The 245,000-nt window shown below is 36.2% G+C and overlaps 2 protein-coding genes and 1 long non-coding RNA gene across 4 annotated transcripts in view; 1 reads left to right on the top strand and 2 right to left on the bottom strand.

The window, feature by feature from the left end:
* The first annotated feature begins 91,744 nt into the window (after positions 1-91,744).
* LOC145269260 (RING finger protein 215-like) lies at positions 91,745-212,886 on the top strand. Its single transcript, XM_080124883.1, has 10 exons — positions 91,745-92,350; positions 129,886-130,044; positions 131,315-131,386; positions 133,694-133,779; positions 143,700-143,754; positions 146,559-146,669; positions 191,774-191,878; positions 201,983-202,114; positions 209,368-209,470; positions 211,218-212,886. Exons 1-10 carry the CDS (start codon positions 91,805-91,807, stop codon positions 211,238-211,240), a joined length of 1,392 nt encoding a protein of 463 aa, XP_079981009.1. The 5' UTR covers positions 91,745-91,804; the 3' UTR covers positions 211,241-212,886.
* LOC145269261 (uncharacterized) lies at positions 155,121-186,561 on the bottom strand. Its single transcript, XM_080124884.1, has 4 exons — positions 186,332-186,561; positions 169,682-169,779; positions 163,622-163,729; positions 155,121-155,288 (listed from the first exon to the last, which is right to left on the bottom strand). The coding sequence occupies exons 1-4, from the start codon at positions 186,405-186,407 to the stop codon at positions 155,139-155,141; spliced, it is 432 nt and encodes a 143-aa protein (XP_079981010.1). The 5' UTR covers positions 186,408-186,561; the 3' UTR covers positions 155,121-155,138.
* A 12,028-nt stretch (positions 212,887-224,914) lies between the features above and the next one.
* Positions 224,915-245,000, bottom strand: part of LOC145269259 (uncharacterized) — a 179,375-nt gene continuing 159,289 nt past the window's right edge. The window contains exon 2 of one of the 2 annotated variants that reach the window (XR_013864974.1): positions 224,915-225,645. This is a non-coding gene — a long non-coding RNA (uncharacterized LOC145269259). Of the gene's footprint in view, positions 225,646-237,210; positions 237,799-245,000 lie in introns of those variants that run through there. The other variant, XR_013864972.1, reaches the window with a different exon arrangement.

Below are 245,000 nucleotides of genomic sequence, written 5' to 3'. Positions count from 1 at the left end.
GGAGGCAGTGTCTATGGTCATTCTTGTCACTTTACTTTAGTTTACGACTAAGCTATTCCTTGCTAGAGTTTTTAATCACCATAATACCATATTCCTAGCTCGAAAGCCAAGTAAGTAAAACAAGTATGTTATGGAAATGGCAACCAAGAGAACCCTTACTTCAGCATGTGGGAGGGGTGGGGGTGGGCTTCTGAGTCAAGTGAAACCCGTATGAATGCTGATGGCCAAAGCCGAGAGGATATTAACAGCAGGATGAGGGAGGGCCTTAACCAAGACCAGACTAGGAAGGCCGAAAGCAACTTGGAGAAGAACAGTGGAAAGAGAGAGGAAAGCTATGCAGCATTCTTAGCGAAGCTGAGTCAGGACAGGCGGAGAAATTTTGTTACTGGGTGTAATGGTTGATGACGATGATGATGATGATGATGACAATGATGATGATGATGACGATGACGATGATGATGACGATGCTGGTATGTGTTTATCATTATCTAGTTCTCAGGAAGAATCTTACCCTCTTGCTATTGTTGTTATACTAATGTGGGACAGTACTGTGATATTAAGGAGTCATAGGTCATTGATTTTATTGTTAAAGGTGATTTGTTATGGCGGATTATTCCTTGTTTCTTATACATTTAATTGCTACTATTACGATGGTTACATAATTTTTAGCAAAGATTAATTAACTTGACTGCAGAGTAGGGAGTACACAGGAGTTACCTTTCGTTCCACCGAGAAAGTATGTTAGGTACCTAAGAGAAAGAGAAACAAAGAGCATTTTATAGCTGAGAGATACTTCTTAAGCCTCAACTTTCAGACATTTTTTAGAATCAAAATAATGGAATGGAATTGAATCGAAATTGGAATAAGGTTTCTAGACATAAGGTTTAAGTAGTATTATATTTTGATGTTAATCTTTGTAAGAGGATATGAACGTGGTAAAAAAAAAAAACTGTTTTCTTTAGAAATTAATTTTTACTTGTCCTGGGGCGGGTATTCTTCCAGTTATGTATATATGTAGGTCAGTCGACTATGATCTTTGCATATTTTTTTTATTTATCATTATTCAAAGCAATCTATTTTTACCCAAAATCAAGAAAGAAATTTATTTTCATGCCTGACCGCATTGAGTCATTTCTGGAGTGTAGACATTTTTATTGCAGAGTCATTTTCTTTACTTTATTCCAAAGTTTTTATTTGGTTGAAACCTACAGCTTGTGCCTGGAATTTCTGTCGTAATTTCTTTACTGTTTTAGTCGAATATGTGCTGAGAAAGCTTGGATCTTTTCAAAGAGAGACCCCTCCTCCCCAATATCCCTGCAGACAAAATTCCGATTCTAGTAAAAAAAAAAAATAAATAAATAAATAAAAAAAAAAATTTCATATTATAAAGGTCATTTTATAAAAAGCAATACAATACAAAGGTGTAACGAACCAATAGAAATAGAACGAATTAAAACAACATTATTAGCAGGGGGAGGGGATTTGCTTAATACGATATTTTAATTTATCCAGATTTCGTATACATTATTATAGAGTCGTGATTTAAAACGTAAAAAAAAAAGTATTTGGGTGCCATCAGCTGAAATCGAAACTGAAAACAAACTATAGCCTTCAAATCTGGTGACGTTACCACTGTACTAATGTGACACGGATATGAACATTCTATTATTTAACATTTATTTCATCATTATTTTTTAACTACATTGTTCATATCTAACTCTGACATAAATAATATTTAGTTTATTTCCAAGAACAAGGGAGAATCATTATTGATGACGATGGTGGGTACATGATATTTGGAGAGTGTTGCACAAGTTTGTTTACAAGATGATAGACATAAACACATTTCCCTTTCAGTTGTAATGAATACACGAAGGCAAACAGTTTACAACGGCATCAGCTCCGACTCTGTTTTCGTATAACCAACGCGCACCCATCTCAATATATTGGAATTCCCCCTTGTTTATGACGTCAGAGGCGTGGTCAAACAATGTGACTCCCTCACGTTTCAAATTACACGTGCGCTTTGCACATACATCCACACGCCTCTGGTAACAAAGAAATTCCTAAATGAATTGTTTCATTTAACCTATTTATTTCATCATTATTTCTAAACTGCATTGTTCATATCTAACTCTGACATAATATTTAGTTTATTTCCAAGAACAAGGGAGAGTCATTATTGATGACGATGGTGGGTACATGATATTTGGAGAGTGTTTCACAAGTTTGTTTACAAGATGATAGACAAGAACACATTTACCTTTCAGTTGTAATGAATACACGAAGGCAAACAGTTTACAACGGCATCAGCTACGACTCTGTCTTCTTATAACTGACGCGAACCCGTCTCAATATATTGAAATTCTCCCTTCCTTATGACGTCAAAGCATGCCTCGTCACGTGATTTATTCACATGGATTTCACCTATGTATGTCCAAACATGCCTTTAGCAAACAAAGAAATTCCTAAATGAGTTGTTTCGTTTATAACCTATTTATTTCATAATTATTTCTAAACTGCGTTGTTCATATCTAACTCCGACATAAATAATTCGTTATTTCCAAGAACAATGGGTTCTGGATATGACCGTAAACTATATTCAGTGATGAGGCCCCAAAATCTTTGGATTCGGTATTAAATAACCTGAAAAGGGTTGATATGCCGTAAAACCAACCAACCAACAACAATGACAGTCGTTCTACATTTCTACGATTTCAATATGTATTCTTTTTTACTTTTTCTTACTGGGTTCGTTTCTAACCTTTTCCGAATATCATTGTCAAACAAATCTTTTCAATTACTGGGGTCTGTCCCCTTCTCATGTAAGAAGTAGAAAATTAGCAAATTATAATTGTACCTATTTACTATGCCTCCCCACGGGACAGAGTTAGACACCAGGGTCGTTTTTTAACGTGGAGAAAAGGTACAAAAATAAAAATTGTCTCAGTCGTGAAGGATTTCTCCTCCACCGAAAGAGGACAAGAAATAGAAGTGCAGCATCTGAAGAACAGATGGTATTTATTTGCTCCCCCACCGAGCAAATTAGGCACAAGGCCGATTTTTAATGTGAGGAGTGAAGGGAGGGGGAAGGGAAAAAGGGGACCAGCTCCCGAGAGGTGGGAAATGGGAGCTGGTTAATGGTCAGGCATGTGGGGTTGCTCCCACATCTGGTCTTTGCTAGTCATAGCTAGTCATAGCTTGCAGTATCTGCCGGAACAGATGGTATTTATTTGCTCCCCCACCGAGCAAATTAGGCACAAGGCCAATTTTTAATGTGAGGAGTGAAGGGAGGGGGAAGGGAAAAAGGGGACCAGTTCCCGAGAGGTGGGAAATGGGAGCTGGTTAAAGGTCAGGCATGTGGGGTTGCCCCCACATCTGGTCTTTGCTAGTCATAGCTTGCAGTATCTGCCGGAACAGATACTACACTTTGATGGTATTTATTTGCTCCCCCACCGAGCAAATTAGGCACAAGGCCGATTTTTAAAGTGAGGAGTGAAGGGGAAATGGGGACCAACTCCCCGGGGAGTAGGGGAGCTGGATAGTGACAATTGGTATGAAGGGTTGCCCCTACATTGACCAAGGTCTTATATGTGGAGTTGCCCCCACATATGGTCTTTGCTTGCAGTATCTGCTGGAACAGATGGTATTTATTTGCTCCCCCACCGAGCAAATTAGGCACAAGGCCGATTTTTAATGTGAGGAGTGAAGGGAGGGGGAAGGGAAAAAGGGGGACCAGCTCCCGAGAGGTGGGAAATGGGAGCTGGTTAATGGTCAGGCATGTGGGGTTGCCCCCACATCTGGTCTTTGCTAGTCATAGCTTGCAGCATCTGCCGGAACAGATACTACACTTTGATCTTGGCCCGAAGGCCAAGCTGGTTGTTTCACTAGATGAAACATCTATCTATACTCCTATAAATCCGTTTTTCTGTTATATGTATCGATATTCATATTAAAAACCCTCTTTTCTATTTATTTAAAAAGAAAATACAATTTTCTTATATCTTGGTTGTGGAATTGCATTCACTAGCAAACGATCTAGCTAATTCACATATTCTTTTAAACATTCATTTTAATTCCTTATTAGTTGCTCCGGTTTTTTAATGGGATAATCATCTTTAGTTTACTATTACCTGTAATTATATTCATGCAGATATTCTACATGATTTATACTTGCATAATATTTTCAAAAAAAGTTTATAGTAAACACAAAATTGTTTCCATATATATTTAGGTATACGTATATATTTTTGTTAAACAAATCTATCTATCTATCTATCTATAAAAGTGAATGTGTCTGTATCTATCTCTCTGTGTGTCTGTGTGTGTACATTTCCCTACGCAATAACTGTCAATTTTAAGTCTACAGACTCGAAATTTGATATACAGGGTACTGAGATTTGAGAAAATTTATGTGATCGGTTTTCGGCCAGAAATTTGGCGATTAAGGGGTCAAAGTTCAACGATTTGATCTTTCAGAACTCTACCAAACTCCTCCGACAATTTTGAGTCTAACCACTTGAAATTTTAGATATAGGCTCCTTGGACATGAATCTAACTTAATAGCTTAATTTGACCTCAAAACAATAAATTTTAAGAGGGTCATAATAGGGGGCAAAATTGAAAATATTGACAGTTTTTTTTTTCTTTTTTGCTCAACATACACCTCCAAATACCCGGGCAATGCCGGGCACCCATGCTAGTATATCTATAAAAGTGAACGTGTCTGTGTGTGTGTGTGCGTGTGCGTGTGTGTGTGTCTGTGTCTCTGTACATTTCCCTATGCAATAACTCTGTCAATTTTTAGTCTACAGACTCGAAATTTGATATACAAGGTACTGAGATTTGGGAAAATCTATGTGATTGGTCTTCAGACAGAAATTTGACGATTAAGGGGTTAAAGTTCAATGATTTGACTCTTGAGAACTCTACCAAACTCCTCCGACAATTTTGGGTATAAACACTTCAAATTTTAGATATAGGTTTCTTGGACATGGATCTAACTTAATAACTTGATTAGAGGTCTAAACAATAAATGTTAAGGGGTCATAATAGGGGTCAAAGTTTTTTAAAATTTGACCTCTGCGGTCTCTTCTAAATTACTCAGACAATTTCTGGTCTAAACATTTGAAATTTTGCATAAAGGGTATTCAGATATAGGGCAAGCTTTTTAATCGGTTTGGGTCGAAAATTTAAGCTACCAATATATAAATGTATGTATGCATGTTTGCATGTCTGCCTAAAACTTTCAAAAGAGGCAACGGATTTTATTAAGATCAGTATCGTTTTGAAGCTCGACCCTTCAGACGACAAATACTGAAAAATTGGCTAAAAACATTAATTTCTTCACTCTTAACTGGGCACTTTTCTACAGGGAGAGGTCGCTTTTTTCACCGATATTTTCGAAAGTCATCCCCTCTTTTCGATTGTTTAACCTTAATTTAAACCTACGTCACTTCCGGTTTTGCGAAAATGTCACGTTTTTTTTCAAATTCTTTTCCTCCTTTGCGGTATGGGTTCGAGCCTTCCTTCCTACTACTACTTTTTTTTTTTGTTGTTCAACACACACCTTCACACACCCGGGCAACGCTGGGCACCCATGCTAGTATATATATATATATATATATATATATATGAATAAAATAAAATATGTATCAAGTGGCATTATTATATTCTTGTGGCTTCAAGCGCATTTGATGCATATTTTATTTTATTCAAATTAAATCAACGTTTCAATATGGAACTCACACCCTTGACAATATATCTGATAAAAAGCGACATTATAATAAGTTATCTCCCTTTGATGTGGGGGTGAGCAAGATTAAAATTGATTTTTTTGATTGTTAAACAAAACTAAAATGATTAATGAACCTTGCTTTCCTGCCTGCTGGAAAACTGCTTCTGTAGTGCCAGTTTTCAAGAATTATGGTGAAAGAACTGACCCAGTAAATTATCGCCCCATTAGCCTCCTCCAACTTTTCGCCAAAAATATTTGAGACCATAATAAACCAAGCTCTAGTCCATCATCTTACAGATGCTAAACTTCTGACTGACCAACAATATGGATTTAGGCAAGCCCGTTCCACAGCAGACATCCTAACAGACACGACAGGAAAACAAATGACCACATATCTAAAGAAATGGCAGAAACACTAGAGGATGACCTCAGCTCTGTAGTGGAATGGGGACATAAATGGATGGTCACATTTAATGCTGCTAAGACTAAACTCGTTTCCTTCAATAATTACAAGAAACCTTCTCTGCCACCAATAGCAATGGCCAACGACTCTTTATCTGAAAGTACATCTTTTAAACACCTCGGCCTAATGCTCACAGGAAACATGAGTTGGAACAATTACATTGAGAGTACCGCCAGGACTCCTGCGAAGAAGGTAGTTTCTCTCTACTGTGCTAGAAAAATACTAACGCTCGAAAGTATCTTATACCTCTATAAGGCCACCATTCGCCCATGTATGGAGTATTGCTGTCATATTTGGGCTGGTGCATCTGCCACTAGTCTCTCGCTCGTAGACAAGGTTCAAAAGAAAGTCGCCAATCAGATAGGTCCTGAACTGTCATCTAAGCTTCAGTCTCTGTCCCATCGACAAAATGTTGCATTGCTCTGCCTGTTCTACAAGTACTTTAACGGTGAATGCTCTGACGAACTGCAAGCACTTGTGCCCCCTCGACGTAAATACCCCCGCCAAACCCAACAAGCAGCTAAATCCACCCCTTCACAGTAGAGATCCCTAGATGTAAGAGAGCCTTTTACTCCAATAGTTTCTTCTCCAGAACAGCTAGACTTTGGAATTCCCTTCCGGGTGCCTGCTTCCCCAACTGTACTGACATGCAGAAGTTCAAGTGCAACGTGAACTGACATCTAGCTGCCCAACTCCCTACACAGTACTCCTGATGCCTATGTCCCTGATAGTAGCCCCCTACAACAAAGTGGCAATGTGCCTTGTTTGGAGGTGAAAATATAATTTAAAAAAAAAGAAAACGAAAAAGGTGCATATCAATTTAATTTGACAAACATAAGCTACGTCTGCACTGCTTGTTTAAAACGTCATGAAATATTCGACTTATGTGATGAATTTCCTTGTTTGAAAAAATTCCATTACAACAGAATTTTTTTGTATAAGGTGTTTGGGGTGAAGAAAAAAATAAAATGTTAAACAAAATTAAAAGTATGTGTCAATTTAGTTTTATTACATACGCATCGTTTGTTTCTTAAACAAACGATGCGTATGTCATAAAACATTTGACTTAAATTCCGTTACGGTAGAATTTTCAGTTTCTTTTTTTGTGTAACTTTTTTTTTTTTTTTTTTTACACACAAATGAGTCACCACTTATCAAGGCCCGAAGGCCACTCGAGGATAAGGGTTAGGAAGTGTACAGTGGTCAAAGGGAACATGTAGTAATCGTTAGTCGTGGAAATTTAGTTAATTGGATTACTTAAGAGAACGGCTCATCAAGAACCCTCTATGGTAGCACATCTAAGACTATAAACGACCAAGTTCTCTCCAATTCTTTCTCCTCTGATCTTGAGCACGTGGTACAATGGGGAAAGAAGTGGCTGGTTACTTTTTAATGCATCTAAAACCAAGCTTTTATCTTTACATCATCAACGCTCTGATCCCCATCTGGCATCAATTGAAATGAATGGCTCTCGTCTTGGGGAGGCCTTGTGTTTTAACAAGCTTCTAGGCTTGACTTTTACTCCTGATCTGAAAAGGAACACATGCATCAAATCCGTTGCCAAGGCCGCTGGAAAAATGGTGGGATCCTTCGATCGATCCAGTAGATATATCACTGCTGATGCAATTCTCTATCTATATAAGAGCCAGGTATGTCCAAGATGGAGTACTGTTGTCACATCTGGGGCAGGAGCTGCTAGAAAGGACTTGTCCTGCCTTGATAGAGTTCAAAATAGACTTCATAGCCTTGTAGGAGATGTCTTTTTCTCTTCCCTGCAACCTCTATCTCACAGAAGAGATGCTGCGAGTTTGTCTTTGCTTTATCGTTATTTTCATAGCAAGTGCTCGTCTGAGCTCCAATCTATGATCCCCACTTACCAAACTTTCACAAGAAACACTCGTCTAGCTGTAAACACTACCAATAATTCCCCCCATTCTTTATCTGTGCCTAAACCTAAACGTAGATTCCATGAACAAAGCTTCTTTCTTAGAACTGTACGCCTGTGGAACTGTCTTCCATTTTCCTGCTTTCCAGCTGACTATGAGTCTGATTGTCTTCAAGTCCAACGTAAACAAGTTCTGGATAAGCCGTTCCACTTAAGTTAACAAATTTACCGAATTTCCATTACTAACGATTACTATACTGTCCAATTGACTATTGTACACTCTTTAACCCTTATCCTCGAGTGGCCTCTGCGCCTTGATAAGTGCTGATGCCTATGTAAAAAAAAAAAAGAAAAAAAAAGAACTTGTTTACGTTGGACTTGAAGACCATATTGCAGTCAGTTGGAAAGCAGGCAAACAGAATAGAGTTCCACAGGTGTGCAGTTCTAAGAAAAACTTTGTTCATGGAATCTATGTTTAGGTTTAGGCACAGATAAAGAGTGAGGGAAATTATTGATAGTGGTTTCATGTGGGTTGACATTCTTCCGCCTTCGAGAAATAATATGTCCACTCCCAGGTGCAAACGGATAAATAATCCAAATTTGTAAGGTGTGCCACTCTAAGAAGGTGTATGACGTCACTGCCCACCTATTTTATACAGTTGACCCGCTTATTCGTTTACAAGGAGTGAAGTTTGGACTTACTAAGCAAGATATTCATTTCAAATTGTTGCATTTGCAAATGTCACTGATATTCAATTTTTTTTTTTTTTTTTTTTACATCATCTCAACATTGAAAGGGTGGGATTCTGCTGCATGTCTGATTTTATTTTTCTGGATTTAAAAAAAAAAAAAAAAAAAAAAGATTTATTTTCCTTTCTGGATTTTTCCCTTTTTCAGGACTTTTTTTTTTTTTTTCCTTTTACAGTTCATTAATTTTTATACGGTTGACTCGCTTATTCATTTACAAGGAGTGAAGTTTGGACTTACTAAACAAGGTAGTCATTTCAAATTGTTGCATTAGCAAATGTCACGGATATTCACAATTTGATATATATTTTTTTTTTACATTACCTCAACAGTGAAAGGGTGGGATTTTGCTGCGTGTCAGATTTCTTTTCTGGATTTTTTTTTTTTTTCTGGATTTTTCTTTTATTTAAAAAAAAATATTTTTTTTTATATTCTCACAGTCCTGACAGTCAGGGTTGGGTTAGGTTTAGGGTTGGGTTTACAAAGCATTATTTTTTACTCTTAACCTCAAACGACATATTGCAATTCTGAATGTAACAGGCTACTATTTGGAATCATCTCTAACAGAGGATTGTGAAGAGTTGAACAGCAAGATGTTTGTTCACATTACATTTAAACTTTTGTAGGTTACTACAATCAAGGAAGCAAAAAATAGGGAGGGGATTCCTAAGTCTAGCAGTCTCAGGGAAGAAACTATTAAAACAGAAGGCTTTTTTGCATCTAGAGACTTCAACAGTGAAGGGGTGAGATTTTGCTGCTTGTCTGATTAACTTGAAATTATGTACATCAAGGGGGCACAAGTGTTAAGAGTTCATCAGAGCACCTTCCATTAAAGTACTTTTGTAATACGTCATATGTGACAAACTGCTCCATGGCAAGTGCTCGTCTAGCTCCAATCTATGGTACGTTCTTGCCAAACTTATACAAAAAAACACTCGACTAACTATAACCACTATCAATAATTTTCTCTACTCTCTGTGTCTACATATAAATACAGATTCCATGAACAAAGTTTCTTTCCTAGAATTGCCCGCCTGTGGAATACTGTTCCACTGACCTGCTTTTCAGTCAATTACAATATTGTCATCTTCAAGACCAATGTAAACAAGTTCTTGTTGAGCTTTCCCTTCAATAATCCAAATATTACCCAATCTACACCATTAACAATCACTACACTATCACCTTACATTCATTAACCATATCCTCGAGAGGCCTTTGGGCCTCAGTAAGTGATGAATCGGTTGTAAAAAGATATCTGTAAAAATATCTAAAAAAGATATCTGTAAAAAAGATATCTGTAAAAAAGATATCTTTTTTAGATTTTTTTGTATATGTAAAAAAAGATATGTAAAAATAGATATGTAAAAAAAGGGGTTTGTATTACTGTACACATAGATTCGAAAAAGTCGTCAAAAAACAAATATATGACAAATGTTACCAAAAGCAAGATAATTTACTTTTCTGCCAAACGGGATATATTTTTTGTGTTTTTATTCAATGTAACATATTTATTCAGCTCGAAAAACATACAGTGTTTACTGATGTATTGGAAAATTCAAGATGGCGTCTCACACCCTCTTTAACACCATAAGTTTGGGAAAAAGTGTTATAAATAAAAAACTATACAAAATACTATTAAAAACCTGCCGAATATATGTCAACCTATTTCACGGTAACATATATTGAGCGAGTTTTTAACAGTATTTTATCCGGTTTTTTATTTATAACACTTTTTCCCAAACTTACCGTGTTAAAGAGAGAATCAGACGCCATCTTGAATGTTCCAATACATCGGTAAACACTGTATGGTTTTCGAGCTGAATAAACATGTTACATTGAATAAAAACACGAAAAATATATCCAGTTTGGTAGAAAAGTAACTTATCTTGCCTTTGATAACATCTATTTGTTATATATTTGTTTATTGACAACTTTTTCGTATCTATGTGTACAGTAATACAAACCCAAAAAAAGATATATGTAAAAATGATATATGTAAAAAAAAGATATATGTAAAAAAAGATATATGTAAAAAAAGATATATGTAAAAAAAAAGATATATGTAAAAAAAAAGATATATGTAAAAAAAAAGATATATGTAAAAAAAAGATATGTAAAAAAAAAGATATATGTAAAAAAAAAGATATATGTAAAAAAAAAGATATATGTAAAAAAAAGATATATGTAAAAAAAGATATATGTAAAAAAAGATATATGTAAAAAAGATATATTTAAAAAAATATATGTAAAAAAGATATATTTAAAAAAAGATATATTTAAAAAAAGATATATGTAAAAAAAGGATATATGTAAAAAAAGATATATGTAAAAAAAGATATATTTAAAAAAAGATATATGTAAAAAAAGATATATGTAAAAAAATATATGTAAAAAAAAGATATATGTAAAAAAGATATATTTAAAAAAAGATATATTTAAAAAAAGATATATTTAAAAAAAGATATATTCAAAAAAAGATATATTCAAAAAAAGATATATTTAAAAAAAGATATATGTAAAAAAGATATATGTAAAAAAGATATATGTAAAAAAAGATATATGTAAAAAAAGATATATTTAAAAAAAAAAGATATATTTAAAAAAAAAAGATATATTTAAAAAAAAGATATATTTAAAAAAAAGATATATGTAAAAAAAGATATATGTAAAAAAAGATATATGTAAAAAAAAGATATATTTTAAAAAAAGATATATATGTAAAAAAGATTTTTTTATTTCATCTTGTAATTAATTGCTAAATAAATCTTCATGCAAATTTGGTCAGTCTGTCCGTTAGTCACAATTTTTTAAAACGTAATAATTAAAGTGAAATTGGAAAGCCGAAATACTGAATTGCAAGCGAAAATAGAGTTTTTCACTAATTATCTTCGAAAATTGTTTTCATGGATAATTAGTTTTGTAGCAGACATAATTGCACGGAACATCATATCAGCAGGAGTTAATTTTCGTGACTGGAGACTTTGAATCTACTTCCTTTCTGGCTTGTCCAACCAGAAGACAGTTCTCAGTCACATGACAGTTTATAAAAAAAGGTTAAACAAACGGTAATTCTTGCTTTTTCTCTTTTTTTCTCAGACCTTGGACTGAAGACAGCGTCACTTGGTGCAAACAACTCTCTTGAGACACCGCACAACTCACTCTGGCCTTTGATTCAATTAAGATGAAATACAAATAATCCAGCACGGCAACTAACTTCAATATGGTTCATAAATGAACTCTTATCTTTTTACAGCATTGTCTCTAATCTTTTGTGGTCGTCCATACACATGGACACACGTTGTACAACTAACTTAGACACACACATGAACTTGAATTCCTACTAGAAACTATCCTCAAGTGCCTAAGGTCTCTCTCTACAGGTGTTTGTCAAAACAACCTGGCATGAGGATACTTTTCTAAGAAGTAAACCCTGACTAAATATTCAAAATCACATTATTCGCTGCCGAAGATCTCCTCACTATGCTACATTAGCTTTTACGAGGAATGGTGCACCTTCTCCAAGTGATGTTACCTCAAGTAATAACATAAAGCTGGATACTCCACCAGACTAGATAAATTCTTGTCCTGGAATCCAGTAAGACCAAGAGACCAAAACGAAAGATATACTACAACATATGAAAATGGTTAATTGGGGAGAGGAAAAGTATGTTCTCAATTTCTTACTAACTCAGTATTTGAGAGATAAAGAACTTTAATGGAACATTCGAATATCTATGTATCTCATATAGAGTTCAAGTGTTAGCCCTAGTGTTATATCCGGTTTCAACGGTATATAATAATATGACAAAATACGCCGAGTGGGATGCGTAACAAAAGAAGGTTTATTAGTACTTCATAATAATACAAATACAAAATGGCTACTTGCTTTTGAAGTTAGATAAATTTAAATGAAGGTTAAAAAAAAGGAACTTAGCGTGTGAGAGCTAAACGCTCGTCCCTGGGAAGCTTGGTTAACTGGAGTACACTTGTAGAATGTAAGACATGAGACTGCAAAACAAGACAAGACGCCCCCACCTTAAAATGGTAGCTCTTTTATATCCTGTTTCGTATCCGGTTCGATACGTAGTTATGCTCCTTATAACATCTAGGTAGTAGGCCCCCTTTATTTCTGAGAACTTCGACTGAAGTAAAATAAACCAAACTGAACTCTTCATTTTTTACAATTTTCAACGTTATCGTTTTTCCTAATTTTTGGATATGTTCATTACTGCGACATAAGTAGATACAAATGGTTTTACTTGAAATTCAATATTTCGATTTTCGAATTTCGCTCTAAGAATGAAGAAACACAGAAAATGTAAAAATTTTTCCTTTTGACTACTATAAACTCCTTACCCCTTATCCTCACGTGGCTTTTTGGTTTTGATAAGTGGTGATTCCCTTGTAACAAAAAGATCAGTCAGTAGAACCGCAAGCTGAAGACTCAATACTTTGGCTTTTGATGCCCAGTCATGGCATCAGTTTTTTTTTTCTTAATTTCAGTAAAACCAATGGTATCTACTTAATTGTCATTTCACAATAACGAACATATCCAAAAATTATGAAAAACGATCAGCATTAAATAAAAAACACCCCAATAAATTAAGTGGATGCAATAACCGCAAATCAAAACGAAAATATTGACATCTTCAGCCTCAGGTTCTATTAACCGACTTTGTTGGACTTTCTTATCTATCTATCTATAAAAGTGAGAATGTGTGAGGATACTTCTCAACCTATATACTCAACAAATTTTTGATCTACACACTTGAAATTTTGTATATAGGTTATTCAGACAAGTGGAAAACTTTTTAATCAGTTTTAATCCGGAAAACAGGACTGCCAAAGGGTCAAAATTAGCAAATTAGTATGTGGGGATTGTCAGATTTTTATGCTTGTCAACTGTTTCATGACTGTGCATGCAAGGTCAGGAAACTTGACAGTACCTTATGTTAAGGATAGGAAGGTTCGAAAACACATTCAAAGATCCTGTCAAGCTGGTCTAGTGGTTAACGTACTTGACTCTCTGTCTTTAGGTTTTGGTTTCAATCTCAGCTCGCATTTTTTTTTTTTTTACAAGTGAACTGTTTAGAAAAAACATAATACTTGCATGACCATGTGTCAGTTTATTTTTTCATCTTTTTTAAGGAATTTAACGTTACGTTTACACCGATGTGAGGTGAGAATGGGTGCGCGTGTGTGTGTGTGGATACTACTCAACCAGGATATAAAAATTCAATGAGAAAGACGGTAAAATCCAGAACAGGAAAAATCCGAATTGGGTTCACTAGAAATCCATTGATAATCCATAAGAAAATAGAATTATAAATGTCCAGGGTAAAATGCAGCTCCCAGAAAAAAAGCAATCAGATCATGGAGAAGTGAAGTTTTATTCATATATGAACATACATGCTAGGTATTTGGTCTTTAACTTCCCATCCTTTGAGAAGGGGTCTAGTTAAATATGTGCATATGTTGATACATTTCTGTGAAGGGGATTCATTCAATCCTAACTTAATTAACCAATCATTATGAATTTTAGAACACAGCTGCTAAACATAAAAGTGGGTAATCTGGGCTATATATATATATATATATATATATTTTTTTTTTTACATGGAAGTCACCACTTATTAAGGCCCGGAGGCCACTTGAGGATAAGGATTATTGTGTGTACAGTAATCAATAGGACAATATCGTAGTAATCGTTAGTAATGGAGATTTGATAAAGTGTCTTACTTAAGGGAGCGGTTTATCAGGAACTTGTTTATGTTAGATTTGACGGCATCCAAGTTGTAGTCAGGTGAGAAACAAGCAAACAGAAGAGAGTTCCACAGGCGTGCACTTTTAAGAAAGAAGCTTTGTTCATGGAATCTACGTTTTGGTTTAGACACAGATAAAGAGTGGGGGAAATTACTGACAGTGGTTTCAGCTGGATGGGTGTTTTTCGTGAAAGATTGGCGAGGTGGGACCAGAGATTGGAGCTCAGACGAGCACTTCTCGTGGAAATAATGATAAACAACGACAGGCTTGCAACGTCCCTTCTGTGGGAGAGAGGTTGCAGGGAAGAGAAAAGGTAGTTTTAGTTTCATGCAAAAGAAATGTTCATATACTTTTGTGAAATTTTAGACATCAATAAATATTCCCTCCACTCCAACGTATTAAACTGACAAGCTGATGATAAAGTTTTATCATCAGTTTTATTTTAACCATAAGATTTCTGATGATGATAATAGTCAAAATTCAAAATTATTATTATTGACCACCGCTTCATGGTTGTCTAGTGATGGTTTGATTTTTCCAGGCAGTCATCTTCTCGACATAAAACAAAATTGATTAAGAAACAACACCTTTTGTATGGTTCACAGATTTATTCACGTTTCCAGAAACGAAAGTAATAAACTGTGGGCTATTAAAATGCCTTTAACTTCCTGCTCAATATGGCTAAGAAGAGAGGAGGTGTGCCTGTCAACATACATGAGAAAGAAGAGGAAGAGGGAGAGGAAATGATCGTGCCTTTCTTTTGGTTCTGACATCATTTTCTTTAACCGGAAAAAAAAGGTGGCTTGTTACATTCCTCCCAATTGAGGTAGACCATGATAAATAATCTTTGCTGTTGGTGGTGAAGGCGAAAAATAGTAATAAATGTCCACTCCCAGGTATAAATAAAAAAAAAATAGTAAAAACTTATCCAAGTGTGTCGTGTCAAGAATGTATACGAGATCACCATTTCCTTATTTTATTCTTCCATTTATTTCGGCAATTATACAAAAAATATACCAAGATTATAAATTATTTTTTTTTCCGAATCCTTTCAGATGAGGTTCCATATTTTGTGTATTGATTTTTTTTTTTTTTTTTTTTTTGAGGACCGTTATTGTCGCACCACGTTTTGGCCAACTAATCCTCTGGTCTGCTTTGGGTAGGATTGAAACCGCTATCTCTTTTTTTTTTTTTTTTTTGAGGACCGTTATTGTCGCACCACGTTTTGGCCAACTAATCCTCTGGCCTGCTTTGGGTAGGATTGAAACCGCTATCTTTTATTTTTTTTTTTTTTACATAAGATTCACTACTTATCAAGCCCCACTGCACTGGATAAGGGTAAATCGAACAATATCATAAGTAATCGTTAGTAGTGAAAATTCGATAAATTGAATTACTTAAGTGGACAGCTCAAGAATTTGTTTATGTTGGACTTGAAGACAACCAAATTTGAGTCAGTTGGAAAGCAGGAAAATACAACAGAGTTCCACAGGTGTGCAGTTCTAAGAAAGAAACCTTGTTCATGGAATCTACGTTTAGGTTTAGGCACAGATAAAGAGTGGTGGAAATTATTGATAGTGGTTTTAGCTAGATGAATGTTTTTCATGAAAGATTGGAGCTTCAGACAATGCTCACCTGGAACTATAGAGAGTCAACACCTCTATCAACTGTGCCACGGGCCCCGAAGGAAGGGCAATCAAGGTTGAATTTTATGGTCTTTTGTGTTGTTATCTGGTCTTCCATTACCGGGCCCATACTGACTGGTACTATATACCGACAAGGAAAAACTAGATAAGAACATGAAATTGGATTTAAAGACCATAAAATCCAAGCTTGATTGGCCTTCAAAGTATGTGGCACAGTGGATAGAAACATTGAGTCTCTACGATTCCAGATGAGCATTGTCTGAAGATAGCGGTTTCAATCCTACCAAAGCAGACCAGAGGATTAGTTGGATAAAACACAGTGAGATGAACAAACACACTGAGATGACAATGAAAAATGGTCGGATCCTTCTATCAAGTAAATATCTCACTGCTGATGCAATTCTCTATCTATATAAGAGCCAGATACGTCCAAGGATGGAGTACTTACTGTTGCCGCATCTGGGCAGGAGCTGCTAGAAATGACTTGTCCTGCCTTGATAGATTTCAAAATAGACTTTGTAGCCTCGTAGGATAGAGATGTTGAGTCTCTATTCACTGTGGCACAGTGGATAGAAACATTGAGTCTCTACGATTCCAGATGAGCATTGTCTGAAGATAGTGGTTTCAATCCTACCCAAAAGCAGGCCAGAGGATTAGTTGGCCGAAACGTGGTGAGACAACAACAACTACACACAATTTCACTTTTATAGATATACTAGCGAGGGATACACAGCGTTGCCTGGGTGTTTGGAGGTGGGGGGGGGGTAAAAAAAAAAAGTAAGTATGAGGATCGAACCCGAACCCTTGAGGCAAAGTTGTAAATTAAAGTGTGAAAAAAAAAAAAAACGTGCGACGTTAACGATTGCCCCACCACGAGATGCTAACGGAAACACGTTTGAATTTATTTAATTAATTGGATTTAGCAGGTGCTCGTTTTAATGAGTTAATGAGGTCAAGTTTGACTGCGGGATAGTATTCATTTACTGCCGAACGCTTCCTCCCCCCCCCCCGAAGATGTTATAGGAAAAAGACTAACCCACATGCGGTGAGCGACAAATATTGAATATTTATCTTCCCGAAATCGACCAAATTAAATAGACTGGCGAGCTTCATTGTTAACTGAGATATTACGATTTATATGTGATATAAAAAGTTTTAAAAAGTTGTGAAGCGAGCGACCGCTTCTCTGAAAAAAGCCTTTTGTTGACATACAGAAAAAGCGAACACACATACATACATACATACATTTTCGCTTTTATATATATATATAGATAGATAGATAATGGACGTTCTAAAACTAATACCTCTTTTTTTTATTTTTTTAAGTCCGGGAGATGGGGAATTGGAATAATGCTTAGTGATAACGTAAGTCATTTTTAAGGAATGAAACACCAACATTGTATGGGTCCGTCACGTTAGATTTTTCTGCATCCCAAACAAATATAAATTAATTCATATAAAAATAAAAAAAGGTCAATATGCATTGCTTGTCCAACCAAAGACTTAGCTTTAGAATGTTGGCTTTTAAGGATATACTAGCGAGGGGTACCCGGCGTTGCCTGGGTGTTTGGAGGTGTGTGGGGGGGGGGTAAAAAAAAGTAAGTATGAGGATCGAACCCGAACTGTTGAGGCAAAGTTGTGAAAAAAAACGTGCGATGTTAACGATTGCCCCACCGCGACATGCTTACGGAAACACGTTTGAATTTATTTAATTACTTGGATTTAGCAGGTTCTCGTTTTAATGAGTTAATGAGGTCAGTTTGACTGCAGGATTTCATTTACTGCGGAACGCTTTTTTTATTTTTACTTTCCCAAGATGTTATAGGAAAAAGACTAACCCACATGCGGCGAGCGACAAATGTTGAATATTTATCTTCCCGAAATCGAGCAAATTAAATAGACAGGCGAGCTTCGTTGTTAACTGTGAGATATTACCATTTATATGTGATATAAAAAGTTTTAAAAAGTTGTGAACCGACCGACCGCTTTTCTGAAAGAAGCCTTTTGTAGACACACAGAAAAAACGAACACACATACATACATACATTTTCGCTTTTATATTTATAGATAAAAGTAAGCTTGCCCACTACGAACGAATATTGCCTTTAAATTTATTGTCGACAAGTAGTCTTTTTTAGTATTGAAGCATTCAGTGTGTAATATTAAATACTAGAAAATAACATTACACATTGAATGTGTTAATACTAAAAAAAACATCTGGTACTGGCCAGGCTTATCGTTGCTTAACTTTAGTGATCTGATGGGAACTGATGTGTCGGTTGGTTGTTTTTGTTTTACGGCATATCAACCCTTTTCGGATTATTTAATGCCAAATCCAAAGATTGAAGAAAATTTTTCTATTTTCAAGTCGGTTTCTATTTAACCCATAGTTGGGACCCTAACAGGTACTACTACTCCAGGTCAGAGTGGACCTGGGAGCAATGGTAATTAAAGGGTGGCTCCATGCTCCCCAAAGCCCGCAAGCTGGGGCCTCACCACTGGATATAGTTTAAGGTCATATCCAGGACCGGAACTGATGTGTCAAACACGATTATACCATAACAAGTATAGACAGCTATATTCTCAAAAACAAAATTTTAACTGAAACCAAATAGTCAATCATGGCACACCCTTGCACATAGAAATCACTATTTTAATTGCTTTAAATAAAGCAGATGTTCAGCAAGTAAAGCCACAAGTTTATTGAAAACACAAGAGAATCTATTGTGGGAGCCTTTTCTAGTCTCACACAAAAACACGTGTTCACATCTCAAGCTATGGGGGGGGGGAAGCGTTCAGCAGTAAATGAATACTATCCTGCAGTCAAACTTGACCTTATTAACTCATTAAAACGGGCACCTGCTAAATCCAAGTAATTAAATAAATTCAAACGTGTTTCCGGTAGCATCTCGCGGTGGGGCAATCATTAACGTCGCGCGTTTTTTTTTTTTTTCACACTTTAATTTACACCTTTGCCTCAAGGGTTCGGGTTCGATCCTCATACTTTTTGTTTTTTTTAACTCCCCCACACACCTCCAAACACCCGGGCAACGCCGTGTACCCCTCGCTAGTATATCTATAAAAGTGAAATTGTGTGCGTGTGTGCGCCTGTGTGTGTATATTACTTGTCATATACATACGCGCACACAAACATACGTGCGCACGTCCACACACGTACATATATTCACGTTCGCGTATATACACTAACATTCACGTGTATACACACGCACGCTAACGTACACACATGTACGTGCACACGTACGCACACAAGGACAACGTCACTTCCCCTTTCAAAGGAAATCCACACATGCACAAAAGACACCCGGAAACAATTATAAAAGCAAGAGACAAGCTGTTTCCAGCTCTTTTCGGACCAGCTCTCGAGCTGAGAAGTTCAGCTAACCAGCCGCCTCCCAAAAGGGAGGCGCGCGTACGCTCGCGCGCATCACATCCCCCTGCGACTACGTATGGGGCACGAGCTAACAGACAATATGTATACTTTATACGTTTTCTATCTCCATGGCCTGGATTGACTTTTTCTCATTCTCTCTCTATACTACAATAGACTTTCCTTCTCACCAGCTAACAGCGAGAGACGCACACCAAACTGGATTGACTTTCTTTCTTTCTCTCTCTACAACAATAGACTTTCTCCTTCTAACCAGTAAACAGCGAGAGACGAACGCGGACATGAACATGTGTTGTACCCTTTTCTTTCACTTGTTTCTTCACGAAATAAATCCTAGTTCGTTTAATTCAAGTAAACGCGTTATTCGTTCCTTCCTCAGAACGATTTATTTTTCCTTTCCCAATTCCAATCATTTCTCCCATTTTTCATATTTTGTACGACTGGTGGATGTATAATATATCCACCAGTCCACTACACTTTTGCCCTAATTGTCAAATCTTGAGTAACTAAGTTCCTGTAAATTTTGGCACACAACAAACAAGATACTGAATAGATTTGTATCTTCCATCCCAACCATCATCAACAAACCGAGGTGATTATGTCAGCATCTGACAGCCAAACTCTTCACTACGAACTTCGTAGCATTGTAGCAAACCCCACCCTGTGTGATAATGGCCGCCTACTCCCTGAATTTCCTCCCAGGACTGCAAATACTATAAGCGACATCGCTATATCTGTTCAAAATATTTCCAGTCTTATTTCAGCAAAGCAAGTGGCACTAACAACATTCCAATCATAGTACTTACAAAAAAACTCCAACTGGAACTAGCTCCAATACTTACAAAGCTGTTTAAATGTTGTCTTCAGATCATAACATATCATAGCCTTGAACCCCTGGATGGGGCATAGGCCATCCACAACAGCCCACCAGTGTCCAGTCCTGGGTGATTCGCTCAAGCTCCCCCCTCCCCGCCCCTAGAAGTAGCCAATCTGTTTGGCGTTTGCTTTCAGGTCTCTTCTCCATAGAATTAGTGTATGATATTAGTGTATGTAATAATTTTTATAGAAAAACTTGATCAACATTTGTACAATTAAAAAGCAATCATAAAATTTTCCTTCGGCACCTTCCAGCACTTTTATGTAAACCAGAAGGTCTAATCCAATGCTAGCACAGCCGTTATACTGCATAAGTACTAACTCCTGTATAGAAAGAAAGAATACACCAGCAAATATCTAAACTTTTTCTTTATAATGTTTCTGTATGTGAGTCTGTAAATTTTGCTTTGTAATAAATGATGAACGACAAACTTGGCAACTATAAGGTCTCTCTCTAAGTTCTCGTTTTATTTTACTTCAGTCAAAGTTCTCAAAAATCAAGGGGCCCACTTCCTGGGGCAAACACTTGAGCTCTATATGAGATACATAGATATTCGAATGTTCCATACTTCATACATGTTCTTGTTCGATAAAAGAGTTTTCAGCACTGAAGCATCCTTTTGGCTTTGACCTCAGCACGTCATACTTCCTGCAGATGCAGGACCTTTCTCTCCCAGAACCGGAGCCACTCGAGTTTTTGTGAATGCTTTTGTAGCAAGGAGTTATATTGTCAGGGTGAGAGTGCTGGCTCCATGCCCAACCTCCCCAGAAGGTAGGTGGAGTGCTCTTAGTCTGGCCTCTATCCGTCGACCTGTCTGCATGGGTGGCCCTACCAGAAAATGAATGTCCCACCAGGTTAGCTCTTGAGGTTACTGAGGCACAAAAACTTCCCAACCAACGCGAAGATCACGCTTCCTTTGGGAAGGTCTTCAGGAGAGATGTTTCTCAACACCTTGGAAAACCTTGACAGTCTGCCCAGTCATGACCATGTTGTTAGAGTCGGTGATAAATAGAGAAGTTGCCACCCACCTCAGCAAAATAATCTATTGGGTGACAAATATGGTTTCTGTACCGAGATCAACAGCTGATGTGCTGATGGTAATATCACACATGATCAATGAATCTATTGACGATGGCTTCATTTCTAGAGCAATAGGTCTTGACATATCTAAGGCATTTGATAGAGTTTGTCAGAAAGGTCTATTTCACAGGATTTTCAATAGAATAGCTGGGAATGTTCTCTCAATTATAAAATCCTTTCTTTCTGATAGGTTTATTAAAGTAGTCATTGATGGACAGAAATCCGGAGCTCGTAATATTAATGCTAACATGCTTCAGGACTCTATCCTTCATCCATCTCCCTTCCTGCTCTTCAACGATTTCCCAAATCATATTCTACAATCATTCATAGATATCTATGCAGACGATAGTACCATTTATGACAACACTTCAAAAGCCAACAAAAACCAGGATATCTTTTTCTCCCTCTCTCACTGTCCTTGAACAAGTTTTACAATGGGGCAAAAAAAAAAAAAAATCGCTATCTTTAATGCATCCAAAACCAAACTCCTGTCTTTGCATCACCAATGCTCATATCCACATTTGTCTCTAGCTGAAATGAAAGTCTTTCGTCTTAAGAAAGCACTCTGTTTTGACAAACTTCTAGAACTGACTTTCACCCCCGCCCTGAAACGGAAGACCTACTACATCAGCTCCATTGCCAAAATCATTGGATAAATGGTTGGATCGTTCTATCGCTCCAAAAGGTATTTCAATTCTGACACAATCTTCTACCATTACAAGAGTTAAATACGTCCTAAGATGGAGTAGTGTTGCCATATCTGGGGTGTAACTCCTAAAAGTATCTCCTCCTGCCTTGACAAGGTACAAAACAGTCTTTGCGATCTAGTGGGTGAAGACCTTTTCACCTCCTTACTTCTTTTTTTTACAGAAGAGACGTTGTGAGTGTCTATCATTACTTTGAGCTCCAATCTATGCCCCCCCCCCTCCCCGTAAAATATTCACAACAAATATTTGTCTAGCTACAACAACCGTTACCAACTTCCCTTGGCTTACCTTAGCTCGCCCGCGGCCCGGGCCCTATGTGGCCTGGGTAACAAAGTTCAAGCAAATACCATATGTGGGGAAAACCCCCACATATAAGACGATTGCTCTAGTAGAAATCAGTTCTTGGTCAATGTAGGGGAAACCCTTCATACCAATTGTCACTATCCAGCTCCCCTACTCATCAGGGAGCTGGTCCCCTTTTCCCCAATCTCTCCACATTAAAAAAACGGCCGTATACCTAATTTGCTCAGTGGGGAAGCAAATAAATACAAACTTCCCTTGGCTTACTTGGCCTTTGGGTCAAGATCAAAGTGTAGTAGGGCCTTGTGCCTAATTTTGTTGTTTGAAAATCTTTTGTTTTTTTTTACTTAATTGTATTTACAAAATTTTAAAAGCAATAAAATATATAAACAAGATCAAAGTGTAGTATCTGTTCTTCAGATGCTGCACTTCAATTTCTTGTTCTCTGTCAGTGGAGGAGAAATCCTTCACGACTGAGACAATTTTTATTTTTGTTCCTTTTCTCCACGTTAAAAAACGACCCTGGTGTCTAACTCTGTCCCGTGGGGAGGCATTGTAAATAGGAACTTCCCTTGACCTTCAGGACAAGATCACAGTGTAGTATCTGTTTTGATGCTACACTTCACCCTTTCTGTCCTCAGTCAGTGGAGGAGAAACCCTTCATGACTGAGACAATTCTTATTTTTGTTCCTATCCAGAGTACTCCTTTTTGGGAAGCTGGATTGTCCCCACATTAAAAACCGACCTTGTGTCTAACTCTGCCCTCGTGGGGAGGCAAGTAAATAGGAACAATCTTCCCTCACTCTCTATTTGTGCCCAGAACTAAACGAAAATTCCATGAGCAAAGTTTCTTTCCTAGAACTGTCTGTCTGCGGAACACAATACCGTGGGGTTGCTTCCTAGCTAACTACAACATGGTCGTTTTCAAATCTAATGTAAATAAGCTCTTGTTCAGCCGTCCTCTTCAATAATCTAGCCCTACAGTGTAGGGCCCCTACACCAGTTCCACCATTACTGATCATGCTTCTCACCATCTACCTAAGACTTAACCTTTATTCTAAAGTGACCTCCAGGCCTTGATAAGATGTGACCCCCCCCCGCCAAGTTAAAAGAAACAAAAAATTTTTATTGCCTTTGGTTACAGTTATTAGTCGACCCATTATTCCTTGTAAACACCATCGCCAATTTTTTTCTTCTCGTTTTTTCCTCGATGACCGACATTTTTTTTTTTCACAATTGTTATTAAACCGTCAGCTACTGTGTTTGTTTACCCTTCTTAATTTTAGTCTATAAATGAAATGTTCAAAGTTTGTATTTTTGCAATTTTTTTTTTCAATAATTATTTTTATTGAGAAAAAAAAAAAAAGGAAAAAAGTGAAAAGAGAGAAAAAAGAATAAAGATAAACAATAGCTTCCAATGATTAAAATAATCAATTATAATTAGTTTCCCAACGCTTAAAAAAAAAAAAAAAAATTTATTTCAGGACAATGAATTCAAATTCATACTAGCATGCCACCCAGCGTTGCCAATCATAAAATGTGCTTAAACATGATACTTTAATTTATGCACATTTCGTATTTATTATTATACAGCCAATTCTTTAGAAATTATTACATTGTACCAAATATATATAAAATTATTACATTGTACCAAATATATGTTACATTATTACATTGTACCTAATATATATTAAATGATTACATTGTACCTAATATATATTAAATGATTACATTGTACCTAATATATATTAAATGATTACATTGTACCTAATCAAAAATTAAATGATTACATTGTACCTAATCAAAAATTAAATTATTACATTGTACCTAATAAAAAATTAAATTATTACATTGTACCTAATATATATTAAATTATTACATTGTACCTAATATATATTAAATTATTATATTGTACCTAATATATATTATTATATTTTACGTAATATATATTAAATTATTACATTGTACCTAATATATATTAAATTATTATATTGTACCTAATATATATTAAATTATTATATTGTACCTAATATATATTATTATATTTTACGTAATATATATTAAATTATTACATTGTACGTAATATATATCAAATTATTACATTATACCTAATATATATTAACTTATTACATTTTACCTAATATATATTAAATTATTATATTGTACCTCTTGATATTAAATTATTATATTGCACCTCTAGGTATTAAATTATTATATTGCACCTAATATATATTAAATTATTACATTGTACCTAATATATATTAAATTATTATATTGTACCTAATATATATTATTATATTTTACGTAATATATATTAAATTATTACATTGTACGTAATATATATCAAATTATTACATTGTACCTAATATATATTAAATAATTACATTTTACCTAATATATATTAAATTATTATATTGTACCTAATATATTAAATTATTATATTGTACCTAGTATAGATAAAATTATTATATTGTACCTAGTATAGACAAAATTATTATATTGTACCTAGTATAGATTAAATTATTATATTGTATCTAATATATATTAAATTATTATATTGTACCTAATATATATTAAATTATTATATTGTACCTAATATATATTAAATTATAATATTGTAGCTCTAGATATTAAGTTATTATATTGCACCTAATATATATTAAATTATTACTACATTGTACCTAATATATATTAAATTATTATATTGTACCTAATATATATTAAATTATTATATTGCACATAATATATATTAAATCATTACATTGTACCTAATATATATTAAATTATTATATTATACCTAATACATATTAAATTATATTGCACCTAATATATATTTTATATTGTACCTAATATATTTTATTATACTGCACCTAATATATTTTATTACATTGTACCTCATAGATATTAAATTATTATATTGTACCTAATATATATTATTATATTGCACCTAATATATTAATTATATTGTACCTAATATGTTATTATATTGCACCTAATATATATTAAATTATTATATTGTACCTAATATATATTAAATTATTATATTGTAACTAATATATATTAAATTATTATATTGTACCTAATATATATTAAATTATTATATTGTGCCTTATATATATCAAATTATTATATTGTACCTTATATATATCAAATTATTATATTGTACCTAATATATATACAATTATTATATTGTACCTAATATATATAAAATTATAATATTATGCCTTATATATATATTAAATTATTACATTGTGCCTAATATATATTAAATATTTATATTGTACCTAATACATATTAAATATTTATATTGTACCTAATATATATTAAATTATTATATTGTACCTAATACATATTAAATATTTATATTGTACCTAATATATATTAAATTATTATATTGTACCTAATATATATTAAATTATTATATTGTACCTAATATATATTAAATTATTATATTGTACCTAATATATATTAAATTATTATAGTGTACCTAATATATATTAAATTATTATATTGCACCTAATATATATTAAATTATTATATTGTACCTCTAGATATTAAATTATTATATTGTACCTAATATATATTAAATTATTATATTGTACCTAATATATATTAAATTATTATATTGTACCTAATATATATTAAATTATTATATTGTACCTCTAGATATTAAATTATTATATTGTACCTAATATATATTAAATTATTACATTGTACCTAATATATATTAAATTATTATATTGTACCTAATATATATTAAATTATTATATTGTACCTAATATATATTAAATTATTATATTGTACCTAATATGTATTAAATTATTATATTGCACCTAATATATATTAAATTATTATGTTGTGCCTAATATATATTAAATTATTATATTGTACCTAATATATATTAAATATTTATATTGTACCTAATATATATTAAATTATTATATTGTACCTAATATATATTAAATTATTATATTGTACCTAATATATATTAAATTATTATATTGTACCTAATATATATTAAATTATTATATTGTACCTAATATATATTAAATTATTATATTGTAACTAATATATATTAAATTATTATATTGTACCTAATATATATTAAATTATTATATTGTACCTAATATATATTAAATTATTATATTGTACCTAATATATATTAAATTATTATATTGTACCTAATATATATTAAATTATTATGTTGTGCCTAATATATATTAAATTATTATATTGTACCTAATATATGTTAAATTATTATATTGTACCTAATATATATTAAATTATTATATTGTACCTAATATATATTAAATTATTATGTTGTGCCTAATATATATTAAATTATTATGTTGTACCTAATATATATTAAATTATTATATTGTACCTAATATATATTAAATTATTATATTGTACCTAATATATATTAAATTATTATATTGTACCTAATATATATTAAATTATTACATTGTACCTCATATATATTAAATTATTATATTGTACCTAATATATATTAAATTATTATATTGTACCTAATATATATTAAATTATTATATTGTACCTAATATATATTAAATTATTATATTTCACCTAATATATATTAAATTATTATATTGTATCTAATATATATTAAATTATTATATTGTACCTAATATATATTAAATTATTATATTGTACCTAATATATATTAAATTATTATATTGTACCTCTAGATATTAAATTATTATATTGTACCTAATATATGTTAAATTATTATATTGTACCTAATATGTTAAATTATTATATAGTAGCTAATATATTAAATTATTATATTGTACCTAATATATATTAAATTATAATGTTATGCCTAATATATATTAAATTATTACATTGTACCTAATATATATTAAATTATTATATTGTACCTAATATATATTAAATTATTATATTGTACCTAATATATATTAAATTATTATATTGTATCTAATATATATTAAATTATTATATTGTATCTAATATATATTAAATTAATATATTTTACCTAATATGTAGTAGTGATTTTAAAAGTGAACAAAAAGAAATGATTTTGTTACCATCAGCTAGAATTCGAATTCAAAACGTAGTAGTTCGGCCGTATTTGCTAATCTCTGAACTACGCATAACCTCTAACTGTATATTTTTTTATGTGTAGAAATCAACTTACGCTTTTCAAATATCAATCTTTTTTTTAATTTTGAGCCCTTCCTGGCTAAAGACCAAATCGAATTTGTTGCACAGATTAAAATCCCCTAGATATCAAGTTTCAAGTCTGAAGATTAAAAATTGACAAAGGAATTTGGTAGAAACAAACGACATCACACACACACACGTATATAGTGCATAATTGGCAAGACTATTCTAAAGTTCATTATGTTGACCATCTTATAATTTATTACTTTAATTCAGTTGACATTTAAAATTCTTGACACTGTTTCGTAGCGCAAAATTAATCACTTAATTATTAAAAGTAATGGTTTAGTTGTTAAAACTGGAGAAGAAAAGGACAAGGTATTCTAGTAAAAAAATATAATAAATTTATAATTTAAAATATTGTAGCATTAAGAATTGATTATATAATGTCATAAATTGAATTAAAAAAAAAAATTCTGAATACTGCAATATTTTAAGTTATAAATTTATTATATTTTTTTACTAGAATATCTTGCCCTTTTCTTTTCCAGTTTTAACAACTAGTTCTTTACTTTTTCATGTTTAAGCTTAACCATATTACTTTTCATGCTCGCATTTTTCTATTGTAATCCATGATTTTTTCAGGCTTCCAATAAATTTACTTGTTCTTTGTTTAATTTCAGCGTTATTTTTTTGCCCCCATAAACACATATGTAATAACAATGTACGGCACTCGTCTGCTTTCAATAGTATCCCCCTAATTATCTCCCTTTTAGGCTTTCATTCTCTCTATTTCGCTTGTTACTTCTCTTTTCGAATTAGTAGCAACAGTAGTCACTGAAGCGATGTGGTTTCTATGGAAATCAGTCATAAAAAACGTCGCTCACCTCCTTAAGTTATTTTTTTTTTTTTTTTACGATTTTGAACGGCAGAAAATTCATCATAACTTTTGTTTTACTGAACGAAAATTGAAAGGAAATTTTTTTTCACAACATAGCTGAGAAGGTGATCTATATAAATTGTAATAATTGTTTGAAATTTGGTCAAAAACTGAGAAAGCAGTGAAGCTTTAAAGCAGTTCTGAATGACTAAAATGACACTTAACCATATATTCAAACACTACTGTGTTTAAATGATAAACAACTAAACAGAAAATACAGTTTAATTTATCTCTTGAAATACATGAAAACATTGTCTTTTCCCCTGACAATGATATCTACACTTGAAAAATCAATTTCTTAATATACACTGGTACTTGTGCAGTTTATGGACTGTGTTGATGTAATGTTTTTTTTGTTTTTGTTTTTTTTACATGGAGTTCACCACTTATCAAGACCCAATGGCCACTCGGGGATAAGGGTTATTGTGTGTACAATAATCAATGGGATAGTGTAGCAATAGTACTGGAGAATTGATAAGGTGTCATTACTTGGGGGGGGGCAGTTCATCAGGAATTTGTTTGTGTTGGACTTGAAGACATCCAGGTTGAAGTCGGGAGGGAAACAGGTAAGCGGAACAGAGTTCCACAGGCGTGCAGTTCTAAGAAAGAAGCTTTGTTCATGGAATCTACGTTTTGATTTAGGCAAGGATAAGGAGTGGGGAAAGTTATTGACGGTGGCTTCAGCTAGTCGGGTGTTTTTTGAAAAAGATTGGCGAGGGGGGACCGGAGAACGTAGCTCAGACGAGCACTTGCCATGGCATGGAAATAACGATAGAACAAAGACAGGCTCACTACGTCTCTTCTGTGGGAGAGAGGTTGCAGGGAAGAGAAAAGAGCATTCCCCACCAAACCACGAAGTCTATTTTGTACTCTGTCAAGGCAGGATAGGCTGTTTTTAGCAGCTCCTGCCCAGATGTGGCAGCAGTACTCCATCTTTGGACGTACTTGGCTCTTATATAGATAGAGAATTGCATTATGTTATTAACATTGGGGAGGAAAAGCCTTGTTAACTATTCTATACATGCACCTAATTCAATAAACAAAAAATACTGTAAAAATTGAATTTAACTTCAAAATCCTGTGAAAAAAAAAAAAAAAAAAATAGAAAACATGTTAGTATTATTAGCTTATTTCCAAAATGTTGATACATTTTATTGGATAAATGGTAGTCACTAAAAACAGGAATCGGAACTTCTATAACAGGTACAAGGGGAAAACGACTGAACACACATCTAGGGCAATAGCGGAAGCTGTAGAGGAAGACCCAATCTGTAGTGGAATGTGGACAAAAATGGATAGTTACATTCAATGCTGCCAAAACTGAGATTGTTTCCTTCAATAATTACAAGATACCTTCTCAACCACCAATAGCAATGGCCAAAAACACATTACTACGGCTAAAGATACATTACCTGAAAGTACTTCATTCAAACTCCTTGGTTGAACGTTCACAGGGAACACGAGTTGGAATAGATACATTGAGGACATTGCCACGGCTGCTGCAAAGAAGATAGGATCTCTCTACTGAGCTAGAAAGTTACATACACCCGAACATATTCTGTACTTCTACAAGGCGACCATTTGCCCATGTATGGAACATTGTTGTCACATTTGAGCTGGTGCATCTGTTACTAGTCTCTCGCTATTGTTATTAGGTACAATATAATAATTTAATATATATTAGATACAATATAATAATTTAATATATATTAGGTACAATATAATTTAATATATATTAGGTACAATATAATAATTTAATATATATAGGGTTCAAAAGAGTCGCCAACCTAATTGGTCCCGAACTGTCAGCTAGGCTTTAGCCTCTCTTCCACTAACGAAATGTTGTTTTACAAGTATTTTAATGACAGGTACTTTGACAAACTACAAACCCTTGTACTCCCTCCGTGTAAATACCCCTGAGAAACAGCAAAAATCCCACCCCTACGCAGTGGAGATACCCAGATGCTGGAAGGCCTTCTAGTCTAATAGCTTCTTCCCCAGAACTACTAGACTTTGGAATTCCCTTCCAGGTTCCTGTTTCCCCCGACTGTACTGACACGCAGAAGTTCAAGAGTAATGTAAACAGTCATCTTGCTGCTAAACTCCCTACATAGGGTCCCTGCAATTATGTCTCCTTGTACATCAAAGCGGCACTGTACCCTGTTTGGGGTGAAAATGCAATAAAAACAAGTGAAGCATGCATGGTCCCATGTGAGTGCACAGTGAACAAGGCATAAAAAAAAAATGACTAAGTTCAGCATTTGCCCCCCACCCCCACCCCACCCCACCCACCCCATTTAGCCCCAAAAGTCTCCAGGAGACGTCAAATCCTGGTGAAAATGAACAAACAGTGCAGTTTTAGGCCTTAACATAAGTAAATTTGAGTTCTGCACCATGCAAAAATAGAAATGACTAAGTCCATCATTTCCCCTCCCTTCCCCAATTTAGCCCAAAAAGTCCCCAAGGCCTTTACATATTTAAATTTGAGTTCAGCACCATGCAAAACTGCTAAATAGACATACACAGAAAATTTTGGACACATATGGTAAAATAGTCCCAAAAATGGAGTGTTTTTATTAGCCCTAAAAGAGCCCTAGGGCACACCACGCAAGAGTTATTGCAAAGTATAGACAAACAAATTATATGGAAATCAGTTTTCAGAAAGTTTTATAAAAATCCATGGCATCAATTTTTTTTAATAAGCATAAAAATGTCAATTTTAGCCATTTTTGTGCCCTGTTTGGAGTGAAAATGCGATTTAAAAAAAAATTTATTTAAAATATTTATAAAAATTCTCTAAAAGATTTCACTGCTTTTCGTGACATCTTTCTGCTCCTTTTTTATCAATCATGCCGCCATATTGGAAATAAGCTGATGTATTAATCTAAAGAGTTTTTCTGTCTTCTTATTGATCTGCAATACTAAATTGATTTTAGCACCAATACGTTCTGCATGTCATAATATTTTTCTTTTTTTATAAATATAATTATTTATCTTCTACATATTGTCTTTCCAATAAAATTACCCGAGTCAGGGAACTACACGATTACTAAATTATGGTATTATATATTGTCTTTTTTTTTTTTTAATCCTTTGAGACGAGACTTCATAGTTTGTGCATCGATTTTTTTTTGCGGACTTTGGGGCCCGTCGCGCAGTGGATAGAGACGTAAAGTTTCTACGGTTCCAGGTGAGCATTGTCTAAAGATCGTTGTTTCAATTCCACCGAAAAGCAAGCCAGAGGATTAGTTGGCCAAAAACATGATGAGACAACAACAACTATGGAAGGCAGTAATTACTGCGGCTACAGTTATGAGACTCAGCATTCCAATCCCGTCGCGATTAATCACCCGAAGAAGGTCAGAGGATGAATTGGCCGAAATGTGGTGAAATAACAACAACTACAAAGATGAGGATAACAGTCGGCAAACAAATCAATATACTAAATTATGATTTAGTTTCATACCCCAAACTATTACGCTTCCATAGTAAACTGGAAACTTATTTTATAACGCACAGGAGGAGGTAAGTGTAGTATCTGTTCTGGGTAAAACTGAGCTTTAACGGCTCATAAACTAGAAATTGACTTAATTTCGTGGTATTCTCATTTTTTACGCATTTTTCGGTGTATTTTTTTTTCTTAATTTTGACCTAACCCAAAGGATGAGTTGGTTCTTTTCAAATTTGGTGGTGTGGCTTAGTAGCATTTGCATGCGTGACTTAAGTATGACGTAAGCAGTCCCGACTGTGCAAGAATAAAACTGAATAAAATACACTCCTAACTCTACTTTTTTATTTTTATTTTTTTAACCCTATGATGTTGTTACCCGGATGCAGGATTTGTGTTAATGTTCAATGAAAGGATATAATACATAATATATAACCTAATATAATATATATAATACTAGCGGGGGTACCCGGTGTTGCCCAGGTGTTTGGAGGTGTGTGTGTGTGTGTGTAAGGGGGGGGTAAAGTAAAGAATAAGCGAAGTAATAACCCTGTTTAAATATTTAAAAAAAAAAAAAAAACGATGTTAAACTTCTTTAAAAAAATCGGAAAAACCAAAAAAAAAAAAAAAAAAACAGCGAACAAACGTAAAACTTCTTTAAAAAAGAAATCGGAAAAACAAAAAGTATAAGTTAGGGAAAAAATGTTCGGAAAAACAAAAACAAAAAAACACTGAGAAAAGCGAAAAAAAAAAAAAAAAAAAAAGTAACCCTTTGATTCATTTAAATTCCATTCCAGTTTTTTAAGCAAATACGAAGTAAAGAAAACCCAAACCGGTGTTCCTTTTTAACTGTCCCTTGTGAAAGATCCCGCAACGGTGTTAAGTGATGGTGGGGGAAGGAGGAATTTATTAGAGAGAAAAGATTTTACCACTTCCATTGATTGTAACCGATTTTGGCAGTGAACTCTCACCAGAAAAAATATAGGAATCTCCGATTTTCGAGGAAGTGGAGAGGTAATAGGCCTATAACACACCGCAGATATTGTGCTGCAGTTTGTGCGTATTACATTTGCATGAAATGTCTTGATTTTTAATCCTATTAAGGTCAAAATCAGAGGGGAAAATGAGTTCATTATATATATATATATATATATATATATATATATATATATATATAGGGAGGATATATAAAATAATATCTATATATATATATATATATATATATATATATATATATATATATAAATTCATATTTCTGTCTGCCTGTTTGTTCACAATTTGATTAATATATACAAAAGGTTTGCTACTTTACTCTTTCATTTATTTCTATCTGTGATTCTTGCAAAATATACAATTAAGAGGCCACCTCATTTGCATATTGCATTAAGGAAAATCGATTTTACTAAATAGCGGTATGTTAGTCAATGTTTCTAGCGAGAGACTTGTTTTAAGTGTTCTATTTAAAATTGTTATTTAATTGACTTTAAATAACAATTTAATTGATAATATATTTAATTTATTTGGAATTATTTCCGACATCGATTTTTTTAAAGACGTAGAGTTATCTCCCCCTAGAAACTTCGAAACATAAGAATAAACACTTTATCAAATGAGATAATTTGGTAATCTCAATAAGTTTCTAGCTTGAAAAAATGATTCCATGTAGACAGAAAAATGTTTTTTCTTTTTAAATATTCAGAAAAAAAAATAACACTTACGAATAAACTGAAAAAAATTTTCATTTGTTTTTAACATTCTTGAAACGGCTATACAGAAACTTTGACTGCTTCCAATTCAAACTTCAACCACATTTTCAGAAACAAAAAAATCCCCCCCTCACTAAAAGAAAAACAAATCGAAAAAGCTCCTCTCCCACTAAAAAACAAACAAATACAAAATTTCCTTTATTTACAAAAAAAAAAAAAAAAAAGCCAGTGAAAAAAGTGCCTTTACAAAAAATTTAAAAAATGCATACGTTTGCCTAATTTTTTTTTTTTTTAGTTGTTCAGGCACTCGTTGCTATTTTTATTGAAACAAAAGTTGTTTTGATTTATTTTTATTTATTTTTTTTAGGGGGTCAGTGTTCTTTTTTCATGTTTTTAAACGTTTTTTTTATTTTTGAAATTGTTTTCCATGATGAAAATGGTTAATATCCTTAGGTGTGGTCAAACGGGACTTCATGTCGACCCGGGCAATGCTGGGTACCCATGCTAATATATATAAATATATATAATATAATATACATACAATATAATATATATATAAATATCATTCAAACATGGTAACATATATATAATATATATAATATATACAATATCTACAATACAATATATACAATATCTACAATACAATATATATATATATATATATATATATATATATATATATATATGTATTGCCTAGGTGTTTGTATATGTGTCGAGTAAAAAATGAAAAAAGTGGTTGTAGGCAGGCAGGCTCGAACCTGTACCGCGAAGGACGAAAAGAACATGAAAAAAAAAAAAAAAAAAAGTGATGTCTTTGCCGTTGCGTCCATCGCCAAACCGGAAGTGGCGAAGGTTTAAATCAAGGCTATTAAATCGAAAAGAGGGTATAACTTTCGAAAATATCGGTGGAAAAAGCGACACCTTGTAGAAAAGTGCTCAGTTGAGGGTGAAGGAATTAATGTTTTTGGCCAATTTTTTTTATATTTGTCGTCCGAAAGGTCGAGCTTCAAAACGATACCAATCTCATGAAAATCCGTTGCCTCAGTCGTAAGTTTTAGGTAGACATACATTTAAACAGACAGGTGAGATTTATGTTATAGATTTTAAATTGAATTTTGTAACAAAATTCTTAATGCTGCAATATTTTAAATTATAAATTTATTATATTTTTTACTAGAATATATTGTCTTTTTCTTTTCCAGTTTTAACAACTAGTCCTTTTACTTTTCTATGTTTAAGCTTAACCATATTACTTTTCATGCTCGCATTTGTCTATGTAATCTATAAATATAAAAGCGAAAATGTGTGTATGTGTGTGTGTTCACTTTTTGTGTATGTCTATAAAAGGCTTTTTTCACTGAACTTCTCGGTCGGCTGATTCCTTCTTAAAACTTTTTACATCACGTCTAAATCATAATATCTACCAGTTAACAACGGGGGTTGCCTGTCTATTTAATTTGCCCGACTTTCAAAAGATAAATATTCCACATATTCGTATCGCCGCATGTTGCTTTCAATTTTCAGTATAAAAACAGCAAAACTGGATTCGAACCGGATGTAAACGTCACCGTCAACTATCCCGCAGTAAAACGATTTGACTTCATTAATAACTGCGATGTTTGGCATTCACTTTTTAATCACTCTTACATTGACTGTTGCTGAAGAGCAGGTGTTCAGGCTCAGCTTATGGGCCTCAAGGCTCTGGGTTCGAGCTGACCTGTCACCAAGCCCCCCCCCATCACTTTTTTTTCCCCCATTTTTAAAATCGCTGTTTTTTATCGTTTTTTTTTTAAATTTAAACAGGGTTAAGTTTCCTTTTTGTTCTTCTTTACCCCCCCCTAACGCACACACCTACAAGCACCCGGGCAATGCCGGGTACCCCCTGCTAGTCTATAAATATAAAAGCGAAAATGTGTGTATGTATGTTCGCTTTTTGTGTATGTCCAAGAAAGGCTTTTTTCCGAGAAGTGATCGGTCGACTCACTTCTTCTTAAAACTTTTTATATCACGCCTAAATCATAATATTTATGAGGTAACAACCGGGGCTGCCTATTTAATTTGCCCGAGTTTCAAAAGATAAAAAGTCAAGATTTTTTATCGCCGCGTGTGCATTAAGCTTTTTCGTATAAAAAAAGAAGTGAACAGACACACGCGGTAAATAAAACACTGTTCCGCACTCAAAGTTCACGTCATTAAGTCGTCAAAAACGTGCACCTGCCGTTAAACGTCATACGTTTCTTTTCGTTATTTTCCAACTGCGTGTCAAGGCTTTGTTTTTTTTTTTTTTAAAACAAACACCCGGCCAACGATATTTGTTTTCATTTATCCAAAAACACACACCTCCAAACACCCGGGCAACGCCGGGTACCCCCCTCGCTAGTCTATATATATAAAAGCGAAAATGTGTGTATGTATGTATGTTCGCTTCTTGTGTACGTCTGAAAAAGGATTTTTTTCGGCGGCTTCTCTAGGTTGTCGCTCATTTTTAAAACTTTTTATATCACGTCGAAATCATAATATCTACGAATTACGAACTGGGAGCTGGTTTCCCCCTCTTCTCTCCCCCCCATCATCTTGGGGAAGCCCAAACTGCCCCCGCAGTAAATGAAAAAACAATCCCGTAGTGAAACAAAGTAAACAAACGCCAACAAATTGCCCCGTCATCGTAACGCTTCCGCGATGACCTCATTAAGCGTCCACCTGTCAATCAAATCTCCTTGATTTGACTCACTTTAATCGCTCTTATATTAACATTGTTGCCGTAGCGCAGGTGTTCAGGCTCAGTCTATAGGCCTCAACGCTCCGGGTTCGAGCCCACATGCCACCAACCCCCCATTTTAATTTTCCTTTTTGTTCTGATTTCCCCCCTCTCCCGAAATACACACACCTACAAATACACGGGCAATGCCGAGTACATCCCCCCCCCCCGCTAGTATATCTTTCCCCAAATAACAGCTAGGGGAGACTTGATTCTAAATATTTCTCATATGTTATATCTCCCCTCATTTAGAAAAAGGATACGATTATGAATATCTCCAGTATCAAATAATCCTTATACACTATGAAATTTACTTTATGTATGAAAACCAAAGAGAGGAGATATAACATATGAGAAATATTTGGAATCAAGTCTCCCCTTGCTATCATTTCAGATCATTTGAAACCATAGCAGCAAGTTTTAGTCTCCCTTCCACCAAGGTCAAAGGTTTTAGGGAAGTATCAGATATTTTGTAATTTATATGCAAAACTAAGAAAACAAATGACTATGATTGAAACATTTTATGGCTGTAAAAAAAAGTGCCACAAATAGGCTCTGGATGATAAATGATCTCCTTAGTGTGCAACCTTAAGGACAAATGTTACACAACCCACTACATAATTCAGTTAATTAGCTTTCCAACGAGCCTTCATTTGTTAATTTTTGTTCAATAGTCACTGAAATTTGGATATTATCGAATTGCAAAAAAAAAAAAAAAGTGCTATATCTATGGACATATCTATACTCGTAGCGAAATTGAATATTGAAATGCACATATCTTTGGTTCTATGGATCGAAACTACAGGAAAATTTGCAGACTTTTGAACATCATAATAATATTATATGGTTAAAATTTTATGATAATTGATAAAAAAGAACCTATATTTCCAAACCAATAAAATATGCCCACATTTGTATATGTAGTGTCCTGGCAAACCAGCTTTAGTTTTCCTGTTTTCGGATGAATTTTGCTATATATATAACTAATATATATATATATATATATATATATATATATATATATATAGTAAGTTATAAAATATATATGGTGATTAAGCTACACTGAATATTCCGCGTTTCATCCACTCTGGGACTCTTCAGGCTTATGCGCATAAGCCTGAAGAGTCCTAGAGTGGATGAAACGTGGAATATTCAGTGTAGCTTAATCGCTATATATATTTTATAACTTACTAACTAGCTCTACCTACATATTGAGCACTTTTGAAGTAAATACTTAAAGTTTACGCATAAATTAATACTTTCGTATATTAATTTTATGTGAGTAAATTAAGTAGTTATATATATATATATATATATATATATATATATATATATAAACAAATGATTAATAAAACATGTTAAAAACATCTTGAAAAAGAGTTAAAAACATATTTAATTTTAAAAAGGAAGCACAAGATAAGTGGATAGTCCTTATACGCAGTGTATGCGTGTGTATATATATATATGTGTGTGTGTGTATATATATATATATATATATATATATATATATATATATACACACACACACATACACTGCGTATCAAATTATAAACAAGTTTACTTTTTTTAAATATTTAAGGAATGCGTGAATAAAAATCCATGAAAAGTTAAGAAAGTGCTTACAATACTATTCAGCTCAGAACTAGTCAGAAAATAAAAGTATTTAAAGCAGTATTAGCGAAACTGTGGCAGAAGATAGGAATATCTGTTTCTACTTTGACATAATTAGTAGGGGATATGCGATTCTTTTTTATGAATGACTTGTAAAAGACGTTGGTCTACAGAATTAGTAAAATTTGTGATTTCGTTAAGTTATTCCTTGCGATACCTCTTGGAGAGCATCCCACAACTTTTGTTCTAAAATTGGCATCCACTTGCATAGAGGCGTCGCTTCATGATACTCCAAAGGTTCGCAATTGGGTTCAAATCTGGTGAATTCGCAGGCCACTCCATCTTCCATAGCCCAGAGAATCCCAGTTGTTGCAAATACTCTTTGCTTTTGTTTGCTGCATGCGAGGGAGCATTATCCTGTATAAAAATAATGGTTTTTCTGAACGTCAACCTTTGCTTCTTCAGCCATGGTTCAAAGTGCTTATTCAGAAAAGCTATGTAAGCATTTGACATCATTTTTACACCTTCTGGGACTCTCCATGGGCCAACTAAAGTACCTCCGATAATCCCAGACCAAATCATTATCCCACCACCACCTTGTTGGCGCCTTAAACACTGAAGATGATGTCGTCCATCTAGGACACATCCCTTGCTCCAGCCATCTGGGCTATCAAGATTGACACGAACTTCATCCATGAACAAAACTTTGGAAAAATCCGTCTTTATGTTGTCCTCTGCCCATTTCAATCGGTTTTGTATGTGATGTTGCTTTAATGGAGGTTTTGTCACAGGCTTAACAGACTTTGCCACTTCTTTCAGAAGGTGACATCGAGTACTTTTTTTAGGCATTCTTCAATCTGGTTTGGTCAAAGGCTTCTCAACTTGTCTGCCCAGGGTTCTTAGCAACTTCACGTTTATATTTGGAGTAAAGAATGGCGTGAAACAACTCTAGATTTACCTTTATCAGCACTCTTATGTACCTTTGTAGGATCCTTGAAAAAGTTCTTCACAGTTTGATGGTACCTTCCTATCATTTTCGATATTTCGAGGGCAGTGTTACCTTTTGCTAGCTGTTCTGTAATAGTACTCTTTTCAGAACTACTCAAACTACCTTTACAACCCATTTTATTGTCCAAACAAACTGCGTTGTTAATAATTTGATACCTCAAATACCATGGATTCCGCAATTACAATGGCAAGTTGATTACATTGCGCGGAACAGTACAGAAATTTTGCAGTACGCGCAGCTTAAGCATTGCCAAAGCTTCCGAAGTTTTTGATACAAAACTACCGCTAAGTTTTTGAAACTGGTAAAAAAATGTTATCTCATTACTATTTTGACACGCAGTGTGTGCATATATATATATATATATATATATATATATATATATATATATATATATATATACACACACGTATAACCAGATTTGAGACAGGAGTGATTCTATAAAATCGTTTTTTTTAATGTGATGGTGATGCGGGCTGCAACATCTCAAATTATAGGCATAGGTAATAATAGCGAAGGGGGGAAAAATAGGGGGGGGGCATAGTTTTAAAAGCCAATTTATCATAATTTTTTTTGTTTGTGACTACTTTTTGATTGTATTTGAAAGATAGTTAAAGTTAATTTCCAAAAGGAAAAACATATTTATACACGCGAAAGAAAAAAGTTATGATGAAAAATGTTTTCATGGCAACATTCAGAAATTGACAAGTTCAGGTAAATTTTGAAGTTAAATAAATTCATAGTAAAAATTCCTTTGAAAGATAAATAATAGTTTTCTGGGTCCATTTCAAAGATAATTAGTTAAGTTCTAAAATATTAAATAATAATAAAAAAAAAGTCTTGTTTATACAAAAAAAAAATAGCTTAATTAGCCCCTAAAAGTGACATATTTTGGTTTCGCACAATATTGAATCCCTTGGTGCAATCAGGTGGTCGCTGGTGTGGTAGCAGGATTCTGCACTGGCTCACAAGTCCAAAGAGACGCAGGCTTGGCTTCAGAGGGAGTGCTATGACTTTTACCCTTCTTTCACTACCACCCCCTCCTTCCCCAACCTGAACCCATTGGACTCTTTCGTTTGGTCACACGTCGAGAACATCACCAACATGACCTCCCACAACGCTAAAGCCAACTTGATTGCTGCCATCCACCAAGTATTTGCCAAGCTCCCACTGGCACTTGTGGAAACGACATGCTCCCAATTCCGGACCCGTATCGAGCTGGTAATTGAGGCTGAAGGCTGCTACATTGAATAGATATTAGCTCTACTAGATAATCAAGTTACCAGAATTAATTTTTTTCAAGAAAAGTTTTAAAATAAAACTGTAGTGTTATTTTCTTAACATTATCGTTCCACCCAAAAATCACTGAATTTGATCAAGTAGTTTTTTTTTTTGTTTTTTTTTTTTTTACACAGAAAAATCACACTTTAATGATATCAATTGAGTCGCGGCCATCTTGTTTATTTCATGGATGAAATAGGGGGGGGGGCAAGGGAGATAACTCCAATCACTACTTAAAGTTTGTCAAAATTTTACGAGATTTTGAAACATGGGCAGAAAAAATACCTAGATATTTTTATTTTTTTCACTTATTTTACAGAGTTTTTATGTCCTTTTTTAAATCCCTTTTTCATTTTGTCCTCTGTAAATCACTTTCGTTTAAAGGCACCCCCCACCTCGAACGCGAAAAAAAAAAAAAAAATGGCCGCGACTCGATTGATTTCATTAAATTTGATTTTCCTCTAAAAAAAAAAAAAAATAAATAAAAATAAAAAAATAATAATTGATCAAATTAAGTGATTTTTTTTTTTTGTATGAAAACTTTATTTCATAACGGGTACGTACAATATAACTTTTTTTCAATAATTTTTTTTGGTAAATTTTCAGATTAGGTCGACCTCCACAATTTTCTTTTACATGACAGCTTTTATAAGTTTTCGGCTATGCTGAATACGAAAACCGCATTGAAATTTTGTAGAAATAAGTAGTTATCAAGATATAAAAGTTGTATTATGCATTGTATTCTTTGGTGGCTATCTTTTTTACGCGCGTGCGCGCGCCATAAACGAAGCTACTCATCTATGACTGACACTGCACGCGCGTAAAAAAAGATGGCCGCCAAAGAATACAATGCATAATACAACTTTTTATATCTCGATAACTAATTATTTCTGCAAAATTTCAGTGCGATTTTCGTATTCAGCATAGTCGAAAACCTATGTAAGTTGTCGTTTAAAAGAAAATTGTGGAGGTGGAGGTGGACCTAATCTAAAAAAAAATGTCTTGATTAAATTGTACAGGTACCGATTTTTAAAATATATCGTTTTAAGCAAGGATGCGTACGTAATTGTCATGTCGAAAATAGAAATATAGGTGCTTATGCACTTTTGTTACCGCGCTATTTTTTTTTTAAATTGTATTTTCAATTAAATTAAAGTTTTACGATATCTTATTTTTATTAAATTGTTAAGTGAAAGTAGAGAACAGTTAGGAAACCCCCTCCCCATGTTAAGAATGGCTTTCTAAATAATATTATTTCAGCACCGTAACAAAAGTGTATAAGTACGATAATCTGATATACCAACATTACGAAAATTCATTGCGTAGAACAATTGCTATTGTGTTGTTTTTAGTAAAATAAAAAAAAATACAGTTTATCGCTATAGAAAACAAATATTGCAGCCATGACAAATAATCTAAAATATTCCTTTCGGAGTTATGTCCTCTGCGTATAGCCTACTTTATAACGTCTAAGAAAAATGCGATTTTATCCCTTTTTTTTCGTTTAACTAGAAATAAATTTCTACACGATGATTTTTCGTAATTTTTGGATATATTACTATTTTCGGCATGATAATTAAGTACGTGTTATTGTTTTTGCTTAAAACAACATATTTAAAAAAAAAAAAAAAATCGATCTGTAGACCCGTCTCCCGTCTGTACCTTAAAAAGAACCGGTCTTTTGTACTTACGGAGTCGGAAATCAGAATATTCGCGGAGAATCTAGAATCCCGGAAATGGCCGCAGCAGTTTATGATTTGAAAGCCACGAGAAAAAAAAATGTAAAAGGACAGACATTAAACATGCGAGGGGAGGGGTTAGGTCAACTCTAAAAAAATTGAACAAAAATAAAACTTCAAAAATAAACTTTAACAAAAAAAAACAAAACAAAAAAACAAATGGCTTTCAAATAAAAAACTACTTCGGCCATTTCCGGAATTGGCTCGGAATTCTCCGTTAATACTCAGGACTAGTTCAAGCAAAAACCATTGCCCTTGTGGCAATTAGTTATTGGTCAATATAAGGGAAACCCTTCATACCAATTGTCACTATCCAGCTCCCCTACTACCCGGGAAGTTGGTCCCCATTTCCCCTTCACTCTCCACATTAAAAAAAACGGCCTTGTGCCTAATTTGCTCAGTGGGGAAGCAAATAAATCCAACCTATTCATTACAAGTATTTGGATGGCGGGGAGGGGGGGATAAGATCGGTCGAAACATCATATATTAAATGAAAATCATTTTATTATTAATGGCTCACGTGGTTGTCTCATGTATGATATGAAAAGAAACTGGAACCTAAAGGGGATATCGATCATACCAGTTATCATAGGTGCCACAGGACTTATGAAGAAGAACCTGAAGTCCTACCTAACTAATATTCCTGGTGAACCAAGTGCAAAAGAGATTCAGACAATTGCACTTTGACTTAAGGGAACAGAGCGAGGATACTAAAAAGAGCTCTCGGTTGGTTTCAATAAAAAAGCGGGGCAATGTTGGCAGCTGGTTTGGCTGCCCCATACCCGGCATTACAATCTTCAAAGGAAGAAAAAAAAAAAAAAAAAAAAAAAGTCAACAAACGATCTGATTGGAGACCTGTGGTGTTCTCTGGAAGCTGAGTGACAACAAGTCTCTCCAGACGTCCAGCTCTCTCCACCTCCCTCGATAGCATTTGCAAATAAATTTGCATCATCGCAACAGCCTCTTACCATTGATTTTTCGCTGGTAGTGGCTATTAGTTTATACTGGAATTTGAGTGGAACTAACCCTAACCCCAGATCCCAGAATTTATTATTATTATTATTATTTTTTTTTTTTTATTTATTATTTACGTTTAGATCACACAAAAAAGGGTGCTGGTGCAAGTGTACTTACTTATCCGCGCTATTTTTTAAATAGTATTTTCATGTTTAATTAAAGTTTAACGATCTGTTTTTATTAAATTGTAACGTTGAAGTACAGAATAGGTACAAAACACCCGTCCCCTCTCCATGTTAAGAATGGCTTTCTAAATAATAAGGTTATTATTTCAGCACAGATCAATAAGTGCTAGTTAGTTTTACCAAAAAAAAAGTCAATGTGCCCGGGTTGTCTCACTGAAGACTTACCTGCAAAGGGGGTTCATTCAGAAAGTCGTTCTTAACATGGGGAGATGGGGGGGGGGGTAATATCCCTAAAAAGAAATTCCTAGTAGGGAAGTCTTCAGTGGAACAACCAGGCCACATTGACTATAATAATAATAATAATAATAATAATAATAATAATAAAATAAATAAAATAATACACCCTTCTAAAATTTGAATCTTGTTAAACAGTGCACAAATAACCTGCTTAAACTTAAAACCAAAATTAAGCCTTTTAAGATGAATAATTTTAGCTTCATTTCTTGTAAAAAGTCGAGTCATTCTTGGAAAGATGTGTGAAGTGGATGCCCATCCTATGTCTGTTGTCAGTGATCAGATTTCTTTCTTTTACGAACATACACACGTTATATATATAATATATATATATATATATATATATATATATATATTATATATATATATATATATATATGAAGACCAGACTATCCATTCACGTGTAATCATCTTTTTCTTCACCATATTCCCTGTGCTTCACTTTTTTGTTATCAAGTAAGATCTTTAACTTACTTGTTGTTTCATCAAATACTTTTGCATGCAAAATCCGATCCCGCATTTTGCTAATCCCTACCCTCTGATGAGAAGGGAAGTATTTCTTCGCGGATTAAGGACTATCCACTTATCTAGTGTTTCCTTTTCAGATTAAATATGTTTTTTAACTCTTTTGGTAAGTGTTTTTTAACATGTTTTATTAACTGTTTGCTCGTATATATATATGTATACACACACACACACACACACACACACGAGGGGCGTGCAATAAGTATTGCCACTGACCCACTTCCAGTTGTCTGATGTAGCTGAAATTTTGCATGTGCAATGATTTATATCTCTACGGATTATGTGGCAAATTACAGCTCTGAACTAATTGTGGTTTCTGTTTTACATGTGTTTGAACTGAGTCAGGTGTGAAATGGAGCCTGTTGAATGTCGAGCAGTGGTCCGGTTTTTGTATTTGAAAGGACGCACACCACAGGAGACTTTTGATGAAATGAAAGAAACTTATGGTGATAATGCCTCATCATATGACCTTGTAAAACGCTGGCATCGTGAATTCAAACATGGCCGGAAGTCTGTGGAAACAGTTCCCAGACCTGGTCGTCCCCCTTCTGCCATTGATGAGGCATCTGTCCGTCAAGTTGAGGCTGCTATTTTGGAAGATCGTCGCATTACTATTCGGCAAATAGCCCAAGATGTCAAGATTAGTACAGGATCTGTGGAAACTATCATTCATGACCATTTGCATATGCATAAGGTGTCTGCCAGATGAATTCCCAGGTTGCTCACACCATTCCAGAAGCGAGAACGCGTCGAGTGCTCGAGGATGAATTTAGAGATGTGCCAAGATGAGTCAAAGTTTTTCAAAAGACTGATTACACAGGATGAAACCTGGGTCCATCACTATGATCCAAAGACCAAAGCCCAGTCAATGCAGTGGAAGCACTTGGACTTACCACCTCCAAAGAAGGCAATGGGGTGCAGCCCTCCGCTGGCAAGGTCATGCTCAGTCTTCTGGAACCAAGACGATGACAGATTTCCTGGCAAAGGGTACCACAATTAGAGAAGCCTATTATGCTTCACTTTTGAGGAAATCAAGGGAAGCTATCAAAATCAAGAGGCGGGGCAAGATCAGCAAAGGTACCCTCCTCCTGCAGGACAGCGCTCCGGTCCACAACTCACATGTCGCCATATCAGAAGCATGGGCGTGTGGTTATGAAATCCTTCCCCATCCTCCCTACTCTCCTGACCTTGCACCCTCTGACTTTCACATCTTCCCAGAAATTTTTTTGAAAGGAAAGCGTTTCCCAGATGATGCAGCCTTGATTTCTGAAGTCACGTCGTGGTTGGAGGACCAACCTAGTGTGTTCTACAAAAACGGTCTCCAGAGCTGCATCAAACAATGGGAGAAATTCATAACTCTGGGTGGTTCCTATGTAGAGAAAGACTAATAACTGTGCCAAGTTTCGTTGCTCTACTGCTATGGGAAGTGGGTCAGGGGTATTACTTATTACACGCCCCTCGTATATATACTTATCTCGCTTATACATATATATAAGGGCATAATAGATTCACTGATTAAGTAATTGATTTTGCGCTACGAAACAGATACTGTCAAGAATTGTAGAAGTCAACTGAATTAAAGGAATAAATTATAAGATGGTCAACATCATGAATTTTGGTATATAACTTTTTGTCATTTAAACGTAGATTCCATGAACAAAGCTTCTTTCTTAGAACTGCGCACCTGTGGAATTGTCTTCCGTTTTCCTGCTTTCCAGCTGACTACAATATGGTTGTCTTCAAGGCCAACGTAAACAAGTTTTTGATGAGCCGTTCCCCTTAAGTAAATAAATTTACTGAATTTCCAGTACTAGTGCAGAGAGTGATCCGGACGTAAATAATAACGTTATTATTTAAAAAGCCATTCTTAACATGGGGAGGGTATTTTGTACAAAACTTTAACCTTACAATTGAATAAAAACACATATCAAACTTTAAAATACGATTTAAAAAATAGCGCGGATCACTCTCTGCACTAGCACAAATATATATATATATATATATATATATATATATATATATATATATATACATCAAGGCCTAGGGGCCACTCGAGGATAAGGGTTAAAGAGTGTACAGTAGTCAATTGGACAATATAGTAATTGTCAGTAATGAAAATTCGGTACTTGTGTACTATTTATTTGACATGGGCGTGGAAATAATACCGTTATTATTTAGAAAACCAGTCTTAACATGGGGAGGGTGTTTTGTAACTATTCTGTACTTTCACTTAACAATTTAATAAATAATTAAAAAGATATAAGAAAACTTATATATAAAAAAATAGCACGGTAGCTTCTTCTCTGCATAAGTATCAAAGGGTTTGTTTTACGATCTACAGGAAGGGTACGAAAAAGTTGTCAAAAAAACAAATAAATGTCATCAAAGGCAAGTTCATATTTATTTTGCCTCCCCACGAGGGCAGAGTTAGACACCAGGGTCGTTTTTTTTAATGCCGAAAAAAGGAACAAAAATAAAAATTTTCTCAGTCGTGAAAAATTTCTCCTCCACTAACCGAAAACAGAAAAATTGAAGTGTAGCCTCAGAACACATACTACACGTTGATCTTGGCCCCAAAGTTATCAAAGGTAAGATAAGTTATTTACCTAACGGGATAAGTTTTTAATGTTTTTATTTAATGTGAAATGTTTATTCGTTTCGAAAAAGAAGTAACATTAAGCGCTACCGAAGAATGAAAGAAAATGGCTGCGTTGTCTTTGAAGTCTCGATAATTACTTCAAAATAAGAAATAAAACAAAATGGCGGCAGAAACCCACCCAATAAATGTCACGGTTTCTTTTTACAACTGTTTCGTGCCTCTGTGGATTGGATTGTAATACAAACCCTATTATTATTATTATTATTATTATTATTATTATTATTATTATTATTATTATTATTATTTTAATAATTGATAACTAAACTAACAAAGTGAGAGAAAAATAACTAATTACCTGAAATTATATAACAAAGATGCATTAACATAAACATTAAGAACAGGTAAAAAATAGATTAATAAATAATTTTAAAAAACAGTAAAACCTAAGACAGGTGTTAAAATTGATAGCTGGATTGATATAATACATTTGGGAAAAAAATGTGAGTTTAAAATTGTTTTTATTTATTTTTATAGTAAGTAAAAAGAAAAAAAATATATATATACATATATCTACCTGTATATTTCTCCTCTTTCTTTTTTTATATGTTGATTTTCTTTAAGTAAAATCCAGAGTTACTTTGTTTTTTGTTTCTATTTTTTTTTTAAGGTACTCACAAATTAGTGAGTGAAATATATCTTATATATATACACACACAGTAGGTACTTTTCTTTTTTTTTTTTTTTTTTTTTTTTTTTGATCTCTCTCTTAACTCCAACGAAAGGTCGGTCGGTCCCTGAGATAGAGAGAGAGTATGTGTAAAAAGTGTCTTTCCTCTTTCGTCGAGGATTATTTGTGAATAAAGAAAAAAAGAAAGAAGACAAATAAATAAATAAATAAAACACGCACTAGTTTCTCTCTGACAACCTGCTTATGTCACGTGCTCGTCTAAAACAAACAAACAAACAAAAAAAAACCCGCAATCACAAAGTTTCATTTTTAAATCTCTACGTTTTTCGTCTACGTACATCTTCCGGCCTATGTTTAGACGTGAATTGTGGTTTTGATCGCCGCCGTCGCCCTCCTCCCAAGCATTATCTCTTCATTTGGAGAATCGGGCAGTCGGGCACTGCCAATCGTCTTAGGCGTCCTTACCGATATAGCCTTCTTCGATTACACCCCTGGGAGAAGGGGTATTCTCACCACTCAAGCGTATGAGTGAATGGTTGAGTGGTGGTGGTGGTGGGAATGGTCCATTCACATTAAAATGACATATCTAATCTTTATCGTTCGTATTGTTTGGACTTCTGTTATCATCTTGAATGTTATTTTCACATTTCAGGTCGCTGTAACCTCCGGCCTTCTTTAGGTGTGACTGTATCTTGTCAAACTCGCGAATCTTTCTGGCAAACTTAAGAATCTTTCTGCCCAACTTGGGAATCTTTCTGGCAAACTCGGGAATCTTTCTGGCAAACTCGGGAATCTTTCTGCCCAACTCAGGAATCTTTCTGGCAAACTCGGGAATCTTTCTGGCAAACTCGAGAATCTTTCTGGCAAACTCGGGGATCTTTTTGTCGAACTCGGGAATCTTTCTGCCGAATTCTGCACGGAATTTTGAACGGAATGCTTTATTTTGCAGCCATCACAACTTGAATTAAGATTTATTTTCCCTAGCAAATTAGTGCGATTCAGCCAGGCCGATATACACTGATCAATCAGCTGGCAGAGCGCATTGATTCCACCTGTCTCTTAAGGAACTTTTTTTAGCCCCTTTGAGAATCACAGGCAGTCTGCAGTGAGAAACTAGCAAGCACTGAAAACAGATCTTGCTCTCTCTCTCTCTCTCTCTCTCTCTCTCTCTCTCTCTCGCTCTCTCTCTCGCTCTCTCTCTCCCGATTGGATAATCCCCTATGAACAATCATCACTGAATATAATATTCGCGGGCAATATGAACTGGAACAAATACATAGAGGACATTGCAAAGGCTGCTGCAAAGAAGGTGGGTTCCCTCTATCAAGCTAGAAGACTACTCACACCTGAGAATATCCTGTACCTTGACAAAGCCACCATTCGGTCATGCATGGAGTATTGTTGCCACATCTGGGCTGGTGCATCTACCACTAGTCTCTCCCTCTTAGATAAAATCCAAAAAAGAGTTGTCAATCTAATCGGTCCCAACTTTATCAACTAAGCTCCAACCCCTGTCCGATCACCGCAATGTTGCATCACTGTGCCTGTTTTAGAAATATTTAAATAGAATGTGTTCTGATGAACTCGTTTCACTTGTACCCCCTTGACGTACATATCCCCGACAAACCTGCTTAGCAATAAGATCTCACCCCTTCAATGTTGATGTCCTTAAATGCCAGAAAGCTTTCTATTCTAATAGTTTCTTTCTACGAACAGCTAGACTTTGGAATTCCCTTCCTGCTGACTGCTTCCCTGGCTGTACTGATATGCAGAAGTTTAAATGTAACATAAACAAATATCTTGTTAACCTTTCCTAGACATCGCCCCAAATAGTAGACCCTTACGTCCAAGTGGCGATATGCTTTGTAAGGGGTGACCATGAGTAAAAACAACAAAATACATTGTAGTCTACATTGCACTGTAGAGAACCTGTCGAGCATGAGTAAAAAAGAAAAAAAAAAAAATTGTGGCAATAATACTTCATGGATGGGCGAAGAGTAGCTTTGTAAACACATGTTATATCTAAAACATTCATTCTTTCAACAGTAAATAAATTACACGTTTATCTTATCCATCAATTGAGTTTTTTCTTTCCTTCAATTCCATTCGTTTCATTATTTTCTTGTAGCGAGTTGGGGTATTATTATATCCTAATCCGCAACATGGTTGAGAAGGTATTATTTTCATGTTTTGACCAATATAATCTCCAAATTCTTCAGTTGCATCGTTTTTAATTTGTAAATATCTGTGAAGCACATGAATCTGTAATAACAATGAGTAAAAAAAAATTTTTTTTAAATAAAATAAAAAAAACTGCTGGTCGATCTGGGACACGCCAAAAAACTGCTACCTAACTTGCGACACCCAAACAATTTTTTTATACTTCCTTTTTCTCAAGCGGGCCCAATCGAACTTTCAACCTTTCGTTGTTTTGTTTTAAAAGAAGTTTTGTTCCTTATTCCGTTCTACATGGTCAACTATAAATTATTTTACGGGGATGCAAACCCTTGCATCCCTATAAAATTTTACCTACGGGGGGTAGCATGCTCTCATTTCGTCGGTCCACCATGACTGGATAGAAGTCTTAAGTAATTTGCAATTATATTTTGAGTGTTGCTCACACTGAGGATTGAACCTTCAACCTCCAGAAGAGTGTAACTTCACAAACGTACAATTTGCAAGAACTCGTGACATAGTTGATAAAGTACTTGGTAAAAATTAATTGCAAGGTTACACTCTTCTGGAGGTTGAAGGTTCAATCCTCAGTGCGGGTTTTATATAATGGATAAAGCGTATGGTGGCAAGAAAAAAAAAAGGACAAAACATATAATGGACATTCTGACTGATTGTTTTTACAATCATTTATTGAATATTTTTCCTGATTCCGATACAATTACCGATTCTGATTCTGATTCTTTATAAATCTCTACATAAAATTGTTAGTTTTTTCACGATTACCGTAAAAACGCATGTTAAATGAGTGTATAGTTTTTAAAACATAAAAACATATGCAGGTGATCTATAGATTTTAGGGCGCTTCTACACTATTGGGACGGGATTTCATAGTCGATAAATGAAAAACAATGGTTTCAACTGATTTTTTTTTTTGTCAATTCTTATAAATTATAATGGTAGCTTCTAAATTATGCGGTCGAAATTACCTGAATATTACTGAATTGTTAAAAAAAAAAATAACTTTAATCGTTTTAGCAGGTGAAAAATTTCGGGCATCTTGTTTAAATCGAAATGGGAAATTACCTCCCTTTTGAACTCTCCTGTGTCTTACAATCATTTTCATCAAATTCTTTTTTTCATTTTCTTTAATAAATAATTTTCTACCTTATCGATTTTCGTAATTTTTGGATATAATCATCTTAAAAATACGAGGAATACGTAGATACCATTGTTTTCATGTGAAATTCAGTTTTACGATTTCCGAAATTTCGTCCCAATAGTGTAGAAGCGCCGATTTTAGTTTTACTGGTAGTTGAAAATAAACGTTTATTATTTCATTATTCCTACCAGAAGTGGAAGATTTTACTGTGAACAAAATAAATTAAAAAGATAATGAAAGGAAATTGTTTCGGGCATCAGAAAATAGGCACCCATTTTTTTTATTCCGATACCATATCTGATACACCCAACAGTCCCAATTTTTCCAATTCCTAATTCTGATTAATCGTCCAAACACTAATATATATATATATATATATATATATATATATATATATATATATATATATATATATATATATATATGAAACTCAAATGATCTTGTAACGATGTATGTAACCCACTTTCCAGTTTACGACATCCGGTTGCGCATGCGCGTATAACCTGCGCACTGAAATATTAACATTATTATTTCAAAATTATTATTTAACATGGGAAGAGTGGGGTTTAAAATAACTTAACCGTAATACAGAAATGAACGATGTAAAAAAATTAAAAAAAAAAAAAGCAGACAGTATTAACAATTGTTTATTTGGATAATTTAAACGCGAACCCCCCCCCCCCCAAGAAAAATGAACAATTGGGACGCTGAAATATTAACGTTATTATTTCGAAATTATTATTTAACATAAGAAGAGTGGGGTTTAAAATAACTTAAACATAATACAGAAATGAATGATGTAAAAAAAAAAAAAAGCAGATATATCAAAATTTGAATTTAACTATAATAAGTATTATGGTATCTGTTCAGTGCACATTTACCTATAAGTATGGCCAACCACTTATAATTCAGTAACTGTAAATGTTTTTTTTTCCAAAATAATCAATTATAATAAACAGAAAGACTCATAGAAATATATCTATATTCTTTTTTCATTTTAATATACTTTCATAGAAATGTTTCTGTTATGTCAAAAAAAAAACTATTTTCTTTACATCACAAGTGTCACGCTCATACATGAATTCCATAGCTAATATAACATACTGACTCAACGGGTCATGGCTAGTCTAGTATATATATATATATATATATATATATATATATATATATATATATATATATATATACTAACAAAAGTACCCGTCGTTGACTGGGTTCAAAAACAGCCTACAGAAAATGGACTCTGATTTAGGAAACTTGATAGGTTATGAAAAGGAAGGGTTGTAAAGAGATAGCTTTGAATTTGGGGGTATCAAAACCAAAGCAAAATATGATGAAAGTAAAAATAAAATAGATAAACCCCATAATTTATTATACCATAGCTGTTCACACTGAAACACTTATCACAATATTCTGTGGATCTATATTAAAAAACCTTGTTAAATTTTTGACATATTTCCATTCTATGGAGGTCAGGCGCAAACAAACACCCCATAATTTTATTATACCATATATCTTCAAACTGAAACATAATTATCAAAGTATACTTACGCAGATAGATATGAAAAGTCTTTATTAAAGTTTGTGCCTATTTCCATTCTATGGAGGCCAGGCGCGAACGCAAACCCCACAATTTTATTATACCATCCCTATTTAAGTTAAAACATACTTATCAAAGTATTATTATGTACATCTATATCAAAAACACTTGTAAACGTTTTTTTTTAATTTTTAAATTTTTTATTTCCATACTTTGTGGACCAGGCGTGTACGCAGACCCTACAATTTTAATGAATCATCATTATGCCAGATCAAACATACCCATTCCTGTGTCTCGATACATCTTCTATCATTATATATAATCAGTTTTCTATAATAGTCAACCATATAGAGCCTATTCGTGACCAGACACACACACAGACGTTCAGCTTTATATTATATATATATATATATATATATATATATATATATATATAAAGGCTTCCTTCAGTCTTGACAGACTATGGATACTCACTGTAAGGGTGCCTGCGCGTGAAATTTGTGTGGCAAGAGTTGCGCAATCTCCAACCACACCTCTCCTGAGTCAACATTGTTGCATACCAGTGGCAAGTTGAGGTACAAGACGACTGGAAACAATGCCGAGATAAGCGGAGAGCACATACAGCGCCTAGAATTCCCAAATGGTCACCCATCTGGTATTAGCCAGGCTCAACGTTGCTTAACTTTGGTAATCTGACGAGAACCGATGTGTCAACGTGATTATGCCGTATATATATATATATATATATATATATATATGAACAAATGATTAATGAAACATGTTAAAAGACATCTTGAAAAAGAGTTAAAAACATATTTAATTTTAAAAAAGGAAGCACAAGATAAGTGGATAGTCCTTAATCCGCGGAGTTTCGAAGAAATACTCTCCTTCTCATCAGAGGGCAGGAATTAGCAAAATGCGGGATCGGATTTTGCATGTAAAAGTATTTAATGAAACTACAAGTAAGTCATAGATCTTATTTGGTTAAAAAAAAGGGTGAGGTAAGGGGAATAGGAGGTAAAAGAAAAATGATAAAAAGATTTCACATGAATGGATAGTCCGGTGAAGGGTAAAAAATCCAAGAATGGTAAAATCCAAAACGGTCGAATTTAAAATTTACAATCCAATCGGTAAATTCCAAATGGTCCAAAATGATCCAAAAGGCAGAGTTCCTTGGAATCAAGTAAATAAGAATAAGAATTTACGGGTCACGGATTTTCGCCAGATCGGTATCATTTTAAACTTCCAAACTTCGCCCGACAAATATCGAAAAATTGGCAAAAAGCGTTAATTCTTTCACCCTGAAATAAGTAGTTTTCTACAGGGGGGGGGGACAGCAAAAACCGTCCTCTCATGACGAGTTCGCTTCTACGCATGCGTCATATGACGTCGTAACCTGATTTACTTTAAATATTTGAAAAAACGACACAATTTCGGCAGCGTCGTCTTAGCTCAGTTGCTTAGAGCACGGCTTCATTATCTAAACGTTTTGTGTTCAAATCGTGGTGTGAGATGTCTTATTTTTTTTTCGAATTTTTTAAATTTTAATATTGAAACAGGGTTATTTAAGCCATTTTTCACATGTTTTTTTTTTGGGGGGGGGGAGAGTTATTTTTCAGATTTTATAACAAAGTTTTAACGTTCGTTTTTCTGTTTCATGTTTTCTTTTTTTGTTTTCCCCATTTTTACATTTAACATCGTTAGTTTTTTTTTTGTGTGTTTTTTTTTTAAATATTTACTTCGCTTATTCTTATGTTTTGATTACCCCCCCCCGAGCACACACACCTATAAACACCCGGGCAACGCCGGGTACCCCCCTAGTATATAGATAAAAGATAAATTGAGTAAAGTTGCACACGTATAGAAGCATTGAAGCAATACCCCATCCGATCCCTCTGTATTTTTTATTTTCGTTTTTCTTTTTCATTTTTTGCACTGGATTATTATCAAATGGACACTAATCTACTACATTATCAAAAATAAATAAATAAATAAATAAAAAATGAAAACAGTCAATATTTAAATATTTGCAAGGGTGCTCAGTTTCTAATGCAACGCTCTAGTAAATTGATCACCCATTTTAGAACCACTCGACGTTTTCAAGCCAAATTTCACGAATTTAGCCCTTTTTAAGCAGTTTAGCCTTTTTTCGGAGTTTATTGTAAATTGAGAAATTTAAAAAAAAAAAAAAAAGAAGGCTAAATTCGCGAAAGTTGGCCTAAAAACTGAGCACCCTCTACAAGTATTTAAATATTGACTTCAAATTTTTTTTATTTTTTGATAATTTGGTAGATTAGTGTCCATTCCATAATAATCATCTGAAGAAAAAAAAATGAAAAAAAAAAAAAGATGAAAATAAAAAAAATATAGAGGGCTACTGAGATATCGTGGTGTAGTGTAACTGTAGCGCGTTTCCCACAGGTGCGCCGATAAACTTAAGTTTCAGTATAAATCAGATCGTGTTCCTTTCTTTTTTTTTTTTTTTAGCTTGAAATGCCATATTTGAAGTTTACTAATACTCAAAATAAAAAATAAATAAAGGTTATCATTCGCTAATCAGCAGCCTGGATTTTAGCGTGTCTCGCTTGCACCAAAGTGTATGACGTCACGTCAGATCGCACAGGCTTTACTTCACGAATCGTACAAACGAGAAAGTGTATAGTTACCAAGACAACGACGTCATCATAATATAGACAAATGACAATAATAGGTTTCACTGTTTTATTGTTATTTTTTTTTGTTTTGTTTGTTTGTTTGTGTGAGGAGGGTGGGTGGGGGGTAGTTTACACATTTCTATTTTTATCGACGAATGATGATGATGATGATGATGATGATGATGATGGTGGTGGTGGTAGAGGGGGGGGGGCTTTTTTTTTCTGTCGATTCTCTTTACATTAAATTCTGCGTCCTTTCTTTCTTTCTCAACCTGTTTTTTGTTTGTTGTTGTTTAATTTAAATCGTTAAAATTAACGACGCACATCCAGTTTTGACCTCAATAGTTAAAAATCTTAACTGCACAAAAAAAATCTTAGGTATTCAGGCATATTCTCGCAGCATTTCTTTGTTTCATTACCTCCCCTGTTTTCTACACGGTAATAGATGATTTGGCGTCCCCGACGAAACATCTTTCTACAGATAATATATATGTAATATTACATATATATTATTATACAAACACCGTGACAGCGAATTAGTAAAATCTTTTACGTAGTATTCTGTTACGTTTCGGTGTGCTGAACACGAATCTGAAAACTGGGTTAGGGTTAGGGTTAGGGTTAGGGTACATTTTTTTCTACTAATTCGCTGTCACGGTATTTGTATAAATTTACCTGTAATATTATAATTTTTTATTTTATTTATCATTTATTATTAATATTTTGGTAAATTTTTACATTAGGTCCACCGCACCGCCACAATTTTCTTTAAAATGACGACTTCTATAGGCTTTTGACTATGCTGAATAAATATAACGATACGTTACAACAGAACACTAGACCTCCAACGCGGGACACAGTTTTACCCCCCCCCTATATGTAACACGATGTAATTGTAATTTAATTTAATATTATCATCATAACCTTTTCACCATTTAATAGAAATAGCTTCAAATAAACTGCTAATATTTTTTTTTACAGCATACAAAAATAATGAAAATGGGAGACAAAAATCGTGTTTACATTATCGACGCTTTAAAACAACGTTTCTTTTAAGCCGTTCACACACCTATGTTTTAAAAATCTAGTAAAAATCAAATAATAATCATATTTTCCTGAAATTTTCGATATTCAATCATTATTAAATAAACTTACGTATTAAAAGTAGGTTTCGTTGAATATATTAGCGGAAATATATTTATTTTAGGTGTTCTACCCCCCCCCTATATTTCATGGTCCGAAACTAAGGAAAATAAATGTGGGTTGATAAAAGTTTCAACATTTTTTAAAGCTGAAAAGATCAAATAATTAAAAAATAGTAATTTTTATATAAAATCCTGTTATTTATTTCACTTACCTCAAAGTTGTAAATAAAAGTGGACATAAATTCAATATTATGTTAAAAAAAAAAAAAAAAAAACACTTTCTGGATAATTTTTTTTTCTCTGTAATAATAATTATTCGAATTACAACAAAAAAAAAACAATTCTAAAAAATAATTATTTTGAAAAAGCTTTAAATGATATTAAATTCAAATATTACGCGATATGAAGTTTAAATGAAATTTTTTTAATAACAGGTTTCCAATAATAAAAAAAATATTCATATAAAAGAATATAAGACTATTGAGATAATAAAAATTGTAAATCCAAAATCAGCCTTAAAAAATTCGTTTTGATTTTATTATTTAAATTGATAGAGGGTGGTCCTGGTCCTTATGTTTGGCGCTTTTTTTCCCAAAAATGTACGGAGGCTTGTAAAGAACATTATTTTTAAATACATGTGTCAACAGAAGATGTTAAAATTAATTTTATTTTATTAACTTTAGTCTGTGTAGTTCGTTAATAAAAATGTATTTGTTTTACAAAAGGTAAGTTTTATATTATTTGTTTATCCATAGCAAAAGAAAAAACAAAAGAAAAACAACCTTACTCCATTAATAATTATAACGCGACCGCTTATCCATAGAAATTAACACAAACATACTAAATGATGACGTCACTATCAAAATGTGTACTACTGACGTTTTATACATCGCCGTGAAGGTACCTACAGAATACCGACCACTCTAATTTTGTTTTTTAGGGATAATAGAGGTCGCTGACAACGAATCTGAAAAACCCGTCGCAAATTTACCGTTTGCATGGTATTAACCCCTGAGCCTAGGGACTATTTTCTGCCATTTTACAGCTTCCATTTATGTTGCGTGCGGTAGCATAAACGACGGCTGTTAAATAATGGCTACAGGGAGATATATTGTTGTCAGCGACCTCAATTATTCCCAAAAAACAAAATTAGAGTGTATAGCTTTGGGGGGAATTTTTGACACCCCTAACAGAAAACTGCCAATAAAATATAAAAATAACTCGTAATTTCTCTTTTAAAAGTGGGTTGTTTATTTTCTTTTTGGAATATACTTCCAAAATAAACTATTTAAGTTGTATAAAAAATAATAGAAGTATTATTTTTTATGTTTAAAAAAACAGTGTTTACAAAGTGTCTGCGTGCGTTCAGGCAGCCCTTTTTTTTACGTAATGAAGTCAATTGAATTTTACGAGTTAATTTTTTTTCAATTTTTAAACTTTAAAAAATCTATCAATTTTTCTATTAGTTCAATTTTTACGATATTTTCAGGGTCAGTGTGAAATTTTATGCTCTTTCCTATAAACCGAATATAATACTGGGTGACCCCCCCCCCAAAAAAAACAGAGGACATTCAATTATTTTTCTGAGCATTTTACAGTCAACGGAGAAAAATGGCCAAAGACCCTAGTGTTTTGATGTGATGTTTTGAATATAATAAACTAGTTATGACCAAAGTTGATGGGCCCAACTTCACAGTGCGACGATTTAGCTGCAACTGACCGCCGCTTGTTGAAAAAAAACTGCTGCAGACGTAGTTGTAGACAGCGTGGCTTGCAGCGCTGGTCATCGTTTTCATTTTGGATTTGTGTTTGTTCTTGTGTCTTTAAAGTGCTGTAGGGAGTCATCTGTTCGAGGTTTATAATCATGTGTTATATCAAATTGAAGCTGAGAATATTGTGAATATTATTCTAGCAGGAATTGTACTATTCAGAATTCCATGGGATAATTATTCACATGGAAGTACTTGTCGCAGGGTCGTCGTCTGTGGTTTTTACGGATCCTTTTTTGGTGAGCGGTTTCTTTTGGTGAGAAACTGCGACACTCCAACCTCCTCTAGTCAAGTGAGTTGTTTAACTTATTTTTCTCACACTTGGCCTACGAAATGTCAACTAGCAGCCATCTTGATTTTTTTTTTACTCGTTAAATGTTTACACATTTTAATCGTGCATTTCTCGAGTTTATATGGGTGAAATAAACTTTTTACACGAAATGACTTCTCATGTAATGATGTTTAAGATAAGAATCATTTTTAATGCTGACACATCACAAATATAGCACATCACTCAATAAGTCCTGGGCCTGAGATATAGATGACACCACAAATAAAAATTCATATGATTCTTATGAAGAACGAAACTTCAAATAGCACATATCAAAATTTGAACCTACTTGAATTATTTATTATATAAAAGGCAAAATGGGTATGAACGGTTTTTGCATGCTTGCGAAAGGCTTTTTCGCCAGACTTTTCGACAAGGTTACAGACTTATTTTTCTCATATCATCCACAAACCCTATTTAGTGACATTACCAAAGATAAAACAAGCAAACAAAAAAAAAAAAAAAATGCTGTACAGCAAAATTTATGGAAATTAATCCACTATTTGAAAAAAAAAAAATCAAATCAAATCACCACCCCCTCCTGTGTAAATTTTTGGAATCCACATTAGGGAGAGAGGTGCTTTGTTGACTCTTAAAGTTTGAGTTATGTCCCTTTACATTGACCTTAATGGAGGCCAAAAATAGCCCACGAGAGAATTTGATAATCATTATGGATGAATTTTTATAATTTTTGGCGTATTGTCTGTTTTTTTTTGTTTTTTTTAAACCTAATACATAAGTAAATAATAAGCTTTTTGTGCTATTTTGTTTTTCTTTTTTTTACAAGCAGTTTTAAATATTTGGTCCAACTGGATAAACGCCAAATTAACTTTAACGGAATCCTAAGAAATCCACTCATCACTATTTCAAAACAACTTATTTCTATGTACAGTTTAGTATGGGTATACGTTTCTACACTCCTCCTTACAAGATTTTCTCCTAAACTAATTAACCGATCATTATAATTTTTGAAACACAGCTGCTAAGAGTAAGTCATTTTGATTTTAGTTTATGCACAGTCAATTTGTCGGCAGTACTTTTCTGCCATAATCATTTTGCCCGGATTCAAGAAGCTGTGATGAATAAAACTGGTCACAGACCACCAAACAGTCACCATAACCTTTTTTTGGTGCAATTTCGTCTTTGAGAAGTGTTGTGGAGCTTCTCCACCATCCAACCATTGTGCTGAATATCGCCGGTTGTAGTAGAGGATCCACTTCTCAGCACATGTCATAATCTGCTCGATAAATGAGTCATTTTTGTTGCATAAAAGGAGTGTAAAACATATTTCAAAACCACGATTTTTTTTATTATCTTTCAATTTATTTATCCAACTTTTTTTACTTCCCTGTTTGCTTTAAATGACAAATGACTCAAGTAAAAAGCAACTTCTCGTGTGATTTTGCAAGGATCGGCTTCAATAAAAGGCTTTCAAATGTTTGTTATCAACCGCAGTCGGCCGGTTGTGACCGTTTTCATCTTCGAGGCTCTCGTCACCATTGCGAAATTTCTTGAACATGTTTGTTATTGGTTCCTGGGCCAAACGCATCATTGATATCATGAGATGCCTCGGCAGCTTTTCGGCCTATTTTGAACAGGAACAAAAAAATCATGCGGATCTTTTTTTAAATGCAATTTTCACCCCAAACAAGGCACAGTGTCACTTTGAAGTAGGGGGCTACTATCAGACACATGTTGCAGGAGTATTATGAAGGGAGATGAGTAGCAAGATGTCTGTTCACATTACACTTGAACTTCTGCATGTCAGTACAGTTGAGAAAGCAGAATACCGGAAGGGAGTTCCAGAGTCTAGCAGTTCTGGGCAAGAAACTATTGGAGTAGAAGGCTTTCTTACACTTACGGATCTCTACTGTGAAGGGCGGGATTTAGCTGCTTGTCAGGTTTGTCAAGGGCACTCACACTGAGAGGGTACAAGTGCTTGTAGTTCGTCAGAGCATTCACCATTAAAATACTTGTAGAACAGGTAGAGGGATGCAACCTTTCGTCGATGGGACAGAGGCAGAAGACTAGATGACAGTTCAGGACCTATTAGGTTGGCGACTCTCTTTTGAACCCTGTCTAGGAGTGAGAAACAAGTAGCAGATACACCAGCCCAAATGTGATGACAGTACTCCATACATGGGCGAATGGTGGCCTTATAGAAGTACAGGATATTTTCAGGCGTAAGTAGTTTTCTAGCACGGTAGAGAGAGCCCACCTTCTTCGCAGCAGCCTTGGCAATGCTCTCAATGTATCTATTCCAGTTCATGATCCCTGTAAACATTAGGCCGAGGAGTTTAAAGGATGTACTTTCAGGTAATGTATTCGTGGCTATTGCTATTGGTGGTAGAGAAGGTTTCTTGTAATTATTGAAGGAAACAAGCTTAGTCTTGGAAGCATTGAATGTGACCATCCATTTTTGTCTCCATTCCACTACAGATTGGAGGTCATCCTCTAGTGTTTCTGCCATTTCCTTAGATATGTGTTCATTTGTTTTCCCCTCATGCCTGTTATAGAGAGTGGTGTCATCAGCAAATATACCCATCTCAGAAACAATTCTATCATTGAGGTCATTTATGAATATCAAGAATAATAAAGGTCCAAGGATAGACCCTTGAGGTACTCCCGCATTTATATCATATTGTTTAGATGTACGACCGTCGAGTACCACTTGGATTTTTCTCTTACTTAAGAAGGATTTAATTACATTATGTATTCTTCCAGTAATGCCATATAATCTAATTTTCCTTAGAAGACCATCATGCGAATTTGAATTTTATCCATTCTGTCGAAAAGCCTGCAAAAAAAAATAAATGAAGAGATTGAGAATGGTATCAAGTAACACGATATCAAAATGATATCTAACATGGCTATATATATCTCAATAAATTAATTCAGAAATCATATATAAAAGTAACGTATTTGAGGAAACGATATTGTTTATCCACCAACCTAATATTTGTGTAATGTTTCGGTCGGTATAGCCTTCGACCTTCGTCAGGCATGTTGGTCGTTATCTTGGAAAATGAAACGACCAACATGTCTGATGAAGGTTGACTGCCACACCTACCAAAACATTGCACAAATAACACGTAAGATGAGAACAATAGTCCGATGAAAACAAGTAATACAAAAATTGTCAACCAATTTTTTTTCACAGATTCGAAACAGTAACCATAAAATAGAGACTAACTCAAAGAATACGAAAATATCTATAAATATATTTTTTTTCCGAACAACAACTAACATCCCTGATGATGGTCGAAGGCCAATCCGACCGAAACGTTGCACAAATAACACTCAAGATGGGAACAATAGTCCGATCAATACAAGTAATATAAAACAATCAGCCCTCATCTAAAAAGTTCAGGCTGTAGTTTGTTTTTTTTTTTTTTGTTTTACAAAAGAGTCATCACTTATCAAGGCCCAGAGGCCACTCGAGGATAAGGGTTAATAAGTGTACAGTGGTCAATGGGATAATGATGTAGTAATTGTTAGTGGCGGAAATTTGGTAAATTGGATTACTTGAGGGGAACGGCTCATCAAGAAGTTGTTTATGTTAGACTTGAAGACGACCATATTGTAGTCAGCCGGAAAGCAGGCAAAAGGAAAAGAGTTCCACAGGTGTGCAGTTTTAAGAAAGAAATTTTGTTCATGGAATCTACGTTTAGGTTTAGGCACAGATAAAGAGTGGGGGGAATTATTGATAGTGTTTTCAGCTAGACGAGTGTTTCTCGTGAAAGTCTGGTGAGGGGGGGAACCATAGATCATGAAAACATGCTCGCAATGTCTTCTCTGTGAGAAAGAGGTTGCAGGGAAGAGAAAAGTGTATCCCCTATGAGGCTACAAAGTGTATTTTGAACTCTGTCAAGGCAGGATAAGTCCGTTCTAGCAGCTCCAAATGTGGCAACAGTACTCTATCCTTGGATGTAACTAGCTCTTATATAAGTAGAGAATTGCATCAGCAGTGAGATATCCACTGGATCGATAGAAGGATCCCACTATTTTCCCACCGACCTTGGCAACTGATATGATGTACGTGTTCCATTTCAGATCAGGAGTAATGGTCAAGCCCAGGAGCTTGTCAAAACATGGAGCCTCCCTAAGACGGTAGCCATTCATTTCAATTGATGGCAGATAGGGATCAGAGCATTGATGATGTAAAGACAGAAGCTTGATTTTAAATGCAATTAAAAGTAACCAGCCACCTCTTTCCCCATTGTACCACATACTCAAGATCAGAAGAGAGAGAATCAGAGAGAATTTGGTTGGTTATGGCTTTTGATGTACTGCCAAAGATGGTAGTGTCGTCAGCATAAATGTCTACGAATGATCTAAGGATATGATTTGGGAGATCATTGATGTAGATCAGGAAAAGAGTTGGACCCAGGATGGACTCCTGAGGGACTCCAGCATTAATTCTGTGAGCTTCTGATTTCTGTCCATCAACCACTACTCTTATGAACCTATCAGAGAGAAATATTATTTTTTTAATGACTTTCAGTGATTAATAGCAAATCATAGACATTACAAGACTGATTTTGATTTTGGTCGTTCGAATTTAGTTGTTCCCTTTTATTTATTAAATATGGCAGAGCGAGGTACATCGTTCTCACGTCCTCATAAAATTTTAGTTTCTTTAAAACATTTTTTTTATTTTTATGAACATTTTTTGTTATTAATGTTAAAAACTAATTTCCTTTCACTTTCTTTCTTGGTTCATTTGTATTGGGGGGGGGGGTTGAGGGGCTAGCTGCCTCGATTTACGTTTAAGAGTTGTCATTTTTAGCGCTCCAAATTCTCTCCTGTAAAAAAAAAAAAAGAAAGCTAAGTCTCTTAGTTGACAACAGTTATTTCCCTTGCACCAGTTCCATACTCTACATGAGCGCTCAACTCAATTATTGCCAGAATTCAATGAAATGTAAAAAAAAAAAAAAAAAAAAATACAGAAAAATCTTTATGATATCCGTACTTGTCACGGAATGAAAATTTCATATTCCAAAAACCACAAGTAGATTTTTTTTTATGTAGAAAATAATTCTTTCATGATTAGTAATAAACCGTACCCATTACAAGGCTAAATTTGATTACTATTTTTGTCTCAATAGTTCGAATTAAGTTGTCTATTTTTATTTATTAAATATGGAAGAGCAAGCCACACCATCTTTACTTCTTAATAAAATTTGAGTTTCTTAGTAAAAAAAAGAAAGAAAAAAAACTGTCATCAATTTATATGATATTTGGAATATAACAGTTTTGTTCCATGACGGGAATGTACATCATAAAGATTTATCTATATTTTTGTTTTTTTAATAAGGCTGAAATCTGGACAAGAACCCTAAAGGGTTGTAGATTCTCAGACTACTTTTTCCTTACAGCTGGCACATGTTAACCAGGGCCACTTTTATCACATTGATCATAACTAGGGCTGTGACAGCAGCATATTCTTTACATTTTTTTGACTCTCGAGTATATATCCAATACAGTTAGACACATCTAATTGAGCAAGAACCACATCAGTCTATATAAAAATATATAAGATATTAACGGATATATACTCAAGAGTCAAAACAATGAAAAGAATATGCTGTTGTCACAGCCCTAGTCATAACAGGCTATTCAAAGATTAGCTCTTGACGAGAATAGACATCATAAAGATTTTCCTTTCTTTTTGTTTTTTAATAAGACTGAAATCTGGACAAGAACCCTAAAGGATTGTAGATTCGTGTGCTACTGTTTCCTTATGGCTGGCATATGCTAACCAGGGCTAGTTTTATCATGTTGGTCATAACAGTCTATTCAAAGATTAGCTCTTCTAAAAAGGTGCAGAAGTTTTGTTTTGACTCATAAAAAGTAATTTTAGTTTTTGCTTTCATTGCGCTATGTGTCCTAGGTTGAAAAATCGCGATCACTAATATTTTTTGATATATGGACAGTGTTTAGGAAGTATCCTTTTTAGGGGGTTCCAATTTGGGGAAAAGATTTTTGGGGGGAAGAGACGATTTTAGGGAGACGTTTTCTAGTGAAAACTGTTCTTATTTAAATGTGAGAGAATGAGAGAAATGTTAAGAAATGTTAAGAAATGCAACATACGTCCCTTGTTGTCTTCTTGTTGTTCTTGTTGTTTGTTGTCTTTGCTGACTGATTCCACCACCGGTTATAGTGTAAATTATATGGCCACTGTTTTAAGGGGTCCCAATTTGTGAGGAGAGCCAATTTGATATAATTGACCTATTGCTACTACATCAAAGTGGCACTGTGCCTTGTTTGGGGTGAAAATGTAAAAAGAAAAAAAAAAAAAAAAACAGACAAAAAAAATAATGAATTCAGAATCTTGAGTTCACAAAACAGATAATTTATATATGTCTAAAATGGAAAGTTTACATAAAATATTTTTTAATGTTGCATGTTGTCCAGCCTTCACGTGGATATGTTTGCAGGACAAGGTGAAAGAATGGAACAATTATGAACAAATAAGAAAATCACTCGCTGTTACATAACGATATACATTTATTATACACACACACACACACACACACACACACACACACACACACACACACACACCACACACACGTAACGACAATCCAAACATATTAGTAATTGTCTGTATTTTTGAGATGAGGTGTTTTCATTGATTGAGATTGTCGGACTGACTTCCTCATCTTGGTTGTTATAGTCACAACGTTTGTTGTCTTTGCTGATTGATTCGACTATCGGTTATAGTGTTTTAAGGGGTCCCAATTTGATATAATTGACCTATTGCTACTACATCAAAGTGGCACTTGTTTGGGGTGAAAATGTAAAAAAAAAAAAAAACAGACAAAAAAAATAATGAATTCAGAATCATGAGTTCACAAAACAGATATTTTATATATGTCTAAAATGGAAAGTTTACATCAAATGTTTTTTTAATATCAATGTTATTGTCTCATTTATCGCTGCCTCGTGAGTGCAGGCTTGATGTTGTATACTGTTATATAGTGGGATGCGTTAGGATCAATATAACATAAAATATCTTACCGCATGGTGTCCAGCCTTCACGTGGGTATTTTTGCAGCTCATGGGGAAAGAATGGAAAAGTTATGAACGAATAAGAAAATTATTCGCTGTTACATAACAATATACGTTTATTATGAAGACACACACACGTAACGACAATTCAAACATATTACATGAAAGATTAGAATCCTAAGTATGATAACAGGAACGAATGGGAATGATGTTCATTTCGCCATTTTTGAAGTCGCTCTAATTTTCCTCCACTCACTGCTTCCAGTCGTTGATCTCGCGAGAAATCGCGAGAATTTAAAGTTTAGGACTCGGACAAGGGGAGACAAGTTTGCCCAAAGAAGTAAAGAATTACTCTCCTTGCATTATAATTTTGTATCGTCTTAACAAAATGTAAAAAAAATAGACAAAAAAAAAACAAACAAAATAATGAATTCAAAATCATAAGTTCAAAAAACATATTTTATATATGTCTAAAAATCTAGGACTATGGAAAAAGGGAGGCAACTTTGCCCAAAGAAGTAAAGAATTACTCTCCTTGCATTATAGTTTTGTATCGTCTTAACAAAATGTGAAAAAAAATAAGACAAAAAACAAACAAACCAACTAAATAATGAGTTCAAAATCATAAGTTCACAAAAGCGATAATTTATATATGTCTAAAATGGAAAGTTTACATAAAATGTTTTTTAATATCAATGTTATCGTCTCGTTTATCGCTGCATCACGGGTGCGGACTTGATGTTGTATATTTTCACTGCATAGATCGTGTTTGACCACTTGTTGTGTTCGCTGATTGATTCTGCCATCGGTTATAGTGTAAATTATATGGTCACTGTTTTAAGGGGTCTCTTTTTAGAGGTCCCAATTTGTGAGGAGAGCGAATGTTAGTGAAACATTTTTAATGACCATTATTTTTATTTATTACTTAATCCAGGTTGTCCTTGACGATCGTACATCTGAACAATAATAATAAATGCGGGAGTGCCTCAGGAATCTATCCTGGGACCTCTGTTATTCCTGATATTCATAAATGACCTCCCTGACAAAATTGCCTGTGAGATGGGTATATATGCTGACGACACCACGCTCTAAAACAAACACAGCAAGAAAACAAATGAACACATATCTAAAGAAATGGCAGAAGCACTAGAGGAAGACCTCCGATCTGTAGTGGAATGGGGACATAAATGGATGGTCACCTTCAATGCTGCCAAGACAAAACTCGTTTCCTTCAATAATTACAAGAAACTTTCTCTACCACCAATAGCAATGGCCAATGACTCTTTATCTGAAAGTACATCCTTTAAACTCCTCAGCCTAACGCTCTCAGGAAACATTAGTTGGAACAATTACATTGAGAGTATCGCCAGGACCGCTGCGAAGAAGGTAGGTTCTCTCTACCGTGCTAGAAAGATACTAATGCCCGAAAGTATCCTATACCTCTATAAGGCCACCATTCGCCCATGTATGGAGTATTGTTGTCATATTTGGGCTGGTGCATCTACCACTAGTCTCTCGCTCCTAGACAAGGTTCAAAAGAGAGTTGCCAACCTGATAGGTCCTGAACTGTCATCTAAACTTCAACCCCTGTCCCATCGACGAAATGTTGCATCCCTCTGCCTGTTCTATAAGTACTTTAACGGTGAATGCTCTGACGAACTGCAAGCACTTGTGCCCCCTCAATGTAAATACCCTCCAACAAACCTGGCAAGCAGCTAAATCACACCCCTTCACAGTAGAGATCCTTAGATGTAAGAGAGCCTTCTACTCCAGTAGTTTCTTCCTCAGGACAGCTAAACTTTGGAATTCCCTGCCGGGTCCCTGCTTCCCCAACTGTACTGACATGCAGAAGTTCAAGTGACATCTTGCTACCCAACTCCCTACACAGTACCCCTGATGCCTATGTCTCTGATAGTAGCCTCCTACAACGAAGTGGCAATATGCCTTGTTTTGTAATAAAATGTAATAAAAAATTTTTTTTTTAATTAAATCATGACAGAAATGTTGGACGATAAACAAACTAAATAATGAATTCAAAATCATAAAAAGAAGCACAAAAACGATATTTTATTGTCTAAAATGAAAAGTTTACATAAATAGGAAAACATAGAATGTTTGTTGATATTTTTAGAGGCTTTTGTAGAACAAGATAGATTCATCATTGTATAACCCTATACATCCCAGGCCACATCCGTCGTTATCCTAGTTTATGGCAGAATACTTGTGATGTACCTCTGGCCATGTTCATCGCTCCAAGCTCACAAAACCATAGATGCAACCAATCAGGGCTACATTCTTAATTGGCTAGTGGTGGACCCCTCAAGGATGACCAGACTATCACTGGTCACTGGAAAATACCGCTCTGCTGCTTGGGGCATGCGAAACGTGCATGACCCTAAGTCCGTGTGGCAACATAGTTCACTTTGGCCGTCGCTTGGTTTTGTGCTGGATCTGGTCTGTATCTTCCATTGTCTGGCATCAGAGCATACCTGAAATAAACTGCATCTTCATTTGGGCCGGCAATCGAGAAACAAAGAACAACTCAGGGTAATTTTCTTATAAACCAAACAAAATAATTATTTATAAATCATTTTAAGATATTCAGGGTAAAACTTGTTTAAAGTTGAGTTCTTTGAGTTCCTAACAGCTTTGTGATGCAGGTTGTATGATTTAAGTACATTTAGTTAATTTCCCAGCTAAAAACAAGAGCTTTTCAATTTAGCTCTTATGGGGGTTTCTGGCTCCTGCCCGGTGGGGCGGGAGGCCACAGCGATGTGCACACCGCGATGCTAACCAGCAAAAGACTCCTATTTCTAAAAAATACAATGGTTTTTATTAAATTGGCTCTTCCCCCCTCTATCATTTGAAGATTACATCTTTTTCTTTGCCTCTATTTTATATTCTTTTTCTTTTCTTGTGAATTTCTTCTTTCTCTTCCCTAACCATATCTCCCCCCCCTCTTTTCCCCCTTTTCTTTTTTTTTATCTCCAACTCAAACTACTTTTCTCTCAAAGAAACTGTATTATCTGTCCAAACTAACTTATCAGCTAACTCTCGCATTTTCCAAGTTTTGTTTCCTGCTCACTTAGTGGACTGACAATTTATTACAAGAAAGGTCTCCCTTTTCTTGTAAGAAAATAGACTTCGTGGCCTCTATCTCACAGAAGAGATGTTGCGAGTTTGTCTCTGCTTTATCGTTATTTTCATGGAAAGTGTTCAACTGAGCTTCAATCTATGGTCCCCCCTCACCAAACTTTCTAGACTAGCTGAAAACATTATCAATAATTCCCCCCCCCCACTCTTTATCTGTACCTAAACCTAAACATAGATTCCATGATCAAAGCTTCTTTCTTAGAACTGCACGCCTGTGGAATTGTCTTCCATTTTCCTGCTTTCCAGCTGTCTATAATATGGTTGTCTTCAAGTCCAACGTGAACAAGTTTCTGATGAGCCGTTTCACTTAAGTTAACAAATTTACCAAACTTCCATTACTATCGATTACTATATTGTCCTTTTGACTACTCTGCACTCTTTAACCCTTATCCTTGAGTGGCCTATCGGCCTTGATAAGTGGTGACGTCTATGTAAAAAAAAAAAAAAAGAAAAACATTAGATAAGTAGAAATGAGATTAGATAGACCGAGATTCGAACCTTGTAAGCAAAATTCGGGAATAGATCCAGGAAGGAATTTTCGCATTGTTCAGTTTTCACATAAAGTATTTTAGATATGTTGTTTAAAAAGGAATTTAATGATTCAACTCTTTTTTATGAAAACAATTAAAATAAGGTCCGTTAGAAGAACGAACAATAGCAAATTTAAATATGCTGAAAAATAAGTTAGGTCGAAAAATAGGTTAGAGAAAATTTAATGTCTGCAAAAGTGGTTTGGAAACGTGCCAAACAAAGTATATTTAGGCCACATGCGTTCTCCACGAGGTCCAGCACGTTTTGGACATGCGTATGACGTCATGGCAGAAATGAATTCTCAATATAGGAGCTAGAGTTGAACAGGAGTTGAAGACAGGAGGTAGTTGAGTCCGGATCAAATCAGAGGAGCCCCCCCCCCCCCACTTTGGAAGCGAAGGGTTAGAAAGTTTTAATAATGTAGTCGACTTTTGAATTCCTGGATGTCATCATAATTGCAACGGGCCGAATGTAAGAAATGAACACATCATATTTTGTAACTGTGTCTTCGTGTTGTGTCATTCTTCCACAATTAAATGTAAAGTGAAACATCCTTTATATGAACATTGTGTCGTGTCCACTCATCGTTATAATGAACTTTGTGTATAAACCATCTAAGTAATGTGTCCCCCTCTCTATCATAAGTAATGACAGTCCCCTCCTGTGTCATAAGAACTGATTACCCTCCTCTCTAAATATGTGTTAAAAGAACTCCTCTCCCCCTCTGTGAAACAGAACTGTAGAACAGTATAAATGTCTCTCTTCTCCCCCTCATCAAATTGTATATGTCCCCACCCTTCTGTCTCTCTCTCTAATATGACCCCCGTTTATGCAACAAATTAACCAGACCAGGTGACTTTATGACAATATTTTCCAGATAATAGAGCAGACCTCTCGTCGCCATGTCCACTTCTCTTTTCTGTTTATCATATTAACAATAAAACATATTCCAGACTTTTGGAGAAAAAGGTAAATTTCTCATACCCCATGCCAAACACCCCTGTTTATCATATTAACAATAAAACATATTCCAGACTTTTGGAGAAAAAGGTAAATTTCTCATACCCCATGCCAAACACCCCACCCAACTCTTAGCCTGTAGCAGGGTGAATTGGTATTGCCCGGGCAGGTAACATTGTTACAATTGGAGATAATTTAAGGGGTGTGAATTATCCACAGGTCTGAAAAAATCGTAATGAAAAACTTCCTCACCAAATTACGAAAATTACGTTTTATAGATCGGTTTATTTCACTTCCAGGCATCTAATCTTCTGCAGCATCGAGTGAAATTCATGATCTCGGACTTGTGGAATTTCTCTGCGTCCACTTGGAGACCATCGCCCCCTTGTGGGAAGACTTGTTTCACCCATCTTGCTTCCTTGGTGTCTCAAAACCAACTCCAACTATGCTTATTCAAACAGAAACATGTGACATGCGTAGCAGTCACGGAGAACTATTTTCTCTGGTGAATCAATGACCCCCTCTGAGTTCTTCGGCCACAGGCTGACCTATCAGCTAACAGAACGCATTGATTCATCTGCTCTCTAAAATGTCTTGAGGGAATGTCGGTCAGCCAGTACTGTGTCATCCCCAATTAATAGCAGTTGTCTCCAGTGGAGGCCGTCAATGCTAAAGCGAGACGTCCGGTGGAGAGGATAGGTGTTATTAAGCTGAAGATCCTATTCTGACTGACCGACGTTCTCTCAAAACTTTTTAGGGAACAGATGAATCAATGCCCCTCTGTTATCTGATAGGTCAGCCTGTGGCCGAAGAACTCAGAGGAGGGGGGCATTGATTCACCAGAGAAAATAGTTCTCTGTAACTGCTACACATGATGCATCACGTCCTGTCTCCACTCGGATACTTCCAGTGCAAACTGACTGGTCACCCAAGTTTGATACATGCCATAACATTACCCCTTGACCTTTTCTGCGCCTGCATGCTCGCTCAACTTTTTGTTTCCCACGATTCAATCTGTTATTTACTCTGCTAGACAGAAAGATAATTAGGTAGACTGATAGATAGATAGATAGATAAATGCTGTCTCTTGGACACCTAGGAATAAACTCGCTACACTTTCAACAAGTCATGTGACCTCATTGTGACAACATCCTCACTAAATTACGAAAATTATATTTGATTAAAAATTATTAATAAAAGTCAATGCTCATTTGTTTTCATTGTAGAAAGAAAGTTCTGTGAGAAAAGTATTTAAATATTAATCTACTTGTCCGTACATGCAGTGTACCAAAAAGAAATCATCATCGCAAACATTAATTAATGAGAAACTAATTACATTCCTTTATAGTAACTCTTTATCAGTTAAAAATCATTAAAATCATTTCCTCTCCAAAAATTAAAAAAAGACAACAAAAAAAAACATGGCTGTCTGTTTACGATTTCAAATTGGCTATTTTATTTCATAATGAAAAAAAAGTCATGTTTAGAAGTGATTGTAATTTTTTTTTATTATAGTTTCTTTTTAAAATAAAAATAAAAATGTGCAAGTGAATTGACATCTGCTCCTTTATAATTTATATTAAATAATCAACCAGAAAAAAACAACAACAAAAAAAAACAAAACAAAACAATGTGTTGTGTGTTGAATTTTCATTGCAAAAAAAAAAAAAAAAAATCCAAATTTTTGAAATCATGTCATTTTAGCTTAAAAAAAGTTAAAAAAGGAATTTGCTAAAAAATTGTTTTTAAATTCATTGTTATTTGTTTAATTTTATTTTTTATTCATTTTATTTATAATGTGTTTCAGAAATTTTAAACTACTGTGGAATTTCCATGGATTCTGCTAGTTTTTATATTAATGCCATAGTACTTTTGACGTACGTAGTATGTGTGTCATGGTTTCTAGATTATAAATTATTTGATCGGGAGATTCTATTTGTTAAAAAGGAAGGTAGAAGATGATAACATATTGCAAATATTAAATTACTACATAGATACACTAATTTAATGTTCGTAGAATGTTCTCACCGTCTATCCTCCCTTTTAATAAATAGGATCTCCCAATCACCAAAGACATAATGTAAAAAAAAAAATTTTTAATAAAAAAAAGAAGATGTCGTCAGTTTTGGGCCGTACATGAAACTAAAATATACTTTCTTGGTTTTCTGGCTAGGATCAAAGGGTAGTATCTGTTCTGTCTAAATATGGGATGGTGATATTGTGAGGTTTCCATTTGTGGCGGGCCTCCATACAATGGAAATATATCACAGACACCTATAAGGATATTAGAGATAAAGCTGTAATAACCAGATATATTCTGACTCTACATTAACCAGATTACAGATAAATATTTTTACAGCTTTAACAAAAGGGCTACAATAATATCGCGAGGTGTTCATTCATGCTGAACGTCCACAGAATGTCTAGCAGCAATATATTACATATTACATATGAAAGATGCCGCTGTGGAATTTCCACAGGTCTCGCTAATTTAAAAGGAATAAGTTTATACGTTTGTTTTTGATGTACAGCCGATAATCTGCAAAAATTAATGAGTTGTGTGTGTGTGTGTGTGTGCGTGTGCGTTAATGTCTGTGTGTATGTGTGAGTTAAGATAGCAACTGACAGAGGGGAGGGAGGGCTGAGGCAACAATAGACGTGAATTTCTGGCTCAACTGTTTATTGAATCAAATTTTTGGTACTTGTACAGTTTAATCAAGACATTAAAAAAATGAAAATATCAAAAAAAAAAAAAAGTTTAAATTGTACGTATCCGTTATGGAATGAAGTTCTCCGAAAAAAAAAAAAAATTTCACTTAATTTCATCAAGTAGTTTTTGTTTTACAGCGAGAAAACAATTTGTTATGATACCGAGCAAAAGGTTCGATTTTTAGGAACAAAAGCTAGTTATTAAAGATGGGGAGGGAGTATCGGCGCTTTAAACTGAGTTATCTCCCCGTGGCGTTTCTAACATCCAAACAAAAATTTTAAAAAATCCAAGATGTCTGCCTTCAACGTGCTGTCATAAAAACGTGTTTTTCCGTAGTAAAAAAAAAAACAAAAACAAAACTACTCGATCAAGTTAAGTGAAATCTTCAGTCCATAACGGATACGTACAATATAACCTTTTTTTTTCTCAATATTTTCATTTTTTAATGTCTTGATTAAACTACAAGTACCAATATTTTTTAGTGTGAATCAAAAACAACAATTTTTTTAAAAATCTATTTTTATTAATTCATACGAGGGTATGTGCAGACAGACATGCACAGAGACCATTTTAAGCATTTTAGACACCAAAGAGTAAACTTCATTGACTACAGACAGTATCGTTTGCATACATGTAAGACCTGACATAGTTATATGGAATAAGCCAGAGAGAGTTGCAATCTTGGTTGAAGTGAGTGTCCCTAATGATGGAGGTCTGAACAGAGCTGAAAGGGAGAAACAGACCAAATATCAAGGTCTCATGTATGATATGAAAAGAAACTGGAATCTTAGGGAGATATCAATCATACCAGTTATCATAGGTGCCACAGGGCTTATGAAGAAGAACCTGAAGTCCTACCTAACTAATATTCATGGTGAACCAAGTACAAAAGAGATCCAGACAATTGCACTTAAGCGAACAGCGAGGATACTAAAAAGAGCTCTCGGTTGGTTTCAATGAAAAGCAGGGCAATGTTGGCAGCTGGTTTGGCTGCCCCATACCCAGCATTTCAATCTTCAAAGGAAGAAAAATAAAAAAAAGTAAGAAAGCTGAAATTTCTGACTTTATTCTCTATCGTCCAAATCCTGGTGTTCATATATGTACGGCTCTGATGCAAGGGAAATAACTCTCGCTAACTAAGAATTTTCTTCTTTTTTTTTTCAGAAGAAAATTTCTGACTATTCATTCTAGCTAGACGTCCCGCATTGCTTGGTCATAAAATACACTTAAACATGATATTTTAATTTATGCAGATTGTGTATGTATTATTATAGAATCAATTCTCTATTGATTATTATATGTTACGAGGAATAATAATTTGCTGGTGAACTAATTCGCAAAAAAGAAAAGAAATAAATAAATATAATGATGATAATGTTGTTTATCAAATTCCGTCTGTGTTTGTTTACAATATCACGTCAGCTGATATTTGGGCTCGACGGTGAATGCCCTGGAAAAGTCACTTCTGATTAATGTTTAGTTTTAGAATATGCAAACGAAGAAATGATTTGCAGAGATTTTAAATAGTAATTTTATTGTAAATTGAACTCATTAATAAGAAAAAAATTAAAATAAAATGGCGGCGTACACCCAGGCTGGAACAAGAGATTATTTGATCTGTAGTCGAATGCTTTACCACTAAGCTGTATCTCCAGATGATAATAAATCTGTTTTTTTTTAAGAAGAAATGATTTGCTGAAATTTTATTATCTCCCTTTTTTGGTATAACGTAAAATATTTCCCTGTAAAAAATTCTTCTTTTTTTATCTTTAAGAGAGAAAGACTGTTTTTAAGATCAGACTTTTTCGAATTTCAAAAATGATTTGCTAAAATTTTATTATTTTCCTTGGCAGGTGTAACATAAAATATTCCTTTGTAAAAATTTTTTCTTTTTTATCTATAAGAGAGAAAGACTTTTTAAGATTCGACTTTTTCGATTTTCGATACTTGTCAGATGAATTTCTGTACAAAACATATCTAAGAACACTGCCAGACATATAAATTAGCTTTGTGTGAAATTTGCAAAAGATAGGCTCAGCTGTTTTGGAATCGATGAGGAAGTAATTCACACACACGCACACAGTGACTTTTATATAATACTAGCCTGGGTACCCAGTATCGCCTGGGTGCCCAGCATTGCCTGGGTGTTTGGAGGTGTGTGTTGAGCAAAAAAAAAAAAAAAAGTGTTAGGAGACAGGAAAAGGTTGAAAAGAACGGGGGGGGGGAATGTGATGTCTTTGCTGTTGCATACATCGCCAAACTGGAAGTGACAATGATTTAAATTAAGGCTAGTCACTCGAAAAGAAGGGATGACTTTCGAAAATATCGACGAAGAAAGCGACCCCTCCTTGTAGAAAAGTGCCTCGTTGAGGGTAAAGGAATTAATGTTTTCAGCCAATTTTTTTATATTTGTCGTCCGAAGGGCCAGACTTCAAGACGATATCAATCTCGTGAAAATCCATCGCCTCTATCGAAAGTTTTAGACATACATACATACATACATACATACATACATACATACATACACAGACATACATATATACACACACATACATACATACATACATACATACACACACATACATACATAATATATACATACATACGTACATACATACACACACACATACATACATACACACACAGATACATACATACATACACACACATACATACATACATACATACATACACACACATACATACATACATACACACACATACATGCATACATACACACACATACATACATAATACATAATGCATACATACATACATACATACACACATACATACATACATACATACACGCATACATACATACATACACACATACATACATACATACATACATACATACACACATACATACATACATACATACATACATACACACATACATACATACATACATACACACACATACATACATACATACATACATACACACATACATACACACATACATACATACATGCATACATGATGGCAGCTAATTCGCTTTCGAACATTGCAATAACTCGATATAAAAGTGTACCTAATTTACATCCAGCAATGCCTGTGCACGAGGATTGTTATAGTGGGGAAAGACTTTGCACTAAGACAATCCCACTCTCTAAACAACTGCCACATTGATCCAAAAAGAAGAGCAAGTCAACATCATTCTATGCAGCAGTCATCGCAGGTTTTATATCAGAGTTTTCCTTCTCCTAGGGAGGTTGCCTTCACTACGGCTTACAGAGCCCTCTCCACCCACTATGCCATTTGATCCATGACTGGAACTTAGGTACATGCATACATACATACATACCTTTACACAGACAGGTGAGATATAGACTAGCGGTGTATCTGGTGTTGCCTGAGTGTTAAGTTAGGTTTGTGTGTGTGTGTGTGTGTGTGTGTGAGGGGGGGGGGTGTTTAAAATAGCAGTAGGAAGTTTGGGTGGAGAGAGGTGTGAAAAAAAAAGTAGTAGTAGCGGGCAGGGGAGGATCAAAACAGTAGTAGACAGACTGAGTGGAGAGAGGGGTAAAAAAAAAAAAATGGTAGTAGTGGTGGTGGGGGGGGGTACCCGGCGTTGCCCGGGTATGTGTAGGTGGTGTAGTAAAGAACTCGGGTGAAGAGAGGTGTTAAAAAAAAAAAGTGGTAGTAGGCAGGCAGGCAGGCAGGCAGGCTCGAACCCGTGATGTGAAGATGGAAAAGAAAGTGAAAGAAAATCTGGTGTCTTACCAGTGCTCCATGACGCGACCGGAAGTTAGGAATGTTGAAATTAACTGAAGTCAATCCAACTGATACGATGACTTGCAAAAATGGCTTGCAAAAAAGCGATTTCTCCTTGTACTAAACTGGCCAGTTTAGAGTGAAGGAATTAATGTTTTTGGCCAATATTTTTATATTTGTCGTCTGAGATGGCAAGCTTCAAAACGATACCAATCTTGTCAGGATGCGTCACCTCTGTCGAAAGTTTTTGCGAGACATACATACATACATAAATACATACCTTTAAACAGACAAGTGAGATTTATATAATAGACTTGTTTTTTAAAGAGTGTTTTTCGAGCTATCTAATCGTTTTAAAACAATTATGTCTTCTTTTAAGAACGTTGAATACAAGATGGAAAAAAAGCAAATTCACACAATTTCAAACAAGCAAAGCCGAAAAGCTGCTGAAGCAGATTGCAATATCAATGAAGCATCTGGCCCAGAAACCACTATTGAATGCACAGCATAATGGTGATTTAAGAAATTTCGTGGTGGTGACAAGTCTTGGAGATGATGAGCATAGTGATCGGCCATCGCATGTTGACAACGATCAATTAAGAGCCTTAGTCGAAGCCAATCCACGCACAATTGTTTGAGAGCTTCTGAATTAGATGTAACATATACAATGATTTCCAACCACTTGAAAGAGATTGGAAAGACAAAAAAACATGACAAATAGGTGCCTCACGAATTGAACAATACCAAAAGAAAACACTGTTATGAAGTGTTATCTTCCCTTCTTTTATGCAACAAGAATGGCCCGTTTCTCAAATGGGTTGTGACTTGCGATGAAAACTGGGTTCTTCATGACAATCGGCGATGCTCAGCTCAGTGGTTTGATGCTGACGAAGCTTCATGACATTTCCAAGAAGTCAGAGTTGCACCAAAAGAAGGTCATGCTGACTGTTTGGTAGTCTGCAACTGGTCTCATCTATTACAGCTTTTTGAATGCAGGCGAAAAAGTACTGTCAACAAATGAATGAAATGCATCAGAAACTTCGACAACAACACCCAATATTAATCAACAGAAAAGGCCCAATTTTCCTCCGTGACAATGCCTAACCGCATCTTGCTAAACCGACCCTGCAGAAGTTCAACAAATTGGGCTACGAAACTCTGCCTCATCCACCATACTCTCCAGACCTCTCACCTACTGACTACCACTTTTTCAAGCATCTCGACAACTTCTTGAGAAATGCTCCAAAAACCTAAGTGATATCAACAACGCCTTCAGTGACTTCATCGCCACCAGAACGCAAGATTTTTACATTACTGGCATAAATACATTTGTTTTGCATTTGCAAAATGTGTGTTGATTCTGATGGTGCTTATTTCGATCAATATTTTTTTTGTTTGAGCCAAGATATGTTTATCTAAATTTAAAAGTTTAAAACCACTAGAACTTTCTTGTCAACCTTTTTTTTTTTTTTTTTTTCAATTTTCACCCCAAACAAGGCACAGTGCCACTTTGAAGCAGGGGGCTACTATCAGGGACTTAATTAGCAGGGTCATTATGAAGGGAGATGAGTAGAAAGATGTTTGTTAACATTACACTTGAACTTCTGCAGTTCAGTTGGGAAAGCAGAATCCCGGAAGGGAGTTCCAAAGACCTGCAGTTCTGGGGAAGAAACTATTGGAGTAAAAGGCTTTCTTGCACCTAGAGATCTCTACTGTAAAGGGATGAGACTTAGTAGCTTGTCGGGTTTGTCGGGGGTAGTTACATCGGGGAGGTACAACCTGATACTTTATTTAATGTAACAAAGTTTGACAAAGTTAATACCCTAAAATATAAGAAGCAATGATTGTTTTTTTTAAAAACAAAGAGATGGCAATGATTGGTTTAAAAAAAAAGGGAACTAATACACTAAAGGATTTATACGAATTTTGATTTACCTTCAATTCTTAAAATAGTCGAGATATGCGACGAATTCAAAGACATTAATCATCCAAGGATAAAAAAGAAAACACTGGATTCGTTGTGTAGAACTCCCAGGTTTTACCTCCTCTCTTTAAGAAGGGGTGGGATCATTGCTAATCACTTGAAGTGCCATCACCGAGGAATGCCTTTTTCTCTATGATGGAAGATTCAAAAGGATTTGTAGGACTGACCTGAGTTACCTCTAAAAACCAAGAAATAGGACGAAAATAATACCATCCCCCCAAAATAATAGTTTCTTAGCTCCTCTCTTTCTCCTGCTTATAAACCGAGCACAAACTAAGAACTGCTATCCAGAGTCCCTCATCTCCCTCTCTCCCTCTCTTTCTCCTTAAACAAGCCCTAGCCAGCATGACAAGCAAGTAGCCAGTACACTCTTAGCCACCGAACCAACAAGATGTACGTTGCTGATGAACATTATTAACAAGAGGTGTACTCACTCCAACATGTAAAAAAGCAAATAAAGTTCTTTCCTTTTAAAGGTTAACATTGGTATTACTTTTATCATTCCAACTACCACTTGTGGTGGTGTTATTTGGCTGGAAAGAATTGGGAGTGTCGTGGTCGTACACATGAAAATACTACAAGTAAAGAACTTTGATTAAGAAAGCTAATGCTGTCTAATAGAAGAACGGACATCGCTTAAAACAAGGAGATGACGACGACTGTCTCTAAAAAGGGCTCTGACTAAAAAAGGGACCTAATACACGTTTAAAAAAGGATTTCTACAAACTTTGAATTATCCCCCCCCTCTCTCTTTCCCTGCTCTACCTTTTTTTCAAAAAAATTTTTTTAATTACATTTTCAACCCCAAACAAGGCAAATTGCCACTTTGGTGTAGGGGGCTACTATCAGGGGCAGCAACTACTGGGGCACTATGTTGGGATTTGGGCAGCAAGATGTCGGTTCACGTTACACTTGAACTTCTGCATGTCAGTACAGTTAGGGAAGCAGGGACCTGGAATGGAATTCCAGAGTCTAGCGGTTCTGGGGAAGAAACTACTGGAGTAGAAAGATCTTTTACATCTAGGGATCTCTACTGTGTGGGGGTGGGATTTAGCTGCCTGTCGGGTTTGTCGAGGGTGTCTACGTCATGGGGGCACAAGTGATTGCAGTTCGTCAGAGCATTCACCACTAAAATACTTGTAGAAAAGGCAGAGGGATGCAACGTTTCGTCGATGGGACAGAGGCTGAAGCTTAGATGCCAGTTCAGGGCCTATCAGATTGGCGACTCTCTATTGAACCTTGTCTAGGAGCGAGAGACTAGCAGCAGATGCACCAGCCCAAATGTGACAACAATACTCCATACATGAGCGAATGGTTGCCTTATAGAGGTACAGGATACTTTCAGGTGTCAGTAGTTTCCTAGCACGGTAGAGAGAGCCTACCTTTTTCACAGCGGCCCTGGCAATTTTTTCAATATAATTGTTCCAACTCATGTTTCCTGTGAACGCTAGGCCAAGCAGTTTGAAAGGTGTACTCTCAGACAGGGATTACGTTGCAAGGATTTTGTGTGTAAACCAGATGGGCAACTCTTGGCAGCAGATTACAGACTTTTTTCCTATCAGGACTTTCACTTTAATAAAAATCATTTCTTTCAATCAAAGCGTAGATTCCATGAGCAAAGCTTCTTTCTTAGAAGTGCATGACAGTGGAACTCTCTTCCGTTTGCCTGTTTCCCACCTGATTACAACTTGGATGTCTTCAGGTCCAACATAAACAAATTCCTGATGAACCGCCCCCTTAAGTAAGGCACTTTATTAAATCTCCAATACTAACAATTATTATGATACTATCCCATTGATTAATGTACATGCAATAACCCTTATCCCTGAGTGGCTTCCAGGCCTTGATAAGTGGTGACCTCCATGTAAAAAAAAAATTAAAAAATCCTTTCAAGTTTTTTTTCTTATTCTTTTCTCCCATGAATGTTTCTTTCTCTTTATCTAAGTTGCAGGACATAGGAGATAAAAATTTCTTCACTGGACTAGGTAACGGTTTTTAGGATATATGACCAAATATTTTTTTCAAATAAAAAAATCATTTCTTTCAAGTCGGGATTTTTTAAGTTGCAATTATCAAGCTAAGAAGAATCATCACAAAAAAAAAAAAAAAAAATGCCACAATGATTGCAGAGGAATTGTAATAAAAAATTTTTTTAAAATGCCTTTTATTATTGCAGTTCGAAATCTTAACTCATTCTTCTAAGGGAGGTAATTCTATTTTACTAAAGTCGTTGAAAAAAAATTTTTTTTTCTGAAAATTACTCGAATGTTTTGTTTAATAAAAATTACAATATAACATAATTTTCAGATCGTTATCAAAATTTGTTTTATTGGGTAACAAATATTTAAAAAAAAAATGGGGGGGGGGCAAAGGTAAAATAAGAAAAAAGCAGAAAATAAAAACTAGACTCGTAAGTTAAATTAATTTTGTCCAAATTTTATTAAAATGAAATAAAATAATTTCTTTTTAATTAATGGATTATTATTCATCTACCAACTTTGAGGGTGTTTGTTTTGTAGTTTTTGACTTAGCTAAAAAGTACACTGTCTAAAAAGAGATTTATACGAACTTTGAATTGTCTTTAGTAAATGAACCCCCCTCTCTTTCTCTTTCTCTCCCTTTCCCTCTCCCCCTGCTCTACCTTTCCAAAAATATTATGATACAAGGATTTTGCTTGTAAACCAGTTGGACAACTCTTGGCAGCCAGCAGATTACAGAGTTTTTCCTATCAGGAATAATAAATAATAATAATAAAAAATCATTTCTTTCAATTTTTTTTTCCTATTATTTTCTCCCATGTTTCTTTCTCTTTATCTAAGTCAAAGGACATAGTGGATAAAAATTGCTTCACTGGACTGGTTTTTAGGATACATGACCAAATATTTTTTGCTGCAACTAGACTATAGTAGCAAAATTTGGAAAACGAAAAAAATCGATTTAAACTCCCCCCCTTCCAAGAAACAATGGTATCTACTGACCTTTTTTTGTCAATTTCAAAAACAATCATATCTTAATTGGCATGTTAGAAGTACTAAATATTATTGCATTATTAAAAAAACAAACACAAGTTTTCGATCTTTATCCTAAAAACTCTCCCCATATTTCTTTCAAGGGAAGTAACTCAGTTATTCTAAAAACAAGGCAGCTAACTTATTTTTATAATTGTGAATGCACTGAGTAGCGATTTTTATCCTGGACCCCCAAAATTAACAGAGATTAGACCATTCCTGTAATGACCTAGTTCTTGTTGATTTTGTGGTGGGCGTTTAATTCTGTGCAATTCTAGGAGGTCCACCCTCCCAGGCTTCTCTCTTTGAGAAAGGGTTAGGTTATTGTTACTCACTTGAGGCGTCCTCACCGAGGAATGTTGACGGGGCTCTTTTTGCAGGTAGAATGACCCTCCTCTTGGGCCCTGACTTCTCAATTCCACTTTCTGACCCTGGTGTCTAAATTCTTGTAGTGGGAGAGAACTAAATACCGTTACTGCACAATTTTGTTAAAAAATTGGCAGTAGTTACATGCTATTTATCTCCCCTTGAAACTTTCTGGTGTTTTTTTTAGTTAAACACATGCAGTTCAGCCTGGCATGGCTCAGGCCCTATGTACTGTTCATAACTTCATGCGTATATGCATATATATATTAAAAAGTTTGACTCATTTCCAGGTAACCTACATCTAAAATTTTAAGTGTTTAGACCCAATATTGGCGAAGGAGTTTGATAGAATCTGTACTGAAACTTCCAATGTAGACCCCTACTACCATGTCTCCTTCTCCAACATCAGGGGTCTACGTTCTAACCTTCCAGAGGTTGAAGCCCAATTACAGGAGACTAAACCAGACCTTTTCTTTTTAAGTGAAACTGGAATTGGACAGACTATTTCCCTAAATGAGTTCGTAATTAAAGGATACTCTAACCTAACTTCCAAAACTGACCCCCAAGATCGCCATGGGCATGGAATATGTGCCTATATAAAAGATGGCTTTCAAAGTGGTAGGGACATCTCCAGAGAAGATCCTAACTTGCCCTATATGTGCTTCCGAGTAGCACTAGCTCACACTACGACATTTATATTTACTCTCTATCGCCCCCATAACAGAGGAGTTATTATCTTTAAAAGCATATCTGAGAAAATTGACCAAGTTCTATCAGCATATCCTTCAGCTAACATTCACATATGTGGAGACTTCAATGTTCACAATGTGGAATGGTTGACCCACTCAAACAAGACCGATGATGAGAGGAGATTCTGTCATAATTTCTCCATTGCTTATGACCTCACTCAGATTGTTCACAAATCCATCCGTGTGCCCGACAATGACGACCAGTATGCAAGTCTCCTAGACCTTTTCTCACAACTTGCCCTGAACTCTGTTCAGTTTCCGTTCTGTCTCCTATTGGATCTTCCGACCACTCAGTTGTATCAATTAAGATAAAAATGAAATGTAATAAGTCCTCAGACGTACCTCTCCATCGTACAGTATATCGATACACTATGGCTGACTGGGATAGTTTCCGTACATTTATATCGGATCTTCCTCTGCGTTCCATGTTTAAAAAGGATGTGTCGTCTATAGTATCAGATCTGACAGAATGGTTAATTGTAGGTATAGATAATTTCATACCCTCGAAAAAGTTCCAGCAAAAACCTAACAGCCAGCCATGGTTTTCTCCAGAATGTGCTGCTGCTATTGCGCACAGAAATCACTTTTTCCACTGCTTCCAACATTATAGATGTATGGAAACTAAAGCCGCTTTCAGGACTGCCAGCAACCATTGTAAGAAAGTAATAAAGAACGCAAGAGAGTTGTATGCTCAGTCCGTCAAGTCCAAAGTAGCTGAGCAGTGGCTTGGTTCCCACCAGCTTTGGCAAATTGCAAACAGAATCTTAAACAGAAGCGTGTGCTCCATTCCAACTATCATCAATGGACCTGAGTTAATCTCGTCAGCATCAGACAAAGCCAAGTTCTTTGCCAAGAACTTTGCAGCCAATTCTACCCTTTGCGACCAAGGCCGCCAACCCCCAATATTTCCTCCTGTATCAGAAAACACACTATGTGATATACAAATATCTGTATGTGATGTTGCCAAGCTAATCAAAAACCTTGATTCCAGTAAAGCAACCGGCCCTGACGATATTCCAATTATAGTACTCAAAAAACTTCAACCAAAACTAGCACCCATACTTACAAAACTGTTTAAACGTTGTCTTAAGGAGAATTGCTTCCCATCACCCTGGAAAATCTCATCAGTATGCCCTGTATTTAAGAATTCAGGTGATCGTTCATCCCCCTCTCAGTACAGGCCAATAAGTCTCCTGTGCATCATGAGTAAGTTGCTGGAATCTGTGTTAAATAGAGAAGTAATCAACCATCTCAGCAAAAATAACCTTCTTAGTGACATACGATATGGTTCCCGTTCTGCTAGATCTACAGCAGATGTGCTTACAGTTATATCTTATAGGATTAGCGAATCTCTCGACAGAGGCAACCTTTCTAGGGCAATTGCTCTTGACATATCAAAGGCCTTTGATAGGGTATGGCATAAAGATTTACTTCACAAGATCTCCAGCTATGGTATTGCTGGAAATGTCTTCTCAATTATTAAATCATTTCTCTCTGATAGGTTCATAAGAGTAGTAGTTGATGGGCAAAAATCAGAAGCTCACAGTATAAATGCTGGAGTCCCTCAGGGGTCGATCCTGGGCCCAACTCTTTTCCTGATCTACATTAATGATCTTCCAAATCACATCCTTACATCATTCGTAGACATTTTTGCTGATGACACTACCATCTATGGTAGCACATCTAAGACAGTAAACGACCAAGTTCTCTCCGATTCTCTCTCCTCTGGTCTTGATCACGTTGTACAATGGGGAAAGGAGTGGCTGGTTACTTTTAATGCATCTAAAACCAAGCTTCTATCTTTACATCATCAGCGTTCTGATCCCCATCTGGCATCAATTAAAATGAATGGCTCTCGTCTTGGGGAGGCCTCAAGTTTTGACAGGCTTCTGGGCTTGACCTTTACTCCCGATCTTAAATGGAATACGTACATCAAATCTGTTGCCAAGGCCGCTGGAAAAATGGTCGGATCCTTCTATCGATCCAGTAGATATCTCACTGCTGATGCAATTCTCTATCTATATAAGAGCCAGATACGTCCAAGGATGGAGTACTGTTGCCACATATGGGCAGGAGCTGCTAGAAAAGACTTTTCCTGCCTTGATAGGGTTCAAAATAGACTTCGTGGACTGGTGGGAGATGTCCTTTTCTCTTCGCTGCAACCTCTGTCTCACAGAAGAGATGTTGCGAGTTTGTCTCTGCTTTATCGTTATTTTCATGGAAAGTGTTCAACTGAGCTTCAATCTATGGTCCCCCCCTCGCCAAACTTTCATAAGAAACACTAGACTAGCTGAAAACATTATCAATAATTTTCCTCACTCTTTATCTGTACCTAAACCTAAACATAGATTCCATGAACAAGTTTCTGATGAGCCGTTCCACTTAAGTTAACAAATTTACCGAACTTCCATTACTATCGATTACTATATTGTCCTTTTGACTACTCTACACTCTTTAACCCTTATCCTTGAGTGGCCTATCGGCCTTGATAAGTGGTGACGTCTATGTAAAAAAAAAAAAAGAAAAAAAGGTCAACTCTTTCAACTTTGCCCTCTTGGCAGCCAAATTTTCATCCAAAAACTGATTAAAAAAGCTTGCTGCATGTCTGAACATCCTTTATGTAAACTTTCAAATGTTTAGACCCAAAATTGGCTGAATAGTTCGCTAGAGACCAAAAAGGTCAAATCTTTTGAATTTTGAGCCCTTGGTAGGCAAATTTGTGGTTAAAAACCGATTAAAAAGGTTGCACTATTTCTGAATACACTTTGGTAAAATTTCAAATGTTTAGACCAAAAATTGACTGAGTAATTTGGCAGAGACTGCAGATGTCAATTTTTTTTTAAAGCTTTGACCCCAATTATGACCCCTTAATATTTATTGTTTTGGGCTCAAATCAAATTAAAAAGTTTAATCCCTGTCCAAGTAACCTACATCTAAAATTTCAAGTCTTTAGATCCAAAATTGGTGGAGGAGTTTGGTAGAGTTTTCAAAGGTCAAATCGTTGAACTTTGACCTCTTGACAGCAAAATTTCTGGCGGAAAACTGATTAAAAAGATTTTCCCAAATCTCTATACCCCTTATGTCACACCTTGAGTCTGTAGACTGAAAATTGACAGAGTAGTTTGGTAGGGAAATGTACACACACAGACACACACAATTTCACTTTTATAGATGTATAGATTTTAATTTTGCTAATTTTCGTCAAAACATGTTTTCTATGATAATTTTTTTCTATCTTTCGTTTTTCATAATTTTTGGATATATTCAGTATTGTAGCATAACAAATAAGTTCAGATCATTGATTTGCCTTGAAATTCAATATAAAAAAAATTCGAATTTCGCTATTATAATGTAGTTGCACCTATTTTTAAAAGAGCGATAAATTTATTCATGCCAGAATAAAAGTAAAAATCCATGGTTCATAGAGATTAGGGCAACATTGTGTGCTTCTGCAGTTTAAATCCCGTTTTCCCATGAATCTTGCTCAACAACGGTGAACGACTAAAACTGCCGGATTATACCAAGCAAATGGAAGTCAATACAAAAACTAAAAAAAGGAATAAAATAAACAAAACAAACAACCTACCGTAATAATTTCATAAATTTGACTGTTTTATTTATTTATTTTTAATGGTAACTATTTCTTTTTTCTGTTTTTTTTTTTTTTAATAAATTTTTATAAAAGTTGTTTTTTGAATTAGTGAACAAATATATTTTTTTTGTTTTGTTTGTGTTTGGAAATTTTTTTTTTCTTTGAATTGTGGTAATTTTCCACTGTAGAGTATCGGTTGTCAAAGGTTTGCAACAATGGTTTGTTGTGACCTGTGTTGTAGGTAAAAAAAGGGTACTTGTACAGTTTAGTCAAGATATAACCCTAACATCCTCTCTTGTCCAAGAGCCGGGCTGCATCCATCGCTATCCTGGTTCATGGGAGCATACTTGTGATGTACTTCTGGCCGTGTTCGTTGCTCCCAGCCCACAGGACCATAGATACAACCCAGCAGGGCTATATTCTTACTTGTCTAGTTGTGGACCCCTCAAGGGTAACCAGACTCTCACTGGTCACTGGAAAATATCTTTCTGCTGCTCAGGGCACGCAAAATGTGCATGACCCTAAGTCCGTGTGGCAACATTGTCGATTTCGTCCGTCACTCTGGCTTCGTACTGGATCCAGTCTATCTCTTTCATCATCTGGCATCAGGGCATACCTGAAATAAACTCCATCTTCATACAGGCCGGCAATCGAGAAAGAAAGAAAAATTCGGGTTCATTTTCGTAAAAAACAACAAAATAATTATTCATAAATCGTTCTACACTTGTTTAAAAGTCGAGTTCTTTGATCCGAGCTTCATGATGCAGGTTGTATAACTTAAGTTCCTCTAATTAATTTCCCAGCTAAGAACAAGAGCCTTTCAACTTAGCTCCTATGAGGGTTTCGCCCCCCTCACCCCAGGCGGGGTGAGAGCGATGTGGACGCCTCGATGCCAGCCAGTAAAAAAGGATCCTAACTCTAAAAAGCCAATCGTTTTTATAAAACTGGCCTCTTCTCCCCTCTCTCATATTGAAGATTACTTTTCCTTTTATTTTCTCTGAACCTCTTTTTTTTCTCTATCCCATTATCTTATTCTTTTAATTCTCTCGTGAACTCTTTTCTCTATCCCCTTATTTTATTCTTTTCATTTTCTATTTTCTTGTGACACTCTTCTTCCTCTTTCATGACCATATCTCTCCCTAGGTTCAATTTATTTATTTATCTGTCCAACTAACTTATCACTGGTTTGGTGGTCTGGTAGTTAAATACAACAGGTGGACCCAAATGACAACATCTCCCAGACACCAAAGCAGACCTTTTGAACCCAAGTCATTGTACCTGTCTCACTCAATTAGTAGTTAAAATTCATTTTTACCAAATCCAACTAGAAAAACAATCTCTTGTTCCACGAATCCTATTATCAGATTTTATATTTTCTTTTCATTGAAAAAGATACTATTTCTTCTCTGGTGGACAGAAATCTCATAAACATCTGTTTTTCCTTGACCAAGTGTCAGCATGCCCCCCCCCCGACCATACCTCATCTTCTCCCATCTTCATCTAGCTGTATAGGATATCTGGCACTGCCTGGGATCCCGTTACAAAGACATTAAAAAATGAAAATATCAAAAAAAGGTTATATTGTATGTATCTGTTATGGAACAAAGTTCTCCGAAAAAAATTTCACTTAATTTCATCAAGTAGTTTTTTAAATTTTTTTACAGCGAAAAAACAATTTGTTACCGAGCAAAAGGTTCGATTTTTAGGAAGAAAAGCTAGAATTAAAGATGGGGAGGGCGTATCGGCGCTTTACATGCAGTTATCTCCCCGTAGCATGTTCAACAAATTTCAAAATGGCTGACTTCAATGCGCTCTCATAAGAACGTGTTTTTCTGCTGTAAAAAAAAACTACTCAATCAAATTAAATGAAGTTTTTTTTCGGAGATCTTCAGTCCAAAACGGATAAGTACAATATAACCTTTTTTCGATATTTTCATTTTTTAATGTCTTCACTAAACTGTACAAGTACCAAAAAAAGTAACACCTCGTCGGTCTGGTAATGTTAGAAAAACTGTAATCTCCACCAATCACAACTTTTCCAAATGATTAACCGCACCCTTCAGTCCATTTATGTGACTTTTTATACCCAGGTTATCAAATCAAATGAGTCGAGCGTAATGACTACCTCAAACATAAAAAGACATAAAAAGAATCAACACTATCCCAAACATTTCCTTTGCTCCAGTTCGTCGCAGGTCACTTTTTCTGACAAAAGTAATGAAAAAGTATTTGTTTTGTTTTGTTTTAAGGAAAAAAAGGAACAAACAACATTTTCTTTTTTTTGGGGGGGGATATATATATATATATATATATATATATACATACTAGCATTTCAGCCCGGCGTTGCCCGGGTGTTTGGAAGTGCATGTTGAGCCAAAAAAAAAAAAAAGAAGCGGTCTATTTTTTTAAAACTTTGACCTCTTAACATTTATTGTTTTGGGCTCAGATCAAGTTATTAAGTTAGATCCATGTCCAAGGAACCTATATCTAAAATTTCAAGTGTTTCGACCCAGAGTTTGGTAGAGTTCTCAAAGGTTAAATCATTGAACTTTGACCCCTTAACAGCCAAATTTCTGGTCGAAAGCCGATCACAAAGATTTTCCCAAATCTCAGTACCCCGTATATCAAATTTCGAGTCTGTAGACTTAAAATTGACAAATTGACAGAGTTATTGTGTAGGGAAATGTACACACACACAGACACAGACACGTTCACTTTTATAGATAGATAGATAGATAGACAGATAGCTTTTCCATGAAACTTTTTCGTTTTTTTTAAATGCTTTTTTAATTATCAGTATTTTTCATTTATTGTGGGTTAGGGTTATACTTTTTTGGGGCAACTTGTGGTTTCCTGAAGATAGGCTATTTCCTTAGGGACAGAATTTTCTACTGGTTGAAGTAAAACAGCCGACAACGGGGGAAAGTAGGCTGAGAGAGGTAGAGAATGTAGTAGGAAGAAGTTCCTGAACTGGGTAGCTTTCTATCATATGATTTACCATAGAGACAAAAGAATTCTGTTAAGCAGATCGCGGTTGGTTCCACACTCTCTTTTATTTTATTGTTTCGCCTCCTTCTACATCCTCTTCACATGATTTGTAGTAGGCCTAGTGGCAGGGTCCACAAAATTATGGCTGTGGTTTACTGTAAGATGTTCGTACCCTTTGGATGCTACTTAACAGTATGCTTTCCAGTAATCGGAGACTATTGTGGTCCCTAGCAGTATGTATATCTTAATTATCAGAAGAAGGGTTTCTGATTTACGGTCTGGGACTGGGAAAAGAAAACCCTCCTTCTAAGCAGGGTCGTATCCTCCAAAGACCCAGAGCAGTTCGCCAACCCTCCTGACATTATGCTTTTGTCTATTAAAGATGGACTTGTCAACTTCCACTGTGTGCCCTGGATCTCTGATGTGTCGGGGTTTCTGAAGGAAATATTTTTGTCAAATATCCCTCAAGAAGTTTTTCCAATCAGTGAGTGTGATCCAGCCTGATATCGTACTCTCCCTGTAGGTATTTTCGTGTAAAGCCATTTCGTATGTCCATAAATATATTCATCTCATAATTAGAGGTAGCTGGAGATAGGACCTCTGGATAAAAAGTGCCATGGTGCAAGGAGGTCCAGTGTCGGCACTGGCCACTGCTGCACTACCAACCCAAACCGTCAACGTTTTGTTGTTTTGACGACATTTTGTGCACCTCCTCTCCGATGCCAGCAGCCGGTTTTCCTAACAAAATGCGATTACCCTTTCTGGAGACATACACATAAATTCCAGCCTGGAATTGTTCATTTTCTTTTCTTGTAACAAGATTAAAGACTTGTTGCTTGACGTATGTATATCTTAATACAATGATATTCAGCCCTTTTTTTCTTTTTCTTTGAAATGCAATGAAACACTTTCCTTTCTTCTTTTTTTCTTTGAAATGCAATAAAACACTTTCCATTCTCTTTTTTCTTTTCCTTTGAAATGCAATGAAACACTTTCCATTCTTTTTTTCTTTTTCTTTGAAATGCAATGAAACACTTTCCTTTCTTTTTTTTCTTTTTCTTTGAAATGCAATGAAACACTTTCCTTTCTTCTTTTTTCTTTTTTTTTTGAAATGCAATGAAACACTTTCCTTTCTTCTTTTTTCTTTTTTTTTGAAATGCAATGAAACACTTTCCTTTTTTTTTTTTCTTTTTCTTTGAAATGCAATGAAACACTTTCCTTTCTTCTTTTTGTTCTTTTTCTTTGAAATGCAATCAAACACTTTCCTTTCTTCTTTTTCTTTGAAATGCAATGAAACACTTTCCTTTCTTCTTTTTTGTTCTTTTTCTTTGAAATGCAATGAAACACTTTCCGTTCTTCTTTTTTCTTTCAATTTTTTGCCGTCTGCTCGCATGCATCCCGTTTTTGCTCACTCGGTATAATTCGGCGGTTTTTCGTCATTCGCCAGGGGTTGGTAAGTGAGACTCACAGAAAAAACGGAATTTAAACTGTAGGAGTACCCAGAATTGTGTGTGTAGGGGAAGTGCAAATGTATAGATGGGCTAATCCACGTGATTTGGTGAAGCAGAAGTTTTGGCAGAACGCTTGCAGTATAGTGTAGGGATATTATCACTATTCATTTCTATAATGATTCCATAAAAAATATATGTAAAAAAAGTAACTATTTTATTTCTAACATGTTTTAATGCAAGTTTTTTGCTGCATAAAAAATTACTTACCCCTCTATGACACAACACACACAAACTTCATCTCCAATAAATGAAGTAAATAGCTAATATATAAAAAAAGTTGGTGCAAGTTCAAGGTTCAACCTAATTAAAAAAAAAAAAAAACACAGAAAAATCTTTATGATTCTGTCACGGAACGAAAATATCATATTCCAAAAAGCGTATAAATTGACCAAGTAGTTTGAAAATTTTTTTTTTTTTTTTTTTAGAAAATCATTGCTTTTACAATTTTTAGCGATTTTAATAGTAAATCGTAGCCATTACAAGGTTGATTTTGATATCGGTAGTTAGAATTGAGTTGTCTCCCTTTATTTATTAAACATGGCGGATCAAATCAGAATGCATTGCATTGCTTCCTCAGAAAATTTGATTTTCTTAGTTAAAATAAAACACCGTTTGATCAATTTATATAATTTTTGGAATATGACATCGTTCCGTGACAGGTAAATCATAAAAATTTTTGTAATATTTTCTGTAGTTTTTTTTCTTTCTTTCTTTTTTTTTTTTTTTTTTTTTTTTAATAAGATTACGCTCTGGAATTGCACCAAAATCGTTAAATATATTTATTTTATTTGGCCCTAAATGGGTGATCATTTTACGTTAAATTTATACGCGAGAGTGATCCCCGACTCTAAATTCTAATTTTTGTTTTATCCCATTTTACCACTTTTTCAGGCAGTTTACATTTAAAAAAAAAAAGGGTAGAAACTCAATTTTTGGAAGGTAGAGGTGAATTAGCACAGAGTGAAAGGCTCCAATAATATAATTTAATTTATTTTAGCTTTTAAAAATACAAAAAATAACCCTTATCCCGAGTGGCTTCTGGGCCTTGATAAGTGGTGACCTTCATGTAAAAAAAAAAAAAGAAAAAAAAGTTCAGCGAAGATTTTACGCCTTCGACTAGAAACTTTTAATTAATTAAAAAAAAAGAGAGAAAAACGAAAAAGAAATCCGCATTATCTCCCTTGGATGTTTGGAGTTATCTGCCCCTGACAAAGACCAGCTGGCAAAAAACAACAACAAAACAAAAAAAAAAATGGTTCTCTCTTGCGCGAGTTGGCCCTCATCTCTTGGATACCTGGGCCAATTTTTGTGCTCACTGACCGGGGGCCATGGACAATGGGTCAGTGTCCGACCGAGAGGCTGGTGGTTTTATCCGAGGACTGTACACTATCTTCAGATCGCCTCTCATTTATGCGTGCTGTTGTTTTTGTGCAGCGTACCTGTCACTCTAGCCACGGACCCCGAACGCACAGCCTTCGTGCACATCGAGCTGACCGACCCGTCGCCCCCTTCGTCTGAACAAGGTTCGAACACGACCCGCGACTCGTCGACGACTTCGGGGGAGTCTCCAACGTCGACGAGGTCGTCATCTACATCACAGAGTGATAACAGCAACAATAGTAATAACAACAATAGAAGAGGAGGGAGATATCGAGGGGGAGGGGGTCGACGAAGTGGACATTCTGTAGGGGTCGACCAGAGGGCCACAACCACAGGCACCCATCACCGTGAAGTACGCATGAAAGGCTGGTTTGCCAGAGCTGGAAATGTCAAATTTGCCGAGGGACCCCTCCATCTGGTAGGTACCTGAAATAAAACAAAATCAAATATAACAAACAAACAAGAAAAAACGGGTTTGTATTACTATAAGCAGATTCGAAAAAGTTGTCAAAAAATAAATATATAACAAATAAATGTTACCAAAGGCAAGATAAGTTACTTTTCTACCTAACTGGATAATTTTTTTTAGTGTTTTTATTTAATGTAACATGTTTATTCAGCTCGAAAAACATACAATGTTCACCGATGTATTGGAAAGGTAAAAAGGGCGTCCGACGCTCTCTTTGACACAGTAATTTTGAGAAAAGGAATTAAAAAAAACAAAAAAACTAGACAAAATACTGTTAGAAATTTGCTCAATATATGTTACCGTGAAAGCTAACATATATTCGGTGGGTTTTTAACAGTATTTTGTCTAGTTTTTATTTTTAACTCCTTTTCCCAAACTTACCGTGTCGAAAAGAGAGTCGGGCGCCATTTTTAATTTTCCAATACATCGGTAAACACTGTATGTTTTTCGAGCTGAATAAACATGTTACATTAAATAAAAACACTAAAACAATTATCCAGTTAGGTAGAAAAGTAACTTATCTTGCCTTTGATAACATCTATTTATTATATATTTGTTTTTTTTTTGACAACTTTTTCGAATCTGTAATTCGACCCACCTGTCTTTCCAAGCTTATAACTACTCGAAAAATGTAATTCAAACCCTATTTTTTTTTCAAGGAGCAAGGATCAAGGTTTCATTAAAAAAACAAACAAAAAAAAAACAAACAATACAAACAACGTGTTTTTTTTTTTTTAAGGTTTTAAACTTAGGACTTTACAGGTAAATTTCCAAAAAAATTGTTCTTTTTTTGTTTGTTTTAAATTTGAATATATTATTTATTGATCTTTTATCTTCAATTTGTGATATATAAAACTTTGGCACATAGATTAATTATTTACTTTTTAATAGACATTTCCATATAGGAGGGCGTGAATTAAAAACAAACAAAAAAAAACGTTTGTCTAAAATATTATATTCAGTTTATTGGAAAGAGCATAACATTTCACATTGACCCTGAAAATATCGTAAAAATTGAATCAATAGAAAAATTTTGATAGATTTTTAAAGTTTAAAAATTTAAAAATACTGAACTCGTAAAATTCAATTAATTTCATTACTATTTTTTTAAAAAATAAAAAAAATATTTCTATTACTTTTTATACAACTTTAATAGTTTATTTTGGAAGTATAATCCATAAAGAAAATAAACAACCCACTTTTGAAAGAGAAATTACGAGTTTTGAACATTTTATTCGCAGTTTCATGTTAGGGGTGTCAAAAATTCCGGTAAATTTATACAAACACCGTGACAGCGAATTAACCCTAACCCTAACCCTAACCCTAACGCTATCACGGTGTTTGTATAATAATACCAAAATTCCTACAAAAATTCTGATACACCTATGTGTACAATACAAAGCCGCAAAAACAAAACTATTTGGCACGTGCAAGGGATTTTATATGAAGATGATTTTAATAGTCAGTCCCGAGTATCGACGGAGAATACCGATTCACTACCAGAAATGGCCAAAGCAGTTTTCTTTTTTTTGGATTTATGCAAAATCGTGCTACTTTTTTCTTTTAGATAGGATTTTCGGTGCTAGTGCAAGTGCACTTATTAGTCCGCGCTATTTTTTATTTTTAAATAGTATTTTCAAGTTTAGTTAAAGTTTTATGATATCAGTTTTTATTAAATTGTAAGGTTAAAGTACAGAATAGGCACAAAACGCCCTCCCCTCCTCATGTTAAGAATGGCTTTCTAAATAATAACGTTATTATTTCAGTAGTGAGCACGAGTGCATTATTAATACTGGATTTTCAAGTTAAATGCAATTTTTATGATATCTTTTGTTTATTAAATTGTTAGGTAACAAAAAAAGTCCTGGTACTTATGCACTTTTGGTTACCGTGCTGAAATAATAACGCCATTATTCAGAAAGCCATTCTTAGCAGGGGGAGGGGGAGGGTGTTTTCTTTTTTAATTATTACCTACTTTAACTTAACAATTTAATAATTAAAAAAAGGGGGCGGCGGACATTGTCGAGAGTGCCCCCTCCCTCTAAATTCCACAATTTTCACTAAAAAAAAAAAAAAAAAAATTTTTTTTATAATCTGAAACTTAAGTCTAATCGATGATATTAACAGGAAAAAATTTTAAAAAAAGAAAGAAAAAAAGTGAAAATTGGAGGATTTAGAGGGGAGGCAGAGGCACTCTCCACAACGTCCGCCAAAAACAAGATATCGTAAAACTTGAAAATACTATATAAAAAAAATAGCGCAGTAACAAAAGTGCATAAGCACCAAAACTCCATTTTAAGAATTCTAGATACTTACGTGATTATTTCAGCACGATCCGTATTCTACTTTGTACTCTGGCAGGAAAAAGTCAGTTTTTGGGTCGGTTTTGTAGCAGCATTTTTTTTTTTTTTTTTAGGAAGTTTCTTTAACGTAACTTTTTGTTTGAGGCACCATGTATGCTTAATGTCGTCTGCATTACATTTTTCTTTTAAATCGTAAACTACTTCGGCCATTTCCAGGACTGATTCGGGATTCTTCTCTATCAAATACTCATTCTTTGTTAAGATAGTCAACAGAATAATTTTTAAAGCAAAAACAAGAGTACTTACTTGTGTCGAAAATAGTAATATATCTAAAAATTACGAAAATTCATCGAGCAGAACAACTGCTTTTTTTATTTTTAGTAAAAAAATGTCCATCGCTATAGTCTTAAAAAAACAACCTCCGCCCTTAAAACGACGAAAAGAGGAGATAAGTATGTCTCCTGTATTCGCAATCCCCAAGGTGTTTAGGGAAAATGCAATTTTCCTCCAAAATTACTTTTAATTATAAGTTTTTTACTCGATGAATTTTCATAATTTTTGGATATGTTGCTATTTTCGACATGACAAGTACTGTTGTTTTTGCTTAAAACGACATATTTAAAAAAAAAAAAAATAGCGATCTACTGTCGATTAGGTGAAAGTACGGTTCTTGTGCACTTTTATCACCGCGCTATTTAATTTTTTTTTTCAGGTTAAATTCAAGCTTCACGAGTCTACCAGATTATCAAAATATTTTTTTAAAAGTTCATATTTAAAATATTTGTAGGGGTGCTCAGTTTCTAATGCAACGTTCTCCTAAATCGATCACTCATTTTAGAACCACTCGATGTTTTTAGTCCAAATTACACGAATTTAACCATTTTAAGCAGTCTTTTTGTTGAATTTCGCTATTGAAAATATTATTTAAAAAAAAAAGGCTAAACTGCTTAAAAAAAAATTAAATTCACGAAAATTTGGCCTAAAAACATTGATCGATTCTAAAATGGGTGATCGATTTAATAGAACGTTGGATTAGAAACTGATCACCCCCCCTACAAATATTTAAATATTGACTTTAAAAAAATTATAATTATTTGATAATCTAGTAGACGAGTGTCCATTCGATAATAATCCGCTGAAAAAAATAACAAAAAAAAAAAAAAAATGAAAATAAAAAAAATACAGGGTAAGGGAGGAGCGTTTCCATACGTGTACCCAAATCTGTACTTTCACCTAACAATTTAATAAACACAAATATCGTAAAAATTGAATTTAACTTGAAAATACTATTAGAAGAAAGGGTTCTTGGCTTTGGGCCCAGGATCCAAGTGTAATATATGTTCTATTGTTCTGATGCTTCGCTTCACTTTTTTTGGTCTCGATTAGTGGAGAAAAAACTATTGGGACGAGATTTTGTAGTCGATAAATGGAGTTTTCAGATAAAAAAAAAAAAACCCAATGGTTTCAACTGATTTTTTTTTTGTTGTTGTCAATTCTAATAAATTACAATGGTAACTTCCAAATTATGGAGTCAAAATTACCTGAATATTATTGAATTATTTAAAAAAAAACAACAACAACTTTAATCGTGATAGCAGGTGAAAAATTGCGTCCATCTTGTTTAAATCGAAACGGAAAATTACCCCCCTTTTGAACTCTTCTGTGTCTTATGAACGTTTTCATCAAATTCTATTTTTTTTTTTTTTTCTTTAATAAATAATTTTCTACCCTATCGATTTTCGTAATTTTTGGATATAATCATTTTAAAAATACGAGGAATACGTCGATACCGTTGTTTTCAAGTGAAATTCAGTTTTACGATTTCCGAAATTTCGTTCCAATAGTGTAGAAGCCGAAATCCTTCATGACTGATGCATTTTTTATTTTTTGTTGTAGCCAGAGTGGCCCTTTTTGGGGAGCTGGTTTCCCCCATATTAAAACCGACATTGTGTCTAACTCTACCCTCGTGGGAGACAAATAAACAAAACAAAAACGTAAATACTATTATAAAAATATAGTGCGGTAACATAGATGCACAAGCACCCATTATTTTTTTTTTTTTGTAGTAAGTTTTTCTTTGTTACGATATCTCTCTGTTGATAAATATTACGTGATTTGTTTATTGTGTTTCTGTTTCAGACAACAATGCTTGCAGAAATTCTAATATTTTTTTGTGCATGGAAAAATAAGATTCCGACTAAAAACAAACGCGCACTTTTTTTTTTTTTGCACCTCTGCAAATTACACTGACGGCGCCATAATTAGGGGAGATAAATAACAATTTTTTTTTTTTTTCGGAACACAAAAATATTTGAAAACCAAAACATTCATTGGTAAATTTTTACATTAGGTCCACTCGCACTCCACTCCACCGCCGCAATTTTCTTTAAAATTACAACTTGCATATGTTTTCGACTATGCTGAATACGAAAATCTGATTTAAATTTTGCAGAAACAAATAGTTTTCGAGATATATAGACCTTGTATTATGCACTGTAATTCTCTGGCCGCCATGTTTGTACACGTGCGCCAACTCACCGTTTACATTCGAAATGTCAACTTTTATAGGTTTTCGGGTATGCTGACAACGAATAGCAGTTAAATTTGGGGCAAATACCCCCCCCCCCCCGTGGGATATTTATTCCGAAAGCCATTCTTAACATGGGAAAATAGGGGTGTTTATTTCGAAAGCCGTTCTTAACATGAAATTACTCAAGGAAGTAGAAAAAAGTTGTAATTATTTTGTTTGACATGCATTACTAATTTCTCGGTTGTGGAAAAAAAAAAAAGAAGATTTGTTTCCGCTAGGTGGCAGTGTCGGTCGCAGAGAAATAGATTTGTTTATCGCACGTGCGTACAAGCATGGCCACCAGTGCATAATACAGGCCTTTATATCTCAAAAATTAATTGTCTCTGAAAACTTTAAATGAGATTTTCTTATTCAGCTTGTACTTCTCCAACAACTTTTGGAAGGTTCCGTGAAAGTCCTCGTGTGAGAGCATGTCAATGACCCTCATCACAACCTCTTTCATCTAAATTGTCTCAAAACGACAGCCTATAACGCTTTCCTTGAGCTTAGGGAGCAAGGTCTGGCCTATAGGGAGGGTGAGTAAATGTCTTCTTAGTTAAATAATTTGTGACAAGAACGGAGTTGTGGACTGATTCATTCGCACAAATCTGCATTTTCACTTCCTCGCAAATAATTGTGTGTACGGTGACAACACTGACATCAAACTGTGCACTTATTGTCTCTCTAGACATACGACAGTCCTTATCCAGGAAATTCTTTATTTGGCCAATCATCTCTGGTGTTCTGACTTCCTTACTCCTCCCACACCTCTCATCATCCCTCATAGATTCTCTGCCTTCCTTGAATCTCTTATGCCACTCAAAAACTGATGCTCGATTCATTCAAGGTTTTCCAAAAGCAGTCTGAAGTATTCCATTCGCTTTCATGGTATTTTCTCCAAGTTTAAAATGGAATTTTATTGCATATCGTTCTTCTAAAGCGTCCTCACGTCTTGATGGCATTTTTGAAATTCACCAGTTGTGACAATCAGGCTTTAGTAAGGTGTATTCCAATTCCTGCTGTAGCTGTTCATTTGAACCTGCAATCATAAGACGTATAGCAATAACATACTGGATTTTCAAGAGTCTATGATAATTGTAAATGCCTGTACATAAAAAGTTTGGAAACTTATTGAAGGCACCTCATACTTAATTATTTTTTTTGCATAAAATAATAAAATGTTATTGTTTCATTGTTTTTAATATTATAAAAATATATATATCAGATTGACAAGAAAGTTCCTGCGGTTTTTAATTTTTAAATTCAGATGACCATATCTCGGCTCAAACAAAAAATTATTGATTGAAATCAGAATCAATACACTTTTGCCAACATAAAACAGGTATATTAATGCCAGTAACGCAAAAATCTTGCGTTCTGGTGGCGATGAAGTCGCTGAAGGTATTGTTGATATTGCTTAGGTTTTTGAAGCATTTCTCACGCAAAAAGTTGCCGAGATGCTTGAAAAAGTGGTAGTCAGTAGGTGAGAGGTCTGAAGAGTATGGTGGATGAGGCAGAGTTATGTAGCCCAATTTGTTCAACTTCTGGAGGAGAATTGGGCCTTTTCTGTTGACTAATGCTGGGTGTTGTTGGCGAAGTTTCTGATGCATTTCACCCATATGTTGACAGTACTTCTCTGCCATAATGGTTTCGCCTGCATTCAGAAAACTAATGGATAAAACCGGTCGCAGACCACCAAACAGTCAGCATGACCTTATTTTGATGCAACTATGGCTTCGGGAAGTGTCATGAAGCTCCATCTGTTAACAAGGAGTTATGGCTTGCAATAAGCCACAAAGAAAACAGAACAACGGAATAGAGTTTAAACAATGTATTACTGGAACAACAACGTAAAAAAGGTTACAACTGAAAAGAATAGTAAACGTCACCGAGCAAGCGAGGGTCACTCTGGTGTTTAATCCACACCTGGGATCAAAAGGTCTATGGTTTATATAATGGATAGAACAGTCCATTTAGAGGGTGATTCCCCCACAATACCCTCCTGCCAAGCTGATTTCTGCGGTTGTGAAAATCAGTATTTCTTCCTTTTGGGGCAGACCACCAAGGGGTCTGTGCGCTTCCTCTTTCTGCTGGAATGTCTCGGTTCTGACATCCCTTTTGGAGGGTCTAATTCAAAACAGTTATACACAGTTTCAATCGCCTCACTGCCGTCCTGCGGTGGTTCTTCTTGATCCTTGTAGAAACGTTTCCTGATTTGGTTCAGGTGCCTCTTATGTTGGAACTTTGGGCTCTGAATGGCTGATTCTTCATAAGATCGTGCCCTGTTCCCAAAAAGAAACGTTATTTCTAAAATGTCTAAAATACACGTTATCTCCGCTGTTAAACCGTTTCGTTCGCATTGTAGAGGTTCTATTGTGTACTATGTGTTTGGGTAGCAGTTTATCAAATACGGATTTTATTTTCCGTCCAAACATGATTTCTGCTGAGGATCCCGCATCTGGTTTGTTCGGATTTCTCGTGATTCTGTAAACCTACAGAAATTGCTGAAGGGCCTTTTCTGTCAGTGTACCTGATGCCTTTTTTAATGCCCTTTTAAGCATATCGAGGAAGCGTTCGACCTGGCCGTTGCTTCTAGCGTGGTACTGGGGTGTCGTAATATGCTTGACTTGATACATCTCGCAGAATTCTCTGAACTCTGTCAAGGTGAACTGTGTAGCGTTGTCGCTAACCAAACAGTCTACAATCCCAAACCGAGCAAACAATTCCAATAAAAAATTTGTTGTTGTTGCCGTGGTCGGTTTTTTGCATCTTAGTACCTCTGGCCATTTAGAGTAAGAGTCAACTACTATCAGGTAGTAAAAATCCTCCACAGGTCCCACATAATCGATGTGGATCCTCGACCATGGTTGTTCAGTCTTAGGCCAAGGTTTATATGTTATCGGTGGTGCTTTTGCAGCCAAAGCACAGCCTTTGCATCTGTTCACCATGTCGGTAATATCTTGGTCCATAGCTGGCCAATAAACAAAATTTCTCATTAGGCTTTTCATTCTGTTTATCCCTGGATGCTCCATGTGAAAATCCCTGAGAATTCTTTTTTGAAGGGTTTGGGGGATGACAACCCTTTCACCGTATAACAGTATTTTGTCGCAACCAGAAAAAAATGTCTGAACTGGTGTCACCCAGTGCTAATTTCTCCTTCGTGGTTTGAATGAAATTGTCATTTAGGGATTCTGATTTAATTTCCTGAAGTGTGACCGGCAGTTTGTGGATAATATTGTTTATCATGGTTTTTACATCACTATTAATACGTAGTGCCGCAATTACTGTATCTTCAAGAGGTTCCATTTTGGCAGGAATCAGTCTTGATAGACCGCCTGCATGGGTAGTTGTTTTGAGGGAAGAAATTTAATTGTAAAATTATAGTTCAGCAGAATAGTTCACCATCTTAATAGTCGGTTCGCAGTGAATGATGGAAGTCTTTTTTTTTATCCAAAAATGGATATCAACGGCTTATGGTCGGTTTGTAGAAAAAAATGTCTTCCGTACAAGAACCGGTGGAATTTTGAAACTGCAAATATAATTCCTAGGGCCTCTTTCTCGATCTGAGAATAATTCTTTTCTGCTGGCAAGAGAGTCCATGATGCGAAAGCAATAGGCTGTTTCGAGCCATCTGGCATTCGATGTAGTATGCCCGCCCCAACGCCATATTGACTAGCGTCGCTAGCTACTATTATGTCCAACTGCGGGTTGAAATGCGCTAGGAATAGTTTTGAAGTCAGGATTCTTTTTATTTCTTGGAATGATGTCTGCAATCTTCTGTCCACTCCCAAGCCTTATCCTTTTTCAGCAATTCATTAAGTGGTGCACGCAATTTGTGCATATTTGGGATGAACCCCTGGTAATAATTTGCCAAACCTAAAATACTCTGCAATTGAGTTATGTTTACTGATGCCGGCATTTCTTTAATAGCGGTCGCCCTATCTGTGTCTGGGCGTCTGCCATCTTTATTGATTATTTGACCTAGGTATTTAATTGTTTGTAAAAAGAACTCGTATTTATCTGCTTTGATCTTAAATCCATAATCTTGTATTCGACTGAATAATTGTCTGATATGTTTTTCATGTTCCTCCCTGCTTTTGCTTGCTATGATAATGTCATCAAGATATGCGATTGCCGTGTCCAAGCCGGACAGCATAGTATCCATTACTTGCTGGAATATTGCGGATGCCACCTTGATACCAAACGTGAGTCTTTCGTATCTGTACAAACCCCGATGAGTGTTAATACAGAGGAGGTTAGCGCTTTTGTCGTTTACTGGAATCTGTAGGTAAGCGTCGCTTAGGTCGATCTTAGAAAAAAACTTGCCGCCATTTAATTTCGTGAACACTTCTTCTGGACTAGGTAATGTATAGTGAAAATCTTCTAAGGATCCGTTGAGTCCGGTCGCAAAGTTGGCGCAAACACGAATTTCCCCGGACCTTTTCTTTACGTAAACTGCCGGAGCAGCCCACTCACTATATTCAATTTTAGCCAGTATACCGATGCTTTCTAATCTGTCTAGTTCCTGATTTATTTTGTTCAGGGAAGTGAACGGGACATTACGTTTCTTTTTAAACACCGGTTGTGTACCAGGTTTCAACTTAAAATCTGCGGCCATTTTTGTACATTTCCCAAGGCCAGGAGTAAATACGTTTGTGAATTCTTTTTTAAAACAAATTATAAGTTTCTCCATTTCTGCTGGGCGGGTATCTATTTTCTTGCAGATTGTGGATATAGGAAGATCCCAGAGACGAAACTCCTCCATGCTGTCAGAACTGAACAAGTTCTCACTATCTTTTAGCACATACAATCTTAGTTTTTTGTTTTCCCTCGTAAAGTGACGTTTGTAATTAAATCACCTTCAAAATGAATTTTTGTACCATTAACGGCCGTCGCCGTTCTGTCAGTTTTTAACATAGTTGGCTTTCGTAATATTTTCCACGTTTTGAGATTTATTATTGAAAGATCCGATCCACTGTCTAATTGGAATTTAATAGCCTTGCCGAAAATGTTAACCGTTACATATTTGCGTAGATTTTCATCTACGACGTCCTTAATTCTAGTTTGACGTACATGGCTTCTATTCTGAGTTTTCCTACAGTGCGAACTTTTATGACCAATCTTATTGCATAAATGGCATCTTTTTGTTAAAAATGGGAATTCCTTTATCCAATGTATTCCACCACATCTGAAACAAGCGCTCGGTGCTTTTAGTTTTTCTGAGTTTCGGTCGTTAGTGTCTATGTGCCATTTTGACAGTTTTTTCTTAGTTACTTTTTTTATATTCGCGATGCCTGCTTCAATATTTCTTGCATCTTTTTTAATAATTTATACTTTTTGACAATCGTCAGTCAATTTTTGAAGTGTTAAGTTTGGTTGATTTTCTAATTTTGTAAGGACTCTGCGCCTGATTCCCGCATCTTTTCCCGAGGTTAACCCTTGCGCCAACACAAGACATTTAAAATTGTCTGCTGTTAGTTCAGATAACTTAAAGTCATCACAGTGTTTGTTCACTACAGCTGCGTAGGTGGCAAAATCGTCATTATCGTCTTTTACCACATTCAAACATTCTCCAACGCTTCTGGAAAAGAGACGTTTTCGGCGAGAAAAGTTCTGTTAACAAATTTACCGTCTGAGTGTAATGATAAATCTGCTGTTTTCTGAGGCAAGATGTAATCCACGAATTTATCATGCTCAGCCGTTTCCAACTTTTGTAGTAGAAGTCTGGTTTTCTTTTGATCAGACCAGTTGCTGCAGTCAATATTAAAAAAAATCTTCATAATGCCGAAAATATGCTGCAAATGATTTTTCCTCTTCCTCGTATTTGAAATTGTCTATCGCAGTCCATATTGTATTCTGAGAAAATGCTAAATTGCTTTCCGCGTTTGCATTATTCTTAACCATTTCTGTTAGCAATTCCTCTGTTCGTTATTGACGTTCGGCTGACTGTTTTTTAACTTCCTTTTGCTGTTCCTCGGTTCGTATTTGACATTCCGCTAACTGTTTTTGCAATTCCTTTTGCTGTTCCTCGAATCGTATTTGACGTTCAGTCCAGTGTTTTTCGGATTGTGACTGACGCTTTGCGGCATCGATATGCAACTTGGTCAAATGTTCCAACGCTACTTTCAATTCGTCCATTTTGCTTTGTCAGCATTAGCAATTTCAAAACGTTCGGTGAATTTTACAAAACCGTTTTATTCTTTCTCATTTCTTCCTCGAGACAATAAAACGAACAGAAAAAAACATAAATATATAAAAAGTTCATTGTCCAAAGAAAAAACAAAATCAAGTGTATATTTTTCTCCAGAGAAAAAAAAATAACGCCTGATTTTAGCAGCGAAAACTACAAATGACAAATTCTTTTTCCAAAAGTATAAAAATTTACCTTTCTAAGTCGCGAAGAACCTTTTTCTTTTTGCAAAAGTACAGCGCTATCTTTGAAAGTCGTGACAAACTTTTTTCTTTTCAACTCTTCCCCCCCCCCCGTAATGATCTGCATTTTTTTTTTTTTATCATAAACCTTTCAATTGCAAGTGTTTAGACACTCCCTTAGGCTTCATAACATTTGAGTCCGACGTCGTTAGTATTTTTAGAATACTATTTCAACGCGAGTATTTTTTTTTTTCAATGTCGTTACTGGTTTCGATTTAGTATGCTCCTTGAATCCAATGTCGTCAGTGTTTTAGTTTTTTAAACGTGAGTATGTTCTCCGAATCCTATGTCGCCAGTGTTATGGCTTGCAATAAGCCACAAAGAAAACAGAACAATGGAATAGAGTTTAAACAATGTATTACTGGAACAACAACGTAAAAAGGTTACAGCTGAAGAGTAGTAAACGTCACCGAGTAGGCGAGGGTTGCTCTGGTGTTAATATTTATTTGCATAAATATACACAAAATGTGGCACATGGCCAAAAATAGGGGGGGGGGTTAATGTGGACCTATCTAACATAAAGTTAACTTAACTAGACTCTTTCACCAGAATACCAGAATCACTCTATGGGAATCCTAATTATAACCCGAAAAATGATATATACATGATGTGGGGGGGTTGGGGCTAAAAATTTTATATACAAAAAGAATGAAATATTTACAATGAAAAAATAGTAGTTAGTAAAAGAGCCCCCCACTACTAATTGTGGCTGATAGAAAGCTTTGTCAGTCGAAAAGACGCAGGTCCACACGAAAACTGACTTTATTGAATAAACACCACAAAGACGACCTGCATCACTGACAAAGCAGTCCATCCGTCACCTAATTGGGGTCGGGAATGGGGTTTATCGAACCTAAGGTGGGGGGAAAAAAAAAAAAAAAAAAGGGGGGGGGACAAGGGCAAACTAAAAGAGGGACTGGGACGATGAACACATACATACTCTAGCTAAGTTAAAAAAATCAAACAATAAAGCCTAACAAACCCATACTAAACTAATCGGTCCGATACTGATGTCTTGTTAATTCAGGATACCCAAAATCCTTTTTGACCTAAATCAAATCAGAAACGAATTCAAGGCCAGCTCCAGTCACTCTACACAGTCGCGAAGCTTTCACCCACCTTTCGTTGAAATTCACAGGAGTGAGTTTCACCTTCTCCAGCTTAATTCGCATTTTCAACCGATGCTTGAACATGAGAACAAGCTGGGGAACAGTGAAGGTCTCATCTCCGTAAACCTCCTTCTGTCGTGTCGACCAAATCACGCCTCTCATAACAGCTAGCAAACACAGAAAAACATAACGTTCCTCTTTCTTCATACTCGGTGCCCAATTGCAGCACGGGGAAACCGCATCCAGCACAAAAAAACGCCCGCTCAGTATGCGAACCGTGAAGCTCTCAACTAATTCACATAACGGTCGAACGATAGCGCAGCGGAAGAAAGCATGGCTTAGGTCTTCCTCCCATTCTCCGCATCGGACACAACTAGGTGTCATTGTAAAACCCGCTATGAAAAGTTTTTTGTGAACCCAGAGGGCATCTCGGATTACCAGCCAGGTAAGCGATGCCTCGTAGTTATCGAAACAGCTCAGCCCGGGCGCCCAAGGCCACATCGAGCGACGCTCCTCATTCGTGAAACCGAACTCCTCAATCTTTTCGTCTCGGACAGATCCCCTCACTAAAACCCTATATAGCGCTTTGCGAGACAACAGCCGGGTGTCAGAGAGGCTTTCATTCACCCGTTGAAGGAACTTCAACGCCTGTCGACACTCGCGATAGAAATGGCATTCGTTTCGGGGCCTCCTGCGTGCCTCCCCCTCAGCCGAATGCACACTCTCCAAAGCCGGAAAGGCTTTCTTAGTGTCTTCCATCCAGAAGACACCGTTCCCTAAGTCAGGTGTACACATTCGGTCTAGGTATATCAGCCTTAGAGTGTGTCTACGTATTTTGATATTCGGCATACCCAGACCGCCTTCAGACGGATGCAGGCAACAGATCTCCCGAGCAACCATGGCTTGCTTTCCGCGCCATAAGAACGCGAAAAGAGCACGCACTAGTTCAAGTAGTGAGGACTTCGGGAGTGGAAGCACTGATAGACGGTATAGGATCAGGGGGTAGATATGAGTATTGCATACCTCCGCCCGACCCTTTAAAGTTAGATTTCTCAAAGACCACAAATGAGCTGTGGTCTTGACCGCTTTCAACACTTCCGACCAATTTTTCTCCAGCTGGAGGTCGGGGCCAAACCAGACGCCGAGTAGCTTGCAGGGCCCATCAGTCCAGCCAAAGGGCCCCTGAAGGGGCGTTCCCCTCCAGGCACCAACACGTAAGCCAATAGACTTAACGTGGTTGATTTTGGCCCCTGTTACCTGTGCATACCGTCTTGTTTCCATGTCGACGACTCTAATCTCGGCATTGCTCGTTACAAGCACAGTCACGTCGTCGGCATAGGCGGTATACTTTACTGGGGTAGAACCACCTGGCAAAGTAATCCCGCGAAGGACCGGATTCACCCTAAGCTGGCGCAAAAAGGGCTCAAGCGCGATGACATACAGCATGGGTGATAACGGACAACCTTGACGGATAGATCTTGTTAACCTGAAGGGCTTCGATCTCACCCCATTCACCTCCACCATAGCACCGGGGTTAGCATACAAGAGGCGAATCCATGAGCGAAACTGGGGTCCAAACCCAGCCGAGCAAAGAACAGCCCCTAGGTAACGATGGTCCACCCTATCGAATGCTTTGGACTGATCTAAATTGATCAGCGCGGCTTCTGTGTCGACTTTCTCTATGATCAAGCGTATCGCGTGCAAATTATCTTGAAACGTCCGGCCCTTAACAGAACACGTCTGTTCGGGACTTATGGGACGATGTAAAACAACCTGCAGACGATTTGCTAAGATCTTGGCCAAAATCTTTAACTCTGTGTTTAACATCGTTAAGGGCCGGAAATTGCTAATCCCATCCCCTCCATTTTTATCTTTGCGAAGCAATTTAATGATTCCCCTGGTAAAGTACTGAGGTATAGACCCGTTCCTAAACCAGGAGTTGAAGAGTGTGGCCAGCAAAGGAATAAAAATGGGCGACAGCCTCAAGTACACCTCGTAAGGCAGACCATCAATCCCAGGGGTCCTGTCTAGCCCGACTTGTTTCAGAGCCTCAAGGACTTCTTCCTCTTTTATGCTACCTTCACACGTAGCTGCTTCGGTCACTTCAAGGCGAGAAAAGTCAGCTAAATACGTGTCAAACTGTTCAATCTCCAGACCGGGCTCCATGGTAAAAAGCTCCTGCAAATGAGCTCAAAAACCCTCCAGGATTCCATCATTTGATGTTACGGTTCGTCCGTCCGGCAATGTGACACTGGCGATGTGTCGATCAGTCGCACGTCGACGCTCCTCCGCACGCATTGACGCGGCCATGTTTGTTGCCTCGTTCGGCACTCTTTTTAACCTAGCCCTAACTACTAGACCCTGGTCCTTCCTGTTATCCAGGGAGTCCAGTTCAGCCTTAATTAAAGTATAACTATCACTATCCCCCTCCTCCACCGCCCTTTTTAATCTATCATCTAGTGCCGCTTTCGCTGCTCTAGAACTAAGATTGAGTCGATGACTAAAATCAGCAGCGAAGGACCTAATTACTTGTTTAAGTTTTCCCCACCACTTATTCCCAATAATGGCTCCCGTCAATTCCCTCTGTATTGTTAGTAAAAGCTGTTCCCGGAAGCCCTTCACGTCGAACAACGACGTGTTGAACTTCCAGTAACTAGCCATCCTAGGTTTAACGCTATCTAAGTTTACCCAAACCCGGACTAACCTATGGTCCGAATAAACTATGTTATGAAAACTTGGACAGTCTAAAAGCCCTAAGTCGACTCTCTTAACTAAGAACCGATCGATGTAACTCGAAAGTTGCACCGGATCGGAGCCGCGTCTACCTGTCCAAGTCCAAACTACATCCCCGGGCTTTTCGTTTCGAAATTTATTGACAAGATCAAACTTGTCTATAAAGTCTCGAAACGCCTTAGCATCCCGGTTCTGGTTAGTAGCCCTTGAAGTATTACCCCCGCGATCTAAATCGGGATCCAGGACCGCGTTCCAGTCTCCCGCTAAAACTATCCGCCGAGACGAATTCATGAAGGGCTCAATCCCCCGAAAAAAGGAAACCCTCTCACCATGGCTATTGGGAGCATAAACCCCAATAAATCGAAACGCCACATCCTTTACGGCAACATCGAGCACGTGCACTCTTCCCTCCGGATCAGCATAGACCGGGTCACACGAAGCATCAAGCGTGCGTCTAACTAGCCAGGAAACACCCCTCGAGTGGGAATCAAAATGTGCTGAATAGAGCTGAAAGTCTCTAAGCAGCACACCCTGATAATCACTGGGAATGAAGTGCGTTTCCTGTACACAGCATATATCTACCCCGAGGCGTTGAAGGTCGCGTGCAACTCGAAGTTTACGAGAGGCGTCCCTCAACCCTCGGACATTCAAAGTAGCTAACCTTAAAGCCATTGTGATCTATCTAGGGTTGGGTATCCTTAACAAACATGGACGGTGCCAAGACACCGACAGCTGTCCCCAATGATCCAGAGGTCATCTCATTAGTGAAGGCCCCATCAGGGGACAGACCACCGATGTCTAGAGGAAATGTTAACTTAATCGCTCTATAAAGTGAAGGGTGGATTTTTATGGGGACCCGTCCAACACATAGTTTCTCCATTTTAAGTATGTCAGAGTCGCTAAAAAAGGCTGCTGGAGGAATGATATTAAAAGCGGAGTTTGCTTCCTCCAGCATAGTCCAAACTCCTTTGGCCTCTTCACGACTTCTGACCACAGTTAAAAGTCTTTTGGCATTAGGAAAATTTTCTGGGTTTGTAATGTCCAGTCTGCTTATCTGCTTCACCGCGTAGAGGTTTCGGTAGTCTTTTCTAACGTGATTTTTGGATATGGTCTCTATATTAGCCGTGATCTTACACACGTCTTTGCCCTGAAAAAAAGGGGTTCTTTTCTTTTTCTGGTCTTTTTCCACGGAGGGACTTCTGTGTCTTTTCTTTTCAGAAGTAGAAGGGCGAGGTGATGGAGGGGGCATGTCAATTTTCATAGGGGAAGCGGGAGGGGAGTTTTGGGGTGTATGGTTTGGGGAGCAGAATGGAGACGGTTTAGGGGACGGTTTAGGGGTCTTTTTGGATGGGGAGCCTAGGGTTGTCAACTTTGGGTCTCTTTTTGGTACGTTTGCGAGAGAGAGGGGTGGCGCTTTACGGGGTGATCTTTTCTCTTTTGGAGGAGGGGCAGGCTTTTCGGGGAAGAGAGATTCGGGGAAATCTAATATTTTTTCTTTTTCTTTTTTCTTCTCGCTTTGCTTGCGCTTTTCATCAAGCGAGTCCTTTATTTTTAGCAGGGCCTTAAACTTGTTGCCCCCCGGGTCTTTACTGGTCCTAATGTCTAGTATCTGCTCTTTGGTCAGTTTATCCGCGTACGTTTTACGAGGCGATTTAGAAAACGGTACCAGCGTCCATTCTCTCTTTTTAGGTGATTCCATCTCGGAGTTGAATTTTTTTTCGAATTCTTCTGTTGTGATTTCTTCAATCACTTCAATTTTTTTGCTCGTGTTTGGCGTTCTAGCCTCAGGTTCGAGGTGCCCAACAATCACCTCTTTAGGGTTTGTTGTGTTTGTCACATTTGTTTTGGTCTTTTTCGGACATGTGTAGGTTAAGTGACCTACTTCACTACAAATCCAGCAGGTCGGCCTCCTCCCTATGACCACAATGGGGAGTTTTTCAGCTCCCGCTTCCAGGAAGTAGGGTATTTCGAGGAAAGCTTCTTGGTTTAAAAGGATGTCGAAGGACCAGACTCCGTTGTACTGGTCCACCTCTATACCAGTAATATCACCGAATTTCAGGAGGTAGGCAGCTAGATATTCACCTGGGACCGCCCCTGGCACTTCGAAAATCGAAACAGTCGTTCTCCTCCGTCCTAGGTACTCCATTCTTAATACGTAATCTTGTGTGATAATTTCCTTTTTGGTTAGTGCGACGCATTCTTCTTCTGTTTTAAACAGGGCGGCCCAGGTATTGTAGCCTCTGCTTTTCGTTACACGTTCCGCACGCATTCCTGCTGTTGCCAGTAATTTAGTTACAGTTTCCTTTGTTGACCTGATCAATTTTTTGGTCTTGCGATCTACCACAAAAAGTGAGATCGTTTTCTTGGCAAATTCCTGTAGCCGTGGTGCTTCTAATGTAACTCCTGTTTCTGTAACATATTGCAAACATTTCCTTGCTTCCGTTAAAAAGTTATTAACGTCTATTTTAACTTTAGGTGGTTTTGCCCACCCATTCTTTTGTTCGCCACTTTTGTCCTCTTCCGACGGCACATTGCTGGCGGACGCCATGGCTGACGGGTTAGCGAGGGGGAAAAAAAAAAAAATTAAGGTAAAAGTCCCGTTCAAAAATAACAGCAGGAAAATAACAACTTTGACAAATAAAACAAATTTAACACGCGCAGGAAAAAAAACCAACGTGACGATAAAGACTCCGGGAGGTCTGGCGATAATATTTATTTGCATAAATATACACAAAATGTGGCACAAGGCCGAAAATAGGGGGGGGGGGGGTTAATGTTGACCTATCTAACATAAAGTTAACTTAACTAGACTCTTTCACCAGAATACCAGAATCACTCTATGGGAATCCTAATTATAACCCGAAAAATAATATATACATGGTGTGGGGGGGGGGGGCTAAAAATTCTATATACAAAAAGAATGAAATCTTTACAATGAAAAAACAGTGGTTAGTAAAAGAGCCCCCCACTACTAATTGTGGCAGATAGAAAGCTTTGTCAGTCGAAAAGACGCAGGTCCACACGAAAACTGACTTTATTGAATAAACACCACAAAGACGACCTGCATCACTGACAAAGCAGTCCATCCGTCACCTAATTGGGGTCGGGAATGGGGGTTATCGAACCTAAGGTGGGAAAAAAAAAAAAAAAAAAAGAAAAAAGAGAGGGGGGGGACAAGGGCAAACTAAAAGAGGGACTGGGACGATGAACACATACATACTCTAGCTAAGTTAAAAAATCAAACAATAAAGCCTAACTAACCCATACTAAACTAATCGGTCCGATACTGATGTCTTGTTAGTTCAGGATACCCCAAATCCTTTATGACCTAAATCAAATCAGAAACGACTTCAAGGCCAGCTCCAGTCACTCTACACAGTCGCGAAGCTTTCACCCACCTTTCGTTGAAATTCACAGGAGTGAGTTTCACCTTCCCCAGCCTAATTCGCATTTTCAACCGATGCTTGAACATGAGAACAAGCTGGGGAAAGTGAAGGTCTCATCTCCGTAAACCTCCTTCTGTCGTGTCGACCAAATCACGCCTCTCATAACAGCTAGCAAACACAGAAAAACATAACGTACCTGAAGGTCGCGTGCAACTCGAAGTTTACGATAGGCGTCTCTCAACCCACGGACATTCAAAGTAGCTAACCTTAAAGCCATTGTGATCTATCTAGGGTTGGGTATCCTTAACAAACATGGACGGTGCCAAGACACCGACAGCTGTCCCCAATGATCCAGAGGTCATCTCATTAGTGACGGCCCCATCAGGGGACAGACCACCGATGTCTAGAGGAAATGTTAACTTAATCGCTCTATAAAGTGAAGGGTGGATTTTTATGGGAACCCGTCCAACACAAAGTTTCTCCATTTTAAGTATGTCAGAGTCGCTAAAAAAGGCTGGAGGAGTGATATTAAAAGCGGAGTTTGCTTCCTCCAGCATAGTCCAAACTCCTTTGGCCTCTTCACGACTTCTGACCACAGTTAAAAGTCTTTTGGCATTAGGAAAATTTTCTGGGTTTGTAATGTCCAGTTTGCTTATCTGCTTCACCGCGTAGAGGTTTCGGTAGTCTTTTCTAACGTGATTTTTGGATATGGTCTCTATATTAGCCGTGATCTTACACACGTCTTTGCCCTGAAAAAAAGGGGGTCTTTTCTTTTTCTGGTCTTTTTCCACGGAGGGACTTCTGTGTCTTTTCTTTTCAGAAGTAGAAGGGTGAGGTGATGGAGGAGGGGGCATGTCAATTTTCATAGGGGAAGCGGGAGGGGAGTTTTGGGGTGTATGGTTTGGGGAGCAGAATGGAGACGGTTTAGGGGACGGTTTAGGGGTCTTTTTGGATGGGGAGCCTAGGGTTGTCAACTTTGGGTCTCTTTTTAGTACGTTTGCGAGAGAGAGGGGTGGCGCTTTACGGGGTGATCTTTTCTCTTTTGGAAGAGGGGCAGGCTTTTCGGGGAAGAGAGATTCGGGAAAATCTAATATTTTTTCTTTTTCCTTCTCGCTTTGCTTGCGCTTTTCATCAAGCGAGTCCTTTATTTTTAGCAGGGCCTTAAACTTGTTGCCCCCCGGGTCTTTACTGGTCCTAATGTCTAGTATCTGCTCTTTGGTCAGTTTATCCGCGTACGTTTTACGAGGCGATTTAGAAAACGGTACCAGCGTCCATTCTCTCTTTTTAGGTGATTCCATCTCAGAGTTGAATTTTTTCTCGAATTCTTCTGTTGTGATTTCTTTAATCACTTCAATTTTTTTGCTTGTGTTTGGCGTTCTAGCCTCAGGTTCGAGGTGCCCAACAATCACCTCTTTAGGGTTTGTTGTGTTTGTCACATTTGTTTTGGTCTTTTTCGGACATGTGTAGGTTAAGTGACCTACTTCACTACAAATCCAGCAGGTCGGCCTCCTCCCTGTGACCACAATGGGGAGTTTTTCAGCTCCCGCTTCCAGGAAGTAGGGTATTTCGTAGAAAGCTTCTTGGTTTAAAAGGATGTCGAAGGACCAGACTCCGTTGTACTGGTCCACCTCTATACCAGTAATATCACCGAATTTCAGGAGGTAGGCAGCTAGATATTCACCTGGGACCGCCCCTGGCACTTCGAAAATCGAAACAGTCGTTCTCCTCCGTCCTAGGTACTCCATTCTTAATACGTAATCTTGTGTGATAATTTCCTTTTTGGTTAGTGCGACGCATTCTTCTTCTGTTTTAAACAGGGCGGCCCAGGTATTGTAGCCTCTGCTTTTCGTTACACGTTCCGCACGCATTCCTGCTGTTGCCAGTAATTTAGTTACAGTTTCCTTTGTTGACCTGATCAATTTTTTGGTCTTGCGATCTACCACAAAAAGTGAGATCGTTTTCTTGGCAAATTCCTGTAGCCGTGGTGCTTCTAATGTAACTCCTGTTTCTGTAACATATTGCAAACATTTCCTTGCTTCCGTTAAAAAGTTATTAACGTCTATTTTAACTTTAGGTGGTTTTGCCCACCCATTCTTTTGTTCGCCACTTTTGTCCTCTTCCGACGGCACATTGCTGGCGAACGCCATGGCCGACGGGTTAGCGAGGGGGGAAAAAAAAAATTAAAAAAAAAATAAGGTAAAAGTCCCGTTCAAAAATAACAGCAGGAAAATAACAACTTTGACAAATAAAACAAATTTAACACGCGCAGGAAAAAAAACCAACGTGACGATAAAGACTCCGGGAGGTCTGGCGATTAATCCGCACCTGGGATCAAAAGGTCTATGGTTTATATAATGGATAGAACAGCCCATTTGGAGGGTGATTCCCCCACAACACAAGCATAACAAATTAAAAACGGTTGATTCATTTATGCGATTTTTGGAATATGATTTGCTTTTCTTTTTTTCTTTTTAAGTAGGAGAAATTCTGAACCAGAACTAAATTGGTTCATATTATTCAGAGAATACTTTATAAATGGCTGCCATTCATGAAATACCGTTCTAGTTTGATGTTATGCTGGATTGTTATTGTGTAGAAAAGTGATATTTCAAGTCTTATGAAACTAAACAAGACCAATAAAAGAAAACACACTCACACATAGACACACACATAGACACACACAAAACATACAAGTAGTTTTCGCATGTATTTTGAAACCTCTTTTCCACAGAAGAGACGTTGCGAGCCTGTCTCTGCTTTATCCTTATTTTCATGGCAAGTGCTCGTCTGAGCTCTAATCTATGTTCCCCCCCTTGGCAAACTTTCATGAAAACCACTCGTCTAGTTGAAACCACTATCAATAATTTCCTCCACTCTTTATCTGTGCCTAAACCTAAACGTAGATTCCATGAACAAAGTTTCTTTCTTAGAACTGAAAGCCTGTGGAACACTCTTCTGTTTTCCTGCTGACTACAATATGATCGTTTTCAAGTCCAATGTAAACAAGTTCGTGATGAGATCCAATTTACCAAAATTCCACTGCTAACGATTAGTCCTTTGCAAAAAAAAAAAAAAACAAGAAAAATTCTTTATTTCTCGTCTTTTCTTTTTCGTCTTACTTCTCTACTGGCCTTCGGGTCAAGATCAAAGTGTAGTATCTGTTCTTCAGATGCTACACTTCCATTTCTTGTTCTCTTTCGGTGGAGGATCAGTCCTTCACGACTGAGACAATTTTTTATTTTTGTACCTTTTCTCCACGTTAAAAAACGACCCTGGTGTCTAACTCTGTCCCGTGGGGAGGCATAGTAAATAGGTACTTCTCTCTCTTCCCCTTCTCCCCCCCCTCTCTTTTTTCCTTTCCTTTCTCCCTCTCTCTCTTTTTTCCTTTCCTTTCTCCCTCTCTCTCTTTTTTCCTTTCCTTTCTCCCTCTCTCTCTTTTGTGGGCCAATAGCCTTTGTACTATAGGAACAATGGTAATCAGGGCAGTACTATTACCGGCATAAATTATCTTTATAGAAATACAATGATCCCCCCCACCCAAAATAATTGTGAATAAAGTTGTGAAAAAATAAATACAAAACAAATAAATGTTACCAAAAGCAAGAAGTTACACTTCACTTTACCTAGATAGCTTTTTTGTGGTTTAACTTATTTTAAAAAAAATTTTAATTAAAAATAAATGTGGTGTAAAACCTGTCAAGTTAGAATGAAAAACACAATAGTGGTGAAAGTCGAGCCATATTCGAGTTCCGATAATCGCTCAAAAATCGAAAATTCAACAAATTACTGGTAAAACATATTTGCACACGATAATTTTCTAATAGTATCTATGTATTAATAGGATAGCCTGTGTGTTATTTGTGTGTCACGCTTACATCCGAGTGACTGTCGTTTAATTGTTATGGACTTCCATTTCTTATATTAAATAATTTTATCAAGAATTTTGGTTTCGGTTTTGATTATAGCTAATGGCACTCGAGTCATATATTTTTTTAATAATTTTACCAAGAATTCTTCATTAGTTTTGGTTTTGGTTTCAATTATAGCTGATGAAACCCAAGTTATATACATATATTTTTTTCATAAGTTTTGGTTTCGATTCAAGCTGATGAACCCAAGTCATATGGATATATTTTGCAATTTTTGAAATCGCAACTTTTTAATATATAAAAATCGATAGAATATTAACTATAATAATATATACAAAATCTGCAAGAATTAAACTATCATATTTAAGTATACTTTACGACCGGGCTATGCCGGGCGCCCCTGCTAGCTTATATAAATACTTTTGCAGTTTTAACAAGAGCAAGAATGATATAAAAGCATCTCAGAATGCCAACATCACTATATTACATATGAGTCCTCTGTGGAATTTCCACAGGTCCTGTTAATTTTGTGTAATTTTTGAGTGATTATTGATAACTGAATTTAACCACCATTGTGTTTTTCATTCTAACTTGACAGGCTTTACACCATCTTTAGTTTTAAGTAAAAAAAAAACACTTAAAAATAAGTTAAATAGAAACACGTATGTAAAAATACATTTAGAAAGCCATCCAACGCAAAAGATAAACACTTTAAAAGAATGTTTATTAATATATTTCTGCAAAAACTCGCCATTATCAAGATTTTTTTTTCTCTTATACCGCCTGGTGGTACTGTTAGCGGGACAAGTTCGTTTGTTGTTGTTCAACGGTGCTTTTTTTTTTTTTTTTTTTTATAAAGTATAAGAATACACTTGGCATGTGCTGAAAGGAATATTTGATTAGCTTCCTGTTTTAAAGACCTTAGTGAATTGGAAATGAAATAGAAACAGCTTGTTTCTATTTAATTTCCAATTCACCAAGGTCTTTAAAACAGGAAACTAATGAAATATACTTTAAAATAAGTTAAAACACGAAATAAAACTTATCCAGGTAGTTTGTTAGAATTGCTTTGTACAAGCAATTGTGTATCCCATGTATATATTAGTTATATTTTTATTCTGATTCATATATTTTATTTTCTATATTTTGTACCTTTATTGAACTTGGTTTCATACATTTCGATATATATATATATATATTTTTTTTTTTTACAAGGAAGTCACCGCTTATCAAGGCCCGGAGGCCACTCGGGGATAAGAGTTATTGCGTGTACAGTAATCAATGGGATAATATCGTAGTAATCGCTAGTATTGAAGATTTGATAAAGTGTCTTTATCAGATCTGCATTACTAGCGATTACTACGGTTTATCAGGAATTTGTTTATGTTGGAGTTGAAAACATCCAAGTTGTAGTCAGGTGGGAAACAGGCAAACAGAAAAGAGTTCCACAGGCGTGCACTTCTATGAAAGAAGCTTTGTTCATGGAATCTACGTTTTGATTTAGGCACAGATAAAGAGTGGGGAAAATTACTGACAGTGGTTTTAGCTAGATGTTTTCATGAAAGATTGGCGAGGGGGGGGACCAGAGATTGGAGTTCAGACGAGCACTTCCCATGGAAATAATGATAAAACAAAGACAGGCTCGCAATGTCCCTTCTGTGGGAGAGAAGTTGCAGGGAAGAGAAAAGGGCATCCTCCACTAGTCTACAAAGTCTATTTTGTACTCTGTTAAGGCAGAATAGGCTGTTTTTAGCAGCTCCTGCCCAGATATGGTAGCAGTATCCCATCCTTGGACGTACTTGGCTTTTATATAGATAGAGAATTGCATCAGCAGTGAGATATCTACTGGAGCGGTAGAAGGATCCCACCATTTTTCCAGCGACCTTTGCAACAGATTTGATATACGTGTTCCATTTCAGATCAGGAGTAAAGGTTACTTTTAATTTTTAATAAAAACAAGGCTAGCTCCTTTTAAATGACGTCATGGAATCCTTTTCAAATCTTGACAACCAGGAAAGTGGTCATGCACTTCATTGCCTGTTGTGGACAAGGATTCCTGAGCCTTTCCTCAGTTTTGACTCCATAGCAACCTTTTTTTCCGGATGTCCAGTCCGATCCAGCACGGCCGTAGTTGAGATTGAACTCACTATATGAGTTTTTAGTGTAATTCAAATCTTGTCTGTAGCTGAATACTGAATACTTCGCCAGGGTTATCAACGGTATTTTTTATTGTGATGCCATCACTAGATGGGTTGCCTACCACGGGTTAAGAGAGTCCCGTCTACCCCCGAGAGAAGGATATACTACGCCAGTTTCCCAATCTGGTATTTTATCTTGTGGTACATACTGCGCCTCGCCTTCCTAAATGGTCACCCATCTGCTACTGGCCAGGCTCAATGTTGCCTAACTTCGATGATCTGGCGATAACCGGTGGGTCAACATGATTGTGCCGTATTTCTGGATGTAAACTGATTAAAAAGTTTTCCACATGTCTGAATACCTTATATATAAAATTTAAAATCTGTAGTAAAAAAAAATTCATTAAGTATATAGGTTGAGAAGTGTTCTCACACACACACACACACACACACACACACACACACACACACACACACACACACACACACACACATTCTCACTTATATATATATAATCTTTGTGTATGTATGTATATATGTATCTCTGTGTTTGTTCATTCCCTATTGACTCTGAAATGGCTTGATTGTTTTTTTTATTTGAAATTTCACATAAATGTACTTGGTGTCTGGGAGTGTTCTTAAATGTTTTTTGTTTTTTGTTTTTTTTTTCGGAATGTCTTCAATAAATATTGATAATCAAAAAATCCGATTAAAGAAGGAACAGTTCGATTTTCAGTTAACACTCTTATACAGCCTAACATCACAAGTGAATATGAGAAATTTTATCCCCGCACAAGCAGAAGAGCCTGGCATATAACATCAACAGTAGGTTGTTTGATAAGCCGGGAGGGGGGTGCATTCGAAATGAATGTTTGTGTTTAGAGCACAATTGGACCTTGACTTTTAAACTTTAATTTCAGCCATTATATAAAAATAATTTTATAAAGTCAACAGTAAGTTCTCTACAGTGTAATGTAGAATCCAATGTATTGTGAACTCTCACTGCCAGAAGACATGTGAAGCTTCCTCCCAGGGCACTGTGGTGGATGCCCGACTAGAGCAGGCAGTCAATCGATTTTATTGAAAAATAGTTGATTTCTCTGATTTCAATGACAATAAAGTATTCGAAGTGTGGAACATTCATTGAGCCTCATTCGATCCTGGGCAATGTCGAGTCTCCCTGCTAGTATATAGGGTGGAACGATAAAATTGTCACCCTAGAAAAGATGACATGATTCCATTTCCATTTGATGAAAACTGGCTGTTCTTTTTCTTGTAGACCATCTAGTAGTTTGCAGTTGTGTACAACTCCCAAGAGCAATAGGAGCCTTCTATCATGTCTGAAAGTGACGCAAGATTCAACAATCGGAGATACACCGCTTTACAACTCCTACTCTCTACCAATCCAAGTTATGACAACAGGACCATTGCCAGAATTCTCAAAATGAAAATCCACATGGTTCAACGCTTGAGGGCACAGCTGAACACATCAGATGACTGTTTGACTGTTTGGAGGTGGTGGAGTGGAAGCCCAAGGCCGAGAACACTGCCAGGAAGATTCGGACCAAGGAGCTCATCAAAAAGGTCTGGCCAATCATTGATGAAACTCTCCAATGGCCTATTCGGCAGATTGCCAGAGATTTAGGCGTCTCACATGCAACTGTGAATGCATGTGTGAAGGAGGACTTGAAGTGTAGCTCCTATAGGCGCCAGACAAGCCAGATCTTGCCTGAGAAGACAAAGAACCTCAGACTAATCAAGTCCGTCAGGTTGCTCGACAAACTGAAGCATTCCAAGAAGACAAACATGTTTTGGTTCTTTTTAGACAAAAAGAACTTCTGCCGGAACCATGTGCACAACAGCCAGAACCATTGCTAGATTGCCACGAATAACGGACATGCTCAGGTTGATGAAAACAAAGTCCAAGGATGGAATACTGTTGCCATATCTGGGCAGGAGCTGCCAAAAACAGCCTATCATGCCTTGACAGAGTACAAAATAGACTTCGTGGCTTAGTGGGGGATGCCCTTTTCTCTACCCTGCAACCCCTCTCCCACAGAAGAGACGTTGCGAGCCTATCCTTGTTTTATCGTTATTTTCATGGCAGGTGCTCGTCTGAACTCCAATCCCTGGTCCCCCCTCGCCAATCTTTCACGAAAAACACCCGTCTAGCTGAATCCACTGTGAAAAATTTCCCCCACTCTATATCTGTGCCTAAATCAAAACACGGATTCCATGAACAAAGCTTCTTTCTTAGAACTGCACGCCTGTGGAACTCTGTTCCGTCTGCCTGCTTCCCTCCGGACTACAACTTGGATGTCTTCAAGTCTAATGTTAACAAATTCCTAATGAACCGCCCCCCTTAAGTAAACACTCCATCAAATCTCCACACTAACGTAATGTACTTGCAATAACCCTTATCCCTGAGTGGCTTCCGGGCCTTGATAAGTGGTGATCACTGTGTAAAAAAAAAAAAGAAAAAAAAAAAGAGGTTTCTGGTCACAGTTATGGTTCTTGGTGTGGTTTCAAGTGAGGGCCACATCATGCCACCTCATATCTTCGAAGTTGGCTGGATGTGCTGAAGAGTGTGGTGATCCACTGCTGCAATCAGGTGTCTGCTGGCAGACCCTGAGTATGGCAGCAGATCTCAACGCTGGCTCAGAAATCTAAAGACACCCAGACTTGGCTTCAGAAGGAGTGCTACGACTTTGTACCTTTTTCTCACTGCCCCTTCTCCTCCCTCGACTTAACCCACTGGATTACTTCATTTGATAATACATGACCAACATGACCTCCCACAACACCAAAGCCAGCCTGATCGAAGCAGTGATTGAGGCTGGCGGCAGGTTCATAGCACATAATGAAGTTACTGAATTGATTTTTTTCAATAAAAGTTTTAAAATAAAACTGTAGTGATATTTTCTTTAGGGCGACAATTTTATCATTACACCCTCTCTCTCTCTCTCTCAACGATGCCTCCGTTCAGTCTCAAAAGACAAAGGATTACCCCCCCCGCCTTGTAGGGGCAGCTGTGTGTCTAATTGTGAGGCAAGGGTTGCGCAATCTCCAACCACACACCTCTCCTGGATTGGCACTACTAGAGTCCAGTGGCAAGGAGAAGTTGAGGACAACTGGAAAAAATGTTGAGATAAGCGGAGACCACATAGAGCACCTGAAAGTCCCAAATGGTCACCCATTTAGTACTGGCCAGGTTCAACATTGCTTAACTTCAGTGATCCAACGGGAATATATATATATATATATATATATATATATATATATATATAATTATAAAACTCAAATGACCTTGTAACGCGTGATGTAACCCACTTTCCAGTTTACGACATCCAGTTGCGCATGCGCGCATAAACATTAACCCATAACAACGTAAATAAATAAACACAAATCGCTTCTTTTGCAGATTTTGACCTGTGCACTGAAATATTAACGTTATTATTTCGAAATTATTATTTAACATGGGAAGAGTGGGGGTGTTTTGCAACTATTCTTTATTACAACTATACTGTCGCTATTTTCTTACAACTAAACAACTTTAATTCGTTGACAAACATAGGAACAATTGTAGTAAAGCCAAGACTACTACTACTACTACTACTACTACTACTACTACTCTTTATCCGTCCCTTTTCCTTCCTTCCTTCCTTCTTTTTTATTTTTTGTTTACATTTCTAGATACAAAATAGTTGTGTGAGAACGGCGAATTTGTTGACACATTTACTAATCTGTTTCAATATTAGTTTTATTTTATTTTATTTATTTAGGTTTTATTTTTTTGCTTCAGGTTTTATTAATTTTTTTCTTTAGATTTTAAGTTTCTATAACTTGGTTGAAGGATTCCAATATGGGTTTTTCATTCTTATATCTCATCGGTAGGTTCATGTGCGTTTTTGCTGCTAAATTACTTTTGTTGGCGTAGGAAAATCATGTTTAATTTTCGATTTTTGAGCGATTATTCAGAAAAATAGGTAACTTTGCACAAATAGGGAGGATATTTTTTTTCATGTTTGAGTGATCCGTCCGTGATTTTTCATTTTAATATACTTTCATAAAATGTTTCTGTTATGTCAAAAAAACCCCTATTTTCTTTACGTCACAAGTGTCATACTCATACATGAATTCCATAGCTAATATAACATACTGCCCCAACGGGTCACGGGTAGTCTAGTATATATATATATATATATATATATATATATATATATATATATATATATACTTAGTCATATTTTGGGGGAAAAAAGTATTCCAGCAGAGTAAGGAAAAATTCTGAAAATAAGAGCGTATATTTTTATTTACAGAAAGTTTTTAAAGTTTAAGTTGTTCAGGAAAACGAGATTTGAATGAGATCTTGTAATGTATGTGTAGAATTCCAATTCTAGTTATAAAACAGATGAGTATTGGCTGAAGAGAGCTTGATATGGGGATCTAAAACAGTCCTCCTATTATCAGGTTTGAAACCGACGGTACCGATGACTTATCTTATCTAAACTTTTTGTAATTAAAAAATATATGTGTGTGTGTGTGTGTTATTTATTTGTTTTTGTTAGCGATACTTTTTGACTGAATTCAATTATTTATATGAAAGTGCATTTTTACCTAAATGCGAGTTGGGAATACTTTTCCCTTTTACCAATTTTGTACCCCCAAATGGGGAGCAGCATATATATATATATATATATATATATATATATATATATATATATATATATTGTTTTATTTTAAAATATATGTAAATATATTAAGACACGTTTAATTACATACGACAGTTTTCTTTCTTTATTTTTCTGTGGAATTTCTCAATTTGCCCAGCATTTTTTTCGTTTCAGTTGGTAAGTTGTGTATTAGGTTGTTGAGTTAAATCTGGCGATGCATACACACACACACACACACACACACACACACACACACACACACACACACACACACACACACACATATATGATTTTCAGAATGTGAGAAATTATATATAATAAATTCCACAGCCAAATAACGTTGCAGCCCACAAGATCCATGACAGTCAACGAACCGGAAGTCCCAGACTCGAGTTGCTCAGTTGGTAGAGTGCTTGACTCGCATGCAAGAGGCTCGGGTTTCGAATCCTGAGTTCGGATGTGTCTAACTGATGAGCCCAAATGAGGTTAAACACGAGTCTTATATTTCCGGTTCGTTGACTATCATAGCTCTTGTGGGCTGCGATCTTGTTTGGCTGTGGAATTTATTACACACACACACACACACACACACACACACACACACACACACACACATATATAATTATTTACTATAATAATTATTAAATACCTACAGACTCTAGTGTTTCATCCTTTCAGGAATCATCAGTGCAGGGCGTCACGATTAACACCGATCGATAAATTCGATATATATATCTATAAAAGTGAACGTGTCTGTCTATCTGTGTGTTTGTGGGTGTACATTTCCCTACGCAATAACTCTGTCAATTTTAAGTCTACAGACTCGAAATTTGATATACAGAGTACTGAGATTTGGGAAAATCTTTGAGATCGTTTTTCAGATAGAAATTTGGCTGTTAAGAGGTCAAAGTTCAACGATTTGACCTTTGAGAACTCTACCAAACTCTTCCGCCAATTTTGGTGTAAAAACTTGAAATTTTAGATATAGGTTCCTTGGACATGGATCTAACTTAATAACTTGATTTGAGCCCAAAACAATAAATGTTAAGGGGTCATAATAGGGGTCAAAGTAAAAAAAAAAATTAACCTCTGCAGTCTCTACCAAATTACTCAAATAATTTCCGGTCTAAACATTTGAAATTTTACATAAAGGGTATTCAGAGATAGGACAAGCTTTTTAATCGGTTTGGGTCGAAAATTTTTAGTTACCAATATATAAATGTATGTATGTATGTATATATGTATGTTTGCATGTCTGCCTAAAACTTTCGACAGGATTTTTACAAGATCAGTATCATTTTGAAGTTCGACCTTTCAAACGACAAATATCGAAAAATTGGCTAAAAACCTTAATATCTTCACGTTCAACTGGGCACTTTTTTACGGGGGGGGGGGTTTTACTTTTTTCGCCAATATTTTTTTAAAGTCATCCTCTCCTTTCGATTGTCTAGCCTTAATTTAGTTCTTTTCCTCCTTCGCAGTACGGGTTCGAGCCTGCCTTCCTACTACCACATTTTTTTTTTTTTCTGAACATACACATCCAAACACCCGGGCAAAGCCAGGCTGAAATATTAGTGGTTGTATAAATTGGTTTCCTTGATGTAAATGTGATTATTAAAGAGTGCTCAATGTAGAACAGAGGTGGTATGTAGTCTGTTTATTTTACAAACATTATTGGTTACATATGTGCAGACATGTTTCAGTGGAATCCAAATTCAAGGAGACCACTTCATCAGACCGCCCTTCAAAAAGGATCGATATTGAAAAATATGTCACCAATAATGCTTGTATAATAAACAAACGTATATGTTTGCGTGCGTGTATGTGTATGTATATGTGTATGTATATGTGTATGTGTATGTATATGTGTATGTGTTGTCAGATTTAACTTTATCAGATTTTATTTTATGGAGACATGTAAACAATTGTGTCTGCAAATGAACTTAATTAAAAGGTTTAAAAGTAAAAATAATTGATGGGCTTTCAAACCATCATTATAAATCATTTGACAAATGTTGTTTCGAGAACCGCAAACCCTATTGTCAAACTAACAATAGTTAGTTTCCAAATTTTAAAAAGTTAAAATAAGCAATAACAGTTTGTTTTTTTTCAATAGCATTTTTATTGATTCTTTCTAGAACAACTACTTAAAAATAAAAATAAAAAACAGGTACGTCCAATAATGGAGTACTGTTGCCACGTCTGGGCAGGAGCTGCTAGGAAAACGTTATCCTGCCTTGATAGAGTTCAAAATATACTTTGTTGCCTAGTTGGAGACGCCCTTTTCCCTTTCCTGCAACCTCTTTCTCACAGAAGAGACGTTGCGAGCCTATCTCTGCCTTATCGTTATTTTCATGGCAAGTGCTCGTCTGAGCTCCAATCTGTGGTCCCCCCTCGCCAAACTTTCACGATAAACACTCATCTAGCTGAAAACATTATCAATAATTTCCCCTACTCTTTATCTGTGCCTAAACCTAAACGTAGATTCCATGAACAAAGTTTCTTTCTTAGAATGGTACGCCTATGGGACTACAATATGGCCGTCTTCAAATCCAATGCAAACAAGTTCTTGATGAGCCGTTCCACTTAAGTTAACAAATTTACCGAATTTCCACTCCTAACAATTACTATGATTCTGATACTGTACATTCTTTAACCATTATCCTGGTATGGCTTCTGGGCCTTGATAAGTGGTGACTCCTATGTAAAAAAAAAATGTCTCGATAATACGTATGGTTCTCCGTTGGTGAACATCTTATAAATACAGGGTTTTGCCTTTTTCCTATTATTAACTTGAAAAATTCTTGAAAATGTCTTGAAAATTGTATTTTTTATGTCCAGTAAAAATTTGTCAAAATATCTCCTATATAAAATGACTGCATGCAGAAATTCCCCTGTGGACCAAAGTATCATAGGTTTGCAACAACAGATACCACATACACATTCAATACATCTACCCTGATAGCCACTATCTTATGTAGCTTACGATCACCATTTCTGCCACATTCACTCGTGATACATTGCATCTGATGAGCAACACCATCACAATTGCCACATTTGTAGAGAAAGGAGTTCCTATTTTTCTCTCAATATTTAGTGCTATCACCGCTACCAGTTGACACGGAGACAAATTCTACATTTTCCTACAATATTGTGTTTACACCGCCATTAACTGATTATCACACACATACACATAATATAATCTTTCCATTTTCCGATTCACAAATAATAAAGTCTTCCTATCCTGATTCTGGCCATTCTGATTGGCTGAGCTCTGACCATTCTTATATTCAGGATTGACGGTATTTGATTCATAAACAGAAGCTAATCTACCTTTCAAATATGGTGTCACAATAATACCATTTTTTTGTTTTTTATTATGTGACACGGCGATTCATTACATGTTACGGCGTCAACACTATCTAAAATAGTTTTTACTTTCTCTCTCGCTCTCTCTCTCTCTCTAATTGTGTTTGTTATAGCATGCAGCTCACTGCGATAAATTGCTATAACAATAACAAATATAAAATTCATCTGCCTAATTTATTCTCATTTATTTTCATCCAGAAAAACAACACATTCAGGGTAAATTGCTGCGTTCTTTTTTCTTATTATGCCGACCCTAAAGGACATATTATTTCGTTTATTCGACTTTTCGTGAATTTTCGCTGTTTACATTTAATGCGACCCGGCGATTCATTACATGTTACGGCGTCCACACTATCTAAATAAGTTTTAATTTACTCTCTCTCTCGCTCCCTCTCTCTCTCTCTCTCTCTATATATATATATATATATAATGGACTCTTCCGTCAATTTCAATGTATGAGCTTCCATCACAACAATTAGGTTGCTTGGAAATCCACACAAATAATTTGTTTATACTAGTGGTGAAGGCTTTGCTTAGAACTAACCACATTTTTTGGTATGACTGCTAACCTTTGTCCGTGCAGATGACTACCACAGGACATAGTATACAGTAGAACACAAGTTTTTACATGAGTTACCTTCTTCTATTGCATGTTTTGGCGAAGATGGGGTGTGCATCTCTCCCAGTGCCCCAGATACCAACCTAGAAATTTATACGGCTCTGCACGGTACATACAGTGTCTAGCCTTCCCAAATGGTCACCCATCTGATACTGGCCTGGCTCAACGTTGTTAAACTTCAACAAAAAAACAAAACAATATTTATCCACGCAATTTACATTCCGCATTTATTTACGTATTCACATATTGTCGTGCAACACCAACAATGAGATGAGGATAGCAGTCCGCAAATTCTAACTTTCCGGCCTTTTCTTGTTTTCTGGTTATTATTACAATTCGGATTATTTTTATGGGACACAAGGATGTAGATCAAAGTCCATCTGAAATGTGCATGTGTATCCATCTCCGATTTTATCGATGTCATCCCAGTTCAATATCCAACATGTTGAGCGAGGTTCGATACTGGTTAGCTAGCCTTTTTATCATTTTACTTTATTTATTTATTATTTATTACTTTATTTTATTTAAAAATGAATTTCGTCTGTATTTAGCCATAATTAAATTTTTTACACTCCTAAATATTTAAAGTTACGAATCTGGAATTTTACTGCCTTAAACCGTAAAAATCCTCTCTAAAACTGAATTTCTGTTTAACTAAAGGACTAAATAGAGATTCAGCATCTCAATTATGATGCTAGCAGCCAAAAGGAAACCTTGTATATGAAGTAATAACTGTTTGTTTGTCTGTCCACCTCTTAGCATTTTGGAGACAGACCCCCCCTCCTTAGTAACCATTTATAATATATTTCGAAACCACATTATCTCGGATTATTACTTGCATAAGTGTATTTAAAAAAATTTTTTTTGGTATTCCATTTTCACCCCAAACAGTGCCACTTTGATGTAGGGGGCTACTATCGGGAACATAAGTTGCAGGGTTATTATGAAGGGAGATGAGCAGCAAGATGTCAGTACAGTTGTGAAAGCAGAATCCCGGAAGGGAGTTCCAAAATCTAGCAGTTCTGGGGAAGAAACTATTGGAGTAGAAGGCTTTCTTACACCTAGGGATCTCTATGTTGTAGGGGTGGGATTTAGCTGTTTGTCAGGCGTATTCACATTGAGGGGGTACAAGTGCTTGCAGTTCGTCAGAGTATTCACCATTAAAATACTAAATAAGTATTTCATTTTTGATCTGTAGTTTGTTAATTTATATATACATGCATGAGTAGGTATTATTCATACCAGTCGGGGATACATCTGTGACAATCAGGTCGATAGTGGCTTTGTTGCTTTTGTCCTGTTCAGAACTTCTCTTCACTTAAACCGTAATCCATAACGCAAATTCTCAACTTCAATGTTTTCTCTCTGCTATCAACACTCCACTATTTGTCCTCTTTGGCTTGTTTTTTTTATTAAATCATTTTAATTAATGTTAATATCAACGAAACTATTGCATATATATATAAAAAATAGGATTACAAAATTAGAAAGGAATAACATGGAATATTTATTATAAACTGTTTAAAAAAGTTATCTTCAAATTTGTCTCTACTATATATAGAATTCTTCAAAATTCTGTTGTATTATCAAATTAAATAGCAGCAACTGGTTTTATAGTTTATATCTGTGTGTGTGTACGATAAATGAAAAAAAACAAACTTTTGCATTTATTCATATGTGTGTATGACAAGGAAAACAAGTTTATTTCATTAAAATTGAAGATATTTCCTGAAATAAAATCCAAAACAAGAAAAACATGTGAATCGGGGTGTTTATATGTAGGACATCGATATGTAAGCGGATTTTCCGATTCATCAAGCATTCAGCTTGTGAGCTACCATTTGGTGTGTTAGAGTTTGGTGTGGCCCTATAGCTTGTCAGGAAAGTTTTTAGTATTTCTGATGTTGTCCCTTCTCCCCTGAGTTTTAAAAGGGCACTTTTAAAGGTGTCCACAAGATGTTCAACTTGACCATTCGACTGTGGATGGTGGTGTGCGAATGTGGTTGATACCATTTTGTTAGCAAGAAGTAGAAAACTTGAGTGAGCTTAAAGAAGTTAAGCAATGTTGAACCTAACCAGTACCAGATGGGTGACCATTTGGGAAGGCTAGATGCTGTATGTACCTTCTGGGAAGGTTGGGCATGGGGCCAGCACCCTCACTTGAATAAAAAGAACTCCTCACTACAAAAGCATCTACAAAGTTGTGGATGGCCTATGCCCCTCCAGGAGCTCAAAGCTATGGATGGAAACATTTAAGAACAATTTTTATATTCATATTTTTCGATTTAAAAAAAAAAATTCTTCTAGAATATAAATTAAAAAAAAAATTCTTCTGGAATATAAATTAAAAAAAAATTTTTCTGGAATATAAATTAAAAAAAAAATTCTTCTGGAATATAAATTAAAGAAAAAATTCTTCTGGAATATAAATTAAAAAAAAATTCTTCTGGAATATAAATTAAAAAAAAATTCTTCTGGAATATAAATTAAAAAAAATTCTTCTGGAATATAAATTAAAAAAAAAATTCTTCTGGAATATACATTAAAAAAAATTCTTCTGGAATATAAATTAAAAAAAAAATTCTTCTGGAATATAAATTAAAAAAAAATCTTCTGGAATATAAATAAAAAAAAAAGCTATGGATGGAAACATTTAAGAACAATTTTTATATTCATATTTTCGATTTAAAAAAAAATTCTTCTAGAATATAGATTAAAAAAAAATTCTTTTAGAATATAGATTAAAAAAAAAAAATTCTTCTGGAATATAAATTAAAAAAAAAAATTCATTTATACAATTAAAACATTTTTTACAAAAAATACCTTGTTTTATTTTGTTTCCCGGTGCAACCAGAATGCAAAGACGTTTGTATTCATTTATACAATTAAAACATTTTTTTTTTTACAAAAAATACCTTGTTTTATTTTGTTTCCAGGTGCAACCAGAATGCAAAGACGTTTATATTCATTTATACAATTAAAACATTTTTTTTTACAAAAAATACCTTGTTTTATTTTGTTTCCCGGTGCAACCAGAATGCAAAGACGTTTGTATTCATTTATACAATTAAAACATTTTTTTTTTACAAAAAATACCTTGTTTTATTTTGTTTCCAGGTGCAACCAGAATGCAAAGACGTTTATATTCATTTATACAATTAAAACATTTTTTACAAAAAATACCTTGTTTTATTTTGTTTCCCGGTGCAACCAGAATGCAAAGACGTTTATATTCCTTTATACAATTAAAACATTTTTTTTTACAAAAAATATCTTGTTTTATTTTGTTTCCCGGTGCAACCAGAATGCAAAGACGTTTGTATTCATTTATACAATTAAAACATTTTTTTTTTTACAAAAAATACCTTGTTTTATTTTGTTTCCAGGTGCAACCAGAATGCAAAGACGTTTATATTCCTTTATACAATTAAAACATTTTTTACAAAAAATATCTTGTTTTATTTTGTTTCCAGGTGCAACCAGAATGCAAAGACGTTTGTATTCATTTATACAATTAAAACATTTTTTTTTTTACAAAAAATATCTTGTTTTATTTTGTTTCCAGGTGCAACCAGAATGCAAAGACGTTTGTATTCATTTATACAATTAAAACATTTTTTTTTTACAAAAAATACCTTGTTTTATTTTGTTTCCAGGTGCAACCAGAATGCAAAGACGTTTATATTCATTTATACAATTAAAACATTTTTTACAAAAAATACCTTGTTTTATTTTGTTTCCCGGTGCAACCAGAATGCAAAGACGTTTATATTCATTTATACAATTAAAACATTTTTTTTTTACAAAAAATACCTTGTTTTATTTTGTTTCCAGGTGCAACCAGAATGCAAAGACGTTTATATTCATTTATACAATTAAAACATTTTTTTTTTACAAAAAATACCTTGTTTTATTTTGTTTCCAGGTGCAACCAGAATGCAAAGACGTTTATATTCATTTATACAATTAAAACATTTTTTTTTACAAAAAATACCTTGTTTTATTTTGTTTCCCGGTGCAACCAGAATGCAAAGACGTTTATATTCATTTATACAATTAAAACATTTTTTTTTTACAAAAAATACCTTGTTTTATTTTGTTTCCAGGTGCAACCAGAATGCAAAGACGTTTGTATTCATTTATACAATTAAAACATTTTTTTTTTACAAAAAATACCTTGTTTTATTTTGTTTCCCGGTGCAACCAGAATGCAAAGACGTTTGTATTCATTTATACAATTAAAACATTTTTTACAAAAAATACCTTGTTTTATTTTGTTTCCAGGTGCAACCAGAATGCAAAGATGGCAAATCAAGCCAGAAAGATTCAAAGTCGGCATCGGAATTACCAAAAGACTGGATTGCTGTTATGTACCATTCGGAGACTTCTTCTGATGCTGATTACAATGATACAGAATCCAACTGCTCGTCTGTTATGGAGAGGGTCAGTATTTTTTTTTCTTGAGAAAACTTTTATTTTGTTTGAAAGGAATACAATCTCTATAACTTTGACATCATTTTTATATTTTTTGAACACCAATCATTCAATCAATCCGATCGACTTGATAAATTGTATTTAAAACTTAAACATGGCTGATCAATTAAAGGTTAAGGCGGCAAGGAGTTTGGCTACATGTATGGGTGTCAGGACAGTTGGCCAAACTTAAAGGTAGCAGACCAATTTGTATAGTGTACAGGTGGTGGGTCGGTAGACTAATAATATACCTGTATTTCCTTGTCATTGAGCCGAGACAAGTAAAATCAAGTCTGAGCTTTTTTTTTTTTTTTTTTTTTTTTGTCTGGAAATGTCAAGTTGACAGATGTTTATAAAATTTCAACTATGTCAAAGCAATCAGGGTACAAGTGCAAAATTTCAGTCTCTTTATTTTTAATATGTATCTATCTATATATCTCTCTTTCTCCTTCTCTCTCTTTCCCTATTCTTCTCTCTCTTTTCTCTCTTCTCTTTTTCTTTCTCCTGCTCTCTCCCCTTCTCTTTCTATCTCTCTCTCTTCCTCTCTTTCTATTTCTCTCTATTCTTCTTCTTCTTCTTCCATTCTCTCTCTCTCCCTCTATCTTTTTCTCTCTTCCTTTCTTTCTATCTCTCTCTGTTCCTATCTCTCTCCCTCTTCTTCTCCCTATCTTCTTTTTGTCATGAGAGAAAGATGTTCACGGTATCAGATGATCGTCGCAGATGGTTGCAAAAAGTTAGACTTTCGGCTCTGTCGAAAATAGATCTTGAGTTAAAAATTCTCCTTCTTTAAATTAAAATAAAAAAATTTTCTGTAAGAAAATGTGTCTGTCACCCATTTTATACAGTGTGAACTCTTCGGCTGATGGAACCCACAACTAATGACGCCAAGAACTCCACATAAGACTTGTCGATCAGACAGATCAACCCAGAGTGCAAGATTAACCGTGATCAGATCCATCAGAGTTTGTCGGTAGTGACATCTCAAGTGATTGCCTATAACCATACCTCTTAAATGATGCAGTAATGCCTGGGAGGACTGCTTCTTAATATTTCATCTTCATCCACAATTTATCGTCTAGCAAAAAAAAAAAAAGAGGGCATTCTTAGCAATTGCAAAAGCTGTTGTGATCCGCAATAAACCAATCCCCCTTTCAAAGGAGGTAATGCTTAGGAGTGTGTCCTTCCCCCACTGAGAGTGATCATATATTTATATTTTATGCATCTTCTGTTTGTTTTCCAGGTCAAACGTGCTCTTATGTTAGGGGCATCGGCTATTATCTTATTGACCCTTAATCCAAAAATTCTCAGAGAGGTAAGGAATTTAAAAAAAAATTTTTATTGTTTTCTTTTTTATTTCCTATTGGGTAATATCGAGGCCAAAAGTCACTCAAGGATAAAGGTCAATGAGACTAAAATGATTACTAGCCAAAGATGAGGAACACTATGAGCGTATTAACATTGATTGATATTATGAACTAACTATTATTACTTAGCAGACAAAATTTTGTTTATATTGGATTTGAAACCGACCATGTCCTAATCTACAGAGAAGCTTCCTGTGCTCCGATCCCTACTAAAATTTAAATGAATCTTATTTTAAGGAAGCGCCCTTCTATGATTGACAGTCACTTCTGACCTAAAATGCAATACAGGGTAAAACGATAAAATCGTCACCCTAAAGAAAACAACACTACAGCTTTATTTTAAAATTTTTGTTGCAAAAATCAATTCAGGTAACTTGATTATGTAGTAGAGCTGACATCTATTCAATGTAGCCGCATTCAGCCTCAGTCCCTGCCTCCATACGGGTCCGGAACTAGGAACATGCCTTTTCCACAAGCGCCAGCGGAAGCTCGGTGAATACTTAGCAGATGGCAGTGATTAGTCTGGCTTTAATGTTGTGAGAGGTCATGTTGGTAATATTCTTGACATATGACCAAAAAAAAAATAGTCCAGTGGGTTCCAATCGGGGGAGGGGGAAGAAGGGGGTGGCAGTGAGAGAAGGGTACAAAGTTGTAGCATTTCTTCTGAAGCCAAGCCTAGATTTCTTTGGACGTGGGCCAGCGCTGAATCCTGCTGCTATATCCAGGGTCTGCCACCTGATTGCACCAGGGGATCACGACACTCTTCAGCACATCCAGGTACACTTTGGTGTTGACTTTCAAGCAGACTTTGAAGATGTGAGGTGGCATGATGTGGCCCTCACTTGAAACCACACCAAAGACCATAACCGTGGCAGGAAACTTTGTTGAGCTGTGCTCTCATGCATTGGATCGTTCGGATGTGCATTTTGAGGGTGCTGGCAATGGTCCTGTTATCATAACATGGATCGGTAGAGACAATGAGCTGTACAGTGGCACATTTCCGATTTCGCTCATTTAACATTGTATCACTTTCAGACACGATAGAAGGCTCCTATCGCTGTTGGGATTTGTACACAACTGGCCAACTAGCAGATGCTCTGCAACAAAAAAAACCCCCAAAAAACGGTTTTCATCAAACGGAAATGGAATCATCTAGTCTTTTCTAAGGCGACAATTTTATCGTTTCACTCTGTACGATAACATAAGTGATTGACATGATTGCCATATCGAAAGGAATTGTCTTGAAGGTGATGACAGCCTATGAAAAAGATAGGAAAACATTGTCCTCTGAACAAAATTCTGGAAGGAAGCCAAAGCTGTCTGAAAAAGATTGTAGAGCTCTTGTAAGAATTGTGAAAAAAGAGCACAAAACCATGGCACTGAAAATTACAATAGAGCTTGACAATTATCTGGGTAATCCCATTTCAACAAAAAATTGTTTACTGAGGCTGGATTTCATAGGAAGGCTGCTATCAGAAAACCAATTTTTTTTTGTATTAGGGCTCACTGCTTATCTAAACCCAAAAGCCACTCAATGATAAGGGTTAATGAGTGTTGGGTAGACGGTGAAACTTGGTTTTTCTATGATTTTATCCAACCACAGTATGTTGTTTAATCTTATTGTCTAATCTTTGTGGAGTGCGACCCCTATATTTTTTAATACTAATATGTCATCACATATCATCCAAAAGCCACTCACTCACTAGTGGCCCTGCTGTTTTAGCAGCGTTGGCGACCATAGCTCTCCAAATTGTACAGCCATGGTAATCTCAGGAAGACCAATAAAGACGGTAGTTTCCTGTTGCTTTCCGTCTGGATTCAGGAGTGCATCTCCCCCAGTGAGTTAAACGCGCCTCCAGATGCCAAATTGGAATTTTCTATGACTCAGCATGGTACATGCAGCGCCTAGTCTTCTCAAATGGTCCCTCATCTAGTACTGGCCAGGCTCATCATTGCTTAACTTCGGTGATCTGTCGAGAACCGGTATATCAGAGTGATCCAAAAGCCACTCGAGGATAAAAGTTAATGATCAAATAATTGTAAGTTTAAAGATAAAAAAAATTACTATTGCCTGTTTATCTGAAGTAATATCTACTAGCAAACCTATCCACCTCAATATTTAACAATACAGAAACAAATAGTTTTTGTGTGTTTCCACTAACATATTTAGGTTTCTACAATGTTCACGTATGGTTATTGATGTTAAAATTTATAATTTTTTTTCTCTCCTTTTCATTTTCACATTCTGCTTCCAGTTGGATGTGTCCCAGGTTTTCTTCCGTCCGATTATTATTCTAGAGGTTGTCAACAACGTCACCACATTCCTTACAACTCAAGGATGGTAAGTCAGACATTGATATTTTTTTTTACTTTACCTTTGCAAAACTCAATCATGTTCTGCAAAGCCAAAATCAAAAACAATTTCCCGACGTTTCTAATTTTTTGAGATGAGGATTAGTTATTTGTATTCTTTGGATTCATCGGACTACCGCTCTCATCTTGAGTGTGATTTTTCACAATGTTTCAGATGCACCTGAAGAAGGTCGGAGGTTACATCGACCGAAACGTTGTGAAAATCACACTAAAGATGATAATGGTAGCCTGAGGAATCCAAATAATCCAAACAATTTTCCTTTACAAAACAACTAAACCAAACCAAACACGAAGAAGATATGAAAAGGTATGTTTTGCTCGTACCCCCCCCCCCTCCGGGCTGCGAGAGATGATCGCAACATTTACTGCCAGAAAATTGCCGAAAACATGGAGGAAGCCTCGTCAGTAAGTGATTCGGAGGCAGCAATAAAGTAATCTTCAATCAACAAGGCGAGCTTATCACAATGAGCGCCTCTAACGTTGGAGTGATCATTTTGCCTCGCTGCTTAACCACTTTACTTTCAACTAACATTTTAATTAAAATATATCGTAATTTGAAAACGCTCATTTAAGACGCTAAAAGCGTCCATTACCTGAAAACCTTTACCAAGCTTTGTAATTATTGGTCCCCCGATTTATCAGAGAGGGACCTATGTTTTCAGTGACGTCCATGCGGCCATCTGTGCATCTGTGCGTCTGTTGTTCTGGACGGTTGACAGATAACCGTCCGTTAGTTTTTACTGAAATTTTGCCACAAATTGTATTGCATTAAATAAAAAAACATTTTTTTTTTTTTTTGCGAAAATTCCTGTTGCGTCCCCAGGGACTCAAAAGAGGTCAAAAATGCTTCAAAATGGTAAAAAATGACACGTTTTACCCCATAACTTTTGATCCATCCATTAGATTTTTCTGAAACTTGGCTGAAATGTGGAAGCCATTGTTCTTATATAAATCCAGTATAGGTGACCCTTGCCAAAATTCTGGTTTGCATCCCTCTGGGACTTTTAGAGCTAAAAAAACATGCCTTTTTGGGGCTCTTTTTTTCATATTACTCAAAAACTTGATATGTATGCCTAGTGGTTTTCCATGGTACTGAATTAAATATACTTATATCTTAAGGCGTGAAAATGCACCGTTTGTCCATTTTCACTGGGATTCGGTGATCCCAGGAGCTCAAAAGGGGTCACAAATGCCAAAAATTGCAAAAAATGACACTTTTTACCCCATAACTTTTGCTCCATCCATTAGATTTTTCTGAAATTTGGTGAAAATGTGAAGGCAACGTTGGCCCTACACATTTTCACATTCATCATTTTTTCACTATTTTTTGTTGTGTCATCTCACATGCAGCACCAGAAAGGGACCACTTCTTTATTTTTTTTTTCTTATTTATAGTAAAAACAAACATGTTAATTATTTTTTTAATAGGTTTTATTCATTATACAAAGTATTGTTAACTTTTACCTAACATTTTAATAAAAAGATATCGCGTTCACACTCGAGCTGACCAATCAATAAATTTAATTTTCATACACGGATAGTTGGGCTTGATTATATAGATTGTATAATTATTATACTTTGCATAAAACCCGTCAGATTCCAACTTTTTCTTTCTGTCATCATCTGCCCCTGCCCCCTCTTCTCGTATCATAGCATGTTCATGCCATAGGTGAAATCATAAGCTTTGGTCCATTGTTGGTCCGATTCCTTTGAAGATGTCACATGATTTTGAACTTGGCAGAATACATGAGGTGGGTTGCCATTACCTTCCCCAGCGCAGTGGCATCTGACTCGCCTGTTTGCACCTATCCGTTGTCCTTAGATCATCCGCATAGGTGCAGTCGAATAACGTAACTCTTAAAACCATAGAACCGTTGATCTGCTAGAAATTCATCCTCCTCCATCACCATCCAACGTCCTGCTGCTGACGTCATCAGAGTTACCTTCTCCTAGATGCATATCTTAACTAAGACTAGGGGTTCATCTCTCCCAAATGAATTAAATGCGCCTCCAGATACCAACCTGGAAATTTCTTATGACTTGGCACGGTACACACAGTGCCTAGTTTTCCCAAATGGTCACCCATCTAGTACTGGCCAGGCTCATCATTGCTTACTTTTACTGATCTGGTGAGAACCGGTGTGTCAACGTGATTGTAACAATAATAACTAGCAGGACCTGTGGAAATTCCACCAAATAAGAAATATTTTGAATCAAAGTTCCACCCCTACACAGTAGAGATCCCTAGATGTAGGAAAGCCTTCTACTCTGACAGCTTCTTCCCCAGAACTTCTAGACTTTGGAATTCTCTTTCGGTTTCCTGCTTTCCCAGCTGTACTGACATGCAGAAGTTCAAGTGTAATGTGAACAGACATCTTGCTGCTAAACTCCCTACATAGTACCCCTGCAACTTAGGTCCCTGATAGTAGTCCCCTAAGTGGCAATGTGCCTTGTTTGGGGTGAAAATGTAAAAAAAAAAAAAATATGTCTCCCCCCCCCCCAATAAACTCGTGTTGACATTGACGAGCACCACACCAAATAATCATGAAGAATGAAAGGAGATGGAAAAAACCAAGGAGAGAAAACACTAACCAGACCACCACTGGATGAGTGCAAAGATGATTGGGACCTTGGAGAGGCTTGTTGCCACTCAAGTTCCAATGAAAACCAATGGTCATAGCCAATGAGGAATTAATGTCAAGCGACTGTTGTGATAATGCAAATTCATTCGTAAAGTTAATCAAAAGTGGTGGAGAGTACTGAAAATCTGGGGAGACTTGTTCTCACTCAGTCTCCAGGGAACACCAACGGTTGTTAACAGTGAGTAATCTCTGATGATGGTCTGTGTGAGAACTCTTAGTACAATAATAATCCTTCTTGCGTTGTGGCATTGTTCGTGCCGTGGATAAAATCAAAGTTAGTGTTCTCCATTGTTCGTTCAATTGCTCTGAAGACATCACATGATTTTGAACTTGGTAGAATACATGGGGTGGGTTGCCATTACCTTCCCCAGCACAGTGGCATCTGACTCGCCTGTTTGCACCTATCCATTGTCTTTGGATCATCCGCATAGGTGCAGTCGAATAACGTAACTCTTAATACGATAGAACCGTTGATCTTCTAGAGATTCATCCTTCTCCATCACCATCCAACGTCCTGCTGCCGACGTCATCAGAGTTACCTTCTCCTAGATGCATATCTTAACTAAGACTAGGGGTTCATCTCTCCCAAATGAATTAAATGCGCCTCCAGATACCAACCTGGAAATTTCTTATGACACGGCGCACACACTACGGATTAAATCTTAGACGCTGAAACTGAAAAACAATAAAGAGCTATATATTAGTACACATTTTTATTTATACAAAAATTTAAGCTACACATGTGCATACATGTTATGACTACATGGAGAAGATCTTCAAACATGCTTCAGATGTATTGGCCCCAACCCTCTACCAAATTTTCATCCGTGTCTGGAAAGCCGCAAAACTCCCCCAAGACTGGAGCGATGTTGTCTTGCTTCTCTTGCAGTAATTATCGCGGTACCAGTCGTATTGATATCAATTCAGCCCAGCTTTGCTCGGGCCCTATGTACTGTTCATAACTTTATGTGTTAGTATATATATATATATATATATATATATATACTAGCAAAAGTACCCGTCGTTGACTGGGTTCAAAAACAACCTACAGAAAATGGACTCTGATTTAGGAAAGTATGATTAGTTATGAAAAGGAAGAGTTGTAAACAGATGGCTTCGAATTTGGGGGTATCAAAACCAAAGCAACATATGATGAAAGTAAAAATAAAATAGATAAACCCCATAATTTATTATACCATACCTGTTCACATTGAAACACTTATCACAATATTCTGTAGATATATATTAAAAAACTTTGTTAAACTTTGTGACATATTTCCATTCTATGGAGGTCAGGTGCGAACGAACACCCTATAATTTTATTATACCATATTTCTTCAAACTGAAACATAATTATCAAAGTATACTTATGCAGATAGATATGAAAAGTCTTTATTAAAGTTTGTGCCTATTTCCATTCTATGGATACCAGGCACGAACGCAGACCCCACAATTTTATTATACCATCCCTATTTAAGTTAAAACATACTTATCAAAGAATTCTTATGTACATCTATATCAAAAACACTTGTAAACATTTTTTAAAAATTTTTAAATTTTTTATTTCCATACTTTGTGGACCAGGCGCGAACGCCGACCCCACAATTTTAATGAACCACCGTTCTTCCAGATCAAACATACCCATTCCTGTGTTTCGATACGTCTATCATTATATGTAATCAGTTTTTTAAAATAGTCAACCATATAGGAGCCTATTCGTGACCAGACACACACACACACGCAGACATTCAGCTTTATATATATATATATATATATATATATATATATATATTATATATATATTAAAAAGTTGGACTCATGTCCAGGTAACCTACATCTAAAATTTCAAGTGTTTAGACCCAAAATTGGCGGAGGAGTTAGGTAGAGTCTGCAAAGGTCAACTCTTTCAGCTTTGACCTCTTGGCAGCCAAATTTTCGTCCAAAAACTGATTAAAAAGCTTGCTTTATGTAAAATTTCATGTTTAAACCAAAAATTGGCTGAGATGTGAAATTTTTAAAAACTTTGACCCTAATTTTGACCCCTTAACATTTATTGTTTTGGGTTCAAATTAAGTTAAAAAGTTTGATCCATGTCCAAGGAACCTACATCTAGAATTTCAAGTGTTTAGACTCAAAATTGGCAGAGTTGTTTGGTAGAGTTTTCAAAGATCAAATTGTTGAACATTGACCCCTTGACAGCCAAATTTCTGGCAGAAAACCAATTAAAAGATTTTCCTAAATCTCAATACCCCTTATGTAAAATCTCAAGTCTGTAGATTGAAAATTGACAGAGTAGTTTGGTAGGGAAATGTACACAGACAGGCACACAGAGACAATTTCACTTTTATAGATATAGTAACCTGGGAGCCCGGCGTTGCCCGGGTGTTTGGAGATGTATGTTGAACAAAAAAAAAAAAAAAGTGACATCTTTGCTGTCACGACCACCGCGAAACCGGAAGTGATGTAGGTTTAAATTAAGGCTAGACAATCGAAAACAGGGGATGACTTTTGAAAATATCGGCGAAAAAAGCGACCCCTCCCTGTAGAAAAATGCTCAGTTAAAGGTGAAGAAATTGATGTTTTTAGCCAATTTTTCGATATTTGTCGTCTGAAAGGTCAAGCTTCAAAACAATATTGAACTTATGAAAATCCGTCACCTCTGTCGAAAGTTTTAGGCAGACATGCGAACATACATACATTTATATATTGGTAGCTCAAATTTTCCATCCAAACCGATTAAAAAGCTTGCCCTATCTCTGAATACCCTTTATGTAAAATTTCAAATGTTTAGACCAGAAAGTGTCTGAATAATTTGGTAGAGACCGCAGAGGTAAAATTTTTTAAAACTTTGACCCCTATTATGGTCCCTTAACATTTATTGTTTTGGACTCAAATCAAGTTATTAAGGTACATCCATGTCCAAGGAACCTATATCTAAAATTTCAGCTGTTTATACCCAAAATTGTCGGAGGAGTTTGGTAGAGTTCTCAAAGGTCAAATCGTTGAACTTTGACCCCTTAACAGCCAAATTTCGGGCTGAAAACCGATTACAAAGATTTTCCCAAATCTCAATATCCTGTATATCAAATCTCGAGGCTGTAGACTGAAAATTGACAGGTATTGTGTAGAGACAGACAGTAATTGTACGGACAGACAGACAGACACTTTCACTAGATATATAGATAGATATTGGTAGAGTGGGATCTGATGGAAAAATGTATTGATTTGTCGTATAAATTGTATTCCCAACATCCAAATGGTGATTTTTTTATTTTTTTATTTACAAATATCTTGGCCACCACTTATCAAGGGCTAGGGGCTACTGAAGGATAAGAGAAAAGAGTTAATGAGTGTACAGTAGTCAATGGGACAATATCGTAGTAATCGTTAATAGTGAAAATTTGGTAAATTGGGTTATTTAAAGGGATGGTTCATCAAGTACTTGTTTACATTAGACTTGAAGATGACCATATTGTAGTCAGCAGGGAAGCAGGAGAGAGTTCCACAGATACGTAGTTCTAAGAAAGAACTTTTTGTTTATGGAATCTAGGTTTAGGTTTGAGCACAGATAAAGAGTGGGGTATATATAGGTTAATCATTTACTTGAAACGTACAATTGTAATGGATTAGAAAATCTTTTTTTATATAAATTTTGTAAATTTTGAAATGAATGCCTTTTTATTGATTGTACCTATTTACTATGCCTCCCCACGGGACAGAGTTAGACACCAGGGTCGTTTTTTAACGTGGAGAAAAGGTACAAAAATAAAAAATTGTCTCAGTCGTGAAGAACTGATCCTCCACCGAAAGAGAACAAGAAATGGAAGTGAAGCATCTGAAGAACATTGATTGTAACGTTGTAAATGAGAACCATGTAAGTTGTTCAACACCTGAAAAGTACGTGACTAAACATGCAGCAATAACATAATTTTACAGACTTGTTAGTCGCAATACGAAACAATATTGCAATGGATACCTTTTGAAAAGTAATAAATGACCAACTGAGAAAACTTGATATTTGGAACTGGGAGAATTATTATAGTACACACACACACACACACACATATATAACAACTAACAAGAATGTTAACTGTGTTTATATCTTTTAAAAACATTAACGGCTATATGACGTTACGTTATTAAAAATCTCCCTCTCTTTAACAATGCAAGCTCCCCTCCTTTTTTGAATTTCCAACGTCTTTTTCCGTTTCTGAAATAGAACAGCGTCCCACTTTGCACGTGGAAAATATTTTAAATATTTGTACTGGTTATACGTATCATTATTAATCGGACTACTGTTCCCATCTTGAGTGTGATTTTCACAACGTTTCAGTCGATATAACCTCCGACCGTCTTCAGGTGTATCTTGTCAAACGCGGGAATTTGGACGGAATTTCGAGCGGAACCCTTTATTTACTTCACAGGGGTAGCATGCTCTTGATCCATCAGCCATGACTGGATAGGGGTCCTAAGTAATTCGCAGATGTATATTTCGGTCGCCCACACTGAGGATTGAACCTTCAACCTTCAGGAGAATATCACTTTTACAATTGATTTTTCCCAGTATTCTAACCACGGTGCCCCGGGTCCTTGCGGACAATTCTAGTACGAATTTTAGGAGGCTTAAACCTACTTTTGTATTTTTAGTTGTAAGTATCACCATTTTATTACTAATTATTACTATATATTAATGTATATCTATCTCTATACTTATTACTTGTGGGTTTGTATTACTGTACACATAGATTCGAAAAAGTTGTCAAAAAACAAATATATAACAAATAAATGTTATCAAAGGCAAGATAAGTTACTTTTCTACCAAACTGGATATATTTTTCGTGTTTTTATTCAATGTAACATATTTATTCAGCTCGAAAACCATACAGTGTTTACCGATGTATTGGAACATTCAAGATGGCGTCTGATTCTCTCTTTAACACGGTAAGTTTGGGAAAAGGTGTTATAAATAAAAAACCGGTTAAAATACTGTTAAAAACTCGCTCGATATATGTTACCGTGACATAGGTTGACATATATTCGGCGGGTTTTTAATAGTATTTTGTATAGTTTTTTATTTATAACACCTTTTCCCAAACTTACGGTGTTAAAGAGGATGTGAGACGCCATCTTGAATTTTCCAATACATCGGTAAACACTGTATGTTTTTTGAGCTGCATAAACATGTTACATTGAATAAAAACACAAAAAATATATCCAGTTTGGTAGAAAAGTAACTTATCTTGCCTTTGATAACATTTATTTGTTATATATTTGTTTTTTGACAACTTTTTCGAATCTATGTGTACAGTAATACAAACCTTACTTGTATATATATTAATGATTTTTTTTTTTTTATACCCATGAAGAAAATAAAGGTTTCCGCTCGAAATTCCGTTGAAATTCCCGAGTTCGACAGAAACATTCCCGAGTTCGACAAGATACACCTGAAGAAGGTTGGAGGTTATATCGACTGAAACGTTGTAAAAATCACACTCAAGATGAGAATAGTTGTCCGATTAATAATAATACAAATAACCAATCCTCATCTCAAAAATTCAGAAACGTCATTTGTTTTTGTTTTCTTAATTTCAAACAGAGGAAATCTCGAAAATATGATGAACACCTAACTCGGTTTGTTCCTTTTTATTTCTTTACCATCATATATATCATGATTTAGGAATTTAAAATTTGTGATTTGAAAAGGTTAAATTTCAAATATAGAAATTTTATTGCATGCAAGACAAAGTATACAGTATACGAGGGACGGGCAATAAGTAATGCTCCTGACCCACTTCCCATAGCAGTAAAGCAACGAAACTTTTACACAGTTATTAGTCGTTCTCTACATAGAAACCACCCAGAGCTATGCATTTCTCCCATCGTTTGATGCAGCTCTTGAGACCGTTTTTGTAGAACACCTCAGGTTGGTGCTCCAACCATGACGTGACTTCAGAAATCAAGGCTGCATCATGTGGGAAACGCTTTCCTTTCAAAAACAACTTCATGGCTTGGAAGAGGTTAAAGTCAGAGGGTGCAAGGTTTGGAGAGTAGGGAGGATAGGGAGGATTTCATAACCACACGCCCATGCTTCTGATCTGGCGACATGCGAGTTGTGGACCGGAGCGTTGTCCTGCAGGAGGAGGGTACCTTTGCTGATCTTGCCCCGCCTCTTGATTTTGATAGCTTCCCTTAATTTCCTCAAAAATGAAGCATAATAGGCTCCTGTAATTGTGTTACCCTTTGCCAGGAAATCTGTCATCACTACTCCGTCCTGGTCCCAGAAGACTGTGAGCATGACCTTGCCAGCAGAGGGCTGCACACTTACCTTCTCTGGAGGTGGTGAGTCCAAGTGCTTCCACTGCATTGACTGGGCTTTAGTCTCTGGATCATAGTGATGGACCCAGGTTTCATCCTGTGTAATCAGTCTTTTGAAAAACTTTGACTCATCTTCTTGGTATATCTCCAAATTCATCCTTGAGCACTCAATGCGTTCTCGCTTCTGGAATGGTGTGAGCAACCTGTGAATCCATCTGGCAGACACCTTATGCATATGCAAATGGTCATGAATGATAGTTTCCACAGACCCTGTACTAATCTTGACATCTTGGGCTATTTGGCGAATAGTAATGCGCCGATCTTCCAAAATGGCAGCCTCAACTTGACGGATAGATGCCTCTTCAATGGCAGAAGGGGGGGGGGTGCAACCAGGTCTGGGAGCTGTTTCCACAGACTTCCGGCCATGTTTGAATTCATGATGCCAGCGTTTTACAAGGTCATATGATGGGGCATTATCACCATAAGTTTCTTTCATTTCATCAAAAGTCTCCTGTGGTATGTGTCCTTTCAAATACAAAAACCAGATCACTTCTCGACATTCAACAGGCTTCATTTCACACCTGACTCAGTTCAAACACCTGTAAAACAGAAACCACAATTAGTTCAGAGCTGTAATTTGCCACATAACCTGTAGAGATATAAATCATTGCACATGCAAACTTTCAGCTAGATCAGACAACGTAGTAAAATATATTTCCTTAACCTATGAGTTTTCGATGTTTATACATCTCCTCGGAGGAAAAATATTTGGATTTGCACACCAGTAGATTTATTGTATTTCACTATTCTGAATAATTATATATATATACACACACACACACACATACAGAGAAAAATATTATTAAGGTGGCTAAAAATAAAGAAAAAATTATTAAAATATTTCATAATTTCTTTTTTATTTTACTTTCAGTAAATTAAAAGCCAAAGCGAAGATTATGTTTAACGAATCGTACTTTGATCTGCAGGTAAGTCTGTTTGCTGATTTCTTTAAAAGAGAAGTTTTGAATTTTTTTTATTCTGATTCATCAGTTTGTTGGACAGATCGGTGTAACACGTTAAAGAATAGGAAAATGCTATTCGCTTCTTCAAAATCTTCAAAAAAATGTTTTTAGTGAGGATTCATCTTTAAAACAAGGGAGTTAACTCTGATTTCTTTTAAACATTTACTGCCCCTTTTTTTGCAAAATAATGTTTTCATCAGTGTTTTTCTTCAAAAACTATAATCAAACAAACTTCCAAATATGTGTCTGCACGTGTGTGTATATATATATATATATATATGAGAGAGAGAAATAAAAAGAAACAGAGTTATGTATTCATCAACATACACACACACATATATATATATATATCATCATCATTATCGGCGGTCACTCGTGTCCGAGTAAGACTGTCCTCCGTTGTGGCTTCTGTGGGTCCTCAAGTGAGCATAGAGCCCAATCCTAGACCCAATTTGTCTTGTGCAATTTGGGCAGATAAAGGTAGTGGTGGTGGGGTGGGGTTGGGTGTGTCTGGTTGATAATCTGTCCTTTCTGTGCTTGCGTTTATCCTCAGCAGCTTGATTTAGGTCACTACTATAAAGCGCAGCACCTTCGTGGACAGCGCTCCTCCATGCCAACCTGCTCCCAGCCACGTCCTCCCATGTCTCAAAGTCCATGTGGAACCGCTTTAGATTTGCTTTGATGTTGTCCTTATACCTCATCTTTTGGCCACCCTGGGCACGCTTTCCCTCAACAAGCTGAGAGTAGAAAATCTGTTTTGGGAGGCGGAGATCCGGCATTCGGACAACATGACCAATCCATCTGAGCTGGCGTTGAGCAACAGTAGCGGTGATAGTGGGAATGTCAGCCTCACTCAGGACGCTGGTGTTGGTGCGTCGGTCCTTCCAACAAATTCTGAGGATTTTTCGGAGGCAACTTTGGTGGTACGTCTCCAGGGTTTTTACGTGCCTCCTGTATGTGGTCCAGGTCTCCCCCCCCCCAAAAAAAAATATATATATATATATATGTATATACACACACACACACACACACACACACACACTAGCAGGCCGCCCGGCATTTCCCGGAAAATATGCTTAAATATATTTTGATTAATTCAGATTTCGTATTTACTATAATATTATATTGGACCCAATATATAATATTTATTTAAAATGTTTAAAAAAGGAAAGGACTCATGTACCACCACCGAGAATCGAAACCAAAACGTTTAGCTTACGATTTACTTTTTCCTTTAACGTTAATACCTGACCTATGAAGACATGTTTACTGCAAGGCTAAAAATTAAAACATGAAATAATGCATGCATATTCGTAATGCCATCATTCCATTTGGCAAATTCCATTTCTTCAATTTTCACACTTTTGCACCAATTTTCCCAGGCTAAAACACAAAGTTTCGCATGGGTTTGAATACTCTATATATTAAGTTTCATGCCCGTAAACCAAAAACTGACCGAGGAGTTTGGTAGGCAAAATTTTTTAAACAAATATATATACGCATACATGGATATATATAGAAAGAGGTTTGTGTTTTCTATAACCTTTTTACGCAAATATTACGCAAGCATAAATCATGTAGAATATCTGCATGAATATAATTACACGTAATAGTTAACTCTAGATGATCATCACATAAGAAAACCGAAAAATCTAATAGGGAATTGATTAAAATGAATGTTTAAAAGAATATGCAAGTTAGCTAGATCTTTTGCAGATGAATGCAAATCCCCAGACCCATATATAACAAAGTTGTATTTTCTTTTTAAATAAATAGAAAAAAAGGTTTTTAATATGAATATCAATACACAAAAAACCCAAATATATGTTTATATATGTGGAAATATTTTCTTTTCAGTTATATATTTCACCTTTTATTTATAGCAATCATTTAATTTATGAAGCTCAACATAATTACAGAGCATATAACAATTTCAATTTAGTTCATTAAGTACGGTGAAATGCACAATTCTTGACAGCACCTGTTTCGTAGTGCAAAATCATTAATTTAATTATTATATCAATCAGTGAATCTATTCTGCCCTTAACTCCTCAGAAGAAATAGCGAATATCAATCCATTAAAAGAAAAGAAAATGCATATGGGTATGATTACAAAATCTGAAAATTGGAAGTGAAATTGCAAATACCTTTTATTTTTTTTCTTTTAAACTTGATACTGATGATTACAATATTTTAATATTTAATCCTGGTCAGTATTTCACTTTTTACTAGCCAAAAATAATTTCCATGTTGATATACAGGGTGGCCTACTTAAAGGTAGGCGAAAAAATGTAGAAGAGAGGAGGAACATTATTATTTATAAAAGATGCTGGAAGTGCCCCCTCCCCCCCGACACCTATGCATTTCTGGGCACGTTTAACAACGTTTGCAGATACTGCCTGTAGATCTTCTCTGGTGATTCTCCTGATAGCGTTGGTAATATTCTCCTTTACTTGGTCTAGATTGCGAGGATTAGTTGCATAAACCTTTTTGCTTTAAAGTCCCCCTAAGATAAAAAATCACATGACGACAAGTCCAGAGAACGTGGTGGCCATAACCCTTTGCTTATTGTTCTTTCTTCCATAAACATGTCATGAACTTGTGTCGGTGATCTGTGAGATGTGTGGCATGTAGCGCCATCTTATTGGGAAAAAGGATTGAATTTTGTCTTGTGGTGTCAGTTGGTCATTAAGAGAAAGATTAGATATCTGAAAAAAAAAGGTGGGACACCCTGTTTTTACTCAGTCGAATGTTTGTATCTTTTTCAGAAATTTACAACCCTCACTTTGTGGTCAACGTGTGGGAAATCAAGTTGCTGGAGTTACCCTAAAATGAATTGTGTTGTGTGCTTATCAAATATGCCATCAAAACATGGAAAGGTAAGTAAATACAATTTTCTATATTGGTGCTTCATTGAGAGATGCTTAAGCCTTTTTTGGTCCCCCGATAAAAAGAGGGTGAACCTGTAATTTCACCCTTGTCCGTTCGTCCATTCATGTCCGCACTTTTCTCAATAACTACGCCTTGGAATTTTTTGAAATTTTGCACAAACATTGAACATGATATGAGTAAAAAAGTAACAGAACGGATTTTACAGGAAAACTCCAGTTGCCCCCCTAGGGGTGCCTTTCAGGTTAAAATGGCTAAAATTGGCACTTTTATGCTTATTAAAAAAAAAAAAAAATTGATGCCTTGGATTTTTATAAAATTTTCTGAAAAGTTGTAACTAACTGATTTCTGTATAATTTTGTTTGTCTATACTGCGCGATAACTTTTGGTTATGCCCCAAGGGCTCTTTCAGGGCTAATAAAAACACTCCATTTTTGGGACTATTTTACCACATTTGTTCCAAATTTTCTGTATATGCCTATTTAGCAGTTTTGCATGGTGCTGAACTCAAATTTAAATATGCCAAGGCCTTGGAGACTTTTGGGGCTAAATGGAAGGGAAGGGGGGCATAAATGATGGACTTAATCATTTCTTTTTTTGCATGGTGCAGAACTCAAATATACATGTGTTAAGGCCTAAAACTGCACCGTTTATTCATTTTCACCAAGATGTGACGTCCCTTGGGGTCTTTTAGGGCTAAATGGGAGGGGAAGGGGCCAAATGCTGAACTTAGTCAGTTTTTTTTATGCCTCGTTCACTGTGCACTCACGGGGAACCATGCATGCTTCACTTGTGTTTTTCAATTTTTATTTGTTTCTTTGGTGTGGCTGGTGTATCCTATCATATCAGTTTCAGAGATTCCGACCTAGAGATCTTTTTAGGATCTCTAACTGTCATCTTTAAATATAATTATGATTTTTTTGATCTGTAATGAGCAGAGCCAATTTTAACCTCCCAACATAAACAACAACAACAACAACAACAAAAATAGCCTGTGCCATGCTTGAAAGTTTGGAAGGAAAATTTGTGTAGCGTCCAGATGAATTGATAGAAAGAAAGAAATTAAGAAAATAGTATAAACTAGAGAGCAGCAGAAACAACAGATTTTTTTTTTTGCATTGCTTTTATTTTTTTTATACAAGCTGAAGTTGATATCGGAGTTTAGTGGTTAAAATTCCAGCCATTCCATGGTTGAATGGATTGAGAAGATTGAGCTTGCATGTTTGACAGGCGGTGCTGTTGCAGTCTACGAACAATCGAGTGAAGAAAAAAGGAAAATCATGCAAGGGTGTAACCATCTGTGGTTTTTAGGCTTCCCCCTCGGAAAAGTTAACTGACATTTTTTTTCTTTAACTTAAAGCATTAGTAGAGCTGCCAGAGATAGACAGACATTGTCGTAAATAAATTGCCTGCTAATCGGGGAATTATTTACTACTTGTGAATCGATTTTACCTGCCATTTCACAATAACGCCTCAAAGTTTACCTACATATATGGGAATTTTGCAGGGTTGGATTCGTTTCGTTTCATTCTTTTCCAAATGTTTGTTTTCATTTTTTTGTATGAAAATGAAACTTTTTGCATAGTTTTGTTCTTTTTTTCGTTTTGCTTCATACATCTATAAATATGTAATTAATGTGGCAAACGGTAACAAGACTTAAAAAAAAAAAAAAATATGAAACATGAAAAATTATAATTCGAGCCTGCCTGCCTACTACCACTTTTTTTTTCTTATTTACACCTCAAAACACCCGAGCAACGCCGGAAACCCAGGCTAGTTATATTAAAAAATTCATAAATCAATCAAAATATCTAAATTTCACACCATAAAAACATCCAATTGCTAATTATAATAAAAAAAAAACAAAAAACGAATGAAACATAATATTTGGTAAATTTTTTGCTATGAAAGTTTGGCCCCCTCCCCGGGTCTTCCTCGCTATGCCCTTGAAATCATGCCTCCATAATATTGGAATTTATATATGTCCTCCTTACTGATTGTTAGTTGCCTTATCTCCTTAAGAGCCCCATGGATTGGTTAGCAGGAATCCCAATCCCTACTCCCTTAGGGGCCACACGAGCCAGCTTATAAAAACCCTGGCACATTGTGCTCTGGCCATTTTTTTGGCCCTATCCTCTTATGGCTGAACCTTGATGACGTCAGTCAGTAAAAGCCTTTTTACTTCTTTAGCACTTTTACGGTCGTGAATAGGTTGGACTATTTCTCGACAGGGTCTTAGACCATTTTTTTTTTTTTAACCATTAAAATAAAACAGTAACGGCACATTACTAATAGAAGTAAAAAGTAAAAAAAAAATTTTCTAATGGAGATGTTTCAATAACCAAAACGTCCAAACCTACTCCCACAAAATGCTGAATACAAATAAAGGAGTGATCAGGGGTACTGAACTATCCCTGTACTCCTTTGGAAGAGATCGGGGCTGAACTTAAAAACCAAAATGTTATTAATGTATAAAAAAATCCAAGTTAAAGGATCTCGGACAAATTAGCCATTACTCATTTCCGGTCTGCATATTTCTACATGAAAAAAAGGCAGAATTGAAGGACACCTACGTTCAACCTGTTACTCAAATTTTACACATAGATAAATTCTTGTGAAGCATGTTTTCGCAAACCTAACCATCTTCGTATTTTTTTTAAAAATTATTTGAGATGAAGGCTTCATAGTTTGTGTATTCATTTTTGTGAACTTTTATCGTTATCTTTATGGTTTTTGTTTCACCAGGTTTCGGCCAACTCATCCTCTGGTCTTCTTCAGATGAGTAACCATGACCACCGTCTTCTTTTGTGGTTCGGTTTAGAAATATGTGAAAACAAACGATTTGATTCGATACTATCAGTGGAATGAAAAAAGCTGTGTAGGGGATGCCCTTTTCTCTTCCCTGCAGCCTCTCTCCCACAGAAAAAAATGATCTCCACAATGAAGACGTTGACTCAATGACATCTATAAAAGTGAAAATGTGTATGTATGTATGTATGTATAAAAGTGAAAATGTGTATGTACGTATGTATGTATGTATGTATAAAAGTGAAAATGTGTATGTATGTATGTATGTATGTAAGTGAAAATGTGTATGTACGTATGTATGTATGTATGTATAAAAGTGAAAATGTGTATGTATGTATGTATGTATGTATAAAAGTGAAAATGTGTACGTATGTATGTATGTATGTATAAAAGTGCAAATGTGTATGTATGTATGTATGTAAAAAAGTGAAAATGTGTATGTATGTATAAAAGTGAAAATGTGTATGTATGTAAAAAAGTGCAAATGTGTATGTATGTATGTATGTATAAAAGTGAAAATGTGTATGTATGTATGTATAAAAGTGAAAATGTGTATGTATGTATGTATAAAAGTGAAAATGTGTATGTGTGTATGTATGTATAAAAGTGAAAATGTGTATGTATGTATAAAAGTGAAAATGTGTGTGTATGTATGTATGTATGTATGTATAAAAGTGAAAATGTGTATAAAAGTGAAAATGTGTATGTATGTATGTATGTATAAAAGCGAAAATATGTATGTATGTATGTATAAAAGTGAAAATATGTGTGTATGTATGTATGTATAAAAGTGAAAATGTGTATGTATGTATGTATATGTGTTCGCTTTTTCTGTATGTCCGCAAAAGGCTTTTTTCCGACGCCTTCTTGCGGGGCTCGCTACTTTTTAAAACTTTTTATATCACATCTAAATCATAATATGTACGAGTTAACAATGGGGGTCGCCCGTCTATTTAGTTTGCCCAACTTTCAGAAGTTAAATATTCAACATTTTTCGATCGTCGCGTGTTGCTTTCACTTTTCATTATGATTCAGACTGGATGTAAACGTCGCAGTCAACTATCCCACAGTAAACAATTTGACCTCATTAAAAACTGCAGATATTTGACATTCACTTTTTAATCACTGTCGCCGTAGCACAGGTGTTCAGGCTCAGCCTATGGGACTCAAGGTTCCGGGTTCGAGCCTACCTGTCACTATGCTCCCTCCCCCACTGTTTTTTTTTTTTTTTTTGCATTTTTAAAATCGCTGTTTCTTATCGTTTTTTTATATTTAAACAGGGTTAAGTTTCCTTTTTGGAGTAGACAGTCAAATTTGGAGGAAGCTTAGTAGTCAGTCGGACATGATCAGAGATAGTTAGTTTCGAGACCAAAATGGCCAGAGAAAAGATGCGTTGATGAAAATGCAAGAAAGCTTGAGTCAGCAATGCAAGGGCTCCCCGGCCTCACTTGTAGACGAATAAAGAGATCCTTGTCAGAAAATGCCGTTTTCTCTTCGCTGCAATCTCTTTCCCACAGAAGAGACGTTGCGAGCCTATGTCTGCTTTATCGTTATTTTCATGGCAAGTGCTTGTCTGAGCTCCAATCTATGGTCCTCAAGAAAAACACTCGCCTATTTGAAACCACTATCAATAATTTCCCTCCACTCTTTATCTGTGCCTAAACCTAAACGTAGGTTCCATGAACAAAGCTTCTTTCTTTGAACTGCACGCCTGTGGAACTCTGTTCCATTTTCCTGCTTTCCAATTGACTCATCTTCAAGTCCAACATAAACAAGTTCATCCCCTTCACTACGACCTTTTCTCATTGACTACTGTACACTCATTAACCTTTATCCTCGATGGGCCTCCGGACTTAGATTAGTGGTGACTCCTTTGTAAAAATAAAAATAAAAATAAAAATCGGTATCGTATTTTTGTCTTGAATGCTTCTTTACAGATCATCGACAAGTGACAGGAAGAACTGCACCGCAGAAGACATAATATAATAATAAAAAAGGTATGGTGAACTCTTAATGTATGACTTTCTTACGTTCGGGCCAAGATCAAAGTGTAGTATCTTTCTGATGCTACACTTCAGTTTCTTGTTCTCAGTTAGTGGAGGAGAAATCCTTCACGACTGAGACGATTAAAAGTCTTTGTTCCTTTCTCCACATTAAAAAACGACCTTGTTGTCCAACTCTGCCCCGTGCGGAGACAAAATGAATAGGAACTCTTAACGCATATATATATGCACACACACACACACACAAATACTAAAGAACTATACAAATACCTTGGCATAGAAGAGAATGATACCATCCAGCATGCCAAGATGAGAAACAAAATTGGAAGTGAGTACATACGCCGAGTCAAGAAGATATGCAAAACAGAACTCACAGGCAGAAACAAAATAACTGCCATTAACCAACTAGCCATGCCAGTGATAACATACAGTTTTGGTATTGTCGACTGGCCACAAAAAGACATAAATAGACTAGACACTAAGACACGTAAAATGCTGACAATGTATAAAGTAATATACAGAAACCAGTGTCTGTCTAGAATGTATCTGCCCAGATGGAAAGGAGGTATGGGGCTCTCGGAGATTGACCATCAACATCGTGCAACTATTGTGAGCACCGGACAATACCTGATGAGCTCTAAAAACCCAACTCTCAAGATGGTACACCAACATCAGGAATCAAGAGCCAGTAGAACAACATCCATCACAAAACTGGCCAAACATTTTGGGAAAGACTGTCTTACAAGTGAAACAGAAACAGAAAAGATACCTGCGACTGAAATAGCCAGAAAAAGTCGCCAGAAATACACTAAAGCTTTCCATGACAAGAAAGTTGAAGAATGGGCCAACCAACAATGGGCCAAGTATTTTCTGGACGAATATAACCAAGACTATATTGATAAGGAAGGGTCTATAAGCTGGCTAAAGGATGGATCGCTCCACTATGACCAAGAGAAGTTTATAATATCTGCCCAAGATCAAGGCTTGATGACCAATGCGTTTAAAAAGATGAGTGGTCTCAGCAAAGACAACAAATGCAGGTTCTGCCACACAGAAGTAGAGAGTGTGAGCCACCTGATTTCTAGCTGTAAGGTTCTGCTAGGGGACGGCTACTATACAATGCGACACAATGAAGTATGCAAATATCTCCACTGGACGATCTGCAATAAGTTAAATATCGAATGCAGCAAGAAGTCATGGGAACATATACCCGAAAGAACAGTTGGAAACAAGTCATATACCATCCACTATGACTATGCAATCCCTACAGCCACGTACCTAGAAAACGGAGCTATAAAACCCGACATTGTAATATGGGACAAGAAGGAGAAGGAAGCAACCTTGGTGGAAGTTAGTGTCCCGAATGATGCTGGGTTAAACAGAGCTGAGAGGGAAAAGATTACCAAATACCAGGGTCTTATGTATGACATGAAAAGAAACTGGAACCTTAAGAAGATCTCTATCATTCCAGTAATTATAGGAGCAACCGGGCTTATGAAAAAGAATTTTACAAACTATCTTACAAATATACCAGGTAAACCAAGTGCAAAGGAGATTCAAACAATTGCACTTAAAGGGACGGTTAGAATCTTAAAAAGATCTCTCGGTTGGAGTGTCTAAAATAGCAGGGCTATGTTTGGCATCTGGTAGGATGCCCCATCCCTGGCTTAAACAAAATGATAAGAAAAATGAAAAAATAGAAAGAACTACTATGGTAGATACACAACTTAAGGGTCCTTAAATGGGGCTCGACCATTTGTATATACACCGGACTGTATAAATGTATATACACTGTATATATAAGACTTGTATATAATGAAATGGAAACAAATGCACACGAGCTTGATTTAAAAGAGGCCATTAGAACACATCTACACATGCATTAAAGCAAGACAATATAGATATGCAGAACGATGCCACTGCAGTATTAAGCAGATTGCAGCTAGAAGGGAAGCAGTGTACTGGTACAATGTTGTGTCCAAGGATGATATATCATCGTTGACTGCACCTGCCAACGGTATCTATAGGTATGTGGTTAGGATAAGGAATATCAACCCAGTATCCACTTCATTGGTCTCCACACAAAACCACTATATATCAAGCTGCCTCGTTATTGATGTACATCCAAGTCCCAAGAAATGATGGTAACAGGTGTAATCAGTCTGCAAGTCATTATCGTCGACAGCGTCCTGAGCCATATGACAGACATGCAACCCCGGACAAATTCCATCCCATCTGACGGAACTGATAATGAGACTGCAGATAATACTGGCTATATCACACTACCTGACTGACAGACAACACGAAATGGAGAAACCTCAGAACAGACTGTATAAATGTATATATATATATATTATTTTTTTTACATGGTGGTCACCACTTATCAAGGCCCGGAAGCCACATGGGGATAAGGGTTATTGCGTGTACAGTAATCAGTGGGATAGTATTGTAGTAATCGTTAGTATTGGAGATTTGATAAAGTGTCTTACTTAAGGGGGCGGTTTATCAGGAATTTGTTTATGTTGGACTTGAAGACATCCAAGTTGTAGTCAGGTGGGAAGCAGGCAATGTATATATAGACTATCCATATATTAGACTTGTATATAATGAAATGGGAACAGATGCACGCGGACGAGCTTGAAGAGACGATCACATAGAGGCCATTGGACCCCATACATTAGAGTAAAATGACAGACACGGTTATATAGCAGTTATATACAGGTGATACATAACATATTCACCAAAATATAAACCAACCTCTCAAATTTGGTGCACACAGTAACACACCAAAACCATAATACTGAATCTAAACGACCAAACCAAGAACATAACGGCTGACGCTGAATCTAATAAAGCACAGCAAACAGTACAGCAGGTGCAACATTATATAAGACAACCCAATGTAAAATTGGAATCTGCAATCTGCTACAATGATAGATGTATTGTAAGATTCGACAAGCAACCAATATGGTGGAATCCTTCTATCGATCCAGTAGATATCTCACTGCTGATGCAATTCTCTATCTATGTAAGAGCCAGGTACGTCCAAGGATGGAATACTGTTGCCACATCTGGGCAGGAGCTGCTAGAAAGGACTTGTCCTGGCTTGATAGGGTTCAAAATAGACTTCGTAGCCTCGTAGGAAATGTCCTTTTCTCTTCCCTGCAACCTCTAACTCATAGAAGAGATGTTGCGAGTTTGTTTCTGCTTTATCGTTATTTTCATGGCAAGTGCTCGACTGAGCTTCAATCTATGGTCCCCCCTCGCCAAACTTTCACAAGAAACACTCGTCTAGCTGAAAACACTATCAATAATTCTCCCCCCCTCTTTATCTGTGCCTAAACCTAAATGTAGATTCCATGAACAAAGCTTCTTTCTTAGAACTACACGCCTATGGAATTGTCTTCCATTTTCCTGCTTTTCAGCTGTCTATAATATGGTTGTCTTCAAGTCCAATGTAAACAAGTTCTTGATGAGCCGTTCCACTTAAGTTAACAAATTTGCCGAATTTCCATTACTAACGATTACTATATTGTCCAACTGACTACTGTACACTCTTAACCCTTATCTTCAAGTGGTTTCTGGCCTTGATAAGTGGTTATGCCTATGTAAAAAAAAAAAAAAAAAATATTGATCGAAAACATCTCTTTACTTCAGTTTTGAATATTTTGATAGCTTTCGCACCGGATTAGGCATTTCGGTTGGAAAAACTTTGTCCTCCAAATCTTCCAGCTTAGTATGTGCGTGCACTCCTGGATCAATCCCTTCTTCCTTGCATTGGTGCTCGAGTTCTTTAACCTGAAAAAAAAAAAAAAAAAAAAATGGAAAACAAAACATAATGAGGTTTCTTATTTTCCATATAAGTCACCACTTAGCAAGGTCAAAAAGACACTCGGGGATAAAATTTTATGAGATAAATTGTTGGTTTAATTATGGAAAAAAAAACAAAAAAAAAACAAAAGAAAAGAATGAACAAAGCTTCTTTCTTAGAACTGCACGCCTGTGGAACTCTGTTCCGTCTGCCTGCTTCCCTCCTGACTACAACTTGGGCGTCTTCAAGTCCAATGTTAACAAATTCCTAATGAACCGCCCCCGTACTTGCAATAACCCTTATCCCTGAGTGGCTTCCGGGCCTTGATAAGTGGTGATCACTGTGTTAAAAAAAAAAAAAAAAGAAACCAAAAGAAAAGAAAGAAATATTAGAATACTAGAAGATATACCCGGCGTTGCCCGGTCGTAAAATATGCATAAATATGATATTTTAATTAACACAGAATTTTTATTTATTATAAACAGAAATACTGTAACATTAACTTACTTTAAAAAAATGAAGTAAAAAAAAAAATGGAATGAAACATGCCTACGAGTATTGTTTTTTTTTTTTTCACAGTTCACTTCTTAATTTAATGTTTAATGTATGTTGTCATTTTCTATCCTCCTGTTTAATAAATAGGATCTCCCAATCAAATAATTTTAAAATTATTATTTTTATATAGGCATCACCACTTATCAAGGCCCAGGGGCCACTCGAGGATAAAGGTTAAAGAGTGTACAGTAGTCGATTGGACAGTATAGTAATTGTCAGTAATGGAAATTCAGTAAATTTGTTAACTTAAGGGGAACGGCTTATCAAGAACTTGTTTACATTGGACTTGAAGACAACCATATTGTAGTCAGCTGGAAAGCAGGAAAATGGAAGACGCCGTCAAAGACGCATAGAACACCTCGTATTGATAATCTGGAAACCGTGATGTACGTATGTTAAAGATGTGTCAGGTCATGTCATATGCTACTGGTACCATGTAACCCAGTACTACCTGCCTCATGGTCGGGTCACCGGCAACTAAACTGGTTCCCCCACCAGGCTTGTTTGGTGAGGAGGACGGCTAGTCTCCCTGAAGGATTAAAAACAAGACTTTCCAAAGGGCGAATGAACTCTTTTTCTGGGTCAACGGCCAACTAGCACCGTGTATATTTGTGTGTGTGTATATGTGTATTGAGGTGGAGAGGGCTCCCGTAAGCCGTGGTGAAGGCAACCTTTCTAGGAGAAGCAAATCTCTGATTTAAAAAACCATAAAGCGAGAGACCAGTACCCGCATTAAGCTGGTCTGCAGTTTAATTTGTTGCTGGCTATCTTGCTCTTGCTTGTTGCTGGATCTCAACATTTTGAACCGAGAGAGAGACTTAGCTGTCGTACAAAGCTAAGACTCTGTAACATCATCTTTGTATAGATACTCCCTCAGGCATTTGTATTGGGGTGGAGAGGGCTCCCGTAAGCCGTGGTGAAGGCAACCTTTCTAGGAGAAGCAAATCTCTGATTTAAAAAACCATAAAGCGGAAGACCAGTACCCGCATTAAGCTGGTCTGCAGTTTAATTTGTTGCTGGCTATCTTGCTCTTGCTTGTTGCTGGATCTCAACATTTTGAACCGAGAGAGAGACTTAGCTGTCGTACAAAGCTAAGACTCTGTAACATCATCTTTGTATAGATACTCCCTCAGGCATTTGTATTGGGGTGGAGAGGGCTCCCGTAAGCCGTGGTGAAGGCAACCTTTCTAGGAGAAGCAAATCTCTGATTTAAAAAACCATAAAGCGGAAGACCAGTACCCGCATTAAGCTGGTCTGCAGTTTAATTTGTTGCTGGCTATCTTGCTCTTGCTTGTTGCTGGATCTCAACATTTTGAACCGAGAGAGAGACTTAGCTGTCGTACAAAGCTAAGACTCTGTAACATCATCTTTGTATAGATACTCCCTCAGGCATTTGGGCTCATGGATTTTAAATGTCTGAGGGAGTGGCACTCGTCTGAAAAGACGTTGCAATCATCATGTTAAAGATATCACAGTATTAATATATATCTATACATAGAATTTTAGTAGAGTTGTTATTTTTCCCAGATTACCGTTTTTTTTTTTTTTTTTTTTTTTACTAAAAAAAAAAAAAAAAAAAATGCTTGAGCTGAGATCGAAACCAAAACCTAAAGATAGCGAGTAAAAGACAATAACCATTAAACCAGCTTTTAAATAGGGTTTTCAAACCAACTCCTGTTTAACATAAGGAAGCTGTCATGTTTCACGACCGCGCTTGTGCAGTCATGAAACAGTTGACAAACATAAAAATTCAGTGGCCTCCAAATACAAATTTTTCAATTTTGGCCCCCTTAGCAGTCTTTTTTGCAATGAAAACCGATTAAAAAGTTTTCCACACGTCGATATGTTTTAGATTAGGTCCACCTCCACAATTTGCTTTTAAATGACACCTTTTATAGGTTTTCGACTATGCTGAATACGAAAATCGCATTGAAATTTTGCAGGAATAATTAGTTATCGAGATATAAAAAGTATTATGCATTGTATTTTTTGGCAGCCATCTTTTTTATGCGCGTGCAGTGTCAGTCATAGATGAATAGCTTTGTTTATAGCGCACGCGCATAAAAAGATGGCCGCCAAAGAATGCAATTCATAATAAAACTTTTTATATTTCAATAACTACTTATTTCTGCAAATTTCAATGCGATTTTCGTATTCAGCATAGTCGAAAACTTATAAAAGTCGTCATTTAAAAGAAAATTGTGGAGGTGGACCTAATCTAAAAAAATACCACACGCCTTAGTTGTCATCATTTGAGCTATCGTCAGATGGATCAGAAAATGTTAAAAGTTGACAGATTTTAATGTATATATGTATATTTGCGCATGCCTAGGAGAACACTTTAAGTCAACTTAAGCCTAAGTTCAATTTTTTTTTTTTTTCAATTTTAACCCCTTAACAGCTATTTTTATCAGCTAAAGACCAAATCAAATTGTGTTTCACAGGTTCAAATCCTCTATATATTATGTTTCAAGTCTGTAAACCAAAAATTTTGTTGACCTTATCTCCATCATGCAAATTGAAAAATAAAAATGTCGGCCTCTCCTTCTTCATAAAGTGATCCTTTAATCTGATTGATCCATTTTTTTTCTTCGAGAGTGACCTGCCCTTGGAGGTAGGGGGGAGGATTTTCCCTTTCTTTTAATTTATTTTACATTTGAACGGAAAAAAAAAAAATAAAACAAACGAAAAAATTATTAAACAAGATTTGAACAAAATAAAATAAAACAAACGAAAAAATTATTAAACAAGATTTGAACAAAATAAAATAAAACAAACAAAAACATTAAACATTTATTTTACATTTGTACGGAATAAAATAAATTTATTTTACATTCGAACAGAATAAAATAAAATAAATTTTACATTCGAACAGAATAAAATAAAATAAATTTTACATTCGAACAGAATAAAATAGACAAAAATCCAAGGGCAGGTCACTCTTGAAGAAAAAAAAAGGGGTCAATCAGATTAAAGGACCACTTTATGAAGAAGGAGAGGCCGACATTTTTATTTTTCAATTTAGATGATGGTGATAAGGTCAACAAAATGACCGGCTTCGATATTTTGTCCTAAGATTACAACGGTTAATTTTTTAAACAATAAATAATAATTCATTTAGCAGTAGTGCCCATCCTCAAATAATTCTCAGGAATTTGTAACGCTAAACTTGGATTCCACCGACTATAGCAATGTGGGTTACCTTTTTTTTTTTTTTTTTTAAATCTATTTTGCTAGATAAATTTTTAAGAGATCAAGGGGCGCAGTTCTTTCGGCCTTTATCCATATTACAATGTCTAGTTCAACGGCCTTGTCTTGCATGTATCTACCCGCCTGTATGTCTTTGCCATCCTTTTATTTTTAATTATTTTACTTTGGTGAGGAGTTAGCTCCCTTGATCTCTTAGAGATCAAGGGAGCTAACTCTTGATTTCATTATGATTTGGATTTATATCCGAGGATTCTTTTTTAGAATAGACTAGCGAGGGGTACCCGGTGTTGTCTGGGTGTTTTTCGGGGTATGTGAAAAAACCCCGAAAATGTGAAAAAAAACCCGAAGCCTTCACGACGCGCATTTGGAAAATAGTAGCGTTTAAAAAAAAACAGGTGCACGTTTTTGATTGACGTGACGGCGATAGGTATTCAGCAGTTAGGATTTTGTGCGGGACAGTTTTGAATGAGGTGAATAAATCGGTTTGTTTGTTTTTAAAAACCAGCTCCCTGTTTATTAGGAGGAGCGAAATGAAAGCTACAGTCTGATATGACGAAGTTGACATTGAACAAACGTTACTTAGCTCTCGAGATAACTGGCTTTCGGCCTGTGATTAGAGTCGAGTTTCGCTTTTTTTTATACCGAAAACCGAATGTAACGTGTGCCGATGCGGGAAATGTGGAATAATTAACGTTTGAAAGTCAATAAAATTAAATAGACAGGCGAGCTCCGTAGGTAACTCTGAGATATTACAATTTATAGATGATATAAAAAGTTTTAAGAAGTTGTGAAGTGAGCAAGCGCTTCTCTGAAAGAAGCCTTTTGTGGACATCAGGGAAAAGCGTACATACATACATACATTTTCGCTTTTATATATATATAGATGTTGTTCCCTTTATGGCTGCAATCTGTATTTCATTACAGCTTGATCTTCCACGGATTGTTTCCCGGTACTTCTTAAGATTCTTTTTCACTAGGCCAGTCGTTCCAATCACAGTCGGTATAATGTCTATCTCTTTCAGAGACCATGTCGTTTTTAAATCATTCTTGAGGTCCTGATACTTGGTTATCTTTTCTCGTTCAGTTCTATTAAGGCCATAGTCATTTGGGGCAGCAACATCAATAATGAGCGCAGTTTTTTCAGGCTTGTTCCATATCACAATGTCTGGCTTGATGGCCTTGTCTTTTATATACGTGCCCACCTGTAGATCTTTGTCATAGAACACGGTCACCTTCCCATTTGATATTATTGGTGGCGGTTCATGTTCCCATATGTTTGTTGATCTTTCGAGCTGCATCTCTCCAGATTTTCCAATGGAGGTATTTACATATTTTATTGTGGTGGGCAGTGTAAAGGCCATCCGCCAACAGGGTTTGGTCTCCTGACATTAGTTGGCTTGGGCTTTCAATTGCTGACTAGCGAAACCTACACTGGCCATTTGTTTGTAGGCCAGCCATTTTTTTAAAATCCATTTGTGAGTAAGCCTTGATCTTGCCCGGCTACAATGAGAAGTTGTGTGGAGAATGAACAAAAATAGACATGTGGCACAATGACGTAGCCCCTTTTGTGCCTGACTTTGTAATGAAGTTAAAAACGTTTGAAACAGGTGTTTGTGATTTTGAAAATGTTCTGCTATGACTGAAGCCAAGATTGACATATGTTTATGTTTCAGTGCATTATGAAAGTTCAAACTATGTTGACATTATAATTTTGAAAAGCAAATCAATGCGTGAAACGCATCATTCTCTCTGACTCCCTTTCTCTCTCTTTCAATGAAGAGAGAAATGAAATATAATTTAATTGTTTGAAAACAGTTGACACTTGGCTTCTCGGGTCGGTGGACGTTTTTATAAAAATATGCCTCGTATTTGTTAAATCTTAAATAAATTATATATATTTTTATAAAAATGCATTCGTTTGCTGTTTTTATACAAGTGTTCGATTTCAGCCTACCATTAATGCCGACGACAGAAAGCTGCCTGTAACGACACAATGACTACACAAGAAGCGACGATGGGAAGATGTCTGCAATGACCACGACATAATGCGACCACAGTTATACCGACAACATATCGATCCGTTTCGTTGATGTTTCCTGCATGTGTCTATCGTTTAGATATCGTTTACTCCCCAAGCAGCTGGTTGCATTCCCAAGACGTTTCTCAACCAGGTGACTCCCCGGGGAGCGATAGTACCACAAACAAACAGGTGGAAATCTTGTAGAATAGTGAAATACTATACCTCTATTTATTTTTGAAAGTTGCATGTAACATCACAAATGAAATCAGTAAATGGGGACTTGCTGATTATTGCTGATGTTGAATTTTTCAGACCATGATTACAAAATATTAATTACTAGCATTTCAGCCCGGCGTTGCCCGGGTGTTTGGAGGTGTATGTTGAGCAAAAAAAAAAAAAGAAAAAAAAAAAAGCAGTCAATTTTTTTAAACTTTAACTCCTATTATGAACCCTTAACATTTATTGTTTGGGGCTCAAATCATGTTATTAAGTTAGATCCATGTCCAAGGAACCTATATCTTAAATTTCAAGTGTTTAGACCCAAAATTAGCGAAGGAGTTTGGTAGAGTTCTCAAAGGTCAAATTATTAAACTTTGACCCAAATTTCTGGCCAAAAACGAATTTCGAGTCTGTAGACTTAAAATTGACAGAGTTATTGCATAGGGAAATGTACACACACACACACACACACACGTTCACTTACATATATTTGAAAGTATAATAGAAAAATACGAGCATAAAAAGTAATATGGTTAAGCTTAAACAGGGAAAAGTAAAGGGCTAGTTGTTAAAACTGGAAAAGAAAAGGACAAGGTATTCTAATAAAATATCATAAATTTATAACTTAAAATGTTGCAGCATTAAGAATTTTTTTTTTTTGGTGTAGGGGGGCTACTATCGGGGACATAAGCAACTGGGGTACTATGTAGGGAGTTGGACAGCAAGATGTCAGTTCACATTACACTTGAACTTCTGCATGTCAGTACAGTTGGGAAAGCAGGGACCCGGAATGGAATTCCAAAGTTTAGCAGTTCTGGGAAAGAAACTACTGGAGTAGTAAGCTGTCTTACATCTAGGGATCTCTACTGTGTAGGGGTGGGATTTAGCTGCTTGTCGGGTTTGTCGAGGGTGTTTACGTCATGGGGGCACAAGTGCTTGCGGTTCGTCAGAGCATTCACCATTGAAATACTTGTAGAACAGGCAGAGAAGTGCCACATTTCGTCGGTGGGACAGAGGCTGAAGCTTAGATGACAGTTCAGGACCTATCAGGTTGGAGACTCTCTTTTGGACCTTGTCCAAGAGTGAGAGACTAGTAGCAGATGCACCAGCCGAAATATGACAACAATACTCCATACACGGGCGAATGGTGGCCTTATAGAGGTACAGGATACTTTTTGGCGTTAGTAGCTTTCTAGCATGGTAGAGAAAGCCTACCTTCTTCATAGCAGTCCTGGTAATACTCTCAATGTAATTGTTCTAACTCATGTTTCCTGTGAATGTTAGGCCGAGGAGTTTAAAAGAAATACTTTCATATAATAAATCTTTGGCCATTGCTAGTGGTGGTGGAGAAGGCTTTTTGTAATTATTGAAGGAAACCAGTTTAGTCTTGGCAGCATTGAATGTGACTATCCATTTTTGTCTCCATTTCACTACAGATTGGAGGTCACCCTCTAGTGTTTCTGCCATTTTCTTAGATATGTGTTCATTTGTTTTCCTGTCGTGCATGTTACAGAGTGTGGTGTCATCAGCATATATATCCATCTCACAGGCAATTTTGTAAGTGAAGTCATTTATGAATATCAGGAACAATAGAGGTCCAAGGATAGACCCTTGAGGCACTCCTGCATTTATATCATATTGTTTGGATGTACGACTATCGAGGACAACCTGCATTTTTCTCTTATCTAAGAAGGATTTAATTATGTTAAGTATTCGTTCAGTGATACCGTATGATCTGATTTTCCTGAGGAGACCTTCACGCCATACCCTGTCAAAAGCCTTAGATATATCTAGAGCTACCACTCTACCCTCCTCTGCTTTGTCCAGTGAGTGGTATATACGTTTAGAGATTAAAGTTAGGATATCTGCTATGGAACGGGCTTGCCTAAATCCATATTGTTGGTCAGTCAGAAGTTTAGCATCTGTAAGGTGATGGACTAAAATTGATTATATAATGTTAAACTGAATAAAAAAAAAAATTCAATGCTGCAATATTTTAAGTTAAAATGCCAAACACTGTTCTTTTCTGGAGAAAAGTCGAATGTGGCACGGTACAAACAAACAAAAAAAAAAAAAAGGAAAAGATACTGTTTCAGGATTGTTTGGTAAGCATTTCTTAAGTAAAATATGGGATCAGAGCGATTTGGAAAAAAAAAAAAAAAAGATTAAAACGAAACGGAATTTAAATTTACAATCCCATTTTTAAAACAACCCTAAAACAGAGCGCTTTCGACAAGTTTTTACACCGAAGCAACATTCACAGAAAAACTGGTCGTTCACTGCATAAGTACCAAAAGAAAAAAAAAAATGTCTTACTTGATGATCGGGCAACCTTAGATAACTGCACGATAACGCATCTTTGGCTGTTAACAGAGCCGGATTGCTGCTGCTAGTGCCTTGCATAGATTCATGCTCATTGACACCCTGTAAGGGAAAAGCAAAAGGCGGCACATTTTGGGTGGCAAAGATTCAAAAGTCGAAATGTGATTATTCAATGCTAACGTGGAAGCTACATTTATACTTACGACTAGCAGTAGTGGTGGGGAATGGCCCGGCCTTGCTGGATCGTAAAATATGCTTAAATATATTTTGATTCATGCAGATTTCGTATTTATTATTACAAAGCCAATTCTCCATTGAATATTTTATTTTTATACAGGGTGGGCCAAAATAAGGGTCCTATTTTTAAACATTCATAAATTCATGTAAGTTTTAAGAAGTGTTTTTCGGCCAAAATTTGTTTTGTTTATTTAAAAAAAAAAAAAAACTCTGAAGGGTCAGTCTACACACACATAAAGTTTGGTGAGTTTAACTTTTATTTTGTGAAAGTTATTCAAATTTAAAGATAGGACCCTTATTTTGGCCCACCCTGTATGATAAAATAAAATACCTATTTTATAGGTTTGAAGCCAAAACAACGCATTATAACAAAATAAAGACATTTATTTTGTTTGAAATTCATAAATTTATTTCCAAGCAAAACTTCATCTTCAGTATGTCTTTCTTTCTTTTTCTTTTTTTTTCGAGATTTAAAAAACCACCGTAAAAACAACGAATGGACTTCTACTTGCTGATTCTCTGCTTCAACAACAACATGGCACAAAAAAAAAAGAAAAAGAAAATATACTGAAGATGAAGCTTTGCTTCGAAATATACTTATGAATTTCAAACAAAATAAATGTCTGTTTATTTTGTAATAAGGCGTTGTTTTGGCTTTAAATGTATATAATACATATTTTATTTTATTAAAACTCAACCAGTGCTTCTAAGGGACAAAACATATATTCGGTATTAAATAACCTAAAAGGGGTTGATATTCCGTAAAACAAAAACAACCAACCAACCAAAACATATATACATATATATATATGCGGTGGAAACTAGAAAGCTGATTGGCTAACTAAAGACTCAATAGAAGGAGCTTATATAAAAACGTGAGACAATCACAAAATCCTTGCATAAGCCTGATGAATCCTAGCATGGATGAAACGCAGAATATTCTGTGTAGCTTAATTGCCATATATAGTTTATAACATATATATATATATTTCTGTGGAAATATTCTTTATTCACTTATATTTCCTTTTTATATATACCAATCCTTATTTAAGAAGCTCAATGTAATTACAGAGCAAATATAATGAATAAATGACAAAAGTCTATATTCCAAATTTCATGATATTGACCATCTTACAATTTATTCCTTCATTTCAGTTGACACTTACAATTCTTGATACTATCTGTTTCATAGAACAAAGTCACTTAATTATTATATCAATTAGTGAATCTATTTTGGCCTTAACTCATCAGAAGAATTAGCAACCATCAATCCATCAAAAAGAAAAGAAATGCGTTTGCACATGATTAAAAACCTCAGAATTAGAAGAGAAGCTGCAAATATCTTATAGGTTGCTTACATTATGCGATTTTGAACTTAGAAATGAAATCACTAAAACCCACATTATATATACATATATGTATACACACAGCCCCTTTAAGAAATACGTTTCTTATCGTTGAGCACTTTCTGTTGAATTAAAAAGTCGGTCAATTTAGCTCTTATGCGTAGATCATCGTATAACGATTTGATCACTGTCTGTCTGACGTAATGAACATTTAAATTAAAATGTTTAAAATTCAACGCTATTTCACATGATTAATGGTAGCCGAATGGATACGGCCTCCGCTAATCGAGCCAGAGATGTCTCGTGTCGCGGGGTTCGAATCGTTCGACTGGTAGTAATCGTGACACCCTGCACTGAAGAATCCCGAAAGGATGAAACACTAGTGTCTGTAGGTATTTAATTATTATAGTAAAAAAATAAATATATATATATATATATATATATATATATATATATATATATATATATACATACATGAAAATACATTGAGGACTTGTGCCGTTATGAACGTGTGTTCATTTTAAAAGCTGTACTACCGGCGAAGTGAACATCTCTCTATTCTATCTTCTGTGTATTTGGGATTGTTTTACTCTTTTATTCATGTTGAATTCACCTATTCGTAACAACCATCATCATCGTCATCATAAATGCTCCTTCATATATATTCTACATGTATGTGTATGTGTACGTGTGTGTGCATATGTATGTACATGTGTGTATGTATGTGTGCATGTGCATGTTGTCATGTGTGTTTGTTCTTGCATATGTATGTTTGCGTGCATCTGTTTGTATGCATGCTTGTATGTGTACGTGTATGTTTTTATTTCGATATGTGTGTGGGGTGGAGAGGAATCCCAAAAGCCCTGTTAAGGCAACCCCTCCTGGTGAAGCAAATCTCTGATTTAAAAAAAACAAACAAAAACAAAGCGGGAGACCAGTACCCGCATTAAGCTGGTCTGCATACGGTATCACTAGAAGAATCTTTAACATAATTAAATCCTTCGTAGATAAGAGAAAAATCCAGGTTGTCATCGATGGTCGTACATCCAAACAATATGATATAAATGCGGAAGTGCCTCAAGGGTCTATCCTGGGACCTCTATTTTTCTAATATTCATAAATGACCTCTCCGACAAAATTGCCTCTGAGATGAGTATATATGCTGATGACACCACTATAACTAATACGACAGGAAAACAAATGAACACATATCTAAAGAAATGGTAGAAACACTAGAGGATGACCTCCAATCTGTAGTGGAATGCGGACAAAAATGGATGGTCACATTCAATGCTGCCAAGACTAAACTGGTTTCCTTCAATAATTACAAGAATCCTTCTCTACCACCAATAGCAATGGCCAAAGACTCTTTATCTGAAAGTACATCTTTTAAACTCCTCAGCCTAACATTCACAAGAAACATGAGTTGGAACAATTACATTGAGAGTATTGCCAGGACCACTGTGAAGGTAGGCTTTCTCTACCGTGCTAGAAAGCTACTAATGCACAAAAGTATCCTGTACCTCTATAAGGCCACCATTCGCCCATGTATGAAGTATTGTTGTCATATTTGGGCTGGTGCATCTGCTACTAGTCTCTCGCTCTTGGACAAGGTCCAAAAGAGAGTCTCCAACCTGATAGGTCCTGAACTGTCATCTAAGCTTCAGCCTCTGTCCCATCGATGTAATGTAGCATCCCTCTGCCTGTTCTACAAGTATTTCAATGGTGAATGCTCTGACGAACTGCAAGCACTTGTGCCCCCTCGATGTAAGTATCCCGACAAAATCCGACAAGCAGCAAAATCTCACCCTTTCACAGTTGAGATCCCTAGATGTAAGAGAGCCTTCTACTCCATTAGTTTCTTCCCCAGAACCGCTAGACTTTGGAATTCCCTTCCGAGTTCCTGCTTCCCCAACTGTATTGACATGCAGAAGTTAAAGTCTAACGTGAACCGACATCTCGCTGCCCAACTCCCCACATAGTACCCCTGTAGCTTATGTCCCTGATAGTAGCCCCCTACAGCAAAGTGGCAATGTGCCTTGTTTGGGGTGAAATTGCAATTAAAAAAAAAAAAAGATTGATATCATTTTGAAGCTCGACGTCTCGGACGACAAATATTGAAAAATTGGCCAAAAACATTAATTCCTTCATCCTAAACTCTGTTGTTTTGTACAAGGAGGGGTCGATTTTTTTTGCCGATATTTTAGCAAGTCATCGTTGGATTGATTTCGGTTAATTTCAACGCTTTTGACTTCCGGTCGCGTCATGGAGACATCGGCTAAGACGTCAGATTTTCTTTCACTTTCTTTTCAGCCTTTGCATCACGAACTTAAGTCAATCCAACGGTGACGATGACTTACTAAAATGTCGGTGAAAAAAAATCAACCCCTCCTTGTGCAAAGCAGCCGAGTTTAGGCTGAAGGAATGAATGTTTTTGGCCAATTTTTTTATATTTGTCGTCAGAGACGTCGAGTTTCAAAATAATACCGATCTTGTCAGGATCGGTCGCCTCTGTCGAAAATTTTTGTGAGACCATACATACATACATACATTTAAACAGACAGGTGAGATTAGACCTTCAAAGGTCGCTCTCATATCCTTGTCTGCGTTCTCGTAAGAAATAACGAATTGCTAAATCTATCTAAGACTTATCATTGGTTTTGACCTTTATCAATCCTAAAGGCCACTCGAGGATAAGGGTTAATGAATGTAAGGTGGTAGTGTAGTAATCATTAATGGTGTAAGTTAGGCACAACTTGATTATTTAAGAGGACGGTTCAATAAGAACTTGTTTACATCAGACTTGAAGGCTACTATTCTGTAGTCCGGAAAGCAGGCTAATGGGACAGTGTTCTACAGGTGGGCGGTTCCAGGAAAGAAGCTGTGTACATGGAATCTGCATTTAGATTTGGGCGTAGATAAAGAATGGAGGAAATTATTGATATTGATTGCAGCTAGTTGAGTTTTTTTTTGAAAGTTTGGCAAGAGGGGACCATAGATTGGAACTCAAACAAGCATTTATTATAAAAATAATGATAAAGCAGAAAGAGGCTCCAAACGTCTTTTCTGTAGGAAAGAGGCATCACCTACTAGGTTGGAAAGCCAGTTTTGAACTCTGTCAAGACAGGAAAGGGTACGCTGAGCATCTCTTGACCAGATGTAGCAACGCTAATCCACTTTAGGATGTACTTGGCTCTTATACAAATAGAGGATCACATTGGCAGTGAGATATTTACTGGAGCGATAGAGTGATCCAACTATCTTTCTAGTGATCTTGGCAACTGATTTTATGATTGTGTTCCATTTTAGATAAGGAGTGAAGATCCTGAACTGTCATCTAAGCTCCAGCTTCTGTCCCATCGACAGAATGTTGCATCCCTCTGCCTGTTCTACAAATACTTTAACGGTGAATTCTCTGACGAGCTGCAAGCACTTGTACTCCCTCGACGTAAATACCCCTGACAAACCCGACAAGCAGCTAAATCCCACCCCTTCATAGTAGAGATCCCTAGATGTAAGAGAGCCTTCTATTCCAGTAGTTTCTTCCCCAGAACAGCTAGACTTTGAAGTTCCCTTCCGGGTCCCTGCTTTCCTGACTGTACTGACATGCAGAAGTTCAAGTGTAATGTGGACCGACATCTTGCTGCCCAACTCCCTACATAGTATTCCTGATGCTTATGTCCCTGATAGTAGCCTCCTACATCAAAATGCCAATGTGCCTTGTTTGGGGTGAAAATATAATAAAAAAAAAGTCAGGGTCAGATCAGAGTGATTATGGTGAAAGGAGAGAAGCTTATTTTTCGATGCGTGAAAATTAATCAACCTTGCATCACGTTTTCACCAGGCTCGTGATGTCTCCTCTGTGGGAAAGAGCTTGCAGAGAAGGAAAAAGGGCTTCACCTACTAGGTTTCGAAGTCGGTTTTGAATTATATCAAGGTTGAATAGGGTGTGCCGAGCAGCTCCTGCCCAGATGTGGCAACAATACTCCATTATAGGATGCTCCTGGCTCTTATACAGATAGAGGATTGCATCGGCAGTGAGATACCTTCTGGAGCGGTAGAGTGATCCAACCATTTTTCCAGCAATCTTGGCAACAGATTTGATGTATGTGTTCCATTTCAGATCAGGAGTAAAGGTCAGTCCCAGAAGCTTGTCAAGACATGGAGCTCCCTCTAGAGCCATTCATTTCAATTGGGGTATGATGGGGGGGGGTCAGAGCGATTAGCTGTGTTCATGGAATCTGCATTTAGATTTAGGCACAGATAGAGAGTGACGAAAATTGTTGATAGTGGTTGTAGCTAGTCGATTGTTTTTTTTTTTTTTTGTATAAGTTTGGCAAGGTGGGGAGGCATGGATTGGAGCTCAGACGAGCTTGAAGTAGTTTACTTTTTAGTTCCTTACATCAAGTGGCTTCACGCTTTGTCTGGAATGATTAAAAGAAAAGAAAAAAAGAAAGCTGGAAAGTAATACCCGATTCAAAAGTTTGTATAATACGTCTGCTTGTTTCGATGCACTTCTTGTGGGTGGCAGTATCTTTTCGTCCCACATGGCGGCAGGGAGACTTTGATCTGGAATGACGAGAATAAAAGCAAAAAGTAAAGATGCTTCAGAGGATTTCAATACTTACAAAGTCCCTGAAATGACAGCTGTGCCTTGTTCCACTCCGGGAATCTGTACGGAATTTCGAACAAAACTTAATTCAAACTACCGAGATCAAAATCAGTCTTGTAATGGCTGCGATTTAAAAAAGACTTTTTTTTTCTACATAGGTATCACCACTTATCCTCGAGTAGCTTCTCGACCTTGATAAGAATTAAAGAGTGTACAGTAGTCAATTGGACAATATAGTAATCATTAGTAATAGAAATTCGGTAAATTTGTTAACTTAAGTGGAACGACTCATCAAGAACTTGTTTACGTTGGACTTGAAGACGACCATATTGCAGTCAGCTTCATCAGGCAAGTTGGTCGTTTCTTTTTCCAAGATAACAACCAAAATGCCTGACGATGGTCGAAGGCTACACTGACTGAAACGTTGCACAAATATTAGGTTGGTACAAAAACAATATTATTTTCTCACATATGTTACTTTTATATATGATTTCTGAATTAATTCATTGATATATATAGCCATGTTATATATCATTTTGAAGCGCGTTTTTCGTTCTATCGAATCGTGTTATTCGTTACTGTTCTTAATCTCTTCATTTTTTTGCAGGCTTTTCGACAGCATGGACAAAATTCAAATTTGCATGATTTTCTTGTTCCAGTCCAAACTAGGCTGAAAAGCTGCTGAGACAATTTGTGCAATGTTTCAGTCGGTGTAGCCGTCGACTGAGCTTAGAAATTGATACCATTTGGGAGCTTCTAATTGTAGAAAAAACAAAAATTGTATAGCCTTAAAAATTCTGGCGATGGAAGGGAGATAATCCTCTGTTGATCTTCATAAGAGTTACCTCTCCTTTGTAAACCATTTTTTTTTCACACATACAAAACCACATTTATGATATTAAGTGGTTAATAGTCAATATTTTCCAAGATAACGACCAACATGCCTGATGAAAGTCGAAGGCTACACCGACTGAAACGTTGCACAAAAAACACTCAAGATGAGAACAATAGTCTGATCAAAACCAGTAATATAAAACCTTTTTTATTTAATTGGTTTGTAATAGAATGATAAAGAGACCCTTCGGAGGAGCTCTTGAGATCCCCACATATTTTTTGTACTCGGGATGGGGTGGAGGGGGAGACACGTAAAATCAAGTCGGTGCTGTTTTCATCTTGAAATGTTGACAGGAAGTTGATAAAGTAAGTACCCTTTACCTACATGTCGATTTGGCAGTGACATCATCCTGTCTTGTTCACTGGCCGCCTTCTCTCTCGGTAGCTACTACACTACCACTTTACATTCATTAACCTTTATCCACGAGTGGCCTTTTGGCCTTGATAAATGGCTTAAGATGCTCTTTAATAGCTAAAGTAAAAGAATTTACAGGGTGGAACGATAAAATTGTTGCCCTAAAGAAAACAACACGACAGTTTCATTTTAAAACTTTTATTGAAAAAAAATCAATTCAGGTAACTTGATTATGTTGTAGAGCTGACATCTATTCAATGTAACCACCTTCAGCCTCAATCACTGCCGTGATACGGGTTCAGAACTGGAGCATGTCTTTTCCACAAGTGTCGGTAGGAGCTTGACAGATACCTGGCAGATGGCGGCGATCAGGCTAGCTTTCGTATTGTGGGAGGTCATGTTGGTGATGTTATCAACATATGATCAAACGAAGTAGTCCAGCAGGTCCAGGTCGAAGTAAGAAAGGGGTCTGGGAGAAAAGAGTGCAAAGCCATAGCACTCCTTCTGAAGCCAAACCTGGATCTCTTTGGACTTGGGTCCATGCTGAGTCCTGCTGTCACAGCGAGGGTCTGCCAGCGGCCACCTGCTTGCACCAGATCACCACGCTCTTCAGCACATCCAGGTACACGTTGACTTTCAAGCTGACTTCAGAGATGTGAGGTGGCATGGTGTGGCCCTCATTTAAAACCACACCAAAGACGATAACCATCGGTTGTTCAAAGCGTTGAGCTGTATTCTCAAGCGTTGAACTGTTCGGATTTGCATTTTGAGGGTGCTGACAATGTTCCTGCTGTAGTGACGACTACTGCAATGTTTATGCAATCGGGGTTCACGGGTGAAAAGGTCAGATCAAGTGGACTGACATGGAGACTATAAGATGTCATAACAAACTTGGGTTTTTGTTCATGTGCATCTCTCTTTCTCTATATGTTTGAAAGCAACAGATCAGGGGCCTCAACCACGGCCACCATTAAATGAAAAATGCCTGCAAGCAATGTTGGTAAGATTTGTCAAACTATCACTGTCGATACTATACAAGAATGGCTTTCTAAATAATATTATTTCAGCACAAAGCAAACATTTATTTATAAGATAAACACAAGAAAATATGTTAATTAAAATTTAATGTACTCTTTATTTTTAGTTCATATCAAAACTGATTAGTTAATGAATTTTTAATTTGTGTTGTTCATATGTCTCGGGAGAAAATATAAAATTTCCTATTTCATTTCCCATTTCAGTCATGTAAATTATTTACATTTAAAATGTTGTAAAACAAACCAAATCTTTAAGTTTTAAATATATTTCAAAGAAATAAATTATGCCTGGTGCTAAAATATTGAATTAAAAAAAAAAATCTTGTGAAAAATGCTCCTAACTTTAAAATATTTTGGAAATACTCAATGACCATAACCATCGGTTGTCCAACGTTGAGCTGTATTCTCAAGCGTTGAACTGTCCGGATTTGCATTTTGAGGGTGCTGACAAAGTTCCTGCTGTCAAACTTGGATCGGTAGAGAGCATGAGTTGTACAGCGGCGCATCTCTGATCTTGCTCGTTGAACATTGTGTCACTTTCAGACATGATAGAAGGCTCTTATCGCTCTTGGGATTTGTACACAACTGACCAACTAGTAGATGGTCTGCAACAAAAAAATAAAAACGGTTTTCATTAAACAGAAACGGAATCATGTTGTCTTTTCTGTGGCGACAATTTTATCGTTCCACCCTGTATAGGTTTGTTCATGTGTATGCATCCCTCTTTCTCTCTCGGTTCGAAAGCAACGGGTCAGGGGCCTCAACTGTTGGCTTATAATTGTTAAAATAAAATATAATAATATTTTTTTTATACTTTTAGAAGAAAATGTTTTTGTTGCTGATTCCTAGCTCTACTATTCGTTCCCTATGGACTCCAAAACGGCTGGGTGGATTTTTTATGAAATTTCATTCAAAGGTACTTTATATGCCTGGCAGTGTTTTTAGATAGGATTTGTATCAGAATGTCTGCGATAAGTATCAATAATCTAAATAATCAGATGAAAGAAGGAAGACGCCATTTTGACCAAAGTTAACACCTTACACAGCCTAACATCATAAGTGCATTTGATAAGTTTTATTACAACACAAGCCGAAAGGCCAGGTATATAAAATCAGCAGTAATAAACTGTCCATTTAAACATTTTTTTTTCTATCAGTTCATTTTATATTTATTTATAAAACTTACAATGACCGTTTTTTTTTTCTTCTTGATTTTAATTTTTCTAAGTTTCATAAATTATAATAATTGAATTTTCTTCGCAACGATCAAAACTAAAAAATGTCTTCAGTTTTTCAATTAATATTTCAATTTTATTAAATCTAAATCATATTTATAACAGAAATAATATTTTTCACTGGAAAAAAAAAGAAAAAAAAAGAAAAAAAAAATTTTTTTGTTTAGTACCTCCTTCCGGCATTTTAACCAAGTCTAGAAAATTCCGACAATATTCCTTATTTTGCATAAGTACCAACATTTTTATCTATGGCATAAATTTTTGTTGAAAAATTTTGAAACGTGTTTTAAGTATTCTTTTATGCATGAACTATTTTATGATCGGCAGAAGAAGAATTGATTAATGTGACGTGTATAACGAGACCGATACTGCACCAACCACACTGGGTGTCCTTAACCTCGTCGGATTCCATCCGATATGACATGTGTTCTTTTGATCGTACATTGTCCCGTCACAAGTTGGCCTGTTGATCGTTTTCACCCACTGTGTTTTCATGGTGGGGCGCTTTGCCTCTCGATCGAATCGTCTCCTACCCTGTGTAGGTAGTCTCCGGGTACATCAATCACTTCGCTGGTCCTTGCGGCTTGCTGCAAAATGAAGAGTCCTCACCACAAACAAACGGAACTCCGGTTTATAGCAATAACAAACTATTAATTTCATTACTTCATAACAGCTACTGTCTAAATTGAGGTGACTGACTATAGCAGTGAAACGATGTAAGACCAGACCAGTAAAGTCACAGATTTCCCATTAACACAGGTTAGTTAACATCATAACATCAGGCCCTGAGGGCTCCCAAATCGGGAGCACCGGACCAGCCCAGCCGTTCAGTTTGCTGGCTACGACTCTACTCGTTTTAGAATTCCTTTTTCAAAATCCAACCCCTTTTCCCCACCTCTCCTTCAGACAGTGATTACAAACACCCTTTAATTTTTATTTATGAATTTACTTTGTCAAAACCCGGTTCTTGATTTCTTTTCATAATGAATTTTTATCTATGGCATAAATTTTTGTTGAAAAATTTTTAAACGTGTTTTAAGTATTCTTTTATGCATGAACTATTTCATGATCGGCAGAAGAAGAATTGATTGATATGACGTGCATTCAAAGGTACTTTATATGCCTGGCAGTGTTTTTAGATAGGATTTGTATCAGAATGTCTGCGATAAGTATCAATAATCTTAATTATCAGATGAAAGAAGGAAGACGCCATTTTGGCCAAAGTTAACACCTTACACAGCCTAACATCATAAGTGCATTTGATAAGTTTTATTACAACACAAGCCGAAAGGCCTGGTATATAAAATCAGCAGTAAGTTCTTTGATATGACAGGGGCGCATTGCAAAGGAACATTTCTGCTTATAGTACAATTGAACCATGATACTTGACTTTTTCATTTTACACTTAAATTCAAACCATTATCACTGCACAAGCAATAAGGCCAGCAATATAAAAATCAAGGTTCTTTGATATAACAGGGGCATGTTTGAAATGAATCATTCTGTTTAGAGCACAATTGAAACATGATACTTGGCTTTTGCATTTTAAACATTAACGAAAGCCATTATATATGAAAATAATTTTATAAAATCAAAAGTAGGTTCTCTACAGTGCAATGTAGACTACAATGTATTGCAAACTTAGTCTTTTTTTACATAGGCATCACCACTTATCAAGGCCAAGAGGCCACTCGAGGGCAAGGGTTAAAGAGTGTACAGTAAAAATTGGACAATATAGTAATCGTTAGTAATGGAAATTCGGTAAATTTGTTAACTTATATGGAACGGCTCATCAAAAACTTGTTTACATTAGACTTGAAGACAACCATATTGTAGTCAGCTGAAAAGCAGAAGACAATTCCATAGGCGTGCAGTTCTAAGAAAGAAGCTTTGCTCATGGAATCTATGTTTAGGTTTAGGCATAGATAAAGAGTGGGGGAAATTAGTGATAGTGTTTTCTGCTAGACGGGTGTTTCTTGTGAAAGTTTGGCGAGGGGGGGACCATACATTGGAGCTCAGCCGAGCACTTGCCATGAAAATAATGATAAAGCAGAGACAAACTCGCAACATCTCTTCTGTGAGATAGAGGTTGCAGGGAAGAGAAAAGGACATCTCCTACGAGGCTACGAAGTCTATTTTGAACTCTATCAAGGCAGGATAAGTCCTTTCTAGCAGCTCCTTCCCAAATGTGGCAACAGTGCTCCATCCTTGGATGTACCTGGCTTTTATATAGGTAGAGAATTGCATCAGCAGTGATATATCTACTGGATCAATAGAAGGATCCCACCATCCTTCCAGCGGCCTTGGCAACGGATTTAATGTATGTGTACCATTTAAGATCAGAAGTAAAGGTCAAGCCCAGAAGCTTGTCAAAACATGAGGCCTCCCCAAGACGAGAGCCATTCATTTCAATTGATGCCAGATGAGGATCAGAGCGTTGATGATGTAAAGATAAAAACTTGGTTTTAGATGCATTAAAAGTAACAAGCCACCTATTTCCCCCTTATACCACTTGCTCAAGATCAGAGGAGAGAGAATCAGAGAGTCACTGCGAAAAGCATGTGAAGCTTCCTCCCGGTGCCCAGGCAAGTTATTAATTTGATTGAAAAATGAGCTAATTCATCGATTTCGATAACCAAAATATGAGTGTGAAACATTCGTTGACCATCACTCAATCCCGGGCAACATTGGATCAGCCTGCTAGTAAGTTATAAACAAAACTTGAATATAAAAATGGCTTAGGCCTTCTCTTACCGGTAAAAAACGGCAAATTTGATCAATTTTTTTTTTTTGAATATATCTTCTTCATTCCTTGCTAGGTACATGATAAGTTTTTCTTCATTTTTGTGTATCGCCATAAGTCCCAATCTGAATAAGCACTTTAGGCGCTTCTAAACTATTGGGATGAAATTTCAGAAATCGTAAAACTGAATTTCACATGAAAACAACGGTATCTACATATTCATCGTATTTTTAAAATGATTATATCCAAAAATTACGAAAATCGATAAGGTAGAAAATTATTTATTAAAGAAAATAAAACGTAGAATTTGATTAAGACAATTGTAAAACAGGAGAGTTCAAAAGGGAGGAAATTTTCCATTTTAATTTAAACAAAGATGGCAGCAATTTTTCGCCTGCTATCACGATTAAAGTTGTTTTGTAACATTAGTGATATTCAGGTAATTTCGACTGCATAATTTGGAAGCTACGATTGTAATTTATTAGAATTGACAAAAAAAAAAAAAAAATTAGTGTTAGTAGGTAGGAAGCCTTGAACCCGTGATGCGAAGACGGAAAAGAAAATGAAAGAAAACGTGATATTTTACGCTTCGCTAAAAAGACATAGAAAGTGAAAAAGCATTCAAATTTAGCGACGTCAATCAAAAAGTTGACTTGCTAAGTGAAGGAGTTCTCACAGGTGCAGATATGAATGTTGGCTGCAAGCCAGTTCAGCTTTCCGACGTTTCATGTATTTGTATCTCCACGATGTTGGGGAAAACCAGCTCCCGACAAAAAAGGAGCGTTCAAATGAATAGCAATTGTCTGATATGAGGAGTATTCCCACATTGATCAAAGCTTTCTAGATGTCCCGGCACAAAGGCCGGGTTACTGCGTTTTCGATTTAGTTTCGCTTTTTTTACGAAAAAGCCGAACAAACACGTGAGAGGGCGGAATAGTGGGAATTTTATAAAAGTCGATCAAAATAAATCTACAGATGACATCTGTTCACAAATCGTAGATATTACAATCTAGAGAGTATATATATATAAAAAGTTCTAAAATATAGTAACCCCCTGAGAAAAAAGCCTTTGCAGGACATCAAAAAAATAATGTATTTTATATGTGTATATATATAGATTAGCGGGGGCGCTCGGCGTTGCCTGGATGTTTTGAAGGTGTAAAAGAAAAAAAAAAAGTTTTGGTAGGAAGGTAGGCTCGAACCCGAAGCCTTGACGCGAAGTTGGAAAGGAAGGGGAAAAAACCTAACATCTTACCCGCTTGGCCACAACTTGAGAGGAAGTGAAAACTGTTTCAATTTAATGATTAAAAAATTTAAATGACAGGTGCGTGAATTTAATGAGGTCAAACATCACGCGACCTAACTTTGGCGCTGCAGGCCAGTTTCTGCATATGTGTTTGTTTCTCCCGCCAAGATATTGGGGAAAACATCAATCCCGCAGTTAAGTTTGGCTGCGAGGCAGTTTTTTTTTTTGGTTTTGTTTTCCCAAGAAGTTGGGTCGGTGGGAAAACCAGCTCTCCATAAAAAGGGGAGTCTCCTAAGCAACTGTCCGATATAAGGGGTTTTCCCCGCATTGATCAAACCTCGTTGCTTTCTGGAGGTTCCGGGCACGAGTGCCCGGGAGGCTCATTTTGCTATGGGTTCAGTTTCGCTTATATACAGAAAAGTCAAATAAACACATGGACAGTAAGAAACACTCAAAAAATAGCATGTAAAAGTCGCCCAAATAAGATGCACACCGCCCCCTTTTGTAAATCGTATATATTATAATCTATGTAGCATATAAAAGGTTCTAAGAAAAAGTGACCGCCCGGAGAGGCCCCACCTCTCCTCGAAAAAAGCCTTTGCCGAACATACACAAAAAATGCGCACGCACACACATTTTACCTTATATATATATATATATATATATAGATGGTCTTTCTGAGAGCTACCTAAACCCTTTAAAAGGGCCGGGTTTACTTTAAATAAACAGTTGAGACCATAAATTCAGACAGTGTTATGTCTCCTTAATCACCACAATCCTCAACTCATGTACACAGTCACTCGCATTCTCACTTCGAAAGTGCAACACACATACTATGACTGATAAGAATAATGGAAATAGTATTTTTTTTAATTTTTTTTTTTTTTTTGCACACACACTTTATATATATATATATATATATATTTGTTTTTAACTCGTGTTCACTCCTAACAACGCATATCGCAACTTGGATGTAAGGGGCTACTATTTGGGACCATGCCTAGGAAAGATTAGCAAGATATTAGTTTACATTACATTTAAACTTCTGCATATCAGTACAGCCAGGGAAGCAGGTAGCAGGAAGGGAATTCCATAGTCTAGCTGTTCAAGGACAGAAACTATTAGAGTAGAAACTTTCTGGCATTTAGGGACCACAGCAGTGAAGGGGTGAGATTTTCTTGCTAAGCGGATTTGTCAAGGATATTTACGTTGAGAGGGGGCACAAGTGTAACGAGTTCATCAGAGCACATTCCATTAAAATATTTGTAAACCAGGCACAGGAGTGCAACTTTGCAGCGATGGGACAGAGGTTGGGGCTTAGTTGATAAAGTGGGACCAATTTTGACGAAATAGGTACAAAAGGAATAAACCAAGTTACATGTCCATCAATGTTTCATCTTTATTGTAAGACTTCTATACTGTGACTTCATACTATGACTGTGTGAAAGCCTTTTATCCTTTAATGTCGTCTGCTCATTTAAAACAACTCATCAATTGAAATATTCCCAAACTTTTATCACTGAACTATTTTCTAATATGATAAACAAAGAACAATAACTCTTATAAACAACTTTTAATGAATTATAATTTATTGAATGCGGAAGTGATTTTGAATACTTGGTCAGGGTTTATCCTTATGCCAGGTTGTTCTGACGAACCCCTGTACAGAAAGACCTTAGACATTCGAGGATAATGTCAAGTAGCCATTCAAGTTCCATCCAAGAGACATTGATGAATGAGTAGACAGGCCTGTCGAAAGAGAATTCATGGATGCATATTGGAGTTAGTATTAGAAAGTATGCACCATGAAAGCTTAGAGCAGGAGTACACACACTTTTTCATCCAACCCATGTGATACCCAATCAACATAAGGTAAATTGGCTAGTATAAAATGTCTGTACACTTTTTGCTTAATGTGCTTAAATCAGTCTTAATCACTGTAATATATTTAACCTTTGTATAAAATGTTAGTTAAATTAATGGTCGGTCAGCAGTATTGTTTCAAGAAATGCAACATAATAATTTTTCATGACACTATTTGTCTATTTTTTTACACAAAATTGGCATTCTCAAGTGATTACCGATTTTTGTAGCAATTCAAGTCAATGTTACAAAATGCCAGCAATTATGGAAGATCAAAGTAATCAAATTACTATAATAACTCAACCCTTCAGCTTAATCTTGACAGACTATGGATACCCACTATAAGGGTGCCTGCGTGTGAAATTTTTGTTGCCAGAGTTGCACAATCTCCACGCGGATTCCATGAACAAAGCTTCTTTCTTAGAACTGCACGCCTGTGGAACTCTGTTCCGTCTGCCTGCTTCCCACCGGACTACAACTTGGATGTCTTCAAGTCCAATGTTAACAAATTCCTAATGAACCGCCCCCTTAAGTAAACACTTTATCAAATCTCCACACTAACGTAATGTACTTGCAATAACCCTTATCCCTGAGTGGCCTCCGGGCCTTGATAAGTGGTGATCACTGTGTAAAAAAAAAAAAAAAAAAAAAAAAGATCAAACCATATAAGTAGTTTTGTAGTTGAACATAAAGTAATTAAAATATCTGTAATAAAAGGGAGGGCAGAGTCGTTTTCTTTTGTTTCAGATTAGTTCTGTTTTGTTCTGATTCATGTGCTCGTCAAAAAAAGTGTTTTGGAATTACTTAAACGATAAGTTCAGTTCAGACGTTTAAACTAAGCCTCAAGCTGTACACATGACTGCTCTTGTGTCTCCAGCTCTGCCACAAGGTTTTGAAAGTTTGCCAACAGTAATGTTTTTTTTTCAATACCATGTGATCTACCCACAATGTCTCTGCGATCGACCAGTCGATTGCAATCAATGTAATGGGCACTCCTGGATTAGAGAGTCCTGTAGGAATATTTAAGAGTTGATATATGTACCGTTCTGAAGTCTGTGTGCGGCGGTAGTTACACCCCAACATAGAAGTGCGTTGTTATTGAGAGCCAGGAAGAAAGAGAACTGCAGTGGGTTTAACCTTTTATAAACTCAGTCACGTGGTCAACCTGCCTGATTGATGGTCAAGCTAGAAATATTCCCAAACTTTTGTCACTGCACTATTTTCTAAAATGATAACTCTTATTGGATTATAATTTGTTGAACAAGGAAGTTTTGAATACAATTTTCCTGACCCCTTAAACTCCCGGCTTTTAACTAATCGATCCAAACATTTTCTAATGTCTCAGCTAATGAACCTCTTTGTTTTTACACAAACTCTAAAAATATTCAAGAACATTCTATGTTTTCCTATTGTTGTAAACCTCCCATTTTAAACATATATAAATGATCTTTTTGGGACCATGGTCTAGCTGAAACCGTTATCAATAATCCCCCCCCCCCACTATCTGTGCGTAAACCTAAAGGTAGATTCCACGAACAAAGCTTCTTTCTTAGAATTGCATGTCTGTAGAGCTCTCTTCCGTTTGCTTGCTTTCCAGCTGACTACAATCTGGTCGTCTTCAAGTCCAATGCAAAACAAATTCTTGACGAGCCATTCCCCTGAAGTAATCCAATTTACCAAATTTTCACTACTAATGATTACTATGATGTTATCTCATTGACTAAAGGCTTCCTTCAGTCTTGACAGACTATGGATACCCACTATAAGGGTGCCTGCATGTGAAATTTTTGTTGCCAGAGTTGCGCAATCTCCAACCACACCTCTCCTGAGTCGACATTGTTGAATACCAGTGGCAAGTGGAGGTTCAGGACGACTGGAAACAATGCCGAGATAAGCGGAAAGCACATACAGCGCATAGAATGGTCACCCATCTGGTACTAGCCAGGCTCAACGTAGCTTAACTTCGGTGATCTGGCGAGAACCGGTGTGTCAACGTGATTATACCGTACATATCGACTACTGTACACTCATTAACCTTTGTCTTGGGCTCTGATAAGTGGTGACTCCTTTGTAAAAACAAACAAACAAAAACTATACGTCTTTACTAACTCAGTGTTTTACAAAAAAAAACTACAATATCATTAATTGCTGCATGGCATTGTTGTGATGAGTATGCTGGCGTCATTCTGCTGAATTATCTACATATTAATACCGTAGTAATTTTAACGTCCGTACGTATGTCACGGTTTCCAGATTATAAATTATTCAATCGTGAGATCCTATTTATTAAAAATAAGGATAAAATGTCATAAGTAGGGCTATAACAAGGGAATATTCTTTTATTCTGACTCTCGAGTATATATCAGTTAATATCTTATATGTTTTTATGTAGAGTGATGTGGTTCTCGGTTGATTAACTGTGTCGGATATATACTCGAGAGCCAAAAGAATGATAAGAATATGCTGTTGTTATAGCCCTAGTGACAACATACTACGAACATTACATTGGTATAAATAAATACGCTGATAATATTCGTTTCAATTGAAATCGGTACTGAAATAGTTTCCTGTCGTGTCCGTGTAGATCTCTTTCTGGTGCAAAAGTGGACAACAGGTCCTGACAAATATCATAATGACCGTTGATGAGATTGGAGACCAAAATGAGATCACTGCTTAATCGTCGGTTTTCAAGGGAGAAAAGGTTAAACATTTTAAGTCGGTTTTCATAGGACAGATCTGATATTCCCTACACCATTCAAATAGCCAATCTTTGAACTTTCTTCAGATGCTTTTTCGCGATCACATGACCATTATAAGGTGACTGTAATTTAAAAAGAAAAAAGAAAAGTCAATTTTTGTGATCGGTATTACAATAGTTATGAATAGGGCTATGCAAGAGAATATTCTTTTCATTATTTTGACTCTCGAGTATATATCCGTTAATATTTCATGTGCTTTAGATAGTGATGTGGTTCTTGACTGATTAACTGTATCTGATATATACTCGAGAGCCAAAACAATGAACTACGAACATTAAATTAGTATAAATAAATACGCTAATAATATTCGGAATATGTTATCACCTGCTATCCTCATGTTTAATAAATAGGATCTCCCGATCACCGAAACAGAGTCTAAAAAATAAAAGATCTACATATTAATACCGTAGTAATTTTAATGTCCATACGTACGTCACGGTTTCCAGATTATAAATTATTCAATCGGGAGATCCTATTTATTAAAAAAGGAGGACAGAAAGCAACATATATGCTTTCTTAATTCATTATTTTGTTTTGTTTACCGTGCGACAATGAACTTTCTTTTTACAAGCAAAGCTGGCGACACAAGGGCAGTCATGTGCGCAGCTTGAGAGCTCACGCTTGATAAAACAAATTGTCAATTGTCCGTCAGAATTCGACAAATGCTTTAAAGACGGTGCTTTACTCAAGCTAATCGCTACATTCGTGTGTTGCCCTTTCTAAAAAGATGCTGAGGTTGTTTCAATCGCATCGAAAATTGGAACCTGAACTCTTCTGGACTGAGGGATGAGATTCTGACACTAAGAGCAGACATTCAGCGGATGAAGAACTCATAGACAATTATGGAACTTACAGAGGACCCCAACATTTCAAATTGCGATAGAATCTCTCCATGATGTGCTAGAGACCTAATTTTTTTTGTTGATTCAGAAATTGGATGGAGATGATGTTTATAGCCTGTAAAAATCTTTGTTGAGACTTTTTTATTTTGGCTATTTCCACCTCTGGGCCCACTGTGTTGGGTGTGCTCCAATCTGCTCGTCTCTTCCCATCTGCTTTAAACTGAACTTCTAAGTATATCTAGTTTCAACCGGAAATCCTAAATATCTGATCTTTGTCTCAGTCGCCCCCTGCTGGTCACTAGAACCTACTACGTTGTCTGCTCACTCTTTCCTTAGCTTTCTCTGGGTGTGCTCCAATCTGCTCTTCTCTTCCCATCTGCTTTAAACTGAACTTCTACGTATATCTAGTTTCAACCGGAAATCCTAAATATCTGATCTTTGTCTCAGAGTGATTGATAAATGGAAATGACTCATCTGCTCCTTGCTGATTACCTGGAAACTATCAAACAACCAATTTCATCATCCGATTGATTTTCGTTTTTGGTGAATCATTTCCTCACATTCTCCTCGTCTTGATGGTGATGAGTGGGTGATTCCATAGTCTCCCACATATCCTCACATATAGCTTGAATCGAAAATTGGAACACATTAAGTCTAAATACAGCTCTATCATGACTGATGAGCATCATAGATATCCACTGGTATTGAAAAAGAAAATACGCTGGCAAACTTTCAGAGCTGGCGACACACAGCTTAAGAATGCACGCTAGATAGAACAAATCGACAATTGTCCGTCAGATTTCGACAAACGCTTGACTTTGCTTTACTCAAGCTAATCGCTACATTCATGTGCTGTCCTTTCTAAAAAGATGCTAAGGTTGTTTCAATCTCATCGAAAATTGCAACCTGAACTCTTCTGGAATGAGGGATGAGATTCTGACACTAAATGCAGATATTCAGCTGATGCAGAGGTCATAGACAATTCTGGAACTCACAGAGGACCCCAACATCAGTAAATGCGCCATCTTCTTGACGGCATTATTTGGCTTCACTTATTTATGCGAGTTCGCCTTTTTTCCGCATGAAAATCATTAAGCCCAAATACCGCTCCACCATGACTGATAAGCATCTATAAATCTGTTGGAGGCTGGCTGTTAGCAACTACTGTCTGGACTTTGCATCCCTGACTGATTCCATCTAATGCAAGTCATTAGCATAACGACCAAAAAATGTACAGAGTTGGTTTTTTTTTTTACATGGTGGTCACCACTTATCAAGGCCCGGAAGCCACTCAGGGATAAGGGTTATTGCAAGTACAGTAGTGGTTCATTAGGAATTTGTTAACGTTGGACTTGAAGACATCCAGGTTGTAGTCAGGTGGGAAGCAGGCAGACGGAACAGAGTTTCACAGGCGTGCAGTTCTAAGAAAGAAGCTTTCTTCATGGAATCCACGTTTTGATTTAGGCACAGATAAAGGGTGGGGGAAATTTTTCACAGTGGATTCAGCTAGACGGGTGTTTTTTGTGAAAGATTGGCGAGGGGGGACCAGAGTACTGTGCAATATGGGTTGATGCAATAATGCCAAGTACAAATGTATAAACTGTACATATAAAAACAATTTACAATATATTTATAAATAAAGTGTTTTACATTTTTTTAGTAGGTGGTAGATCATTTAGACTTAGTCCTGTCATAAGTAGCTCTCATGCTGAAAAAGTGTGTTCACCCCTGCTAAATGATCCCCCTTGTTTTTACACAAACTCTAAAGATATTCAAAAACATTCTATTTTAAGCATAAATTATCCCTTTTGTGAATATATGCCTTCTTGACTCGTTATTTTGGTTACCGTGCGACAATATCTCTTGTTTTTTTCTCATGATTGATGATAAAACCTGCAAATCTTTTTCACTGAAAATATTTCTCTGAATCTGACTCATCGCAAAAATATCTCCTGCCTTAGAAAGCACCTTAAAGTAAAACCTCCAAAACCGACATGAACACATTCCTAAAAACTAATGAACGGAATCCCATATCTGCTAACCTTGGCGGAGATAACCAGCATAAACATAGCAAAAATAAGCAAATTTTGCAAGGTATGATTTTGGACGCTAAAATAATCAGTGGAACAATGAAAGAATGTTAAATAAAAAAAATGATTATACGAATACTATAGCCGAGTCTCGGAAATTGCTGAGGGTATCAGAAGTCTTTGTCTAACGCAAAGCAACAAAACTTCTTGGTTAAAACGTCAAGCAGAGTTTCGTTAGTCACAAGTTGTCGAGTAGAGTTTGTTATTCACAACACGAGATACACATCGACGTTCTCTATTCGCATGTCTTAAACGCTTCTCCCACTCCTCCCAGCGACTCGCCTTTTATAATGTTTCGGGCACACCCAATTTGCATATACCACACAAGACTGCTCCAGATATACGCGTGACCGGAGGCTTTAAAAGACAATAGCCGCCATCTTGGGCCTTTTTTTTTTCTTTTTCTGTCTTTCAGCCTGCTGCCGAGACAGATTCTCGCCCGTTTTTGAGGTAGGTCCTCTCGATGTCTATGACACTGAGACATTTTACGAAAAGGAAACAAGTTAGCGATCAAACTATACCTGAATGAGGTTTGTCCCGGAAATTGCCGAAGCAGTTTTCAAAAAGAAAATTCAATTAACGAATTGAAATTAAAACAATGTTAAGTAGCAAAAGCTTATTAATTCACATACACAAACTAAAAGTAAACAAGTTGCAATGAAACGACGTTAATTAATCAACAACAAAATTAAATAAACTTATTGATTAATGAAAATAAAGATATCACATATTGATCCCTGCTCGCAGTTTATTTTTGTTGGTTTAAAATTTTTTTTTTTTTTTACTAATGTTCACCTCTTACAAAGCATATCGCCACTTGGATGTAAGGGGCTACTATTTGGGGCCATGTCTAGGAAGGATTAACAAGATATTTGTTTACGTTATATTTAAACTTCTGCATATCAGTACAGCCAGGGAAGCAGGCAGCAGAAAAGGGAATTCCAAAGTCTAGCTGTTCGAGGGAAGAAACTATTAGAATAGAAAACTTTCTGGCATTTAAGGACATCAACATTGAAAGGGGTGAGATCTTATTGCTAAGCGGGTTTGTCGGGGATATGTACGTCGAGGGGGTACAAGTGAAACAAGTTCATCAGAACACATTCCATTAAAATATTTCTAAAACAGACAAAGTGATGCAACATTTCAGTGATGGAACAGTGGCTTGAGCTTAGTTGATAAAGTGGGACTGATTAGATTGACAACTCTTTTTTGGACTTTATCCAAGAGGGAGAGACTAGTGGTAGATGCATCAGCCCAGATGTGGCAACGTTATTTGTGTACGTTAATTAATAAGCGTCCCAAATTATACCTTGCAAAAGGCATATTTTTGTTATTGTTTATAACCAGTATGGTTATCTCCCCTAGATCAGAGTCTTTGCTGCCCTAAGCGCTCTAATCTTCATCCCCATACGGAAATAAACTTCCATAAATAAACGCATACATACGTCTTGTTAATGATTCCCTCCTCGGTATTAAGTCTTTACTCTGGCGACGAGGAGTTTTCTCATTTTCTTGGGACATAGTGCAGCAATCCGTTCCTAAAGTGCAGACCCTAAATTTCAGCTGACCAGAATTCTTAAAGTCCTGGATCAGAACAACACAAACAAAGAAAAAATAAAACGAAAAATAAAATTAACAGGAAAATAAAATCGACTGCTCTCTCAAGATTATGACGTCATAAAGATTTTTGACATCATATTTGCTTTTAGAAAAATTCTGAAAAATTAACTGTTTTTTTTTTTTTTTTGTGAATTTTTTTGTCAATTAGCACAATCGCGTTGACACCCAGGTTCTCACCAGATCACCAAAGTTAAGCAACGATGAGCCTAGCGAGTACCAGATGGGTGACCATTTTGGAAGGCTAGACGCTGTATGTATTTTAAAAACAATATATATGCCGCTCCCCATTTGGTCAATGGGAAAATTATTCCCAACTCGCATTTAGGTAAAATAAATAAAATGCACTTTTATATAAGCAATGGAATTCATTCAAAATGTAGCACAAAAAAAAAATAAAATAACATCTTTCTCTCTCTCTCATATATATATATATATATATGCACACACACACACAGGGTGACCCCCCCCCAAAAAAAAAAAATAAAACAAAACAAAAGAGGCCATCCAGAACATATGCAGTAGAACGGAGAAAAAAAAAAGGCCAAAAACCCTAGTGTTTTGATGTGATGTTTTGAATATAATAAACTTGTTATGACCAAAGTTTCATTTCATTCAGACAAAACAGTAAGAAACGGGGCCTAATTAGAGCTGGGGTCCGTTTTTTATGGGTCACCCTGTATATATATATATATATATATATATATATATATACAGTTGTGCGCAAAGATATTCGACCCGTCTAAATTTTCTTGTTTCGTTGAATCTATACATCAAAAATCTTCATAACGCCTTTTAACGGCTAATTATGAATAAATTGTATATTTTTCAACAATAAATGAGGAAAAGTAATTCGAGATTAATAATATATATCAATTTATTTACAAAAAATATAAATATGGATGTTGCAAAAATATTCGACCCCTTTAATTTAAAGTTTAGATAAAAGCGTCATTAAGTTTATTATTTTAGTCTGACCTTGTATTTGTTTCCTATATATGATTTTAGATTCTACTGAATCTAAAATCAGTTCAAATTGAACTTCAATGCCATATTGAATGATTGAATAATTGTTTCAAGTAAAAAAACATTCTTTTTCAACGTCAACAAATCTGCAACTATGACAAAGAACAAAGAGTACTCTGAAGACATTAAAAAGAGAGTAATTGATGCCTACCAGTCTGGAGAAGGTTATAAAAAAATTTCCAAACGTTTGTCTATACCACGGTCGACTATTATGTCCATTATCAAAAAATGGAAAGTAATAGGGATTGTATCAAGTCTTCGAAGATCAGGTCGTCCAAGAAAAATTACGACACGTGGGGCTAGGAAAATTGTTAGACAAGTTTCAATAGACTCTAAATCTAACCTAAAGGACGTGCAGAACGATTTGAAGAATGCTGGCTCAGATGTACACTTGTCACCTATTCGTAGGGCATTAAATCGTGCCGGATTGCATGGACGTATTGCCAGAAGGAAGACCTTACTTTCCAAAGCTCATCAAAAGGCTCGATTAAATTTTGCAAAAAAGTTCCTAGAAATGCCTATTGATTACTGGAATAATATAATTTGGTCAGACGAAACGAAAGTGGAACTATTTGGACGCAACCAGCAACGCTATGTTTGGCGAAAAGAAAATACTGCTTATAATGTGAAGAATACCGTTCCAACCGTTAAGTATGGAGGTGGATCAATCATGGTGTGGGGCTGTTTCAGTATAAATGGAACTGGAAGATTAACCATAATCGATGGAAGAATGGATTCAGTAAAATATCAGTCCATCTTGTTCCGTCTGCGAACCAGTTGGGGCATGGAAGGACGTATACCTTTCAGCAGGACAACGATCCTAAACACACTTCAAAGAGCACTAAGGCATGGTTAATGAATAATAAGGTGAAAGTTCTAGAATGGCCTTCCCAGTCTCCAGACCTAAATCCGATTGAGCACTTATGGCATGATTTAAAAATTGCGGTACATAAAAGAAAACCATCTAATTTGATTGAATAAAAACAGTACTGTCAAGAAGAGTGGCTTAAAATTCCAGTGGACAGATGTAGAAGTCTCGTTAGATGTTATAGGAAACGTTTACTTGCAGTAATCAAGGTCAAAGGAGCTTCAACCAAGTATTAATGAAAAGGGGTCGAATACATTTGCAACATCCATATTTTTATTTTTGTAAATAAATTTATTTATATTATCAAGCACTAATTACTTTTTATTATTTTTTGTTGAAAACTATACAGTTTATTCGAACTTAGTCGTTAAAGAAGGTTTTAAAGATTATTGAAGTATCCATTCAAAGAAATAAGACAATTTTGGTAGGGGTCGAATACTTTTGCGCACAACTGTATATATATATATATATATAAACGGTTTTATGCTGCCAGATCTTAATATTATCAAACATTTATTCGTGATCCTTTGTTTCGATTCTTTTGCACCATATGAACCTGTATCGAATAAAGGTCGGATTCAGTCATTTTGGTTGGCGTTGAATTCTCAATATTTTCAAATAGTTATTCATGATTAGTTTCATGAATTGTTATCGTTCGTGTTTTTTCCGACTACTATTCTCGTTTATACAGCACAATCACATTGACATACCGGTTTTCACCAGTAAGTTAAGCAACGATCAGCCTGCCCAGTACCAGATGGGTGACCGTTTGAAAAGGCTAGGCGTTGTATGTACCGCACCGAGTTGTAAAAATTTCCAGGTTGATATGTGGGGAGGGGGGGTGTTTAATCCCGGTGGAGATACACCCTCGAATCAAGACAGAAAGCAATGGAGAAACTACCATCTTTACTTGTCCTCCCAAGATTATCATGGCTCCACAATTTGGAGAGCCGTAGTAATTTTTTTATTAATTTTTTTTTAATTGAATATGACGTTGTGAGACAGTTGCTCCTCAGTTAGCTATAAAATTTGGTTTTCATATCTGTACATCACAATCACACCGGTTCTCGCCAGATGACTGAAGTTAGGCAACGAGGAGTCTAGCCAGTACCAGATGGGTGACCATTTGTGAAGGGTAGGCACTGTATGTACCACGATGAGTTGTAGAAATTTGTAGGTTGGTATCTGGAGGCGGGTATAACGCACAGGAGATGCATCTCTGAATCAAGACAGTCTTCCCGAGATTACCATGGCTCCACAATTTGGGGAGCCGTGGTCGCTGACGCTGTTAAAACAGCTGGGCCGCTCTGTGTGTGTGTGTGTGTGTGTGTGTGTGTGTGTGTGTGTGTGTGTATGATAAGAGCTATATTTAATTTAATGCGATTTGAAAATTGAGCCGCGTCAGTTATTCAGCTGGATAAATTCAGACCCCCCTCAATCGAAATGTCAAGCGAACCCGTTTTTCCATTTTTACACGGAAGATCTTTTACAAAATTTAAAAATAAATATCCAACCAAAATAACAGAGTACACAAGTTATGCGCAAGAAGAAGAAAAAAAACAAGAAGTGAGGAAATGTACTCACCGACCGGTGTAATATCTTTTTTTGTTTCAAGGGTACTTATACAGTTTAATCAAGACATTAAAAAATGAAAATATCGAAAAAAATTTTTTAAATTGTACGTATCCGTTATGGAATGAAGTTCTCCGAAAAAAATTTCACTTAATTTCATCAAGTAGTTTATTTTTTTTATTTATTTATTTTTTTTTTTTACAGCGAACAAACAATTTGTTATGATACCGAGCAAAAGGTTCGATTTTTAGGAAGAAAAGCTAGAATTAAAGAAGCAGGTTCAGGTCAGTGGAGGAGGGGGGCAGTGAGAGAAAGTTAACAAGGCGTAGCACAGTGGCTACTGTAATGGTCAAGGTAGCACTCCTTCTGAAGCCAAGCCTATGTCTCTTTCGCCGAGTCCTACTGCCACACCCAGGGTCAGCCAGCGGTCACCTGATTGCACCAGGAGATCACCACACTCTTCAGCACGTCTAGGTACGCTTTGGTGTTGACTTTCAAGCCGACTTCAGAGATGCGAGATGGCATGATGTGGCCCTCACTTGAAACCACACTAAAGACCATAACCGTGACCAGAAAATTTGTTTTCATCACTCTGGACATGTCTCTTATTTGTGGCAATCTAGCGATGCATTCTGAGGATGCGGCAATTGTCCTGCTGTCATAATTTGGATTGGTAGAGAGCATGAGTTGTACAACGGCGCATCTCTGATCTCACTCATTGAACATTGGGTCACTTTCAAACAGGATGGAAGGCTCATATCGCTTTTGGGATTTGTACACAACTGGCCAACTAGTAGATGGCCTACAACAACAACAAAAAAAAAAAAAATAAAGAAAAGAAAACCGGTTTTCATTAAACGGAAATGGAATCATATCGTCTTTTCTGGGGTGACAATTTTATCGTTCCAGTCTGTATCTGTATTATTTGAATCCTTCGCACACAAGTGTTCTCATCCTGGATGTTATTCTCACAGCGTTTTAACTGATGTAACCTCTGACCTTCATTTGTCTCTTTAGAAATAGACGACCATCATGCATTCCACAGTTTCAACTGACTCTTCATGTTTTAATTGGGTAATTCTCTTTTTTAGGACGATCCCGGGAATTTGGACTGAACGTTTTTTTTTTGTTTTGTTTTTTTAACCGTAATTTAAGTTTTTTTTTCTTTTTTTCGGTTTAGTTCGACAAAAGTCAGTTTGATTCAAATTTCGTAGCAACAATTTTTTTTTTTTTTTTTTTTTTTTTAAGTTTGGCTGTAAGAATTTATGGTGCTTCTCCAGAGCAGTGCTCATCGATGCTATGTCATTTACGGAACAAGCCGGACATGGCCGAAACAGTTTAGTACGATTTTAAAAGAAAAATTTATTGAAAAAAAAAAAAAAAAATGAAAAGGCAGACGACAATAAACATGCGAATGCCAAACAAAAAGGTTAGGGTTGAAAAAAAAAAAAAAAAAAAAAGAAAAAAAAAAAAAAAGCCCCCCCCCCCGAATAGTTGTAAAAAAAAAAACTTTCTCGAAAACAAGAAATAAAGTTAATTCAGTGAATTAACTTTATTTTTCAAACCAAATTCACTTATTCTTTTGCAGAAAATTATTTAACTCAATCTCAAGATGGAGGAATAGGGGAACATGTCTGTATTATTTAAATCATTCGCACAGCCATTCTAATCTTGGATATTATTCTCACGACGTTTCAGCCGATGTAACCTCTCACCTTCATTTGTCTCTCTAAAAATAGACGACCATACATTCCTCTGTCTCAACTGACTCCTCACGTTTTAATTGGGTAATTCTCTTTTCTAGGCCGACCCTGGGAACTTCTGGAATTTTTTCTACTGCGGCTTGTTGACGGTGATGATCGTGTTTGTGATCAAGACGCGCCGAGGAAGCTGTGATCCGGAGATGGATGTGAGTAAATATGAGTTCAACTTTTTTTTCTTTTCAAATCTTTACCAGTTTTTATGTAACATGTACATATCACACAAATGCTCTCCATCTCTCCTAAACACTCACCCAGTTTGATCTCACTTTTTAAACTTAAGTATATGCATATATTTTTTTATTATTTTACTAGCAAGGGTTCCCTGGCGTTGCCTGGGTGTGTCGAGGTGATGTAGTAAGGAACCCCAGGGGTGGGGTGATGGTGCAGGTGATGGAATTAAAAGGTGTTAAAAAAAAAAAATAAATAAATAAAAGTAGTATCGTAGCGGAGTTACCTGCCGTTGTCTGGGTCGAGTAAGGAACTCTGGGGTGTGTGTGTGTGTGTGGAGGGGGGGGGGAGGTGTTAAAAAAAATTGTAATAGCGAGGGGGGGGTATCAAAACAACAGTAGACAGTTTGGGTGGAGAGAAAAAAATAGTTGTAGTAGGCAGGCAGGCAGGCAGGCTCGAACCCGTAACGCGAAGGAGGAAAAGAAGGTGAATAAAAAACGTGACGTCTTTTTGCTGATGCAGGCAAAACCGGAAGTCGCGAACGTCAAAATGAAGCGAAGTCAATCTAACGGTGACGATGACTTGCTAAAATGTCCGTCAAAAAGCGACCCCTCCTTGTAAAAAACGGTCGAGTTTAGAGAGAAGGAATTAATGTTTTTGGCCAATTTTTCAATATTTGTTGTCCGAAGGACGGTGCTTTAAAACGATACAGATCTCATGAGGATCCGTCGTCATTGAAAGTTTTTGTGAGGCATACAAACATACACACATACAGTTTGATTTTTATATATTAGATTACATTTTTTATTATTATTATTTTGGGTTCAGTTCGCCTCTTCATATGTATAAACTTTTCTCAATAACCACATATTGAATTATTTGAAATTTTGCACAAACATTAGTCATGGTGAAAGTAAATTTTTGCCAGAACGGATTTTCCGGGATAAATCTGTTTGCCCACCTTAAGAGCCATTATAGAGGTAAAATTGCCCCCAAATCGTTTGTTTGTTTGCACTTTTCTCAATAGCAATGCCCTGAATATTTTTGAAATTTTGCGCAAACATTAGTCATAGTGAAAGTAAATTTTTGCTAGAACGGATTTATTCACTTGTGGAGGGGGACCCCACATGCTCGGCTTGTTATTTATGTAATTAATATTCCGACTATTTCAACGTAGTGCATATGAGTGCGTGGACAAATATCATCAGCAGCAAAGGATGGCTGGCTTGTGAAAAGATTAGCAGCAGCAATAGTCGAAAAAAGCAGATATGCAAATTAGGAAGTGTGTGCGAGTTGGCGCGACAAGAAAGAGAAAAAGACACCACATGGTCAGAGAGAAGCAAAGTGCGTGCTGAAGAAAATGAACGTGTTAAATTGAGGACGAGAATGGGCTGGCATGCAGTTGGAAGGAGAAACGTGCACCAGGCTAGATGGACATGTGGCAGCAAGAGACTTTAAGTGACAAGACGGGAGAGTAATGGTAATAAGTTCTTCTGTTATAAAAAAAAAAAAGAAAAAATGCTGACTCAGATTTTTATTTCTTTCCTTTGTAACTGCAACGTTACAATATCACACACAGTTTGTCAAGACTGAAGGAAGCCTTATATATAAAGTAGTAGCGTTCGTGTGTGTGTACAACTCTCTAACAGCACACAGCAATGGATCGATTATGACCAAACCAGACATGATGATAATCTCCGACCTATGGATGATGCACACCATTTACCAAGGTTACATTTGGTGCGTCTCTTTATAAACTGCCCCGCCTAGAGATGGTGCACATCAAGTTGGGGTTCGCCATGCTGGCCAACTTCTTTATGAATTTGAAGAAAATGAAGTTGTAAAGCTGAAGGTGAGAAATGGCAGCCTACAGCCGGCGTGGGGTCGGGGAAGAAAAGTGTACGCCAGGCGAGGTAGACGATGGCAGGAGACTAAAGTGGTGTAATATGGGAGAGTAATAGTAATGACAACGTTTTGGTAAAAAAAAAAAATAAACAAAAAAAACAAAAAACAAAGCTGACCCACATTTTTATTTCTTTCTTTTGTTTGTAACTGCAACGTTACAATATCACACACAGTAAACGCGTTATGTTTACACTCAGTATTTGTTTTGATGGAAACCAAGCATTCCCGGAACTATGTTTTTTGTGAAAGTTTGGCAAAGGGGCGGGGGGGGGGCATAGATTGGAGCTCAGACGAGCACTTACCATGAAAACAAGGCCGATAACCATTAGTCGCGTGCTCTCGTGTAATGAATGAATGCATGAATGTAGGATTGACATGCAATTCTTAAAGATAAAATAAAATGACCGAAAAATGGGCTGAAATGACTTAAATAAAAAGTAAATGACTTTAATGAACTTAAGGATGAATTGAATGACCTTAAGAATGACTTGAATGCTTAAAAAAACAACTGGAATCCTTCAAAAACAACTTGAATGATCTGGAGAATGACTGAGACTGACTGGTTGTAAAGTGAGTGATCATTTTACATTAAATTAATACAGAAAAGTGATCCCCCACTTTATATCACAAAGTTACAAACATAAGTACAGCATATAGTAAAAAAAGATACTACACTTTGATCTTGGTCAAAAGGCCAAGAAAAAGGTATTTATTTGCTCCCCCACCGAGCAAATTAGGCACACGGCCGATTTTTAATGTGAGGAGTGAAGGGTAAATGGGGACCAGCTCCCCGGGGAGTAGGGGAACTGGATAGTGACAATTGGTATTTTTTTTTTTTTTTATTACATTTTCACCCCAAACAAGGCAAATTGCCACTTTGGTGTAGGGGGCTACTATCAGGGGCAACAACTACTGGGGTACTATGTAGGGATTTGGGCAGCAAGGTGTCGGTTCACGTTACACTTGAACTTCTGCACGTCAGTACTGTTGGGGAAGCAGGGACCTGGAATGGAATTCCAGAGTCTTGCGGTTCTGGGGAAGAAACTATTGGAGTAAAAAGATCTTTTACATCTAGGGACCTCTACAGTGTGGGGGTGGGATCTAGTAGCCTGTCGGGTTTGTCGAGGGTGCTCGCGTCGTGGGGGCACAAGTGATTGCAGTTCATCAGAGCATTCACCACTAAAATACTTGTAGAACAGGCAGAGGGATGCAACATTTCGTCGATGGGACAGAGGCTGAAGCTTAGATGCCAGTTCAGGGCCTATCAGATTTGCGACTCTCTTTTGAACCTTGTCAAGGAGCGAGAGACTAGTAGCAGATGCACCAGCCCAGATGTGGCAGCAATACTCCATACATGGGCGAATGGTGGCCTTATAGAGGTACAGGATACTTTCGGGTGTTAGTAGTTTTCTGGCACGGTAGAGAGAGCCTACCTTTCTTGCAGCGGCCCTGGCAATGCCTTCAATGTAATTGTTCCAACTCATGTTTCCTGTGAACGTTAGGCCAAGGAGTTTGAAAGATGGACTCTCAGATAAAGAGTCGTTGGCCATTGCTATTGGTGGTAGAGAGGGTTTCTTGTAATTATTGAATGAAACTAGTTTAGTCTTGGCAGCATTGAACGCGACCAACCACTTTTGTCCCCATTCCACTACAGATTGGAGGTCTTCCTCTAGTGTTTCTGCCATTTCTTTAGAAATGTGTTCATTCGTCTTCCTGTCGTGTCTGCCATAGAGTGTAGTGTCATCAGCATATATACCCATCTCAGAGGCAATGTTGTCGGGGAGGTCATTTATGAATATCAGGAACAATAGAGGTCTAAGGATAGAACCCTGGGGCACTCCCGCATTTATATCATATTGTTTAGATGTGCGACCGTCGAGGACTACCTGGATTTTTCTCTTATCTAAGAAGGATTTAATTATGTTAAGTATTCTACCAGTGATACCGTATGATCTGATTTTACTGAGGAGACCCTCATGCCATACCCTGTCAAAAGCCTTAGATATATCTAGAGCTACCGCTCTGCCTTCCCCCGCTTTGTCCAGTGATTGGTATATACGTTCAGAGATCACGGTGAGGATGTCTGCTGTGGAACGGGCTTGTCTAAATCCATATTGTTTGTCAGTCAGTAGTTTAGCATCTGTAAGATGATGGACTAGAGCATGGTTAATTATGGTCTCAAATATTTTGGCAAAAAGTGGGAGGAGGCTAATGGGGCGATAATTTGATGGGTCTGTCCTTTCGCCAGAATTCTTGAATACTGGTACAACAGAAGCAGTTTTCCAACAGCCCGGAAAGCAAGCTTCATTAAGACATTTGTTGTAGAGTTTGGAAAGAACTGGAGCTACTTCGGCTGAGCACTTTTTTAATAGCACAGCTGGGATAAGATCTGGTCCACATGCTTTTGAGGTGTCAAGGTTTTTTATGATAGCATGCACCTGAGTAGGGGTGGTTTTCAGATCGTCTAGTGTGGCGTCTGTCCGCATAGGAAAGTCAGGTAGGGGGTGGTTGGAAGGGTCCAGTGTGGAGTTTGAGGCAAACCGACTGGCAAGCATGTTAGCCTTGTCGGTTGCTGAGGAGACAACCTCGTGATTGTTGGTTAGTGGGGGAATTGTTGATTGCCCATTATTTACTACACTGTTGTAGATTTTCCAGAAGTCTCGAGTTCCTAGTTTTTGTGCTTCGATGCGCTTTTTAGTGGTTTCCGTAAATTCTCTCTTAGCTGTCGCTATTTCTTTCTTAACGTTATTTCTAGCTTCTATATACTTCAGTCTGTTTGAACTGGACTTATGTCGGTTAAACCTACGGTATGTATGCTGCTTTTGAGTAATGGCAGTTGCACAAGTCGACGTAAACCATTGGGGAGAGTGGGGCTTACTATAAAATTTCCGCATGGGAACATGCGCTTCGATTGCAGTTTTGAACCAGTCAGTGGTCTCGTTTGCACACTGTTCAGCAGGGAGAGAGAAAATATTTTTCCATGGAGCATCTCTAATTAGTTCCCTGATGGCTTCCCAGTCAGCCTTATTATAATATCTCGTTGTTTTGAGCACTGGCTCTTCAGTTTTGGGTCTAGAGTTTAGGGCGATTTCAACCATTATCACTGCATGATCAGCGTTCCCGAGTGGGCTGTGGGCCTTCGCTATGCAGTCATCGGGAACTGTGGTCAAAAACAGATCTAGAAGTGATGCGTGTTGTTCTTCCTGGTCAGGGAAACGGGTTGGAAACGTAACAATTTGTGATAGGGAGTGAGATATAGCGAAGCTATGGGTTGTGCTGCCCGCTGCATCTGTGTGAGTAGAGAATCCAAGCCAGTTTTTGTGGTGGACATTAAAGTCACCAAACACATGTATTTGTGCGCTAGTGTCGAGGGACAGTGCCGTGTCTATGCTGTCAGATACTTTGTTTATTATGGAGCAGTCCTGAGTCGAGGGAGAGCGGTAGAGAAAATAATAGTAGCTAATACTGTGTTGCACGTTTAGTCTAAAGCACATAAAGGCTTGATCATCTGTTTCTAGGTTTGTTTCTCTAGTCAAGGGAAGGGTATTACGAATGTAAACTCCAAGTCCGTGCATATGTCTGTCAGAGTCCTTACGGCAGAGTGGGAGATATCCAGGCATGTTAAAGTGGTTAGAGGGAATGGAGGAGTGTAGGTTAGTCTCACTTAGTGCTAAGATATCCGGGGTATTTGTTAAGAGAAATGCTTCAACATCAGCTAAGTTAGTTCTAAGCCCACGGATATTTGTGAACGAGAGCCTCAAGGGAGGAGGCAAGTTGAATTTGTTTGTCCCTAATCCTGGTTTAAGCTTATTTTTAAATTGTACTGTCGTCATATTTTTTTTAAGAGTTTCGGTAAGGGGGAGCTAAACAAGAGGTTATGCGGAGCTTCAGACATGCATCACAAGTAGACCATCAGCTGACCTTTCTCCAATTAGGATTGTGGCCTCAGGAAAGCCCACCGGGGATGAGTGCAGGGTCCCTTTCCATGCGCGTCATGGCACTGCAAACAACCCGATATTATTCAACTGTTGATGGAGCAGCCGCTCTAAGCGCTACCAAAGAGTTAAGGCCCCTGTACTACCAGTCGGGAACAGCAGCCAGGAACTGTCAATCCGGTACCCTCAACCCTTTAGAAGAAGGTCAACCCAATCTAACCGCTCAGGCATATCTTATACTCAAGCACTCCCAAATGTTCAGTTTTAGGGGTGGGGCATGCTGGGAATGGGGAAGAACGGCGTTCATTGCCCTAGCCAGGAAACAAGATCTACCGCTGGGTGTTTCTGTCGAATCACTGAGATAGTGTCTCTGCGCTTGACTAATAGGCAAAGAAGGAGTATGGAAGCCGGGCGATAGACAGAGCCTATCTACTCCTTAAGCAATTTAGGTTTGCAAACCGGTGAATTTGTTTGAGTCACCAGCTCTAGGAAGGTTGTCATCCAAGACTGAAGAGGCCTCTCTCCCCTTTGGTTTAGTTTCAGAGTTTTCCTTCTCCTAGACGGATGATCTGGGAAGACCTACTGGGTCCGTCAGCCCTGAGAGGGTTTTCTCCGCGCCTAGGTTCTAATCCAGGTATTTCTGCGACCCCGCGTTGTTAGTGTTACTGGGTTAGTTTGTGGGGGATTATATCTACTGATTAGTTACACTCCTCAAAGTGATTTAGGGACATGCTATTTACTTGTTAATGGATAAAGGGGGTGGGTGAAGTTCATGCAGTGTAAGCGTCTATGTTTGTAAGAGGGCTTGTTAGGGAGGAGATAATGTGATTTTAGTCGTACCCTTTTTTTTTATTTTATTAATGTTAGCTTAGGTCTAGTATAGTGTTACAGTATGAGTAGGTATTAAGAATTGAGCTACGAGTTGTGCCCGAGCTATTTTAGATGATAGGAGGGTTAAGATGTAAGTGCAATATAGCATGGATAAGACAGCAAGTATTGAGTCATGCGTAATTAGGTGAATAGATATATATGGGCAGGTTTTCAGTAGGTGCGAATAGAGTTGGAGTTGTAGGTATTTTTTAGTAAGAGTCATGGGGCGTTTTGCATAACAAGGAGTGTCGTTTCAATAACGTAATTAATCATTGCAAAACTCGAGACAGTTGTGTAGTGCATATCGCTTTGTTTCTGGGTACTTTAACTGTTAAGTACCTGCCTTTGTGTGCATAGGCTATTAAGTCCCTTACTGGATAGGAATGAGCTGTAATGCATGCCTTAGAGGTAGAAATGTATAGATGTTTAGTGATGGTTATTAAAACAGTTTGCATGTGAGGGATTAGGGGCTGGAAGTTAGCGATTCAACTACAGATGCGGAGCAATGTGGGAGTTTAGTGGTGGATAGGTTGGAAGGAGTAGATTGTTAGCGTTCAAGAGAAGAGGGGTTATTTATTTACAGATGGATTTCCATTAGGATTTTTGAGTTACAGGTAAGGTTTAGTCTGAAGAAGGGAGGAAATTTTTTTTTTTTTTTTTTTTTTTTTTTTTATGCATGCATGTAAGACAAACGCAATCGTCTTGGAGGTAAAATGTATAGGATTTCGTAGCTAGCTATTAGGTTTTTCCCTCCCAGTTATAGGGACAGCTAATTCGTTGGGATTTGGAATTGTAGTCATTAAGGTCAGGCGCAGAGTGTTGCATCTATTCAGAAAATTAGCCCTAGTATCACAGCTGGGATTATGTATATTGCAGTTAAAAATATAGTGCCAGTCAAATTATGAGCCACGTGCAGTGGTTTGGTATGGTATGGGTATCATGGAGGACACTTACATACAAGCAAGCGTACGGTGATTGCATATATTAAGTATACTACTTAAATAAAGTTCTTCTGTCTTCTATAGTAGAAAGAAAGGTGGTCCTAGCTCTTCTATATTCTTGCATAGGCTATTCGTTTTCGAGTAGAGTTCTTCTGACCTTAAAAACGGCTCGCGTGGGACTAAGTGTTAGAGACCATTTTTACGCATATGTAATTAAAATGCATTAAATAAATACATGATGAATGGTTGCCCCTACGTTGCCCCTACATTGACCAAGGTCTTATATGTGTGGTTGCCCCCACATATGGTCTTTGCTTGCAGTATCTGCCGGAACAGATACTACACTTTGAGATATTAAATTTTTATTCACAGGAAAAATACAATAGGGAAAATGAACAAAAGACCTAGGCACAAGGCCAACTCAAAAAGAAGGGGATGGTGAGGTTGGTTGATCCATCTCTTCTATTGGAAATTTTAAATGATTTTTCTCTCGGCCAGCATCTTTTATCATGGTTACCCCTTTAAATTTGTATTTATGTGTGTGTGGGAGGCCAAGAAAAGCTTAAAAAGCTAAGAATAGCATCTATTAACAACAGACTTTTGATCTTAACCAAAAAGGCCAAGCACAGAAGCATTACGGACGAACCGACTTATAAAGTCACTTGCACGTGACTAATAACGATTAAGCAGATATTAAACCTTATACCTACAGGGCTCTACGAACAAATTTATCTTTAGTTGACCTTTGACAACTAAATATTTTCGTTTATTAGCCAAATAGAAAAGTTACTAGCCAAACCCACATGATTTTTGGAATATGACATCTTCATTCTCTGATTAGTATGTACATTATAAAGATTTTTCTGATTTTTTTTTCGTAAGTGTAATTCTAAATATGCAACAAATTTTATGTTGATACTTGAACGTATAAACATTCTAATTTTTTCAGATGTTTTTTAAACAGCCTTTGTTAAAAAAAAAAAGAAAAAAAAAAGTATATTGTTTTGTTAAACTTTTATTATTAAATAATTTAACTTTCTTTTTTTTTACCCCCCCCCCCAAATAAAAACGGGCCGCATGTACACTTTATGTGATATCTCCATTATTTATTCACCGATTGCCCTTATTTTACCGGACATGGCAGAATCAACGACCGTGAGTACACCAAGACCCCAGTGGGAGCTGGGACAAAGAATACACTGTGTTAAATTTTACTACAAGACAGGCTCGTTTAAAAAAAAAAAACCAAGACAGTTTTATGCGTCAGTTCGAATGTGAAAAGGCTCCATCCAAAAGCAGAATTCAGAACTGGATGAACCTAAGCCCCCCCCCCCCAGATTTTTTTCTTTGGGGCTATCTTAAGGTCAGAGTCTATGCAGGGAAACCTAGAACCATCACGGAACTCAAAGAAGCCATCAGGGAGGAGATGAGAGCCATTACCAATTCGGTCTGTAATAACGTCATGGACAACTTCGTGCTGCGCCTCAAAAAATGCACGGAGCTAAATGGAGACCATCTAGAACATATGCTATAGAACGGAGAAAAAAAGGTCAAAGACCCTAGTGTTTTGATGGGATGTTTTGAATATAATAAATTAGTTATGACCAAAGTTTCATTTTATTCGGACAAAACACTAAGAAACGGGGCCTAATTAGAGTTGGGGCCCTGTTTTTTTTTTGGGTCACCCTGTATATAAAATGAACAAAGTTAAAAAGATATTTTTCACTCAGTCGTGAGCTTTGGAAGATTGTCAGTAAAAGAAATACAATCGGCAAAAGATAAACGTTTCATTATTTCTAGTCGACACTTTGAAAAAAAAAAAAAAAAAAAAAATCACTCGCAAATGCGACTGTTTCACTCGCAATGTAAAGCCCTGACCGAGAATCCATATTCTACTCTGATCTAAATCCATTACATGATTTTCATTCTAAATAAAAAACGTCTAAAAAATTAAGGCTTAAGCTTAAGGTGTTTCATGAAGAAAGTAAAATTCAGCGAATATTGCTTAATGGATGTCTTAATGTCTGTAAGATAAGATTTAATGCAAATCTGAAATATTTAAATGAGCGAATGTCAGTTTGTGCTCACAGTATGCATTCCTGAAATTTGTTAAATATTTATAAATTAATGTCTAATACTTATGGTTAAAATTTCACAAAAGGGCATCATCTACTAGGTATTAAATATTAAACCTTATGCCTAGAATCCATATTCTAATTCTGACCTAAAAAGAGAAGAAAAAAAGAAAAGAAATGCCAACCCGGATTTTTGTTTATTTCTTTCCTTTGTTTGTTTGTTTGTAACTTCACCGTTCCAGCTCGTAAAAATAAGATGAATATTTTGTAGGGTGGGGAGTGGTTAACTGCAGTGCTGTAGCAAATATACGAAAGAATTGTAATTTTTTAAAACTATCTTGCTATTTTTTTTGCAGCTTGCAGCATACCAACTTGCCAATGAAGCCCTGACTGTGATAGGAACCCAGCTTTACCAGAATCCTGGGTTAACCGGAGATTATTACCAAGATACATGTGCTGTGTGCCTGGATCAATTCCATCAAGAACAGGTAACCATTTCTTTGGTCATTACATACAAAATTTTGTATTACAGGCATGTGGTCAGGTGCTTGAGCACTGCATGTACAGAGTGGAACGATAAAATTATCACCCTAAAGAAAACAACACGACAACTTTATTTTTAATGGTTATCGGACTTGACTCATATTCTTTAATTTTAGTTTCCATTTGAGTAGTTTTTGTGATTTACAAAGGTAACTCATGAAGGTAGTCAGCGATAATGGACTAGGTGTATCAGAATTTTTGTAGGAACTTTTGACACCCCTAACACGAAACTGCGAATAAAATATAAAAAACTCGTAATTTCTCTTTTAAAAGTGGGTTGTTTATTTTCTTTATGGATTATACTTCCAAAATAAACTATTAAAAGTTGTTTTAAAAGTAATAGAAATATTTTGTTTTATTTAAAAAAAAAAAAAAAAAAACAGTAATGAATTTTACGAACAATATTTTTCAATTTTTAAATTTTAAAAATCTATCAAATTTTTTCTGTTGATTCTATTTTTACGATATTTTCAGGGTCAATGTGAAATCTTATGTTCTTTCCAATAAACCGAATATAATATTTTAGACAAACGTTTTTTTTTAATTCACGCCCCTCCCCCATTTTCAAGTGTCTATTAAAAAGTAAATAATTAATTTACTCACCAAAGTTTTATATATCACAAATTGAAGAGAAAAGGTCAATAAATAATATATTCAAATTTAAAACAAAAAAAAAGTGGTGTTTTTTTTTTTTTTTAGAAATTTACCTGTAAAGTCCGAAGTTTAAAACCTTTTTAAAAAGAAAAACACGTTTGTTTTGTTTTTTGTTAAGGAAACCTTGGTCCTTGCTCCTTTAATTGAAAAAAAAATTAGGGCTTGAATTACATTTTTCGAGGAGTTATAAGCTTGGAAAGACGAGGTGGAATTATTCACTATTTTTCACGAAATTTCTGACACACCTAATGATGGACCACACTTTTTAAGTCATCTTTACCGTGAATTCGTCAAAGAATGGCGTTTCCATCATGAGACCCCTTCACCTCAGAGACTACAAGGAAATAGCCGCCCTCTCCACCCCCATGTAAACATAATGTGAAATATTAAACGGTTCTTCCGCTCGGTTAATACCGTTTAATATTTCACAAACTTGTAATTACTTACGGAAAAACGGTTTATTAAACTGCAGGAGCATCTGTTAAAAAAACTATATGGTGCTAATGAACTTATTGATCCACACTATTTTTTAAATAGTATTTTCAAGTTTAATTAAAGTTTTATGACGTCTGTTTTTATTAAATTGTGAAGTTAAAGTACAGAATATCTACAAAACACCCTTCCTCTCCATGTTAAGAACGGCTTTCGAAATAACGTTATTATTTCAGCACGGATCAATAAGTGCACTAGTACCAACTATACAAGTTCTATAATTGAATATCCCTCATAAAAAAAACAAAAAAACATGTTTTTGTAAACCGCTCGTGAAAACTTACTAACAGCATTATTAACGTCCCAAATTAGGAGATGAAAAAATGAACGAATTTCTTAGTAAAAGAGACTTGTTTCCCTCAGAACAATGACAAATTGTGAAACAGCGCCAGTTAGTTTTAATGTTAAAAAAAAATCCAATTTTCCAAAGAATGGCACTGGGAACGAAAAAAAAAAAAAAAACTACATTGATCTAATCGAACAAATACACCTTGTGTAAGCAATAATTGATAGCGATGGTTCAGGGGAGATAATTATGTAAAATGTTTTACGAAGTTATCTCCCTTGAAAATATTTCAACCTTGGATTCATGGTTTTGAGTCTTTGTACTTAGTGTTCGAACGAAGATCAAGTGGTAATTGTGTAGTTTAACGGCGTAAATTATTTGACAGACAAAAAATTATAAGAAATATTCATTTTTCTATATAAAACACATTATTAGACCCTAAAGCTGGAATGAAACCAGCAAAATTTCATTTTTATATATTATTTTTTAAGCTCTTTCATGAACCGTTTTTTGCCGCTATATATATATATTGTCACGAAAGAGCGTAAAAAAGGTCAAATTTGGTCTAAAAATGACCAATCTGTCAAACCAAAGAAAGGCTAAATTTGAAAAGCAATATGACGACCTCGAATGTTTTAATAAAAAATGAAAAAATAAAAATGAAATTTCTTCTGGTTTTATTTCAGCCTTTATAAAAATAAATAGTTTTTATACTTTTTGTCTGTTAAATAATTTACGCTGCTAAACTACACATTTACCGATCAAGTTGTAGTAACTGTTTTGTCCTAATTTAATAAATGGAGGCAGGGGAAATTGCATTTTTATAACAGTTCCCTTACACGATAGTGAATATTATTGATGACATACGGTATTTAAAAAAAAAAATAACAAAAAAAAATATGAACAAAAAAATGAACAAAAAGAAAAATGAAAAAAAAAATATTTTGATTTATTTACTCATCTACTAAAAATTCATAAGTTTAAAATTACCATAAGTATCGATTCCGAGCAAATTGGGTATCATTAATCAAAGAATTAATGTAGTTCATAAGGTAAACAATCGAAAGTACTTCTTTTAAACTCCTCAGCCTCACAGGAAACATGAGTTGGAACAGATACATTGAAAGCATTGCCAAGGCCACTGCGAAGAAGGTAGGCTCTCTCTACCATGCTAGAAACTTACTTATGCCTGAAAATATCCTGTATCTCTACAAGGCCACCATTCGCCTATTTATGGAGTATTGTTGTCACATTTGGGATGGTGCATCTGCTACTAGTCTCTCACTCCTGGACAGAGTTCAAAAGACAGTCGCCAACCTGATAGGTCCTGAACTGTCATCTAAGCTTCAACTTCTGTCCCATCGATGAAATGTTGCATCCCTCTGCCTGTTCTAGAAGAATTTTAATGGTGAATGCTCCGAAGAGCTACAAGCACTTGTACCCCCTCGACATAAATACTGACAATCAGCAAAATCCCACCCCTTCACAGCAGAGATCCCTAGGTTTAAGAAAGCCTTCTACTTCAATAGTAGATGCCACAGAACTGATAGACTTTGGAACTCCCTTCCGGGATTCTGCTTTCCCAACTGTACTGACATACAGAAGTTCAAATGTAATGTGAACAGACATCTTGCTGCTCATCTCCCTTCATAATACCCCTGCAACTTATGTCCCTGATAGTAGGCCCCTATTTCAAAGTGGCACTGTGCCTTGTTTGGGGGGGAAATTGAATTAAAAAATTTTTTTTTTTAACAAAATAGTAATAAGCCAGTAATCTATATATATATATATATATATATATATATATAAAAGGCAAAAGTGGCATGCACGTTTTTGCAAAGTCTTTTTTTATGCGGGTTCTCAGGGGGGGGGCGGGGGGGGGATAGTATATTTTAGAACTTTTCATATACTCCCTAGATTGTAATATCCACGATTTGCAAACATCTATATCTTTTATTTGAGCGACTTTACCATTCTGACGCGTGTTTGTTTGACTTTTTCATATAAAAGTGAACGTTTATTTCTGCTCCTGCGTGTTCACTTAGCAAGTCAACTTTTTGATTGACATCGCTAAATTTGAACGCTTTTCACTTCCTATGGCCTCGTAGTGTGTCACGTTTTCTTTTGTTTTCTTTTCCGCCTTCGCGTCACGGGTTCGAGCCTGCCCGACTACTAACTTTTTTTTTTCTCTCTTTTACAACTCCACACACCCGGGAAACACCGCTAATCTATAATATAAATCTCACTTTTTTTTTTTTTTTTTTACATAGGCATCACCACTTATAAAGGCCCAGAGGCCACTCAAGGATAAGGGTTAAAGAGTGTACAGTAGAAATTGGACAACATAGTAATCATTAGTAATGAAAATTTGGTAAATTTAATAACTTATATAGAACGGCTCATCAAGAACTTATTTACGTTAGACTTGAACACAACCATATTGTAGTCAGCCGGAAAGCAAGAAAACGGAAGACAATTCCACAGGCGTGCAGTTCTAAGAAAGAAGCTTTGTTCATGGAATCTACGTTTAGGTTTAGGCACAGATAAAGAGTGGGGGGAATTATTGATAGTGTTTACAGCTAGACGAGTGTTTCTTGTGAAAGTTTGGCGAGTTCCATGAAAATAACGATACATCAGAGACAAACTCGCAACATCTCTTCTGTGAGAAAGAGGTTGCAAGGAAGAGAAAAGGACATCTCCTACGAGGCTACGAAGTCTATTTTGAACTCTATCAAGGCAGGACAAGTCCTTTCTAGCAGCTCCTGCCCAGATGTGGCAACAGTATTCCATCCTTGGACGTACCTGGCTCTTATATAGATAGAGAATTGCATCAGCAGTGAAATATTTACTGGATCGATAGAAAGATCCCACCATTTTTCCAGCAGCCTTGGCAACACCTGTCTGTTTAAATGTATGTATGTCTGTCTACCTAAAGCTTTTGATGGATTTTCACGAGATCAGTATCATTTTGAAGCTTGATTCTTCGGACGACAAATATAGAAAAATTGGCCTAAAACATTAATTCAATTACCTTCAACTGGCCAGTTTTCTACAAGGAGGGGTCGGTTTTTGCGTCAACGTTTTCGCAAAGTCATCGTCTCGGTTGGATTGACTATGCTTAATTTCAACGCTCAGGACTTCCGGTCGCGCGATGGAGACATCGGCTAAGATGTCACTTTTTTTTTTTTTTTTTTAACCCCTTTTTCCACCCAAAACTGCCTACTGTTGTTCTGACCCCCCCCCCCGTTACTACCACGTTTTCCTTCAGATGTTAGTGACGTGTAAAATTCAAATGTCCGATATAGTAAAAAAACGCCGGTCGAGCGTGTATTTGTTAAGTAATACTAGCAGAGACACCCGACGTTGCCCCAGATTAAATGATGATGAAATGATTTTATGCTTCTAACACTTGTCATCGAAAGCGGTGAAATTGCTAATTTTTCAATGGTTTCAATCGATTAACTGCCTACTCTAGTTGGGGACTCCCCACGGTGCACTGGGAGGAAGTTTTGCAGGTCTTGCAGGCAATAACTTTGTCTACAATACATTGTAGTCTACGTTGCATGGTAGAGTACCTGTGGTTGATTTTATAAATTCTTTCTTTATTTTATAACGGTTTGAATAAAAGTTTTAAATGCAAAAGTCAAGTATCATGGTTCAGTTGCGCTCTAAACAGAATGCGCCGTTGTCTTATCAAAGAACCTAATGTTGATTTTATATGCCTGACCTTTCTACTTCTGATAAACTTCTAAAATGCATTCGCGATGTTAGGTTGTATAGGAGTGTTAACTTTAATCAAAATCGGACTGCTCCTTCTTTGATCGGATTGTTTTTTTTGATTGTTGACTTTTGATGCTTATCATTCCGATATAAAATCTATCTAAGAACATTACTATACACAAATTACATTTGTGTGAAATTTCAAAACACTCAGCCCAGCCGTTTCTGAGTCCATAGGGAACGCTCTCTCTCTCTCTCACATATACAGAGCTCCTTATATATATATATATATATATATATATATATATGAATTTTAAAATGGATATAATCCGACGTTATGATGTAAAAAGGAAGCGGAAGACTGCATAATTCGGGCGAAACGTCGAGCCTCCGGTCTTCTGCTTCCTTTTCACATCATATATATACATATATCCTAGAAGGGAAACCCAACGTTGCCCGTGATTGAATGATGGCCAACGAATATTTCGCATTCCCATATTTTTACTGTCATCGAAATCGATGTAATTGTCCATTTTTCAATTAAATTGAAAAATTGCGTGCTCTAGTTGGGGACCCATCGTGGTGCACCAGCTGGAAGCATCACATGCCTTCCCGCAGTGACTTAGTCCACACTATATTGTAGTCTACATTGCACTGTAGAGAACCTATTCTCGTTGATTTTATAAAATTATTTTTTTATGTCTAATGGCTTGAATTAAAGCTTAAAATGCAAAAGTCAAGTATCATCGTGCAATTGTGGTCTAAACTGAAACATTTCGAATGCACCCCTTTGTCAAATCAAAGAACCTACTATTGATTTTTTATGTCGCGTGTTCCGGGTTGTGTGGTAATAAAACTTCTCAAATGCACTTGTGATGTTAGGCTGTATAAGGGTGTTAACTTTAGTCAAATTTGCCTGTTCCTTCCTTCATCAGATTTTATCAATTATCAATACTTTAAAAAAAAAAAAAAAAAAAAAAAAAAAAAAGCCATTCTGATAGAAAACCTATCTGAGAACACTGCCAGGCACATAAAGTACATTTGTGTGAAATTTAAAAAAAAATTGGCCCAGCTGTTTAGGAGTCCATAGGGAACGAACTCACACACAGATAAACAAAGTTCCTTTTATATAGTAGTAGAAGAGTGTGTGTGTGTGTGTGTGTGTGTGTGTGTGTGTGTGTGTGTGTGTGTGTGTGTGTAGAGCTATTGGGATAAACCAACTATAAGTCCCCTTTGTTTGGCATTGAAACTGACGGTATCGACATTGCTATGATCTTTTGTAATACATTCACACACACATACATACATAACTTTAACAGTACAAAACTTATATAGCGCTTTAAAAATACAGAAAACCCCCAGGGGCACCTTTCACCTTTAAGGGAGTGGAGGTGCTAATTGTAATTTACTAATTAAATGTTTTATTTGTTTTCGTCATCTGTTCTCATGTGGAGTGTGATTTTCACGTTTCGGTCGATATAACCTCCGTCGAACTTGGGAATGTTTCTGTCGAACTCGGGAATTTGGACGGAATTTCGAGCGTAACCCTTTATTTACTTCACGGGGGTAGCGTGCTCTTGTTCTGTCAGCCATGACTGGATAGAGGTCCTAAGTAATTCGCAAATGTATTTTTCGGTCAACCACACTGAGGACTGAACCTTCAGGAGAATATCATTTTTACAATTGATTTTCTCCAATACTCTAACCACTGCCCCACGGGACCTTTTTTTCATTTTTTTTTTTTTTTTTTTATACAATTTCGGAATTACCTAGGACCTCTATCCAGTCATGGCTGACAGAACAAGACCACGCTAGCCCCGTGAAGTAAATAAAAGGTTCCGCTCGAAATTCCGTCCTCAACAGAAACATTCCCAAGTTCAACAAGATACACCTGAAGAAGGTCGGAGGTTACATCGACCGAAACGTTGTGAAAATCACACTCAAGATGAGAACAGTAGTCCGATGAATAACACAAATAACCAATCCTCATCTCAAAAATCTAGAAACGACATAAATGTTTTATATATTCATTGTCTTTTTTTACAGAAACTACGGGTGTTACCTTGCTCCCATGCTTATCATTGCAAATGCGTGGATCCATGGCTGGTGAAGAACCGAACGTGTCCGCTCTGTAAGCAGAACATTGTCGGTAAGTAATATTTGACTACAGACCATTTTGGAATGAAATAAATATGTAATTTCTTTTTTGTTTTTGAATAAAAAGAAAAAAAAAAAACGTTAATTTTGGGAACAAGTCTATTTTAATAGTATACATTTTTTTTTTTTTTTTTTAAATTTTTTTTTTAACATTTTGAAAAGGTATGCCTGTCCTTTGAGTGCTGTCAAATAAAGTGCTATGCTAAATCTGTTCCTTTCATTTGCTAACATTATATTGGATTTATTTACATCTGGAATGATGTAGGTTATCGTATCAGATACGGTGTCCTGCTAAATCGTTTCATTTGCTAGCATTATACGGGATGTTCTTTGAGTTTTGCTAGACACAGTGTCATGCTAAATCCGTTCCTTTTATTTGCTAGCATTATATGGGATTTGTTCTCATCTGGAACGACCTAAGTTATTAATACTTGACACTAAATCCATCTCTTTCATGTGCTTTGTATTATATGAGCTTTCTTAACATATGGAATAACGTAGGTTATTGGGGGTTAGGCTTAATTTGTTCGTTTCATTTGCTAGCAGTATATGGGTAGGCCAAGTTTTTGAAGAAGGCCGGAGGTTGCATTGGCCGAAACAGTGTGTGACTAACACTTAAGATGAGAACAGTAATGCGAATAATCCACAGATGATGCAAATCTAGTTTTATTATTAGTTTAGTTCATCGCTTATCAAGGCCTAGAGGCCACTCGAGGATAATTATTAATGATTGTCAGGTGAAACAACACTGAGGATATGTGATGGTGGAAATTGAAAAGAAATTGATTATTTAAGAAGCTGGCTAGCCGGAGCATTCTTGTATATTTACTATCGAGATGTTTTCGGCGTGATACGCTTAGCGTCCATGATTCTGAGCTGTACAGAACGATCGACTCTATGCAGGCTTTGAAGACTTTGGTTTTAGTTTCTTTCTTGATTGGAGATTTCCATAGTTTCTGTAAAGAATGAAGTGCACTTTATGCTAGAGCGATCCTAACATTCATATCATGTTCGCTCTCAGAATAGCCTCCCAGGTATTTGAAGTGGTCAATACAGTCAATTTCTGATTCATCCGATGAAAGCAACGGTGCGTTAGATCAACTAGCCTACAACACATCCTGGAAAAGTCACGCAACAAACAAGTTATTGTATGGTTCCCTGCCTTGTGTTTCCAATATTGTGAGATAGAGACGCCTAACACTTGCCGGTCTTATTAGTCGCCATGATGAACCGGCAGAAAAGCTCCTACTTTTGACTCCAGATGCAAAAACAAGTGTTGGACGTCCATGTGTAACACTGAAATCCATTATTGAAGAGGAAACTGGTCTGGCAGGAACTGAGCCAGTTGCTGCAATGGCTGACCGAGAACTCTTGCAATCGGAATTTATTCACGTTTAACCTGTGCCTACTGGCATTGGATGTGATTTTACAAGAACTTGTTTACATTGGACTTGAAAATGACTGTTATAGTCAGCTGGAAAGCAGTCCCACGGTATTGTGTTCCAGACTAGTAAGAAAGCTTTGCTCATGGAATTTTTGTTTAGTTTAAGGTACTGATAGGTAGTAAGGGAAATTGCAGATAGTTGTAGGTAGACGAGTGTTTGCAGTGAATGTTTTACGAGAGGGAGGGGAGGGAGGGGGGTAAACCATAGATTGAAGCTCAGTTGAGCATCTATCATGGAAATAACGATAAATATTATTAGCTTTGTGTTTTTAACATTTTTTTTTTATTGTTGCAGATAAACTTAATTGGCGCAAATGATGGTCTAAGTACGAAGATGACCGCTACTGCCACTGGCTCTTCAAGTGACCACTAACAGTGGAGGGCCTTTACCCTTGAATTACTTGTTGGGTTTTCAGGAATCTTATCTTGCCTCTTTGGGAGCAAAATATGAAATTGTTTTTTTTTTTTATTTTATTTTTGGAAGAGAAGGAAGATCTTCTCTCTGTTTGCAATACCAAATATTAGCATTTCTCTTTTTTTTCCTCATTCACAAATACTCAAATTTCATATACTTAAGCAAAACAAAAAAAAACAAAAAAAAAAAACTCCACATATATTTATGTAGGTACTTCTATAGGAAGAAACTCATATCGGGCCAAATGTTTCTGATTGAAATCTACTGCATAAACTGGAAATGGTTGGAACAGTTTACAATTTGAAAGACACAAAAATAGAAATGTAAAAAGGCAAACGATATTACAGCATATTACTGCAAAAACAAAATGAATTCAACATCAGTTGGGGTCCTGGATATGACCTTAAACTATATCCGATGGTGAGGCCCCAGGTTGCGGGCTTTGGGGAGTGTGGAGCTACCCCTTAACTGCCATTACTGCCAGGTCCACTCTGACCCGGAGTAGTAGTACCTGTTAGGGTCCCAACTATGTATTAAATAGAAACCGACTTGAAAAAAAATATTAAAAAACTGTTCTTCAAAATCACTGGATTTGGCATTAAATAACCCGAAAAGGGTTGATATGGCGTAAAACAAAAACAAACAACCAACATCGATTGCAGCAAGTAGTCAGTTTCTTGAAAAACTAATTGCATCCTACCTCCGCACCCGCACCCCTCCCGAATAAATACCGCCCCTCCTTAAAATTATACCAAATTCAAACATAAACGTACTCTTTTGATTAGTGTTAAAGGCATTATTAGCACCCAACTCTAAAAAAAATTTAAAAGGAAAGTAAATAATATTGATTTATACAATAATTTCTAGAAAATTATTAAACACATTTTTAACACAACTGGGAAGAGAGGGAGATGATTGACCTAACCTTTAGTCGAGACGGGTGGTGGTGAAAATAAAAACCTTGTTTCATTTAATTTCAATACTTATTGACTGTTCAGCGACGGCTTGGCCATTTCCACTGAAATACTCAACTTTCTATGCATTTAAGCACAAAAAGACCCTCCACATATATTTATATAGGTACTTCTATAAGAGGGAACCCATATCAGAAAGAATTTTCTTATTGAAATTTACTGCATAAACCGGAAATGGTTGAAGTAGACGCAAAAAATTTTATATATATATATATATATATATATATATATATATATATATATATATAAAAGACAGACGATGTTAAAGTATTCTATCCCCTCTAAAACAGTCTAATGGCAACCTCACCCTACTAAAATGATAACAAATAACAGAAATATATCCTTTCGGTTAGGATTGGGGTTAAAAATGTGCGCCCCCCCCCCCCAAAAAAAAAAAAAAAATTGATAAAAGACTTCCTAAAATAAAAAAGAAAAGAAAAAGGGAGTTGATTCATACAATGATATGAAGAAAATTATCAAACACATTTTTAAGGTGCAAGTATGAAAGAACCCCATCTGTATTTTTTTTTTCGTTTTTTTTTTTCAATTTTTTCAGCGGTTTATTATCGAATGAACACTAGTCTACCAGATTATGAAATCTTTTTTTTTTTTTTTTTTTTAAAGTCAACATTTAAATATTTGTGGGAGGTGTTCAGTTTCTAATACAACGTTTTAGTAAATTGATCACCCATTTTATGACCACTCAATGTTTTTGGCTAAATTCTGAATTCAGCCATTTTTTAAAGCAGTTCAACCTTTTTTTTTTTTTTTTAATTTCGCCTTTTCCAATTATTTTATATACATATTTATGATCTTAAAGTTTTGTGACCCGACATTTACAAAGGTTTTGCCAGGACAAATTTTTTTTTTTTTTTTTTTTTTTAAAACGCATTCTTCAAGTTGTGTCACCCGACATTTACAATCTAAAGAATGTGTGCCAGAGAACCAACTAAAGACTTAAGGGAAAACAAATATGGCGACCAGTGAAAACAATACGAAATGCAGACCCAAATACCCTAAAAGTCAAGTTGTTAAAAGTAAGTCTTTTTTACATTTACAGCATCTCCATCAAAGTTTATCAATTTTTGCTTTCGAATATTTCTGGATGGACACGGCATGGCCACATAAACACAACCTGTTCTGTGCAATTAATCTTTTGGATTGAGCATATTGTAAACAGTGATCCTGGTTATTACCAAAATGGGTGACCAATTTGTGAATACCAGGTGCTGTATGTAGGAGGATGTCGATATTTCCCTGTAAAAGGTGCAAAAACATAACGTCATCATCTCCCCTAACGGGGATATACATGTGACTGCTTGTGAATTTCATATTCCCATGAAACTTCTTCCTTTGGAGGAAGCCAGTTAAACCCGAATAGGGTTAGTGCCGACCGACACATTGTAAAGCTGTATCCATGAGGCAAATTTGAAGCCAAATAAAAAAAAAAAAAATTAGTCAAAATTTTTTTTTTGAAGGACAAACTGCTTTTAAAAAAAGGCTAAATTTGCAAAAGTTGGCCTAAAAAAGTCAAGTGGTTCTAAAATAGGTGATCGATTTAACTAGGACGTTGCATTAGAAACTGACCACCCCCTACAAATATTTAAATATTTACTTGAAATAAATTTTTTTTTTTTTTTGATAATCTGGTAAACTAGTGTCCATTCGATAATAATTTGTTGAAATAATTGAAAAAAAAAAAAAAAAAAAAAAAAAAAAGAAAAAGATGAAAATTAAAAGATTACTGAGGAGGGTACTACTTTCATACATTTGCCATTTTTAACATAGAACGATAGTCGGCTGGGCTAATTAGTCCTATAATCTTAAGTTGTAGGTGGGGAGGGGGGATGAAAACATTGTTTCTTTAATATCAATACGTATTGACTGTTCGGCGACGGCTCATTTCCACTATTTTGTAAATCACAATCAGAAACTTATGGGCCAATATGGATCTTCTAGTCTAGAAGTACTTTTATATAATAAGTATAGAATAAATGAACCCTTTCTGCACATGCACACATATGGCCAGGAGTATCACCGATGGTAACTATTTATCTATAAAAAAAAAAAAAGAATTATATATATATATATCTAAACTAGCAGGGACGCCCGGCATAGCCTGGTAATAAAGTATGCTTAAATATGATATTTTAATTCTTGCAGTTTTCGTATATATTATTCTAGAGTTAATGTTCTATCGATTTTTATCTTCTATCTATAAATATAAAAGCGAAAATGTATGTATGTATGTGTGTACGCTTTTCCTCGATGTCCACAAAAGGCTTCTTTCAGAGAAGCGCTCGCTCGGTTCACAACTTAAAACTTTTTATATCATCTATAAATTGTAATATCTCACAGTTAACCACGGAGCTCGCCTGCCTATTTAATTTTATTGACTTTCAAACGTTAATTATTCGGCATTTCCCCCGCATCGGCGCGCGTTACATTCGGGGTTTTCGGTATAAACAAAAAGCGAAACTCGACTCTAATCACAGGCCCAGAGCCAGTGGTCTCTAGAGAGCTAAGTAACGTTGGGTCAATGTCGACTCTTCGTCATATCAGACGGTAGCTTTCATTTCGAGACGAGGGAGCGGGTTTTTAAAAACAAACAAACCGATTTATTGACCTCATTAAAAACTGTCTCGCACAAAATGCTAACTGCTGAATACCTATCGCCGTCACGTCAATCAAAAACGCGCACCTGTTTTTTTTCACACTTTACTATTTTCCAACTGCGCGTCGTAAAGGCTTCGTTTTTTTTCCACGGGCACCTGGGTTTTTTTTTCACACACACCTACAAACACCCGGGCAACGCCGGGTACCCCTCGCTAGTATATTAAAAAATTGCGATTTCAAAAATATATTCATATGACTTTCAGTGCATCAGTTTGAATCGAAACCAAAACTTGTGAAAAAGTATATATATATATATATATATATAGCCAGCAGAGTTTAGTTTCCTAGAAGTACATCCAATGAAACAACATGTGTCTACCAAAATAGTGCTCAATGAGTGAACAGAGCAGGTATATTAATTTTATTTATACAAACATTAATGGCTACATATGTGCATACATGTTTCTGTAATCACCCACGTTGGGGGATTACGTCTTAAAGGTAATTCTTGGCCTGAAGACGTAATCCCCCAACGTGGGTGATTACAGAAACATGTATGCACATATGTAGCCATTAATGTTTGTATAAATAAAATTAATATATATATATATATATATATATATATATATATATATATATATATATGCACACACACACACATGCGTACAGATAGAAGAAAGGTAAAAAAGTAAAGAACAAACGATATAAAACAAGCGATATTTTAACACAGAATCATGATTCTTTCAATTTGGTTATGAAACTTTGTCAAGAATAAAAAAATTACTGAACAGAGTCAGCTTATATATACAAAAACGTTGGAAATGGCAGTGGGAGAAAGGCAAGCCAATGAGGCAGATAAAATGAAGGGATGTGTTAGGGGTATGGGGAGTGAGTAGGCTGCTGCAAGTGTGGGAGATGATTGGTGGAAGGTTAAGTAGTGAGTGTGTAGTGGAATGGTTGGGAAGAGGAAATAAGGAGAGATGTGAAGGTTGATGGAAGGGAGACGAAGACGAGAAGAAGGGGAGGAGATAAACATTACAGCCGAAAGAAGGCATAGTTAGGGTTTGAAAAAAAAAAAAAAAAAAAAAAAAAAAAAAAAAACTAAAATAATAAAAAGTACTACCTAGTGTACCTACCCGGTGTTGTTCAGATATATTATTTTTTTTTTTTAGATCACTTTAATATTTTATTTAAAGTCTTCCATTTATAGCCTGGGTGCCCGGCGTTGCCCGGGTGCGTGGAGGTGTGTGTAAGGGTGTCGGTTGAGCAAAAAAAAAAAAAAAAAAAAAAAAAAAAAAAAAAAAATTAGGAGTAGTAGGCAGGCTCGAACCCGTAGTGCGCGACAGGAAAAGGAGGTGAAAGTCTTATCGATGCGCGCCCACCTCGATTGTGACGTCACAAGTGTTCGAAATAACGGAAAATTTGTTTGTTTACTTTTTTACTCATATCATGTTTAATATTTGTGCAAAATTTTAAAAGATTCCAAGGCATAGTTATTGAGAAAAGTACGGACAGACAAACGGATGAACAGACAAGGGTGAATTTGCAGGTCCACCCTCCTTTTGTCGGGGGGGGGGGCAAAAAACAAACAAAAAAAAAACTTTTTGATTTGGGAATCATAACTAGTACAAATCCCCTAGTGTGTTTGCTTGTCTACTAGCTAAAGTTCTCATTCATCATAATACCGCAAAGGTATAGTGATGAGGATGACAAAAGACCCTCTCTTCCCAAAATTTTGAGTGACCTTGTGCCTAATTTTTTTATTTTGCTGTCTGTTTAAATGTATGTATGTAGGTTTGTATGGCTGCCTAAAACTTTTGACAGAGGCAACGGATTTTCATGAGATCAGTATTGTTTTGAAGCTCAACCCTTCGGACGACAAATATCAAAAAATTGGCCAAAAACATTAATTCCTTCACCCTCAACTGGGCACTTTTCTACAAGGAGGGGGTCGCTTTTTTCCGGCCGATATTTTCAAAAGTCATCCCCTCTTTTCAATTAAGTAGCCTTAATTTAGAACATTTGTCACTTCAGATTTGGTGATGGATGCAATGGCGAAGACATGTTTTTTTTTTTTTCACGTTCTTTTCCTCCTTTGTGGCACGGGTTCAAGCCTGTCTACTACCACTTTATTTTATTTATTTTATTTTTTTGCTCAACACACCTCCAAACACCCGGGCAACGCTGGGCACCCAGGCTAGTTGCTTGCTAAATAAAAGATATATAACTCAAATTGACACTCATCGGCATACAAAGCTTCAAATAATTAATTAAAAAAATCGATGAAGCAATATCGATTCATATGGAGATTTAGCTTTCTATCAATAATGGAGATTTAGTATCTGTTTGAAACCAAAACTATGATTACTATTAGCTTTCAATGCTCAAGTACACCAAACTTATAGAACTCTTTCTGCTGACTGTTTTCCTCCTAACTTGTAGCCTTGACCCTTTCAAGACATTGCAACAATCATATTTCGTTCTTTTTTTGCTCCTTGCATATAGTGGCTTTATGCTTTGTCTGAAGCGATTTCAATGAAAAGAAAAAAAAAAAATCGGCGAAGTAGTGTAGTATCTCCTATCATCATACCATCCGCCAAATTACTTCCTGGTGTGTGTTTTAGGATAAGGGGTAGTATCTGTTTTATTGTCATGAGACCATCTTCCCAGGCATTACTTCTGCCCTTCTTTTGTGGGGGAGGGGTAGATTAGTGTACTATCTGTTCAGTTGTCATACCATCCTTCCAAGCATTACCTTCTCCTTTAAGAGGCAGGTAGTGTTTTTCTCTTTTTTTTTCATTTTTCTTAAACTTTTTCTTCTAGGGGATGGGACATCCAACCAGATGTCTGACATTTACCCCTATTTTAGTGAGTCCAACCAAGAGATCTTTTCAGGATTCTAGCCGTCCCTTTCAGTGCAATCGTTTGTATTTCACTTGCACTTGGTTCACCGGGTATGCTTGCTATGTACTTTTTAAAGTTCTTTTTCATAAGCCCAGTTGCTCCTATGATGACTTGTATAATTGAAACGTCTTTTAATTTCCAATTTCATTTCATATCATACATAAGTCCTTGATACTTTGTTATCTTTTCCCTTTCAGCTCTGTTAAGCCCTGTATCATGACCTCTATTACGGTTCGTTTATCATAGTACTATCTCCTTCCAGACATTAGAACACAAGTTCCTTTCGTACTCATAATTAAGAGCGGAAATTGTTGGTCCATACTCTTTTCCAAGGAAATACGATGGAATGAACACAAGTTGTCCTTACACTCATAACAGAAGAAATTGTTGGTCAATATGTTTCCTAATGGTTATTAGTTCAAAACTATTATCGAACCAATCGGATTTTACCTGCAACCACTAGTGCCCGTAACTGCTAGTGATCTGGTTAGCACCCTGTGACGGCTGGCGAGCCGGTCAGTGCCCCATGACGGCTAGCAATCCGTTCGGATTTGAACTTTGCATAGAATGTCAGTAAAACAGATGAATCATCCAAGGCTGTTTAGAATCTACATGTGCTGGGTTTGTCACAGAGGGTACCTTCAAACACAACTTTTAACATGAGCTTTCATTTTTTTTATATTTTTTTTTTTTTTTTTTTTACTGTATAATAAAGTTTGCTTATTTTTAAAAAATTTTCATATATAGTTAAATAATTATCTTCGGTAAGACTTCTGGCTTGTCATATATATATATAAATAAAAGTGAATGTGTCTGTGTGTGTCTGTATACATTTCCCCACACAATAACTGTCAATTTTAAGTCTACAGACTTGAAATTTGATATACAGGGTACTGAGACTTGGGAAAATCGATGTGATCAGTTTTCGGCCAGAAATTTGGCAATTAAAGGGGTCAAAGTTCAACGATTTGATCTTTGAGAACTCTACCAAGCTCCTCCGACAATTTTGGGTCCTAAACACTTGAAATTTTAGATATAGATTCCTTGAACATGGATCTAACTTAATAACTTGATTTGAGCTCAAAACAAATGTTAAGGGGTTATAATAGGGGTCAAAGTAAAAAAAAAATTGACCGTTTTTTTTTTTTTTTTTTTTTTTTTTGCTAAGCATAAACCTCCAAACACCTGGGCAACGCCGGGCACCCATGCTAGTATATGATAAAAGTTTCGCTACATATCATGACATGTTTCAACTGCAGTTTTGATAAGCTCAATTACTTCAGGTAAAAAATTGTCAGCGCTTCTACACTATTGGGACAAGATTTTATAGTCAATAAATGGAGTTTTCAGATAAAAAAAAAAAAAACAAAGGTTTCAACTGATTTTTTTTGTCAATTCTATTAAGTTACAATAGTAGCGTCCAAATTATGTAGTCAGAATTACCTAAACATTACTGAATTATTTAAAAAAAACAACTTTAATCATGTTAGCAGATGAAAAATTGCTGCCATTTTGTTTAATTTGAAACAGAAAATTACCTTTTTTTTTTTTCTCCTGTATCACGTTTTTATCAAATTCTAATTTTTATTTTCCTTAATAAATAATTTTATAACTTATCGATTTTCGTATTTTTTGGATATAATCATCTTAGAAATAAAGAATATGTAGATACCATTTTTTTCATGTGAAATTCAATATTACGATTTCTAAAGTTTCGTCCCAATAGTGTAGAAGCGTCGAATTGTCTGCTCTTTATATTTTCATAGTTCAGAATAGAGCGAAGTTTCAATCTATGACAATAACTTGGCTAAATTCAAAGTTGAAAACCTGATTATTAAAAAACTAGCTGTATATACCCGACATTGACCAGTCGAAACCTATTGCTAGGCAGAAGGGTTAGTCACGTACTAATTTAAGATGCACCAAATATCCTAAAATGTTACAAAAAGTTACCACATCGATTTTGCTCTGCGAAAATCAAACGCGGCGTAATTTTCAAGTAAAAGGGAAATAACTCTTCATAGCTTAAATAATTAAACTTACTTCTGGTTTTAAATACAACTTAGATATAAATTAAATATAAATCAAATTAAAAATAAACTTTAAATAATATTTCTAAAAAGAACAACTAAAACAATTCTATACAACAAATAACTAATAACTTTGAGCTAAATATTAAAATAGACTTTCTTTAATGTAATATGCAAATGACGTTACTTATTCAGTGTAGATTTCTTTGGGATCAATATTATATATAGAAATTATGCTCGAATATAAGTGTGTATAAGTTCATTTTAAGTATCTTTCGTCCATATTAATTAAATTCTAAAACAGACAAACAGATAGGAATACTACTTTATTAAAACCTATAACTCCTTAATTTTTTTTTTTTTTTTTGTGTATTCAAAACCCTTTTTTCTATTTAGGTATTTATTTGCTTCCCCCACGAAAGCAAATGTGATGCAAGGTCGTTTTTAATGTGGGGAAAGCCAGCTCCCCTTAAAAAAAAAAAAAAAAAAAAAAAAAAAAGTAATTGTCTCAGTATGAAGGGTTTCCCCTACATTGACCAAGGACCAATTAACTTAAGTGAAGCATCAGAACAGATACTACACTTTGATCTTGGCCCGAAGGCCAGGTATTTATTTGCTCCCCCACCGAGCAAATTAGGCACAAGGCCGATTTTTAATGTGAGGAGTGAAGGGGAAATGGGGACCAACTCCCCGGGGAGTAGGGGAGCTGGATAGTGACAATTGGTATGAAGGGTTGCCCCTACATTGACCAAGGTCTTATCTGTGGGGTCGCCCCCACATATGGTCTTTGCTTGCAGTATCTGTCGGAACAGATACTACACTTTGATCTGGGTCCGAAGGCCAAGATGTATTTATTTGCTTCCCCACTGAGCAAATTAGGCACAAGGCCGTTTTTTAATGTGGAGAGAGAGAGGGGGTGGAGGGAAAAGGGGACTAGCTCCCGATGGATGGGAAATGGGAGCTGGATAGTGACAATTGGTATGAAGGGTTGCCCCTACATTGACCAAGGTCTTATATGTGGGGATGCCCCCACATATGGTCTTTGCTTGCAGTATCTGCTGTAACAGATACTACACTTTGATCTTTATATATAATTTATTTCGTGAAAATGAAAATTACAATCAAAATAATTCAATGTAAAATTAAAATAAATTAAAAGCAAAATTAAAATTTACAAAACAAATTTAGGCACACTTGGCCCGAAGGCCAAGATCAGCAGAAAAAAAGCAAGCCTTTTTTCTATTTAGTTTTTTTATTGTGGAGAGTGAAGGAAGGGGATCCAGCTCCCCCGAGAGGGAACTGGATAGTGACAACTGGTATGAAGGGTTTCTCCTACATTGACATAAACTGATTGCTCAAGAGCAATGGTCTGATATGGTCATATTTATATATATGCATGTATATATTTGTTTAATATAAATGAGGCAATAATTTGTGATTGTTGATTGAAACTTTGTTCCATTCTTAAAATGTAAAGAGTTGACAATTATTTCTCTGCTTAAAGAAAACAGAATTACAAAAACTTTGGCTGAAACACATTTTGATATGTAGTCAAATGTTTGTATAACATTTTTATTGTATAAAATGGTTCTATTTATTACTGAGCACTATTATATAACCACAGTAAAGATTCTTCAGATTTAACATGTGAATACAAACCTCACACACACACACATATATATATATATATATATATATATATATATATATAGGATGTCCCAAAAAGATGCATACTCCTAAACTGTCTTCGCACTTCAACAGCGTTTTCATGCTTCCAATAGCATTTTAGAATGAAATTTTTTTTCTTCAAAGTTTAACCTGGCTGCCATCATAAAAATCGATGAGTTTAATCTGCAAAGAAAAAAAAAACATCTGATTTGAAATTATTTAAAGTGTGTATACATCTTTTTGTGACACCATGTTTATTAGCAGGGATGCCCGGCGTTGCCAGGTCGTAAAATATACTTAAATTTGATATTTTAATTTACACGGATTTCGTATTTATTGTACCCAATATATAGTCAGGATTTCAAAAGTTAAAAAAAAAAAAAAAAAATTTGAGTGCCATCAGCTAAAATCGAAACTGAAACCCAAACATAAGAAAACATGCTTGAAACTATGTTTACAAGTTAAGCAAAGACTGAAGTGTAGTTGTACTCAATATGGTTGGACTGTGGAAAGGAATTTGAATTTTATTAAATACAATCTAGTTTCCATGACAACAATGTTTTTGATAGACAAGATGCAAGCAAGGGTGGTCGGACGTTTGACAGAATTTTATATATATATATAAGCAATTTTAAAACCAAAAAACGATATTATTTTTTCTTTAAAGTAACTTATTTATATTAAAAGAAATGAAAGAGCAACTGTATAAGGTCCTTTTTCAAACATTTTTTTTTTTATTAATCATTTTTCTGTCACGGATGATCTACTGTGTTTTGACTTATAACGAACGTGACTTACATGATATGGTTAATGAAATTTATTATATATATATATATATATATATATAATTTTCAGAGGGTGAGAGATGATATAATTATTTCCACAGTCAAGCAATGTCGCAGCTCACAAGAACCATGAAAGTCAACAAACCGGAAGTCCAAAATTCGAATTTCGCCCTCATTTGGACTCAATTAAACACATGCAAGAGATTTGGGTTTTAAATCCTGAGTTCATATGTATCTAACTGATGAACCCAAATCAGGGCAAAATTCGAGTCTTGGACTTCAGGTTTGTTGGCTGTCATGGTTCTTGTGAGCTGCAACGTTGCTTGACTGGAAATAATTTATATGATGGACTCTCCATCGATTTTCGACGTATGAGACTCCGACAATTGACCTGAAGGTCTAGAACTCAGCGTGTCGACATTCACTTAGACGTACGTGGCACTTTAGTCCTGCTAGAGACTTGCAATGGCGACCGCAGTGGTGACAGACATATAAATGCGAGAATTTAGCTCCACACTGCTCAGTATTATTTTTTGACTTGACTCTTGCTTCTTTTAGTTTTTCGATGCAAAACGCCGAGAACTCCTTGATTTTTCTGTCACACATTTCTATCCACTTCCTTCTGTCTTTTGCAGTTAGCTCAATGTTGTTATATTCAATATTTAGAACCAGTAAACTGGTGGGATTATACCTGACCACAAGGAGAGATGCACCCTTAGTCTTTGATGTATATATATATATATATATTATTTTTATTTAATTATTTGGCAAATATACTCGTCATCTTTTAGTTGAGGTTTTCACATTTCGGCCAATTATTCCTCTGGCATTTGTCAGGTGGTTAACCGCGATGGGATAAGAATGTTGAATCTCCCGACTTCATCCACAGCAATTACTGCCTTCCATAGTTGTCGTTTTCTCACTACGGTTTGGCCAACTAATTCCCTGGCCGGCTTTTGGGTGGGATTGAAACGAAAGAACAAAAAAGAAACCTGGATTTATAAAAACCAAAAAAATCCAATCTTGATCACCCTTCGGGGCCCGTACATAGTGAATAGAGATGTGGAATATCTATGGTTCCAGGTGAGCGTTGTCTGAAGATAGTGGTTTCAATCCCACCAAAGCCCGCTAGTGGATTAGTTGGCCAAACCATAGTGAGATGACGACAACTATGGAAAGCAGTAATTTCTGTGAATGTAGTTGGGAGAGTCAACATTCCTATCCCGTCGCGGTTAACCACCTGACGAAGGCCAGAGGAATAGTTGGGCAAAACGTTGTGAAAAATAACTAAAAGATGAGAATAATAGTCTGCAAATAATAAATAAAAATAAATACAAAGTACTCATCTCAAAAAAGTCGGAATTAATTCAATATATATATATATATATATCCACAGCCAGACAATGTCGCAGCTCATGAAAGTCACGTGAGCTGCGGCATTGTCTGGCTGTGGAAATAATTATATATATGTTTTTTTTGTTTTTTTTTAAATATAATTATCCACTGAAACGTGTTTCGCCGTCTACGACTCATCAGAGTGGCCGAATCTAGCGAGATTCGAAATCTGGACCCCACTCGCTAGATTCACCCATTCTGATGAGTTGTAGACGACGAAACACGTGTCAGTGGATAATTATATTAAAAAAAAAAAAACTAAAATAAAAAAAACTATGTATACTGCTCCCCATGTGGGGGGGGGTACCAAATTGGTTAAAGGGAAAATTATTCCCAACTCGCATTTAGGTAAAAATGCACTTTCGTAAATAATTGAATTCATTCAAAACGTATCGCAAAAACAAAAACAACATTTTATATATATATATATATATATATATATATATATATATATATAGTACTCCAGGTTTGTATCCACAGGTGTGTAATAGTTTTTATTTTCTGTCTTTTCACACAAATATATATATTCGTGTCCATTTTTTAAATTAAAAAAAAATTTTTTTTTTTGGAGACCGTAAACTGTTTTCTTTGTTATTGGTTTAGTTGTATACACACTTTGTTGAGTAAAATACTAAACCTCTTTTAATAATGCCAAAACCAAAGGATTTTTATTAGAAATACTTTTCTTATTATAGGAAATAATGTTCTTCAAGAAAGAAGAAATATTTACAATTAAAGATTGCTTCCAGCATCAAGTATTCAATCTGACCCCCCCCTCATGTTGTGATGGGAGCATGTGCTTCTGTTTAGAGAGAGAGAGGGATCCCTTGTAGCTGTCTGGTGCTACCAGATCAGGCTGTCTCAAGATATCGGATTATATACAGGGTGGAACGATAAAGTTGTCGCCCTAAAGAAAACAATTTTGCATTAAAAAAAGTTTTTATGCTTCAAATTGGTTATGTTTTCAAATATTTATCTACAGTGTTTAGTTTGGTTGTTTTGTAGAGGAAAATCGTTGTTTTTGACTTTGCAGAACATGATTGAGTTTTGGAAAGGGAAGAATAAATAGCATCAATGATTGGTGTGTTTACATAAACAGGGTGGAACGATAAAATTGTCGCCTTAAAAAAAAAAAAAAAAAAAAAAAAAAACTACATGATTCCATTTCCGTTTGATGAAAACCGTTTTTTTTTTTTTTTTTTTTTTTTTGTTGCAGGCCATCAACTAGTTGGCCAATTATGTACAAATCCTAAGAGCAATAGAAGCCTTCTATCATGTCTGAAAGTGACACTATGGTCAACGAGCGAGATCGGAGATGTGCCACTGTACAACTCCTACTCTTTACCGATCCAAGTTATGACAACAGGCCCATTGCCAGCACCTTCAAACTGCATCGCTTTCTATCATGTCTTAGCTTTGTGTACTGAAGTTTTGGACTTAACCTGCCCTTCATGAATAAATATTTTCATGTATAAACAGCTTTACGTCTCCAAACTTTTCTAAAATTACTGGATACCTCATTAAACAATGGTTGGATATGCCGTAAAACAAAACAACCCAACTAAACACCATCAAAAATATTTGAAGATATAATGTACTCAAAGCATAAATTTTCTTTTTTTTTTTATTTATTTATTTTTTATTATTTATTTATTTATTTATTTTTTTCAAAAATTACCTAATTCGGCATTAAATGATCCAAAAATGGTTGATATGCCATAAAACAAAACACTCAAATCTGCAGCTGGAACAGATTTTTTTTTTTTTTTTTTTTGGTTTTACATGTTACCAAATACATATTTAACATTCAGACTAAATTTTCGTCCGGATTATTCATAGAATCCATATTCTACAGTTCTCTCGTTGTCTCCAGGGATATTTTCGTTTGATAACCAAATTCGCAGTCTTTGCAAATTCTGCAGTTACAAACTTTTTGCTAAGAAAAAAAAAAAAAAAAAAAAAAAAAATTTTGATTAAAAAAAAGTGGCCAAATATTCAAAAGTAATTTTGAAAAAAAAAAAAAAAGACAACAAAAAAAAAAAAAAAAATTTAAGTCCATCAACTTGGGGTGCCTTTTCTATAAAAGGTCCATTTTTTTTGTTTTTGATGGGAAGCATTTATCTTTATATTTAATCCTGTATTTAACATTTTGGTACTTATGCAGAACAATGACTATGCTATAGTCGAAATTTTTGTAAAATGTAAAAAGACAAAGAAACTCAAACCACATCAGTCAATGTCATTTACGACAATATTTGTTTGTTATTGGTTTATTATATAAAAATAAAAAATATTTATCTTGATTTAAACAAAAATGAAATCAGAAAAAAACATCATATATATATGCAAAAAAAAAAAAAAAAAAAAAAATCAAATGAAATTTTTTTGATATTGTTTTGATTGGACTATTGTTCTCATGTTGAGTGTTATTTGTGCCACGTTTCGGTCGGTGTAGCCTTTACATGATTTCAAATGTTAAAGTGATTTGAGTGCGATCAGCTATAATCAAAACTAAAATCAAAATATAAAACATAGTTTAATGATTGAAACTATATCTACAAGTTAAGCAAAGACTGCAGTTTATTTGTACTCAATATGGTTGGACTGTCGAAAGGAGTGTGAATTTTATTAAATACAATCTGGTTTTCATGACAATGTTTTTGATAGACAAGATGCAAGCAAGAGTGGTTAGAGGTCGCACAGTTATATATATAAGCAATTTTAAATCTAAAAACGATATTATTTTTTTTCTTTAAAAGTAAATTATTTATATTAAAAGAAATGAAGGAGCAAGCTTTCAACTGTATAAGGTCCTTTTTCAAACATTTTTTTTATTAATCATTTTTCTGTCACTGATGACCTAATGTTTTGTCAGACATGTTGGTCGTTATCTTGGAAAAGAAAGGGGAAAAGTTACTGGCTCCGTAGATGGTTTCGTATTCTTGGAGTTGTTTTTTGTTTATTGGCCGTTGTTTCGTATGTGAGAAAAAAAAATCTGGTTGACAAAAGGGGGGGGGGTGCAACTCTAAGAAAGTTTTACAGGGGATTATCTCCTTTTTATCTTTGAAATTTTGAGGTTGTACAAATTTTTGTTTTTCTTACAATTAGAGGTTCCCACATGCTGCTAATTTCTAGGCTTGGTCTGCTTAGTAATTTTTCATTTTTTGGTATATGTGCTGCTTCTTTGAATCACCTGACCATCCATCTTGCATGTCTGTTACTTATTTTGACTTCGTTCCGCAAAGAAAAAAAAGTGTTCTTTTTTTCTTTTCATATGTGATCAGCTAGTCCTGACTTTTCAACCTCCTGTTTCACGGCTTTACGGTGGTCTTCTTGCCTTACCTTTATAGGGCGACTGGTCTCACCTTTTTATACAAAAGCATTGCACAAATAAAACTCAAGATGAGAACAATAGCCCAATCAAAACAAGTAATATAAACAATCAGTCCTCATCTCAAAAATTCAAACTTTAAATTTTTTTGTTCTTTGTTATTGAAGCACTAAATCTTTATGAAACTTACCTTATAATGATTGTTTTTTTTCTTTTTATTTGAATTCTAATTTTTCTAAAAGCTTCATAAAAACTGTCTAATAATTATTCATTGTATTTTTTTGTAGCGACAAAAAAGAAAATCTTGCTAACAGAATAATAAATAACCCATAAAGAATGAATATATATACACACACACACACAGATTAGAACCCTGGGTTACGATGGCCTTAGGATATGCTTTTTTTTTTTTTTCAGGTTATGATGTGGAATACAATGTTTTTTTCTGCCCCTGGCTATGGTATTTGCCCTGTCTTACGGTGTTATTTATAATGTTATTTGATTATATACATGTGTATTATATACTGTACTGCATTTTGTTATTAATTTTTAATGCCGTATCCCGGGTTCTACTAATACATATGTAGAAAGCAGTACAATGCAGAGGTAATAAAGACTTTCCGTTACTTCTGCATTGTACTGCCTTCTACATATTACATTTAAATACATACTACACAATGCTTCAGGCAAACTATATTAACCTCTCTCTCTCTCATATAAATACAGGCGTTAAAATAGATAAAAAAGAAAACTTAGATTGAAATTCCATAAATTATTATCAAGGGAGATAAATTATAACAAATAACTGATAGCAAACAAAATTTTTTTTATTTATTTATGAAACTTACCTTACAATGACTTTTTCCTCGATCTTAATTTTTCTGAAAGTTTCATAAAAGTTGTCCGATAATTATTTATTACATTTTCTTTGTAACAACAAAAAAGAATGTTTTAATTTTTTCTTCAACTAATATTTCATTGAATTATCTTTGTAATAACAGAAATAATTGTATTTTATGACTAAGCAAAGCTGAGCGCCCCCTAGTAATAACAAATAAATAAAAAAGGAATATATATATCTATAGTATAAAGCTGAATGTCTGTGTGTGTATCTGGTCACGAATAGGCTCCTATATGGTTGACTATTTTAAAAAACTGATTACATATAATGATAAAAATGTATCGAGACACAGGAATGGGTATGTTTGATCTGACAGAACAGTGGTTCATTAAAATTGTGGGGTCTGCATTCGCACCTGGTCCACAAAGTATAGAAAAAAAAATAAATAAAAACGTTTACAAGTGTTTTTGATATAGATTTACATAAGAATACTTTTATAAGTATGTTTTAACTTAAATAGGGATGGTATAATAAAATTTTGGGGTCTGCGTTCGCGCCTGGCCTCCATACAATGGAAATATGAAAAGTCTTTATTAAAGATTGTGCCTATCTATCTGTGTAAGTATACGTTGATAATTATGTTTCAGTTTGAAGAAATATGGTATAATAAAATTATAGGGTGTTCGTTCGCGCCTGACCTCCATAGAATGGAAATATGTCACAAAGTTTAACAAGGTTTTTTGATATAGATCCACAGAATATTGTGATAAGTGTCTCAGTGTTAACAGGTATGGTATAATAAATTATGGGGTTTATCTATTTTATTTTTACTTTCATCATATTTTGCTTTGGTTTTGATACCCCCAAATTCGAAGCTATCTGTTTACTTCCTTTTCATAACCTATCATACTTTCATGAAGCAGAGTCCATTTTCTGTAGGCTGCTTTTGAACCCAGTTAACGACGGGTACTTTTGCTAGTATATATATATATATATATATATATATTTTAAAAGGTATTTTTATTTCAACTTGTATTATCTGACGATATGGACAGATAATTTTATCCTGTCAATTCAAACAACTTGTAATAAATTAAGTTAATAAACTTGAGGTTGTAATAATAGAGCACACACACATATTTACCGCAAAGACTTTTTTTTTTTTTTTTTTTTTTTTTTTTTTTATACACAGGAATCAAAAAGCTTGGTTTTAGATGCATTAAAAGTAACCAGCCCCCTCTTTCCCCATTACGCCACATGCTCAAGATATAAAAAAAAATGAAGATATTGAAAAAGAACTATCTTATAAAATAAAAAATTTTTTTTAAAAAATCGCTGGTTGACGTACACTAGTTTCCTCTGGGGGCAAAAAAAAAAAAAAAAAATAAATAAAATTAAGCGATTTGGCTGACGTACACGAGCGAGCTCCCCCCCCCCCATTGTGAAATACGCATCGGCTCTGATGTTGTACGCAGCACGTTCTTGGGAGCATTAATCTGAAAAGAAAGGAAAGAATTTTGGCATGTGTGGCTTTTTTTTTTGGTGTTTGCTTGAACTTTGTGCTTTTCGGATTATTTATTTTTTTTGGCGGGGGATATATATATATATATATATATAATGCTTTAAAATAGATAATAAAAAAACTTGCATTAAAATTCCACAAATTATTACCAAGGGAGATAAACTGTCCATTTAAACATTTTTTTTTGTTTTCTATCAGTTCATTTTATATTTGTTTATAAAACTTACCTTACAATGACCGTTTTTTTTATTCTTCTTGATTTTAATTTTTCTAAAAGTTTCATAAATTATAATAATTGAATTTTCTTCGCAACGACCAAAAAAAAAAAAAAAAAAAAAATGTCTTCAGTTTTTCAATTAATATTTCATTAAGTTATAAATATAAATAATATTTTTCACTGAAAAAAAAAAAAAAAAATTTTTGTTTAGTACCTTCCGGCATTTTCACCAAGTCTAGAAAATTCCGACAGTAGTCCTTATTTTGCATAAATACCAACATTTTTTAAAAAAGCAATTTTTATTTATGAATTTACTTTGTCAAAACCCGGTTCTTGATTTCTTTTCATAATGAATTTTTATCTATGGCATAAATTTTTGTTGAAAAATTTTGAAACGTGTTTTAAGTATTCTTTTATGCATGAACTATTTCATGATCGGCAGAAGAAGAATTGATTGATGTGACGTGTATAACGAGACCGATACTGCACCAACCACACCGGGTGTCCTTAACCTCGTCGGATTCCACCCGATATGACATGTGTTCTTTTGATCGTACATTGTCCCGTCACAAGTTGATCGTTTTCACCCACTGTGTTTTCATGGTGGGGCGCTTTGCCTCTAGATCGAATCATCTCCTACCCTGTGTAGGTAGTCTCCGGGTACATCAATCACTCCGCTGGTCCTTGCGGCTTGCTGCAAAATGAAGAGTCCTCACCACAAACAAACAGAACTCCGGTTTATAACAATAACAAACTATTAATTTCATTACTTCATAACAGCTACTGTCTAAATTGAGGTGACTGACTATAGCAGTGAAACGATGTAAGACCAGACCAGTAAAGTCACAGATTTCCCATTAACACAGGTTAGTTAACATCATAACATCAGGCCCTGAGGGCTCACAAATCAGGAGCGCCGGACCAGCCCAGCCGTTCAGTTTGCTGGCTACAACTCTACTCGTTTTGAAATTCCTTTTTCTAAATCCAACCCCTTTTCCCCACCTCTCTTTCAGACAGTGATTATAAACACCCTTTCTTCCTCTTATCTCTACCAAATTTTAACCCTCATTTGCACCGAGGTCTTTCATTCCAGGTCGAACAATGTTTGGCGGCGACCCTTACCCTTGACCCCCAATTCTAAGTTGTCAGCCTTAATCAGCTAAGGATCTCTGGATCTCTTCATACCTCTCAACAGAGGTTTTAAAAACAACCTTTCATGTTAACAGATATATAACGACAATGAGATAAAAACAATTATTATTTGTTTTTTCTCTTTCTGACAAAATCCCATAGACATTTCTGTTTTGTCTCAATCAGACATCAACACCCCCTCTTCTGCCCTCTCTTCCTCTATCCCGTCCGGTCAACCCCCCCCCCTCACCACTATATGCACCTCGCTGCATGCATTCATGACACCAATAGTGTCATACGTGATTTGTTCGAAAGAAACTGGTTGACCCTAAAATTAATTTTAGGATCTAAATATAGAAAGTTAATTTCTTTAAATGAAAAACATTGGGAAGAAGAAAAAACGGTAAGTTATCTTATGACTTTTACAATATTATTTGTAATATACTAACTAGTGATGGGACGATTCCAATATTTTTACTGATTCTGATACAATTACCGATTCCGATTCTTTATAAATATTTATATATTTAATTATATAGTTGTATTTTTTCTTTGATTACACATGTTAAATGTGCAAATATTTTCCTAAACGTAAAAATATACTTGTGGGTGGGTGGGGGGGGGGACAATCTATTGATTTTAGATTCACTGGTAATTTAAAATCAATAAATATTTATTATTTTATCATTATTACCAGCAATGAAAGATTTTACTTTAAACAAAATTAAATGAAAAAAAAAAAAAAATACAATTAAAAGAATCGTTTTGGCATCGGAAAATCAGTACAAATTTTTTCGATTCCGATACCCTCAAATATTCCGATTCCAATTTATCATGCCAACACTAGTAAAAAGAATTGATCACAAATTTATTAAAAAGAAAATCACATTATTTTAAATTAGAATTTTATTTTTAGATTAATAAAATAAAATATTCAATTATATAAAAATATGTTTAAATAGAGTTTAGACATTTTTACGGAGTTCAAATTAAAAACACCTTTGAACAAATTCTAGAATAGAACAAAAGCCACGTCTCTCTTTTTTTAATTTTTTTTGATGATATTGCATTTTTTTTATTTCGTTTAATATTTGTATTTATTGAAATCTTTGACATTTTTTTTTATCGATAATTAAAAAACAGAACAAAACAAAATAAATAAAAACATTAGGCAATACCGCATATTCACACATTGTAATAATCAACTACCGGAAGTGAACGTTTAAATCATAGAAATGAATACATTATAGGAATTTGGCTAATCATGTATTATTCCGACCCATATAATTTTTTTTTTTTTGCATTATTTGGACTATTATTCTCATCTTGGTGTTCCCACCCCAATGTTTCGGCCGATGTAACCTCCGACCATCTTCAGGTGCATTCACACTGGACGTTATTGGTGAATGGTAAAATAATGTTTGGTTTATTTGCTTTCCCAGCGAACACAAAATAGACTTGGCGCTATTTGCATTTTCAATTTCTAACGGCTGAGTTGGCAAATGAACCAAACATTTCTTTCACTATTCACCAATAACAGCCAGTGTGAATGCACCTGAAGATGGCCGGAGGTTACATCGGCCGAAACGTAAAAAAGGTTTACAACGTTTCGGCCGATTCTCATCTTGGTTTGTAAAAAAAAAAAAAAATTAAATAAAAAAAATAATTATAAATCCTAATCTCAAAAATACATATTCATCATATGAAAAAAAAAAACGGAATGGACCTGGAGTTATGAATCTAAAACGAAAAAAGACTTGGCGCTATTTGGTCGAGGTTATATCGACCGAAACCTTGTGGAAAAAAAAAAAAAAAAAATGAGAATCATAGTCCAAATAATACAAAAAATAATTATAGATCCTCATCTCAAAAATATGCATTCATCAGCTAATTTTATTTTGATTAAAATAGTTTTAAAAAATTGTATTTTTTGAAAAGCTTATAAAATCTTAAATATTCTCTGTAATATCTATATACATTACAAAGTGAGAATGCTTGTGTGTGTGTGAGGACACTTCTCAACCTATATACTCAATGAATTTTTGATCTACAGACTTGAAATTAGGTATATAGGGTATTCAGACACAAAGAAAACATTAACCGGTTTTCGTCCGGAGAAAATGGCTGCTAAGGGGTCAAAATTGAAAAATTGGTGCCTGGAGGTCAAATTTCTTTTTCTGTTCAACTGTTTTACTGAATACGCATGCAGGTTGTAAAACATGACAGCTTCCTTATGTTAAGAATAAATAGGCTTGAAAACACTTTGTAAAGAACGTGTCAAGCTGGCCTAATGGTTATCATACTTGACTCACTGTCTTTAGGTTTTTGTTTCGATTTCAGCTCAAGTATTTTTTTTTTTTTTTTTTTTACTTCCAAGAAGTTAACTGTTTAGAACAAAAACATAATACTGCATTCTCACGTCTCAGTTTCTATATAAATTAAAATATAATTATGTGTATTTTATGACCGGGCAACGCTGGGCGGCCTGCTAGTATATATATATATACACACACACTGTAAGCAAAATAAAGACTTCCAAAAAGGTGTTGATGGCAACAAAAAGGATTTCATTTTACGTTACAATTGTTTCCATGCCCGGTCGACAATTTAAAATATTATATCGTTTGAAAATTTTCAAAAACCAGCATTTTAACGTAAAATGAAATACACTTTTTGTTGCCATCAACACCTTTTTTGAAGTCTTGATTTTGCTTACACAGTATATTAATGCTCAATTATGAAATACAATAATTTTGTAGCTTACTTTTTAAGTCAACCATTTTTGGCTTAAAACTTATTGGTATATGAAAATTTACTGGATTACACGAACTCGTATATTGCATACAAGTCTATATATATAAGTAAGAGTGCTGGAGGTAAACATTTCATCTGGGCTGACGTTATCCGCCTGATAGTCAGGGACCCAAACCTTGGATTAACCACTAAGGAGGCCGTCCTATCAGCAGGTGCAAAATACTGGGGCTGCTGTATTGCTATTTGGTGAATGGACTCTGGACCATGCAGTAGTTTCAAGTGAGGCCTCTCGATGCCATACTAGTGGGTAATTGTTACGGCTTTACCTTATGGCTACAAAAAAAATCTTACTCTCCTTTTCTCTCTTACCTTCCCTCTCTGTCCTGCTCTAAGTCTGTCGGCCTGTTCCACAAATCCAATCCTCAACATGAAATACCTCCAGAAAAATAACACGTGTGAACCTAGAACCCCATCCTCCAATGTAGACCCCTACTACCATGTCTCCTTCTCCAACATCAAGGGTCTACGTTCCAACCTTCCAGAGGTTGAAACCCAATTACAAGAGACGAAACCAGACATATTCTTCCTAAGCGAAACTGGCATTAGGCCGACCGCTTCCCTTGACGAATTCATAATTAAAGGATACTTTAATATCTAAATCTGACCCCCAAGATCGCCATGGACATGGAATATGTGCCTACATTAAAGATGGCTTTCCGTGTGGTAGGCATATCTCCAGAGAAGACCCTAATTGACCTTATATGTGCTTCCGGGTTGCACTTGCTTACACCACTGCATTTATATTCGCTCTCTATTGCCCCCACAACAGCAGAGTTACTATCCTTAAGAGCATATATGAAAAGATTGACTACATCCTGTCTGCTCACCCTTCAGCTAACATCCACATTTGTGGTGACTTCAATGTCCACAATGCGGAATGGCTGACCCACTCTAACAAGACAGATGATGAGGGGAGGTTATGTCATGATTTTGCCATTGCCTAGGACCTCACCCAGATTGTTTACGAACCCACCCGAGTGCCCAATACTTCCGGTCAGTATGCTAGCCTTCTAGACCTTTTTCTCACAACTTCCCCTGAGCTATGTTCAAGTTCCGTTCTGTCTCCTCTGGAATCTTCCGACCACGCGGTTGTATCAGTTAAGATAAAAATGAAATGCAATAAGTCTGGAGATGTACCTCTCCACCGTACTGTATATCGATACTCTACCGCTGACTGGGATAGCTTCCATACACTTATATCCGATCTACCACTGCATTCCATATTTAAAAAAAGATGTGTCCTCCATAGTATCAGACCTGACCGAATAGCTAATTGTAGGCATAGACCGATTCATACCATCCAAAAAATTCCAACAAAAACTTAATAGCCAGGCATGGTTCTCCTCAGAATGTGCTGCTGCCATCGTGCACAGAAATCACTTTTTCCATAGCTACCAACGTAATAGATGCACTGAGACTAAAGCTGCCTTCAGGACTGCCAGCAACCACTGCAAAAGAGTAATAAAAAATGCAAGAGAGCTATATGCTCAGTCCGTTAAATCCAAAGTAGCTGAGCAGCGGCTTGGTTCCCACCAGTTTTGGCAAATAGTAAACAGGATCCTGAACAGAAGCGTGCGTTCTATCCCAACCATCAATGGACCTGAGGTCATCTTGTCAGCATCAGACAAGGCCAAACTATTTGCCAAGAACTTTGCAGCTAATTCTACCCTATGTGACGAAGGCCATCAACTCCCCGTATTTCCTCCTATAATGGACAACACACTCTGCAACATACAAATATCTGTGCGTGAGATCGCCAAGCTAATCAAGAACCTTGATTTCAGTAAAGTAACTGGCCCTGACGGCATTCCAATCATTGTGCTGAAAAGCTTCAACTAGAACTTGCCCCCATACTTACAAAACTGTTTAAGCGTTGCCTTAAAGAGAAGTGCTTCCCAACACCCTGGAAAACCTCATCAGTATGCCCGGTATTTAAGAACTCAGGTGATGTCCTCTCCCTCTCAGTACAGATTATTAAGTCTCCTGTGTGTCATGAGTAAGCTGCTGGAATCCATATTAAATAGAGAAGTAGTCAACCACCTCAGCAGAAATAACCTCCTTAGTGACATGCAATATGGTTTCCATTCTGCAAGATCTACAGCAGATGTGCTAACGGTTATATCTCATAGGATTAGTGAATCTCTTGACAAAGGCTTCCTCTCTGGGGCAATTGCTCTTGACATATCAAAGGCCTTCGATAAGGTATGGTATAAGGGCCTACTTCACAAGATTTCCAGCTACGGTATAACTGGAAATGTTTTCTTGATCATAAAATCGTTTCTCTCCGATAGGATCATAAGAGTAGTGGTTGATGGGCAGAAATCAGAGGCCATCAATATTAATGCTGGAGTCCCTCAGGGGTCCATCCTAGGCCCAACCCTCTTCCTGATCTACATCAATGATCTCCCAAAACACATACTTAAATCATTCGTTGACATCTATGCTGATGACACGACTATCTACGGCAACACATCAAAGGCCGTAAATGACAAAGTTCTCTCAGATTCTCTCTCCTCTGATCTTGAGTGCGTGGTACAGTGGGGGAGGAGGTGGCTGGTTACTTTTAATGCATCTAAAACCAAGCTCCTTATTCCTGACCTGAAATGGAATACCTACATCAAGTCAGTTGCCAAGATCGCTGGAAAAATGGTAGGATCCTTCTACCGCTCCAGAAGATATCTCACTACTGATGCAATTCTCTATCTGTATAAAAGCCAAGTACGTCCAAGGATGGAGTACTGCTGCCACATCTGGGCAGGATCTGCTAAAAACAGCCTATCCTGCTTTGACAGAGTACAAAATAGGCTTCGTGACTTAGTGGGGGATGCGCTTTTCTCTTCCCTGCAACCTCTCTCCCACAGAAGAGACGTTGCGAGCTCGTCTTTGTTTTATCGTTACTACCATGGCAGGTGCTCGTCTGAACTCCAATCTCTGGTCCCCCCTCGGCAATCTTTCACGATAAACACCCGTCTAGCTGAAACCACTGTCAAAAATTTTCCCCACTCCTTATCTGTGCCTAAATCAAAACGTAGATTCCATGAACAAAGCTTCTTAGAAGTGCACGCCTGTGGAACTGTTCCGGTTGCCTGTTTCCCACCTGACTACAACCTGGATGTCTTCAAGTCCAATATGAACAAATTTCTGATGAACTGCCTCCTTAACTAAGACACATTATCAGATGTCCAACAGTAACATACTGTACACACAACCCTTATCCCCGAGTGGCTTCCGGGCCTTGATAAGTGGTGACTACCTTGTAAAAAAAAAAATTTATATATATATATATATGCATGTGTAGATATGTTGATATTTGCATTAAAATCAACTTAATATTACGTAAGTAATAATAAAAAAAATACTTTACATTAGTAAATTAACTGGCACAGGATTCTTGGTGATCTAATTCAGTTGATCAAAAACTTGGAACGGAAACTGGTTAAGACAGAATAAAAAAAAATAGTAAAGTGTTTTAGTGTACGGGTCTACTATCAGGGACATAAGCCACAGGAGTACTGTGTGGAGAGTTGGGTAGCAAGATGTCGGTTCACATTACACTTGAACTTCTGCATGTCAGTACAGTTGGGGAAGCAGGAACCCGAAAGGGAATTCCAAAGTCTAGCGGTTCTGGGGAAGAAACTACTGGAGTAGACGGCTCTCTTATATCTAGGGATCTTTACTGTGGAGGGGTGGGATTTAGCTGCTTGTTGGGTTTGTCGGGGGGATTTACGTCGAGGGGATGCAAGTGCTTGCAGTTCGGAGCATTCACCGTTGAAGTACTTGTAGAACAGTCAGAGGAATGCTACATTTCGTCGATGGGACAGAGGCTAAAGCTTAGATGACAGTTCAGGGCCTATCAGGTTGGCGACTCTTTTATACCTTGTCCAGAAGTGAGAGACTAGTAGCAGATGCACCAGCCCAAATACGGAATTGGAATTCATTATTGAGAGGAGTATTATTTATTGCAGACTATTTTCCTCTTTTTTTTTTTATTTCACAACGTTTCGGCCAACTATTCCTCGGGCCATCGTCAGGTGGTAACCGCGACAGGATAGGAACTCCGAATCTCCTGACTGCATCCACTGCAATTATAGCCTTCCGTAGTTGTCGTCGTCTGACTGTGTTTCTGGCCAACTAATCCTTTGGCCGGCTTTGGGTAGGATTGAAACTGCTATCTTCAGACAATGCTCACCTGGAACCGTAGAGATTCAACGTCTATCCACTGCGCTGTGGGTCCTGTGGATATAGTTATGAAACAAAATGTAGTAGGCAAAACAAAACAAAAAAAAAAAAAAAAAAAAAAAAAATACAACTAAAAACAGACGAAACAAAAACTCGCTTCTCGCAGACACGTGGGTCGTAACAAGCACAATCTACTCGCCAGAATCACCTACACACAATCTGCAGAACGCCTCCTCTCCTTTCCAGTGTCCTGCCTTTATAGCGGCCGGGAACAACATATTTTCATAATCGCGCGAGAGCAGACGTGATTCAATGATAATCACATTGGGTAAACGCTAATAAAAGCCCATGGACGCCATCTTGGAACTCTCTCTTTCGTTCAACCCAAAACAGACGTATCTGAGGTAAGCTCTATTTCTCATTTTGGTTACTGCTAATTCTGCTACACTCCCCCCTGATCTCATGATCACAAACGGGGCATGGGGGCAGTCTTCTTTGCCGGTTGCTTCTTTGAAGAACTGGAGGCAGCACTTCCTCCCTGTAATCTTCCTCATTACCACCGTTATTGCCGCCAGCTTGTTCCATAGGCGGTGTTTTACAATCAGGGCAGGGACGGGGGCAGTAACCGTCTTTGTCGGGTACTCCTTCGTAAAGGCAAGACGGGTGGTCCCTCTTCCGCTTCTTCCGTATGTGCATTATATGGCTCTTCATCATCCTGCATATTACCCTACATTTTCTAGTTCAATCCCGCCTCTCCATTTTTTTTTAAAATTAAAAAATTTTTTTTATTTCATCCCTGTGCCACATAGGGGTTGCTGCATCTGCTACTAGTCCCTCACTCTTAGACAAGATTCAAAAGAGAGTCGCCTATCCACTAGGTCCCACACTGTCAGCTAGGCTTTAACCTCTGTCCTATAGACGAAATGCTGCATACCTCTACCTGTTTTACAAGTATTTTAATGGTAGGTTCTCCAACGAACTACAAACCTTTGTACCTCCTTGACGTAAATACCCCTGACAAATCCAACAAACAGCAAAATCCCCCCTCTTCACAGTAGAGATCCCTAGATGTAAGGATGCAAAAGTTAATTACCAACTCATTACGGCCCGGGCAAAAGTTAATTACCAACTCATTTAATTCACTATTCTTTTTTTTTTTTTTTTTTTTTTTTTTTTTTTTCATATTCTTTTTCTTCTTTGCGGTACGGGTTCAAGCCTGCCTGTCTACTATCACTTTTTTTTTTTTTCCTCAACACACGCCTCCAAACACCCGGGATACGCCGGGCACCCAGACTAGTAAATAATAAACAGAAGAGTTTTTCTGATAGCAGGGGAGTCAACTGCATAAAAACTCGATAATGGTGGAGCGTTAGATTGTGATAGTGGTTTCAGCTAGACGAGTGTTTTCTGCGACGATTTACTATCAATAATTCCCCCCACTCTATCTGTGCCTAAACCTAAATGTAGATTCCATGAACAAAGCTTCTTTCTCAAAACTGCACACCTGTGGAACTCTTCCGTTTTCTTGCTTTGCAACTGATTACAATATGGTCATCTTCAAGTCCAACATAAACAAATTCTTAACGAGCCATTCCCCTTAAGTAATCCAATTTACCAAATTTCCACTACTAATGATTACTACGATACTGTCCCATTGACTACTATACATTCATTGACCCTTATCCTCAAGTGGCCTCTGGGCCTTGGTAAGTGGTGACTCCTTTGAAAAAAAAAAAATGAATGTTACTAAATTCGACATGTCATTTGCATTTAGTTGCGATTAACATGACAATTAAGTAAACGACATTACTTTTAGTTGAAATGCAATTTATCGACTTTCACAAACAAAATATTTACAAAAAAATAAAACAAAGATAAACTAATTTTTATAAAAATCTTCGTTTCATCTTAACCAGTTTCCGTTCTATGTTTTTAGATCAATTGAATTAGAATCGTATATTAGCTAATTTATTAATCTATAATATTAATCTCACCTGTCTGTTTAAATATATATATGTATGTATGTCTGCCTAACACTTGACAGAGGCGACGGATTTTCACGAGATCAGTATCGTTTTGAAGCTCAACCCTTCGGACGACAAATATCGAAAAATTGGCCCAAAACATTAATTCCTTCACCCTCAACTAGGCACTTTTCTACAGGGAGAGGTCGCTTTTTTCGCCAATATTTTTGAAAGTATTGACTAACCTTAATTTAAACCTACCTCACTTCCGATTTGGTGATGGGCGCAACAGCAAAACCGTCACTTTTTTTTTCACATTCTTTTCCTCTGCGGTACGGGTTCGAGCCTACCTGCCTACTACCACTTTCTTTTTGCTCAACACACACCTCCAAATACCTGGGCAATGCTGGGCAACCAGGCTAGTTAAATATAAAAAAAAAAAATTTTAAGCTTTAAAGCAGTTCTAAATGACTAAAATTGCCACTCAACCATATATTCAAACACTACCGTGTTTGAATGAGATATATATATATATATATACATCTCCACAGACGTGTTTCGTTGTTATATGAATCATCAGCATGGTTAAACCTAGCAAGATTCGAAACAAGGACACCAGAGTTGGAAGCCTGGAAATATCAGAAAAAAAATTTGCCATCTAATTTACGTGTGTTTTTGAGATATTCAGACACATGCATGTAAATTAGAGAAAGACTATCACTGTAGCCATCTAACTTATAGACATTAAAAAATGTTAGAGAGTGTTCCAATCTGCGTAAAGTGCGCAAGTATACAGAAATAGTTAAGCGAGAGTAGGTGCCTTGTTAAACTAATCATAAACTATGATTAATTAGAACAATTAAAACAAACTCAATCCCAAAACTAAAGTATATTTTTTTATATGTATTTTATTTTGTGTGATTAAGCTATATAGTAAATATTCTTAGGAAAACAAACGCTATACTCATATTTAGTATAAGATATATAGCATTTAATAACTGTTATATCGACCTTCATAGAGATATCTGCATGAGCTAGGAAGCGAGACTAGCATGAGGTAATCTTTCAGGATTAGGGGGAAATGTGGTTTGATTTAATTTGCATATCAATGAGGCTAGACACTGGAATGAGGGAATCCGGCAGTCAAGATGTCGGGAGTTGAGTTCTAGAGAACCGGACTGAACGGGTCGGAGCTGAGAATGTTTGAATGCTGCCAAGAATTCAGTCCGGGTTTTTTTTTTCTTTTATAAGAACACCCCACATACAAAGAAAATTAACTGTCCTTATAATTCTAACCACTAGACGATACACAAGCATCGATTACAGAAACACGTATACTTGACATACATAGACACAGTTATATAAACCCGACAAAAATAGAAAGAAAATGTCAGAAAGAATGTTATCATAACGAAATAAATATTTACAGATAAAATCATGCTAAATTTTAGTTTATTAAAAAGGAATGTGAGTTTTCAAAACTAGCACAAACAAAAAAATGTTAACTTGTTGAAAAAAGAATGTTAGAACAAACAAAATGACGTAACGAGATAGCTTTAAAATACACGTATCATTTAGTCAAGAGTTGGTAGTCAGAGAGTAGACGTAGTCGGTAGTCAGAGAAAGAGGGATGGTGTACGGACAATAATGGCTCCAAGTGTGTGTGTGTGGGGGGGGATGTCGATAGTAAAAGTCTGGATCCAGCGTTACAGAAACTCGTATACCTTATATACACTAGGCATATATGGCATAATCACGTTGACACACTGGTTCCCGCTGGATCACCGAAGTTAAGCAACGTTGAACCTGGTCAGTATTAAATGGGTGACCATTTGGGGCTTTCAGGTGCTGTATGTACTCTCTGCTTATCTCGGCATTGTTTCCAGTCGTCCTGGTCTTCTCCTTGCCACTGGACTCAAACAGTGCCGATTCAGCAGAGGTGTGGTTGGTGATTGCGCAACCCTTGTCTCACAATTACACGGGCTACTACTCCTACAGGGGGTATCCTTTGTCTTTTGAGACTGAACGGAAGCATTGATGAACATAGACAGTTATATAAACCCGACAATCTCTTTAAGTTTATTTATTTATTTTTTTTTATTACATGGAGGGCACCACTTATCAAGGCCCGGAAGCCACACGGGGATAAGGGTTATTGCGTGTACAGTAATCGATGAGATAATATCGTAGTAATCGTTAGTAATGGAGATCTGATAAAGTGTCTTACTTAATGGGTCGGTTTATCAGGAATTTGTTTATGTTGGACTTGAAGACATCCAAGTTGTAGTCAGGTGGGAAACAGGCAAACGGAAGAGAGTTCCACAGGCGTGCACTTCTAAGGAAGAAGCTTTGTTCATGGAATCTACGTTTTGATTTTAGGCATAGATAAAGAGTGGGGAAAATTTTTGACAGTGGTTTCAGCTAGACAAGGTATTTGCCTCTGGTAATGGGTGTATTTCTATGCGTGGTGTAGCAATCGGTCTCCGAAGATTAACAGGGGCACCACGTGAAGGTTTGCTACTACTACTACTTGCCAGCTCTATACTGCCTAACTGGTATTCCACCACCACATATCAGGCGAGAAGTCATCAGAATAGAACGGTACAAACAGCTTAACGACCACAGGCACTCACTGTTTGGCCACCAATCAGTGAGACAAAGACTAAAATCTCGCAGTAGCTTCATCAATATAGAGGAAATCGATCCCAGGCAAGCTGCCTCCTGTAGGATGGAACAATGGCGAGACTATAACAGCAGGAATATAAATGAAGCCCTACCAGACCCAAAAGAAACTCTCCCCCAGGGTTCAAACCTTGGTAGAAAAAACTGGGTGACTCTAAATAGAGCCAGAGCCAAAGTAGGTAAAACAAAAGACAATCTCCACAAGTGGGGCCTAGACACCTCACCTTTATGTCCATGTGGAGAGGTACAAACGATGCACCACCTTAGGGAAAAACCAAGACTTTAAGGAGGCAAACAGCACCGCCATGCGATGGATTAATTTCTATTGCGATATGATAAGCTATTTCCCAAGAACTTTGCAGCTAATTCTACCCTATGTGATGAAGGTCATCAACTCCCCGTATTTCCTCCTATAACAGACAACACGATATGCAACATATAAATATCTGTGCGTGAGATCGCCAAGCTAATCAAGAACCTTGATTCCAGTAAAGCAACTGGCCCTGACGGCATTCCAACCATAGTGTTAAAAAAGCTTCAACCAGAACTTGCCCCCATACTTACAAAACTGTTTAAGCGTTGCCTTAAGGAGAAGTGCTTCCTAAAACCCTGGAAAACCTCATCAGTATGCCCTGTATTTAAGTTTTTTGTTCTTCTGGTTTCAACTCGAGAAAAATCGTAGCAACGGGCCAACAAACGCGTGGCTCGAAATCCAACAATGTTACTAGCACCGACAAAGATACGCATTTACTCTCGTACTTCTCGACTCGAGCTGTATTTTTTTACAGTCTGTAATTCCTCTCATTTGCATGTGTGCGGCGTGGTTTCGCGAGACTTTACGAGACCACAGTTCATAAAACTACGGGCGCCATCTTTGTTTTTTTTTCTTTCTCGCTGTATTTTGTATATAAAATTTTTATCTTCCCAAATCCCCCTTTCTTATGGGTTTTAATTAGGTTATCATGGTATGATGTTCTTATGGTGATTGATGAAGGATGTATACGCTGATGGATGTATAGTATGAATGTGGTATTATGGTGTAAGTAGAGTGAAAGTAGGAACTAGTTAGGTTAGATTAGTTAGCACTAGTCAGAGAAGACCGTCCTTTCCCCTCCCCCATCTTCGGCCTTGTGCCAAATTTTTCTGATTTTTTACTTGTAAATTTTCTGGAAATAAATACCTTTTTTCTCGCTCGACCCCGCCCGACGCACACACGCAGTAAAACTTGTGTTTTCCTTTCTCTTAACTTTAAAACAACAGTAAACTCTTCGGTTTGTATTGCCTTCTATTTGTATTTACGTGTTTATGAAACAAGGTTTTCTTTAGTCCCCTTTTCAGTTTTAGATTTGTCAATGATCAGCAAATCAGTGTTTATCATTCAAACACGGTACTGTTAGAAAATATGGTTAAGTGGCAGTTTTAGTCCTTTAGAACTGCTTTAAAGCTTCACCGATCACTCATTTTTCGAACAAAATTTCACACAATTATTACAGTTTATAGATCACCTTCTCAGCTATATTCAAAAAAAAAAAAAAAAAAAAAAAAAAAAAGTTTCAATTTTCCTTCAGTAAAACAAAAGCTATGATGAATTTTCTGGTATTCAAAATCGTAAAAATACGTAAGATTAGCAACGCTTTTTATGACTGGCTTCAGCGACTAGTGTTGCTACTAACTCATTGCTGTCACTAAACGAGAAAGAACAAGTGAAACAGAATGAAAGGAAGATAATTGGGGGGGGGATTTTATTGAAAGCAGACGAGTGCCGTACATTGCTATTACATATGTGTATATTATGTTTTCGTTGAGTAAAAACAAAAGTTATGATGAATTTTCTGGTGTTCAAAATCGTAAAAATATGTAAAGAGGGAGGTAAGGGGGAAACAGCCTATTTAGGAGAAAGTAAAGTTTGATATAGTGCTTCATGAAACTGCATAGGTAAACACATAGGAATCTACCGGGGCTGATAGGGAATCTTCAGCGACTGTAGTGGTAACCCACGTAAGAAAAGGAAAACTGGCATGGACCAATCGTCTCCATTGGAAAACTGTTAGGTGCAGTTCATGATAAACTCACGAACAGGTATTTCGTTGAACTTTTATGCTTTTTTATGGAGTGATGTGGTTCTAAGTTAATTAACTGTGTTTAGCTCTGTCAGATATATACTCGAGAGCCAAAACAATGAAAATAATATTCTCTTAGCCTAGTCATTATACACCAAGGATGGTTTATAATGAGTAAAATCTTTGGTTGAATGGATGAATGAATAATGCATATGGAAAAATTTTGGTGAATTAAAATGCAGAATGTTCATTTCAACTTGCCGACATATTTCTGTTAGTTTTACGCATGCGCAAACTCATTCATAGCTTGACGTGGTTTAATTTTATATCTTTCTCATCTATCTGTTGATAGCTCAATCGGTAGGGAACGCGGCTGGAGCGCTAAATGTTTTGGTTTAGATTCTAGCTGATGGCACGCAAGTCATAAAAAAAAAAAGAAAAAAATAATAACACATTTGAAATCAGTATTTATATAGTCTTGGAAGTTTCTTTAAAACCTTTAAAACTATATCATAATTTTATATATCATAATTTTATGCAGAGGGGTACA

The sequence above is a fragment of the Euprymna scolopes genome, chromosome 45 (genome assembly GCF_053919585.1).
Source record: "Euprymna scolopes isolate OS-2025 chromosome 45, ASM5391958v1, whole genome shotgun sequence".
NCBI classification, from domain to species: domain Eukaryota; kingdom Metazoa; phylum Mollusca; class Cephalopoda; order Sepiida; family Sepiolidae; genus Euprymna; species Euprymna scolopes.
Note: the sequence above shows the minus strand (reverse complement) of the source record. Positions and strands in the feature narration are given on the sequence as shown.

Coding starts and splice junctions, on each gene's coding strand:
- LOC145269261 (XM_080124884.1), bottom strand. CDS start 186,407: ATGTCCCAAGAAAATGAGAAAACTCCTCGTCGCCAGAGTAAAGACTTA. Junction 163,730..169,681: donor TATACAAACTTTTGAATCGG/GTATTACTTTCC, acceptor TTTCCCTTACAG/GGTGTCAATGAGCATGAATC. Junction 155,289..163,621: donor TAAGGTTGCCCGATCATCAA/GTAAGACATTTT, acceptor TTTTTTTTTCAG/GTTAAAGAACTCGAGCACCA.
- LOC145269260 (XM_080124883.1), top strand. CDS start 91,805: ATGGTTCTCTCTTGCGCGAGTTGGCCCTCATCTCTTGGATACCTGGGC. Junction 133,780..143,699: donor TTCCTTACAACTCAAGGATG/GTAAGTCAGACA, acceptor TTTTACTTTCAG/TAAATTAAAAGCCAAAGCGA. Junction 146,670..191,773: donor TGCCATCAAAACATGGAAAG/GTAAGTAAATAC, acceptor TCTCTTTTCTAG/GCCGACCCTGGGAACTTCTG.